This window comes from Diceros bicornis, chromosome 7, assembly GCF_020826845.1.
Source record: "Diceros bicornis minor isolate mBicDic1 chromosome 7, mDicBic1.mat.cur, whole genome shotgun sequence".
NCBI lineage: Eukaryota > Metazoa > Chordata > Mammalia > Perissodactyla > Rhinocerotidae > Diceros > Diceros bicornis.
Window position 1 is genome coordinate 24,173,560 of NC_080746.1, and position 287,424 is coordinate 24,460,983.

Below are 287,424 nucleotides of genomic sequence, written 5' to 3' on the forward strand. Positions count from 1 at the left end.
TTCTTTCCAAAGGCACATGGAACATTCTCCAGGATTGATCACATATTAGGCCACAAAACAAGTCTCCATAAATTTAAGAAGATTGAAATAATACCAAGCATCTTTTCTGACCACAACGGTATGAAACTAGAAATCAACTATAGGAAGAAAATCAGAAAAGCCACAAATACATGGAGATTAAACAAAATGCTACTGAACAATGACTGGGTTAATGAAGAAATCAAAGAAGAAATCAAAAAATACCTGGAGACAAATGAAAATGAAAATACGACATGCCAGAATTTATGGGATAGAGCAAAAGTGGTTCTAAGAGGGAAGTTTATAGCGATACAGGCCTATCTCAACAAACAAGAAAAATCTCAAATAAACAATCTAATAATGCACCTAAAGGAACTGGAAAAAGAAGAACAAACCAAGCCCAAAATCTGTAGAAGAAGGGAAATAATAAAAATCAGAGCAGAAATAAATGAAATAGAGACCAAAAAAACAATAGAAAAAATTAATAAAACCAAGAGCTGGTTCTTTGAAAAGATCAACAAAATTGACAAATCTTTAGCTAGACTCACCAAGAAAAAAAGAGAAGGCTCAAATAAGTAAAATCAGAAATGAAAGAGGAGAGGTTACCACTGACACCTCGGAAATACAAAAGATTATAAGAGAATACTATGAAAAGTTATATGCCAACCAATTCAACAATCTGGAAGAAATGGATAAATTCTTAGAATCATACAAACTTCCAAAACTGGATCAAGAAGAAGTAGAGAATTTGAATAGACCAATCACCAGTAAGGAGATCGAAACAGTAATCACAAACCTCCCCAAAAACAAAAGTCCAGGACCAGACGGCTTCCCTGTGGAATTCTACCAACATTCAAAGAAGACTTAATACCTATCCTTCTCAAACTCTTCCAAAAAATTGAGGAGGGGGGGAAGCTCCCTAACTCATTTTACAAAGCTGACATTACCCTGATACCAAAACCAGACAAGGACAACACAAAAAAAGAAAATTACAGGCCAATATCACTGATGAACATCGATGCAAAAATCCTCAACAAAATACTAGCAAATCGCATACAACAATATGTTAAAAAGATTATACACAGTGATCAAGTGGGATTTATTCCAGGGATGCAGGGATGGTTTAACATTCGCAAATCAATCAACGTAATACACCACATTAATAAAATGAAGAACAAAAATCACATGATCATCTCAATAGATGCAGAGAAAGCATTTGACAAGATACAGCATCCATTTATGATAAAAACTCTGAATAAAATGGGTATAGAAGGAAAGTATCTCAACATAATAAAGACCATATATGAGAAACCCACAGCTAATATCATCCTCAATGGTGAAAAACTGAAAGCTGTCCCTCTAAGAACAGGAACCAGACAAGGATGCCCACTGTCACCACTCCTATTTAACATAGTACTGGAAGTCCTAGCCAGAGCAATCAGGCAAGAGAAAGAAATAAAAGGGATCCAAATTGGAAAGGAAGAAGTGAAACTGTCACTATTTGCAGATGACATGATTTTATATATAGAAAATCCTAAAGAATCCACCAGAAAAATTTTGGAAGTAATAAACAAATATGGTAAAGTTGCAGGATACAAAATCAACATACAAAAATCAGTTGCATTTCTGTACACTAACAACGAAGTAGCAGAAAGAGAAATTAAGAATACCATCCCATTTACAATTGCAACAAAAAGAATAAAATACCTAGGAATAAACTTAACCAAAGAGGTGAAAGATCTGTACAACGAAAACTATAAAACATTTCTGAAAGAAATTGAAGAAGACACAAAGAAATGGAAAAATATTCCGTGCTCTTGGATTGGAAGAATTAACATAGTTAAGATGTCCATACTTCCTAAAGCCATCTATAGATTCAACGCAATCCCTATCAAAGTTCCAACAACATTTTTCACAGAAATAGAACAAAGAATCCTAAAATTTATTTGGAACAACAAAAGACCCCGAATAGCTAAAGGAATCCTGAGAAAAAAGAACAAAGCTGGAGGTATCACACTCCCTGATTTCAAAATATACTACAAAGCTATAGTAACCAAAACAGCATGGTACTGGCACAAAAACAGACACACAGATCAATGGAATAGAATCGAAAGCCCAGAAATAAACCCACACATCTATGGACAGCTAATCTTTGACAAAGGAGCCAAGAACATACAGTGGGGAAAAGAAAGTCTCTTCAACAAATGGTGTTGGGAAAACTGGATAGCCATATGCAAAAAAATGAAAGTAGACCCTTACCCTACACCATACACAAAAATTAACTCCAAATGGATTAAAGACTTGAATGTAAGACCTGAAACTGTGAAACTTCTAGAAGAAAACATAGGCAGTACGCTCTTCGACATCAGTCTTAGCAACATCTTTTCAAACACCACGTCTGACCGGGCAAGAGAAACAATAGAAAAAATAAACAAATGGGACTACATCAAACTAAAAAGCTTCTGCACAGTAAAGGAAACCATCAACAAAACAAAAAGACAACCTAACAATTGGGAGAAGATATTTGCAAACCATACTTCTGATAAGGGCTTAATATCCAAAATATGTAAAGAACTCATGCATCTCAACAACAAACAAACTACCAACCCAGTTAAAAAATGGGCAAAAGACCTGAACAGACATTTCTCCAAAGAAGATATACAGATGGCCAACAGACACATGAAAAGATGTTCAAAATCACTAACTATCAGGGAAATGCAAATCAAAACTACAATGAGATATCACCTCACGCCTGTCAGAATGGCTATAATTAACAAGACAGGAAACAACATGTGTTGGAGAGGATGTGGAGAGAAGGGAACTCTCATACACTGCTGGTGGGAGTGCAAACTGGTGCAGCCACTATGGAAAACAGTACGGAGATTCCTCAAAAAATCAAGGATAGAACTACCATATGATCCAGCTATTCCACTGTTGGGTATTTATCCAAAGAACTTGGAAACACCAATTTGTAAAGGTACATGCACCCCTGTGTTCATTGCAGCGTTATTCACAATAGCCAAGACTTGGAAGCAACCTAAGTACCCATCAAGGGACGAATGGATAAAGAAGCTGTGGTATATATACACAATGGAATACTACTCAGCCACAAGAAACGATGAAATCCAGCCATTTGTGACAACATGGATGGACATTGAGGGTATAATGCAAAGTGAAATAAGTCAGAGAGAGAAGGTCAAATACCACATGATTTCCTTCATTAAGTAGTAGATAATAACAACAATAAACAAACACATAGGGACAGAGATTGGATTGGTGGTTACCAGAGGGGAAGGGGGGAGGGAGGAGGGTGAAAGGGATAATTCGGCACATGTGTGTGGTGATGGGTTGTAATTAGTATTTTGGTGGTGAACATGATGTAATCTATGCAGAAGTAGAAGTACAATGATGTACACCTGAAATTTTTACAATGTCATAAACCAATGTTACTGCAATAAACAAAAAATTTAAAAAAAAAATGAGAACTACAAGACATTATTGAAAGAAATCCATGATGACATAAAGAAATGGAAAGATATCCCATGCACGTGGATTGGAAGAATAAACATAGTTAAAATGTCTATATTACCTAAAGCAATCTACAGATTCAATGCAATCCCAATCAGAATTCCAATGACATTCTTCACAGAAATAGAAAAAAGAATACTAAAATTTATATGGGGCAACAAAAGACCCCGAATAGCTAAAGAAATCCTAAGAAAAAAGAACAAAGCAGGAGGCATCACAATCCCTGACTTCAAAACATACTACAAAGCAATAGTAATCAAAACAGCATGGTACTGGTACAAAAACAGACACACAGATCAATGGAACAGAAGTGAAAGCCCAGAAATAAAACCACACATATACGGACAGCTAATTTTCGACAAAGGTGCTAAGAACATGCAATGGAGAAAGGAAAGTCTCTTCAATAAATGGTGTTGGGAAAACTGGACAGCCACATGCAAAAGAATGAAAGTGGACCATGTGCTATCGCCATTCACAAAAATTAACTCAAAATGGATCAAAGACCTGAAGGTGAGACCTGAAACTATAAAACTCATAGAAGAAAATATAGGCAACACACTATTTGACATTGGTTTTAAAGGAATCTTTTCAGATGACATGCCTACCCAGACTAGGGAAACTAAAGAAAAAATAAACAAGTGGGACTTTATCAGATTAAAGAGCTTTTATAAGACAAATGAAACCAGAATCAAGATGAACAGACAACCAACCAGCTGGGAGAGAATATTTGCAAAACATACATCTGACAAGGGGTTGATCTCCATAATATATAAAGAACTCACACAACTGAACAAGAAAAAAACAAACAACCCGATCAAAAAATGGGCAGAGGAAATGAACAGACACTTCTCCAAGGAAGATATACAGATGGCCAATAGGCACATGAAAAGATGCTCAACATCACTAATCATCAGGGAAATGCAAATCAAAACAACACTAAGATACCACCTCATGCCTGTTAGAATGGCTATAATGACCAAGACAAAAAACAACAAATGTTGGAGAGGATGTGGAGAAACAGGAACCCTCATACACAGCTGGTAGGAATGCAAATTGGTGCAGCCTCTATGGAAAACGGCATGGAGATTCCTCAATGAATTAAAAATAGAGATGCCCTATGATCCAGCCAACCCACTACTGGGAATCTATCCAACGAACCTGAAATCAACAATCCAAAGAGGCTTATGCACCCCTATGTTCATTGCAGCATTATTCACCATAGCCAAGAAGTGGAAGCAACCTAAGTGTCCCTTGACTCTCGATTGGATTAAGAAAATGTGGTATATATACACAATGGAATACTACTCAGCCATAAAAAAAGACAAAATCGTCCCATTTGCAACAACATGGATGGGCCTGGAGCGTATTATGTTAAGTGAAATAAGCCAGAAAGAGAAAGACAAACACTGTATGATCTCACTCATATGTGGAATATAAACCAACACATGGACAGAGAAAACTGGACTGTGGTTACCAGGGGCAGTGGGGGTGGGGGGTGGGCACAAGGGGTGAAGGGAGTCATATATATGGTGATGGACAAACAAAAATGTACAACCCAAAATTTCACAATGTTAGAAACCATTAAAACATCAATAAAAAATATATATATATATATATACTAGAACCAAATATATTTGAAAAGTGTTAAAAGCAAAAAAACAAAAAGGACACTGTAGACTGGGTCTATGTTATGCTACAATCATCCACCAATTCAGTAAATTCAGCTTTTAAAACTGGTTTGTTTGTTTTTTTAAATTAGGCAGGTTATTGGGTGTCTTGCAATTAAAGGAAAGCAATTGTGTAATTTTTTTTTTTTTTTTTACCTCTACCGGTAATCCTAATAACTATTGCAGTTACCCATGGCCTTACAGAGTTATAATCATTTATACTGATAATAAGTGTCAGACACAGCAACAGCACATTAAACACAAAAAGTGTTTATTAGTGATGATGGCCACAACAGGGAAGCCAAGCCAGGTAAGGTTAATCAGTGAACTCTTCCTAGAAGAGATGATTTTTCATCAGACTTAAGGTAAGAGACTTGTTCTGGTAGAGAAAAAGAGGAAACAATTACTACATACTGTCAACTTCTCAAAAGTGTCATCACGTGTTTTATCTGTTTCGTTTACAGTAAGAAGAATAAGACTGTAGGGAAAAATTTGTGTTCAGTGGAAAACTGCAATGTCTTTTTTTATTGAGGTATAATTGAGATATAACATTATATTAGTTTCAGGTGTACAACATAATGATTTGATATTTGTATATATTGCAAATGACCACGGCAATAAGTCTAGTTAACATCCATCACCATATAAAGAATTTTTTTCTCTAAGAATGAATCTTATCTTAAAATGATAAGAATTTTAAGATCTACTCTCTTAGCAACTTTCAAATATGCAATTCAGTATTATTAACTATAGTTGCCATGCTGTACATTACGTCCTCGTGACTTATTTATTTTATAACTGGAATTTTGTACCTTTTCATCCATTTCACCCATCCCCTCCTCTGGCAACCACCAGTCTGTTCTCTGTATCTATGAGCTTGGTTGGAGTTTTTTTAGATTCTACATATAAGTGAGATCATACAGTGTTTGTCTTTCTCTATTTCACTTAGCAAAATGCCTTCAAGGTCCATTCATGTTGTTGCAAGTGGCAAGATTTCATTCTTTTTTACTGCTGAATAATATTCTATTGTGTGTATATGCCCATTCATCCACTGATGGAAATTTAAGTTGTTTCCATATCAAACTGCATTGTCTTAAGGAGACTCTTCCAGTTATCTGATTCCAATTCTATGGGAGCTATTTTATCATTCTGTAAGTTATACATAACTGATGGCAACACAAAATAATTCTTATCTATAGACATGCAAGTTCTGTTCTGTCCAGTGGAAGAACAATTGACTTCCCTTCTTCCTTCTGGAATACCAGTTTTGCCACCCTTTACACATTTATTTCAATATTCTTGATCTAAAAATGATCTGTTCTTTAGATTCTCTTTTGAACCAGTTGTAACCTCTTCCTGGTTTCTTCACTGATTAACAAGTAGAATAAAATCTTTAATGTGTGTTTATGTTTATATCTGTATAAGAGTCATGACTATATTTTGAAAGTTATCTTTTAACAAGATAAAAGAGACAGGCAACATAAGAAAGTGAGAGAAACTGAGGGGAAGAGGAAGAGACAAAGGGAAAAAAGATAAAGCAGTTCTCTTGTAAAGTCTGAGGGGAATAAATTAGAAGTCGGTTCTTCTGAAAGAGTCAATTAGATGTGAACTTTTCTTTTTTCACATCTGTTGTTCTCTTGAGTTGTGGCATTAGTGTGTGTTGAAGAAATACAATTAAAAACAAAATCTTCTCCCAACCCAGAAAACCTCTCCACAAAGGTAGAGAAAGGAAAGTTTTATTATTGAATAAGCATTAAACCAGAATGTGATGCACATCCCAGGCAATCCACTAAAGAAAAAACAGAAAGAAATCTCACCTCCTTACATAGCCAAGCAGATACGACCCATTACATACACGCTCTCAAGAGAAGCAATAACTAGTCCTCAAGTAAGAGAATGTGATAGCACCATTTATTATACATAGTTCATCCTAAATTCACCTAGTAATTGAGATGATCGTCTGTTAGTTAATTGGTTTTATACAAAGAAAAAATAAATTTCTATCTGTATGACAGGAGGTAGTTTTGCAACTGGGAGCCAGGTGCTCACTGAAATTAAGCTCCTACCTGCCCACAGAAACTGGCAGACAGGGGCACTATTCCAAAGAGATAGACCCCAGGTCCTTGAGAAAGACATCCTGGGTCATAAAGCTGGCAAAAGTCTTATTTAACTTTTAAAAAGATTTGCATATATTTCGAAGAGACGGAGAAATAACTGACAATCACCAGTGGTCTAAAGTAAAGGGAGGGGAGGTTGTCTCTTCCCTTACTTTTAACAGGGAGAATTAAGCCTCTTATTTTAAATGTTTATTTGCCCTTACATGTGTAAATCATGACTCATGTAACTGTGGCATTCAACTGCACAGTTGGAGGTGTGAGCAATGCCCTCCCCCCAAAATGTTATGCTCAGTCCCCCAAGTGCAAGACCAACTCAGTCTTCTCAAGGCCCTCTGCTCCCCTGAAGTGTGCGGGAACCCTGTGTGAGTACAGTGTCCACAGAGGGGGAAAGAGAGCCCCCCCACTTTGACATTTGCAGCTGAAGGATGACTCTGTCGCCACAAGGCTAGCTGTTCCTGGAAGGGTCACTCTGGAAGCTAGTGTCACAGATGTCCTGAGGAAGGTCTGAGGGACTTTCCATTTGCTGCTCTGGTCTAAAGAGTTCCTCGAGAGAGAGGACAAGTTCACACCTCACTGTGAAGCTCAGTCAGGGGTTCTCCAGACGACAGCACTTCTGACACAGCTACTCCCCCAGGAGGCCAGTCTGCCCCAAGAGAGCTGAGTGAGGCCAGCTTCCAGCACTGGTCACCTCACAGACCAAGAGCTGTGCCCTTCTCCTCCTCACTTGACTGGCCCAGCGGCCAGCTCACTGGTTGCATCTTCAGCCATCATGGTTATTTTACAGCAGGGAACTAGAACTCTTGGCCTTACCTGCCACCAAGCTTGAACCGGGCCATGCGGTGTCCCTCCTTCTAGACTCCCTAACCTGGAATGTTGGGGCAAGAGATTGGACTCTTAAAGCCTGTCCTTTCAGAGGCTCCGGAGTTCACCATATACATTTTCCACCTCCTCCTCAAAGCCATGCACAGTAAGGAAATTGGAAGAGGGGAAGAGGGATACAGTTATACTCTTTCCCTTGGACAATGGAAACAAAAATCACAATTCCATAGTTAAGAAAAGCCAATCAAGTGATTTCTTTGGGTAATTTCTGCTGTAAGTGATTTGCTGCCTCCACTTAAAAGTCAAGAAGCAGCATAATCTCAAAGTTCTGCCTTACCAGGCATCCAGCTACACTGAGAATCAATTAGCTTAGAACTCGAGAAGTAACCTCTCCGTGTTCTCAATGCAAAAATTCAGGTTTGAAATTACAGTTTATTTTCCCTTTGCAATGAGGAAAAGAAATGAGGCAACTTTTAGAAATAGACTTTGAAACCTTGAGATAGGTAATCAGATTACTAACTAGTCCTACTGACATTCAAAAGCAGTCACACTGCCCTCCATCTTTTTTTTTTTCTTGAGAGCACAGGACTCTGCTTTATTCCAAAATAGCCCCAATTAGAATTAAAACAGCATCTAGTTTTTGCTATGGTTCTGAGTCCGTTACTTAATCATCTTTGCTTTTAACTGGACATTACAATATTCCTAATAATTCATACTTTTTTAAAGCATATAATGGAAAAGTTCAAACTAAAATGGATCAACTACTATGATTATTCAAATAGCTATACAGCTATCAGTTCAGTATTGCCAGAGTACTCTTACGTTAGCTCATCCTTGCAGCTGTCAAATTGAGCAAGAGTGTGGGGATTTCCACCCAATTTAATGGAAAATGATCTGAAGGGAAAGTTATATTCAGATTAAGCAGCTCCACAGCCTGTGTGATTAATCTTGGTTCTTAAATTTCAAGGGCTCTGCTGACTCACTTCTCTATTTAAGATGTTTATTGCCCAGGAAATAACACTTACGCCATCAGAGTCCATTTCCACTTTGAATGATGCCAAAGTTACAAGGCAGCATGGGAAAAGGCTCAACTCCTTATGTATGAGTTACAACATGAATGCCGGCAAAGGAAAAAGAAGTTTGATCTTTTACAGGAATCCTTCGCTTATCCGCCATTATTGACCAATGTTGAGAAGCACAAAGGGGACAGTTGATTGACCAGACTAGGCTCTCCTATTTGTCTGAGCCTTGGTGGGATTACCAGGGGTCATGGAAATGGGCTTCAAGTTCAAGGATCAGATCCTTACATTTGTCCAGTTACCCAGAGGAGATTAAGTTCTGGCTGTGGTCTTAAGAGACTAATTTATAAACCAAAATGCCAATTTATTCAGTTTTTACGCACACACATACACAATAAAACTGTCAAGCGGACAAAATCCCAGTGTCCATTAGTCAATATATTCATTTCCCAGTTAAAAAAAAAAATCTATTTAGAAACCAAACCATTATCAGAATTTTACTTTTGAATATAGTATCCTGTCTACTGTCTTATGTGCCTCCTCCCATCAAGCCTTTGAGCTCCTGGAGATCAGGAGATGTGTCTTTTCTATCTTTATATTCCCAGGGCCCAGCAGAGTGCCTAGTACATAGTGGACACTTAAATAATTTTTAATACGTGAATGAATGAATGATAATGATATATGTGAAATCTCTGCAAATTGTAAGGCACTAAATAATTATGATTATGAATAAGGAATGGTGTCATTAAGCTATGACACGTGAATGTACCCATCTTCACAGTGGGAGCAATGGAAGTATGAAAGCAGACACTGGGAAGCAAGTGCAGATGCTCATGTATACGAGCAAGATTAACATCATACTGTCAATTAATGGTTTTAGATAACACTGAAAGAGATATAAAGTACAGAAAATGAGGTTTAAAAAGCATTTTAGATGACTAAAATATAAGAATGAATTGACGTGCAGAGAGAGAAGGGGAACTCAAAAATTTCATACCTCTGCACCATGTGTCCACCAACTGAGAAACTCGTGTTCTATACCTAATAGGAAACTGGCCATTGTTTCCATAGGAGATTGTTTAAAAATTTCTGTTTGTATTTATTTTACCTTAGAGGGTGGGAATGAGGAAAAACAAAAATATGGGTCAGTCAACGAGTGAAAATTGTCCATAGAATATTGACAGGATCATTTTATCTTACAAAAAAAAGAGGTCACATTGACTGTGTTTAGGGGAGATGTTGAGTATATTTGGGTTAAAATGTACACTGAGCCAGAGATAATCTGTAGTGGTTATAGCTTGTTCTGGCCGGAAAAATAGTTTGATTTTCTAAACTTATTAAGTAAGACTAAAAAGCTAAATAAAAAGACATTGAATTCCCCAAGATTCTAAGTCACAGGAAGAAATAAACCAATGACAAGTAAGTCTCTAATTCTGCTCTAACAGCCTTGAGAGAGAGGAATCAGTGATGGTCATAGTTTGGGAATGGGGAGGAGGTGCCATGGCCACAAACTTGGCAGAGCCACTGACATGGTTGAGTCATGTTTCAGGAGGCAGCGTTAATTCAATGTCGGCCATCAGTCTGACATCTGCTAAGGGGAAGAATATTCAGATTGGAAGCAGGAGAATAGGTGGACAACAGAAAGTGCCACTTCCTTCTTTATTCACAGCACCCTAATTTCCTTTTAAGTGTATGGTTTTTAAAAAAAAAATCTTTGTATTTGTAAAATATTGAGACAGGCCAGGAAAGATTTAAGTAAGCTAGTGCTGAAGTCCTTTAGCAACAATATCCCTTTCTTTCCACTGGAAGGAGCAGTTTTCTTGCTTCTTGTCCACAGTCTCCCTCTCCTGAAGGTCGCCCCTCCCCCCAAAAAAGAGAAAAGAAAATCATACCTGTAGCTGTTTTTTTTGTTGTTTTTGTGTTTTGTTTTGTCTGTCTGTCAATCACATGAATCTCAAAATACAACTGGGCAGAAAGTTTGGGGAAACTAACTAGCCCTTGAGTATGACCCTGGTGTGATTGATTTAGAGTTAGGGGAGGAAGCAGGGAAAATCTCACTAGCACAGCATTTTTAAAAATCACAATTCCTCATGTACTAGAATAGCTGAGACTAGTAGAAAACCAGGCAATAGGAGAAGAGAGAAATGCGACTTCAACAGAGCAGAAGTATACTAAGTGGAAAACTGCTAGAAACAGACACATGCATATCACTCCACTCTCCAGATATAGATTTCAAAGAAGAATTCAACCACCATGCCACTGAACAGAAATCAGAACCAAAGGAAATCCTCACTCACTCTGCCTAGTAACGAGCACTGCATCTCAATAGATATCACCGTTTTCAAAGTTGAAAACAGAGGGAAAAAAGCAGCATGGAAACTATTAAAAAACAAGAGAAAGGAAAAAGTATTCCAGAGATTCAGAAGATGTACATACATCTGAATGACTTTTTGCTGGACTCAGAAAAAAATTATAGGAAATTGTTGGGCATCAGAAGTAGAATTGAAAATGACATGAATGTATGCAAGTGAGGAAGTAGAAGAAATAAGATGAGCAAAATTTTGATAATTGTTAAAGCTGGGAGATGGGTACTTGTGTAAGTTTTAAAATTTTTATAGCAAAAGTTTTTAAAACTAAAGATCTGTGAGAGATAATGAGTTAATTCTACAAAATTGCAAAATATTACATACAGCCACAAAAAAATAATTTCACTTCAATATATGAGTGATATAAGTAAGAAAACATAATTTTTAAAATCCCATTTATAATAGTAAGAAGGAGCATATTGGGAATAATCTAATTTAGGTAATAAAAGCTACTCAGAGAAAAATGCTAAAATTTATTAAGAGAAATAAAGGAACCCTAAAACAGATAGAGAAATACTCATGGACAAGAAGACTAAATGTAGTGAAGATGGCAATGTTTTCCAAGTTAACATACAGATTTAATACAGTACCTAAAGCAGTACCATATTAATGGATATGGGTTAAAATTTCCACTCATATACTTTCTTGCCATAACATTTAAGTTCTAGAGTCTTATGTATTAATCATATTTTTTATTTTCTATGTTTTATGTTTTGACATCTTTGGAGGGCCTTACTGGCTAGAGACAATCTGCCCTTCAGGGCTAGCTAATTCCTAAGACAGTAAACAACTTGTTGGTGAGCCCACCTTTCCTATACAAACCAACCAATCTCAAGTCCATATCCCCAACCACCTCCTTTACCTAGCTCTCACACACAAAGTCAATATTTCTCCTGCCCTAAATCAACCCAGGGCCAGATGCCAGACAACTAGGGAGAACCCTATGCCCCAAAGCCTGCTGGAATTACTCAAACTATCCAGTCCTCAACTATTCACCTTTCCCTGCCTTGCCTTTCCTGCAAAAAACACAATAAAAGCTGCAGCCTATGCTTTTCCCTGGTTGCTTTCTGCCTCCTGACTAACACTGGTGCTTCCCCTTGTGGCCCTGCATGGCATAGCATGTCTTTCATTTCTAAAGCAACTTTTCTTTCAATGGCATTGATCTCTCCATGTTTTCACTCAGCCATTTTTATAAATTAAGAGCTGGGACAAATCATCTTACTTTTCTGCATTCTTTGGCCATGTTGTCTAGCTCTTTTTTTTATGTCTAATTTTTTGGTCAGAGCAGCTGCTACTGCCAAAAATATTTATTCACAACGTCACAGTATTGTTGAGTATCTGTTGATCATTCACTAGCTGCACACTGCATCAGTTCTGTTTATAACACCTCCTTCCACACAGGTGTGCCCTGCTTATTTGCTGATAAAAAAGGCAGAGGCTACAGAAGTCACACCTCGTTCATTCAACAATTTTTTCCTGATGACTTAGCATGTGCCAGACGGTGTGCTGTGTTCAGGAGTGGGAATACAAAGGTGTCTGAGACACGATCCCAGCCCTTAAAATGTCGCAATACAGCTGCGTATGTAAAACATGAACAGAAAATTTGTAAACTATAAGAAGATGGACATTTAACTCAGAGACAGTTCTTTTGCTTTCACATCCTTTTTCAGCTTTTCCCAGAGAGCTGTTTCACAGCCATAATGCTGATACGGAAGTCCAATTTGTAAAAGTGCTTACTTATTTTTAGAGAAGAAGGAAAAAGAGCTATTTAAGTGATTAGCTGGTATTTTCTGAGAGTGAATTAAAAAAAAACAAAAACTCTATAAGATTCAGGGTCAAATCTCAAGACTTGGAGAGATTGTTCTGTTTTGTTATTGTTGAAGGGGAATTATAATTCTGCTGTGTTTCACTTGGCTTCTAAGCATAGCTGTTGTTTTTTTTAACTGGGAAGCATGGCTGAAAAACCAAAGGAAAAGTATGAAACATACACACACATTTTTGTCAGGAAAGCTTCAGATCATATGACAGTATCAAACTTTTACCCATCAAGGAAATATATAAATATGATGAAATTCATATAGCAACAACTTTAAATTAAAGCTGGGTTAACTTCCTGAGAATAACGTGTAACCAAATTGAATCAAAATGGAATATAAAACTCTCTAGTCAATTAAATAAATAAGTTAAGAAAAGGAGGGAAAAGGCAAAAGATGAAAAGACACTGATGGCAGCTATGTAGACACACACAGTTCTAGAGGATGACAGACGTGAATAAAAAGATGTGGAAGAGTTAACAGAGAAGATGGAGAAGGTCATTCCAGGTAGAGGGAACAAGAGATGCAAAAGTATGATAATGTTTTTACTTCAGCTTCTGATTGCTCATACACCTCTGACCACACACCATTGCTCCGTGTTCCTCCTACACAGCACCTTAACTGTGGTTCATTATAGCAAATTTTTTATGGTACATACGAGAAGGCTCTCTTCACTTTCACTACAGCTCTTAGGACATCTTTCAATGGGCTGGCCTGGGAGCTTTGCTTTTAATCAATCCTTTCCCACACTATAACCTTAAAATGCCACGTGGGAAAATTAAATGCTGTATGAATCCCATTCCTCATTCTTTCTCCTTGGACTTACCTTGTGAGCTTATTCATATTATAGCCTTTTACAGTCATATCATAAACTTCCACTTACCTATCTGTCTCCCCAACCAGATAATGAGTTCCTGGGATGCAGGAACTCTCTTTTTTCTGTGAATATTTACATATATGTTGAACGGGACTGGACAGGATGTCGAATGCCTCTAACTCCTCTTTCTCACAAGATCCTCATCAAGCTGGGTTGTTTTCTTCATCTTTTCTGCTTTTCTGCCTGCTTCACTATAACTTCACCTATTGTGTTATCAAGCTTTCTCATCCTTGGTAATCACATAAGTGCTATGGTATCTAATTATGGTTTTAAATATTATAAGTAAAGGTGTTGCTATTCTCATATATTTAAAATCCACTTGTTTATCGATAACCCTTGCTCATTTTTCAATAGAGTTGTTTTTATTTCTCATTGATTTATTTTCGAAGACAATAATTAGTTAATCTGTAATTTAATCCATTAAAATGATATTTAACCCATTAAAAGGACACTTTTGGAGTCAGGTGTATCTATGTGTAATTTCTGGCTCTGGGTATTGGTCATCATCTCTAAAATGGGGATGAAAATAATACCTTCTGTCTCACAGAGATATTCATAAAGATGTCATGAGTATTAAAAGAGAAAATTAGCAGTGTACCTAGTATATAATTATAGGTACCATTTAATGTTTACTATCATAATTATTGTTAGAAATAAAAACAATAACAATAATTAAAGTTTATATTGGTATAGCATTTTAAAATGTTCTAAGTATTTTAACATCTTTTAAAATCTTTATAGCGGGCCGGCCCCATGGCTTAGCAGTTAAGTGCGTGTGCTCCGCTGCTGGCGGCCCGGGTTGGGATCCCGGGCGCGCACGGAGGCACCACTTCTCCGGCCACGCTGAGGCCGCGTCCCACGTACAGCAACTAGAAGGATGTGCATCTGTGACATACAACTATCTACTGGAGCTTTGGGGGAAAAAATTAATCAATTAATTAATTAATTAATTAAATTTAATCTTTATAGCAATTCTGTAAAGTACATAGGACTCTGCTGAAATAATACCTCACTTGTGCTCTCTTGACCAGAAGAGTGAATAGAGTTGCAGGTAAGGTTTAAGGGTCAGATAGGAGAGAAGACGAAGCCCAGGTAGGCTAGGTCTAAGAGCTTATTCAAACCTCACCTTATAAGTGATGGAAAGACACAATGCACAAGGCTGAGCCTGAATGCGATAAATATAAAGGAACACTGGACAGGGGTTTTGCATAGTGTAACCCAGTTGTCACCTTAAGTTTTCTTGAGATCTAATATTCCATGCAATATGGAAGCTCCAAGTCCCCACTCCCTCCTCAAAGATTTCTGCAAATGCCTAGGAGGCTTACATCCTCCTGGTCACACCTGGCTCCAAACTTCTTCCAGTGAATTGGTATAGTGTGTGGATCATCTTGACATCTAACTTGTGCTCTGCATTAAGGATATTGCTTTGACCCTGACAGAAATTCACCTCTGATAAAATTTCCAAAATAAAATAAAACAAAACATTCACACTCTTGCAAGACATAGTAGATATTACTGAAAATTTGTGAGGGACAAAAAAATGAGTTACATTGTCACGTGCAAAAAAAAAAACACAGGGGCCGGCCAGGTGGCCCAAGCAGTTAAGTGCGCGCGCTCCACTGCCGCCACCCGGGCTTCGCAGGTTCGGCTCCCAGGCGCACACCGACGCACCGCTTGTTAAGCCATGCTGTGGCAGCGTCCCATATAAAGTAGAGGAAGATGGCCATGGATGTTAGCTCAGGGCCAATCTTCCTCAAGAAAAAAGGGGAGGATTGGCATCAGATGTTAGCTCAGGACTAGTCCTCCTCACAAAAGTAAATAAATAAAAAATAAAAGGAACAAAAAAAACCACACAAAAAAAAACCTTCAAACTGCACACAGACACCCTCGTCCATTTTTTGGTCACTCCACAATCAGGAATTTTTTTCACTGGCCACTATACCCCTATAGTCCCCCAGATCCCAGCCTTACTCCATCTTGCCACCTCTTTTCTCATCTGCCCCTCTAATCTCACCTCTTTCCCAAGTCCCTTCCTAAATTAGTTCTAGGAAGTTCAAATTCTCCCTATTCTATTTTGCAGAACAATTTAGCTCCCCTCAATCTTTGCCCCCAAACTCAGGCTTACATCTGCATTTCCCAATCCCTTACTTGCTCAGCAGAACAGAAGAGATTTTCATATAATCAACACTTTTAGGAGACTTTTGTTTGTGTGTTGACCCATTCTCTCAGTTGTGATTATACAACATTTTTTTTCCTCTATTACATCATCATTTAAAATTTCATAGAGTACTAACATATTTGTCTCCATGTCTGTCCCCAGTACTCAAAAGTTAACTAAGTGAACACACTTTCCGGAGACTGAGGATGAAGAAGGCTCCAGATACCAACACCCTTCAGTCTGAAAACAAAGATTAAGATCACCAGCCCATGTCTACTCACTACTGAAACCCACCCAGCTAATTTCATCAAAGGATGCACAGCAGGAAGGGGCTAACTCTAGCAGGATGATAAGAAACATACTATGTAGAGGCCAGCCTGGTGGCGTAGCAGTTAAGTTTTCATGCTCAGCTTCGGTGGCCCAGGGTTCGCAGGTTCAGATCCCAGGCACAGACTGATGCACCGCTTGTCACTGCATGCTGTGGCAGCGTCCCATATAAAGTAGAGAGAGGAAGATAGGCACAGATGTTAGCCCAGGGCCAATCTTCCTCAGCAAAAAGAGGAGGATTGGCAACAAATGTTAGCTCAAGGCTAATCTTCCTTACCAAAAAAAGAAAAAAAACACACACTGTGTATGCACCATCGTTTTATTTTTTTAAACCTATTTTTCTGACTAGAATATATGTTCATTGCCAAAAAATAAAGTATTACAAAAATATATAATGTAACCACTGTTAGTAGTATGGTGTGTGCGTATATGTGTGTATATATATATATACACACATATACGTATATATATACATATACGCACACACAATATATATACAAATTTTCTAAACAAAATTAGAATCAAACTATAATAACCAATGCATTGTTTTTAATTAAAATGTAGAAAAACATCTTAACTTATACATCTTAACTTTAAGGTTAAATGTTTTTATGATATGTGTGCTTTGGGAGGAAGATAAACTATGAAGAACATTCTACTAAAATTGTTCCTTTAAGTCACATTGCTTGGTATGTTAGATTATATCCAGACAGATTCCAACTATATCATCCTCACTGAGCTATGGACACTTCTTTAATGAGCTGTGGTAGCCCAAAAAACAATCTAAACCATTAAGCATGGTAGAAGATCTAAGTGCTCTGTTATTTCTTTGAATGTGTTAAATGGATCATAATCTGCTGCAATGAAGTAAATAGTTGAGACTAGAATCCACAATGAAGGGAGATGTAAGCTTTCGCCTATAGTCAAATCCTTCCTTCCTTTCATCGTACCTACTGTTGTTTCTTAAGTAGGACACTTAGCTCATTGATTGTCAATCCTTCTTTCCTTCTATTCTATGTTTATAAGGCTACAAACATATCATCTAAAGATGTCTTTGACTGCAGGAAACAAGTTTTGCTATACATAATTTTTAATTGTACATTTTCTATTATTACCTAATTTCCACTATAACTCATTCTTTGATCTATGAATTATTTTGAAGTATCTTTCTTACTTTACAAATATATCACACTGGGGATTGTTTTAGCTATCTTTATTGTTATTAAATTCTAATTTTAATGCATTATGATCAGAAAATGTGATCTGGATGATATTGATTCTCTGCTATTTGTTGAGGCTTTTTTGTAGTCTACATACATGGTCAGGTGTGTTCTTGAAAAGAATATTTATTCTCTAATTGCTGAGTTCAAAGTTCTGCATATGTCTACTAAATCAAGCTTGTTAATTTTATTGTTTAAATCTTCTATGTTATTATTAATTTTTGTCTAATTGAGCCATTCATCTCTGAAAGACACTTGAAATTTTCCACACTTAGAATTCCGTCAATTGGGTTTTGGAAATTTTGAGGCTACGATTATCAGGTGCATACAGGTTCAGGACTGTTAAAACATATTGGTGAATTTTTTATTTGACCATGTAATGACCATCTATCTTCAACAATGCTTTTGCTTTAAAGTCTACTTCGAATGATATAAATATAGACATGCCAGCTTTCTTTTGGTTTGTATTGTACCGTATTTTTCTTTCCTTTACTTTCATCCTTTTTACTCCTTACATTCTAGGTCTATCTCTTATATAGTATATAGCTGGATTTTGTTTTACCTCATCTGAGAATCTCTTGTTTTTTTAATTGAGAAGTTTCATGAGTACCACATTATAATTCAACTTCTGTATACACTACAGCGTGCTCACCACCAAAATCTAGTTTCCAACCATCACCATATAATTGACCCCCTTTATCCATTTCACCCTTCCTCCCCCCACCTCCCTTCCCTTCTAGTAGCCACCAATCTGTTCTCTGTATCTATATGTTTGTTTTTGTTTTGTTTTGTTTGTTCATTTTGTTTTTTTATATTCCACATATGAGTGAAATCATACAGTATTTGTTGTTCTCTGATTTATTTCACTTAGCATGATACTTTCAAGGTCCAACAATGTTGTCACAAACAGCAAGATTTCATCTTTTTTATGACCGAGTAGTATTCCACTGTATGTGTGTGTATGTGTATATATATATATATATACATTCATCCATCGAAGGGCATTTAAGTTGTTTCCATATCTTGGCTATTGTAAATTAGGCTGCAGTGAATATAGAGATGAATATATCTTTTCGAATTGGTGTTTCGTATTCTTCGGATAAATACCCAGAAGTGGAATAGCTAGATCATATGATAGTTCTATTCTTAATTTTTTTGAGCAATCTCCATACTGTTTTTCATAGTGGCTGAACCAATTTACATTTCTACCAACAGTATACAACGGTTCCCTTTTCTCCTCATCTGCTCCAACACTTGTAATTTCTTGCCTTTTGATAATAGCCATTCTGACAGGCGTGAGGTGATATCACATTGTGGTTTTTATTTGCATTTCCCTAATAATTAGTGATGTTGAGCACTTTTTCATGTGCCTGTTGGCCATCTGTGTATCTTCTTTGGAAAAAGTCCATTCAGATTCTTTGCCAATTTTTTTTTTTTTTTTTGGTGAGGAAGATTAGCCCTGAGCTAACCTCCATTGCCAATCTTCCTCTTCTTCCTTGGGAAAATTGGCCCTGAGCTAACATCTGTGCCCATCTTCCTCTATTTTATATGTGCGACGCCTGCCACAGTATGGCTTGATAAGCGGTGCATAGGTCCGCGCCCAGGACGTGAACCTGCGAACCCCAGGCCGCTGACTTGGAGCACGCGAACTTAACCACTACGCCACCGGGCCGGCCCCCTCTGCCCACTTTTTCATGGGGTTGTTTGTGTTTTTGTTGTTAAGTTGTATGAGTTCTTTATATATTTTGGATATTAACCTCCTATCAGATACATGATTTGCAAATATCTTCTCCCATTTGGTAGATTGTCTTTTCATTTGCTGATGGTTTCCTTTGCTGTGCAGGAGCTTTTTAGCTTGATGTAGTCCTATTTGCTTACTTTTTCTTTTGCTTTCCTTGGCTGAGGAAACATATCTAAAAAGTATTGCTAAGACCAATGTCAAAGAGCATACTGCCTATGTTTTATTCTAGGAGTTTTATGGTTTCAGGTCTTCCATTCAAGTCTTTAATCCATTTTGAGTTAATTTTTGTGTATGGTGTAAGATAGTGGTCTAGTTTCACTGTTCTGCATGTAGCTGTCCAGTTTTCCCAGCACCACTTATTAAAGAGACTTTCCTTTCTCTATTGTTATGTTCTTGGCTCCTTTGTCATAAATTAGTTGTCCATACACACATGGGTTTATTTCTGGGTTCTCAATTGTCTTCCATTGATGTGTGTGTCTGTTTTTCTGTCAGTACCATGCTGTTTTGATTACTATAGTTTTGTAGCATAATTTGAAATTAGGGAGTGTGATTCCTCCAGCTTTCTTCTTTTTTCTTGGAATTGCTTTGGCTATTTGGGGTCTTTTGTGGTTCCACACAAATTTTTAAATATTTTGTTCTATTTCTGTGAAAAACATCATTGGAATTTTTATAGGGATTGCATTTAATATGTAGATTCCTTTAGGTAATATGGACATTTTAACAATGTTAACTCTTCCAATCCACAAGCACAAAAGATCTTTCCATTTCTTTGTGTCTTCTTCAATTTCTTTCAACAATGTCTTATAGTTTTTGGTATCCAGGTCTTCACCTCCTTGGTTAAATTTATTTCTAGGTGTCTTATTCTTTTTGTTGCAATTATAAATGGGATTATTCTCTTAATTACTTTTTCTGCTAATTCATTGTTAGTGTAGAAACACAACATATTTTTGTAAATTGATTTTGTACTCTGCAACTTTTATTTATTATTTCTAATAGTTTTTTGGTGTAGCCTTTAGGGTTTTCTATATATAAAATCAGGTCATTTGCAAAGAGAGAGTTTTACTTCTTCCTTTCCAATTTGGATGCCTTTTATTTCTTTTTCTTGCCTAATTGCTCTGGTCAGGAGTTCCAATACTATGTTAAATAAGAGTGGCAAGAGTGGGCAGCCTTGTCTTGTTCCTGATCTTATAGGGATAGCTTCCAGTTTTTCACCATTAATTATGATGTTATCTGTGGGTTTGTCACATATGGTCTTTATTATGTTGAGGTACGTTCCTTCTATGTCTATTTTATTGAGAGTTTTTATCATAAATGGATGCTTAATCTTGTCAAATGCTTTTTCTGCATCTATTGAGATGATCATATGGTTTTTAGCCTTCATTTTGTTAATGTGGAGTATCACATTGATTGACTTGCAGATGTTGAACCATCCCTGCATCCCTGGAATAAATCCCACTTGATCATGGTGTGTGATCCTTTTAATTGTTGTATTTGGTTTGCTAATATTTTGTTGAGGATTTTTGCATCTGTGTTCATCAGAGATATTGGCCTGTAATTTTCTTTTTAGTAGTCGTCCTTGTCTGGTTTTGGTATTAGGGTAATATTGCCCTTGTAAAGTGAGTTAGGAAGAGTTACTTGCTCTTCAATTTTTTAGAAGAGTTTGACAAAGATAGGTATTAAATCTTCTTTGAATGTTTGATAGAATTCACCAGTGAAGCTGTCTGGTCTTGGACTTTAGTTTTGGGGGAGGTTTTTGATTACCGTTTCAATCTCCTCACTAATGATTGGTCTATTCAGATTTTCTATTTCTTCATGATTCAGTCTTAGAAAGTTGTATGGTTCTAAGAATTTATCCAGTTCTTTAAGTTGTCCAAGTTGTTAGCATATAGCTGTTCACAGTGGTCACTTATAATCTTTTGTATTTCTGTGGTATCCGTTATAACTTTTCCTTTTCATTTCTGATTTTATTTATTTGAGGCTTCTCTCTTTTTTCAAGTGAATCTAGCTAAAGGTTTGTCAATTTTGTTTATCTTTTCAAAGAACCAGCTCTTAGTTTCATTGATATTTTCTATTGTCTTTTTAGTCTCTGTTTCATTTATTTCCACTCTGATTTTTACTATCTCCTTCCTTCTACTGACTTTGGGCTTCATTTGTTATTCTTTTTCTAGTTCCTTTAGGTGTAAGGTTAGATTGCTTATTTGAGATTTTTCTTCCTGCTTGAAGTAGGCTATAAACTTCTCTCTAAGTACTGCTTTTGCTGCATCTCATAGGTTTTGGTATGTCATATTTTCATTTTCATTTGTCTTCAGGTATTTTTTGTTTTCTCCTTTGATTTCCTCACTGACCCCATAGTTGTTCAGCAGCATGCTTTTTAGTCTGCCCCTATTTGTGACTTTTCTGGCTTTCTTCTTGTAGTTCATTTCTAGTTTCATACTGTTGTGGTCAGAAAAGATGCTTGATATGATTTCAATCTTCTTAAATTTATTGAGATTTGTTTTCTTTCCCAACATATGGTCTATCCTTGAGAACGTTCCATGTGCAGTTGAGAAAAATGTGTATTATGCTGATTTTGGGTGGAATGTTCTGTACATACCTATTAAGTTCATCTGGTCTGATGTTTCACTTAAGGCCAATGTTCCCTTGTTGACTTTGTGTCTGGATAGTCTATCCATTGACGTAAGTTGAGTGTTAAAGTTCCCTACTATTATCATGTTACTATCAATTTCTCCCTTTAGGTCTGTTAATAATTGCTTTATATATTTTGGTTCTCTTATGTTAGGTGCATATAAATTAATAAATGTTATATCTTCTTCATGGATTGTCCCCTTTATCATTATATAATGTCCATTTTTGTCTCTTGTTACCATTTTTGGATTGAAGCCTATTTTGTCTGATAAGTACAGCTACACCCCGTTTCTTTTGACTGTCATTTGCTTGGAGTATCACCTTCCATCCCTTCACTTTGAGCCTATGTTTGTTTTTAGAGCTGAGAGGAGACTCCTGGAGGTAGCATATAGTTAGGTCCTGTTTCTTAATCCATCCAGCCACTCCGTGTCTTTTGATTGGTGAGTTCAATCTATTTACATTTAGAGTGATTATTGATATATGAGAACCTTTTGTTTTATGGTTGCTCTATATCTCCATTGTTTCTTTTTCCTTGTGTTTCTGTCTGCCTTTTTAGTTTGGTGGTTTTCTATGATGTTTTTCTCAGTTTCCTCTTTGTTTATGTTTCACATCTCTGCTTTGGTTTCTGTTTTGTGGCTCCCATTGGGTTTATATAAAACATCTCATAGACAAAATAGTCCTTTCTCTGCTGATAACATCTTATCTTCTTCATTTGCCTATACAGGTTCCTCCTTTTCCTCTTCTCCTTTTATGATTTGTTGTCACAAACTATCCCTTTTTATCTTGTGAGTTCATTACCAAATTGAAGTAGTTATAGCTATTTTTAATGCTTTTTTTCCTTTAAACTTTATCCTGTAATTAAGTGTTTAATAACCTGTTCTGATAGAGTTGCAATTTTCTGATTCTATTTATCACCTTAGTCAAAGTTTTGTGTACTTTTGCCTTTTTGCTTCAGGCAGAAAAGCTCCTTTCAACATTTCTTGTAAGGCAGGTATAGTGATGATTAACTCTCTCCCTCAGCTTTTGATTGTCTGGGAAAGCCTTTACTTCTCCTTCATATCTGAAGGATAACTTTGCTGGATAGAGTATTCTTGGCTGACAGTTTTTATCTTTCAATATTTTAAGTGTCATTCTACTTTCTCCTGGCCTGTAGAGTTTCTGCTGAGAAATCTGCTGAAAGACTAACAACAGGGGTTCCTTTGTACCTTATTGTCTTTTCTTCCCTTAGCTACTTTTAAAATTCTTTCTTTACCATTGACTTTTGACAGTTTTGCTATAATGTGTCTTGGAGAAGGTCTTTTTGCATGAGATAATTAGGTGTTCTATTAGCTTCATTGACTTGTATATCCAGTTCCTTCCTCAGGTTTGGGAAGTTCTCATCTATTATTTCTTTAAATAAAATCTCTGATCCTTTCTCCCTTTCCTTTCCTTCTGGGATACCCATTATCCTTATGTTGCCTTTTCTAATAGAATCAGATAGTTCCTCGTAGAGTTACTTCATTTTTTAAAATCTTAATGTTCTCTCCTCTTCCATCTGAATCATTTCTAGATTTCTATCTTTGAGCTCACCAGTTCTTTCTTCCATATGGCTTTCTATGCATTCTTCATCTCATTTACTGAGTTCTTCAGCTCCAGAATTTGTTTGGTTGTTGTTTAGTTTCGATCTCTTTGGCCAAGTACTCCTTCTGTTCATTAATTTTATTCCTGAGCTAATTAAACTGCCTTTCTGAGTTTTCTTGTAGCTGAGTTTCTTAATGACAATTATTTTGAACTCTCTGTCAATTAGATCACAATCTTCTGTGACTTTTAGTTTGGTTTCTGGAGAACTGTCATTTTTGTGTGTGGGGTACCACATTACCCTCATTTTTCATGGTGCTTACTGAGGTGTTCCTCTGCTGTGCATTTCAAGTAGCAAACACCTTTTTTATTTAGGTAAAGCTTTGTTAACTTTGATTCTAATTCAACAGATTGGTAATTAATTGCCTCTCTTTTGATTTTCAGTAGGTGACACTATAGCACAAGTTTTCGGTTTATTTTACCTGAGCTGCCTCTGGCTATATTTGAGAATTGGCACTTGGGTATGGTTCTGTTTGTTTTTTGTGCTGACTCTTGTTCAGGGTGTTCCTGTATGTATTGTGACTTTTGCTGGAAGTTCATGTTCATTGGAACTTTGTGGGGATTTCTGAGGCTTGTGTTGGGAAAACCTTCCTCCAGTGAGGATTTATTTACTTCTACCAGGCATCTGGGGCACTAGCAACCTAGGTAACTGTTAAATTCGCAGCATGTAGTCTTTTAGACATGCAGATTGTATGAACTCAGGCCACAAACTGGCATGAGGGTTGGCCCTTAGCCACATATTCTCAGAGGAGATATTCTTTCCTCCAACCAGAACCAAGGTAAAACAGACAAGAGTCTCTTCTCTTTGCTTTCTCAGGTAAAAATTATTTTTTTTAATTCACCCTTTCTCTGAAGGCAAAACTCTTTGTGGTTCTTGGTTAGGGAATCTCCAATCCAACTCCAACTTGAGACCAAAGTTTTGCTCCTGGCCCATGTTGCCTTCTTAAAATGAGAACTCTAGGCCACCTGGGATTAGTAAACACTCCCAGGGCAACTGATGCCTCTGGCATTTGCTTACCTCCCTAAATGCATACTCGTTTTGTTTTGGCTTGAAAGGATTTCGTTTTACAAGCTGAGTCATATGTTTTAAAAGATGTTCTTGCATAACATCCTTAGGTGTGTCATAGCAAAATAATTTCTAAAATTTAGTCTGTCATATCGCCAAAAACAGAAGTCTAAAAATTCTCTCTCTTCTCGGATATCTCACAAATCCAAAACTTTGGTAGTGATCTATCCCTCCATATCTAATTTTCCTTCAAAAATTAATAACACTACTTCCCATCCAGCTAGTTACAACAAAAAAATTGAGCACAGCCTCCCTCCTCTCTCCATCTTTCACACCTAGTATAACTTGTTATTGATTCTAAGTTCTAAACATCTCCTCAATTTGTTCTTTTCTTCATTCTGGTTACTAGTGCCTTCAGAAGTCATCATTTCTTTTCTGGATCACTGAAATAATCTCCCTGTTTCCATGCTTACCTCCCTCAAATCCATACTTCACACAGCTGCCAGCATAACCTATTTAAAATAAATATCTGACCACATCATTTGCATAATTAACAATCTTCAGTGACTCCTCACTGCCATCAAGATAGTCTCAATTACTTAGCATGGCAATATAAAGTCCTCTATGATCAGTTCCTGTCTATGCTGCAGTCCTACCAAATTATGAGCAATCTTCTGCTTGATCTGTCATCTTCATCATCCTCACACATCACCCCAGCTTCCTTGGCCACCTGTCAGCTCCTTATCTTTCAGAACCCAAGTCAAGACTCTTCCAGGAAACTTGCAAGCAAATTCTTAGTGCACTCTTTGTTACATCACTGCTCAATGTGCTTAACTATTACTTGCACTTATCACACTGTATTGCAATCATTTATCTGCTGTCCCAATTGGACTATGAATTCTTTTTAAGGGCAGAGAAATTCTTATCTCTTTAGATAAGAATGTAATTGGCACAGTGCCAATTACACAAGGTACTTAGCACTTACTGAACGAATGTTTTTGGTTTCTACAATACCTTATGAAATTAACTCCTACTTTCCACTGCCACTGTCCCAAGTTCAGGCCCTTTCTTCTACCTCTATCCTCTTACACATCCTTCTGCCTCAAGTTCATCAACCTTCCTAATGTCACCTAAATTCTTTCTGAAGCACAATTCTGATGATGCCCTGCTTAACCTTAGAACTCTCCTATTGCTGTTAGCCCCTCACTCAATTTCCCTGCTGCTCCAGCAGTTCATAGCAACCCATTGATTTTCCAAAGTGACAACTCAGCTCTACCGTAATTACAAAAGCAACTGGACCTGGGGCAGGCAGTACCCAACCAGCATCCACTCTAACTTCTCAATCCCCATCTAATGAAATTTATTAGCATTAGACACCCTTCCAAATCCAAACTAGATCTGATGGTATTAGTGATAGCTACAGAATTCCTGTATTATCTAGTTGCTGCCCTTCCCGACTATATGGAAGAATCCATTTCATCACTCCATTTTACAGCAGTGATGTACTGGGGGCTGGGGAGGAACGACCCTAAGGGGATCATTGTCTATGGAGAATTTAAAAACAATAATAAAACTGACTAAAGGTCAGTCTGCTTTTTATCATCATCATGAACCAGCCATTCTAAACAGTGTCAGTAATAAAATACTCCTCCCTGCCAGGGTAGACTGGCCCACCACCACCACTCCTTGGTAAACCACTGCTATTCAGGCATCACTCCCTTTTGAAACCTTTAACTCACCCCAAAACAGAATTAATCACCTCTTCCTAAACACTTAATACACATCTGAATCTCCTACAAGGCCATAAGCACATTAAGGGGAGCTTAGCTTCAAACGCTAGTACAGACATTCATGAACACACTTACCCTTCCAGCCAGCTCCCCTTCGATAGTTTGCCTCAACTGCCCCGTAAGGTCCTCAGTGAGTGAAACGCAAAAAGTCCTAGTTCCTCTGTTGCTAGGAAAAAAAAAACCATCATACCTTACACTCACCCCTTAGACCATACTTAACTGCACACGGAATATAATTTGAACTCCAAAGGCTGGCATTCACAGAAAATCATAATTTGCACCTAATTCTAATTCCTACTACTTAACACTCTCTTCATACCAAATTACTTATACTCAGTATATTTCTGGCAATAACCTGTAAATCTTTTTTGTATTACAGTACTTTGTGTCTGATTTACCTCACTGCTAAGTCCCAGAAGGAAATTTAAGCATTTGGTCCTATTTTAGTGCTGTAGATGCAATAGACACTCAGTATTGAATAAAACTAGTGACAGTTAATACATAAAAGAATACATTTTTATTATATAGCATTTTATTTTTAAAAAACTTTATTTTCATAGAATACATTTTCACATTGGAGATTCCCATAGTGGGAAAATAACAATTTATTACTTACAGGTTTATATTTGTGGACAGATTATTTTAGGACAAGTAAAATAAACACATTTGAAGATTTAGTCTCAATTTAGAATCTGCAATATTTTGATACATCCATAAGGGGATCTCTTCGCTACATGGAACTTCTCTAAATTCAGAAGCTCTCCAGGCTCTTTTTCCTACAATTTAGAAATTAGTAATGTGAAATATCAGCATTTCCTAATTTTAAAGGTTCCCTAGAACATGTAACCATCAGTAACTGGTATCAACTGAACAGAGGGAGAAGTTTTCAAAATTAAACACTGTCTAATTTTCTGCAAAGTCTTTACTTACGAATTAAAAGTCTTTCCCTTTCTCCATCATTCCCAGGACAAATAGAGAAGTTTGATCAGGTACTGATAGTAATAAAGGTGAATTCCCTTTAAGAGTTCGATAAATTAAAAGGCAAAAGCTCATATATAATGTTTAGTTATAATGTGAGTCTTGTGGGAAGCTGGGAGACAACCCCTTAAGTTGCCAGAATATGGAACTCAGTCTCACAATTTCTTAGATACAGTTCTTCTCAAACCTCTTCCTCAAAGATTAAATTCTAAAAATAACCAGGTGATTAGGAGAATAGGTTTGTCTCACCAATGGACTATCTGTTATTTCCTCCCTATTGTGAGTTGAATGGCATGACAGAGCAGAGGCAAAGAGGTGTACAATCAATTTTCAAGGTATTAAGTCAAAAAGGTCACAGCTTCCACAGCATGGCAACAGCTTTGCAAATGCCCACATCATGATAGTTGAAATAACAAAGCCCAGCAAAGGTTAAAGCTGAGAGCGCCAAAAGGCCTGTCTTGGTAGCTTTCTGCAATGCATCCCCTCGAACATAGTCAGTAACAACTTGTCCAAGGCCCCTAAAGAAAAAAAAAATCACAATACAAATGAAAAATCAAAAGTGAAGTTAGAGGGCTATACAGATAACTTGGCTGCAAAAAAATAATCTGTCAGGTTCAAAACGCAACTCACGGTTATAAGAATCATAAAGCAAAATGAAGGAATCAAGAGTTTCCTACTAATATAATAAAGACTTCTTCCTATTCTTCAGATCCAATTTTCCAGAGTCATTTATATCAGAGACAGTAACTAATTACTACTCTATTTACAAAATCTTGGGGTTTTTTTTTTTTTTCAGACTAAAACAAACCCTCTACTGAGTTTTTCATTAATTTAAAAGGAATTTATTACGCAGATATTATGTGCCAGAATCTGTCACAGATGTTGCGAGTACAGCAAATAAGACAGCATTCTTGCCCTTTACGGCACATTCTAGTGAAGGAGAAGGAAAAGTATATATGTGCTCTAAAGAAATATTTTAGAAAGGATGATGTGAATGAGAAGAATATTCCAAATTAAAGTGACAATGACCTTGGTATCTTTGAGGAATAGTAAAAAGGTTAGTGTGGCTGGAGAACATGGAAATGAGATGGCAGGGGCCGGAAAACACAGGGCCTTGAAGGTCATGATAAGTAGGAGTTTGAATTTCATTTGAAATAAAATGGGAAACATGGATGTGCTTTAAGCAGGGAATGACCTAATTTTACTTTTTTAATAACAGTTTTATTGAGATATAATTCACATACCATAAAATTAACCCTTTTAAAGTGTACAATTCAGTGGCTTTTAGTATATTCACAGAGTTTGTGCAACATTATCACTATTTAATTCCAGAACATTTTCATCATCCCCAAAAGAAACCCTGTATCCACTAGCCCATTACCCAACCACTAATTTGTTTTCTGTTTCAATGGACTTGCCTATTCAGGACATTTTACATAAATGAAATCATACAATATGTGGCCTTTTGTGCCGAGTTTCTTTCACTTAGCATGTTTTCAAGGTTCATCCATATTGTGGCAAATATCAGTACTTCAATCCTTTGTATGGCCAAATAATATTTCTTTGTAAGAATATAGCACCTTTTGTTTAGCTATTCATCAGCTGATAGACATCCGGATTGTTTCACTTTTTGACTATTATAAATAATACTGCTATGAACATTACTGTACAAGTTTTTGTGTGGGGATATATGTTTGCAATTTTGGGGGGTATACACCTAAAAGCAGAGTCATTCAGTCACATGGTAACTCTATAACTTTTAGTTGGAACTGCCAAACTGTTTTCCAAAGTGGCTGCAATGTTTTACATTCCCAATAGAGTTACATGAGGACTCCAACTTCTCCACATCCATCTTTTTCATTATAGCCATTCTCGTAGGTATGAAATAGTATCTTATTGTGGTTTTGATTTGCATTTCTCTAATAACAAACAATGTTGAGCATTTTTTCATGTGCTTATTGGCCATTTGTATATCTTCTTTGGATAAATGTAATTTTACTTTTTAAAAAGGTCACTCTGGTTGTAGTGTGGCAAACGGACAGTGAAGGCAGGAGAAGGAGAACAAGGATAGAAACAGAAAACTAGTTAGAAGGCAACTGAAGTAGCCTAGGCAAGATTGTTGGCTTAACCTAGGCTGTGACAGGGCAGACAGTGTGAAGTGTCCATCTAGGCTATGTCTGTCTGTTTGTTTTGGTGAGGAAGATTAGCTAACATCTGTTGCCAATCCTCCTCCTTTGGCTGAGGAAGACTGGCCCCGTGCTAACACCTGTGCCCATCTTCCTCTATTTTATGTGGGATGCCTGCCACAGCATGGCTTGATAAGCGGTACGTAGGTCCACGCCTGGGATCCAAACCTCTGAATCCCGGGCCACTGAAGAGGAGTGCATGAACTTAACCACTAGGCCACCAGGCCAGCCCATAAGATATGTTTTGAGGGGAGAACTAACAGAAAGAGCTGATGGATTGGATATGGGATAAGACAAAAAGAAACATCTAAAATGACTCCTAGGATTTTTGGCTTGAGCAACTAGATTTAATTGAGTTAGGTAAGAAGAGGGGAGGAGGTAGTTTCAAGGGGAAATCAAGAGAGATTTGGGGGAAAAAAGAGTGATTTTGGCAATGTTACATTTAGGATAACTATCAGACATCCAAGTGAATTATGTTGGTTAGACAACGAGAAATATAAGTCTGCAGCTCAGGGAAAGAGGTCAGATCTGAGCTCCCCTCAGGAAACTGTGTAGATAGAGAAATTAAGAAAGCCAAGACTGAGCCTGGGGTTCAGACCTTTATTATTCAGAGGTCAGATAAGAGGAGAAGGAGCTAGCAGAAGAGACTGAGAAGGTACAGCTGGGGAGGTGGAAGAAAACAAGGTAAGTGTGGCATCTCGGAAGTCAAAGAAAAATTATTTATGGAAGAAATGGTCAATTAAGTTGAATCCTGCTGAAAGTTCAAGTAAGTAGAGGACATAGATAGACAACTGAATGTAGAAAAATGAAGATCTCTGGTGACTTTGGTAAGAATGACTTCATTTAAATAGTTGGGATAAAAGCCCAGTTAATGTGGATTAGAGATTAGATGCTAAGGAACTAGTGCACAATTACAGACAACTCTTTCAAGTCTTTTTTTGTGTGTGAAAAAGAAGAGAAAATTAGTGAGGTAACCGAAGGAGAAATCAATTGTAATAAAAAATGTATTACTTTAGAACTATCTCTTATTCTGATTTTTCATTAATTTAGATGATCTCCTTCCAAGAAACACATATTAGAGAAATATCACTGTACTTGTGATCTAATATTTCATATGCAACTAGAATTCTTTATTTTGAAAGGTCTTTCTGATTAAAGGGTAATTCTCCTAACCAACTCCAAAAAACTAGGTAAGCAAAATCCCCTTTAACACTAGCTAGAAAATGATTCTGACAAGTCACTTAACCTCTCTGGGGTTTAGTTTCCACATGTGTAAAATAACAGATTATGGTTAAGATACTCCCCCTAGTCCTTTCAGTTCTAACAATCCAAAAACACCTCCCCCACCCATGGTCTCATACTGTCCTTGCAAAACAGCATAAAACAAACAAGGAAGCTAACTGTTATTTACAAACTTTCTAGAAGGTTCACTAACTTAGAAAATCTAACAAACTATGCTAGATAAAATAAACAGAAACTGGAAATTCATTCTTTTAACAAATATTTACTTAGTGTTATGTGTCAGGTACTGCTCTAGGCACTAAAAATATAACAGCAAACAAAACAGTTAAAAATCCATATCATATTTCATTTTTTAAAAAGGGCAAGACTGAACTATAGTCTATAGGGATGCACATTTGGGTAACAAAACTATGATGAAATGTAAGGAAGTGATTACTATAAAAATCAGGATAATGGTTCCCAGAGCGGGGATGTTGAACAGTTCGTTACAACTGACAGAACACAGAAAGACGCTTCTGGAGTAGGTGGCAAAGTTCTATTTCTTGACCTCAGTGGTATTACCCTTATAATAATTCATTAAGCCATAGATTTGAGTCTTCCGATTTTCTGTATCTGAGCTTTCATTCTAGTGAGGTGAGACAAGGAATACACAAAATAATAAATAGACGACACAGTATATTAGAAGGTAATAAGTGCTACTGAGAAAAATAAAACAAGGAGGAGGGATAAGGAATGTTGGGAAGGACACTGCAATTTTGAATAAGTGGTTACAGAAGGCTTCACTGAGAAGGTAACATTTAAGATGTGAAGGAAATGAGGGAATAAGCAAAGTATAACTAGACAAAGAGAGTTTGAGGCAGGGGGAAGAGTTAAAAGTAGAGCCCCGAGGCCTGGAGTGGCCCGGGCTGGAGTGGCCCGGGCACATTCGAGAAATGTCACAGAAGCCAGTGTGAATGAGGGAGAGAGGAGTGGGAGATAGGGAAGAAATGGGGCCAGACCACATTGAATCTGTAGACCACTGTAAGAATTCTGACTTTTAGTTTGAGTAAGATTAGGGGACAACGAAGGGTTTTGAGAAGGGAAATGTCTTGACCTGACTTAATATTTTAACAAGATCACTGGGGCTGCTGCTTTGGGAACAGACAGAATGGGGACCAGTTAGGAGACTACTACTGGAATCAAGGGGTTTGGGGCTTAAACAAACAGAAGAAGGGAAATGCCATTCATTCAGATGAGCAAGAGTGCTAGAGAAAGAGATCTGGGGGAGATCAGGAACTCAGTTTTATAACATGCTATATTCAAAATGCCTATTAGATATGGAAGTGAAGAAGTCGAATAGGCAGGTAGATACATAAATCTGGACATATAAATATTTTATATACATTTTAAAGTTTTCTACAGGTCTTGAGTAGCTCAGTCAACTTCTCCCTCACATGCAATTAGACAAGCTCACAGTAAACAAACTGAGCAGACAATGCAATACTAAAGGGACTGCTGTACTTGCCAGTGACTATGGAGACTGAGGGCCGCAGCCAGGGAGTAGTCCATCGCAGAACAAGGATTCAAGTAAGCAGCTGGAAGTAGGCCCAGGAGCAAAACACTGACAACCCTCTCACTAGTCCAGTGGAGAGATGCAGCCTTGGAACCAGCTACAGAAAAAAAGGACAAGATTCATAAGAATTGAAGGGTGAAACACACATCTCTCACATTCAATATTTGCCACAAAATAACTCAAACTGACAGAATGGCAAACAGTACGCATATAAGACAACTCTGAGCATAAAGAGGTAAGATTATGGAAATCATATGGTATTTGACCTTCTCCCTCTGACTTATTTCACTTTGCATAATACCCTCAATGTCCATCCATGTTAAGTAGCAGATAATAACAACAATAAACAAACACATAGAGACAGAGATTGGATTGGTGGTTACCAGAGGGGAAGGGGGGAGGGAGGAGGGCGAAAGGGATAATTTGACACGTGTGTGGTGATGGGTTGTAATTAGTATTTGGGTGGTGAACATGATGTAATCTATGCAGAAATAGAAGTACAATGATGTACACCTGAAATTTATACAATGTTATAAACCAATGTTACTGTAATAAACAAAAAATTAAAAAAAAAAAAGAGGGTAAGATTAAGAAGGTAATTGAGAGAAGTGCTATCTCCCTTGTTTGAAGTCTTGTGGCACAGGCTTTCTCAACGCCTACATATACTGATTATAAGACAGATCCACTTTGCTTATAGGCAAGAAGATGAAGTATCTTTGCAGAATTACCAATCTTGGACTTCAGTGTAATGGACAGACACCTTATATATATGTTAGTGACACCTGAGGAATTCCTTTAAAATGTTACTCTTTTATTTACACCTTCTAATCTTTGGAAGTAAGGTAATATTAAAAAAGCCTCCCAAAACAAAATTAAACCATGTCAACTTTTAGGATCATGGTCCTTCTGTTCTATTACTTATAAAGAGCCCAAAACAGATACGAAACACAAAAACTTCCTCTAAACAAGTGGAAAACAAAATGAGCTTTAAACATTTCTTTGAGAGTCTTCATCTCTTTTTGGTTACAGACCCCACTGGGAATCTAATAAAAGGATGGAGCTACTTCCTGGAAAAATGCACACAGACATATACATTAAAAACGATGTATACTACAGCAGCGGCTTTCCTGCAGTCCCATGCACACCAAGTTAAAACCACTCTGCTAAATCTAATTGAACTAAGCAAAGATATGCAGAAACAAAAACTTTTCAAAGCTAAAATAATTCTAAAAAGCAGAAAAACTACACTTGCCTAATTTCTCATAACTCAGATGCAACTATATCTAACTGGTTGACTTAAGTATCAAGAGAAGTCTTTATCTCTGTAAAATACTGATATTTCCAGACTTTAAAAATGGAAATAGAGACGGGGCCGGCCCGGTGGCGCAAGCGGTTAAGTGCGTGCGCTCCGCTGCAGCGGCCCAGGGTTCGCTGCTTTGGATCCCAGGCACGCGCTGAGGCACTGCTTGGCAAGCCATGCTGTGGCGGCGTCCCATATAAAGTGGAGGAAGATGGGCATGGATGTTAGCCCAGGGCCAGTCTTCCTCAGCAAAAAAAAAAAAAAAAAAAAAAAAGAGGAGGATTGGCAGATGTTAGCACAGAGCTGATCTCCTCACAAAAAAAAAAAAAAATGGAAATAGAGTTAACTGATTATTCACCTACAGATTTTCTAACACCAATTTTAATAATATCTAAACAATATTCATCTAAGAAATGCAGTATGATTTTAATATCAGCCTAAATAAAAATAAGCAAGTCAATTACAGCTATAAATATGCATGACTTTTTAAATTGTCTACTATTCTAAATTATTCATATCTGTCTCCTCTCCATTAGCTAAATAAATAAAAGTGACTAAACTATATCAAACAGACTCTTCCTACAGAGCTGTTTTCTTTTTAAAAAACTAAAATTTTTAAATGCTGGCACTATCTGCCCAAAGGTATAGGCTAGGTCTTCATTTGACAGAGCTGGATATAAGAGGTCCCCCCATGGACAGCAAGTCCCGCCAAAGGCATGATAATTAGCCCAGATGAAGGTGGCCAGAGCCCAGAAAGCAGCACCAATGGAGAAAACATACAATGGCGGATGGGTGACAGGTGAATGTGCTGCGTTCCACACCATCCTGGGGTAGGTCGGTCCTGGAGAAATGCTGAGACGAGAGCAGGTCTGACTACCGGGGTTCGGAGCAACAGAGCTGAGGAAAGAGACATTTAAGGGGATTATAAGCACCTCTCCTTTAACAGGATTGACAGACTTTCTAAATGATCATGGGCAAGCAAGCTACTTAATCCCAAATAGGAGATAACATCTCATCTTTAAAATGAGGATAGCATCTATTTCATTGGGCTGCTGTGAGGTCAGACTAAGTAGACATTGAAAGATTGAACTATCAATGAACCACTTATGCAAAAAGGCTTCACTTTTACTAATTTTAAAACGTAAATTATCATTCCTTTCTTCTCCCATTTACTCATCTATTCATCCAACAACATTCACTACATGTAAGATTATCCTCTGCAGTGGAGCGAGATAAAAGACAAAGTCTTTGTCCTCAAGGAATTCAGCCTAGTCTGGGAAGTTCATCTATTACCACCTTGCTTTTCAAGATTAATTTCTCCACTTAGGGCCGGCCCCGTGGCTTAGCAGTTAAGTGCACGCCCTCCGCTGCTGGCGGCCCGGGTTCGGATCCCGGGCGCACACCGACGCACCGCTTCTCTGGCCATGCTGAGACCGCGTCCCACATACAGCAACTAGAAGGATGTGCAGCTATGACATACAACTATCTATTGGGACTTTGGGGGAAAAATAAATAAATAAATAAAATTATTTAAAAAAAAAATTTTCTCCACTTGTACTCTGAACCCATCCATTTCTGTCCCCTTTGGGATCCTGTCTCTTGGCTAAAAAATAGACAAGACTTAAGTTTACCCAACTCCACCACTTACTAGACGTCAGATGATGAGCAATTAAGTTAAATAGGCTCTCTAAGCCTAAATGTCCTCATTTGTAAAATGAAGTAATAGCACTTCATAATACTGTTGTAAATTAAATAATATATACAAGGTGCTCAGCATAATTCCCAGAATGTTATAAGCACTCAATAAAAGGTAATTTCTCTTCTGCACCTTTAATCTCTCCTTCCTTCCTACTGGTCCTTTTCCCTCGACTGATGTAATATACTTAACCCTTCCCTTGATCCTATGTCTTCTAATGCCCATGTACTCTTGCCTTGCTCTTTCTTCCCTTTCCAACCATGCTTCTTTAAAGTGTTGTCTAAATCACCTCAGCTTCCTCACTTCCCTATCATTCTTCAACTCTGAAACTTGTTTTTATCCCCACCAAAGCTGCTTTGGTAAGTCACCAATGGTCTCCATGTGGCCATGGAGTATCCAACTGTACAGTATCCAACAGTACCAGTATCCAACTGGTACTGTTCAGTCTCCATCTTATTGGGCCTTTCTGCATCACCTGGCATTGGTAGCCTTTCTTCCCTTCTTTTCTCTGACAGAACTCTCTTCTAGTTCTCCCTCTGACTCTTTGCCCATCCTATATCAGTTCCCTCCTACATTCACTCTTTTTTTTTTTTAATTAATTTATTTATTTATTTTTCCCCCAAAGCCCCAGTAGATAGTTCTATGTCATAGCTGCACATCCTTCTAGTTGCTGTATGTGGGACGCGGCCTCAGCATGGCCGGAGAAGCGGTGCGTCGGTGCGCACCGGGGATCCGAACCGGCCGCCAGTGGCAGAGCGTGCGCACTTAACCGCTAAGCCACGGGGCCGGCCCCTACATTCACTCTTAAATGTTTTCCCAGGATTCTGTCATCTGCCCATTGCTCTCTTCACTCCCTATACTCAACCCTGGCCATTTTGTCCCCTCAGCTGCTACTACCTACAAGCTGATGACACCTCATTCTGTATCTCTAGCCCTGATATCTCCCCAGTTTCAGAAGTTTAAATGCATGTTGGGCCTCTCTCCTGAGATATCCTACATGGACCTCAAACTCACCATGCCAAAAACTAAAATCATCCTTTAACTCACTTTCTCATCCAAACTTGTCTCCCATTTGCACGTTCCATACTTTATTTACAACCCAGCCACTCTTTACTCTAACCCAGAAATCTGGAAATCATGTAGGACTTTGTCCCTAAATTCAATCAACTGCCAAATCATATTGATGTAACTCCTTAACATTTCTTGAGACAATCTTCTCTTTTTTGTACTACTTTCCAAGTTCAGGACCTCACCATCCTTACCTAGACTACTACAACAGTGTCCTATCTCATCTGCCTGACTTGTGTCTTCGCCTGCCCCATCTGATGGCCATCTACCACATTGTTACCTAAGTCAAATTTTTCAACGGCTCCCCTTCATACGAGGCAAAATGCATACTCCTTATCAAGACAAGTTCTTCCGTTATTTGATTCCAGCTCACCTTTACAGATTCATCTCTCAATCCCCAACTTGAGCTCACAGTCTAATAGCTGATTTGTTTTGTTTTTTCTCATACCAAGCAGTTTCTACACCTTCATCATTGCTTTTGCTCATCCCAGTAACTCTAACAGCAATGCCTTTCTTCCCATGGCTTTCCTTATCCTCAAGATTCAAATCAAGCACACCTCCTTCAGGAACCAAGACAAGGTAATCCTTCCAAAATAGGTCTAAATATATTCTTCCTCTGGACTAGGGTAACAATATATGTACAGCACAACTGTTTTTGCTTTATGTTAAATTATGCTTATATGTGTTTTCCCAATAAAAATGAAAACTCTTTGAGGGCAAGGAGCTATGTTTTATTCACATTTGTATCCCAATCTTACTACAGTGCCTGGTATAACCCAGTTCAATGATTATCGAATTGATCACCCCGCCTACACCAACTTCAGAGGAAATGGGCCAGACCAGGCTTTGGCACTTAGATTGTTTTCTGTTTCAGGGTGGGAGCATTCTAAGGACAGTGAATGAGTAGAAAAAAAGAACTCTTATGAATAGCCTCAGCAGGACTGTAACTTCCAGAAGGAGCTCTTTTTCAGATTACCCCATCAGCACGCCAGCCCAGAGCAGGAGAGATACACGCTCGGGTGAACATCTGGGCCAGTACACAACGGTGGTCATTGCTGTGGTTCAGGAAGGAGCCAGAGCGGCCAAAGGAAAGGAAAGGGGACTCCCCGCTCAAGAGGTCTCACTACCCAGCAAACGACTCCTCAGCGCATACCCTTCCCGGCTAGAGACTGCGCTAAGAACCTCTGGTTGCCAGGACCCCTCACCTCGGCCTCCTTGGGCACCGCAGAGGACACTCAGCCTCCAGAGAATCGCCATCGCGCTCCTCAAGGCTCAAGGTCATCCAGCAACCCGGAAGCAATTATACTACAACCCCCGCCCTGCGACCGTGGCAGAAAACAAATAAAAGAAAAACATTGCGTGAACCGGAAGTCGGGTTCGGCGCGCGCCCGCCGCGCATGCGCACACGCGCTCGACGGAAGGTCCCGAGCCGGACGCGAAGAATGGCGGATGTGCGTGAGGCGGACGAAGCAGAATTGCAGCGCCTGGTGGCGGCTGAACAGCAGAAGGCGCAGTTCACTGCACAGGTGCGGGGACAGGGACCAGGGTGAAAAGAAAGGAGGGTGAAGTACAGGTCCCGGGCACCCGCGGAGCTCTGCACAGTGGCGGCGCTGTACGGCAGCCTGATGCTCCGTCCCTGCCACCCCCGGTTCCTCTCACGAAAGAGAGGAGTCACGGCACTCCTGCTGCTGGTGACTGGTAATGCTCAGGTGCCCGCTAAGCAAGCCCAGCCTGGGGAAAAGAGAAGGTGTAAAGCAGAGAACAAAGGTTTGGGCGACGCAAGGGCGTGGGAGCCTAGGTTGGCGGCGAGCTCTATGGACTGGCATTCGGAAGATCAGGGTTCTAATCTTGCCTCTGCCTCTTGCAGGCCACATGTTCCTAGACAAGACATCCACCCACTGTGAGTCTTAGTTTCGTTGTCGCGTGCTGCCTCACTGGATTGTGAGGATCATATGCGATAATGTATTTGAAAATGATAGAGCAGTAGACCGTTATTAGGGACAGATGGGCTCTGCAGACACTGAGTCTCCACGATTAGTTTAGAACAAGAGTTTTGAAACCCTTTAAGAATGGTTGGAACCCCGGCGTGGTCCTCTACTAGCTGCATGATCTTGAGCTAATTGACTGAATGCTTAGGACCCAGCCTCCCAAATAGTAAGCCTTCGGTAAATGGTTATTTTCTATCTCCTTTTTTTAGGGAGGTTCGTGGTTAGTGGAGGAAAAGTAGCAAGAATCCTGGTTAGAAATCTTAGGGTCCTGAACATTATGAAAGTGGACATTTTCTGTGCCTGTATGTGCATTTTGGGGGGAGAGTGGATCCATAACCTTCATCGGATTCTCAAAATGTGTCCATTACCCCCAAAAGGTTAAAAACTTACGAACTACTCTATGGGGCCGGCCCCGTGCCTTAGCGGTTAAGTGCGCGCTCCACTACTGGCACCCGGGTTCAGATCCCTGGCACGCACCGTCGCACCGCTTCTCGGGCCATGCTGAGGCGGCATCCCACATACAGCAACTAGAAGGATGTGCAGCTGTGACACACAACTATCTATTGGGACTTTGGGGAAAGAAAAAGGAGGATTGGCAATAGATGTTAGCTCAGAGCTGGTCTTCCTCAGCAAAGAAAAAAAAAGAGGAGGATTAGCATGGATGTTAGCTCAGGGCTGATCTTCCTCACAAAAAAAAAAAAAAAACTACTCTCCAAGGGATAGATTTAGAATGAGATGAGTGCAGTGCTTTGAGGGAATTAATTGGTACCATGCCTTCCTGCCCAGCTTACACTGGTGCAAGTTTGAGAATATAGAAGAAGGTATTAACCCTGCCTGAAAATTTACAGATTAAGAACTTGACACAGTTAGAAAATAATAGACACTGGCCTTCAAGGAGGTAAGAATTTGAACTATTCTAAAGGATGGGGAAATCTTTAGGGAGGGCATTCCAGGAGTATTAAGAGTCAAGTTGAGTACGCTTTGTGTGGACCTCATTGAAACAGTATAGGTCGGGGATTAAATAAGGGAGTGCCCTGAGTGGCTAACAGAGAAATTGATGCTTTAAGCAAACAGAGAGATGACTTGATGCAAAATATTTTTTAATTAGTAAAAAGGAGAAAAACAAAAGGAGAGGATAAAAGATTGTTGCAATATGGGGATGAGAATCTAGGCTATATTGGTGACAAATTAGAAAGTGAGGCAAGAGGAGAGCCCATGGTTTGTTGATTGAAATAATGGTTTAGTCAGGTGACAGAAAATGAGGAAAATGGGAAGGAAATAAGAAAATTGGCAGACCTATCTGCAGACCCCAATGGTTAACTATTTTTCTTTCCTTAGGTGCATCACTTCATGGAGCTATGTTGGGATAAATGTGTGGAGAAGCCAGGGAATCGCTTAGACTCTCGCACTGAAAATTGTCTCTCTAGCTGTGTGGACCGCTTCATTGACACTACTCTTGCTATCACCAGTCGGTTTGCCCAGATTGTGCAGAAAGGAGGGCAGTAGGCCAGCTCCTGGGAGAATGACAGAAGCAGCAAAGGACTTGTTATTAAGCAGATTGCAAGCCAGTGGGGGAAGGTTGTCAACCCACTGTCAGGTCAACTTCAGGCTATTAACCAAGGCTGTCGGTACGAAAAAGTAACAGATCAAATGTTCAAAAAGTGAAATTTATTTATTTGGAATTCAGAAATTCCATGTTGTATCACAAGTTATTCAATAAATGTGAATTCTCCAACTGTCTTTTTTAAATCCCATTTTAGGATTTAATATAGAAATCTCTGATTGGCAGGAACATTAGAAGTAAATGTGTTCCAAGGCCAGTACTGCAAATGGGAGATCTTAGGTTTTGAAGAGCCACCCTAAGCCATATTTAAGGGGCTGGAAGAACTATCAAAGCCTTAGCCTCAGGCATAGAAGAGAATGTGGGGTTGAGAAAGGTGAAGAACAGGAAACAGCTTTATTGCTTATACATGACCGAGAAAAGGTAAACATGGCAAAAAAACAAAACAGGCAAGATGTATATTTGTTGGGAAAGAGGCTTGCTAGTATGGGAGGAAGGGAAGGTCAAGACCTAAATAGAACCAACTTCCTGGAGATGCCTTGTTCCACTGGCCCATCTTCCTGAGTCTGTGCTTAGAATCAGTACTTTTATAGCACAGAAACAATGCTAAAAAAAATACATGCTGAAAACGCCTTCCAGCAAAGATTTCATTTGCTCCAAAAACAAAACAATTGCTTTAGGTTAAGAGGTAGTAATTATAGACTGTTCTTCCCCCCTTGGGCCTCTACTAATCCCAAAGGTAAAAATACACACCATGGAACATTGACAGTTAAGTACCAAAGTATTAATATTTCAAATAAATATCCCAAAAGGTAGCACCTGTGTATAATCAAGGGCTAGGGAACCTCTGGCCAACCATGTATTTTATGACTAAGCATTTTATTAGAAATCTGTTCTGTAAAGAGAACAAATTTAGTAGTTAGAACCACAAAGTATTACCACCTCATGGAATGTTGTCATAGTTATATTCTATTGCTGGTGTCTTACACTGTCATGCTACCATGAAATATTTCTGTATTACACAGAGGAAAGGAGGGCTAGGGGGGTTAACTTACCTGTTCTGGACCTCATAACCAGTTAGTGGCAGAACCAAGACCAAAGTTTGAGTTTTCAAGCTTTTTACTCAGCCCATGAAGTGACAACCAGGAAAAAACAGTGATATGTCACTTGATCTGCCATAATGAAAAAATTCACTTGTTCTGCCAGCCTTCTTTCAAATGATGTTTTGGTTTCGTAAGTATTAACATAGTAGGGATCACAGTCCAGTCATGCGCCACATAAGGATGTTTCGGTCAACGACAGACCCCATATACAATGGTCATTCCATAAGATGAGTACCATATAGCCTAGGTGTGTCTAAGTACACTCTGATGTTTGCACAACTACACAATCCCCTAACAATGCATTTCTCAGAATGTATCCCAGTCGTTAAGCGACGCATGACTATGTAGCAAAGGGAAATAACACGGTTTCTACTTGGTGCTTTAATCCAAAGGTGGACTGGGAAGTGAATATGTCCCTGAGAAGCCTGTTTTATTCTTGAACTGATTCAACCTAGTTTCAGGGAAAATCTAAGTTCATTAATAGATTTAGAAATGAACAGGAAGACAAATTTAAATGGTAGTTGCTGTCCTGAATCCTGTTCAGAGCACCATTAGCATGACTAATTCCTAATTCTTCCCCATTTGGTTGAAGACTTACCTAAGTCAACTGAAGAAATAATTTTGAACACAAGTCCATATAAGCAGTATGCGCCAATGGAACTGGAATACCACTTCCCATCCAGTTATCATGTTTAGGGGTGTACTGAGTGTAGCCCAGACCCTATCCAGCAGGGGAATTTGACAGAAAATCCTAGTCTCTTCTAATAACAGCTGTCTGGATGTTATCATGAAGGGAAAATGTTTTTATGCTTACTCCCTCGGTAAGTAAACTGGACCACATCTATGGGGCCAAAATACAGAAAGATCAAAGCACCAAGAATGAAGACAAAAGTCAAGTTGTGGCACCTGCTATAAAACTGACAAGAGAGCAACTTGATGTTGCTTTATCATACCATCCTACACAGCACTGGTTCCAATCCACCTCTTGATCCCAGCCCTTACTTTCCCCAAATTCAACATTCCAACTGGTGTATCCAGGTCATTATTGGGTTCAGCTTTCTGGGGCTTTTAATTTGCTGTATATGCTCTCTACACTAAATGTGATTAATTGCAAAAAAAATAATCTCTTCAAGAAACCTTAATAACAAAATACCAGATTCCCTATTAACATAAGAGGATCAAGTTTAACAGGCCAAAATAGAAGATAAGAAGTCTGTCAGAACATATATAGATGGCACAGGACAGCTCTGACCTCAGGCCCCCTGTGCTAAGCAATAGAGTCACTGGCAAAACCCCAAGGTGTAAGAGCTGTAATATCCAGAGTCTCATGGAAACTGAAGAATGTCTCTTTCTCATTTAGTCATCCTCTGAACTCTCGGCAGACCTTTCATCTGTAGCCACTTTCCAATTTGTGCGTTTGTTTGTCCTCTCCTGTATTTCATTGTTAACTATAGGGATATGGACTTTTTTATCTCTCTTTTTCCTCTTGGTTTTCTTAGTGTCTCTTTCCTTACTTTCCTCAGAACTGCTGGATGCAGAATCATCTGACTGGGAACTGTCATTTTCTGCCTCTAAGAATAAAGCAGGTTTTTTGACAGACTTTTTCCTGGATTTTTTCTTGTGCTTATGTGGTTGTTTCCGTTTCCTGGTACTAGAAGCCCCAGTTTCTTCTGAGAACTCGCTTGAGGAATCTGCTGTTACATCTGTCGCTTCCTTTTTGCTTTTCTTCTGTTTTTTGTGTGACTTTTTTTTCTGCTTTTTTTTGTGGGATTTCTTTGACTTCTTGTGTTTGTGAGATTCATGGGTAGATGATTTTACCTGGGGAGATGGTTTTTTTCCATTGGTAATATCTTGCTGATCACTACTAATAAAAAAGAGAAACTGCTTTACTATAGAAAATAAAAAGTGTATTTATATTTTAATATTCCACATTCTAGACAGGAAGTTGGAGGTTAACATCTAAATATTAAATCAGAGCTTTCACATAGGGTTACTAAGCGACTATCACCTCACTAAGTTTTTGTTTCCTTATCTTTAAAATGAAGATAAAAATTATAATCTGCCATACTGAGTTACTGTATGGAATACTATATATAAAATCTAAGTGCTACAGATATGTGGAACACCAATCAGGGAAAGGCAAAAAACCAATCATCTCCCAATTAAATTGCCTGTTATTTCTCTGGTTACATTTTTAATGGCAAATGTTATATCCTTTGTAAAAATTAGAAACTCAATTCATAGTTTGGACTTTGTACTAATCTTAGTTTCTAAATTTTTCTTCAGTAAGCCTATTTGCCTTACCTGTCTGTTTCAAATTCTTCAGGATATAACTCTTTATAACCACTGTGACCCCATCTGTAAGATGACATATTTTATTACACATATTGTAAAGCAATGCACACATTTTGAAAACTAAAACAAATTAGACTTGGGAGTGCACGCATACACGTACACACAGAACAAAGAAAATAGAGATAAGGTAGAGCCAACCCCACATTATAGCTCACTGACTTAGTTGGCTACATTTTCTGTACTGGACAATATCATTTCAGACACAAAGGATTCCTTTGTCCATCTGTAAGAGAACTTGCCATTCTCTTCCTTAAGAAACACTAAGGAACTCTTAATACTCTGCTCTTTAGCTGTGAAGTACTTCTCCAAAAACATCTCATAACATAATGCTGTCTACATTGGGACAATTTTTTAAAATAACAACTTTATTGAGAATTCATATACCATAAAATTCACTCTGTTAATGCATACAATTCAGTGGCTTTTAGTATACTCAGAGTTGTGCAACCATCACCACTATCTAATTTCAGAACATTTTCATCATCCCAAAAAGAAACTCTATCTGTTAACTCTCCATTCCTCCCTCTCCAGTAGCGTATGGCAACCACTACTCTACTTTCTGTCTCTAGATTTGCCTACTCTGGACATATCATATAAAAAGAATCATATAAGTGGCCTTTTGTGTCTGGCTTTCTTCACCTAGCATAATGTTTTCAAGGTTCATCCATGTTATGGTATGTATCAGTACTTTATTCCTTTTACTGCCAAATAACATTCCACTACCATTACATATACCACATCTTGTTTATTCATTCATCAGTTGATAGACATTTGGGTTTCCACTTTTTGGCCATTATAAATAATTAGGCTATTAACATTTGTGTACAAGTTTTTGTAGCGATAATTAATTTTTAAAAGTATACATTCTCAGGCCAAATATTAATGGTCACAAGAATTTAGTCACAAACCTGTCTGGCATGTTAGCTTCATAATCATATAACTTCTTGTTCCAGGATTTAGCCTTAAGAAAATCATCTTCTAGTGTCCCAGAAATTTCATTCTTTGGCCTCCAATAGTCTCTTTGACTTTCTTCATCAAAACCATCACTACGCATCCGGCTATAAGAGAAAACAGGAGAACTTTTAGGTTTAGAAGCAATCTTTGAGGTTACTTTTAGGAACGTTATGCACAAAATTCAATGAACAAGCTAAAGGGAGAACAAAACAACCTGATACTTAATGTTAAAAAAAAATCATGTGAAAAAAATTGATCTGTTCCTCTCTATAAGTCTGTGTAGTTGTCCAATGAAAACCTGACCATTACTACCCATCCTATTGCAGAGTATAGACAAAATGACTTCTGGACTGTGGCATGCTGTAGCTCACTGATTCTCAACTAGGAGGGCATGCAAAGAAGGAAAGAGAGCATCATCACAGCTGGAGCCATTTCAAACTACCCTAGAGATTCTGAAATACAATCCCTTCCCTGTAAACTAGCAACTTGCTGTAGAGAGGTCATAGTAACAGTGGGAGCAAAGCCTAACCCATGAGTATGCTGGGGTGTGAGAACCACTGATCCAGTTTGTGCTTATAATGTCCACTAACTGGTCACTAAGCCAGCTCATCAGTTATCAAAAACGTTTAAGGGCCTCCTATGTGCCAGACACTGTTCTAACTGCTGGGAATAGAATAGCAAATGAGATAATCAGAATCCCTGCCCCTAAAGAGATTATGTTTTAAAGATTTATTCACCATGACAGGCATTAATAGTCCACTCTAAAAGAATAATACTTTGTTCCTGGAAACGCCACTTGGAATTGAACAACCAATACAAAACAAATCATTATCTTCACTAATATACTTCTAAATTCTCAAAGGACCATCTTTTCAGAAAACAGACTGAAAAGATATTTATTTTTGTGTTGAGACTCTGCCTTCTTTACCGTGGATACCAAGAATACTTTCTTGTCTGAAACCCTTCACACACAGCCAGTCACACCCCAAAGTCCACATACTCTGCAGGCACACTCACTCTCCTTAAATATCTTAACTATTAACTATTTCCCTGGGTGGCTTTAGAAATCAGCATTATTATTTTATAGTCATTTTTCATACACACAGCTCTAAACTAACAGGCATATGAGGCTCAAGAGATGTCCCCAATACTCAGACGTTCCTATACCTCCACAGGTAAGATAACAAAGCCTGCATAATCCTTCATATTCAGATGCAAATTATTAAGAAGGTAATATGAAAGGCCGTGTGACTTGGCGAAGATAGTAAGTAGATGGGGTAAAAAAAAGGCTGAGAGAGAGAATGAAAGACTAATAGGGGAAGGGAGTGAATGATCAGCTAAGTGACCATAAGATACCAATAGAAAATCTTGAGTTAAAAGCCATCAGGCTAAGTCAGAATTCACAGAATCCTAGATGTTTAGAATTGTTCAAGGCAGAATTTTTAAATTCTCCATTGCAAACAAGTACAAAGAACGAGGCCATATGCATCACAGCCATTACCTTTATGCTTGGGTCTAGATTTATGAAAGAGAGGTGGCTTAAGGACTCACTGAACTGAATTCATCTATCTTAAGCACACTGAAGTGTTTTTAAACAAAAGGTGATGACTCTGACTAAGATGAGAATTATTATGGTTCTCAGAGCTGCAACTTCACCTTGAACTGCTGGGTAACATTTTCCTTTTGGTCCCCTGGTAAGCATCTTCCATCTGCTTCTCCAGTTCTCTTATTTTCCACATATCTGATTCCTCCTGAATCTAGATTTTTTTAAAAGGAAAGAAATAAAAATAATTTAACAAAAATAACACAGAAAAGTAATTGAAAATATGGTCTGCACTAATTATTGGATTACAGACTGGGTTACAATCAGGAACGTGGGAAGCAAATTCTGGTTTCTCTAGAGTGGTTAAACAATCTGACGCAGTAAATCTCAAATATGTAGAATTCTGCAGCAACAGAACTTTTTAACCCCTGCATAGACACACTTACTACCTTATAAATTTTGCAGTTATGCTGCAATTAGCAAATGATAATCCTTATGTTTCTAAAATGCTTTGTGATTTTAATTGTATCACCTCAAGTGAACCTTAAGCAATCTTATGAGGAAAACAAAGCAGGTACCATTATTACATCTTATTGAGAAGAAACAAAAGCTCAGAGATTTTATCAAAGTCAAAAAGCTAGTAAGGACAGGTCTTTAAACTTTCTAGGCTAAGTCTCTTCTCACAACATTATAATTTTTGTTAAAAACAAAATAGAACAAATGAGAACTGCTAGAGAATTTCCTGAAAAGCAAATTACAATTGCCCAAAAACAAGAATACATTTTATTTCTAAGTCTTTCTGTAATGTTTTGTTAAATCTGTGGTAGATTTATCTCTTTTAGCCCCCACTTTCAAATCTACGCTCATTATCCAACCAGGGGTGGTTTAACATGATGACAGAGGCTGCTTAGGTAACAGTTATACCCTCACTCACAATCAAAATATCAGGAGATATGATAGTAATAACACTTATGATCAAACTAGGAGTTGTACAGTTCACCAAAGAAAACCAAACAAGGATTCTGGGCCCTCTTTTCATCATATGTGCTCTCCTAGGTGACTTCATCTATTCTCATGACCTCTATCAATTCCTGTATATCAATAATCCCCAAACCTTTACATCCAGCCTCAACTTTTCTCCTTTCCTCCAAGTCTGAATTTCCAACTCTTTGGACATCCTATAAGCACCTCACCATCAACATATTCAAAAGCAAACTAATTACCTTTCCCATCATACTTGTCCCTTTTCTTTTGTTCCCTATCTCAATTAATAGCATCATCATTCACCCAGTCAATATATATAACACAAGGTGTTTATATTTGATTCTATAATTATCATTATCATCCAATAAGTCACCAAGTTCTTTGGAGTCTATCTCCTAAATTCCTCATCTTCATCCCTAGTATCACTGCTTTCATGTGAACCCCTCATTATCTCTCACCTGGAACATTGTAATTACCTCCTAATTGATCTCTCTACTGTTTCACCCTTCTGATCTAACCCCTACCCAGCTAACAAATCATCTTTCTAAAATACAAATGCAATTATGTCACATCCTGCTTAAAATCATTTGATGGTTTCTTTATTGCCTAGAGGAGAAAGTCTAATCTCCAAGCATCATAATCCAACTGTAATTTAGCACTCGGGCCTCATCTTCTGTCACTATCCCCCACATTCCCTATTTTCTGGATGCACACAATTTCTTGCCATGCCCCAAGTGCTTCATGCTCTTTCTTGTTGCCATCTTAGTACATGGTGTTCTGTCTGGAATGATCTTTTACACCTGGTAAACTTGAACCTGTTCATCAAGAACTAGTCCAAATAGCAGCAGCTCAAATACCACCCATTCTGTGAAGCCTTTCCTAATTCCCCAAGGCAGATTTCATTATTCCTTCCTCAGTGCACTAAAGCACTTTGTATACGTCTCTAAGTACTTATCAAATAGTATTATAATTATCTATTTTATTCATCTTTTGTATCTCCCAACTGTACCAAAATAATGCTTGGCACACTGCATGCCCTCATTAAATGCTGAGGAATAACTAGGTTCTACCTCTCACCTTATTGTGAGCATCTGTGTGCCGGATGACATTCCTCAGGAGGACTTTCCCCAATGGAACCCGGGACATTCTTCAATCTGAAATGAATCAATAAATAACATTTAATAATAAAAATTCCCTTTAACACCTTGTCTTTTATTACAATGCTATAAAGAAGCATAAGGTAAAGGAAAGATCACTGAACTCGAAGTCAGAGATCCTGAGGAACAGTTTTTCCTTCACCATTACAAGGGGAAAAAGCCTGACCACACTAATGTGAGGATGAAAGGAGATAATGTACACTGGAGTTCTTTGAAATTGCACAAAATTAAGTGCTTTCAAAAGCAAGTATCATTTTATTTAATCCTCAAAATAACTCTATATTTTATATGAAGCAAGTATCTTCATTCCTACTTTATGGATGAAATTTCCTTCAAGCCATAACTTGCTCCAGGCCACACAGCCCAAAGCAAACAAGGTCCTGATTAGAAATCAACTCTCGCATCCCAAAATTAGTTTGCGATGAAGCAAATACCTAGATTTGAGAGTGTCAGGGACCACAAATGTCAACAGTAACAAAAACCGACGCCGAAAAACATCGAATGCAGAGATGCCCTCAATTTCTCCACCTAGGGGAATTTTATTTTCTATTTTGACAGGGATATTCACGTGTGCACTAGCAGGGGCTTTGTGCAACCATCCCCCCGCTCACTCACCCCTCGATCCTGAGGAAATCAGGCATCTTGTTAGTGTGAGACGAAGAACCACTCCATTACAAGATCTCCTCCGACCCAGGAAGCCAAGGAGTCAGGGCTCAAAGGCAGCTCTGCAGCTTCACCCGAGTCCTTCGTGAAAACGCAGCCTTCCCACCGGTTATTCTGCCCTCACCCGCGGCCCAGGCCGCGGCGGCCTTTCCCCCAGCCCAGGCCGACAGCAGGTACCTCTCCGGACTGAGGCCTGAGGCTGCGCCGGCGAGGGATCCGGACGGTCGGGGCGGCTGGGGCATGCCCCGCTCACGCTCCTCTGGGACGGACCCAGGGGGTGGGTTTCGCTCCCCAGAAAGGATGGGGACGCTTTGGAAGGGTATGACCGTCCACTGGGTCCCAAGAAGTATCTAAAGTGCCTGAAGGGGGAGTTGAGTCTTCCAACTGGAAGACAGAGAAAATACCCCCATTTTTGTCACCGGGATCCCTGCTCCCCTGGGGCCACAGAGCTCCCGGTAACCTTCCCTCCACACGCCCTCCCCACACAAATGCACACAAACACACCCATACCGTGCGCCGCAGCCTCGCGTGGCGGGGGTGGGGGGAGGAAGCGGTCTGGGAGGAAAGGAAGCAGGCTTCCCTTTCAGGCCGGAAGTCGTGCTCCTGAGAAATTCTTCCCACCAACAGGAGACCCAAAAAGACTCCCACAGGGAGGGTCTCCAGGACGCGCTAGAGGTCGACAGGTGCAGAAGGGAGACGGGCGCCTTCCTGAAAAAGAAGTGGGTCGGGCTCAGCTGAAAAGCAAGCTCAGCATCAGAAGAGGGAGATCCCTCCGGAACTGGATGTAAAAAGACCTTTCTGTCTGCAGCTTCCCGGACCCAATTAGAGGCTGTACCCAGCCTGGTTACCCTGGTAACAGGTGTAGCGGTTTGTCAAGGAACTGAGAGAAGAGGTGAGTCGGGCGACCTCCGGAATGGTTGTCGGTTAGTTAAGTTTCCCATTTAGTCTAATCCTAATATAGTGTTCGAAGAGCCCAGACCTCCTCTTCTTCTCGTTCTGTGGATGCTGTGGGACATCTCTCCAGTGAGGGAGGAGGGTGCGAGGGAGGTTATCTCCAGTCAGAGAGGATATTATTACACGCATATAGTGTTAACCAGGTGTTCAGCCTCTCTATATTAGCTTACTTAATCCTCACAATAACCCTATGAGATAGGTATTATCGTCTTCATTTGGGGGACAACAAACTGAGGCACATATATAAATTATTTCTCAAGGTCACACACCTAGTAAGTGTGGAGCTACGATTGGAATCTAGGCGTTCTGGCTCTCGAGTCCATACTTTTAAATACTAAGCTGTGCTGAGGATTGAGGAAGTCGCATGTGGCCCTCACTCCACACACACCCCTGGCAATTTCAGGACTGGATAGGTACCAGTCAGCCAATGCCCAGGTACTGGAATGAGAAAATCACCAGGAAGTCCAGACTTAAAATGACTACTCTGTCCCCTCAGGGCTTGTGAGGGTCTAGGCAGAGGTAAGGCCTTATTTGAGAGGACAACTTGAGAATTTAGGAAGGGTTACTAGATAATTAGAGAATAAGGAAAAGATAAAGTGGTGCTGAGCCCAGTTTTTTCAGACACAGGTGTTAAGGATAGCTGCTAACTTCACCCAAACAATTCCTGACATATTCCTCCTCCCCTAAAAGAAGAAATGAATCAATAGTTACAAAGACTTTTTTTCCCTTAAGTCAAGTCTTTCCACAGACGTAAGAGGCCTATTCACTGGAATCATGGAGTCATCCTCAAAGGGTCTGCTCAGCCAAGTTACTCAATTCTGGAACCTCCTAGATGATCTGGCTGAAAGTAATCCTGAGAGCTATGAGAAGTTCATTCAACAGCAATTGAAAGAGGGGAAACAACTCTGGGCTGCCCCAGAACCGCAGCTCTGTCTACAAACCAGGATCCTGGTATGTAGAGTTGGTGCCCAGGGATGGGGAATGAATGAAATGATCCTGAAATAACTGGAGAATAGCTTACCCTTAGCTATTGCTACTTTAACACAAGAAAACTTGACGGAAACTGCCACTCTAAGTGGAAACAGTAGTGTGGAAGATTGTTTTGAAGGAGTAAGAAAAGGAAATTCATGTTTGATATATTTTGGAGATCTCAAAATGAGCTATTTTTCTGCTAGAATGAAAACAAAGAGTAATGTGATGATTTAATAGAGAATCATAGAGTTGGAGATTTTTCAAATAAAGAGAATTTATTTAGTGGAGGAAGAAAGGAAGTGGTGAAACAGGGTCAAACGAATTCACCTGGAACAGCTGCTTAGATCAAGTTCCCCTTCCTCCTCCCAGTTCCTCTGGGAGCAGCCACTGGATTCTTGATAAAAAGCCAGCAGCTTTGGGGAAATCAGGTAACAGTATAATTTCTCAAACACAGTTTTAATACATGGAATGACTTACTTGGAGCCTAAAATTCTCACTCTTAAAATTCTGTGACCTTTAAGATATTTAAAAACAAAAACCTAGGTTTTGAGATATGCAAAATTATTTGCTTTCTAGAAACCAAAAGAAAAAATACTTTTTATCAACCTATGTCAGTGGAAAAGGATCCCAGCTCCCCAGTCAACCACTCATCCAGTACCTCTAAGTATTGGAAGACCAGAAGATATATCTGAGACATCAGGTACACAGAATTATGGGAGAGAAAACACATTTAAAAATTTTTATTGGGAATAAGAATGGACCAGATTTTACTTGGTAAAAGGCATTACAAGTAAAATATTTTATTTGGTTATAAAGTAGTTAATGACTAAGTGTACCTTTATGCAAATTGAATACTGTTTAATTTTTCTATTAATATGAGCTGTTTTTAACCCATATAAAATGCCACAAAATGCCCTAATTGGAATTTTGTGTATATAGCACCGTTAGGATTGCCTCTGAAAAATACAAGAATAAAATTTATGCTCTCTAGCTTCATCAGGATTATGGCTTAATATATTACCTGACAATATCCTTAGTGAAACAAGTTGTCTTCATCTCACACCCTCTGAACTACACACACAGATCTTTACACAGTCATCGATGTTGCCTACAATCCTGATGTTCTCCAGGCAGCAGAAAAGGACCAAGTGAAGAAAGATCAATTAATATGGATGGCCATGAAATGCATTGAGGAGCAACTCCAATTCACTCTCTCACACTCTTACCATATTACCAAATTTAGAATAAAAGGAAGCATTGAAAGGATGAAACAAAATCTGATGGGAATCCAAACTGACCCCACAGATTTAAGAGAGAAAATGAGAAAGGGTAAGTTAATGAATGTAAACTGAAAATTAAACTGATTTAAATTTTTCTGCATCCTGTGTATATTTTGCAAACTAGAACTCTCGATTTTAAAAGAAACTTAAGATAGAAAAATATAAAGATTAGATATTAGCATGTCCTTAAAGATTTTTAAATCCTGTATACTTTTAAACCAGATTCTTTGGTTTAAGATTCTTTTGATTTAAGATTCCCAAACTAATTTAGCTGCAGTTTTATCTGCCATCTTGGCTAACACTATTATAGGTCATAGCCTGTTAGTATTTTCTGTTGTTGATTAATTGTGTGATTTCATTTCCCCCCTTTTTTCATCAAGAACTAACCCTTGAACAGATAAGAAGTAGTACTGTGAGCAATCCAGATCACTCTCCTCAACTTTTACTGCCAAAAGACCAAGTTTCGGGCAAAACAGGGTGTCTGATAGAAGAGATTTCTAGTGCAGAGATCCAGGTGGAGATGAAGACACCAGACTATGAATTAAAAATTGTGGTGGATCAAAATGAAAAACCTCTGAAAATTGAATTAAAAGTTGAATTACCTGGTATTAATTCAGTATCTCTCTGTGACCTTCGTGTTTCTGAGGTAAGTTGAACAGATAATACTATAAATTTCTATCTGTCAGCACTCACTATATCATGCTGTAGTAACAAACTCCAGGATCTCAGTGGTTTACAGTGATTTGCTCAGGTTATATGTCAGCCAGGCTTGTTCTGCTCCACGAGTCTTGCACATTTCAAGATACAGGTCAAGGAGCAATGCCCATCTGAGAAATGCCATTAGTATGGCAGAGGGAAAATAGAAATGGCCAAACCATGCAATGGATCCTAAAATTTCCTTTCAGACATGGCATATGTCACTTTTACTTGCATTCTGTTGGCCAAAGTCAGTCACAAGGCCAAGTCCTACAAGAATATTCTTCTCACAGGTAGTCACGGGAAATTACACGGCAGGGATATATAATCATTTTACAGAAGAAGAGCAAATAATTGGCAACAGTCCTACAATCTACCACAGTCCACTCGCTTGGTCGCAAATATTTGCTTCTCTCCCCTAGGAGGACACCTCCAATCCCAGCATCAGACTCCAAAGTACAGGATTTTGCAGTCATCATCTGCATTCTGCTCCTCTTGCTCCACAGCCCTATGAACTGCAAAGACAAGTTATCTACTCCCACAACCACATGCACAATACAATGTGGAATGGGGAGAGCACAACCATAGTTAGCAGACTCCGTTCAGAAGTGGGAAAAATATGAGGCACAGCATTTACTGGTGCACAGCACTTCTGAAATCATGGTAGGCAGATATTGTGAGGGGTCCCTTTCCTGGAAGTAGATGTTCTTGCTTAGGTTCCATGACAAGGTTCCTTGATTACCTAGCCCCCTAGTTCCATTGTTTCCCATGACCTTCAGCTCCAATCTTTGGGAGGTTTTTTCCTTTTTCATTATCCACCTTGGCCACATCTGAAAAGAGTGTTGGAGAATATGCCAATCCTTAGGTGCTAAGCAGCTTACTCAGCCTGTTTCATGCCCATGGAATGTTGGCGTCCAAAGATTATTTTAAATTAGTTTTAGCCCAGGCTGGTAGTATTTTATTTCTTTGATTCTAATCAGTGCTACACCCCACAATTCTTCTTTAGACATGTGCATTTTTCAATGGCCTGTCTCTTTTGACTTTATTGCTGTCATTTGGGCAAAATGTAAGGATTTACTGAGATCCACCTTAATCCAGTTAGAGGGTTTAACAATGGGTATAAAGACTTGTGATTTAGTCTTTGCCTCTAGGCTGTCTTATTCAGCCTGTGTTGATAAAAAGTAATTTTATCCTTTACTGGTTGAAAAATTAGTTCTATTTTTCAGTCCTCAGGTTTTATAATTTCTGGGCTCTTGGATCACCATCTTTCCAGTGTCCAATAAGTTTCCTTGCTGTTTGCTGGTCAGCCCCAAAGTCCATGCCACATAGTTTAGGATGGCAACACTCATCTTCTGGTACTGTATCAGTTAACTTTTGATGTATTAAGCAGCAATAACAAATAACCTCAAAATTTCAGGGATTTACATCAGCAATTTGATTGCTCATTACAAGTCACTTAGCAATAAGTAGGATCCTCTTCTCATGGGAAAGGAGTGAATAACTGGGAAGAATAATCCAATAACAAATTTTAACCAGGAAATAGTTTCTATTTCCATCTTTTAAAATCTCTCTTGGTTTATTATTCTTAGGACGATTTATTGATTGAGGTCTCTGAAAAGTACAGATTACATGTGAATCTTCCAGAATCTGTGGATACTGAAATGACTACAGCAAAATTTATCAAAGAGAAAGCTACATTACTCGTCACGATGCCATTGGTCTAAGTCAAGAGCATCATGTGTTTTGGGTTTTCAGTGCTCAAGTCATGTGAGTTATAGGACCTTCATTATGGGTGAAGAGATAGAGGTTTATCTTAAACACTAGTTTCATATTTTCTAAGAGTTCCTTTTGATGGAATGAGATTTCCTCATCAGCTGTTATGTTTTATCTTTTTTTTTTAACTCTCTTCTTCTCAAATAAACTTGGCATCAAGCAGAAACTACTAAAAACAGTCTTGCCATGACATACTTGTTTTGAAGATATTTGTAATGGTCTTAAGTAACTTAAATATCATTTGGGAAATTTTATGTTTCTAAGTAACATGAGAATTTTTGGTTTGCTGGTTGAAAAAAATTTTTGTCCCTAGTAAATTTTTGTATCAGGAATAAATCCCAGACTGTGCAAGTTTTTTATTACCAAGATGGGCCATAGCAGTTCAAGTTTCCACCAGCAATAAAGATATAGGGCCAATGTAATAATATGCATACCTCTGCTTCTATGAACCTCTGTACTTGTATAACACAGTTCTGGCAGGAGTCCAAGCTACCCAGGCCAACCATTTAATATCAGATATGGAGTTGTATGTGGATTGGATACAACAATGCAGTAACAGTAATTGAATGTTATTGCACATAAGATAGAAAATATATCCAACTCTAATTTAAGAAAAAGGAGTTGACTTTGAGACAAGTGCCTTTCTCCTAAGAAAATAATTTTTAAAATACAGAAGTGATGTACTTTTCAACTCCCATACATCTAAGTCGTTAAATGGTTGTTCAATACAAAGGTATCAACTTTCCAATTTATATCCCAAATAAGCAATGTTCACTTCAAACTTTAAACATCCTTTTCTTTTTTTTTATAATTTTATTTATTTATTTATTTTTCCCCAAAGCCCCAGCAGATAGCTGTATGTCATAGTTGCACATTCTTCTAGTTGCTGTATATGGGACGCGACCTCAGCATGGCCGGAGAAGCGGTGCGTCGGTGTGCGCCAGGGATCGGAACCCGGGCCGCCAGCAGCAGAGCGCGTGCACTTAACCGCTAAGCCACGGGGCCGGCCCATGAACATCCTTTAATCATTGTTTTTAGATACAACACAGCTTCCTTGTAGTTATTCTAGTTCAACATAAGGTCTTTAAATATACTCCTCCTCAATTTTAAAACTTTTTAACTTTTGAAACTAATGTTGTATGTGTAAAAGAAATAACTGATATATGACATTTAAAAACAAATATAATTCTCTTCAACCTGCCCTGGATTTGAATTCTTTTAGCAATAGGATACTATATCAATCAGAAAATTTTCTAGAACTGTATGATGTCCTAAAATTAACAAACCTATTATATTCTCCTCATCCCTCAAAAACTTGGAATGCTTTCATCTTATCTATTATTCTACAAAATCACTGTGAAAACGTATTTCCTGGAAACTCCCATTCCTAACCACATAGAACTGGCTGACTCTCTACTCTTGTACACTCAGCACTTAGGTGTACTTAACGTCAGCAGCTATGGGTTTGTATACTCATGAGTAAAATGCGTATCAAGATCTAACGTGCTTAAAGTTAAAATGTTAAATAATACAACCTGTTTTCTAAAATATTTTCACTTATATTTTCAATGGATTTTATGTTCATAAAGACATCTCTATCTCCCCTTCCCTACAAAAAGCAAAACTGCCCAAGAAAAGCATTAACTAATAATGAACTGGAGAATAGTTTAAATTTGAATCTTACCAAGGTTTTTTTCCCTCAAAACTGGAAATTTTTTGAGATGGACATTAATTATCTTTTAGAGAGATTTTTCTACTAAAACTTGGTTTTAGATCAATTATCAGTAGTGATTATATTCCCATGTATTCCACGGCTTGTGCATTATTAGGTAATGAGTATTCCTTGCAACACATTCCTGTCCTCTCTCACGCTGGTCATCTCCTCTTGTAGACCATGACTTGGGACACCATAACTTCACACACAAACCTCAGGATTGGAGTTAAATATCTAAAAGAGCCACACCCAAACATGAGGTGCTTCAGTGACTCCTTGAGATTAAATTATCCTAAACTCAGTTCTTATTTTACCAATGCTATAAACTCAAAAGGTATCTGTATTAAGAGCTTACATGTACATAGCTGTCCCTGGTCTTAATCATTTAATGTGAAAAATGATTACCAACAGATCAAAAATTAGACCAGACACATTAGAAACACATAGTTTAGGGGGCCGGCCCCATGGCATAGTGGTTAAGTGCACGCACTCCACTGCTGGCGGCCCAGGTTCGGGTCCTGGGTGCGCACAGACACACCGCTTGTCAGGCCATGCTGTGGTGGCATCCCATATAAAGTGCAGGAATATGGGCGGCCCGGGTTCAGATCCTGGGTGCGCACAGACAAACCGCTTGTCAGGCCATGCTGTGGCGGCCTCCCATATAAAGTGGAGGAAGATGGGCACGGATGTTAGCTCAGGGCCAGTCTTCCTCAGCAAAAAGAGGAGGATTGGCATGGGTATTAGCTCAGGGCTGATCTTCCTCACACACACACAAACACACTAAATAAATAAAAAAAAACAAAAACAGTTTAATTTTTAAACAATCTAATTTCAACCAAAAACACTATTTCTAACTTTCTTCTTTCAGTTCTGGTAAGAGAAATAGACTGAATCCAGATTTAGATTATAGTTCAGATTAATTTTTAACTCAGAACAATTTTTATTAGAAGGCAACTTTTTATTTTTCTTTCAAGGGAACAATAGAGCCATAAGCATTAGCAAAGAATGAATTATCTTTGAAGTTTCATGTATCTGAACCCGATGTGGCTCATACTGATGATGGTCCCTTGTGATAAGCTTGTTCCTTCTGCATAATCTTCAGTTCAAGCTAAAATTACTAATTACTGAAAAATCAGATTAATGTATTGAATTGTTTTCATAATAATACAGCATGGGAAATATCTGTGGAATGTATGGAGTGTCACTGGTGCACCATGTAAGAATGAACATTCAGAAATAGACTCAACACTGAAAGACCTAAATTTCAGGGGATAGCTCCACATATTACATATACAAGGAAGCACTGGTCAGATTTATTTTAAATAGTCATAAACAATACCAAGTATTTATTAAAACATATCAATTCAACAGAAAGTCTGGAATTGTGATAAGGTTCCTAATTCATTATTATCCTAAACATTACCTCCTTCCTCCCCCCAGAAGAAAGGCAAATTGTTAACAAAATGGAAAAAAAAATTAGGCTGATAGGTAGCGAGCAACCTAAATAATTTTGTTCTCTCCAATAGGATTTCAGGGCTCTCTTATTTTACATGAGAGAACACTGGGGTGGAAAAACACAGAACACTTTTTTTTGTACACATTTAACATTTTTTCCTTTATCCAAGTAGACATAACCACTTTGTTTTGGTCATCATCTTTTAGCACTCCAAACTCTTCACCAATATATCTCTCCCCATCTTCTTTTCATACAGGACTTGGTGATAAATGGACTTTGGCACATACCTCACTAGAAATCATATTTTACATATGTACACTTATTCCATAGTTACTTCATATAGTTTTTGAAAGTTATTTGAGTAATAAATTCTAGTAATTAAGTTTATTTGCAAGTAACCACCAGTTAATCTTGGAGGAAAAATTCTACTTTCACGACTTCTTTCAGTTAAATTCTATAAGCATATTCTTTTATTTGGAGGTAATGGTAGCATTCTGCTCTCAGAATTACACATTTAAGTTGTTTACATAAATACTCACACAAATTCTCATTTATACCAAGTAGCTGGTTTATATTTATATCTTCATTTCAAGAAGAGAAAACAACCATTTTGGGATTCATAGAAAAAGAAAGAACAGTTGATTGGAGAAGTCTAAGAAACCACTGACTTTTAAAATTTCACTTATTTTCTTTGAAGTTCTCTACCCTTCCTATCCTTGATAAACCAAAATCATGTAACAGAAAAATTTAAATTAGGGTTCAATTCCAAAATCAAGCTTCAATTCAAAAGCTTTCTCCAAGAGAACTAATTTTCCCGACTTCTCTTTCCCTCAAATCTAAGCAAAACATTTGAGGCAATTAAATTTCAAAACTTCAAGGTTTCATCCAGGTTACTTTTATGAACCTGTCTCAATAGGAAACCACAATTCTACCTCTACATTTCCCAGTGCAAGTACTTATCACTAACATCCCTTGACTAGGAGTACACAGCTTAAAATCTGGTGTTTATTAAATGTGCACAATATTTGAGTGTAATTGGCATTTAAAAAATTCAGGATTGCCCATTATAAATAACTTATCTGGACAGAGTCAAAAATAACTGGTTAACTTTAAAATAAAAATACCTGTTTAATAACATATTTATATCTTGATAAGAATGAACCAATATGACCTGGGAGAGTCTAGAAATTCTTGGGTTAATTACAACAACATGGTGATAGGTTTTTCAAGGTACTTTCTAAACTCAGCAAGCCACTGGGCTCCAACTGCTCCATCCACAACCCGATGATCACAGCTGAGTGTAACAGACATCATGCTAGCCACATCAAATCTAGAAAAAGATAAAAACATTATTAGGTATTCTGAAAGTAATCACTCGATTTTAGCCAGTAACCAGCCCAAATGCGAACTCCTACCCTATAATCCCAACCAAATAATATTATTTTCCACCTATTCTCCATGTCCTGTACACCTCTAGCTCAAATTAATAGCTTGAAGAAATAGACTAAACAGCCATCTGGAGCATGGGTCAGCAAACTACAGCCCACAGGCCAAATCCCGCCAAATGCAGGTTCATTGGGATTCATTTATGTATTGCTTACACTTGCTTTCACACAACAATGGCAGAGTAATGGCAACAGAGACCACTGATCCAAAAAGCCTAAAATATTTACTATGTGGCTCTTTAATAAAAAGCATACTGACCCCTGACTTAGAGTAAATAAGGCTTCCCATCACAAACAGGATTAACTACATTTAGTAAAATAAGAATTGCTGCCCTGAGAAACTTCATTCTATATGTATGTCTGACTCTACCTGAAGCTCCAATATGCCATGCCAATAATTATAACAGTGAGACTCAAAAACAGGCATAATGTAATGTAAATGAGCTTACAATTCTCTCACCATTTTGGCACTTACCCTTTTTCATTATCTGCTGGAACCAGTCTTTCCTCTGAAGCACCAATTGCCAAAATACATGCTTGAGGTGGGTTAATAATAGCAGAGAAATTCTTAATTCCAAACATTCCTAAATTGGAGATTGTAAAAGTGCCACCCTTGAGGAAAAAAGATTAAAAATAGATCACGTTAATTGCTTGTCACCATAAACAAGAAAAAATGACAACTGTGAAAAGACTTTACGAGTATCTTTTACTATAAGAAAGGCCTCTGAACTACCATAAAAAGAAAGAAAGAGAGAAAGAAAAGGAAAATGATAAGTATATGAGGTGATGAATATGCTAATTAGCTTGTGACCATTTCACAATGTATACATATATCAAAACATTAAGTTGTACACCTTAAATATATACAGTTCCTATTTGCTAATTATATACTAATAAAGCTGAAAGGGAAAAAGAAAAAAAGAAAGGCCTGAATGGAATACACTTTACTAAAAATATACAACCTTTACAATATGAACAAAAGTCAATTGTGTGGCTTTTGCACATTAGTTAGAAAATGTCTTATTTTCAGTTTTTGATAGGTTACTCAATTTTTCTTTTCAAAACCCTGTGTCAGTGAGACTACAAGGCAGAATCAAAAGACGTAAATGCAATAAATAATGCAGACCTTAAAAATAACATAATTCTTAACATTCAAAAGGTAAATAAATAATACCTTACCTGGAATTCATGTGGCTGTAGTTTACCCTCTCTTGCTTTGGTTGCTAAAGAAACAACATCATTAGCAATGACTTCCAGTCCTTTTATATGTGCATTAAATACAATAGGTGTGATGAGTCCTGCAGGAGTATTGACTGCAACACTGATATCAACAACATGATTTCTATTTAAAAAGAAAAAAGAAAAAGAAATGTCAATAATCATCAACAATGTTTATTAATAGAGTTTATGTGTCAAGTTAAGCAAGAATATTGATATTTACTTCAGTTTGTGCTACTGTTCAGCCAGAGAGATATCTTTCTTGGTTTTTACATTTTGCTGGGCCCTCTCCTTGACCTGCACTTTTTAAAATGAATGAGAAATGTCTTAGCAGGTTGGTTTCATGTGTACTCTCTAATTCCCTGCCTCATCTGCCTTGACTAACACATGGGTGTAGGTGGGAAAAAAAGGCTCACAGCATTCAGTGAGAAACAAAAAGAACTCCCTGGATTTTGAGACACAGTGGACTGGCTGGAGTTGAGTCTGCAAGCAGAGCTTGAGCAGATGAAAGAAAGAGTGGAAGGAATGAACTGCATTGTGGGAGAAACAGGAGAGATCAGGATGTAGGGTGGTGGTGTCTCAGAATATAAAACTAGGATCCCTAATCTTTTCTACACCAAGGGCACCTTTGCACTGGAGTCTTTTCTCAGAAAATAAATTACCAAAAAAAGAAAAAAAAACTATATTGAAATTCAGTTATCAAACTATTCATAAAACAAAACTGTGATGTATATGCTTCTGTATTAATTCAATCACAAGATCTTGCAGCAAGTCTAATAACGGCTATAATTTTGAAGTAATGATAAGCAAAACAATATATATATATTTTTTTTGGTGAGGAAGATTAGCCCTGAGCTAACATCTGTTGCTAATCCTCCTCTTTTTGCTGAGGAAGATTGACCCCGGGCTAACATCCATGCCCATCTTCCTCTACTTTATATGTGGGACGCCTGCCACAGCACGGCTTTATAAGTGGTACGCAGGTCCGCACCTGGGATCCGAAGCTGCGAACCCCGGGCCCCCGAAGCGGAGTACATGAACCCAACCACTACACCACTGCGCCGGCCCCACAAAATGATATATTTTTTTGTGTGTGAGGAAGATCAGCCCTGAGCTAACATCCATGCTAATGCTCCTCTTTTTGCTGAGGAAGACCGGCTCTGAGCTAACATCTATTGCCAATCCTTCTCCTTTTTTTTCCCCAAAGCCCCATTAGATAGTTCTATGTCATAGGTGCACATCCTTCTAGTTGCTGTATGTGGGACACCGCCTCAGCAGTGGGTCGGTGCGCGCCTGGGATCCAAACCCGGGCCGCCAGGAGTGGAGCGCGTACACTTAACCGCTAAGCCACGGGGCCAGCCCCAACAATATTTTAAGACATTTGCAACGTCTTATGTGATATCAAAATAACTTTATTGGTCACCAGCACAAGTACTGTTAACACCTCTCTGATTTCTTCTCTACATTTATAATAGGAAGAAATGCTAAATTTCAGTTAGAGGGTAGTGGAAAAGAATGATTTTTTCCCCTCATCCAAGTTCCCAAACTCCTGAATTGTATCCACTGTCTCCTTGGGGTCTGTTTAAGGGCACTGCTAAAATGTTGTGCAATCTAGAAAAAGTTAAAACTTCACATGAAGGAATAACTCCAGCTCTTTCTAGGTACAAGCTTTAGAAGATTACAGGGGGGGACTGGCCCCGTGGCTTAGAGGTCAAGTGCACGCGCTGCGCTACTGGCAGCCCGGGTTCAGATCCCAGGCGTGCACGACGCACCACTTGTCCAGCCACGCTGAGGTGGCGTCCCACATACAGCAACTAGAAGGATGTGCAACTACGACATACAACTATCTACTGGGGCTTTGGGGAGAAAAAGGGAAAAAAAGGAGGAGGATTGGCAATGATGTTAGCTTAGGGCTGGTCTGCCTCAGCAAAAAGAGGATTGGCATGGATGTTAGCTCAGGGCTGATCTTCCTCAAGGCAAAAAAAAAAAAAGAAGAAGAAGATTACAGGTACCAAATCCCTCAGTGTGGCCAAGCCAAGCTGACCAGAGGCAGTGGGCTTTTGTCACTTGCAAACACAGGGACCTACTCTAATAATAGTGTGTGACCCTTAGCAGCTACCACAGCTATGCTCGGCCAAGGTATCACACAGCAAAAAACTGCTTTCTTAATTAAATTATCTTGTTATTACAATATTATTTAAAAATCTTCCTCCTAAGAAGGTAGAGATGGTGTTTCCAATCTTGTTCACCACTGAATCCAGCAAACAGTACATGTTCAATAAATACTCGTTGAATGGCTGTATGAACAAATGAATGAAGGGCATTTGGTAAGAATTAACGAACAATTCATAGAACTTGCCCTGCAACCTTGATCCTTTCATCTAAGTAGTGTTTCTTCAGATATTCTTAAAAAGTTAAATATAAATTTAACCTATAACCCAGCAATTCCACTCTAAGGAATCTACCCACGAGAAATGAAAACATACGTCAACACAAAGAATTGTACACAAATGTTCATAACAGCCCTCTAAAAGTCTATGTTTTAATCCCAGAATCCTCAGTGTGACCTTATTTAGTAAAAAGGTCTTTGCAGGTATAATTTAAGATCTTGAGATGAGATCACCCTGGATTCTCTGGGTGGGCCCTAAATCAATGCCAAGTGTCCTTATGAGACAGAAGATAAGACACAAACACAGAGGAGAAGGCCATACGAAGACAGAGGCAGAGATTGGAGTTACGCAGTCACAAGCCAAAGAATGCCTGGAGTCACCAGAACTGGAAAAAGCATGGAAAGATTCTTCCCTGAAACCCACGGAGGGGGCGCAGCCCTGCTGACACCTTGATTTTGGACTTCCGGCCTTCAGAAATATGAGAGAATAAACGTTTGTTTTAAGCCACCAACTTTGTGGTAACTTGTAATGGCAACCCTTGGAAACTAATATAGTCTATAAGGAATAGTAAGACCCTCAGATGTGCTCCAAGATGGGGGTGACCAAGGAAAAAGAATCAGTAGATTACCTGATATGTCTGACAAGACTGAAAAATGGTTTAGAGTTCTCTTGGAGAGTTTCAAAAAATTCATGATAAGTACCTAGAAAAGTAGCTCCCTCTTAGGCAATCATTAAAATCAGTTAGGTTAGCATTCATGGTGTACCACATGTCGTAGTCATAAACAATATTTTCATAGGCATAAAAATATTAACACTGAATACTGATTTATCCAGAATTTGTGCTATAATCAATTTGGTAGGATGGGGGAGAGAGCGTGTGTGTAGGGAGGTACAACAAAGCTAAATCTTAACCTTCTTTAATAGGAAGTCAGTTGATGAAGTAAGACATGAAAAACCCATAAAAGGCAACACAAAAATGTTATTTAGAAATAGGAAGGTCAGGCCAGCCCAGTGGTATAGTGGTTACGTTTGCATGCTCCGCTTCAGTGGCCCGGGTTCGCAAGTTGGGATCCTGGGCACAGACCTACACACCGCTCATCAAACCATGCTGTGTGGTGTCCCACATACAAAATAGAGGAAAACTGGCACAGATGTTAGCTCAGGGACAATCTCCCTCAAGGAAAAAGAGGAAGACTGGCAACAGATGTTAGGGGCTAATCTTCTTTACCAAAAAAAAAAAAAATATATATATATATATATACGTATATATATATATATATATATATATATATACACATATATATATATATATGAAGGTAAATACCTAAGAAATAATTTAAAATTTGTGTTTGCCTCTTGGGATTGGACCTCAGATTAAAGGTTGATAGGTCACTGTAAGCCATGGAGCAATATTCTAACATATATACTATTATTTTAATAAAAATTAATAATAATATAAGAGAGTCTACACAGTAGAAAAAGCCTAGGCTTAGGAGTAAGAATCCTGGTTGCAGTCACAGTTCTACTTACTAACATATTAATTCAGGGAAAGTTACTTAATTCACTGAGCCTCATTTCCTTCATCTGGAAAATGGCAGTGAAAGCACCTAACTCATAAGGTGGTCATAGGATTAAATGAGACAACACGTGAAAGACACTGAGCACCATGCCAGTCACATGCCACCATAATATTAACAAATGCTGGTTTTTGGTTTTGTTTTCAATTTTGCCCCCACCTCCCAAGTTCAGCAGAACTAAATGTGAACAAAAACCATTTCAACCCTGCTTTGTGAGAGTCATTATCAACTTAATTATACATATCTGGACACTTATCTCCCTTTCTTAAACTCATATGAAGAATTTGTACTCTTTACTAACTAAATTTAGCACTAACTCATAAATAGTTTTATGTTGTTTTCTAATTGTTGTACCTATGGAACTCATCTTCCCTCTGTATTCCATTTCTCCTTATCCCCTATACTCCTAGTTATACATAAGATAACACAAGAAAACTGCTGATGGATATATACGTTCCCCAGCAGTGTTATACTTACTGTCTTATAACTGTGTCCAGCCAAGAAGAATTTGCTTCAGGAACTTTTAAACATGCCAAAGCTGAAGCCTTTATGATGAAATCATTGACAGAAATTTTGCTTCTCCCTTCTAACATCTGCAAAGATAAGAAACCAGTGTAGTTTCTTCAATTCTCTTTCCAAAGACTGAAACTATGTAATCTTGTGGGGGGAGGAGATATACAAATATTCTGAGGTGGAAAGGATGAAATGAAACCAAAAGTTGTTTCTTTCATCTTTTTTAACTTAGGCCTTTATAGCTGTAAGTTTTCTGCTATGTACTGCTTTAGCTGCATCCCATAAGTTATGGTATGTTATGTCTTCATTTTCATTTATCACAACAAAACCAAAAGTTGGTTCTTGGAAAAGATCAACAAAATGACAAATATTTAGCTAGACTGACAAAGAAAGAGAAGACTCAAATTCCTAAAATCAGAAATGAAGTAGGGGATATTACTATCTACCTTACAAAAATAAAAAGGATTATAGGTAATACTATGAACAACCATATGCCAACAAATTAGATAACCTAGATGAAACAGACATATTCCTAGAAAGATAAGAAATACCAAAACTGAATCAAAAAGAAACAGAACCACTGAATAAGTCTATAACTAGTAAAGAGATTGAATTAGTAATTAAAAAACTACCCACATAGACAAGCCTAGACCCAGATGGCTTCCCTAGTGAATTCTATCAAACATTTAAAGAAGAATTAAAATCAGTTCTTCACAAACTCTTCCAAAAAAACAGAAGAGGAAGGAGCACTTCCACACTCATTCTATAGGGCCAGTATTAGCCTGATACCAAAACTAGACCAAGATATCACAATTAAAAAAAAGAAAGAAAACTACAAATCCACATACAAAAATCAGTTGCATTTCTATAGACTAATAACGAACTAGCAGAAAGAGAAGTCAAGAATACAATCCTATTTACAATCGCAATAGAAAGAAAAAAACACCTAGAAATAAATTTAACCGAAGAGCTAAAAGACCTATACACTGAAAACTATAAGACATTATTGAAAGAAATCGAAGAAGACATAAAGATATGGAAAGATATTCTATGCTCATGGATTGGAAGAATAAACATAAAATGTCCATATTACCTAAAGCAACCTACAAATTCAGTGCAATCCCAATCAGAATCCTAATGACATCTTCAGAGAAATAGAACAAAGAATCCTAAAATTTATACAGAACAACAGAAGACCCTGAATAGCCAAAATAGCCAAAAGTTGGAGGTATCGCACTCCTTGAATTCAAATTATAATTCAAAGCTATAGTTATCAAAACAGCACAGTACTGGCAGAAAAACACACACACACAATGGGACAGAACTGAGAGCCCAGAAATAAAACCACACATCTATGGACAGCTAGTCTTTGACAAAACAGCCAAGAATATACAATGGAGAAAGGAAAGTCCCTTTAGTAAGTGGTGCTGGGAAAACTGGACACACGCAAAAGAATGAAAGTAGACCTTTGCCTTACACCATATACAAAAATTAACTCAAAATGGATTGAAGACTTGAATGTAAGACCTGAAACCATAAAACTCAGAAGAAAATATAGACAGTACACTCTTTGATATCAGATAGCAATATCTTTTCAAATACCATGTCTACTTAGGGGAGGGAAACAAAAGAAAAAATAAACAAATGGGACTACATCATACTAAAAAGCTTCTGCACAGCAAAGGAACCCATGAACAAAACAAAAAGACAACCCATCAACTGGGAGAAAATATTTGCAAATCATATATCCAACAAGTGGTTAATTTCCAAAATATATAAAGAACTCACACAATTCAACAAAAAAAAAAATGAACAACCCCATCAAAAAATGGGCAGAGGATATGAACAGACATTTCTCCAAAGACGATATACAGATGGCCAACAGGCATGTGAAAAGGTGCTCAACACCACTAATTATCAGCAAACTGCAAATCAAAACTACAATGAGAAATCACCTAACACCAGTCAGAATGGCTATATTCAACAAGAAATAACAAGTGTTGGAGAGGATGTGGAGAAAAGAGAACCCCCATATACTGCTGGTGGGAATGCAAACTGGTGCAGCCACTATGGAAAACAGTCTAGAGATTTCCCAAAAAATTAAAAATAGAACTACCCTATGATCCAGCTATCCCACTACTGGGTATTTATCCAAAGAACATACAATCAACAATTCAAAGAGATGTATGCATCCCCATGTTCATTGCAGCATTACTCATAATAGCCAAGATACAGAAACAACCGAAGTGCCCATCAATGGATGAATGGATAAAGAACATGTGGAACACATGCAGACAATGAAATACTACTCAGCTACAAAAAGACAAAATCATGTCATTTGTGACAACATGGACGGACCTTGAGGGTATTATGCTAAGCAAAATAAGTCAGACAGAGAAAGACAAATACCGTGTGATTTCACTCATATGTGGAAGATAAACAGATAAGGAGAACAGATTAGTGGTTATCAGAGAAGAGGGGGTGGGGAGGGCAAAAGGCATAAAGGGGCACATACGTATGGTGATGGATAAAAACTAGACTATTGGTGGTAAACACAATGCAGTCTATACAGAAACTGAAATATAATAACATACACCTGAAATTTACACAATGTTATAAGCCAATATGACCTCAATAAAAAAATTTTAAGAGAAATTTTTTAGGGGTGCTGGCCCGGTGGCACAGCGGTTAGGTGTGCATGCTTTGCTTTGGCGGCCCAGCTTTTGCAGGTTCGGATCCCAGTCGTGCACCACCGCACTGCTTGTCGAGTGATGCTGTGGTGGCGTTCCGTATAAAGCAGAGGAAGATAGGCATGGATGTTAGCCCAGGGCCAAATCTTCCTCAGCAAAAAAAAAGAGGAGGATTGGCATCGGATGTTAGCTCAGGGCTGATCTTCCTCACAAAAAAAAAAAGAAAAATTTTTTAAAAAACTACAGACTAGTATCTCTTATGAATATAGATATAAAATCCTCAAAAAAATTCTAGCAAACCAAATCCACCAATATATGAAAAGGATTATTCACCATGACCAAAAACGATTTGTCCCAGGAATGCAAGGTTGGTTTAACATCTTGGAAAAAGCATAGTTGACAAAATTTAACACCCCTTATGATGCTAACACTCAACAAATTAGGAATAGCAGGGAACTTCCTCAACCTGATAAATTAGATAAACAAAAACTCCAAGATGATCATCACACTTGATTGATGAAAAACTTATTTCCCCCTAAGAACAGGACAAAGATTTCCCCTCTTCCCGCTTCTATTCAACACTGTACTAGATATGCTAGCCAGAGAAGTTAGGCAAGAAAAGGAAACAAAATGCATCCAAACTGTAAAGGAAAAGGCAAAACTATCTCTCTTTGCAGGTGACATGATTTGTATATAGAAAATCCTAAGGAACACACTAAAAATCAAGGTTGCAGGATATAAGATCAATATACAGAAATCAACTGTATTTCTATACAACAGCACTGAACAATCTGAAAATGAAATTTACAATAGTATCAAAAAGAATAAAATACCTAGCAATAAATTTAACAAAAGAGCAAACACTTAATACTCTAAAAATTATAAAAATTGTTGAAAAGAAATTAAAGACGACCTAAATAAATGGGAAGACATTCCACGTTCATGGAGTGGGAACACTTAATATTGTTAAGATGGCAATACTCCCCAAACTCATCTATAGATTCAATGAAATCCCTAACCCTACAGGAAATATCCAGAATAGGGTATAAGACAGAAAGTAGTTTAGTGGTTGTCTAGGGCTGGGGAGGATGGCAGGACTGGGGCAGGGGTTATGGCTAAGGGGTGCATGGTTTCATTTTGGGGTGATGAAAATTTTCTAAAATTTATTGTAGTGATGGTCACACAATTCTGAATATACTGAAAGCCACTGAGTTGTAAACTTTAAATGAGTGAATGGTATGGCATGTGAATTACATCTGAAAAAAACTGTTTTAAACAACTGAATAGGGCCGGCCCTGTGGATTAGCGGTTAAGTGCTCACGCTCTGCTGCTGGCGGCCCGGGTTCGGATCCCGGGCTCGCACTGACGCACCACTTCTCCAGCCGTGCTGAGGCCGCGTCCCACATACAGCAACTAGAAGGATGTGCAACTATGACATACAACTATCTACTGGGGCTTTGGGGGGAAAAAGAATAAATAAATAAAATCTTTAAAAAAAAAAAAACTGAATAAAATAACACATTGGATATATACTTTTCATGCCTAAGTTCCAAATAAATTTATTATAAAATAGCTTTAATATTTTGACAATAAAAGTACACCATCATCTTTAATCCTGTAGCCAGTTACAAAGCTCTGTTGATGCTTCATTCACTCATGCATGTAATATTTGAGAGTCTACTCCGTGCTGGGCATATAACTCTAAAGCCCTGGATATAAAGCAGTGAAAAAATGGGTAAAAATTCTACTCTCAGGGAGCTTACAGTCTAAAGGGGATGGATAGATAATAAATAAGTGAAACACACAGTATGTTAGATAGTGTTACCTGCTAAGCAGAAAAATAAAGTAGAGAAAAAGAGCTAAGGGGAGAACCCACCACTCACTCCACTCCTCTTCCTTAATTTTAGCATGAGGTGACCAGGGAAGACCAGAAAAGGTGATAGAGTCAAATCCTTAAGGAGTTGAAGGAGGAAGCCAGGAGGATACTAGAGGAAAAGTATTCCATGCAGAGGGAACAGCAAGTGCAAAGGGACTAAAGTAGGAGTATACAGGTGAGTGTTGAGGAACTGCAAAGCAACCGTTGTGTCTGCAGCAGAGTGAGCAAGTGGGAAAGTAGTAGGAGAGGAGGTCAGAGAGGTTATAGATAACCTGTGTAAGGCCGTGTATGCCACTCGAAGGAGTTTGGCTTTTATTTTTCACTTCCTTAAAAATATCTCTCATATCCCTCGCTCCTACTCCATTCTTAATGCAACCCACAAATCCACACCCTTATCACCATCATTTCATGATTACATGACAAGCATAACTGGTCTCTGCCATTAAAGTGTGCCAGTATATATCTATTAGACTAATCTTTCTTAAAATATTGCTATCATCATCTCACTTCTACTGGTTTCTTACTTAATGTCTAATTCATCAAGTCCAAATTCTTCTGCTTGTAAATCAAGGTCTTCCCTAAACCAACAACTGTGTATCCACTCTAGAAAAGGTGATCTATCTCCCCCATATGCTATACAGTCATCCCTTGGTATCCAGGGAGACTGGTTCCAGGACCACCCCATGGATACCAAAATCCAGATGCTCAAGTCACTTAGTTGGCCCTCCGTATCTGTAGGTTCTACAGTTGCTTGAACCACAGGGCTGACTATACTTATTTCCTTTTTTTTAAAGTACTTTCACTTTGTGATATTTCATCACTAGAATCAACTTTCAACTTTTTTGCCAATCCAAACTCTTCCTATTCTCCATGGGTCAACCAAGTTTTTCCTACACCATTGTGAATTCCCCAACTACTTTCACTGTTCTCCCCCTTCTCTGAACTCCTATAACACTTAACCTACACAATGTAATTTAGCAGACAAGGGGCATTACCATAAACAGACTGATCTACAAATGACTATTTTTACTTTAATAAAAATTACCTCCTCTCTCTTTCACATGCATTATCTCCTCAATTAAATTATAAACTCATGGACAAAGACAATGCCTTATGCTATGTTCCTAAAAGTGCCTTAAGCTAAACACTAAGTAGGTGCTAAGTACTTAACTATAAGCACAAAGTAAACATACTGTTTCTTACCTACTAAAAGAGTCTCAAATAGTCTCAGAGAATTACAGTGACTCTGCTAGGCTAAAATGGCAAAGTTAACTTTAAATGATAAGCTTTAATCAAGGGTTAAAAAATGAAAATTCTCCAGGATATTCTCTACAAGTTAATTAAGATGACACCCATTTTCCATCATCAACTGGCATATTATAACAAAAATATGGGCAAAAATGTAAATGTTTAGTGGGGAAAAACATGATTTTTAGAATTTATAGAGTTGAAATTTCCAGACCTTTTACCTTATTAAGTTCTTTCCGTACCAACAAAACTTCTCCCATATTTACATCAATAGAAAGGTAATAATGAGGTATGGTTTGCTTAGACTGCATTAACCGCTGTGCAATAACCTGAAATCAAAGAGATTAAAAAATCCATTATCTTGAGTTGAGATGAGACCTTACCTAATTCAGGGCTGTTTTCCCCTTTACCTTGCTCCCTGGTAATGCTCACCTCAAGCATTACTAGAATTGGAAGATGAAGGACTGCACCATACCTTAGCCCCTTCCAATGGTATTTAATCAGAACACAGCGTTTGTTTATCCCAAGTATTCAACCGGCCAAAGCAAACATCTCTTAAACTAATCATCTAAGATTCCCAACTACAACAGTCTCTGTTAGTATTTCAAACTATGTAGGCAATTAAATGATCAGAGTAAAAATGCCCCCAAGAGCTTTGGTTCCAGATTTATGGTAACAGTCTTACTCGACGAATGTTGCTGATTGGGATATCTGTGAAGACACCTGTAGGAACTGGTGCCAGTCCTGGAGCGGGGGGAGGCACAGCAGCTGCTGGAGCCTATGGGGAGGTAAAAAAGCTCTTAGTAACTGTGGTTCAATCTTAGCAAAAGCAACTGGGAACAACTGCTGGTGTGTCTTTTACTTTACAGGCAAAGTAAAAATTAAAAGGCTTATAGAAAAATTCAGCTATTTCTATCCCAAGGGAACAAAAAGAACTCAGATTTGGACAGTGCTTGTTTAGAGTTTTGTTTTTAATTTTTCTACTTAGAATTCTGTAATCACGTTTTAAGTGTCATTTTTCTCTGAGCCAGAGTATGTTCAGTGACTAGTTTATGTCAAAATAATTTTGTTTTTGCAAAATTATCTTCAAGAAAAGCAATCAAAGCATTCTTAAATTGAAAGGATTAAGAGATAAATATAAACAAAGTAATTCATCTTCCTGTACAGTGTTAAGAAAAAACAATGAGACAAATCTTTCATTTTAAAGCAAACATCTAAATAACAAAATCCTTTTCCTTACTTTTAGCTGATTATCTTAGCACTTTAACCAATCAAACAGAAGCTAGCTACGTGGATTTAATCTCTGTGTGGACTAATTAATCACATAAAACTCAAACCCTGGTCAATCAACTTGCAAGCTTTTAAAAATAGGGCCTAAATGAGAAGGACAGGAGGTGTTAGGAAAAACTAGTATCAATAACTCAAAAAAACCAGTTTGGAATGCATATCAATGTAGTATATCATCTTTGCTTTTGTATATGAATGACAGCACATTCATATCTATATATTGCTAGCCAGTGAAATTAGACAAAAGAATACACAGTTCTGGTTCAGCTATTTCACTCATGAATAATGTATGAAAGGGTCTAACAGGCTGGACAAAGCACTTTGCAGGGACAAATTGAAAGAAAAAAAAAAAAAGCCAAATGTAACTCACAGGAGCAGCTTTAGTAGGCACAAAAGAGTCGATGTCCTTCTTGATGATTCTGCCTTCTGGTCCTGTCCCTGGAAGAGATACATAAATGTCACATACATGAGAACGTGCTGCTGGTTCCTCAAGGAAATCAATACTGTGATCCTGAAATGCAAGTTCCTAAGGGTTCTCTACCAAAGACCCTCTGAGGGAATCATTGTCTTAATCCTGCCCCTTAAAGTGCTCCCTAAAAATATCAGCTTTTGTCACTTATTAATTTTAATTCACACAGAGCACTCTTGCTTGACCTGTAGTGTTTTTTTCCTTTTTAACTACATCAAGTATTCATTTATTTTAAGTATTTCTCTTTTAGAATTTTACCTAATTAAGCTGTACTTTATTTTTTCATCTTCTTTACTTTTAAATTGGGAAATACCAGCAAAAGGATAATGCTGAGTACAATTTATACCTCCAAAAGGAAGATTAGCTACCTCCTCCTGGTTAGCTCCAAAACCCTTTCTGAACCCTGAAATAGGTCTCATCTGGGTTCTAGATTCATATGATCATAAAGAATTCCCTTTGTACAGAGTCAACAGATATGATCATTGTTTTGGACAAATCAGGCAAGTCAATTTTTTTACCCCCAAATAACACGAATAACTCTCAATTGCAATGATCTCATCTTTAGAATCATTCATTCCTTATGAGATCTCCATCATTCATAGCTTTCTCACAAGAGCCAAGGCTCCACAGTGGCCTATGTTAGAGCCTATGTAGGAAACAGGTGCAATGTCACACATGAGGAAAGATTTTCAAAGTTCTTTCAATGGGCTTAATTTTATTTTCATTCAATTTCCTTCCTCCTCCCATCCACAACTTTACACCCAAGTAGATAATCCTAAATCTTAATTCTCAGGAGATTCAGAATTTAGTTATTAAAATACCTTTTACACTGGCCCACTTCTAGAAAAAATTTGGTCAAACTGATTCATCTTCCCCAAGGCAGACTTTTAAAAGGATTCTCGTTCTGTGCAGTTCATCCCAACTCCTTTCCTTCATTATGAAAACTGAGTTGGCTAGGACTGTGTTTATCCTCACCAGGAGCTCTAGAACAGAGGTAGTGGTACCCCTATTAGATTCTCCTCCTTTATAAAAAGACAGAAACCATAACCTCCCCTTACAACCAAGCCTGATCTGGACACTGTAGCCCCTCAAGAGGAGGAACCTGCAGTACCACCTGCCTTATGCTAAGCTTCAACCACCCACAAGAATTTCCTATTAGGAGTTAGTTGAAATCTTTTAAATCCTTTTGCCCATCTCCCTAAGAAGGCACAACAGGCCATCATAAAGGTATAAGGGGAAGAACACTAGACTTGGAATAAAAAATGTAGGGTTGTTGTCAAACATAAACTAGATGGATGACTGCAGTCACTTAATCTCATCTGGTCTCAAATGTAGGATACAGATTATAATACTAGCCCCTGCTCACAGGAATGTAATGAGGATAAAACGGGATAGTGACGTGAAAGTGCTTTGCATCAAAGAAATATAGAACATAATATGGGTAGCTTTGAGACAAATCAAACTCTGAACACCAGAGTTTAGGGTTTAAAACAGTTTCTCCCCAAATGGTTACATTTTGGTTAAATTTCCTAAGTAATCTGTCCCTCCAGGGAGGGAAGAGGGACTGGAGTTTGACTTCAACAATCAATAGCCAATGATTTAATCAACCATGCCGTCTCACTGAAACCCCTATAAAAATAAAAGTCTTGAACAACAAGATTTGGAGAGCTTCTGGGTTGGTGAGCATGTCAATGTGCTGGGAGGGTGGTGCTACCAGAGAGAGTGTGGAAGCTCTGCACTCACGCCCCTACCACAACCCCATACCTTGTCCTATGCATCTCTTCTATTTGACTGTTCCTGAGTTGTATCCTTTATAATAAACCAGTAATAGTAAGGCAAGTGCCTTCCTGAGTTCTGTGAGTCGTTCCAGTGAATTACAAAATCTGAGAAGGGGGTCTTGGGAACTCCTGATTTATAGCCAGTGGGTCAGAAGTAAGGGTGGTCCCAGGACTTGCAATTGACATCTGAGGTGGGGGCAGTCAGGTGGGACTGAGCCCTTAAACCTGTGGCATCTGCTGCTAACTCTGGATAGTTAGTGTCAGAATAGGATTGAATTGTTGGATACCCAGTTGGTGTCGGACCACTGATTGTTGGTGTGGAAAAAACATACGTTTGGTGTCACAAAACACCACACAATCAATGATCCTCTCAGCTCACTTAATCTAGACCACTCCCTCCCCCACTGCAAAACTTCTTCGACCTCATCAAGACCTCCACTGCACTGACTCCTCTGCTGTCATCATCCATTATCTCCCTCTTGTCCTCACTTCCTTACTCAGCTTATACTCTGTGCATCACTGTTATAATCACTCCCTGGTCAAACTCTAAAACGTCTGCCTTCTCAATGCCAGCTTAATGTTGCTGGGAGAAAAAAGTACACATCTAACTGACTGAGTTTACTATAAATTCAGAGCCACAAACCTAAAATAGACACATAAAACTACCCAGAAATTAAACTATGTTTCCCTTGAATTCATGTTCCCAATCTCTGAGAACACTACTCCACAGTCTCTCTAACCTCAAACCTCCCCATACTCATTCTCCAGCTGACATCCTCACTTTATACTTTATTGACCAAATAGCAGCAACCAGAGAGGTACTCTCCTCATCTTCCACCACCAAACCTATAAAATCACTCCACAGTCTCTTCTCTCCTATAAAAATAGACAAAATGTCCCTAATTCCTATCAAGGCCAATCCCATCAACACTTACATTCTCAAAAACTTTGCTCCTTGCCAAATTACTGGGCGCTTTCTGCACCATCAACTTATCCTTTTCTATTAGACCACTGGTTCTCAACCAGGGCAGTTTTGCCCCCCAGGGGACATCTGGCAATGTCTGAAGATACTTTTGGTCGTCACAAGTGGGGAATGCTACTACCATGTAGTGGGCAGAAGCCAAGGATGTTGCTAAACATCCTACAGTGCGCAGGGCACTCCCCCACAACTAAGAATTACCTGGTCAAAAATGTCAATAGTGCCATAGCTGAGAAACTCTATACCAGACCCATTCTACTATCACTCATTTTCAAAAGCCCTCTCTTGAGCCCATATCTTCTCAAAGCTACAGCTCTATTTCTATGCCTTACTTCATAGCAAAGCTTTTTGAATGAGCTGTCCACAATGCTATCTCCACTTCTTCATATGCTTTTCAACCTATTCAGACTGGCTTCCACTGCACTTTTCTTTTGAAATTACCGTTGTCAAGTCCCCATATCCAATCCTTGACTAAGTTCTATTGATTCTATGTCAAAAATGTATCTTGAAGCTGTCCATTTTTTTTCCATTTCCACTCTCACCACCCTTGTCTAAGCCACCATCATCACCTCAAGCAACAGCATCCTAACAGGTGCCTTGGCTTTCATTTAATCCATTTGCTCAGAGCGGCCAACGTGATTTTTTTAAAATATAAATCATTTTGTCACTTCCTTGTTTTAATCTTTCAATGGCTTCCTATTGTACTTTTAAAAAAATTCAAATTCTGCCATGACCTGTAAAGTCCTTTATGTTCTCACTCCTGTGTTTCTTTCCAACATCATCTCCTACCACTAGACTCTGCTCACTATGCTCCATTAACACTGGCCAGCTTTATGTTCCTCAAACATGCCAAGCTCTTTTCCACTTCAGACTGTGTACTACTGGTCTCTCTGCCCAAAATGCTTTTCTCCTAGTTCTTCACATGGTTAGCTCACAGCTGACCCCTTCTCATGTTTCAGGTCTGATAAATGTCACCTCATCAGAAAGATCTTCCCCAATCACTCTGTCTAAAAGCAGTCATGCCTGCACATATATTTACCCTGTCACCCCCGAGTATATCAATCGGTTTATTTGTTTCTTAGTATTCAAATTATCTTATGTAATATTAGTAAGTTATTCTTATCATTAGTCCTAATATCTTTATACGCTTTCTATGTGCAGGCACTGTTTATTAACTTATTTAACCCTCACAGCATATAAGGTACTATTTTTATATACAAATGAAGAAACCAAGACACAAAGGGTCACACAGCTAGTGTATAGCAGAGCCAGTTCAAACCCAAGCATTCTACCTCCAGAGCCCATACTCTTTTTTCTTTTTTTGTGAGGAAGATCAGCCCTGAGCTAACATCCATGTCAATCCTCCTCTTTTTGCTGAGGAAGACTGGCCGTGGGCTAACATCCGTGCCCATCTTCCTCTACCTTATATGGGACATCGCCACAGCATGGCCTGACAAGCGGTGCATCGGTGCGCGCCCGGGATCCGAACCCAGGCCACCAGCAGTAGAGCGTGCGCACTTAACCGCTACGCCACGGGGCCAGCCCCTGGAGCCCATACTCTTAACTACTATACTGTACTCCCTTTCTGTTCACTTAATTCTTTATTGTTAGTAATATAAGTATCTGAAAATGAAATCTTGTCTGTCTTATGAACAAGTGTTGGATGCACAGACAATATTCAATGAATATTTGTTTAAATAATAATAAATGAATCACCTAACTCTAACTGCATGAAAAGAATATTGGGATTTTTCCACTTATATCTTTAGTAAGGTAGCCAGTGTTGCTAAATAGGTAATAAATGGTCCTTCTTCACTTGTCTAAATTCTTCAGATATAATTATTAACCCAGACCCTCCTCTAATTAAAATTTATTCCAACTTACTTTGCTGTCCCTGATTCTAATCACATAAACATAAAGAATGGCAATATACTAGTGAAATAACATTAAGTTGGAAAAAAGGATCTTCTAATATTACAAGAGTCCTCTGAAGTCCAAAAAATTTACAACATTCTATTCTTGTGTCTTTGGGGATTGGCTTGCCTTCTAACCACAAAACAATAGATTGCAGACAAATGATAACCAGCACTGAGTGCCCATAGCTGGACGATCGGGGAAATAACCATTATTTTCTTGAGTAATTAAGGAGGGCAGAGCATCAAGACAGAAGGGAGCACAGGGTAATGAAAAGAATACAGGCTTTAGAATTAAACAAATTTAGATTCAAATTGCAACTTTACTACTTAACAGAAAGAGAAATCCCTTAAGAGTCTATTTTCTTATCCAAAATAGGGAATGCTAATTCTTACTTCAGGAAACATTATGCATATTAAATGTGGTAATTAACTGACTAGCACATAGTACTAGCCACCAGACAATGTTCCAGGAATATTAATTTCCTTCCTTTTCCAAATAAGTATCTTAATTATCTTACATTAATTTTAGCTTAATTTTAGTTCAAAAACATGTATTTAAATGCCAGGCAATAATAACAATATGAACAAAACTAATATGTATTGAATATTATATTCTAGATATGGTTTCAAGCACTTTGCCTGTTTTAATGTACACTATTATCTCAGTTTTACAGATGGAAAAACAGACAGACTAAGAAAAGACATACACAAGTAATTCACCTAAAGACATATTACACAGAAAACGATAAAGCCAGGATTAAACCCTAGATGATCTGATTCAAGACCCCATGATCTTATCACTAAGCTATACTTCCTCTTCGGGGAGAAAAAGATGAGTAAGACATTTTCCTTTGCCCTCAAGGAGCTTTAGTTCCGTTTTATATTAATTTTATTACTTTTTTTTTTTTAAAGATTTTATTTATTTTTTCCCCCCAAAGCCCCAGTAGATAGTTGTATGTCATAGCTGCATATCGTTCTAGTTGCTGTATGTGGGACTCGGCCTCAGGATGGACGGAGAAGTGGTGCCTCGGTGCACGCCCAGGATCCGAACCCGGGCCACCAGCGTCGGAGTGCGTGCACTTAACCACCAAGCCACGGGGCCGGCCCAATTTTATTACTTTTAAGTCATTTCAAATCACCCCAACTTCATGTTTTATTTTGCATATTGCTACATTCAGTCAGCCTAGCACTAACAGAGATTTCTTATTACAAACCAAGTTCAATAACCCAGGTTTGCTAAACTAGCACATTATACTTTCACCAACAATTAAGCAGTTCCCATGAAGAGAATTAAAAAAGCTATCTAAATTATATAGGTAGATTCTAGACAGACTAAATACAGCAAAATAAGTTTCCCTACTCTGCGGTGGCAAAAAGGAGGTATTTCCCTCCTCGTCCTTCTCCCCACTATCCCAGATAAGACAACTATATATAGTTGTACTTGCTGGTCTTAAGGAGGAAACAACTGAATTTTAGCTTTACAACCCCATTCCACAGAAAGAGACTTACCTTTCACTTGTGTAAGGTCAATCCCTTTCTCTGCTGCCAATTTCTTTGCAAGAGGACTAACAAACAACCTTCCCTTTGGTCCAGCAGGAGTAGCTGGGCGGGTGGCTGAAGGTGTAGGGGCTACAGGTTGGGGACTTGGAGGAACAGGGACCACCTTTTGAAAAAAGTTACAAATTGTTAATTCACCACTGCAAAGACTGACCTGAAAGATCAAGAGTTTACATTTTATTAAGATGTCAAAGGTATTTTAATTAAATAACTTACATTATTTTCCAAAGATCATAATGCACATTTTTCCTGCTTACCCAACATAATACAGCAATATGAATAGCAACAACAATACTTTATGTCAAAGACAGAACAAAGTCAAATTGTCTTACTCCATAACATGGAAAGGCGTGGAATTTAATACTGCTCACTAGTATATAATATCTTTAGAGCCTTTCTTCACTTTACTTGCTGCTTCTTTATTCTCATTCTCTTATATCACCAAAGTGGTTTTTGTTTTGCCTTAACCTAATTTCAGAATACTAAATTACGCTGGAAGGTTCCATGGTTAAAGAACTTGAAGAAATAAACCAACACTACTACTTGCCAGCTCCCTGTGAATGTATGGCTGTCAGAAATCAAGTCTTCTCTGACTTAAATGTGTGCCTAATCTCAACTCACATGATTCTACCATCTGCAGAAGCCTCATTATAGTGTTATTGATGCTTAGAGTTTGTGCAAGTTCATGTTATAGGGATATAGCATATAGTGTATAGCATATAGTGACAGACTGAATCCTATGCAAAATAAGCCATGTTATGTCAAGGTTCCAATGTATTACAAATATAAGCATGACCTACTATAATATGTGAATACCAAGAGGATTGACAGCGACAAAGATTATATAGTAAACTCTATAGAAGATGGGGAACAAAACATTGCCTTCCATTTGCATAGCTACACCTGACGCAGAAAAAGACCATGTCACCTCAGCTTTGTTCTCAGCAGGACTCAAGACAGCAGGAAAAAAAAAACAAAAGCTACGAGGACCAAACCGTTGACCACTAGGTGAACGCTGCAGTGCCACACATCGTGTAGGTCTCCACAAATATTAACTGACTATCTCCTTCCTTATTCATAGAACCTTAGAGCTGGAAGAAACCTAGAATATCATCTAATCTAATCCCTTACTTTGGAGATGAGTAAGATAAGCGTTCCCTCAATTCTGGAAGCATACCTACCGGGGCTGGGGTAGGTGGTGCTTGTGGTTTTAAATCAGTTACTTCAGTTGGCCTATAGTCAGCAAATGCTGGTATATCTGCCTCCTTTTCTACAATGATACAAAGTGGGGTTCCTAGAGGGACATCTCTTGTGCCTTCAGCGATCAGGATTTTTGCCAGGTAACCTTCTTCCTGTACTTCAAAACCTTAAATAGAAAGAAAAACCATTATGGAGCTTAAAGGACTCCACTATCCCACCAAACTCAAAACAGAGTTTTAAGCAAAAGGCTCTTCTCCTTCAAACTAGCTATATAACCTTTTGCAAGCTATTTAGCCTCTCTGTGCCTTGGCTTCTTTCCCTACAAAACGGGAATACTAATATTACCTACTTCACAGGTATGTTATGAAAATTAAGTACTTTTGAAGTACTTAGAAACAGTACCTGGTACAAAGTAAATACTAAATAAATATCTGTTAAATAAAACTATGAGAGGGCCGGCCCCGTGGCTTAGCGGTTAAGTGCGTGTGCTCTGCTGCTGGCGGCCTGGGTTTGGATCCAGGGCGCGCACCGACGCACCGCTTCTCCGGCCATGCTGAGGCCGCGTCCCACATACAGCAACTAGAAGGATGTGCAGCTATGACATACAACTATCTACTGGGGTTTTGGGGGGAAAAATAAATTTAAAAAAAACTATGAGAGATTACAGACAGTGGTTAACTCTGAATGTTTTCTTAAAAACATCTCCAAGGGCAGCCCCTATGCATACCCACAAGATTCCAAGATGGCATTAGTTGTACTGCTAAAGATCAGACCCACATAGATGTTAAATTAAGGGAGCTACTAGGCTTGACAGTGATGAGGGATTATACCCCAAAAGCATCTCTGGAGCTTTGCAAAGAGGTTATATTGGTATTACACCAAATGTTTCAGCGTGAAGATCTATAGTATTACTAGGGTTTCCATGGTGTTGACAACTTACATTTTATTTAGCTACTGCTTTTCTTACAAGGAATTCAAACATGAAGGGTTGCAAAAATATAACTAAAAGAAGCCATTGCAGAGGACAACTTTCGCCTTCCGGATCTTGGCTTTCTGTGGTGTTGTGCCTCTCCCTGATGGACACATCTTTGACGAACCCTTCCATTTCCCAGTTGAGAATTAATATCCAATAAAAGCTATGTTTAAAAAGAAAAGACTCTGGGGCTGGCCCGGTGACGCAAGCGGTTAAGTGCGTGCAATCCGCTGCGGCTACCTGGGGTTCGCCGGTTTGGATCCCGGGCGCGCACTGACGCACTGCTTGGCAAGCCATGCTGGGTGGCGTCCCATATAAAGTAGAGGAAGATGGGCACAGATGTTAGCCCAGGGCCAGTCTTCCTTAGCAAAAAAAAAAGAGGAGGATTGGCAGATGTTAGCACAGGGCTGATCTTCCCCACAAAAAAAAAAAAAAGAGAGAAAAGAAAAGGCTCCAAGGCCATAATAGAGTTTAAAGAGTTTGACCAAGATAATATTTCTCTAGTGACTAGTCTTTAGAATACCAGTCTCTGCAGCAATATTAGTATTCAAACTAAAATGCAAAGCAGATCTATTGTTACCAAGGTTTTTTTGTTTTTCTCTTTAATAAACAGAATCCTTTCTTCTAATAAAATCCTATGGGGGGAAGCACAATATGCAAAAAGATAAAAAGGAGTTGCTCTGGTGGAAGTGGGGGATGGGGGCAGGGCACAGTAGAGTCCTGCTTGTTGAGTTCTCCTTTGGCCTAAGGTGTCATCAAGGAATCAAGGGGTTTGAAAAACACGGTCTGAAAAGAACCACTGCAGGGGATGCCCAGAAGCTCCCACTGCATCTCTGGGGACTGGACAGGAAAGAAAGATATTTATCTATAAATATTATCACAAATATATGATTTTCTCTGTGGGTTTTGTTCTGAGCATAAAAACAAATCAGAAAAGGAACATATGGAAATGTGATATGATATCTGAACAGGATATATACATTCTATCAGTCATTCTCAAACTATGAAAACAACCTAAACCCTGGTTTCAATTATCCTTCAGTCATCTTAAATTCTTTAGTATTTTCTGCCTTGGAAGTTATTTTCTCCTGCTTCCTCCTTTTTTCCCTTGTCCAGTTTAAAGAATGGCAGTTCTCATATGCTTCTCAGTAATAAGGCTAAGAAGCAAACTCTGGCCTAAAAATAATCTCAAAGTTGACATATCCTTCATTCAACGAGAGTGCAGTATGGAACTGACAAATCTGACTACACACACTTTTGTTATGAAACATCCTGTTCCAGGAAATGAATTGCAAGAATTAAAATTTTTCATGTTATCACTCACTCATTATAGGATAAGAAGGCAAGCCTTTTCCCTCATTGGAAAACTCAGTGCCTCAACCATTAAGAGCTGAAGAAATCTCACCTATAGTGGCCTTATCAGTCTCTATCTCTGCCAGTAAGTCTCCTTCATTTAGCTTCTCACCCACTTTTTTTTCCCATCTCTGAACTGTGCCCATGGTCATGGTAGGAGAGAGGGCAGGAAGAACCACCTGTAGAAACAAATACATATTATCACTTAATACTAGGGAGCCTTGGACACAATGAAACTCAGGCAAGCTTAAACAGTTTTACGGAATGATAATGACTACGACAAGCCAAATCCCCGTCTGCCTGATGCCTCTATAACAGCAAAAGCTCAATGCCCTTGGGGCCGGCCCCGTGGCCTAATGGTTAAGTTCAGCCTGCTCTGCTTCAGCGGCCTGGGTTTGGTTCTGGGGGACAGACCTACACCACTCATCGGCAGCCACGGTGTGGCTGCAAGCCACATACAAAACAGAGGAAGACTGGCACAGATGTTAGCTCAGAGCTAACCTTCCTCAAGCAAAAACAAGAAGATTGGCAACAGATGTTAGCTCAGGGCAAATCTTCCTAAGCGAGTGAGCAAGCAAGCAAGCAAGCAGTAAATGAATGAATGAATAGATAAATAAATAAATAGAAAAATATTTTTAAAAAAAAAACCTCAGTGCCTCAAAAGTGTCCCACCAGTTAAATCATCCTTCAAATCTCAAGCTTTACAGTATCAGCAATACTCTGACCCACCCTCCAAAGTTAAAAGCAATGGGAAGATGGAAAAGATTTCTTTCTGGACAGTCAATATTAACTCCTCAATAAATAAGCAAAGAACATCTTTTCATCTTTTTTTTAACATTTAGATTAAGCTAGAATTTTTCATTTTCACAGAATGATCTTGGCCTAGACTATTTCATTAAAATTTTGCTGTGCTCTGTATTGGCATCTATCTTTTCCCTCAGAGGAAACTGCATTCCTCCAAAATTTCCCAGATACCTTTCCAAGACAAAAACTAATATTAAGAAGCGTTCTGGGGCCAGCCCGGTGGCACAGCGGTTAGGTGGGCGAGCTCCCCTGCGGTGGCCCGGGGTTCGCAGGTTCGGATCCCGGGCGCACACCAACGCACTGCTTGCGAGGCCATGCTGTGGCGGCGTCCCATATAAAGTAGAGGAGGATGGGCATGGATGTTAGCCCAGGGCCAGTCTTCCTCAAGAAAAAAGGAGAGGATTGGCATTGGATGTTAACTCAGGGCTAGTCCTCCTCACCAAAAAAAAAAAAAAAAAGAAGAAGAAGTGTTCTTACAATTGCATCAAAAAGAATAAAATACCTAGGAATAAATCTTACCAAGGAGGTGAAGAACCTATACAATGAAAACTACAAGACATTATTGAAAGAAATCCATGATGACATAAAGAAATGGAAAGATATCCCATGCACGTGAATTGGAAGAATAAACATAGTTAAAATGTCTATATTACCTAAAGCAATCTACAGATTCAATGCAATCCCAATCAGAATCCCAATGACATTCTTCACAGAAATAGAAAAAAGAATACTAAAATTTATATGGGGCAACAAAAGACCCCGAATAGCTAAAGAAATCCTAAGAAAAAAGAACAAAGCAGGAGGCATCACAATCCCTGACTTCAAAACATACTACAAAGCAATAGTAATCAAAACAGCATGGTACTGGTACAAAAACAGACACACAGATCAATGGAACAGACGTGAAAGCCCAGAAATAAAACCACACATATATGGACAGCTAATTTTCGACAAAGGTGCTAAGAACGTACAATGGAGAAAAGAAAGTCTCTTCAATAAATGGTGTTGGGAAAACTGGACAGCCACATGCAAAAGAATGAAAGTGGACCATCTGCTATCGCCATTCACAAAAATTAACTCAAAATGGATCAAAGACCTGAAGGTGAGACCTGAAACTATAAAACTCATAGAAGAAAACATAGGCAACACACTATTTGACATTGGTCATAAGGGAATCTTTTCGGATGACATGCCTATCCAGACTAGGGAAACTAAAGAAAAAATAAACAAGTGGGACTTTATCAGATTAAAGAGCTTCTATAAGACAAACAAAACCAGAATCAAGATGAACAGACAACCCATCAGCTGGGAGAGAATATTTGCAAAACATACATCTGACAAGGGGTTGATCTCCATAATATATAAAGAACTCACACAACTGAACAACAAAAAAACAAACAACCCAATCAAAAAATGGGCAGAGGAAATGAACAGACACTTCTCCAAAGAAGATATACAGATGGCCAATAGGCACATGAAAAGATGTTCAACATCACTAATCATTAGGGAAATGCAAATCAAAACCACACTAAGATATCACCTCACACCCGTTAGAATGGCTATAATCACCAAGACAAACAACAAATGTTGGAGAGGATGTGGAGAAACAGGAACCCTCATACACAGCTGGTGGGAATGCAAACTGCTGCAGCCTCTATGGAAAACGGTATGGCGATTCCTCAAAGAATTAAAAATAGAGATGCCCTATGACCCAGCCATCCCACTACTGGGAATCTATCCAACGAACCTGAAATCAACAATCCAAAGAGGCTTATGCACCCCTATGTTCATTGCAGCATTATTCACCACAGCCAAGAAGTGGAAGCAACCTAAGTGTCCCTTGACTGACGAATGGATTAAGAAAATGTGGTATATATACACAATGGAATACTACTCAGCAATAAAAAAAGACAAAATCGTCCCATTTGCAACAACATGGATGGGCCTGGAGCGTATTATGTTAAGTGAAATAAGCCAGAAAGAGAACGACAAGCACTGCATGATCTCACTCATATGTGGAATATAAACCAACACATGGACAGAGAAAACTGTATTGTGGTTACCAGGGGCAAGGGGGGTGGGGCTGGGGCGTGGGGGGTGGGGCTGGGGCGTGGGGGGTGGGCACAAGGGGTGAAGGGAGTCATATATATGGTGATGGACAAACAAAAATGTACAACCCAAAATTTCACAATGTTAAAAACCATTAAAACATCAATTAAAAAAAAAAAAAGTGTTCTTACAATAGTCACTTTCACCTCAATAAAATCTAAACATCAAATTGACTGATCTAAATTAAAAATTGCTTCCCTATTTATATGGCTTGTGTATCAACTGAATTTGGATGCTTACTCAGCTATTATGGGTTGTGTTTGCTGTCTTCTTAGTCTTTGGTATCTAATTAATAAAATTATGCTGAGAGAAAAATCATTTCAACTGATGATGTCTCAGGAAGGCAGGAAAAAAAGTCAAACAAAACTTAGACTGTAATTAGTTTTTTTTTTTTTGCTGAGAAAGATTCGCCGTGAGGTAACATCTGTGCCAATCTTCCTCTATTTTGTATGTGGGTTGCCGCCTAGTGATGTAGGTCCGTGCCCAGGAACTGAACCCAGGCCGCCGAAGCAGAGTGCACCAAACTTAACCACTAGGCCACAGGGTCGGCCCCCTAGAAAATTTTTTTAAAGTGTTTCCTTGTTCAGAACTTGTCATCTTCGTCTACTTCTTAAAAATTAGTGGAGCCAATAATCTTTATGCAGTATCTTAAAGGATAATTAAGACACAAACCTAACACTTGCACACAAAGCCACAGACATAAAATGGCAAGAAATGAAGACTCATGTAGTGAGATAGAATTTGCTGAACAGGATGAAATAAATGTGTGAACTGAACACCAGACAAAACTTCACCATGAATGACTGCTAATAATAGACCATGGAGTAGAACATTATGTTCAAAGAAGAAAATCATTCCTATACAGAAACTGCTACACATAAACTAAGTGAAGGGAAAATTCTAGTCTTAATCTTTTAGAAAAAGGACAGCTGGTTTTCATCCATTTCCAATATCTGAAACACACAAATATACATGGGATAACCCCAATATCTAATAAACTGATTTAGTTTGTTACAAACTGAATTAGTTAATAGAATCAATAATGATTATATTTACTGTCCTCAGCCTTGCTGCAATGCTATTATATATGTCTATTCTACACTTATTCTTTATCGTCAGTTTTCTCACTATTAATACTACTGGACTACTTCATCCACTCTTAGAAAATAGAACACTACATGTCAAAGGAAAACACCAGTTGGAGACTTTCATTCAGTAGACAGCAGGTGAGGCCCACTATAAACTCCACTTATACAGATATAAGGACAAATCATTCCCAAAATCTAACAATGTTCTTGAATGAGGAGTGCCAAGCATTATCCTGTCTACGACATTGAGGCTGAAAAAGGTTAAAGGAACTGCCCAAGTTCACACACCTGGAAATAACAACTAGGCATACAAGCTGTCAATTTTCACGTTTAAATCTCTGTTTGCTTTCAAATGACAAGAGCTAGCCATATTTAACGCCAGTTTCCAGGATGTGATAGCCACCTATGAAAAATAACGAATAAGTAATAAGTTTTCTAAAGCAAACACCCAGAGGCTGAGCTTCACCTGCATGTGAGTGGGATACGAGCTACCAGGAGCCTGAGCAGAAGGTGCAGGTGGTGAAGCAGGGGCAGCAGGAGTTGGTGCTGGGGCTGCTGGTGGGGTGGGTGCTGCCGAGGAATCCAATGTATAATTTTTAAAGGCCTCAACATCCTCAGGCCTAAGGAAGAGAAAGAATGCATAAGTATAAGGGAATTATAAAGCAGATTCAGCTCCTGTAGAAGTTGTCTTAGAAATCTTGAACTAATTTCTCAATTCTGGGTTAAGATATTCCACTCAGCACCTAAGTTCTGCAAATTACCAGGGTACTACTCACTTTTCAACTGTGATACAGATGACCGATCCAACTGGAACATCTCTAGTACCTTCAGCAACAAGTATCTTTGCCATGTAACACTCCTCCAAGCTCTCAAATCCAACAGTGGCTTTATCAGTTTCAATCTTTTAACACAAACACAGGAGCTTAGGCTTGTGCTGCCAGTATGAAGTTTACTAGCTTGTGTCTAGAATCATACAATTCAACAGTCATGTGAAGATAAAGCCTCTATCACACATTTGAAAGACGGAATTATTTTAAAACATCTTAGCTAAAAATGAGTTTGGCTAGCTGCTGACAACTTATCTAACCAATCTTCTCTACTATCAAGTGGTACAAGGGATAACTTACCACCCAGAAAGTTAACGTTCAGTCAGTTTACCTAAGCCACTCCCTTCTAACTCATTTCCATATTTTAAAACAACTTACCTCTGCAATTAGTTCACCCTCATTGATTTTTTCCCCTTCCTTTTTTTCCCAACGGGCTATGGTGCCTGCCTGCATTGTGGGGGAAAGAGAAGGCAATGGAACCTGGAGGAGAAAAAGGAGAAACACTAAATTTTAAAAGGGATGCCTAACTCTCCGTCTGGTTTAACGTTTCATTCAATTCAATTTAATTTAATGCAAAGAGTTTACTGAGTCCCATTACACGCTGAGCACTGGAGGTATAAAAGGAGTTTCTGCCACCAGAAGCTCTCCAGTGACAGGCTCCCGGCTCCACAGTCCTGTGGGTCTGACAGCACGGACGTGACACTCCAGATACAGCCCCAGGTTTGGAGTTCTCCTTTCAATGGACTAGAAAAGAAGGAAGCTCAAGAGCCACAGCAAAGCTGGGTATTGGAGAAGGGCCGATGACATATACAGCGAGGGGGGCGGAGGATCACTGAGGTCTCTGAGGGAGGATCCCGAGGCCAAAAAGTCTGCCCTGAAGGACATCAGGGTCCCGCGAAGGACAGGTCTGGGGCTCACCTTCTGATGCGGGGGGAGACTATAACAGCGGCGGTTAGGCGATCCCAAAAGTTGCAGCAGGAAGCGATTCCGCGGTGCAGCCCGCGAGCTGGGGCTCCAGCCGCAGAGCGCCCGGACCCCGCCATAGCCTGTGGTCGCGCTGCTGCAACGAGCCGAAGCCGGGCCAGCACGCGGGGTCACGCACGGAGCTCCCGGTTCCTCCGGCACGGCCGTCCATCGAACCCCGAATCCCGCCCTTGGGGCTGCCTTCTGGGCCTGCCGCGCACAGACGCGCCACATAGTGCCACAGACCCCCACCCCCCAAAACCAACGCGGTCTCCGGAGTGACCTCTCCCGGAGCAGCGCGTTGTTGCCGTCAGCCACGCCGCGCAGCCGCACGTTGTCGTAAAACGGGCTCCAAAGAGTCACCCCACCCCCTCCCCAGACCATTACTGTGTGGAACGTACACCTTCCTCTCAGGAGTTGGGGAGAGGGAGTCGTGAAGCGGGTGGGGGCGGCTGCTTTGGAGCCCCGGGGGTGGGGGGCGTTCCAACGGAGCCAACGCAGATGCAAGTTTGGGAGAAATAAGCCGTGGAGAGGAGTGGAAGGTGGTGGTCCTAGGAAAGGCATCTCAAAGGGTAGGACGGGACCTAAACGGTGAAGGGCATGGCCGAAAGGGAGGGGCCTACAAAGGCAACGAGAGCCGTGCTAATCGAGGCAGAATGGTCTGAGAAGGTGGGCTGATGGGAGTGACCAAGTCGTGGGGAAGAGCTGGGAAGTGAGCCCGACGACCGGCGGGCGCTGAGAGCCTCAGGCCAAGGGGCGGGGTCCTGGAGCGCTCCCTTAGAGACGGGAGCGCGGAACCGCCCCGGGGGGGAGTCGGAGCGTTCTGCAGGAGTGCCCTCCCCTCTGCTGACTCAGCGGTGACCGGGTTTGGGGCCTGGCTCTGTGCTGGCTGGCTGTACGAGGTTATTACGAAGATTTAATTTCAGGTTTGTAGCCCAACCGGAAACCGGAGTGAACAGGTTTTCCAGCCAAATGGTGTGAAGGGCAACCAAGAAGAAAATACATTCCCACATTCAGGTGCACTGTGGCAGGGGTAAGCGTATTCCCTGTATGAAGATATAGGTTTCAAAACATTTGCGTTTCCACTTTACCATAGAATCCCTTTAAATAGCAAAAAGCTTTGTTATGCTTGAAATATTTCGTACTAAAACTAAAACTATAAGCCCATGAGGGCAGGAAGTATGTCTATATTGTTCTCCCATGCATCCCCAGAATTTAGCCTGAATGCATGTCTTTTAAATTAATGAACGAAAAGTTATCTACAACATTTAAGTACACTTCCACTGTAGGGTTATTCTCCTATAATTAGGAAATAACTCGTTTCTGAGCTGAGGGTAACATTAGATTAGGAGCAAGCACCTGCTGTATTTATATCTTTTAAGTCTCCAGTGTGCAGGTGGTCAGAGAACACCAAGAATACAAGAAATAGGAGGAAAAACCAACATTTGAAAACATGTTCAACCTTGCTAGTAATTAAATATTTGGAAAATTAAAATAGCCAGAGGGTACTATTTCATACCTACTTAAGGGGGAAACTTGAAAAAGTCTAAAAACCCAGCATTAATGACATTGCAGAGAAAGAGATGCACTGTTTGGGGCACAATGAATGATGGTTGTTTTTAGAGATGGCAATATAGTAAGAAATACCAAGAATCAGAAAAAATTGTTTACATCCTTCCCCAAAATCCTATTCTATTATCCTTAAGACATTCAAAACAAGGTATTAAAAAAAACACGTTTTAATATCTAACAGAAAAAGTATTGGAAAGATACGGCTATCCAAAACTGAGGAAAAGATTAAGCAGACACAGCTGCCTGGCAGAATATGTAGGCAATACAGTTGAGAAATACAAAATTTCCAGATTAAATGGGAAGGCACATTTGAAATAATATTAAGAGTAGATAGAGCAATTATATTGCTAACGGTTATGTAAAACTACTTATGAATAACAATTGGAGGAAGCAATAGAAGAATAATTGTGATTAGTGAAAGGGCTTATAGTGTAACTTTATAAATTATTATAAAAACATTTTAAAAATTTTGAATTGGCTAAAATATCTTACTACCTCCATGGCATTTGAATTTAATAACTGGATCTAAATTAGCCTTTGTATGAGATGATCTTCAGTTTGCTCTTCTCACTTAGGTGGGCTTGCTTAAACCTTGTTTTGCATTTTTCAGTGCATATTAAGTTTATATTTTGAATATACTTTTGACAGGTATTGCCAAATCATAGGAGGGCACAGATGGAACAGTCCAGGGGTAGTAAGTTTACCTCAGAGTAAGCTAGGAATTCTTAGGTTTGTCAAATCAATCTTGAGAGAATAGGCCTAACTCCCCTAAACAGATTGGGTAAAGGAATTTAAGGAAAAGGAAGACTCAATAAGGTTTGAAGTGGAGAGACATGTAGAATGGTGATATCACTGATATAAAATGGGTAGATGGAAAGAGGAATTGGTAACAAAAGATTCTGAGTTAAACTGTTCACATATTTAACATAATGATGGAATAACCCAATTAAAATGGCTTGTAATTAATAATTGAAAATATGTAATTGAAAGTCAAGTGAAAGCACTAAGGGCTAAAGATTTAGCTATATAAAATATTCAAATTACAGTGATAAATGAAGCTTGCTTAAGTTTTAGGAAGGCAGCTTTCAAATTAATTTGAAAATTCTGGTTCTTTTAAATACACATTTCTGAAAGTCTCTTCTTCATGTTTCTTGCTTTTGCATTAGAGACTGTTTTGCCATACGGTGTACACTCTCAGGTTCTTATTTGTTTGCCCATTTATATATAATTTCTTTATTTTTTTATTTTATTTTTTCTCCTTTACTCCCTAAAGCCCCAGTAGATAGCTGTACGTCACAGTTGCACATCCGTCCAGCCGCTGCATGTGGGACGCCACCCCAGCATGGCCGGAGAAGCGGTGCGCCGGTGCGCGCCCAGCATCCGAACCCGGGCCGCCAGCAGCAGAGCACGAGCACCCAACCGCTAAGCCACGGGGCCGGCCCTGTATATAATTTCAAAAGAAGTGCTAAATCAATTAATTCTCTTTGATAATATTAACCTATTCTGTGCTTACATTAGAAATACCTAGGGGGCCAGACCCATGGCTTAGCGGTTAAGTGCGTGCGCTCCACTACTAGCGGCCCGCGTTCGGATCCCGGGCGCGCACCGACGCACCACTTCTCCGGCCATGCTGAGGCCGCGTCCCACATACAGCAACTATAAGGATGTGCAGCTGTGACATACAACTATCCACTTGGGCTTTGGGGGAAAAATAAATAAATAAATAAAATTATAAAAGAAAAAACAAAAAGAAATACCGATAGTAAAATATCTGTAGCAATCAAGTAATCCTTATCTCCACTCCCCAAGTAATGAGTAAACATGCTACCAGGGAGATCACTTGAGGAAATTTACTTTCACTAAATGTAAATAGTTTTATTAATTAATTTCAGTTGATAAACACAAGTGAAAATAATTAAAGGTATTTAGTTTGCAAACTCCATTTTATTCATAGTTTCTTTTTTTTTTAATTAGTTCACAAATCTGGTACATACAGGCAGTTAAAACTGGTTATCACTTTGATAATCAGAAGCCTCTGATATAACACAGCCTTCATGAAAACATTGTAAAACAGGGAGAATACATGGTAACAATCTCTTTGAAAGCAATGGTTGCAAACATCCATGTTTCTAAGAAAATATAACTTTACATATATATTTTAAGCAAGCTATACCTCTTACATAAATTCAGACAGTAGAAGTGTGCAATCGTAATGCTTATTTTATGGGAAAAAAATGAAATTATAATTATGACCTAAATGCTTTTAAGTAATTACAGTCCTCATGGATTGGATGTAGAGCATAAAGATATTTTCCCTAATTTACAACCATCCTGGTGAAAAAGAGCTGAAAAGTTGGTTAGTAAGTAGGATTGCCACTACCAAGTAAGTTTAATCCAAATTCTTTAGGTACAAATTGTCAAGTGTTCCAATTCCAGCTAATTTAGAGAACTGAGTGAGAATAGGCTTCAGTTTTTAAATGAAGACTTTTTAAGGAATTGAGCTTTCTACTAAACTAGTTTTTATGAGAGGGTCATTTTTTTACTCTAACAGGGTTTAGAGATTACTTTATGAACTCTAAACATTCTAGTTCCTTAGTTTTCTCAAAGAAGGACCTTCAGCAGTAGCAGGATGGACTGTCCCACACAAATGCCACCAGGGGACAATACTCTGAAAAAGTCAAGAGGCGTCCGAAAGTGCAGCCACAGTATATCAAACCAGAATGAATCAACGCACACTCCTCAGAAGGCTCCTCTGTCTTTAGAAACTGGAATGAGGATTACCAACACATTTTACACAAGAATTACTGGAGTGACATCCTGTAATGGGGGTGCTTAGTTATTACTCATGGCATATGAGATTAATGGGCTAAAGGGGAAAAAAAATCATCTTATTTTCCCCCCTGAACTCAATTTCAGCTTTCTATGGAAGCACTAAGGCCATGCAGGCTCCTTTACGAAAGGACATAAAGATAAAAGACAAAGTAGAGGACTTTGAAATTTTTCTCTGATTTAATTTTCTCTGAAGTTAAATTCTACATAATGGTAAGAATGTTTGCTGACAGAAAACTGACAAGTAAAAACTGAGTTAAGAGACAGACATTCAAGATAAATTGTACTGGAAATACGATAACGAATTTTGGTCTGATAACCCTCATGCTGTCTTACAGCAAAACACTAAAATTCATGCAACAGAGAAATGGTTGACATGAGGATTTTTTCTCCAGACTTCCTGGGGAAAAAACTGAGAATATATTGTTTTCTTCTGTTTGCTTTCATAATGAATTATTCTTGCTTTTGATTGACTTTCCCAAACTTTTCCAGTCATTTCTGATGAGAAATCGTTCTTCAGTAGGAGAAGACCAGGTAAACTTACATGAAAGACATCAGGTGTCTTTTGAGCTCCTCCTGTCTGCTAGAGGAGCAATCAAATAGATTACATAAAACTACCTCCACAACTAAAATGGCAGGTAGAATTGGAATAGGAGTTAGTTGTCATCAGTATACTTGTAATAAAATAAAGCTTGTTCTGAAACCACAAGGGCTGGTAAGAAGAGAAGAGCCTGTATAAAAGCTACTGGGTTCTCTAGAAAATGGATACGGTATACAGAATGTGAGAATATACAGAACTCACACTCAAGTTATAAAAATAGACATGGTTCTCAGACAACAAGCAAATGAGTACAAAAGAATTCTCCAAACATGAACTATTTTAAAAAGACACATCTATATAAAACAATGAAATGTCATCTCAGAGCTTCAATGAGTAGACTGTTGAAAAAAGACTGTTGAAATGGCTGAGATGAACTAGAGACAGACAGGTCAAGAACCCAGGACAGATCTGTCTGACTCCTCTGGTTGGCAGTGTACATCGGTGGTCATAGGCAGAATTTGGGGAAAATATACAGTAATGGCTAATTGGTTGATGGTGCTTGGTGAATGAATGAGAAAACCCAAGTTATTAAGTAGGAAGTTTAACTCTTTTCTTTTAGCTTCTACACTTGACAATGTTGCACATGAGAAAGGATTCTAGGTTTTTTCACCTAGAATCAACCCTGCCATTCACAACTCATGCTCCATGCCCCATGGTTTCTATTGTACCCTAAAGGATCAGCCTAGACTAAATATATAACGGAAAATAACTCTGGCCTTGAAATGAAGAGGGGCAGACCAGTAACTCATGCTCAGTACTCATAAATCACAAATACTGAACTTAATCATCTGTCTCCTTTTGACTGCGAAGGAGATGCCATGAGCTAAAGAAAGTCATGAGAGAAAGAAAGTCAAGAAGATATGGGTAGCAGCACCTTTCCATACCCGCCTGGATTTTTAAGGAGACTTTGACTCCTTATTCCTTTCAAACACAAAGTTCATCAGTTGGAAGGAAAAAAAATGGCTCTAAAGTTAAAGAGCCCCCAGAGAAAAATTAGCAGTACATGAAATATGCCTCTGTGGGCTAAAGGACAAGTTGCAGAAGCAGTTAAGACACAAGAGGCAGCCCAAGGTCTTACTTAATTACAGTTTTAACATAGGATAGCACAATATGGGCAGCCCTTTTTCCATCCAATCAGCAAGTCAGCACCATCCATGTCCAGTCCAAAAGATTCCTGAAGAGTGGGCTTTCATCTTTGGTACCACCTCATGAGTTTATTCTTGGTTTGCAATAGCTGCAAAGAAGCAAAAAAAGCTGGTACCTTTGCCTTGTCTGTGAGTACAAATGCTGGGACTCTGATTGCTGCAACCATTGAGGCCAATTAAAATAATACTGTAACACACAGGAATGATGCATCCAATTCCCAGGTTCCAGATAATAGCAGCCATGCGCCTACAGGAGCGGGATCATCCATTCCCATTGGTTAAGGCCTTCGGTTTGTTGTCCTCAGAGTAGAATAAAACACTGCGTTCCCACGGACAAGGAACTCCAGATGAACCCATGGTCTACATTTGAACAGGGATTTTAAGTACCACGTATGCCAGGCAAAGAAAGAAGACTTGCCTGCGACTGTCACACTTGGAGAAGTTTCTGTTTTGGCAGCACGAACTAGAAACTTAGTGTTTTTTGGAGAAGTTTCTGTTTTGGCAGCATGAACTAGAAACTTCTTAGTGTTTTCTGGTTTTAGTTCTCTTTCCTGAGTGAAGCAGCCAGGAGTGCCAAGTTCTACAGGCCCCTAATATAATACTCAGCATTAATTTTCTCCATGGTCTTCTTCCACCCAGGCTACAATTTTCCCTTCCCATCCAGGGATGGCATCATCATCGTGGAAAACCTAGAAAAAGAAAAAAAGCCACAATGAAAAAACAGTAAGATAGGGAGTCTCACCAAACAACTGCTGCTGTAAAAATAAGACCTCCAACATAAAGGATAAGAAAGTGTGGAGGACAGCCTTCAGTTAGAGTCTATGTCCCTTTGGTTTTGTCCCTAAAGTTATAACCAGTAAAAAATATATATATTTAATATTATACATTCTTAGTTCCACATCTATGAAATAGTAAAAGCATCCCTAACATTGCTTTGCTCATAGAGATTTACAAGAATTAATAAGTTACTAGAGCATTTTGGGCTTCTTGAGAACCACAGTAATTATAAGCGTTAAAAAAATGAGAAAGGGGAAAATTTTGGTCCCAGGCATTATAAAGAAAAAGGTTAGAAAGAAGACTAATCTTAATATGTTTGCATGCAGTTCTTTTCATTCACTCATCCAATTCATTTCCTAAGCCACTAATAGAACAGGGTTATTAAAACATATCAGTTAGGAAATCTTTACAAAATAAAATACTGGCTTTTCCAACCTTTTTAATTCTGTAACCACAATGAGAGCACTTGCAACATGTCATAACCCAGAACCCTTCCCCCCAAAAGAAGTCTATTTTTCGCAGATGGATTCTAAAGAGAAGCATAGGCTAAGAAAATAGTCAAGGAGGTGAGACTAAGCATAGGTGACTTTCCAGGGTTCCTCACTTTCATTATCTGAGAAACTACCTCCACAATATACAGTTCCCTATATTCATGCCTGCATAGGAAACAGCAAGTTTTCTAAGCTTTGACTACAGATAGAAAAGGGACCTCAGGGGCTGGCTCAGTGGTATAGTGGTTAAGTTTGCTCGCTCCAATTTGGCGGCCCAGGCTTTGCTGGTTTGGATCCCAGGCGTGGACCTACGTACCGCTCGTTAAGCCATGCTGTGGCGGCATCCCACATACAAAATAGAGGAAGATGGGCACAGATGTTAGCTCACAGACAATCTTCCTCAGCAAAAAGAGGAAGATTGGCAACGGTTGTTAGCTTAGGGCCAATCTTCCTCACACAGAAAAAGAAAAGGGACCCCAAAGCCAGGCTTTTCTTTAAGCTTAGGCCTTTTATTTTCCCTAACAAAACTTTTTCCTTTTTAAAATAAAAATTCTATCCAAGTTTGGTCAAAGTGATTAAGTCCTTGAACTAAAGAAGCTACCAACTTCTGGGGCCATTCCCTGACCTTCTCAGTCTAGACTAATCAGACTGGTCTGAGGCTCTGGGAAATTCCTCTGACCTGGTTCAGGAACTCAGGTACTTCTGGGTACGAGTCCTTGAGTAGGAGGTTTGGGTTTCAGGAATGACCAGTAATACCACCCAGACTCCCCATGGGTTCTCTACCTCCTCTTTGACAGTGCCAAACTCAGGATCCAGCGCTTTGAAGTGATACCGGTGATTCCCTTCCCGGTCAATAGCTGCTTTAAAATCCTTCAGTGTCACCTCCTCCAACCTACAACAAGAGGAAAGAGCACTAAAATAGACTGTTTATCAATAGGTTGGAAAGATAAGATGTTAGCTTTAAACGCAGGCCCCTGCCCAAGTCTCTCCAGGCAGAAATAGCATGGCCTTGTTAGGTCATTGCCCTTGATAACCCCAATCATTCTAAAACAGCAGAGGTTAGGGAGCCAGTCACCATTAGGGAATGAAAATGGCATTACATATGGGGTGATCTGAGAATTTAGAATAGATTTGTTGCTTCAGCAGCAGCCAAATTACTTTTCTCTCTTTTCCTCTGGAAATAAGACATAAGGTCTCTGAAATCAAATTTGTTGAACTATCAATATGACAAAGTTCTCTTGATTTCCTTCTTTGCAACAATATTCCATTTGTCTAGGCTGGTAGAATTAAATCAAGTATCATCATCTTTTTCCTTCTAGCTTCAGAAAGCTCCCCTTTAACCCAGACTAAGTAAGCAGACTCTTTAAGGGAAGGGAAATCCTATCACGTCTCTCAGTAGTTGGTTCCAGAGTTTAAAAATCTTTATTTCAAAGCCATTTACCTTAAGGAAGTATATTAACCAAGTGTTTGAAGCTTTTTAACGTGAATTCTCAATAGGTTAGTTGCAGTCATCGAATAACAATGAAGATCAATGAGTAATAGCCGTGGAGTGCCAGGCTGCAATCCATGGCTATCAGCAGGAACTATTTCGAGCACTTAAAAACTATTTTTCCTAACTTGGAGCATATCTGCATATCAGGATTGGAAGCACTACTACTGCATCTGTACCTAGCAGATTTTGACTTGTCCCTTGTAATGCTGCTGGTTTGTGGTAAAGCTGGAACTAGAACCTCTGTCTCCTGTACTCGTCTCCCTACACCATACTGCTTCTCAAACACCTCTCAGCTGGTGAGATGGGCAGTAACCAATGATTCTGCCTTCCTGTCCTTTTTTATTTATTTTTTATTTTTTGGTGAGGAAGATCAGCCCTGAGCTAACATCTGTTGCCAATCCTCCCCTCTTTGCTGAGGAAGATTGGCCCTGAGCCAACATCCATGCCCATCTTCCTCCATTTTGTATGTGGGACACCTGGCAGAGCATGGCTTAACAAGCAGTGTGCAGGTCCACGCCCGGGATCCGAACCCATGAACCCCAGGCCGCCAAAGCAGAGCGCACGGACTTACCACTACGCCAACAGGCCAGCCCCTGTCCTTTTTTAAAGAGAAATAACGATCCCAGTATCTCACCTCTTTGGTATATTGACCATGAAGGGTGTAAGGGACCGGTCAGTGAAATAGAGTACTTTAGTGCAGGCGCTGCTGACAGCTGGAGAGCTCTGTGAGTGAGGCAACTCTGCAATCAGAGAGAGACACTGTGGTCAGAATGTTCAGTTTGCTCCCAACCACCCCTCATTTCCAGTTGTTCAAAATGTCCCAGGAGAACAGAGCTGCCTGAGGTCACAGCACGGCCTTCACCTTGCCAAACACCATATCCATGGGGTGTGACCCACAGGAAGTCACCACTGGGGCCACAAAGACAAGAGCTGCTTCAGACATGGACACTATCACAAGGACCATCATTTCTCACCCATTCCAGGTATTTCTAGCAGGAGAATGTTCTGTTCTGTTCTGACAGGCATTGTTGCTAAGAGTCAAAAGAGGTCAGAGAAGCCCAGCAAGATTTCAGCTAGGGCAGAATGGACACATAGCAGGAGCTGCAGACACTGCTAACATTTAGATTTTGGAGGTCAGTGGTAGAGAATGCTCACGCAATTCATGAAAAGAGAAACAAATAGGAACATGAACCATAGGAGCAAAGTAACCTTAGAAACTCAGATTCCAAGGGGCCTTATGCTTCCAGTCTAAAAGGTACAAGACCTACCTTATCCCTTAGCTATTCAATATCTATATGTGTTGGTCCCATGGTTTTTAACTCAGGATTCTTGATCCACATCTTGTCTCTACCCTTTGTATAGGTACTTATGGAAAATTTTAATTAATGAGTACTTGTGATTATGACTTTAAGAAAATAGGAAAAAACACCAATCAGAAACTTTTATCATAAGGACCAAAAAACAATAATTAGACTTTCATTAAAATCTCTCCCGCAATTCCACCTACACATATTTTCTTCTTAACTTATTCTAGGCATTGATCCCAATCAAACTGGCAGCCACAGGAAAGCAGTCCTGTGAAGGAGTTTAAAATAAGGGAGGATATGAGGGATGAATTAATACAGGGGAGAAAGACAAGGGAACATTTTCTCTTTGCACAGCAATCACAATCAATCAGTTTTCTGAATTTTTTTTCAAAGAATGCTAACTATTAAAACCTACACACCATGATGCTCATTTGACTCCAACACCTAGAACAGTGCCTGGCACACAGTGGCTGTTTAATAAAATAAAATATTCATTTTTATCATTAAATTTTATGATGATTGATTCATTCATTTAACAAACATTTATTGAGCACCTACCATGTGCTAGATTTTGAGAATATAAAATCAACTACATGTGGTCTCTGACCTCAAAGAGTTTACAGTATCGTATGGATGACCGATATGATTACAAATAATTACAATACACTAAAATCAGATTTGTACAAGGAAAATTGGAGATGGGGCAGTTAATTCCACCTAGAAGAGGTCAGAAAGGCGCCACACTTGGAGAATCCTTAAACAAAGCAGCTTAAAAAAATCATCAGATAGAGAAGTTGGAAAGGGCATTCCAAGAGGGAAGGATACACGTAAAGGCATGAAATGGGATCATGTATTTGTAAAACTGAAAGTCAACTAGTAAGGAGCATAAGGAACACACAAGAGAAGCACAAGGGAGAGCATAAGGGAAGTTGTGGAAGATGAGGATAATAAAGTAGGCAGGGGCCAGATCACAAAGGACTCTGCCAGGCTAAGATGTTTAGATATGAGTCTTAAGCTCTGGGGAGATACTAAAAGGGAGCGATACAATCAGACTATCATTTTAGAAAGGTCAATCTAGCAGCAAAGTAAAGTATGGGTTGGATGGGAGAAATTCTCGAAAACCAGTAATCCCATTAAGAGGCAATTAAAACAATCTGAAAGATAAGGAAGGGCAAGATGTAGCCCTGGAGCCAGAGAAGGGATGGATTTGAAAGAACTTTAGAAGGTAAAAGTCTTAGTACTTGGGATATAGTTGAACATCAGGGATAAAAGAGAAAAGTCAAAAATAACTGAGATTTATGGTCTGGGAAAATAGACGCATAGTAGTATCATTACCTAAGAGAGGAACAGAAGTGAGTTATGTCATCCATTTAAAATGTTTACTCGGTGCCTATTATGTATCAAGTACTAGAGATGCAAAAATAAATTAGATACAATCCCCACCCTTAAGGAGTTCAAAGTCTACTGGAGTGAAAAAAGTTATGATATATGAAAATAATACTGCTATGGACTGAACTCTGTCCTCCTGAAATTCATATGTTGAAGCCCGAAACCCTCATGTGACTGTATTGCAGATAGGGCCTTTAGGGAGGGACTAAAGTTAAATGAAGTTATAAGAGTAGAGTCCTGATCCCATAGAACTGGTGCCTTTATAAGAGGAGGAGACACCAGAGCTCTCTCTCCACCATGTAAAAACAGAAAGAAGGTGGCTGTCTGCAAGCCAAGAAGCAAGCCCTCCGTCACCAGAACCTGACCACGCTGGCCCCCTGACCTTAGGACTTCCAGCCTCCAGAACTGTAGGAAAATAAATTTCTGTTGCTTGAGTAATTCAGTCTATGGTATTTTGTTATGGCAGCCCAAGTTGACTAATAGAAATGTTATGTACACATTTTGGATGAACTTCAAGGAAAGAGTAATCATGATGTCCACTGCAACACAGAGGCCTAGTAACTAAAGACAGGTTTGGTAAATAGGTCATCAATGACATTAGTGAGAATAGTTTCAGGTGACTAGTGAGGAAGACTGGGTTGGATTGCACAGACTTTCGAGTGAAAAACAAAAAGAGAGTAATGAGGGAGAACTAGTCTTACTCAACGTTAAATCTTATGATAAAATAATTGTTACTTCAGTGTGGCATTACTATAAAAATCACGTACAAAAAAATCTGAGAATAAATGACCCAGAAACATATCCTTGTATATATGTGTATGTGTAAATTTAATACAGACCTTCCTCGACTTTAGATGGGGTTACATCCCGATAAACCCATTCTAAGTTGAAAATATCTTTAAATGGAAAATGCATTTAATACACCTAACCTACTGAACATCATAGCCTAGCCTGGCCTACCTTAAATGTGCTCAGAACACCTACCTTAGCCTACAGTTGGGCAAATCATCTAACACAAAGCCTACTGTATAATAAAGGTTGAATATCTCATGTAATTTATTGAATACTATACTGAAAGTGAAAAAAAGAATGGTTGTATGGCTACAGAATGGTTTTAAGTATATCGGTTGTTTACCCTCGTGATCGCATGGCTGACTGGGAGCTGCAGCTTGCTGCCACTGCCCAGCATCACGAGAGAGTATCATACCACAAATCAATAGCCCAGGAAAAGACCAAAATTCAAAATTCGAAGTACAGTTTCTACTGAATGCATTTTGCTTTCCCACCAACATAAAGTCAAAACATCATAAGTTGAACCATCGTAAGTCAGGGACCATCTGTACATGATTTTAAAAGGCATCACAAATCAGTTTTAGCTTTTTAAGTTTAGGTTTATGATCCATTTGGAGTTAATTTTTGTATATGGTATGAGGTATAGGTTAAGACTCTTTTTTTTAATATGGGCTTTTAATTGTTCCAGGACCATTTGTTGAAAAGCCTATCCTTTTGCCATTGCATAGCCTTTGCACTGTTGTTGAAAATCAACTGGCCAATACATGTGAGTCTATTTCTGAACTCTCTACTCTGCTCCACTAATCCCTGTGTCTATCCATTCGCCTTTACTGCACTGTCTTAATTACTCTAACTTTATAGTTTTGAAATCAGATAGTGTGGCCCTCCAACTACTTTGTTCACCTTTCTCAACTCTTGTTTTGTGTGGCTATTCTAGTCCCTTTATCGTCCCATATAAATTTTAGAATCAGCTTGTTTACACCTACAACAAGTCTGGTAGGATTTTTATTGGAATTGCATTGAAGCTATAGATCATTTGGGGAGAATGGACCATCTTAACAATGTTGAGTACTCCAGTCCATCATTTATTTAGATCTTCTTTGACTTATTTCAATAGTGTTTTGTAGTTTTCGGTATAGAAATGTTGCACATATTTTGTAAGGTTTATACCTAAGTATTTAATGTTTTTTTTGGTCCCACTATAAATGATACTTTAAAGTTTTTTTCTATTTCCAAATATTCATTGCTAGTATATGGAAGTACAATTGACTTTTTATATAATGACCTTGTATTCTATGACCTTGCTAAACTCACTTCTTAGTTATCGCAGCTTTATTACAGATTCTTTGGGATTGCTACACAGACAATTGTGTCATCTACAAATAGAGGTAGTTTTGTGTCTTCCTTTCCAATCTCTATGCCTTTTCTTTCTTTTTCCTGCATCTATGTTCATTAGAGATACTAGTTTTGGAATCAGGGTAAAATAAAATGTGTTAGGAAGTGTTCCTTCTATTTTCTGGAAGAGTTTGTGTAGAATTGCTATTATTTCTTCCTTAAGTGAACCCATTTGGTCCTGGAGTTTTCTTTGATGGATGGAGCATTTTAAACTACAAATTTAATTTCTTTAATAACTAGAAACCTATTCAGCTTATCTATTTCCCCTTGAGTAAGTTTTGGTAGTTTGTGTCTTTCAAGGAATTTATTCATTTCATCAAAGTTGTCAAATTAATAGGCATAAAGTTGTTTGTTCCTTAATTATGCTTTTGATGTCTATAGGATCTATAGTGATATCCTCTCTTTCATTTCTAATATTTGTAATTCGTATCTTCTCTATCATTATATTGTCTCTCTTTATACGTGCAAATATTCCTTGTTCTGAAGTATATTTTATCTGATACTAACATAACCATACCAGCTTTCTTTTGATTAGTGTTTCCGTGATATATCTTTTTCCATCCTTTTACTTTTATCCTATTTATATTAATATATTTAAAGTGGGTTTCTTATAGACAGCATATAGTTGAATCTTGTTTTTTCATCCAATTTGACAATCTCTAATCTTTTAATTGATATGCTTAGACCATTTACATTTAATGTACTTATTACATGTTTTGATTAAAATCTACCATCTTCCACTAAATACAATAAAATGTTAATAGTCTCTAGGTCAGGTGGTTTTTAATCTCTGGTCCTCAGACCAGCTACTTTACTAAGAACTTTTACTGTTTGTAGCAACCATAACTGGCTATCATCACCCACATTTACCAATGAAGAACAGAAGTTAGTTCCTAAGGTCCCAGAATTCCTAAGTGACAGCACCAGAGTTAAAATACAGCTCTGCTTTACTCCAAAGCTATGTTTTTCCCACCAAACAAGGCTGCCTCCCAATTAATAAGATGCTGGTAAACAATAATTTTGTAAGTGGTAAAGAACTATGTAATAAAAATCAGATTACTTTTAAAAATCTACCATCTACCTTGTTTTCTATTTGTTCCATATGTTTTTTGTACCTTTTTTCTTTTATCCTCTGGTTCTCCCTGCTTTTGGATTAAGTGTATATATATGTATACATATATATGTACACGTTTTGTATTGTCTTCAAAGCCCAGTGAGTTTTAGATTCTCAATTTGGATACACCATTTCAACATGTAACCAATATTTTTAGCAATGAAATACTTTAAATTTTTTTGGTATTGGATTGAGTATTTTATGATTCTTTTTTATCTCCCCTATTAATTTTTTATTTAATTTTTAAAAATTTTATTGGTTGCTCTTGAATTTAAATATATAACTTTAATTAGTCACAGTCAGCTTTCAAATAATATTATACCACTTTACCTGCAGTGTAAGAACCTTACAACAGTAGAGTCTAAATTCCTCTATCCCAATGTTTGTACTATTGTTGTCATAGATATTACTTTTACACATGGCATAAACCCATAATATATTAACACTATTTTTGCTTTAAATAGTCTGTTATCTTTTAGACCAACTAAAAATATGGGGAAGAAAAGGTCTTTTGTATTTACTTTCATTTTAACCACTTCTTTTTGTAGAACACAATAGAATTTTTCCAGGGAAGGAGAAATTTATTAGACTTTTGAAAAAAAATTTCTAAATATTTAGACCTATCTACATTAGCAGTTTATACTAACCTAAACAAACTACTGAAGAAGACAACAATAAAATAAAAAGCCTCTCAAGAAAACAGAAATGACTGTTTCAAAAAAAGGCTAGGAAGGGGCTGGCCCCATGGCGCAGTGGTTAAGTTTGCGTGCTCTGCTGCTGACGGCCTGGGTTCGGATCCCGAGCGCGCACCGATGCACCGCTAGTCAGGCCATGCTGTGGCAGCGTCCCATATAAAGTGGAGTAAGATGGGCACAGATGTTAGCCCAGGGCCAGTCTTCCTCAACAAGAAAAAAAAAAAAAAAAGAGGAGGATTGGCATGGATGTTAGCTCAGGGCTGATCTTCCTCAAAAAAAAAAAAAGGCTAGGAAAAGAAACTGAAACTAATTTTGGTACTAACATAATTTGTTTCATTCCCAGTGTAGATACCTCATTTAAGAGAAAAGATATCTGGAGGCTCAAGAATGCTATTTTATTTACTCTACAAAAAATACTTTACGTTTCATATTGGTGCAAATATTTTAAGTGTTTTACTTTCAGTTTTGTTTATTAATGTGGTCTTTAAAATTGTATATGCAACATACAAAACTGGTGATGGTCAGCTTTTTACTATTTGGTTTTTGTAAATTATTAGTTAGATACTTTTAGATTAGGCCTGGGTAAACTATAAAAGATAAGAAAATATGAACATTATTAAACCAAAAGGTAAGATAAAAATTAAAATAGAAATTACTAGGCAGAGTAGATTTCCAACATGTTGAAATGAACAGGGAAAAAAATGTAATGAATGAGTGAGCACAGAGCCAGTTAAAACATACTTCCTAGTCACGGTCACTAGATGGCGCAAATATTTTGCAGGACTTAAAATGAATGACCTAAGAACTCAAAATTTTAAAGAAAGTTCCCAAAGAAATTAAACTTCTTGCCTCTAGGAAGAACTGGAAATTATCTGTGCTCTTTGGTACTGAAGGATGATTTGTGTGTGTTTTTGTTGTTTTCTATTTTGCTTTGTTCGGTGTAAATGTTTTGACAGTGTCCAAAGACATTTTAGCCTCTCTGAGTCTGCAGCATCCTGCACATGGCTAAACGTGGGGAGATGGTGGTGATGATGATGGTATGTGTCTTCACAGTCCTAGAAATAACTCGATTCTAGTATTGCTACAGAAATAACATAACAGTGAAGTACCACAAGAAATATTCTATCCCCCAAATATTAGTAGCATGAAAAATACTAAATTTCTGATCTAATACGCTAGGAGTCCTTACTGAGCAATAATGAGTACTTACTTGAATTAGGGGGCCAGGACTCCCGATATTCACTACCTGCTTGAGTTCTGGGTGACTTGCCCCGAACCTGGGAAGCCACACAAAAATCACAAGAGTTATGATTAGTGGGACAACTTAACCAAGAAATTTAAATCATAAAAGAGTACCTAAAATACACTTTCTACCACATCTTCTTCCACAGTATATAAACTTGGGCATAGTCACCCTAACAATAATAATGTACATTTATAAAAGGCTCTCGAGTTTCCAATGCATTTTCTCATATATTTTCTCATCCAACGTCAAGCTCATTCAGGGGGGAAGGGAGGCAGGGAATAAGCAGTAAATAGAGACCTGTGGGGTCAAGAACCACAATTCCTCAGACAGTTATACAGTTGCTAGAAGCAATAGTTATCATGAACTCCTTCCCTAGATTGTCACACTATGATAAAGAGTCCACTGAGAGGAAAACCAGAGACAAGCAACTATAACTTTCAGCAGGGTCTTATATCTTTTAGCACTGCCTTCATCTAAATTAAAATTGATAAAACTAAGCTGCTTCAGGACCTTGTCTAACAGAAACACCATGCAAAGAGGATTACCCTTCTTTCTTGTTTCTTCTGGGTCTCCATGACATGCAGGCGCTCCATGAGGCTAGAGATGCCCTGCTCCAAGCTGTCAATGGTGTGGTGCTGAGGATCATGGCCACTGAAGCTATTGCGCAGGCTGCGGAGGGCATCTCGAACAAGCTGCAGGTCGCTGGTCTGCAGGCAAAAACGAGGTGCTGTTGGCATGGCACAGTGCCATATTATTAACCAAACGCTGGGCTTAAGAAGATATAGGGGAGAGGCTTCCAGGATAGATCTTTTATTCTCGAGAGAGGAGGTGTGAACAGTAGAAAATTTCCCTCCACAGAAGCAAGACTACTGTTTGCCAACTAATTCTTGATTTTGGATATCAAGTGCCTCACATCTTTACACACCCAACAGATGCAAGAATTAGGGAATGGGGATATAAAAGGCCTCATCTACTGGAGATGGCTAGGGTACTCTTCTGGTTTTAGCTGGAAGTGACAGGTCTGTACTCAAATCCTAAGAACCTACCCCTCTGTGAGTGATGGAAGCAGCTCCCTTTCCTGCCACTGGAAGGAGGAAACCATTGCTTTGAGAGTTGTGACTGTTGTAGTTGGTCACCTATAGCAGCAAGATGAAATGATGCTTGTTAGAAGGGAGAATTCCAAACCAAGATGTCCTGTCTTATTTTTCTTCTTTAAATTTATCACTTCCTGACATAGTAGATAATTATGTATATGTTTAAAGTCTCTCTCGGTTAGAATGTAAGTCTCATAAGTGCATATTTTCCCCCTTTTGTCCCCAGCACTCGACACTTGGTAGGCATTGTTGAATGTAGAATGAACAAAATGGAAACCTCAGCCTGGAGCCCCCTACCTAGCTTCTGCCTGGCCACTGGGGGGCCTGAGACTGCTGCTCCAGCACCTCCTGTCTCTGCTTCAGTAATAAAAAAACAAAAACAATGACTACTATTTTTCTTTTTTTTGTGAGGAAGATCAGCCCTGAGCTAACATCCGTGCTAATCCTCTTCTTTTTGTTGAGGAAGACCGGCCCTGAGCTAACATCCACTGCCAATCCTCCTCTTTTTTCTCCCCAAAGCCCCAGTAGATAGTTGTATGCACAGTTGCACATCCTTTTAGTTGCTGTATGTGGGACGTGGCCTCAGCATGGCCGGAGAAGCGGTGCGTCAGTGCGCGCCCGGGATCCGAACCCGGGCCGCCAGCAGCGGAGTGCACGCACTTAACCGCTAAGCCACGGGGCCGGCCCCAATGACTACTATTTTTTGAGCCTGACTCTGTGCCAGATGGATCTACCAGGACTGTATTTAGTTATTTACATGGATAATCTTATGTATTCTTCATAATGGCAGAGAAAGCCACTATTATCTCAATTTTCCAGATGAGCCTTATTTCTAAGGCTCAGAAGCTAAGCAAATTAAAGTCACACAATGGTAAAAAGTGGTAAAGATGGAATTTGAAACCAGATTTTCTTATCCTGGAGTCTGCACTCTTACCCCTCACCAAATAGCCTCCTAACAAACCGACCTGTGGCCTTGGTTCAGCCCTGAGCCAGAAACAGAATCTCCCTCTTTGCCCTTGTAAATGTGGGAAGGAGGCCCCGAGTTGTAGGTTACCTCATCTGCCTCTCTTTTCACACAGTGAGCCAAAAGGACATCTTTGTGTTCCAGCTCCCGCTCTAGGTCCACCTGCAAATCAGAGATTAAATCAGAAAAGGATTTCTTCAGGCCAGCGGGGCAGGAAGTCAGTGGTTGAATATCTTCCTACCTGCTGGTAACTGGCCTCAGAGAGTTTCCGGAGTGCTTCTTCCAACTTGGCCTGGTGCTGCTGAAGGAGGCGATCCTTCTGCCCCAGCTCTTTCTGCAATAGAGAGCTTTCAGATGTGTGGCAAAGCCAAGGACATCAAACAGTTCACCCTTCGCAATGCAATTTCCACCTGAGGAAAGTAGAACCTCGAGGGGAACAGTCCTTTCCTCAAGCTACACAGGAGGACATTACACACCATAGTAGTCTTACATAGTGCAAAGGATTCTTGGGGAGGGAAGAGAGAAGGGAACTACCATTTGTAGAAGGACTACTACATGCCATCCATTCTAGTTAGAGATAAAGATTAAGACTGAACTGAAGTTTCCAGACTCCTAGTTCTGTACTCCTTCTCCTAGCCATGCTTTCTATTCTTCAGGGTTAGTGAATCAAGGGAACACAGAAAAAGATGTCATTGCAGAAAGCAAGGAGGAGAACAGGGTACCTAAGGGCTCTTTGAACAACAGCAACAATAGGCTGTTCATAAAAGGTCAGATGGAAATCATTCCAAAACTGATATACATTCTTACTTTATATTCTCCCAAGAGCCGGTTCCTCTCATCTAGCTTCCTTTGCAGATCCACCTGCAAGAAGGATAAGAAAGAATTAACTGGCATGGAGGTATTGTCTGCCAACCCCAGTAGGAAACCAGCTACTTAGGAACCAGAGTTCATGCTGGCAATTACAGTATACAGCACAGAGAAGGCATGGTTACAGTAAAAACACACAGCTGCTCTCCATGTCTTTAGTAAGATAATCAGACTGTAGAACCACAACAATTTAGCCTCTGTCTTAGTATCCTCAAAGTTGAAGGGCTCAAGGCCTGTGTGATGTGAGCTTTCACCTAGGAACAGAGATGAGTTTCATGGAGGATAAAAATAATTGCAGAGGGCAGTCATCCAGAAATAAGATAAGAGAGATTAGGATGGCAGATCCGATAGGACTTCATGCAGTATCCTATTTTGCTGCTGGGCCTCAATGAGGTCAGAGTTCATTTAACTCACATTCTGGTTGTGCAGCTCATCTTTGTCCATATTTGCCCTCAGTAGTTCTTGTTTGAGCTGAAGAACAGATGTGTCCTGCTGAGTCAACCTCTGCTGCAAGGCATCCTGGGGTAAAAAAAGCATACTCATTATTGTGGTCCCAATTTATCAATCAGCCAGTTATTACTAAAAGTTTTAAACCCCTCACTGCATACCCAGCATTAGTTCTGGCAAACTGAGAGACAAAAGGAGTACAGGATCTTGCTATAAGGAGATGAGCAGAGATCTTTCTGTCCTCTTCCAAGATACTAGCATCTAAAGGAAAATCCTATCCATTGTCCTACCAAGCAGATGAAACCTGATTTTTCCTCCACCTAGTACTCACTCCTACCCTCTAGTGCATTCCTGAAAGCACGATGTCCTGGAGAGAGAATGAGTAGCCTTTGAGATCAGATAGACCTAGATTCAAATTACAAGTCTACCACTTACTTTCATGACAGTGACCTTGGACATTGCACTCTCCTTCCTCCCACCCTGGCTTTCTCATCTATATCCTGGGCATATAAATACTCAATCTAGATGAGCTTTTTTTCCTTCTCCTTCCTTGCCAAATCCCCATTTCCTAGAGGGCTAGGCCCTATTGCTCCCTGCCACCCGTTCATATAGAATCCCTGGAATTACCCCCACCCTGCCTTCCAGAGGCCTGCTCCTGCCCTATTTCCACTGCCTTCCAGTGCCTAGTCTGGACCAGGACTGGGATTATATTGCCATGCTCAGAACTATTCTTGGACTGATGGTTCCTCTTCCCAGTGTCTTAGGATCTCACCAGCTTTAGGCTGTCTTTCTCTCAGCTTGACCCTCTTGGTTCTTACCATGCCTAAGAAAAGGTGGGTTGTACATACTTAAGTAAAAGGGTCAGCTATAATACATTCCTCCAACCATGGTGACTTCAAATAGAACTAATGGACTTGAGCTGCATTCCAGTATATTTGCCCTGACTGTTCTCTCTCTACAGACTGTAAAGAAATGGCACAGACTGGAGAATGTGGGAGCCCATTCTAAATATGCTGTCTGCCATGACAGTACATGGCAAAGGGAGTCTAAGATGCCCCTGGCATCAGCAGTTCACAGGAACATTTCCCAAAGTGAGCTCCACGGGATGTTAGTTAAGTGTTGCATGGGAGAAAAAGCACGTCTGTGGTTAATAATTCTAAACTTTTTTTAGGCCAACCTCTTTATGACAGACCTTCTCAGGACCTTTAACATGCTATTATTCACTGTGACTCTTCAAGCCTGTAGGGCATTTCTCAAACTTATTTGAGCATGAAACATGTTTGTTTTCTGAAGTATCTCAAAGGACTAAGGCTACACAACATACTCTGGAAAATGCTGCTGTTATACTCTAGTTCAGCCCATAAATGGGAGTGTAGGGAAGCGGAGAAAAGTGGTAGAGAGCCTTCTCCACTTCCAGGTATTTATTCAGCAGATATACCCCTACTTGGGTGAAATAACATATATTCAAGGTTATTAGCTAGATCACTGTTTGTATTAGCAAAATACTGGAAATAACCTAAAAGACCATCAATAGGAACTGATTAGATAATCATATATACATATACTGGACTACTATGCAGCCATAAAAAAGACCTAAGAAGGTCTTTATGTATTGAGATAGAATGATCTCCAAGATACATTGCTAAGTGAAAAAAAGCAACATGTCAAGCTGTATTTATTTATACTATTTATATTTATTTACTTATAGTATTTATATTATTACTAGGGGGAAAATTATATACATACATAATTGTTCATAACTGATAAAGTTGCCTCCAGGAAAGAGAACTAGGTGACTAGAGAGATACGGCCAGAAGGCAGACTTTTCAAGGATTATCCTTTTGTACCTTCTTAACTTTAAACCATTTGAATGTTATTAACTATTCAAAAACTAAGTAAATTACAGCTTTTAAGAGGACATTCTTCTTTATAACTGAAGAAAACTGATAAAAAACTGAAACTGAAGAAAGCTGTAAAAACGGATTGTTTTTACATATAGAAACAATCAAGGTGGCACAGAGAGAAGTGACAGTACCATGAGTCATAACTACCAGAAATAAGCTTCAGCAAAACAAAGGTATATCCCTCAACGTGTCGCCCTCCCCATCCACAAAGCCCTCTCTCTGCTAACAGCACACAGCCTGTTAAAGGCCCCAGCAAACGTCTCCAGGAAAAGAACACAGGACCCAACCATCCTCCCAGCACCACTCTCATCGGGGACTACTTTCCCTTGTAGAGAGTTTATTTAAAGAGTTAAATGTCTTCCTTTTTTACCTTTATTCCCTGTAAGTTTCTGGCTTCTTGTTTGCATTTCAGCAACTCCTTCTGCAAACCAAATATAGTTAGATCAGATGGTAGCATCTGGGTTGCTTCAGAAGCATTACCTCATTCTGTCAGTAAGAACACAAAACTCAGAGAACCATTCCAAAAATTAACCCTCTACTGGGGCAGAAAGCAGGTCTGGTCCGGTAAACAGTAAAGGCTGACCCGTAGAAACAAGAACAGGACCCATTCCATTCTTCCCTGTGGCACCCAGGCTCAACTGCCCAGGTAGAGAAGAGTCTTGCCAAGAAAGAAGATACCATACATTCCCACAGGCTCTCATTCCTATATTTAGCAATCTTCATGGCAGGAAAACTTAATAATCTAAATCCCTGTCACTGAAATATATGTCATATCTTAATATGTCTACCCCCAACGTCATTAAATAATTATCTCAGTTTTTAATGTTCAGCAAAGGGTTATAATGCTTCTGCTTCTCTGAGAGGGTATTGTTCTTCATGGACAAAAAACACATTTAGCACCATAACAAAATATGAAGTAATTAACCTTACAATAGATTAAATATATGTATATGATTGTCACTAGGAAAGATCTTTCAGGAGAGGAACACCCATAGCCCGGACCCTACTCTCTTCTTTACCTATTCCATCACATCAAGCGTTTGGAATTAACATATCTAAAGTGGGGATTCTTAACCTGGACTCCACGATGGGCTCAAAAGTTACTCAAATAAAAACCAAAGTCAGTGAGTGTGTGTACATGCACTCATGCATATTTCTGGAGAGAGGGTTAATGGCTTTAGTCATATACTTATGACTCCAAAAAAGTTAAGACCCACTAACCTAAAAGAATTCTGGGAAATATTCATTAAAAAAGACCATATTGGAGTATAGTTAATAATACTGTACTGTATATTTGAAAACTGCTAAGAGAGTAGATCTTAATAGTTCTCATGGCAAGAAAAAAAAACTATGTGTGGTGATGGATGTTAACTAGACTTATTATGGTGGTCACTTTGCAATATATACATGTATCAAATCAACATGTTGTAGCTCTGAAATAAATATAATGTTACATGTCAATTATAAAAAAAAGACCATACTGACATTATATCCATTTTTTATTTTAATAGAAAAAGAAAAGCGATAAAACATTTCAAACATATAGAAAGGTATAACCAATAATAACATAGATACCTATTAGCCACCACTGAGATTAAAAAGATGTTACCTTTTTACCACATTTAGGACATATCTCTCTTTCAATTAAAGACATAATACAGATACAGATACAGCTAAAGTCCCAAGTCTATATCCTTTCCCCTCTCCCCATTACCATCCTGAAGTTGGTGTGTAACATTCCCATAATTTTTTTCACAGGGTAAAATGTGGATGTCCTGTCATACCTTTAGGTCCTGATTCTCCTCCATACTCTGATCCAGACGACTTTGGATTATAATCTGAATACAAGGCAAAAAGAGACTGCTATGAAATTCAGAGGGCATTCATCCAACAGATATTTACTGAGCACTTACTAGATGCTAGGACTGTACTGTGGATACAAAGAAAAACCGGAAACGGTCCCTGCCCTCCAGTGGAAGCATATGCCCAGGGTAGTGAAAGTGGATGAAACTGGATAAAGTTTAGAGTGAATATGTGTGTGTGCTGGGTGCAGGGGGTTAGGCAAGGGGAAAGAGAAATGGCAAGAGATGAAGCTGGAGAGGAAACAGGGACCAGATCATGAAAGGCCATGAGGACGTCGGAGAATCGATGGAAAGTTTTAGGCAAAAGGATCACAAAATGAAGTTTGCACTGAAGGTAAATTATTCTTGCTGTTTTACAGAAAATAAATTAGAGGAGGGCAGGAGAGGAATCGGGAAAACCAGTTAAAAGGCTGTGACAATACTGAAGGCCTGAATTAAGGTAGTGGCTATGAGAAGGGAAAAAACTGGATGAATATATTTAAAAAGTAAACTGACAAAACTTGGTGACTAATTGGGTATAGAGGGAAGAGTCAATAGGACTCAAGGATGAGAGCCAGCCCTCATGGCCTAGTGGTTAAAGTTTGGCGCACTCCACTTTGGCAGCCTGAGGTCGGTTCCCAGGCGCGGAACCACACCACTTGCCTGTCAGTTGCCATGCTGTGGCGGTGGCTCACAGAGAAGAACTAGAAGGACCTACAACTAGAATATACAACTAGGTACTGGGGCTTTGGGGAAGGAAAAAAAAAGAGAGTGAGAGAGGAAGATTGGCAACAGATGTTGTTAGCTCAGGGAGAATCTTTCCCAGCAAAAAAAAAAATAAATAAATTCAAGGATGATATTCAGATTTCTGTTCAGTATTTGAGTAGATGGATAGTGATAAGAAACAGAATCCAAAAGGACAAGCAGTTTTGGTGCCAGGAGAGAAGGGAGAGAAAAGCTGTTTAATTTAGGACTCATTGAAATTGAGATGCTCATGGGACATACAAGTGGAGATAATCGACCAGCAGTTGCATGCTGCATACATAAATCTAGCACTCCATAGACAGAGCTGAGCTAGAAATAAATATCTGAGAGGCAACATCTGAGTCGGGTGGGAAGTGAGTGGAGCTATGGAGGCAGATATTACCCAGGTGAATGAATAAGACAGAAGAAGGCCCAGAGTGGGACTCTGAGGAGCACCCACATTTAACACACAGGCAGAAAAAGAGAAGCTTCAAAGGGGACCTGAGTGTAAACTCTATGAGGATGGGGTCTTAGGTCTGTCTTGTCATTGGCACATCTCCAGCACCTTGCAACAGTGCCTGGCACACAGTCGGCACTCAATAAATATTTGTTGATGAAGGAAGGAGGGAGGGAGGGAAGGAAGGAAGGAGACAGAGAGAGAGAGACAAAGGGCAGTCAAAAATATATGAGGGAGCCAGCCCTGGTGGTCTAGCGGTTAAGATTCGGTGCTCTTACCACAACAGCCCGTGTTCATTTCCGGTTGTAGAACCATACCACCTATCTGTCAGTTGTCAGACTGTGGTGGTGGTTCACATAGGGAACTAAACTAACAACTAGGATACACAACCATGCATTAAAGCTTTAAAAAATAAATCAATGAAATAAATATATATATATATATATACACACACACACATATATGAGGAAAACCAGGAGAGCTGGAGTCACAGAAGAGAGCATTTCTAGAAGGCGTGGACAACAGTGTCAAATGCTACAAATAAACCAAATACATAAACCAGATTATTTAGTGTCTAGTCACAAAAGAAGGAGCTCACCAATTGTTCCTCCGGATTGACTCCTGGTTCACAGAGGGCCAAGGGCCTCTCCTGTTCATCTTCAGGTAAGGATCCATTGAGCAGTAACGCCTGAATAACCACGGCAGAAAGAAACTTAACTCCCATCAGATGACAAAGGCTAGAGTTGGGCTTGGTAAACTCATCCCAAATCAAAATTACAACTGGGCTTCCTCTAGAAATCTCCTTGGTAATTTTTGATCCTTAGACACCTCCAATTGCTCATCTTGGGTCTATCTGGAGTTCCTTTTGTCGGGCCCATGCTCTAGGGCTCTTTTATATCTCCCGACGTACCTGAATCCTCTGCTCTAAGGCTCCTGGGCCCCAGAAAAAAATCTAAAAATAAACTCCCCTTTCAGAAGTGACATTTCAAACCAGAGCTGTTCAAACTGAATTTTACCAGCTGGAAAGTGACTAAAAGCAGTGTAGCATTATCCTGGTTTATAAAAGTTTATTATAATGAATTATTTGGAATACATTTAGAGCACTGAGTTCAGTATTTTTGATTTTTGTTTTTTTTAATAATTCTGCATTTTTACTCTCAAAAGCAACCTGGATAGAACAAGAAAGAAAATGTATTTGCAGAGAGATGTCTTCATTCATTTCAACTCTTCAGACTAGGCTTTGTTTTTATTAGAATATGGGGGTGAAGATTTACCCTGAAGCTAAGGCAGCTTAAGCCACAGAGCCCCCTCACATGTACTGTCCCTCCTAAGGTCTTATATCTAATATTGTGCTCCTAATCTGTAACGATACTCTTTGTTTTTTGTTTTTTGTTTTTTGTTTTTTGCTGAGGAAGATTAGTCCTGAGCTAACATCTGTGCCAATCTTCCTCTACTTTATATGTGAGTTGCCACTACAGCATGGCTGACAAGTGGTGTAGGTCCACGCTCGGGATCCAAACCCACAAACCCAGGCCGCTGACGTGGAATGCCCCACACTTAATATGCACGGGGCCAGCCCTGTAATCTCATTCTTAAAGAAGGCCTCCCAAATTGTATACTTTAGGACTCACAAAACTGGGATCTACCCCGGCAGGTAGGTATTAGGAGACCTATCGGCTCAGTGAAAGATTTTAAACTGTGTCCCCATTTTATATCACAATTTTTTCTCAATCCAACCAAAAGAGTTACAGAGGTTTAATCCCGTTTCAATAAATAAAACACAAATTACATCACAAATGTTGGTATATAAAAACATTTTAAAATCCAGCCACTGGTTGGTCTACCAAGCACTAGTTAGTAAAATTTTAGTAAATCAAATTAATTTAGTTATCCCACAGAGTTGTGACAAGAGGTATAGACAAGTATAAGAAGCCATAGGGCCACAGGGAGCCAAGAGAGGGCAACATTACAGCAATACTGACTCTACCGGCACAGTGTTCAACAGGCTCTAACTAATGCATACTAATAAGTCAGAAATCCTGGATGTGGCTTAGCATGCAACTTGTTCATCGCTGAAAGAGTTAAGAAGCCCAGTGGATGCTGTGAGCCCCATTGTATTCTATAATGGAACCGAATTCTCATTGTGATCATGTGACTGTGAATTAAAATGCCTCTGTTTGCAGGGAATATTAGGATGCTGACTTTCTGCCTGTAGATTCTCTTCTTTTTCTGTCTAATCTGCCACCGGATTTCTCCCAGACTGAAAAATGCAAACCCAACTGAAAGCCAACTGATGGATATCTATGCTCATATAATGCAAATGATCCTGGGAAAAACCTGGTTGGGTGTAATCCCAAAGTTCCCCATGCTTTCATACTTCCTATTAAAGGACAGCACAAAAAAAAAATTCCATTAATTAAACCATTCCTTAATGGTGTGGCAGAAAAGGGATCTAAAAGACAGACATTTCCAAAATACAGAGCAAATGGGGGAAAATCAACAACCCTCCTTGGGAATGTTTAGGCAGTAAACACTCCTCCAACCCTCCTCAGTGCCCGGGGCATACATTATGCAAATTGTTTTACCCCAGCACCAATCTCCTTTTCTCTTTGGGAACCCTTTGTATCCCCACCCTGTTGCGGGCTGGCTGGGAGCACGCCCTCCACCGCCTGCAGGCTGCCAAAGCCACTCACATAATGTGGGCTTTGTTTATGTGTCCATAAATATTTGACAATTCAGAAGGAGTGCAGTTCCTAGCACAAAAAGAAAGGAATATTCCTAGGCAATTTCAGGGTCATCTGAGCACTACAAGGGCTCCCCTAAACAGGGACAGACGCACAAAGACAGAGGCCTGGGGGGTCATTCAGGGTAGGAACTAAGTCAAGTGGGTCAGTCGGCCTCTGGGGGAGATTTGCCGAGCGGGCATTGAAGGTATAGGAAAAACTGAAGGGCTTTGTTGCTCAAGGGAAACCTCTTCTACCTGATCACTGTGGTCGGCATCCACTTGCAAAGGCAGTAGGAGTGAGCGAAATCCCTTCGCTAGACTCAAATGGAAACCTGCAGCATTACCGGCTATTCCACCCTTCTGCTAAAGAGTTTCCAGGAGAGAATCCCTGACTATTCACAGTGCCATTCTTTGGTGAAAGCTGCAATGGCAGGTCTGCAGCTGCAGACAGCGGAGAAACCCATCTATGAAGCCGAGAACCAGAAGAAGGGTTTGATAGAGGTCAATAATGACTTCCAGGCTTGCAGAAATCCTAACAGCTGTGCTGTAAAAAGAGTCCACAAAGTTCACTCCAGAGCACTCGCATATAAGGAATTTTCTGCTCCTTCAGTACTACTCCCTCTATCTCAATTCCCCATTCAAATCTGACCTCACACACAACTCAGTCAGTTTATTTTCAACTGATATTAGTGGCTTAAGAATAATAACCAATTGGTGCACCAAAGACAAACTATAGGGAAAGAGCTACCTGTAATCCTGATATCATTTTCTTGGCTTCCTCCATTTCTTTTTCTAAATGTTCTTGTTGTTCCAACAGCTGTTCTTCCCATGAAGTCTCCAGATAGGCTCCCGGGCTGCCTGGTAGCCAGTCTCGGGATAATGGAGAGTCTGTCTCCTCTACAAAATGAAAGGAGGGAGCAGAGTTCATGTTGAAGAAAACTGAGTTTCCGGCAGAAAGCGTGCACAGTCCTCTGTGTTCACAAGTTCAGGTCACCTGCCTTCTGAACCTGTCCTCACGGCAGAAACTGGACTCTCCACCAGGGGGAGGTTGTGAGACATAAAGAACCAGCTATTAACTCCAGGCTCTCGGGAGCAACACTTACTTTGTTGAGGAAATCTATCCTTTGTAGAACCTTTAGGAAGCAGTAAGACTCCCTCCTTGGGAGTTTTGGTATGGGACACACACATGACTCTTAATTCTCTAGAACTGGCATTCCCAGAGCTTGATTCTGCCAGGTACCAAGAGGGGAGCTGCCAGGTGCAATGAAAACAAAATTCCTGTTGGTTGCTCTGGAGCTTCAGAAGGGAGACCTCAACTCAATATTCCTTTGGCCATTCTGTCATAACTGAACCCCTTTCACATTTAACATTGTGTAAGTCACACAGGAAACAAACCAGAAAAAGCAAACTTGCACAAATTGCTTAATCTCTCTCTGGTTTTATTTTCCTACCTCTACAGTCTCTTTGCTCTGATTTCATTGATAAGAATAAATATAATAAGTATAATCCCTCTGCGTTGTTGTGAAGATGAAATGAGGTAACTTATGTGCAGGGCCCCGTGGTGCCTGCCCCAGAGCAAGCACTCAATAAATGCTTCCCCTCCCCCTCCCCAGGGTCCCAGGAGTCTCTGACTCAGTAACATGACTGACTCTTAAGCACTAATACCAGGGCTAGAGGGGGAGCAGAGCAAGGAAGAACTTAATTCCAGTTTTTCTTCTGAGGGCTTCGGTTTCATTACATCCCTTATAGGTGAATAAAACTCTATCTAAATCACATGCTTTGCTTCTCCTATGCTTCCCTCTATGTTTATGTAAGAAGGAGAGAGACTGAGACAGAGGAAGAAGTCGAAACAAAGGGAGCTCCGTGGTCCTTTCTGTAGCCCTCATTCCAAGCCTTCGGTAGACCTGCTCTCTTCTATAGGTTCTCACAGACACCTCAGCTCCTAATATATATACCTGGACCCAATTTAAGTTAGGAAATACTGAAATTATTTGTATAAATAGAAATAATAAAACTGTTTGTTTGACTAAGGCTTCTGACTGTTCCAAAGTCATTTTCTAATTCACAGGCAGCCAGCTGAGGAACAGCCTGTCTACGCTGCTGTGAGATTTTTGACAGCTAGGACATCAGAAGTGACATTCTGTAAGAGGATAACCACATGAGTTGGCTCCAAAGCATTAGAGCCCTCTAGAACTGACCCTGTATGCACAGACTATGCAGAAGGAGAAGGCCGGGGAGCTTATAGGTAGATAGTTAGGATCTCTAAACTCTTCAAGCTGAGGGCTGTTCCTTGAGCCAACAAGGCAGGCTGAGAAATAGTACCTGTTCTGTTCTCTATTCCTTCAGAGGAAATAATCACAAAATCTGCCTTCTCCTCCGACTGGGTTATAATGGATTCGCTCTTTGCACTATGGATAGGACTGGGTGAAGTCAGGCTGTGATTGAAGGAAAAGAAAGAGAAACAATTATTATGAACACTTGTTTAGAAGCCAAAACTTTCATAATTTATCCCAGAGAAATGTTCTTACTCATCTTACTCCTACTGCCTAGCCCAAGGCAGTAGGACCTGGCCCCTAATAAGGATACATATTTGTTGAATGAATGAATATGAACTTGTTAAATGAATGAAATGAATGTTCAATGAATGAAAGACCCACTCCTAGCAAGTCTTTTCCACAACAAGGCTGCCTTTAAGCCTAATTCATTGAGAAGAGATTGATCAGAAGGATGGGTAATCTAACATTTTAAACAACTCCAAGTTTGGTTTGGTTTGGTTTTCTTTTTACTTACCACCACCACCATGCTTAGGCCCAAGTTCAGACACTGATGAAGTATGTGTCTTAGTAGCTTTGGGAGCTGGAAGGAAAACCTATTTCCAATACTTTGACCTTTCACAGACACAAGCAATACCAGCAGAGTAATCATGGCAGATCAGCTCTGGGCTGATCCCAAAGGAGGGAGTGGTGTGGAGGCTGCCTCAGGGGGGAGAAATCACTGGAGAAATTGCTGGACAGTCAGGCTGGGCAAAGGGATAATGATATATCTAGAGAGCTAGGATTTGATAAGGAAAAGGATAATATGTCAAAAGGGGAAAAGACCTACTAGGGCATGGTAAAGGTTTACTTGATTTACTCCCATCAAAGAGTTCTTTACATCTCTGCCACACTATTTTCAAATTGTCATCAGAAACCTCGCAATAATTCTTGAGTTCTGATGTAACTACTAGCCTTGGAAGGAACTGTTCAGATTTTTAGGGAAGTGCAATTTTAAATCTCCAGAACAACAGCACGTCCACAAGACAAGATGGGAATGTGAGGCTGATGCTTCCATCTGAAGGGCTCTTCTTCTTTGCACCGCACCTTGAGAACATCAGCACTGAAACAATCTCAGGGGCTGCGGGGTCTGCAGGCCCAGCTCCCTTTCAGGAATTCTTTCCAAATCCATCACCCGGACAACAGTGGAAGTGTCTAGGATTCAGTGACCCACTTAATGTGCCCCTGAAGTCTCCCAGGCTAATCCTCACAGCCGTGATCAGGAGTTAACATTTCGTCTTCCTAGAAACCAATAAAAACAAGAGCCAAGCACAGTGGAGGTAGCCAGAGATTTCAAAACCTCTGAAGCAGCCTGAGGACTAGTGTCTCATGCTCCTCGTTGTCCAGAGTTCAAGGGCTTTGGTGGGAATGACCTCAACCAGTAATACATTGTCATCCTTATCAGAACCTCAGAAAAATTTCAAAGTTTTTTGCTTCTTCAAATTAAAGAAAGTCACTTAACCGTATGTGTAGATCTATAACCTGAACAGGCAAGAGGAGTGGAGAGTAGCAAGAAGTGGTCTTGAGAAAAGATAATTGCTTTACAGAACTCTCTTATCCATCTTTCACCACTTAGGCAATCTGACTTCCAGGCCAATGTGCATTAGCTGCTGGAAAAGCACTAGTCTAAGGGTACTATGTCATTTATAAGAAGAATAGATTTACGACTGTTCAGGCCTCAGCATTCGCCTTCTTACAGAAATGGGGATCCAAGGGCAGAGAGATGCCTGCAACAGCTGTTCCTCTTTGAGAAATAATAAGACAACACTTTCTTAGCTGACAAGGTGCTATGGTTGTCACGTTCCACTGCCTGCAATCAGCTGGACCACGTGTGAGACGAAGCAGGGAGTAGTGTGAACCTGGGATGCTGGAAAACTGCTTTCCCAAAAGCAGAGACGCATGCTCAGCTCCACCTTCTCCCTCCTAAGTGAGCTGTCTCCCATATAAGGGCAGAAGGAGGCGGATGTCTGCATATCCAACCCCACTGGGGGAGTGGCAGGGCAGCCAAAGGAAAACAACATTTCTCTTTCTTGAATTGAGGCTGCCAGTGTGTGAGGCCACAGAGAGGTAAGACCATGAAACTAGATGGCCAAGGCAAAGGATAGAGGACCTGAGGAAGAAAAATCCAGAGGCACAGGTCAGAGCAGGCATCTGGCCGCCTCCCCAAGAAGAGCCTTGTTGGATGAGGATGGTGCATTAAATCCTCTGCCTCAAGTCAGGGAAAACCATTTTAATGCTAATTAATTATATAATTTAGGCTCTCCCTGATTAGCTTAAAAGCCGTATTTTATAAGCAAGTAATCCCCTATTTGCCATCATAATCCTCTGAAGTCAGGGAACAACTGATTACAAATCAGGTCCCCACAGGTCCAACATCTCTCCAGTCAACTTATTAGACAAGCAACCCCCAGCTAAGACACTTCCAAATTAGAGTCAAATCAATTTTTTTTAAATGGGTAAGGGGCAATAAGAAAGAGAGTCCTGTTCCCTCCTGAAGAGCCCTCCCTTAGCAGAGACAAGACAGGGTGAAGTGCCACTCCTCCTTCCCCTATGCTGGCTCCAGCTTCTGAAACCCACTGTATTCTACAGTGATAATCCCAGGCCAGCAGCCTGTTCTCCCCAATATAGCGCCCCCGCCCATCCCCCTCTGTCTCTGGCCAACAGCATCCTCAGTCCTGGCCCTGCTCCCACCCATGCCCCCCACCTCCAAAGCCAAAGTGGCCTCAGCTCACCATTTGACTTGCGTCCCTCCCATGGTCCCCCTCCTGGCTCCGGCTTCAGCAAGCCTGCTTCCCTAGGTGAAGTGCGAGGCTGAGAGTCACAGCGCTCCCCAATTCGGGCATGTCTCCCCGCGCTGGGGCCCGAAGAAAGACTCTACAGGCAGACCAACTACCAGAGCTGTCTGCCCCGATCGCGGGAGAGAGTAGGAAGAGCAGAGAGGCAGGCGTCTCGGCCCCAGGGACGGGGATGCTCCCGAGTCTGAGGCGCGCTGTCCCGGCAGCTCAGACACTGCAGCAGCCCGGCCTCGGCGGAAGCCGCCTCCCCTCGCGGGCTGCCGGTCCCTGGCAGCCGCATCGTGGTCTCCGCGGCCGCGCGGCTCCGGGCATGCTCCCGGGCGCAGGCATCTCAACCCATCTCCGGCCGGGAGAAACGCTCCCCGCGGCTCCGGCTGCGCGGTCGAGTCCGGGGCGGCGAGCGTGCGGACGATCCCGGCTCCGCGCCGCCTCCCCGGTCCCTCCCTTCTCCTCCCCTCCGCCCCCTCCCAGGCTGTCACACGCGGCCAGGCAGCGCCGGGCTCGGACCCAGGCGGGCGCTCGGCGGGCCGGCCGAGCTCTGGGCAGTGGCAGGGCGAGGGCGGGGGGCACGGGCGGGGCCGGGCTGGGCGGCCGAGCGGGAGCACCGAGCCAGGCAAGGGAGGGGCCGCCGCTCCGCAGAATCCCGAGGATGGGTCTGTGGTCCTCGTCCTGAGAACCCCAGAACTGAAAACGTTGCCTTCTCTACTCTGACCCCCTCCCTTCGTAGACACCGAGGTCGGGGCAGGTCTCACCCAGCTCCTCGCGGGAGGGGGTCTCCCCCGGAAACCCGCCAACCGCCTATCTCCTCCCACCTTCCCCTCGGGCGTTTCATGTGTTCTTTTTTTCCCAACTAAGGATCCTTTTGCTTGGATACAGTGAGCGGCTGGCCCGAGGTCTGCGAAGCAACAGGCGGGCAGGGCTTCGCCAGGGTGTCGCTCGAAGAGCAGGGGCAGAAGATTAAACACCAGCGGCCGTCTTTCCTATCTTCTGAGCCACTCCCCGTTCTTAGTCTCATCCCGGGGTCTCCTGGCTTTATGGGTCACTGAGCCATTAGGGGGGCTCCCCTTGAGGAAGGGGGTGGGTGGGCAGAATGTTCCAGAGCCTGCTGGGTCCCAGGGAGCTCACTGAGGAAAAGGCAGGGTGCTGACTGAGCATCCCAAAGAGGAGAGTGAGAGGTCGGCTTAGAAGAAAATGACAAAATCAGGAAGGAGTGAAAGAAAGGGAAATGCAAACTGTTCTCTGACCCCTCTCCTAGAAAACTGTCATCGTCAGCCCACTGCAGCCTGATTTCCACTGGGTCCCTAATTCACACTGTCTCACAGCCCCTGCCCCAGTCTGTTCTGCCAGGAACAGGAAGAAATCCAGATCTCTCTCTCTCTCTCTCTCTCTCTCTCTCTCTCTCTCTCTCTCTCTCTCTGTCTCTCTCTCTCTGTCTCTCTCTCTCTCTCTCTCTCTCTCTCTCTCTCTCTCTCTCTCTCTCTCTCTCTCTCTCAACTCTGGCAGGCACCGAAGAGTGAAAGGCCTGTAGCCATGCTTGGCCTGTAGCCATGCAGGAAGCAACAGATAGCATAAAATGAAACATCTTTTGATTCTGTAACAATTGATGGTCTACGCAGCAAGCAAGAAAGAAATGGTTTAGATTCTCATTAAAAGCACACCTATTGCTTAGCAGGTACAGGGTTTCCTTTTGGGGTGATGAAAATGTCTTCAAACTGGATAGAGGTGATGGTTGCGCAACATTATGAAAGTACTAAATGCCACTGAATTGTACACTTTAAAATGATTAATGGTTAATTTTATGTTGTGTGAATTTTATAAATAAAAAAGCATATCGGGCTGGCCCTGTGGCTTAGCGGTTAACTGCGCACGCTCTGCTGCCGGCTGCCCGGGTTTGGAACCCCGGATGCGCACCGACGCGCCGCTCCTGCGGCCATGCTGAGGCCGTGTCCCACATACAGCAACTGGAAGGATGTGCAGCTATGACAGACAACTATCTACTGGGGCTTTGGGGGAAAAATAAATAAATAAAATCTTTAAAAAAAAAAAGCATATCTATTAAATGTGAAAATTAAAGTTGAGTAAGGTTACCAGCATATTAAAATATTGGAAAGAATTCCATGTGACGTCAATAAATTAGGTGGAATAATTAACTAATAAATAACTAACTAAATAATTAACTAAATTAGGTGGAATCAATAAACTAAGATGGAATTTTATGAGGAAAGGAAATAATAAGAGGGGCCGGCCCAGTGGTGTAGTGGTTAAGTTTGCAAGCTCTGCCTTGGTGGCCTGGGGTTCACAGGTTCAGATGCCGGGCGCAGACTGACGCACTGCTAAAAAAGCCATGCTGTGGCAGGCGTCCCACATATAAAGCAGAGGAAGATGGGCACAGATGTTAGCCCAGGGTGAATCTTCCTCAGCAAAAAGAGGAGAATTGGAAACAGATGTTAGCTCAGGGCTAATCTTCCTCACCAAAAAAAAGAGAGAGAGAGAAAAAAAGAAAGAATGAGAAGAAAACAAATACACATAAAATACATATGAGACAAGTAACAATTAGGCTTAACTAGAACAGACTAAGCTGGGTTGGGGTAGGAGAAAAAAGGTCATAAGAGCATAAATTAAATATGATGCAGCAATGAAATGAAGTTAGTAAATAAGCTAACATGATCTGGGGATGTGTTTATAGGAGCATGATTTACATGAGCCAGGAAAGCAGTCTTTTGCTGCCACTATACTTGGCATTGATCAGGCTTTCATTAGAGCACTGTGTCCTGTTTTGGTCTCTGCACTTGGCTGTAAGGGATATAGACAGCCTTTCAGCTAGACTCACAAACATCGTTACCCCACTCAAATGCATATCAATCTGCCACAATTCCCAGCCCTATAAATGAAAGTTGGAAACATTTTAATGCTCTCAGACCACTTTGCCCAATTTTTTCTCTTGCTATGAGCTTTATATGGGCCTTCTCAAGCCATAACTTAAAAGTTACACTCAGGCACAAAGACAGTGCAATAAAACTAGCTCTCAAAAACACTGGCTGCTGAGATGCACTGGGCGGGGCCCTGACAGGTCCCAGTCACGCCCCCATGTGGACACAGCTAAGCACTGGCCCTGGGGCTCTGCACAAAGCTTCCTTATGTGAGAAATTCACCAACACCCCACCCTATCCTCCTGCCAGCACAAAACCGCAAGGCAGTGCTGAAGGCTCCCCTTTTAAAGCCAAACATATACTGAGGGAAAGAGAAAGGGTTTAGGAGCCTTATTGCCTGTTGTGTTGCTACTTGAAGCTGAGAAACCTGAGAATTCCCAAGAATTCAGCTTTTAGCCAGGACTGTAGTGGAAAGAATCTGAGGCCACAGTTACCTGGAGCAGCTGGACTCAGATGGGGACCTTTGCTGCCCTTCATACTGCTGCACCAGGGCGCGCACACTCCAGTAGGGATTCTCAATCTCCTCATCCATGCTGCTGTTCCTAAAGGCAGGGGGCGCCAGCAAAGGAGAGGGTGTCAGTCTTCCAGTTCAGGTCAACTCAGCAAGTACTGACAGACAGCCCCTTGGTGAGCGCTATGGAAATAGGATGAATAAGGCAGAGCCCCCCTGCCTTAAAGACACTTGAAAACCAGTAGGGAAGAGAGATGTAAAAACAAGTAACTTCACTAATCTTTGCAAGACCTCAGGGTCGGGCTCTCTCTCACCAGACACAACCCCCAAAGTGTTTCCTGCATGACTCTCCAGGACAGCTTGGCCTTTAGGATACATTCCAGGGAGAGACTCCCTGGATGTACTGGATCATTATTTCCACTATCTCCCCGTGAAGAAAACACACTGTGCCAAAGACGTATATTGAAAATTCTGGGTATCAGAGCAAAAAATTACATATGTGATTCCTTTACTTTCTGCTAATGGCAAAATAAACACCTCTTTAAAAAGGGTTTTTCTCTTTTGGAGCGCCCTCTCCAACCTCCACTCCATGCTCTTTTCTGCAATGTGGGCTGTTTAGGTGATATTTCTAGCTACTGCGTCATTTAAGGGGAGAAATATCAGAGAGAGGGACAAGTTCCCATCCCTAGATTTCTACCCTTACCTCTGTCTGTATCGAAAGACATCCCGTCCCGACCGTGACACGTCATGACACACATCGGCCAGAGCAGCAGCTGCTCCCTGGGCCACGGCAGTGGCACAGTGTGGTTGGTGACTCTGCAGAGGGGCTCTGGAGTCCCGTCCTTGACTCACCGTCCTGCTAGAGCCAGGTTTGAAATGAGCTGCCAAGGCAAGGACCAGCCTCATGATAGACTTCAGGTTTCCTTCCACAATATCTGAGAGACAGAACAGACCGAGAGGTCCTAAGAGGGAGGCAGAGGCTGAGGACTTATTCATTTAATACATATTTGCTAGTGATACAGGTAAGCAAGGCAGTCTAGATCTCTGCCTTCACAAAGCCGTGTTCAACAGGGAGAAAGAAGATTTAAAAGCAATTACAATAAAGTACAGTAATGTGTTATGATGGGAGAAGAACAGGATTCTCTGGGAGCTCCGAGTAGAGACATCTTGTCTAGTCTAGAGGACTCAGGGAAGGATTCCTAGAGGAAGTGAATTCTAAACTGAGACTTGAATGACGAATAGTGGTTCATCAGATGAGGGAAGAGAAGGAAAAGAGCATTCCAAGAAGAGGGACCAGCAGGCCTGAAGGTCTAGAGGTGAGAGAGAACGTGAGATAGTAGAGTTGCCCTGTCCTATAGGGGAGCCGCTAGCCACACGCGGCTACTGAGCACTTAAAAGGTAGCTACAGTCTGAATTGAAATGTGCTGTAGGTGTAGTACTTACTTAGCACACACAAAAAAAATAGAATAAAAAAATCTCATTAGCCTTAGTACAAAAAATAGAAAGCGAAATATCTCATTAATAGTTTTTTATATTGATTACATGTTGAAATGATAATATTTTGGATATTTTGGGTTAAATAAAATATATTATTAAAATTAATTTCACCTGTTGCTTTTTCTTTTTTTTCAATGTGACTATTAGAAACTTTTAGGTCACATACATGATTCCATGTATCCACACACACTATATTTCCATGGCACAGCACTGTGACAGGAGAACTGAAAGAAGTTCAGCAGAGGTAGTGCTCAGAGTGCAGGGAGAGAGGGGGAAAGACGAGGAGGGTGAATCAGAGGTCAGGTCAGAAAAGGCATGGTAAGCCACAGGAAGGACTGTGGACTTTATCCTAAGGGTCCCCAGATACAGAGGACTGGCATAAGGATATGTACTCTCAGAAAGATCATTCTGGCTGCAGTGTGGAGAGCAGACAGGAAGGGGACAAAAATTGATGCAGTGGGACTAATTAGGAAGCTATTACACTTCTTCAGGTAAAAGACAATGATGTCCTGAATGGCAATGTTCCCTCAAAATAGCCAACTTTAATGGGCCAGATCCCCAAGCCCACTCCTCATGGGGACCAGATCAGAGATATTATTACATTCTAAATTTTGCCCTAGAAAAAAGGAGGAATGCAGGCAGAAGACACTGTGATAGGTCTGGTGAAAGTTAACGAAAGGAAATGGGTAATATTCTATTTTTTCAGTTTCATAGCCTTTTAAATATGCAAGGCTTTGAGAAGCATTGATTGATATCTTCTACAGGGCACTCTCAGGGTCAGTGTCTGCCCCACATGAATAACCCCAACACAGAGAACACCAACAATCCAACATGAAAGGAGGGCTCCCTCCTGGCCCCATTCTCATCAAAGCCACGGGCAGTCAGGCCCAGAAATTGAGGCTGACACAGAACCAGATTACAATCCGTTCAAGAGAAACAGCGAGAGGACTCAGGAGCCTGTGCTCTCCAAGGACACCTACATGATTTCTTCCGTGTAGCCTGGGCTCAAAATGGACTGAGAAGTGTCCTCTTCTGGCCATGTGGCTATAGGAGAGGGCATGTGCAGAGGTTACAGAGCCCCCTTCATCCTGCCTGGAATGTTCTGTGATGTCCAAAAAAAAAAATTCTGTAAAATATTTTCCTCCTGGAAAACTGCATGGAAAAAAATGTAGACTATTATGATTTGAAAGAATTATTGGTCATGAAACCCTACTAACTTAAAAACCATAATCTACAGTAGTCCCCTCTTATCCATAGTTTCAGCTACCCGCAGTCAACCTCGGTCTGAAAATATTAAATGGAAAATTCCAGAAATAAACAATCCATAAGTTTTAAATTGCATGCAGTTCTGAGCAGTGTGATGAAATCTCACACCATCCCACTCTGTCCTGCCCAGGATGCTATGTCACAATATCTATGTCCTTCACCTCACTTCATCTCATCACGTAGGCACTGTATCATCTCACATCATCACAAGAAGAAGAAGGGTGAGTACAGTACAATAAGCTATTTTGAGAGAGAGAGAAACCACATTCACATAACTTCTATTACAGTATATTGTTATAACTGTTCTATTTTATTATTAGTTATTGTTCTTAATCTCTTACTGTGCCTAATTTATAAATTAAACTTTATCACAGGTATGTGTGTATAGGAAAAATCACAGTAGATATAGGGTTCGGTACTCTCCGCAGTTTCAGGCATCCACTGGGGGTCTTGAAACGTATTCCTTGCCGATAAGGGGGACTATTATATCTTCATTTTTGATAACTTAAATGAGACATTCTAAAATTAAAATCCCAATTTTGTAACCTCTTCTCTATTAATTTTCCTATACACACTCAAGCAAAACTTTATTCATTTAAAATGAATACAGAACTTCTATCTCCACCCAGGTTTCCAAGCACTCAGATTTTGATAATCACTCCATCCCAAGATGATAACTTTCTTTACGGAAAAATGATAGGAGGTTATGGGTCTAATCTTGATCCTGTCTACCCAGAACCTTCAGCTACACAACCAATGGTTCTTCTGAGGGTAGCAATCACCAGTCAAAGCTGAGTATACTCATATTGTATGGTGACGGATAAAAACTAGACTATTGGGGCTGAGCACGATGCAGTCTATACAGAAACTGATATATAATAATGTGCAACTGAAATTACACAATGTTATAAACCAATATGACCTCAACAAAATAATTTTTTAAAAAAGAATATTTATAACCTTTAGCCGAAGTCTGGTGCATACGAATCTTTTTGGAGGCCACAAACTGTAGCACTTTCTCCACATTATTCTTCATCTCCTGTTGGTTACTGGGACTCAGCTGTACCCCACTCAGCTTTTCTCCTGCTGTTAGAAGAGAGAAAATATATGAAGTTATAGCAAGAAATATTATCAAAGTTTTACAGTATTGAGATAGAGAGAAAGGGAATATTTGCTGTAAACACTAAGATTATATATAAATATGCAAGTGAGTTAAGCCTTGGTGTTTGTAATTTGGATGAGGAATAGGAAAATTAAAGCCTTTTGGAGGACCTTCAAATTTTCACAACTACTCCCAGTGGCCTCTGAAGTTACTGTGTGGACATTTCTTCATTCAACAATATTCATCAAGCACCCATTGTGTGCCAGGCACTGTTCTGGGCACCAGAGAAACAGCAGTGAACAAGACAGACAAAGTCCCTTCCATCATAGAGTTTATATCTGTAGGGATGACAGATGACTAAGTTAACAAGTACATGTTTAACATAATTTCAGGTAGTGATAAGTGCCATGCGGAAAAACAAAGAAGAGTGATCGTGGCCTCTCTGATAATACATTTGAACAGAGATTTGAATAAAGTAAGAGATGTTAAGATTTGAGGAGGAAGCATTCCAGACTGAGGAACCACAGGTACGAACTCCAAAGTGGGAATGAGCTCAGCTTATCTGAGGAACAGCAATGAGACCAGTGCGGCTGGAGGGAGCGAGGAGCCGAGTCCTAGGAGGAGTCGAGTCCTAGGAGAAGGTAGAGAGGTAAGCAAGGCCAGGTCACGTAAGGTTCTGTGGACCAGAGTAACGAGCCTGAATCTTCTTCCACGTGTAATGGGCAGTCAACGGAGAGTCTGAGGCAAAGGAGTTACATGATTTGATATATGTTTCTAAAAGTTGACTCTGTGTGGACATAGATTATGTGGAGAGGAAATTAGTTTGAGAGGGAGATTAGTTAGGCCACTAAGGAGATTAGTTAGAAAGAAAATGAAAATAGTCAAGGCAAGAGATAATGATGGTTTGGGCTAGAGTGGAAGAGGCCGACAGGTGAGAAGTCAGATATCAGGTAAGTTTTTTGCTTTTATCCCCCCAAATCTAGAAGAATACAAGTCAGTCCTCTTCTAAGTCAATAGAGGCTCTTTGTTAGATGATCTCTTTTTTTTTTATTATTATTTATTTATTTATTTATTTATATACTTTTTTGGTGAGGAAGATTGGCATCTGTGCCAATCTTCCTCTATTTCTGTATGTGGGTCGCCGCCACAGCATGGCTTGATGAGTGGTGTAGGTCTGTGCCCAAGATCTGAACCTGCAAACCCTGGGCCGCCGAAGCGGAGCACGCAAACCCAACCACTATGACACTAGGCCAGCCCTCTATTCTATTTTTTTAATTAATTTTTCTATTGAGACAACATTGGTTTATAACATTATATAAATATCAAGTGTACCAAGTTACAGGTAAATACTTAATATAAAGCAGACAGCACGTGTGAAGGACCAGATATGATGTATGAGAAAAAGAGAATAATTAAGGATGGCTTATAAGTGTTCTGCTTTAACAGCTGGGTGAACAGTACTATGCTGTGTTACTTACACGAAGAAACCTGGAGGAAAAGGGATTCGTGGGGAGAAAGAAATCAAAAGTTCTGAGTAGGATATGTGAAGTCAGAGCTGCATTGTAGACATCCAAGGAGAGATGGTGACTAGGAAGCTGATAGAACTCGAGGAAAAGTTTAGGGCTAAGGATACAAATTTGGGAAGAAGTCACTTAGGGATAGAGAATACACAAAGGCAGGACTGACCCTGGAGAACTTCAACATGCAGAGGTCAGGATGAAGGAGAAGAGCCAGCAAAGCAAACAGGAGGAGCCAGTGAGGAAGGGGGCAAACTGGAAGTCCACAGGGTTCTGGGAGCCACATAAAGGAAGTGTCTGAAGGAGGAGGGAGTGATCACCTGTGTCAAGTTCTGCTAAACTGAATACAATGAGGACTGAGGCCTGGCCACTGGATCTGACAAGGCGGAGGCTGTGACCTGGAGGAGAGCTGTTTCAGTGGAGTAGTGGGATCAAAAACCTGATGAGGGTGGGGTAAAGAGAGAATGGAAAATAAGCTAGTGAATTCAGTGAGTTTTTTAATATAGCAAAGTCACAACAGAATCCAGTGTTTAAGAATGTAGGTTTTGCTTCAACTAAAAAAAAGAAAGAAAGAAAGAAAAAAAGAATTTGGGTTTTGGGAGAACAAGAATACATATTTATATTACTTGTATATGCACAGAATATCTCAGGCAGGAAAGAATGCAGGAAACTACTAACACTAGTTGCCTCCAGAAAGAACAGGGAGCTGGCGGGGGAACATAAGTGGAAAAGAGGCTTTTGAGTTAATACCCTTTTGTACCTTCTGGATTTTCCACGTGATTATATTTTCAAGTACAATCTATTCAAACAAAATGAAAAATGAAATGTTTAAAATGACCTTTGGAATTAAAGCAGATCTAGGTTTGTACCTCTGCTTTGCCACTTTCAGTTATGTGACCTTGTAAAGTTGCTTAGCCTTTCTAAACATCATAAAGCAAGTAAGATAGTAGTACTCATATCACACCCATATCATAAATCAATCAAAGTAGCATGCTTAGCACAATGCTTGATAAATTCTAAGTGCTCAATGAATTTATTTCTTTATTTTTATAAATCTTCTCTTTTAAGCTTGTTTTGTAAAAATAGGGATAATATTATCTGTTTCTTAAGGCTTGATGATTAAATGAAATTAAATTAAGTGAAATAGAAAGCATTCAATAAATGGCAGCTGCTATTGCTATTACCATTGTTATTTTCATTGTAAATGAAGGCTCTGATGAGTCCATGAGCTGTCCAAATGAGGTACTCATGGATAGGCTGCCTGTAGCAAGCCTGGCTTCTTCCATACCACTTGCAAGCGCCACATCCCTCAAGGACTCTAAGCAAGGTCAGCTGACTAATATAACAATAAATGTTTGAGTAACTATTATGCGCCAGGCACTTGGGTAGGAGCTGTAGAAACAAAAAAAAATTATACTGTACCTTCTCTTAAAGAACTCAGTCTATATAAGAGAGATAGGTAAATAATTACCATCTGGTGAATGGTAATAATATTATAATTACAGAGCCATGGAAAAATGCAATGGAAATTAAGGTTATGGAACCATCTAATAAGAATGACTGGCAACAACTCCAGGGCTTCAAGAGGACAAGCCGTTTCATGAAGCACTATGGTAGTGAATACTACAGAGGGCTCCTTTTGCTGGTAACATACCTTCTTTTTGCCTGGCTACTACTTCCTTTTCCAGCCTTGGTTTAGACATCAATTCTTTTGGCAAGCCATCCCTGAAACCCTAAGACTGGGTTGGGTGTCCCCCCAGGTGCTCCTATCTGTACCTACCCCATTAGAGTATAAATACATTAATGGAATTAAATTCACTTTCCAGCCTTTCCAACTAGATTGGGAGACTCTTGAGCATAGACTGTGCTCATCCTCATATTCCCAAAGCATAATACAGTGTCTGGCACACAGTGTTTACTGACTAATAAATCAATGAATTAACCCTGGGCAAGTATCTTAAGTCTACTCTACTTCCATTTCCATATATTTTAAAGATGAAGCGATCTGCTCTGAAGGGCATATGGAGGATAAAGAAGGCCATGTTCTGGTTTAAGCTAGCATCGGAGTCCAGGGCCAACTGACCAACAATTTCGATGAGATACGCCAGGATCACCCCATCCCGAAGATCCTGTCGCAAGTCCTGCACAGGCTTCACCGTTGGCCTCTTCTTCAGCTGTGCGTTCACCCAGGCCACATATGCCTGCAGCTGTTGCTGGAAAAGAAAAGGTGGAAATAAGGGAAAGGTTGCATATTATTCTTATCATCTACCCTGCACCCTCTAAGGCAGCATTTGAGATTGGGCTACGGTAGGCAATCTATATCCAGAGGGAGGAGAAGGAGGTTTTAAGTCAAGAAAGAAGAAAGATGGTCAGACATGGAATATGTTCTAAAATTCTCTAATTTGATGCCAGTCTCCAGGGATAAGCTAACCTCTGACTTGGGTGTTTCAATGACTTGAGACCTGCTTTCCTTGACTTTTGCTCTGTTGACCAAGGATGAGGGCCGGGCCCAGAATCACAGCCAGTTTTCGGATATAATCACTGCTGCCAGCAACCCATCGTGCATCTCAGGAACAAGCACTCATGTCCTGTATGCAAAATGGACTGTGAGACTCATGACAATTGATCTTGGGGAACTGGGAATAAACAGCAAACCAGGCTCAGAACCCCTCTCCCATTTCTGCTTTCTTCACAATGAGATTTAACTGAAATCATCTCACAGTCAACCCAATATTTATTCTCTCGAGCCCACAATCCTGGGATTGCTACAGAGTTAGTTTTAATCTCTGCTTTATATTGTCAAAGAGGATCAAATTACCTAAAACCTGCACAAAAAAGGAAAAAGAAAGGCTATGGTGAGCAGTGTTCCTGAAGACTGGGAGGAAGGAGGAGTACTTTCATTTATTTTCAGACAAAGCTAGGGCCCAGTATCATCAGAAGCCTCTTAGGCCCAGACAGGGACATATATAACTCAACCCAACCCTCAGATAACCTTACATATTCCATTTTGTCCCTTAAACAGAGCTTGTATTCAGTGTTTATTCTAATTATTTGTTCTGAAGATGGGCACTAAATATCAAAATAGCACATGAACAATGTCATAGTACAGGTAGCAGCTCTGTCTAGTTTCTGTAGAAGCCCAAGACTCTGAACCTAAAAATTAAGTTCAAGGGCTAATGGTATTAAATTATAATTTGGTTAAAGTACAGTTGATTTCTAAGCCCCAAGTACTTCCTTAATGAAATGAGGTTGGAAATTACTGACTGGCTGCTTCCTGAGCTTAAATTAAATCTTCATTATTTTCTCTCTCTCTGTCAATTTGTAAGGATAAATCAAGTCCTTTGGAAGACAGTACTAAGGCAATAATCTATCAGCTACTGATAAACTGTAGGAAGTGCAACGATCAGCAGGAGGTGGGGGGAGGAATCTAATATTTATTGAGTACCTACCATGAACTAAACACATTTTTAGTGTTTTATATATGTTTTAATGAGTTAATGAACTAAACACCATTTTTAGTGTTTTATATATGTTTTAATGAGTTAATGAACTAAACACCATTTTTAGTATTTTATACATGTTTTAATGAGTTAATGAGTGTAACTGGAACAGACCTGCCACACAATTGATGCTTACTAAATGGGTCATTATTATTTTCATCATTATCATCATCTAATTCAATTCTCACAAAAGCACTGAAGGGTTGGCATCATCTCCGTTCTATGAATGAGGTTCAGAGAGGTTATGTAACTTCTCCAATGTCCCCATAGCTAGGACATTGCAGACCTGGTAATGAAACCCAGTAAATGTGGTCCAAGCTTTTACCAAGGGCCTCTTGCTATCCAACTCACTCCATAGAATAGAGGTGGCTGCACCTTCTGCCTAACATGGGCCAGATTCTCATCCAAGGTCTGCTCCCACTGCACAGCCAAAGCACTGTGTGAGGCAGACCAGGCAAAGGGTGCCTCCACAGTAAACCACTCTGCTCTGGGGGCAAGGAGTTAAGACCAGAAAAGGCATTAAGGGTAACAGCTGGGATCTGATTACCTGGCTTATGTATAAAACTCCTATCCAGTCTCCCTATATCTAATATCACTCTCAACCCACCCTCCACACATTCCTATTTAAAATCCTTCACTGACCTCTCATTATCCTCAAGATAAAACCCAATCTCCTTAGCTGCATTTAAGTCTGTCATGTGCTAGCCCTTGCCTCTTCTCCGGCTTCACTCACTTCTCTTCCATTTGCCCTTCTATGTTTCAGTTCGTCCAAACCACATGCAGTGCCCCAAATGCACCACACTTTCCAGCCACTCTACCTCCGCCTGCCTGCCACCTCCTCTTAAGTCTCAGCTCAAGCATCACCTTTTCCAGGAAGCCTTCCCTGACTGTCCCACACACCTCAGACTCTGATCTCCTTGAGGACATCCTGTGTCACACAATCAGTTTAACTATAATTTGAGTGCAAGCACTATACTGAGTTATGAGGCTACAAAGAGGCTTATGCATTCAAGAAGCCTGCAGGAAGAAAAGGGAAGAGAGGAAGAGGAGGAGAAGCTTGCAGGCTAGTAGAGACAAGCACTATGACAGAGGTGCAGAGGATGCTAACAAAGTATTAACCCAACCTGAAACCCACGCTTCAGAGGGGTTTCCTGAAGGAGGAAAGGAGGCAAAGAGGACAGTGAGCTCAAAGGAGCTCAGGTCTGAATGATGCTCTATGCAGAGTTACAACAGTTCAGAACTATTAGACTCTCAGAGTAACAGGTTCTCAATAAATATTTGTTTGAATCAGTGAATCATTTGTCACATTTCATCAGGCCGAGACTTAAAATGATTGCAAAAGTTAATTATGCAGGGGCAGACAGGAACAAGTACTTTTCATTAGGCCAAGATTATTTCCACTTAAATAACCATGGCCTTCTTTTGGCTGTTGAATAGAAGTAAGTCGTCTCTGATGCAAAACTGATTAGGGGTTCCTGACAGTACTTTTCATGCACATTAATCACAGCTCTGGTCTTCCAACAAAAGAGGATTCTACAGCATAAACGGTAATAATAGTCACTACTTTTCTGAATTATCTACTCTGTGTCAAGAGCTATGCTAGGTCCTTTAAACACATTTCCTCTAATGCTAATCTGCCAGGGAGATTTTATTGTATTTATTTTGCTAATTGGAAACTGAGACTTAAAAAAAGGTGAAATAACTCGTTCAAGGTCACCCAGATAGTAACCTATGAATATGAGATTCACTTTAGCTCCCAAGCCAATGCTCTTTCCACTCTACCACACTAAATAAATGCATCCCTGAGGTTTAAATTACCTCACTAAAACTCTCAGAATGGAAGTCACCTTAGGCTAGACCACTTCCTCCAGCACATCCAATGCTTGAGTCTCGGGTGTAGTAATCTACACTAAGCTAAGTAGCTGTCTCTTACTCCAAGTGTGGTCCCTGGACCAGCAGCATCAGCATCACCTGGGAGCCAGTTAGAACTAGACTCTCAAGCGCACCCCAGCCCTACTGATGCAGAATCTGTATTTTAAAAAGATCCCCTGGTGTTTCATATCACTGTTCCCATACCTGGCTGCATATCAAGATCACAAGCAAAGCTCTTCAAAAAGACAGATATGCAGACCTTACTTCAAATCCGCCAAACTCTCTCCAGAGGGTAGAACTCAGAAAGCTTTATATTCCCAAACTCCCCCACATGATTCTTGTAGAGCTAACTTGAGTCTTCTAGCTACACATTCCAGTCCCCTTAACAAAGGGGCTCTCAACCCTGATTACCCATCATAATTACCTGGAAACTTTTAAAAAACACTAATGTCTAGGCCCCACCATAGAATGGTCAGAATTTCTGAGGGTGGGGCCCAGGTATATCAATATTCCGTAAGTGTTCCCAGGTACATCCAGAGTTGCAAGCCAAGGTTAACCATTCCTTACATTAAATGGTTCAAGTATTACTGATCTTCCTGTCTAAATCTCTCTGAAACCATGACATCTAGAACCTAATACAATATTCTGGGTGTAAAAGGAGACATGCAGATTCCTCATTCAAGATATTTCTCTTTCTTTTCTTTCCTTTTTCTTCCTTTCTTTCTTTCTTTCCTTCCTTCCTTGGCCACCAGAACACAGTGTTCATCTACAGTAGGGGGTTATTCAAAATCCCAAAGTATTATGTTTTTATTTTATTAAATGTTCATTTTGAAATAATTTCAGACTTACAGAAAAGTGGCAAAAATGGTACAAAGAGTTCCCCTATACCCATTACCCAGCTTCCCCAAATGTTTACATCCTACATAACCACAGCACAATGATCAAAACAGGAAATCAACACTGATACAACAGCATTAACCCATCTACAGATCTTTTTCAAATTTCATCAATTGTCCCACTAATGTCCTTTTTCTGGTCCAGGATCCAATCCAAGATCTCTCACTGCATTTACCTGTCATGTCTCTCTAGTCTCCTCCAATCTGGGACAGTTGCTAAGTCTTTCTTTGTCTTTCATGATCTTGACAATTTTGAGAATATTGGCCAGTTATTTTGTAGAGTGTCCCTCAATTTGGGTTTGTCTTAAGTTTCCTAATGATTAAATTCAGGTTATGGATTTTTGGCAAGAATTATTGGATTTTTTATGACTACCACAGAAGTCACACTGTGTCCTTCTCAGTGCATCATATCAAAAGGCACATGATGGCACTACATCTCATTATTGGTGAAGTTAACTGTGATCACTTGGTCAAGTTAGTGTCTGCCAGTTTCTCTCCTGTAAAGTTGGCCGTTTTTCCCTTTGTAATCAACAAGCATCTGGTGGGAAGATGCTTTGAGACTATGAAAATATCCTTTTTCTCATCATCATTTTTCCTATCCATTTTAAATTTAACATCCATTGATTTTTCTTTCCTGCAACAATTATTATTACGGTGTTTCCCAAATGATGATTTTCTAATTCCATCATTCCTTCTACAATTATTAATTGGGAATCGTAATACAAGGAAGAGCTCTCCCCTTTTCTCTCATTTATTTATTTATTTATTGTGAGGAAGATCAGCCCTGAGCTAACATCTGTTGCCAATCCTCCTCTTTTTGCTGAGGAAGATTGGCCCTGGGCTTACATCCATGCCCATCTTCCTCTACTTTATATGGGATGCGGCCACAGCACGGCTTGACAAGTGGTGCATCGGTGCGCGAACCTGCAAACCCCAGGCGCTAAAGTGGAGCAGGCACACTTAACCACTGCGCCACCAGGCCAGCCCCTCTCATTTATTTATATACATCAGTAAGGGCTCATAAATATTTATTTTGTTTTTATTTATTTATTAAATTGATCCATTGCTATCATTATTTATTTTGCTGCTCAAATTGTTCAGATTTAGCCACCAGGACACTGTCATGTTGGTTCCTGTATCCTTTCCACACGCCCCAGTCATTTTTTTTTTAATTGTGGTAAAAATCACATCACATAAAATTTACCATCTTAAGCATTTTTAAGTGTACAGTTCAGTAGTGTTAAGTATATTCACATTGTTGTGCAACAAATCTACAGATCTTTTTCATATTGCAAAACTGAAACTCCATACCCATTAAACAAAAACTCCACATTTCCCCCCTCCTCTCAGCCCCTGGCGACTACCATTCTAATTTCTGTTTCTATGAATCTGACTACTTTAGATAATTCGGATATGTGAGATCACACAGTATTTGTCTTTTTATGATTGGCTTATTTCGCTTAGCCTAATGTCCTCAAGGTTCATCCTTGTTGTAGCATGTGACAGGATTTCCTTCCCTTTTAAGGCTGAATAATATTCAGTTGTATGTTTATACCACATTTTGTTTATCCATTCATCTGTTGATGGACATATGGGTTGCTTCCACCTCTTGGCTATTGTGAATAATGCTGCTATGAACATGAGTGTGCAAACATCTCTTCAAGCTCCTGCTTTCAATTCTTTTGGATATATACCCAGAAGTAAGATTGCTAGATCATATGGCCCGATCATTATTTGAGCACTTTGTTACTTTCTGGCATCATAAGATATTCCAGTCTCCTCATCTTGTACTTTCCCAGTCCCACCTCTGGAATCAGCTATTTTTCAAAAGAACTCTGGATCCTTTTATTGAAGAATAGTTGTTAGAAACCAAAATTTGAGCAGGACATGTGCTCATTCTACTGTGATAACATTCTAGGCCCTCTCAGCAGTAGAGTAGGAAATATGTGTTTGTATACTCACATACACACATACTTATATCTACTTATCTTGATAGATAGACAGACGGGCATACCATAAATTATACTGATCCCTCCTCCAACCCAACACCACAGGGTTCAGTCTTTCCTTTCCCTGTTCCTTACTTGTAACTCCTTTCTCCCACAGTGAGAAACCTGACTCTCACTTTCCACAATATATTTACCAATATTTGCTCAGTCCTAGAAAACACATCAAATAGTTTCAGACTTGCTAATCTACACTTTGTGAAAAATAAGTTTACTAACCAGAATATTTGTATATAGTTCTTTTTGTCTTTAGCTTTACAGTATACAGTCAAAATACTGATTCCAAAGTGACTTAGGTTGGTTCTTTTCTTTTCCACCCCCTTCAGTGTGGTTGTTACTCATTTGTAATACAGTTTAGGTATATTTCTTACTATTTGTAGTCCATTTGAGGTTCTCCCCTCATTTAGGTTGATTTTAATTGTTTATTTTGGGGGTAGGTGAAAGATTAACATGATTCTAAAAGTCAGAGCTATACAAAAACATATATTCAGAAGTGTCACTCCCACATCATTCTTTGTAATCCATTCCCTTTCTCCATTCTTTCCACCCCATTCTTATCCACCCTTCTAGGTAACATATCTCATTAGTTGCAGTTTATCTGGGAAAAAAAGATACATGTATATTTTCTTATTTCCTTTTCCTTCTTATGTGAAAAATAGCATAGTATTGATATTCTTTTTTTACTTGCACTTTACTTCACTTAATATTCACTTAATATATTCTGGAAATTACTCTATATTGTTTTAGAGATCTTCTTATTCATTTTTACAACTACATAGCACTCCATTATGTGGATATACCATAGTTTATTCAACCATTCTTCTATATATGGGCATTTAGGTTTTTCCCAATATTTTGCAATTTCAAACAATGCTGCAATGAGTAACCTTATGCATGGGTATTTTCATGTTGGTGGAGGTCTATCTTCAGGGTAGATTCCAAGAAGTAGGATTGCTGGATCAAAAGGCAAGTAAGTATATAATTTTATTAGATATTGCCAAATTCCCTGCCAAAAGGGTTGTATCTGTCTGCATTTCCATAAGCAATGCAAGAAAGCATGTTTTCCCACAGCCTTGCCAAGAGAATATGTTGTCATACTTTTAAATTTTTGCCAATGTTATAGGTGAGAAATTGTATCTTAGTGTTGTTTTAATTTCTTTAATTGTAAATTTAAACCTCTTTTTGTAGGTTTAAGAATCCATTTTATATCTTTTATATCTTTGTGAATTGTCTGTTCATGTCTTTTTCACATTTTTCTGTCAAAGTTTTTAGTCCTTTGTTCCTCCATTTTTAAGAGCTCTTTATATATTAGAAATGTTACCCTTTTGTCTCTGATATATGTTGCAGGTATTTCCCAGTTTGTCAGTTGTCTTTTGACTTTGTTTATGGCGTTTCTTTTGCAATGGGAAGGTTTTTATTTATTATCTTTTTATTTTTATTTATTTATTTTTTTTTGCTGAGGAAGATTCACCCTGAGCTAACATCCGTTGCCAATCTTCCTCTTTTTGCTTGAGGAAGATTTGCTCTGAACTAACATCTGTGCCAATCTTCCTCTATTTTGTATGTGGGTTGCCACCACAGCATGACCGCCGATGAGTGGTGCAGGTCCGCACCCAGGAACTGAACCTGGGCCACTGAAGTGAAGCATGCTGAATTTAACCACTAGGCCATGGGGCTGGCCCCGGTTTTTATTTTTATATAATCAAATTTATTGATATTTTATTTTATTGCCTCTGAATTTTGAGTCATGGTTAGAAAGCCTTTCCCTACACCGAGGTAAAAGAATTCACCTCTGTTTTTTTCTAGTTCTTGTATGGTTTCATTTTTTACATTTAAATCCCTGATCCATTTGGAATTTACTCCTGTGTATGATGAGATATAGATCCAATTTATCTTTTTCTAAATGGCTACTGAGTTGTTCTAGCACCATTTATTAAAATGTCCCTCCTCACCCAGTGATTTGAGATGCCACCTTTATCATGTATCGTATACTAAATTTCCATTAAGTTCTTGGCTGTGTTTCTGGGCTTTGTATTCTATATCACTTGCCTATTTGCTTATTCATGCATGAGTCCCACAACACTTTATTTATAGATGCTTTATAGTATATTTTAATATCTGGTAGGGTTAGCTCTTCCCCCTTGAAAACTTTCTTATTTTAGTGTTTTCTTGATTATTCTTGCATATTTATTTCTCCATATGAACTTTAGTATCTATTTATCTAACTTCCTAAAAAAGCCTGTTGGAATTTTTATTGGGACTACATTAAATTTATAAACTGACTTAGGGAGAACTGTCATCTTTATGATGTTGAATCAGCCTATTAAAGAATGGGGGATGTGTTTCCATTCATTCAAATGTGTCTTTCAGGAGTGTTTTCAAGTTTTCCTCTTGTAGGTTTGACACATTTCTTGTTAAGTTCATTTCTAAGTATTCAATCTTCTTTGTTGCAATTGCAAATGAGGTTTTCTCTACCATTTTGTTCTCTTATTGGTTACTTTTTGTGTATATGTTATCTACTGCTTTCAGTAGGTTAATTTTATATCCTGCTACCTTATCTCTTATTGTTTGAGTTTTATCACTAATTCTCTAGGATTACCATTATATCATCTGCACACAGAAATAGTTTCACTTCTTTACCAAGCCTTGTGCCTCTAGTCAGTTTCCTTAGTCTAATTGCATTGGCTAATATCTCTGGTACTGTATTGAATAGTAGGAGAGATAATGGCATCCTTCCCTTGTTTCTGGACTTAGAGAAAATACTTGTAGTATTTCTCAATTTAGTAAGTTACTGGTATTAGGACTAAGATATATACATTTTATCATGTTAAGAAAGAATCCATCAAGTCTTATTTTCTTGAGTGTTTTTATGAGGAACGGATGCTGAATTTTGATAAAAGTTTTGTCAGCATTTATGGAGATAATTCTATGGTCATGTTTCCTGAGATCTATTAATATGGTATATAATATTAATGGATTTCCTAATAATGAACCTACCTTGCATTCTGGGAATTAATCCCACCTGATCATAATGCATTATATTTTTAATGTAATTAAAAATCTCACTGGTGTTGGATTCTGTTTGTTAATAAAATATTTATTAGTGCTATGTCAGTACTATATATGTTGCACTTTTTCATGGATATTCATAAATAATATTAGTCTGTAGTTTTCTTTTTTGCACTGCCTTTATCATATGCAGATATCAACATTATACTTGCTTTATAAAAAAAACTGATGTTTCATTTTCAATGCTCTGAAATAATCTATAGAGCATTCAGACTACCTGAAATGTAGAGGTTTGGTAGAATTCCCCTGTGAAATAATCTGGGCCTGGTACTTTTTTTGAGGAATAGTCCCTTAATAACGTACTCTATTTCTTCTACAGAAATTGGTCTCTTTAAATTTTCTATCTCTATCAGTTTTGGTAATCAGAACTTCCCTAGGAAATTATCCATTTCACCAAAGTTTTAAAATGTATTTGCAGGGACCTGCAAAGACTCTAATAACTTTTCTGTTTTAATGGTTACTTCTCCATTGTCTTTTCTTATTTTGTATATCTGTGCTTGCTCCACTTTTCTTTTTCTTCATGTTAGCTAGTAGTTTGCCTATTTTGATAATTTTTTCAAAAAAATCTTAAAAACAAAATGGTTTCAAGAAGAATTGCTATTCTGTCGTAAGTCCCTCTAAAATGATGATATCTTGAACCGAACAACACAATACTCTGGGCGTAAAACCAGACACTCAGCTTTCTCATCCAAGATATTTCACATTCTTTTCTCTTCCTCCTCCTTCTTCTCTTCTTCTTCACTTTCTTTTTTGTTACCACCTCACATTGTTGATTCACACAGAGCTGTCAACAAAAGCTCCTAAGTAATTTTGAACACATTCTACTGTTAAACCAATCTCTTTCATCTTCATTCTTATAAAACTGGTTTTCTTGATCCACATTTACCTTTAATAAATTTCAACTTGTTAGATTCCATCTCACAAGATCCTTCTAGACCCTGTCATTTCACGCATTCATTTATTCAAATCAACCAACATTGCCAGGCATGGTGCCAAGCCCAGCCCTTACAGGCACATAAATAACTATGATACAATGCGATGACTGCAGCAATGGAGAAACCTTAAAAAAAGGCTATCTATGCACAGCAGGAGCACCAGGATGGAAGGATGTGGGGATCAGGGAAGGGTCAAGAGGGGAGAAGACATTTGGCTGGTTCTTAAGGATGTTTGCCAGTAGGAAAAGAGAACGGCATTCTAGCCAGAGGTGATAAAAAGAGGAAGAGTTGTGAAGGCACATATCTTGGAGGAATAGCCAGTTAACAAGTTAGTGTGTGGGCAGAGCCGTCAAAGGCAGGCGATGATGATGGAGAAACAGGTCAGTACAAGACCTATCAGCACTTAGACTTAAGGCCTAAAGATCTTCAACAGGAAAGCATGGAATTTTGAAACAGGAGAGTGAAACTGTGAGATCTGCATCTTAGAAAGGTCACTCTGGACAGAGGGTAGAATATGAGATAGAAAGAGAAGCATCCAGACTTGGAGAAACCAATGAGGAGACCAAGCAATAATTCACGTGAGAGAAGATGAGTGCATAAACTGAAGCAGTACAGTTAGAAAAGGACAAATTCCAGAAAAAGTCAAAGGTGACTGATAGGTTGTAGGCAGTGACAAAAAGAGAGGGTCCAAAAAGTCATACTCAAATGGTTGGTGATGCTTTAACTGAGATGGAGAATACGTGAAGAGCAAGGATTAGGGAAAAGCAAATAGTTTAGTTTTGAACAAGAGTCTGAGCTATTTGTAAACATCAGGGTAAAGACGTGCCACAGCCAGCTGGCAAAATACAGGTCTAGAGCACAAGAGATGGGGGTGGGGTGGGAGATACATGTTTGAGAGTATCTATGTGCAACAGGAATAGCCACAGGTGCAAATGAGATAATAACTACCCTCTACTGAGTATTTCCTACATGCCAGGTACTGTGCAAGAACTTTACCACATCTTTCCCTACATATACATATACTTTTTTCCCCCTCACATTGATCCTGTGAGGAACTATTATTCCCATATTTCAGATGTGGGAACCAAGGTTCAGAGCAACAAGATGCTCAGGGTCACAGGGCTGCTAAGTGGCAGAATAAGGATCTGAACTCAATGCTAACTCTAAATCCTGGGCTTACACCATCCCAAAAAGTAAGGTGAACTATAAAAAGTTATCTGGCAGGAAACGGAGGGGGAAGAGAGGGCACTGAAGGGAAAGAAGAGAATGAAAATGTACTGGGTGCCAATTCTTGTCAGCCATTGAATGAGGTACTTTATATGCACTGTCTCCTTTAATCCTCATACCCAATCATTAAAATCAATATTATCAGCCCCTTTTTCCATGTGGGAATCCTTGCTCAAGATCAGCACTGATAAGTGGTGATAACCCACGCCATCTTACTCCAAACATATTATTTCCACTATACCAAAGAAAGCGCACAATGTGAGAAAAGAAAAGAATACTCAGGGCAGAGGCTGGGATATATCAAAGGGACAAGTGAAGTGAGATGAGCACCGAAAAATTATTTCAGAACATATTTACAACATTTAGAAAATTATTTAGAACATGCAATCAGAGGGATAGAAGAAGAATCAGGAGAAAGTGTTATGTGGGAATTCAGGGACGGGAGAACTTTAGGACGGGTGATCAATAAGGTCAAATGCTGTAGAAAAGTCAGGCTGAGGACTGGAAAGTCCATTTCACTTAATAGTTAACAGGCTTTGGGGACCTTTTTGAGAACTAATACTGTAGAGTGGTGGGGTTAAAAGTCAGATGGCAGTGAATTGAGACCTCAGGAGGGAGGAAAACAGAAGTAGTGAGGGGAGGAGAAGGGTATTAGCTGGAGAGGAAGTAGGGATAGGGAATGAGGGATTTTTAGGATGAGAGGACATCTGTAGCCTGAGATGAGGGGTTAGTGGAGGGGAAACTGGTACAACGGGAGGGGTGTGAATGATGCAGCAAGATTCCAGAGGAGGGGAAGAGAGCCACTTCCTCCTCGGGTCATGAGGAGGCAAGAATAGGCACCTATGTGGGGAAATTTGGAGGTGGGGAAAAGGGAGGTTGAAGGGGCTCAAATCCAATTGCCCCTCTATTCATTATGAAGTAGGCCAGTTTATCTGTTGAGAGTGAAAGGGACAGGGAGAATGAGGAGGCTTCAGGAAAGGGACCCTGTGGGGAGCTGGAAAGAACAACGACTGCTCAAGATTTCCTGGCAGCACCAAGGACTCAGCTGGGGCTGGAAATCATCATTTTGTAATTGAATCAATCAGCAAGTTATGTGACTTCCTCTACAAGAGCTCAGCAGGCCTGAGCCATGAGTGGAGGAAACCAGGAATGGGCTAATCTAGGACTGGAAATGGTCAGAGGAGAGGCAGTGATCACGAGGGCTGAGGAAGTGAGGATGGTGGTGAGAGTGTATGTGAAGTGACTGATCATGCAATTCGTACCAGGGAAAAGAAATTAAAGAAGAGCTGATAAACTGGAGAGAAGAGTACGGAGAGGAGAATTTGATGCAACAGAAGATAAGTTTAATGGGAATGGAGGAGCATGAAAACTGAGGTTTTGAGCACAAAGCAGAGTTTCAGAGTTCAAGATTTCAGAGGTGGGGCAATTCTGTAGGATAAGTTCCAGGATGTGGCTTCAGTATGTGGTCTTGAAGTGGCACAGAGGGGGACAATCATTGCAGTGGGGACGGTCAAGGAACCGGGAGGCTAGACCATCTTCATCATGGATCCTGAAGTCATTCCAGGAGAGTGGTAGATATTAAAATGCTAAGGATATTTACTGTTCTGCCCACATTCATGTAATTTTAAAAACTGATAAGCATGCCTTCAATGGAATCATTGATAAAAAATTTTTAATTGAAGAAAGGCCTTTATCACATCACTACTATGTCTGTGTGTTGACAGAGACCTATTAAGTGGCATCAAACAAAGAAATCAGAGATTCACAACCGAGTGGGGCTACTCTTATCCACAGGTTAAGGGTTACACTGGCTTTAGGTCTCTTCCACTCCCTTTAAGTCTAATCTCAAGATCTAACCACTAAACTAAGTCTGTTTGTCTCCTCTTTGACCTGAAGATATCTATACTTCGCAACAAGGGGCAGACAAGATCCATTCTTGCTATAAATGCCTACTGCTGGCTCTGAAAAACTTGATTTGAAGGACAAAGTAGATACTTATGAGGACCAGCCTCACCACCCACTTCCCAGACAAAGATGTTTATCTTAAAAGAGGCCTGAAGTGCAAGCCTAGGCCCTGAGTAGCTCTGCTGCTTGGTTTTAACAATTTACTAGAGCTGCTTCTGCAGCAGATGAAATACCATATGCTTTTTGCAAAAGGCTGTTACTTTCTGGGGGTTGGACTAGTAGTTTTATTTTTTTCTTCTTCTTCTTTTATTTTTGGGGCCTCATAATCTTTTTTCAAATTATAACTTGTGTGAAATCTGGATATATAAAATAAGGAGAAGCACAGCTTCTCTGGTTAGGGGCAGGGTGGGGATCCAGAGCGTACCTACATTTCCTCTACCTCCAAACCCCACCCCACCCCCAGCCATTTGAAGTAACTCCTTAGGGCTTCTTGCGGCAGCTGAAAAAAAAAAACAAAACACTGCATTTTGTTTCCTTCTAGCACTAACATTTTGTAAGTCTATTATTCAGTGAAGACAAGATGCAAGAGGTTCAAAAAATGAAATACCTAGAATATTAAGAAATGTATCAACATGACCCTAGTTCTTGGCCTATTTCCAACAACAGCTGGAGAAGCACAGTAGGACCACAATTAGGTTCAAATCAGACCCACGGGGGTGGTGTAACAGCTCTTGGAGTAGCTGCCCCCTCACAATGATTTCCCTTCTATAGGAACAACCCTATTTGCACACACAGCAGAGGGTCCGAGGACCAGGCTGGTATCATATCACCCTCTTCACTGGCCACAGCTGATTGGTCTAGCTGAGCTAGCTGAGACATTTGATCCAGGATTTAGGAATAGAATCAGTCTCTTTCTCTCTCTGTCTCTCTCTCTGACAAAGTTATAAGATATAAAACTTAGATGTGGCCATAGGCCATGTTGTCCACCTGAGAGAGAAAAGTCGTCTGTAGTGAAAGGGAATAAAGCCACCTACAAAAGATAAGAGGTCCAGAGATAAGAGGCAGAGAGAAGAGGGAGAGATCCTGCCAGTGTTTGCGTTCTTGATTTTCATTGTTTCTGAGACTCTGCTCCATCCTTGCCCTTTCCATGGTTTAGTTTTTCAGCCTTTCCTTGGATTCCATGAGTAAGTAAATTCCACTTTTTATCTCTGCTCATTCAAGATGGGTTCTTGGCACTTGCAACCAAACTCATAAAAAAAGCAAGACAGTCAAACACACAATGTCGCTGACAGCATAGAACTAATTTGGGTCCAGAATTAACATCTCAAACTTGATCCGGGGAAGCTAGAAGGATGCTTGTATAATCAGAAGTCTAGAAAGTGTGGGGTTTTATGACAACCTTCTGAGTCAGGCTTCAGGACAAGGAAAAGTAGACGCAGCAACAATCAAAGCTGACGAGACAGACGTTCTCAAGTTGTAAGAGTGTGGTAATAATACCAAGGAGGAACTGGAGGCCTTAGCAACCCCATAATCTCCATCAGCTTCCTCCAAGACACTCCAAATAACCCTACAATATGAGTTAAACTCTCCCAGTATAGACAGTTATGTCCACATTCTTAATTTGTGCAGGAAATCTTGACCTCGAAAGCTTTCTGGCCACCAAATGTAACTTTCTTTCTGTTTTTCTTGGGGACATGCCCTTCCTTCCAAACAAGTTTGTAAACCCAGCCTCTGCTCTCTATCTCCTCTAAGCTTCAAGGTCAAAGAGAATTCCTACAGGGGTCTGGTTTGGTTAGAGTTGCAAAAGCACTGCCTGGGATTCACCAGGGAAGTCTGTGGGACCTACTGCTAGTATAGAAACATCCAAGAAGCTGGTTCTACGGCTCTGTGCTGGCAGGCAAGAAAGAAAAACAAGAAAAGCAGCAGGGCTCTTGTGGTGTCTAGAGAGAGTTCAGCAGGAGACCTGCATGGATCCGGAAGGAAATCGGTTTTACAGTGAAACCAGATACCTGTTTAGAACTCTGAGACCCTCCAGCAGCAGAAGAGGAGGAGATGGGGGCGGGGATGTTGCTGAGAAACTGAGAAGAAGGCAGGGGGGATGGAAACTTTGAGTTATTATTGGCCTAAATTCTGCCAGTAAAAGAACACAATATTGTATTTCTTTTCTATTAACTCTTTCAGGCCCTTACTGAACCAGGAAAAGCTACTTATTCATTGAACCTGCTGGCTAATCAGGTAACAATAAAGTTCACAAGTAAAAATATCATTAAATTTCTTCCTCCCTGTATGGGCAGGGCTCTTCATATTAGTGTTGAGCCCAGCGGTCAAAGGATAATATATCAGAAAGTGAAGAGCTAAAAACTTTCTGAAAGATGTTGTCTCCTAACCTTATTTTAAAATTTCCATTAGTTCCACAAACACTCTGTTCTTTGAGGTGTACATTTTATAAAGAAAGTGCTCAATAAATGCATATGAATGAGGTATCACTGTATAGCCTATGAGTGTCCCTTATCCTAGAAACAGGGCATAGAGCCTACCGTTAGGGCTTTTGGGATTGGTTCCCTATCCCCTTACCATACCTGACTTAAATGGGGCCTGGTTTGGGGATAACAAATAAGGAAATACATTCAGGAAAGTGGCAGTTTGAGTCTTTGGTCCTTACAGCCTAGACAACAAGGCCAGTCATGGCCGACAAAGCGTTTCTAGTGCTCCCCAGACTCTCTGAACTGCCTGGTGGAGTAGCACCTGGCAAACAGGGCCACTGCTCCACATGCCTGGCCAGTCCATCACTCACCACAAGGAACATAAAGCTGCCTGATAGCTTGCTGCCAGGGAGCATCTGTTTAGCTGGCATTGACTCCTGTGGGAACAAAGCCAAAGAGCCTGGGTGAGGAGAGGAGAAATCAGTCAGGATAGAAAAAAGGCTGGGGAGTGTGGTGCTTTGTTACATTAAAGACTTAACAGGCCTTTAATTTCTACAGCAAAGCACAGAGGAAATCATTGTGGAAATGTCTGAAAGCCTCTGGTTGGCCCCATGTTGCAAATCCTACTCCATGGAAGGCACGAGGCACTCAGGAGAGACGTTCGGGGCAGCTGCTCCACTTGCCAATCCTCTTCCTCACTCATTCTATGTCCCCTTTATGGGGCATGACACCAGACAAAGGCTCTTCCTGGATTTCTCAGGGACTCCCAAGTAGATGAATCTCAATGTGGGATTTAAATTTCTATTTTTATACTTGGCGGAAAACTAGTAGGGAAAATCTTCCAGGTCATATGTTTAAAAAGTTAAGGCTCAGACAACCGATTTCCTGTCAACCAACATTTTAATAAATCATTCCCACAATTTTTAGTCCCTCAGGCCATTCACACTACAGCCAGGCACAGGTTCGCTCTTGCCTGACAAGCAAGATTTCTTTTTTTTTTTTAAATTATTTATTTATTTTTCCCCCAAAGCCCCAGTAGATAGTTGTATGTCATAGCTGTACATCCTTCTAGTTGCTGTATGTGGGACGCGGCCTCAGCATGGCCAGAGAAGCAGTGCGTCAGTGCGCACCCAGGATCCGAACCCAGGCCGCCAGTAGCGGAGCGCGCACACTTAACCGCTAAGCCACGGGGCCGGCCCGCAAGATTTCTATATCACCACAATTTTCCCAAGTTTCTACTCTGAACATTTCCTTTACCTCCATTGGCCTGTGAGCTCCACTAGGGGACAGACTCTATGTTATTTGACTTCTATTTCCAGAGCCTGGCATGGTGCCTGGTAAACACAGTAATTCAGTGAATGTCTATTGAATAAGTGCTTGCATGCATGTTTACCAGACTAGCAGCAAAAAAAGTCTGGCCTCAGTGAGCAGGTAGGTAGGTAAATATCTGCTGCTTTTCGTGATATGATTAAGTAAAAGATATCTCTATGATCTCCCACAAACACTATCTCTTTTATGACACTAATCACATTAAGCATTCTATTATGGTTTTTTCAGTACATCTATAAATCTCTCCCTATAAATTCCTTAGAAGCAGGAACCAGGTGTTTTTCAGTGATTTTATCCATCCCCTCACCCAATAAATGACCTAAATAACTGAATGAATGATTATTGGCCAAATCATATTACAGTCTCAGGTCTGTCAAAATCTCCCAACACAAGCACCAAAGTCTTTTTTAATGAAAGTTCAGCCCCCAGAAAAATACTTGCAGAAATTCATGTTGGCATATTAACCAAGGACAACATTCATATGACAACATCAATACCAAGTGACAGAGAAAACAAATAACTAGCTTTGAGGCAGATGCAGAATGAGGAAATTGTGAATGACAGAAAGCTCGGCCAGACCCAGAACATAGGAGACAAGGGATGACAGCCAAGGTGGGCTACAGAATGTGGCAGTAGCCAAAACTTGCGGATAATTCACAATGCAGATTAACCATGTTAATAAAAGGAATTGCAGTGACAGCACTGACGTGGATTAATTCTGGGAGTAATTTGTCAGGTGTGTTGAGGCTAGAGCTTTATTCAGGGAATGTGGTAGAAGAAAATTCTGTGATGCATAGTTATGCATAGTGGTATATGGATTGAGAACAGAGGCCAACAGCGGGTAGAGGGAAGCCTTGATTCAGAGGGCAGGGTTTATCTCTGCTGCAGGGTTCCCTTATAATTAACCAATTAGGGCCATAGCTTCATTTCCTGTGGCAGTATTCTCTGCCATAGAGAATGAGGTCACAGCCCTAACCACACAAACCTATAAAGCACTCGGGTGATGAAGGATAGCTTCAGATATGCTTGGCTCCTTCTCGGGAGATGACTGGATTCATGTGCGGTATTCTTAGCCTCAGTGGGAAGAGTTTCTCAGAGGAATTGAAGTGTATTCTGACACTAGCTTTTAAGTCCCTATTTACATCTTTATCACATGACTCTAACAAAAGAGACTGAATATTACTAGATCTATTAAGCAACCCTAGAGGCTGGCATAGGTCAAATAGGGCCCCATCAACTCTGAAATACTCAATCGTTCCTAAATGTGATACTGTATGTGACAAGAATTATTTAACATAATTTATTACATATGTAAAAGAATTATTTAAACTGTAAGGGACCATTTGAGATTCAACATATTACTATTAGTATTATTTAGATGATGTCAATTTCTCAGAGAAACCAAAAGTACTTACTGGTTATCCGAGTTCAAATCTACTAGTAGAAGGGAATGGATTGCACATTAGCCTGCGGAGGGGGTGGAGAGAAGTTTACAAGATGGGTAGAAAAGTCATTTGCCAGAAAGGGAAAAGAGGCATCCCTGCATTACTCCAGAGATGAATTAATTATAAAGTTGTGTGTCTGCTGTTTTTATGAAGACTCTATTACCACCACAGAAAGAAAACTCTCCCACTCTCCCTTTCCCTTATGTTTTACAAGAATTGGAGGTCTGGAGATATTTATGGAAGGACCAAAGCATGAAAAAGACAGCCAAGTCTCTTGATTTACCTGGCTCTTCTACTGAAAGGTTTGGAAGTGAAAATGGGCAGAAGGCATAGAAGACTAGGAGTCCCTCTGAGCTGGTTTTCTCCTCTTACGAAGACAGTGGGACCTGACACCCAGGGGCTGAGTTAAAAAAGAAAGAGGAGACCATAAGAGGACCTAAGGAGCTTCTGTCACAATTCGTGGATGAGTCAGATGTATGAAGCCTGCAACCAAGGAAGGTCCAAAGGCAGACAGTGAGGAAAGGGGAACCAGGAATACTGGAAGCACTCAAAGAGCTGGCTTCCTGGCTCGTCGGTTTCAACTCTCAGACTGGGTAGCTCTTTGTTAACAACCCCCTTCCATGGTTCAGAGAGGAATGATGCAAAGATGAGGAGCCCTGCAGTGCGGGCAGGATGCAAGCTCTGCCCTTCAATGAAGGTTGTGACACCCTTCAGTCAAAGGAAAATTCTGACTCAGTTGGTTAGGTAAGGACATCATTTCTGCAGTTTTCCTCTCTGTGTCAGGAACAAGGCTGGGGCACAGGGGCCAGAACTGGGGAAGGTTCTGAGGCAAGTCAGGCCGCAGAGCTTCTTAATTAGAAACAGGAATTAAGGAAAGAGCCTGCACTACAGCTGCAGAAAGAAAATCTTACACACAAATTCATGAGAATGGTTAGCTCTGGAGAACAGGCCAGGATTGGAGGGGTGGCCAAGGCACTCAGTCTTGCCTGTAATGCTCATATTCAAGAAGAGAATTTATTCATATATCGTTTAACTAAAAACTGATTTAAAAAAAAATTTAAGAAAGAGAGACATAGAGGGAAGCAAAGGAGAGGTGGAAAGAAAAGGAGAGAGGGAGAAAGGAAAAAAGACACAACTGACAGTCTAGGTCTCCTTGTAGGGGGCTCCCTGGATGCTGGGATAAGGCAACCCAAGGGTGATGCTCCGAAGAAATGGATGACCTATGGAGCAAATCACAAGGGGAAAAGGCCCTAAACCAGAATTTCCTGGGTCACAAGGGAAGGAAATGAAATAAATAACAGAATTTTGAGAGAAAACAAGTGAAGAGAGAAAGACCCCCAGCCAGCCCTAGCCCATACTCCCTGTCAGGCTGAGGCCCCAGTTTTGCACTCTCGCACAGAAGGGGGCAAATGCTGGCTTCTCTGAATTGGGCCCAGAAACTCAGGCCCCCTCCCTCCTCTTAGCTCCTCTCTGCCAATCATGCCCTTGGCTGAAGAGAAATCTACTGTCCTTGGTTTAGAAAGAGATACAAACATGAAGAGGGAACTTCCTATGGACCACCTACTCACCCTGCCCTCTCTCAAACTTTCTACCAATGCAGTGCCATCCCTCCCCTCCCTTGGCTCACCCAGTTAGCCCCTGAAACAGAATGAGCACTTTTGCTATTTATTAAGGGGCTTCCTTGAGGATTTCCTTGGGGAGAATCCCCGGGGAAGGTGGAGACCACCTCCCTTGGAAGGAGATGACCTTTGAATTCGTGGCCCTGTCTTCTGGGCTCAGGTAAACAGCCAGGAAAGTCATCGCCCAGCTTAGCTGAAGGCAGGCGGCCCTTTTGATTTGTCCCGGTTCGATGGTCTCGTCTATACGGTACCCACCACCTTAGCCTCCTCAGGGCTCTGCGGGGGACTGATCTGGGTCCCCGTGAGGATGGGGGCGAAGGAGGACCTCTTCCAGAGATTAGGCGGGAGGCGCTGGGGGAGGGGAGCTGGGGAGTGGGAGGAGCAAACAATTACCTCATTGAAGCCCTCCTGCAGGACGTCCAGTAAATTCCCCCGGGTCAGGCAGGCTAGCATTGTTCCTGCGGGGGGCTTCCCGGGCGGGGTCTCCAGGCCAGGCGGCCGCCGCCGTCGCCTCCTCCCTCTGTACACAAAGACTCTCTGCTCAGCTCATTGGGATCTCTCCAGGGTCCCGCATGCCACTTACTGGAAACCTAGACCCGAGCCAAACTAGCGGCTTCCACTGGGCATGCTCGCACGGGGACCTCTCCTGGAAGAGCCGGGGCGCTGTCGCGGTTCCTATAGAAACAGCAGGGCGCGCACAGGGTGGAGGGGCGCTGGCGGGCGGCCCCCGGCCCCGGGTGTGTAAGGGAGAGCCCTGCGGGCGCGCGGGCCGGCGGGCGTGTGCGCGCGCTGCACACACACACACACTCACCCCGGGCTGGGGGGCAGGCGTGTGTGCGTACGCTGCAGACTTACACACACACAAGGCTTGCAGGCGGGCGTGTGGGTATGTGCGCGCGCTGCTAACATACACACACGCAAGCACACACTGACACACAAGCGGGCTTGCCGGCATGTGCATGCGCTTGCAGTCACACACACACGCACCCACACCAGGCCTGCAGGCAGGCGTGCAGGCGTGAGCGTGCGCTACACACACACACACACACACACAAACACACACACACACACACACGCTGATCGAAGGCCGCAAGTACCCCACCACAAGGTGGGTGGGAAGGGGAGTGACTCATAAGATTCTCCCCCCGACCCCCAGCTGAAAACAGCAACCTCTTTGCACTTGGGGCCTGGACAGTAAGGTTAGGCTAAAGAAGGGGAAGCAGAAGGGAGAGAAGAAAAAGAGAAAGAGAAGAACCATCTAGAAGGAGAGAACAAAAAGAGAATAGAGAGAACTTTAGTTATTGATGGTATTAGGACACATTTAATAGAACAGCAACACACAGAACACACACAACACACAGAACAACAACACAGAATCACAGCAGAAACATGAAAGGTAAACCAAGGATGACCAAGGCTTTACCAAAAAAAAACTTCTTTCTTTCTTTTTAAAATAACTGCTAAAATATAAAACCTGTATTTTTAATGAGTTTTAAATTAATTAAATGGGTTTTAATTACAATAACCACAAAAATGTCCTGGTGCTTTTGAAAGAGTTAGCAAAAGCTTCCTCAAGTGAAACAGAGAGCTATTCCCCTGTTTCTAGTTATTCACGTCACAGCCTTGATTATTTTTAAAAACACTAGTCATTTGTACTCTCAGTGCTCACTCTTGTTTCTATAGGAAAATTGGAAGCTGAAAGAACACTCATATTATGTTACACCTCGTGATCCTGGATTGGGGGGAAGGGTTTTCAGAGTGGTAAGGGCTTGCCCAAGGACACAGCTGGTCAGCAGCAGAGGCAGTTGGAAGAGCTAGGACTCTACACTCACGATTTTGCAGGAGGCCCCTATTCCCTCCCCAAATCCCCATTAGTACCTTCGCAAGAAAAGTCAGTAATAGCTCTTATTCAACTTAATGGCTTCCTCTTCAGGTCACTAGAGAAAAAGAAAATCCTTATGTGGAGCAGCCAGAACTAGCTACATCTTGCCTGAATGTCTAAAGCTGCTAAACACAAAGATGCTTCTGAGAAAAGACACACCTCCCTCTGACCACAGCAAGCAGGAAGCAGAAGGTCGGTAGAGGTGTTCAGTGGCTGCTGCTGGTTGAATGCTGTGAGTTCAGCTCTGGCTAAGGCTGGGGAAAAGCCGTGACACCCAATCAAACTGAACCTCAGCCACCCACAAGTCAGAAGACCACTGTCCTTCATAATCTAGCTGGGAATTTAGCTGCCAAGAACTCCCTTCACTGTGACCACAGTTCATGATGTAACACTCTCAGGTGAGTCACTAACCCATGTTAATGCAACAAGGCCCTTTTTAAAGAGAAGTATGCAACTTCCAACAGCATAAAATTGCACCTAACACATCTACATGCATAGTGATGCAAAACCAAAACACCGAGTTGGTAGATCCCTGGATAGAGGATTCTGATTTGTTAGCCTAGCATGCTTTGGACACAGCAGAAAATATTGAGACATCAGAGGGAGGTCTTGATGACAGTTATCTACACCAAGAAGTCACTGTTTCTCCAACAAGTCATTTATCAAAGTAGGACCTGTGAGCTCTGTTCCTGGGGAAAGATATTAAATCACTGAATTTTAAAGCTCCAAAAAAAAAGATCTCACGTGGCCCAACTCTCTCATCTCACAGATGAAGGAGCCAAGGCTAGCAGAGGTGCTCACACTCAGCAGGTCTGTATGGGGGCTAAGATCTGAACCAAAGACCTCTGAGACCCAGCCCTGTGCTATTTGCCCTGCACCTCACAGCATGCTGGATGAATTAGAGAGAATTGTGGTAAATGGACACAAGATTTATTATAGGGCATATGGTCCAAGATTGCAGTATTCCCTGAAAGTCTATAATAATACTAACCACGCATTCTATAGCAGTGGTGTCCAACAGAACTTTCTGTGATGGTGGAAATATTCTATATCTGTGCTGCCCAATCCAGTGGGCACTAGCCACGTGTGGCTACTGAAAACTTGAAATGTGGCTAATGCAAATATGGAACTAAAATTTAAATGGCATTTCAATTCATTTAGATAGTACAATTTCAAAATATTCTGTTCCATTGTCCCCACAGAGCTATTGAAATGTTCCAAAAATTATAATATTTTCACATATAGTCTGCCTGTCACACTTGGAAAAAGCACAAAATTCCTGTTGGACCATATAATCTCATTTTTTTGCTCAGAAGATACGTTCACCGTATTTATCATGGTCTGCCTTAGAAAGTGGCCCGGGTTAAGCATTGAGCTTGAGCTCTAAGCAACACTAACATTTACTATTCCTTCTATCTTCTCCATCCTACCCTATTGTGATATCAACATAAGAGCTGAGAGAATAAGTGGGTTAGCTAAAAGAACTAGGAATAACTAGGACAACAATCTGCATCCCGTAGTGCTGATACATGAGAAAACTGCAAGTCAGTCCAGGTAGCTGGAACCACTCCCACGGCTGCGGGCCTGTGATTCACTCTGCCTGGAAGGAGAGGCAGAGTGTCCAACCACCTGCTTTCTGCATATCTCTGCCTTGCTGCCTGATTTCTGAAATTATACCAGGCTTCCTCAGTCCTGCATTATTTTAACAATAACGGCAGATACTTCCCTCACCAACTGAAAGCTACCCAAATATCTATACACAACAGCAATAATAGCAAAATGAGCATTTACTCTGTGCCAAGCCCTGTACTAAGCACTTACAGACATTAATTAGCTCATCTGGTGGTCACAATTACCATAAACAGTAGATTTTTTTATTATCCTCATTTTAGATATGAAGAAAGGGAGGTTTGGAGGATAAGTAATTTGCCCCAGACCCTATAGCTACTAAGTGGTGAAGCCAAAGTCCACTGTCTTAATCATTATGCAATACTTTATATGATGCTTGCAGTATAGAAGGTACTCAGTAAATGTTTTTAGTTGAATGAATGAATGAATGAAGGAGACATTGGCAAACTCATTCATCACTTATATTAATACAGATAATAACATGTTAGCCTAAGTAAGACTTTGAGTCTTAAACAGAACTGTCATTTGGTGAAAATATTGACTGTGACTTCTCTCTATGTAGAAGTAAGATGTGTGAAATTCACACCTATGTAAAATTTAACACATCTATTATGGGCAACCATTAATGAATATAAAGAAGCAGAAAGGCAGTGTGAAGAAACAAATAATTAAAATTGTCAATGGAAATGTTTTAAATGACTCTCTGAAATAATTTCTTAATCTTTTTGTTTTCTCACATTAGCAAGTTCCTTGGCAGTAACATATGTTTAAATTTCTATTGCATTTCTCTTCAGAGACATCAGCATAAATATACACAGAAGGGCTCACATCTACCTGCGAAAGTCCAAAACGGGTCCTGGCTCCTAAACTGCTTTTTCTGCCAGTCTGCACCCTTTAATCTTCCTTAGACTATACATTCATCTTGCTGATCAACTGCTCAAATGTCTTCAAACACTCCCTTTTCCTAGCCTGTCAGATATAAATTCCTCATGCCCAGCTCTTAAGGCCTCCCCCCAGACTGCCTGTGCTCAGGTTAGCAGGCTCCTCACTGTCTCACAGATTTACAAGGCTCATTTTCACCTCCATGGATTCACAACTGTCCCTCTGCCTAGAATGTCCCACACTTCTAGGCCAATCTTCACTATGCCTAGTTCAAGTTCCACTTCCTCGTGAAACTCCTCTGACCACTCTTGATTTTGTTAAAATCAAGACAGATGTGATCTTAATCTGTCTGGATCACTCATCTCTGAGATGACCCATGGTTCATTCCTGCTCAAATGTCACTTTCTTTGGCCTTCTCTGACCCCCCTATTTAAAATGACAACACCCTCTCACTTGGGCACTCCCAAACCTCTTTGCCTGACTTATTTTTATTTTTCTTCCTAGCTGTCATCACCATCTTGCATAATCTACATTTACTTGTTTATTTGTTTATTGTCAGCCTCCCCTTGTCCAGAATGTAAGCTCTATGAGAGTAGGGAATTTTGTATGTTTTGTTACTGGTTTATCTCCAGAACCAAGAATATTTCCTGGCACATAGTAAACGCTCCATAAATATTGGCTGAATGAACGTATGACTCTTCCTCTCTTTAAAATTCAAAGGTCATAGCATGCTTTATACTGTGTCATTTAGCACTTAATTACAGTTGATTTAGGAATGTGACTCTTTGTCTCTTTTATGGTATTTCCAAGACAAATATAAATAATTTCTGGTATCATTTTACATTTTCCTCTTACATTTTCCTCTCTTTCATCAAGGTATTCTGTCATTAAATATACATTGAGCACCTATTATATGTCATTATATGCCAGGTCCTATTCTTTTAGCAAAAACTTCAAGAACTCACAGTTACACATAAATACACACACACCAAGAAACAAGACTGAAAGAAAGAATAGTAAAACGAAGACTAGTAAAACTAAGAATCCAATATTAGTATGTGGGGACCAAGTGTACAGGGTGAGTGTGACAGACTGAGTGGGTAGAAAAAGGAAAAAAGAGACAGAATGGTGAGAGACCGAGTAGGATGTCGCCAAAGTAATCACCAGATGCTAGTGCTTAATATAAACTGTACCAAAGCAGATATGCAAATATATTCTACATGAATTTTTTAAATTCATATTTCAAAAGTTATCTGCCAGCTATCCTGTGAGTAAAAATTAGATCAAGACTAGCGACATCTGGTGGATATTTTGGAAGTGACCCTTGAGTTTCTCGACTATGAAAACAGGGTAAATGCCCTCATGCCTCAGGACTGCCATTCATAATGTGTTAGGGCTCCACATTACTAATTAGACTATCATGAAATAATCTTTCTGCCAAACCCAGCGTTTCATTGCAAGAGGTAGCCAGATTTCTATCAAGGACCTTTCTATCTCCCAACTGATGTCCCTCTGCCTTCTGAAGAATGTATACAAAATCTGACACCACAATTCTTCTTTTAAAAGATAACTTATTACTTAAAATGTTCACATCCTTTGACCTAAGGATTCTACTTCCAGGACTCTACCATAAGAAAAAAAAGCCTTAAATGAAAAAATCAATCAGTTATTTACAATGGGGAGGAGAACCTAAAAATCAAACAACAGAGGAATGGTCAAGAAAATTACAGCCATTATAATGTTTACCAAACATTTGTACCCATATTAAAACAAACATTTTAACAATTTCATATTAACAGACATTAAATTAAAAAAGCAAAGTCAAAAAATGTGTGCATAATAAGATCTCAAATATTTAAAGAATATACATAGAAAAAAAGACTAGAAGAAAATATTCTAAAATATTAACAGTGACTGCTTCTGGATGGGAGGATTATGTTGTTTTTTAAATCATGGTTTGCAATATTTCCCAAATGCTCTATAATTAACATGTATTATTTCTATAACAAACATTATTTAAATCTTTTAAACAATGCATATGTTATTAATTGCTAGAATTTTTCAACCTCTGCCTAATTTTATTAATTCCAGAAAAACATAATGAATCAAGTGAACTAGAATTTCCACAAGAAGGGGAAGCAAGAAAAGAAAGCAAATATATTACAATTTTGTTCCAGGATCTGAGTCGTGATGGAGAAATCCCCTAGTTGTAGAACTGCACTGAAATGCCATTAATATCATCACACTCCTCTCAAGAGCACACCAGAAACTTACAGAGGGTGTTGGGAACTCTGACGGCAGCAGGGAATTACACAGTCTCTTAACCACTTGGGTCCCCATCTTCAGGTCCCTAGAAGAGCCGGATCAGGGCCTCCTTAAGATAAGAGAGGGAGAAATGTGCAAAAATACAGGACAGAAAAAAAATTCCAAAAGCTAAACCAATCTAGTAGGGTCAGGCCACTGCCCCAAACCTACCAACTTAAGGTACCAACTGATACTTCACCTAGAAGTATCAGAAATAGGACCCCGTTTAGCAGGAAATTCAGCCTAAGATGTTATAATTACAACAGGGCTATCCCAATGGCATTTTTAAAACTAGTCACTTAGGTTTTAATAGTAATAAAGAGCAATGCTTCCCCATCATTAGTCAATAGCAAGGATGCATTTTCCTTTCTCCCTACATTTATCAGTCAAAGACCATAGGAAAGATTTCGAAGACAATCAGAAGAAATAGTGGGAGCTCTGCTTTTGACCCGCACTTCCCTTCATCCTCAGGAATTCAGTTTTAACCTAGAAAGGCAGCATTTATGTTCTAAGGCAGAAAATTTTATACAGCACTTTAAGTTTACAAAGTGCTAGCACCTACTTCATCTTATTGGAAACAGAGTTCATTTTATTACCCCCAGCTAATAGGAAATAGGCTAGGGAGTTGCTCTGCCAATTAGTGGTGGAGGCAGTTTTCTAGCCACCTCTTCTGAATCCACTTGCACTAAGTCAGTGCCGGAGAACAGCCAGGAAAAGAGTGGTGGTGATGATGATGATAATGGAAGCCAAAATTTGCCTACATACTATGTACTGTACCAAGTGCCTTAAGTTTTCACAAACACTCTATGAAGTCGATACTATTATTACTAACTTTTTTGTGCTGCGATTCCATTTTCAGTACTCTATCCATCTTAAGGAATAGTTCCTCTCAGGGACAAACCCAGGGGCAGCAGTATTTGTGGAGGATGGGGTACAGATTGAGAAAGGGAAGTGCATTTCCACTTGTCTCCAAGCTCTGAAAGTCTGAATCAGGAACGGCACACCAAGATCTGTCAGCTTGGAGCGGGTTCGGAACCTGAAATTTCCTCCTCCGTGTTCCCACCCCACCCTCGTCCTTCCGTGTGTCCCCAGTTCTGACCTGTATGCTCAACCGGTGGTAATAACACTTCCCAGGTACCCTCCACCTTTCAGCACCTACCTCTTAAATCATCGATCCGTCTGGTTCAGCAGCTCAGTCTCCAGCTCTTCTGAGCACGGCCTCCTCCTGCTATAGCGTCGCAGCTGCGTTCCCGCTGCCATGGTGACGCGGAGGCCCGCGCAGGTCCTGCCCGCCTCCAGTGGACCGGGGCCCCGCCCCCTGCCAGTTTGAACCGCGCCTCCTGATGGCCAGGACCCCGCCTCCTACCGTCCTAGACTCCGCCCCCTGCCTTCCAGGCCCGCCTCCTAACGGCCCAGACCACGACCCCTGCCGGCCTTGACCCGCCCCCTGCCCGTCCTGACCCGCCTCTTGCTGAGCCGCCCAGCCTCCTGTCGGCCGGAACCCCACCCCCTGCCTTGCAGACCCGCCTCCTGCCGGCCGGAACCCCACCCCCTGCCTGTGCAGACACGCCTCCTGCCGACCCGGACCCCGCCCAGAGAGCTCGGCTTACGGCAGATAGGAGACCGCTTCCTGTCCGTCCAAACCACACCCCCTCCGCCTCGGGCGAAGCGGTTGGACGTCCGGACCGCCCTTAGGTTGAGCTCACCTCAACTTAGCCCCCTCATTTTACGCAGAGCACGCAGAACCCCCGCCCTAGAAAACGCACCAGGCGTGTTCCTTGCGCGATTTATTGATCCTAGCGGCTCTGCACGTGCGAGAGCCAACAGTCCAGCCAAGGGGAGTTTCTGGGCCACGCGGTGCTGTCAGTATCAGTGACTTCAGGTCCTTGTAACTGACGGTCCAAGCGTTCTCCCTCCATGCCTCAGCCCCTCCCCTCATTTGTCTCTTTAGGTCTGGGACCCCCGACCCACCCACTGAGGAAATTGCCCACGCCAGCCCTGGAGGCTGTGTACAAGAGCTCAGAATGCTTTTCCAGAGCATCTCTTCTTCAACTTTGGAGTTTAAGTTGTGTACAAGAGATACCGTTAAATTAAGTCCAACAAAATTAGCTAAGTGCTTAAGGGGTAATCTGTTCTTTCTGCACTTTTTTTGAGAGCAGGAACAAAAGTAGGGATCAAAAACCTCCTTTCCTGTACACTCAATCTAGCCCCCTCATTTTGTGGAACTCCATCCACCCCTAGCTAACCCAAATACAACTTCAAGCTAACGGTGGCAAATAAGAGAGAGGAATAGGGGAGAGAGCAAGACTAGGGACACTCAAAATTCCAAGGGCTCTGGAGTCTTTAAGCTTAAAACATGGTCGCCGTCCCGTGGGCCACCAGCCAATTCCCCAAAGCAGGAGATTCTCCCCAGGAGTAGTGGTGAAATGATGGAAACCGATCCTTCCTCCCCAAGGCTCACACTAGGGTCCCGTTTTTGCTGTCATAGCGGGGTGTGGCCTGGGGGAAGCGAAGAGTTGCATACTCTGTAGCGTTTTCTAACTGCAGATGCTTCACCTCCCGGGCAGAACGTGGCTGGGTACGGCTGCACACTTGAATGTCTGCGTAATGTAAGCTGCTCTCCTCCGACCTGAGGCCTTGACTCCTCTCCTGAGATGCAGGCTGCCCTAACACCCGCTTGGACGTATGTCCTGTTGTGTCATGGCCCTGAGAGGAAGGGAGAGCATTAAGGGAGGTTCTTGGCTTGGTTTTGCCCCTCACCTCCAATGCAGGGTCAGTTACACTGAGGTCCCTTCGCTTTGCTCCTTTGGGGGGCAGAGGAGGATGGGCAGAATCAGCAAGTTCTACAGATAACTGAGATGTGTCTGTCCCAGGATGAACAAGCTGAGTCCTGGGATCCCATGTGTGAGCAGCCCTCTGGAGGGGACCGAGGCCTGTCATCACCTTGGTGCCAATCTGCTGCTGATGCTGCTTCAGTGTTCGTCTTCCTTGGCTCCCTGAGAGGAAGAAATCCGACTTAAATCCATTCTCTCTTCCCTGTCTCTACTGAGATTGCCCTCTTTGAATCCCTATTAGACTACTATGGTGGGCTTCTAACTAATCTCCCTGCCTCTTTCACTTCTACCATTCCCACATTGAAACTCCTTAGCAGGGTATGCAATCTGGCCCTTTCACAATCTTCCCATAATATCTTCCATCCTTGTTTTTCACCGGCCCCTAACATAATTCAACAAATATATGTTGAGAGCCCATTATATGCCAGGCTTTGTGCCACATTCTGGGGATCGAAGGATGAATAGGCTGTTTCCTCTATCTCAGGGAGCTTACAGTCTACTAGGGGAGACAAATAAGTATACAGAATATCACAGTGCAATGTGGTAAGTGCTCAACCACACCAAACAATTGGTCACTTTCAATCAAGCCTGTTTCTTCTCTCTGTTTTCTTTCTTTTTTTTCTGCATGAGGTAATTCCCCTGCCTAAAATATCCTTTCCTCCCTGCTCCTCTTTCAACTTGTGAACTTGCTGATTCCTTCGACATTGGTGTTATCTCCCATTCCCCAACGGGAGGAGTATGCATCTATTTTAGCGCTGGTAGATGGCATTACAATGACTTGTTTACATATATCTATCTCTCAAACTTGATTTTCAGCTCTTATAGGGCTGAGACACTGTGTCCTTCCTCTTGTGCCGCTCTGCCTCCTTTGGACACTGCAGAGTACCTCACATACAATATAAGTGCTCAGTAAATTTTTGCTGGATGAATGACAAAATAAGCAACCAACCTTGCCACTCAGAGATAATGGGAAGAATGAGACCAGAGTTTCAGAGCTGGTCTTCAACCCGGTAACCTAAAGATTCTCTTTGGTGTAGCATCTCCCTTTGTTCCTTCCAAGGCTACTCCCTCTTTTCCACCCTTATGTCTTTTCCAAAGACACCGGTTCTATTATCTTCTTTTCTCTAATTTGCTCCCGCCCCAACTCTCCCAACACCAACAGCACCAATTACCCATTTTCTTTTTCCTCTGGAAAGTTGATGGGCAGCTCCTGTGAAAGAAAAAACAGATCACCCATGTGTAAGAGCCCTGGCCTCTGTCTTCCCTCCATCATTTGCTCTGTGGTCTCCTTAACAATCTGGGATGACCTTCCCTCACCTCCCTCTAACAAAGATTCACCCTAAGCCAGCCCCAAAGCATTTATCAAGGGTACCACACCTCTCCCAAGGATAGTTCTGGAAGGTGGAGTGGTACAACTGACATAACCAAACCCAAAATACAGCCCCAGGCACTATGTGCCAGGGATGTAGCTGGGTTGAGGGCTATTCTGGGATTGTCTAACGGGCTAATCCCAGCAGAGGGTAAGGGAAACCTGCCAAATAATGGGATATTCCTGGATTCAAACACCCTCTTGCTTCTTCTTTGGCACTTTTCTTTCAGGGTCTCTGCCAACCCGGGGTTCTCATTCTGGGAGTTACAGAAGCTGCCACAACCAAGGCTAACTAGTTAGGGCCCCTCACAGCATTTTCCTAACAGGTGACTCCCTCCGTGCTTCCCTGTCCTTGTTTTTAATTAACAGAGAAAGTGAGAGAGGTTTAACCTTTAACGTCCACAGCACAGGGAGCTCTGAATTTGGTGAGTGACTCAGCTACCCCACCCTTGCTCCAGGACAGACCTCTTATATTCATTCCTGAGCCCCTGGGGTCCCCGATGGAGCCAGTGTGTCTACGTGATTGTCAACTGTTTGATGGCCAGAGAAACAACACTTGTCTGAGGAAATAGGCTGAATAGTTTGGGGCTTACTCCGGATGCTTTTTCTTGCTAGCACAATTCAGACTCTCACGAGAGCCAACCCTGTTTGTCTGACTTCTGTCTCCCCAAGGAAGTTTCCTTCTTTCACTAATTAAAAATAAACAGAGGGAGGGGCCGGCCCCATGGCTTAGCGGTTAAGTGCGCGTGCTCGCTACTGGCGGCCCGGGTTCCGACTCCGGGCGCGCACAGACACACCGCTTGTGCGGCCATGCTGAGGCCGCGTCCCACATACGGCAACTAGATGGATGTGCAGCTATGACATACACCTATCTACTGGGGCTTTGGGGGGAAAAAAAAAGGAGGAGGATTGGCAATAGATGTTAGCTCAGAGCCGGTCTTCCTCAGCAAAAAGAGGAGGATTAGCATGGACCTTAGCTCAGGGCTGATCTTCCTCACAAAAAAATAAATAAACAAAAAAATAAAAATAAACAGAGGGAGGGAAACTTCTAAATCACGTTTATTTTACTGGTGTGGAATAATCAGGATTTTTCCGCACATATCTGACAGAAGTTTGTGTTTTGGTTTGATTTTTGGTTTTAATGCAGCTTGCTGAGTTAAGAGCAGTTAGAGTCTCCATCTGAACAGGTGGTTCGGAAGAAAAGCTCTGAAGCCCCTTCTGGGTCTTTCTACTTCCTCCTCTGCCACTTCAGCTCCTTTCTCATACCACTGCCTAGTCATAGCCTTATCCTAGCCTCTCATTCTTTGCCCCTCATCACTACTGCCTTCCTACTTACTTCTACTTAAATGGATAAAGAGAATATTAATTCTAGAATAACATAGACTTGGGAGACCCAATTTTAGTGAACAGAGTCTGTTCCCAAATTGGATATTGCACAATGCCTGGACACAACCCAAACAGAATATTCAGTTAGACTCATAGGTGATAGGATTTTATTTTTAGCTCAGAATTAAGGAAACTAAATGGGCACTCTCTTATATTGGTAGCAAAAATAAAAATTGGGTCAATCTCTTTAGAATGCAATTGGCAGTAAGTATAAGAAGCCTTAAACATAAATTTGTATACCCTCTGATGTAGCAATTCCCTATCCTAAGAAATAATCAGACAGGTGCAAATATGGATGCTCATTGTAGCATTATTTATAATTGCAAAAAATAGGAAATATCTTAAATGTCCTACATTAGGAACTGATTAAATAAATGGCATCTCCAATCGATGGAACATTATACATCCATTTAAGAAAGATGTTGGAAGAACACCTAATAGCATGGAAAATTACTCTTTATTAAGTTAATAAAAGGATAATATGTTTGGGGATAAAAACTATGTACATAGGCATTTAAAAAGGATTACATGGAAATATACTAAAATATTCATGTCATTTCTGGGTGCTTATATTTATGGTTGCTTCTCATTTTCTGCTCTTCAGTTTTTTCCAAATTTTCTACAGTGAATGTGTATTACTTTTGTAATCAGAAAATAAAACAAATAATATTTTAAAATAAAAATCTCTTCAATTATCACAGTATCTTTAAGTCTCTGGAAGTTTATTGAGATAATGAAAAATAGAGAATATATTTATCCAGTCCTACTAATATTTTAAGAGGAAAAAAATATATTTTGGTTAGAATATCTGGTGTAGTGTTTCTAGCCAGGCTCTAGAGTCAGACTTACGGTATCAGACTAGCTATGTGACCTTCAGCAAGTTTTTAACTTCATTAGGCTTCCGTTTTCTTATTAATAAAAGGAGGATAATAATAGAACCTAAACCTCATGGGATTATTGTGAGAATTTAATAAAATAATAAACGTAAAATACTCAGCTTGGTACATTGCATATGACGAGCGACAGCAAAAGCTGACTACTGTGACTACCACCATCAGAGGAAGAAATAACTAAAAATGAAGAATATGAAGACTTGGGAAGAAAGGGAGTGAATGAAGCTGTTACACCCCCTTTCCTAGAAGCTTTTATATGTTTCTAGATGTCCTATGTTTGTGTGACATCTCAGAGTTTAAAAAGTGCTTTTGTTTGTTTTTTTCAATCCTGAGAACATTCTGGGAAACACATATGATTGTTCCTATTTTACAGATGGGTCAACTAAGGCCCTAGAACCTCGGTATCTTACTCAAGAAGTTAGGTACCAAATTTCCTATTATTACTATGTCTTCTGCATCTATCACTATTCCTGGTACATATAGATGGTCAAAAAAATATTTGTGTAATAAATGAATGGATAAATGAATAAGTAGTAGGAACAGGACTTGAATCCAATGTACTGACTCCAAATCATATGCACTTTTCAATGTACCTCACCTATCTCTCTAAATATAATAATGCTTTATTCATAAACAAGACATCTTCAAGACTGACCCAGGTGGGGGATGGTATAGCTAAGAAGGTAGTGGACAGGATATAACCAGGTCCAGGAGTTTATAGTGATGACAACTCTGGGAAAGAACAGGAAAGACACCACTAATAATTTATTATGAGGCTTTCACCTATCCTCTGCTCTTCAAACTTGTGATCTAAACAACAGGGGTCATGTTATCTATATTTTACATATGAGGAAAAAGAGAAGTTACAGGATTTGCCTAAGGTCACAGAGCAAATAAGTGTGAAAGTTGTGAATGTCCCATGGATAGCTTCCTTCTCCCCACTTCTGCCCTTTTAAATAAATATTTCTCCAAAGTTGATTTGCTTGATTTGGGCGGCAGCATTATGTAGTGGTTAAAAGTGTGGGATTGGAAGTCAGATAGGCCTGGTTTGGAATCTTGATTTATTTGTTTAGTAGCCATGTGACCTCGGACAAGTTAGTTAACTTCTCCGAGCCTCGGCTTCTTGGCTATATAATGGGAGTAAGGCCACCTCCCTCAGAATTGTTGGGAAAATTAAATGAGATTGTTTATGAAGTGCCTGGCACATAGTAAGCTCTCAAATGCTACAATTATTATCGTTAACTAGAGAAGGGAAGGGAGAGACGGGAAAGGCGAGGAAGAGGACAAAGAGAAACAATGCCAATTCACCATTCCAGCCCTCCTCTGGCCATTCTACAGACAGCTGGCTTGGCTGTGTTTTCTGAGGTCTTCTGAAAGGACAGAGCACAGAAGGAGGTGCTGCTCTGCTGTTGGCACCCGGAGGTGCCAGGCAGAGGAAGGTGGCAGTGGGAGGTTGGCAGAGAACTATCTGCAGGCTCTGTCTTATTCTCAGGGCCTCCATGTCCACCTACAGAGGTTACCCTCCACCATTTGCCCCTACTCACCAGCTTCCCCCGCAGCAGAGCCGGTTTCCCATGGTGCTCTGTCTCAGAGGGAGCCCAGCTGTTTTTGTACATAAAAAGGCTTGTGCATTTCCTGGTTCCCGGTTTAGCTTTCAGTAGCAGCTCCCAGGGAGTCTCTGTCAGTGTCAGATTTCAACCTAGCAGGTTGGACTTTGGAAGCCACCTGCTGGAAGGATTCCCAGGTGACTGCTCCCAGCCAAAGGGTAGAACAACATACACGGGCTCCAGGTGGGACCCAGCTCACCTTGAGGAGTTGGAACTGCTTTGATGAAGCCGTGAACTTTGAGCTTCAAGCTTCAGTGAAAAGAAAGCTGAGATAGAAAAGGGTTCTGGGTTTCCTGAGGAAATGTTTCTCCACTACATCACACTGTCATTGAAATACATACATCCTCTATAATGGAGTAAAGAGTCTTACCTTATGTTTCCCCAGCACTACTCAGGTTTAATTGAGTTTCACTTTCAAGGTAATCAGCATCAGTTTCTTATTATCCCTGTCCAGAATTTGGGTTTGAATACTGGAGTCTCTTGGAAACTTAAATTTAGGGAAATGGATTCCTTTTACATTCTCGTTTGCTATTGGAATTAATGTGAGCAAATCACTTTTTTCTAGAACTGTAAAATGGAGAACTGAACTCATTACCTAATCTCCTTTCTGGTCAAAAATCATATGATTCTATGATTGAAATGGCTTCAGCACTTCTTAACCACTCACTTCCCCATCCCCAGTACTGAGCTACAGAATCTCCGCTTACACAGCTCAGCTTCTCCTTCCAGTGACCCAAAGTAAGACCCATTCCACACTCAACAGCAACTAGGATGCAGTTGAGCAAATTCCTCTGTAGAAAGTATGGGCTCCCGGAGAATTTATGAAACCTGTAAGGCTTGTCTTCAGTGCTCTCACCCCCATCTTTAGTGTCTTGCACAGATGCCCAGTTATTTCTGTGCCTCTTATGGGTAGTCAGGACCTACCACTCAGCCCTGCACTCCAGAGAAAGTATCATGGACTCTTCACTCCTCCCCATATTCTTTCCTTATGAAAAATGGGGATATTAAGAGTGACAACCGTATAGGATTGTGGTTAAGACTAAAAGAGATAATGTGTATAAAGCTCTAGTCCAGGGCCTGGCACATGGGAAGCTCTCAGTAAGCCCTAGCTATTGTTATTATTATTACTTCTTATTCTCAGCTAATTGTCAAATGGTAAAACATCTTATTTTATTATTACCTTATGCTCTATCATTGCACTAGTATCTTATTTCATGGCCATGAAATCCATTCTGGACTCTACCATTAACTATTTTCTTTTCGTCCTGTTACCCAAACTTCTTAGCTTGACATTCAAAGCCCTCCACAATCTGGTCCCTTTCCAGCCACTTTCTCTAATTTAAAGGAAAACACTTAAGAGATTTTATATGACCAGAAACTCCAAAGGAACCAATAGTGTGTTCTGGCAGCCAGAAAACCTGATACACCTAAAGCAATATTAATAGAAGTCTAGAGTGATAAACAAGGGTATTGATTATTCCACTGAAGTCTGTACCAGTCAGTCCACGACTCAAATAATAATTTTATGTCTACATGTTGAGTTTCAAGTTATGTTGTCAAAAGGCAGTGTGTTCAAGAGAAAGTTATCTGGGTGATAAGTAGGATGGAAAGTCCTATAAGATATGGTTAAAAGGACTAGGCATGTTTAGTTGGGAAAGGGAAGCCTTAGGAGGACAGAATGGTTATCTTTAAATATCTGAAGGACTCTTAAGTGAAAGAAGGATTGCTTTTATTTTCTGAACATAACCAGAACCAATGGGCAGAAGTTACTGAAATGCAGATTTTGGTTTAATAGAAGGAAGAATTTGTAACAGATATGTCCAAAAAGAAAATCAATTGGGCTACTTTATGAAGTTCTCAGTTCTCTGTCACTCAAAATGTCCCAAAAGAAGTTGACTAATAATCTTAAAAGAATTTAAATGGGATGGGGATTTGGACTAAATCAGAGGCCTCCATTTTTTTTCTAGCTAAGGAAACTTTTCTTTCCTTTTCTTTTTTTTTTTTGAGGAAGATTACCCCTACCATCTGTTGCCAATCCTCCTCTTTTTTGCTGAGGAAGATTGGCCCTGGGCTAACATCCGGGCCCACTCTTCCTCCACTTTATATGTGGGACACTGCCACAGCAGGGCTTGATAAGCTGTGCGTAGGTTCGCGCCCAGGGTTCCGAACCTGAGAACCCTGGGTCGCCAAAACGGAGCACGTGAACTTAACCGCTATGCTGCCAGGCCAGCCCCTGGGAATCTTTTCTTTTAAATAAAGCTCATGTGAAAATTCCAGTTACAAAACAGATCAATGTGATGCTGTTCGGGTTGAAGTCTGAGTAGGATCCTTTCTTTACTCTTTTTATTCTCAACTAGGTATTAAGATTCATGAGAGTAGACAATAAAAGACCATAATTTTAATAATTTATATTTACAATGTGCATCCCCCATAGTATATTACTTGGGGTTTGATAAATATTTGTTGAATGAATGAATGAACAAATGAATATATCAATAGTTACTTCTCTGAGGCATGCTATCATTTTTAATTGATGGCAATCCTTTAACCAAAAATTGAATTCTTCAAGTGAGGGTTCTTATCCTGGGGGTCCACAGATCTCTAAGAGGGGCATATGAATGGATCTCAAGAGCTGTATGAACCTATCTAAATTGTATACCAAATTTGGGAGCATGTGCATTTTTCTGGTAAGAGAATCCATAGCTTTTGTCAGATTTTCAAATGGGTCTGCAACCCAACAAAGTTAAGGATCAACCACTTTAATGGAAGAATTTCAGGTATCCACCACAGCCTGGTAAAAGATATATTTTGGGACAGGGAGGTCTTCTGGACACTCCTCAAATCATATACACACATGCTCTCTTGATTACAGAGAATAATTGAGGGCTCAGACCACTAGACTTTCCTGAACACATCATACCCCTAGTATTAAGACTACTTCCAAAGGAAGGTTCCCCGGCCATCACCACCACACCAATAGCCTTAGATCCCCTGCATTTAGTCTCAGATTGGGTGGGGTGATGCAGTGATTCCTCTTTGGGTTGTTCCAAGATTAGAAACAAATGCTTTCTTTTCATGGGCCTCCCCTGTGCAGAGGGTGGGGAGACTTTGGGGTTCCGTGACAATGGCAGAGGTTTCTGTGTGTGTGCCCCTGTGTATGCACACTTAGTCCCTCAGAATCAGAGACCATTTTCAGTGGACAGACCTTAATATGGGAAAACAGGGCTTTAGGCAACTCTCTCCAGCCAAAACCTATTTTCCCAACCCCTATCCAAAACAGGCCAGACAGTCTGGAGACCCTTGTTTTTGTGTCTCTAATCACCAGCTCAGACAGTGCCCTCTGGGCTGTTTGGATGGCATATCCCTTTTCCCTCCCAGGATCACTCTCTCTTTTGTTGCATTGTGAGAAAATTATGGCTAGGAATTTGATGGGGAGCCAGTGTCAGCTTCCGGGTGTGATCTCAGCATGCAAGTGTGAGCTCAGGGTGCTGTGACGTTGGGCACATCTAACTGAGGAGATTTTGTCTAGCTGGCTATTGACCTCCTCTCCCCCTGCCCATCCCATCCTCCAGGCCACAGAATAGGGAGCAGCACAAACAAGGCCCTGAGATTTGGGTTTATTAAGCTCCACCCAGAACTAAACCAAAGGCTACCACATGTCCCAAGGGACCAAACCATACATTGTGGACCATGCACTTTTCCCTTTCCCCAAGGATGCTGCTACCTCTGGGGTGGTGGGCAGCTGCTTGTATCACGGCAGTAGATAGAAAGGAATTCGCAGGGTGCTAGGTCTGTGGCACTCAGGGCTCAACTCTGGCTGCCTCCTCCTCTTCCTCCGGATCAGGAGGCGCAGGGAGCAGGGAGATGTAGACCTCATTGACCTCTGTGTCCAAATGTCGGCCACCCCGAGGCGCCTCCAGGTTAAGGATGCCATCATGGGAGAGAGCAGCGCGGACCCGCCAGGGGTCGACATCAGCAGGCAGGACGTAGGTGCGGCAGAACTCTCGCGACACGAAGCCGTGGCGGTCCAGGCGCTGGGGGTGCCGGGCAGACACCTCCAGCAGGTTGTCCACAGTCCTCACAGTCACCTCATCTGGGGTAAAGTGGCTCACATCCAGAAATGCCTGGAACTTGCCCTCACTGAGCCTGAGCTCGGAAGCCCCTGCCCTGCTGCCCTCCCCAGCTTGGGCAGCCCGAGGCCGGACATAGTAGCCATGGTAGAGGGTGGGGGTCAGGATTTCTTCTGGCAGGAGGCCTGAGGGGCAGAGAGAGAGAAGGCAAGAGGCAGGATAAGGGAGCGTGAAGGGGGAACAGGGGTGAAATGAGAGGAGATCAGGAGGTGAGGACTGGGGAGAGCAGGAGGGGAGTCAGGAGAAGCAGGGAAGGGGAGGCAGGGGGACACAGCGGCTAGGAGGCAGCTGGGGAGAGGGGATTGAGAAAGGAACCGAGGTGGGGGTGGAGGAGAGCAAACCAAACCGGGACTGGGTGGACCGAAGGGGAACAAGGCACGCTAGGGGCGGCAGGGGGCAGGTCTCAAAGCATTGTGGGCTCCAAGTCTGCACTGAGGTCAGTAGGAAGGGGAAAGAGCTCTGCTTGGAGGGGGGCAAGGGGGAGTCTGGTGCGGGAGATGGCTTGCCCCAGTAGTTCAGTTAAGCCCAGAGTGGGGTGGAGGCCAGTACCGTTGGGAGGTCAGCCCAGAATTTCAGGAGGTGGGGGTGGGAGGCAAGGGGGTGGCGTCTGTGCCATACCTTCTCCGAAGCGCTGCTCACCCAGGCGGCTCGGGTTGGCAAATTCGTACTCAGCGGTGGCCGGGTGGGCATGTGGCACCGAGCGGCCCGACATGGCTGCAGACGCGTCGGCGGCCCTGGTCCGAGGTGCAGCCCCAGCGACGCAGCGGGACCCCTCCAGCTGCCTGGAGAGACAGGGCTCTCTTGGAGGTGGGGGCGGGGTCTACACCACCCAAAATAGTGCCGAGCCTCGGGAGGAGGGGCGGGGAGCCCGGGCCCTGAGTGCCAGCGACGAATGTGACCAGCAGCGCCTGGACCCCCGTTCCCTCCCCCCCGCACACCCTTCAGCTGTTGCAGGGGGCCTGAGAGGACAGCTGGGGGTCCTGGCTGGGGAGAGAGCTGCAGAGGGGAGGCTGGTGCCAGAGGCCCTGGAGAGGCTTAGCTGAGACCCTCACAGTTTGCACATTTTCCACACCACCTTTTCTCCTCTTCAGTGGCAGGCACTCTGCATCCTACTTCATAAAGCTCTCATGGATTTAATGTTCTGCGAGCCATGTAAGGTGAAAGATACAAGAATACTTTCTATCCTTTTTGGGGGTGTAGGATGAGGGGTCTTCCTGCCCAGATTAATGTCAGGGTCCTCTCCTGAACCCAGGTCAACCTAGGGTACTACACAGATGCATGGCACTGACATGTTGGTGATCACTGCTCTCCTCTAGGAACCCACAAAGAGTTAATGTCCCTGGGGCCCAGCCTAGGAAGATTCCAGTCCCTGCCCAGGCCCAAGATAGTCGCTGGCTGGGTTCCTCTGGCATGCTAGGCTGGAGAGGAGGAGGAGGGGCACACTGCTGCCTGTTTGGGATTCCTGACTTTGTCCCAACTCCAGAGAAGGGGGGTGGCAAGGGGCCATTGGGTGTGGACAGAAGGCTAGTGAAACAAGACCAGGACAAGTCACTGGCCAGCTCAGACGTGTTTGTATTTCTCTTTTCTTAGCTCAGTGAGTACTGGGTATGTGTCACACTGCCAAATCCCGAATCACAAGTCTCCATGAACGGGCGGTGAGCTGGGATAATAAAACCCCTGACATCACCATTCCAGAAGCTTCACAAGACTGCGTATATAAAGGGGCTGGCTGTAGCTGCAGCTGAAGGAGCTGACCAGCCAGCTGACCCCCCACATTCACCCAGCCACCATGGACGTCGCCATTCACCACCCGTGGATCCGCCGCCCCTTCTTTCCTTTCCCCTCTCCCAGCCGCCTCTTTGACCAGTTCTTCGGAGAGCACCTGTTGGAGTCTGATCTCTTCCCCACTTCTACTTCCTTGAGTCCCTTCTACCTTCGGCTGCCCTCGTTCCTGCGGGCACCCAGCTGGATTGACACTGGGCTCTCAGAGGTAAGTCTCCCCTCTGCCAGGACAGGAGAGTTCTTCCTGGAACCTCCTGGAAACATCTCCATCTGCTCTCCTTTTCCTCCCTGCCTAAATCTGGCTATGTCTAAGGGTCTTAGGCACTTGTGCGTCCAGCAGTGAAGAAAGATAAAGTTACTAACGCCTCCCTCCCCCAGTCACCTGTTTGTATTTGATGTTCCTCTGTATCCTACTTATTGCGTTTTTCCCATGCGCGATGAAGATCATCCTCCATCTCCTAAGTGCGATACTCCTTTCTGGTTTGGTTCATAATGATCTCAGGGAAAGACCTGCCTTCAGACTCATTTGCTCACCTCTTCTGATACCTCATACTCCTGATGAATTTTATTATCTGAAGTTTCAGAGCCAGGAGACAGTCTTAGCTCATCCTGAGCTTTTCATCCCCACTGCGTGGAGCTGGAGACAGCAACCACTATTTTCATCCTTTCTATTCCCTCTTCTGTGATTTTCCGGGTTTCTCAGGGCTGACAGGGCACTGGCCTGGGTCCAAGCCTAAGGAGGAAAGAATGTAGGTCCAGTCTTGGGACCCCCACTTGTCCTAAGAGGGTGGGAGAATGGGGTGAACAGATAAGGTTGACAGAAGCTATCATAGATAACACTCTAGTTTAAAAATATTCAAGTGTGAGTAAACAGGAGCTAAGTAGGCAAGGGCTTTGGAAGGACAAATCAGGGCCAGCAGAACATTCCAGATTGACTGGGTGGGAAACTTGGCAGAAACCTGAGCAAGAAGAAGGGGCCTTTGTCTTACAGACAAATGACAAGGCTGGGCATTGGGGTGGGAGAGGCAGCAGAAGCCATGCCCAGACCCATCCTTGTGATTGGTCCCCTGGGTGGCCTGTCATCTTCCCTGTCCCTGTAAACAAAGTTTGGGCCTTGGGTACCACTGTGGTGGCTCCCTTGAACCAGAGAGCTGTGTTTATTCAAAAAGGGATTTTTAGCCGAAAAGAGGAGGATAAACCTCCTGGACAGAAAGCAAGTCTGCAGAACGATGAGACTGCACTAGTGTAATCTACATTCCTTCCATCTTTTCTCCTACTCCCTCCTCTCCACCTTGCTATTTGTAGATGCGTCTGGAGAAGGACAGATTCTCTGTCAACCTGGATGTGAAGCACTTCTCCCCAGAGGAACTCAAGGTCAAGGTGCTGGGAGATACGATTGAGGTGCACGGGAAACATGAAGAGCGCCAGGTGTGTAGATTGTTTTCTCTTCTGCTCATTCATTCAGTGCATACTGTATAGCAGACACTGCCATCAGCCTCTGAGGCCGGCAACATGCCCATCCTAAGCCATAGGGTCTGGAACCGGGATAGACCTGTTGTTGTTGTTTTGGCCAGAGAAGTGATCTTTGTTGTTTTGATTTGATTGCTTTAGATAGGGTAGATGGGATGTTAACTTCCCATTTAAGCCAGTGGTTCTCAGCTTGGCCACTTCAGAATCACCAGGGGAATTTAAAAAAAAATCCCAATGCTCAAGCATATTCCAGACCAATTAAATCAGAGTTTTTAGGGGTAGGACCCAGGCATCAGCATTTTAAAAATCTCTCTAGGTAATTCTAATGTACAGTCTAGGTTGAGGACCATGGATTTAGGCATAGTGCTTGTCGGACACCTGGTTGCTTTACATAATTATGTTAATTGCATGCACCCTGAAGGCCCTTGAATTTGGGACTTTTCTTTTAGATGTTCAGGAATCCTCTTCTCCTTAGCCCCTCTTAATGCTGAACTACTTGGTTTGCCTAAGTTTCAGAACCGTACTCAGCTCCTAATACACCAGAGCCCATGTGGAAATCAGTTAACTGAGAGCCTGTCTGGATAAATGCTTGAGATTCAGCAGGTGTAAGGGTAGGAGTCAACTATCCTTCAGCAGAATTCTGAAGAATGGCACAGCTTCTCATTATTTTCTGAGAGCGTTTTTTAATGAGTTTGCTTCTTACCAATCAGTGGTAACTCGAATCTTGTGCATCAAACAGTACAGTTTGAGGTCCTCAGGCTGTTTGTTCGCTCAAATGATTCAAGTTTGGGTCATAGTCTCCCTGGATGGAGTCTTATTTTTTAACTTTTTCTAGCAGCAGTCCTCTTGGTCTGGAACATTCTAAGACATTCCTGGAGAGTCAGAACAATTTCCTCAGGGACTCAGATCATCAATGCCAGATGATATTCCAAATCCTGTAGACCCAACAAACATTTATCTGAACCTTTAGAAAATACCCCTCAACATTTCCATGCCTCAGGATTTGGACAGCTGTGAAGTTTTGGCTGTTTCAGACTTCCCAGACTCTCATCGGTAGGAGTGACCACCTAGGCAACTTCATCTTAGCCCCAAACAGAACAGCTATTTAGCTTTCTCTCATGTTGCCATGACCTTTGGTGACACCTAAGGGGAAGGAGGATGTGTTGGTTCTAGGCAAGTGGTGCTATTTCCTGTTCTTATCTCTCTGCCTCTTTCCTCGTTCTCTTGGATTAGGATGAACACGGTTTCATCTCCCGAGAGTTCCACAGGAAATACCGGATCCCAGCTGATGTGGACCCTCTCGCCATTACTTCCTCTCTGTCATCTGATGGGGTCCTCACCGTGAATGGACCAAGGAAACAGGCCTCTGGCCCGGAGCGCACCATTCCCATCACCCGTGAAGAGAAGCCTGCTGTCACTGCAGCCCCCAAGAAGTAGATGCCCTTTCTCTAACTGAATTTTTTAAAACAAGAAAGTTTCCCTACCAGTGAATGAAAATCTTGTGACTAGTGCTGAAGCTTATCAATGCTAAGGGCAGGCCCAAATTATTAAGCCAATAAAATATTATTCAGCAATAGATAACTGTCTTGTGTTTGAATATTCCATATGTTTTAAAATAAATGTACAAATACAGCAGATCCATTTAATTATCACATTATGATTTAGGGGGCTCCAGGGATATTAGAGTCAGAATAACTGTCTCCACCACTTCCTAATGGTATAAACTTACTTAGAAAGTCACTTAAGCTTTCCGGTCTTCAGGTCTTCCATTTGTAACATGGGGTACTGAGTTATACACTTGTTGTAAGGAGTAAATTAAGGAGAAAAAGTAAGTGAAGCCCTTAGCAGAGTTCAAGGAATACAGATTCCTCTCTCTCCTCCCTCTTTGATTTGGACCTCAGTTCCAACAACAAATCTGAATAAACTCTGGATAACAACACACAGGCGCTGGCCCCATGGCTTAGCGGTTAAGTGGGCACGCTCTGCTACTGGCTGCTGGGTTCAGATCCGGGCGAGCACCGATGCACTGCTTGTCTGGCCATGCTGAGGTGGCGTCTCACATACAGCAACTGGAAGGATGTGCAACTATGACATACAACTATCTACTGGGGCTTTGGGGAGAAAAAGGGGAAAAAAGGAGGAGGATTGGCAATAGATGTTAGCTCAGGGCCAGTCTTCCTCAGCAAAAAGAGGAGGATCGGCGTGGATGTTAGCTCAGGGCTGATCTTCCTCACAAAAAAATAAATAAATAAAAAATAAAAATAAAAAAAATAACAATACATAAAAGGCCTTAGTGCATCTCTGAAATTAATCATGTGGCCAGGGAAGAGATGGTGCCCCTGATGTTATTTGACATGTTCCTACTGATAAGCAATGCCTTCAGCTGATTCACAAGAACAATAAATAGGACTTGGCTGATTGGCCAAACAAGCCTCTGTCTTAACATGAGTACAGCCATGTTTGGCCGCTCCATTGACCTATAGCCACCAGCACACAAAGAAATATAAAGCTGCTTTCCATGTGGTAGGAACTGGCCTTTTCCCGGGAACTGGCCTTTCTCCCACAGAGAGAGTTGCAAGTTGTAACATTTCAAGTCTCTTGGAGCGTCGTAGCACGGGATGGACTGGCCATCTGTGCCGGGCTAAGACGATAACCAAAGAGAACAATGCATGTACACAATTACTGGGCTGGGACGTTAGCCAGGGGGCTCAGTGCACGTACGCCACTGATAACCATTTGTGCATGGAAACACTAAATGCTTGCTCTGCAAACTCTGTAATTGCTTACTCTGAAAATTATTGATGGTATAAAAACTGCTGGAAACTGAGACCTGATGAGAGTTCCACCTGTGGAAGGGATGCCTTGCCCGGGACGTGTGATCCTTGCCCAGCCGCGTCGATTGACAGGACTCTCCCGGCAGTGGGGTGTGGATATTGTGAGTAATTGATTTGATGTGAAGTAATTGATTTGATGTGAAGTAATTGATCTGATGTGTTCTCTTTTTGGTCAACCTGGTGTTTCTCTTTCCGGTTGATTTGTGTCATTTCTCTTCAGCCGATGTGGATGTTTTCCCTTTCCAGTTGAGCTGATGTTTTTTCCCGCTTAATATTTGACCTATTCGGATCTGTTTGCAGACTATCACCTTTACTATCCTCTGTATAATAAAATATACCTTCAGTTCATTTGTTTGGAGTGGAGAGTGTCTTTTACGTCTCCGATCGAATCCCCGAACCTCTCATAACAGCCTCTCAGGTGTAGTCTCTAAATTATCCAGCAAACATCTATTAAAACTAAGAGTGGGAAGGGGCCGGCCCCATGGCCTAGTGGTTAAGTTCACCCACCCCACTTTGGCGGCCCGGGTTCGTGGTTTCAGATCTCAGGCGCAGACCTACGCCACTCATCAGCCACGCTGTGGCAATGACCTACATACAAAATAGAGAAGATTGGCACAGATTTTAGCTCAGGGAAAATCCTCCTCAGCAAAGAAAAACAAAAACAAAAACAAAAACAAAAACAAAAAAAACTTCCTAATAGTCTGAAATGCTGTGATCTAGCCAGAAGTCTGATTTCTCTAAACTTACAGACAATTTTTGCGGTTGTGTAGCAGACACCGTTGGCTGCCTAACCAACCTATGTACCACCTTCAGTCTTGCCAACAGTACCCCAGTATATCATACTTTGACTATTAGATCATGATATTTAAGTTTTTGACAAACTTGTTCAGAATGTGCAGGGTCACTTTTTTATTATTACCACACCCAAGTTAGATTAGTTCTTCATTATTATTCTTTTCCAGATCACACCCTTTGCTATGGTGTTCATAGCTACCAGTATAGAATTTTTCTAGACCAGAATTTTTGAGGGTTTTTTTTTTTTTTTTGCTTTTTAGCTAGCTCATCCACACTTCTACTTCATTCCTTATATCTGAATTATGCCAGAAGATTGTTAAGGCAATTCTAACTAGCATTTATTTTGTTTTTTATTGTTAGCTAACATTTATTGAGCACTTACTATGTGGTAGGCACTGTGCTAAGTGCTTTATCTTTTTTTTTTAAAGATTTTATTTATTTATTTTTTCCCCCCAAAGCTCCAGTAGATAGTTGTATGTCATAGCTGCACATCCTTCTAGTTGCTGTATGTGGGACGCGGCCTCAGCATGGCCAGAGAAGTGGTGCCCGCCCGGGATCCGAACCCGGGCCACCAGCAGCGGAGCGCTCGCACTTAACCGCTAAGCCACGGGGCCGGCCCTATCTTTTTTTAAACTATCATTTTAAAAATAATAATTCCAGGAAATGTGTGTGCAGTCATGTGTCACTTAACAACAGGGATACGTTCTGAGCAATGTGTCTGTAGGCGATTTCCCTGTTGTGCAAACATCATAGAGTGTACTTACACAAACCTAGATGGTACAGCCTACTACACACCTAGGCTATAAAGTACTAATTTTATTGGACCACTGTCATATATGTGGTCTGTTGTTGACTGAAACGTCATTATGTGGCACGTCTGTATAACACAAACCCATCATTTCAGCAAAACGTAAAACTTAGAAGACCAGATGGATTTCTTTGCCTAATGGTTTTGGAATGATATATATTTTCATGCTTAGGAAAATTCTATTCTATTTTATACTTCACATTTTATTTTGAATATTGCACTGGGTCTAATCTTCATTCTGAAGGTTTACAATGGCTATTCAATAATTATGAGTGCCTACTATGTGCTAGCTACAAAAGTAGGACATGTTTTCTGCACTAAAGGAATTAAGAATTGAGTGAAAGAGCAAGTAAGTAAAAAGACAATTCTAAGACATCTTTTCAAGATTCTACGATGTCCATTCAAAATGTCTGCTATGGGGACCCTTAAGAGGAAAACCTAGTTTGGACATGGAAGGAAGCTTGGAGATGGGTACCCTGACCAAATTTTTTTTAACAGATGTTTTGAGATATTCACCTACTCAAAGTGTATGATTTAATGGCTTTTAATACATTCACAGAGTTGTGCATCCAACACCACAATCAATTTTAGGACATTTCATTAGCCAAGAAGAATCTTACACCCCTTAGCCATCACCCTCCAATGCCCACCCCTCAGCCATAGACAACCACTAATCTACTTTCCCTCTCTATAGATTTGCCTATTTTGAAAATCTATAGACATTTCATATAAATGGAATCATACAATATGTGGCCCTTTGTGACTAGCTTCTTTCACTTAGCATAATGTTTTCAAGGTGTCTCCATATTGTTGCATATATCAGTACTTCACTCCTTTTTATTGCCAAATAATATTTCATGCATGGATACAACACACTTTATGTACCCATTCATCAGTTGATGGACATTTAGGTTACTTCTGCTTTTTGGCTATTATGAATAATGCTGCTATCAACATTCATGTACAAGCTTTTGTGTAGATATGTTTTTATTTCTCTTGAGTATATATCTAGGAGTGGAATTGCTGGATTATATGGTAACTCTATGTTTAACCTTTTGAGGTACTGCCAGACTGTTTTCCAATGCAGCTGCACCATTTAACGTCCCCACCAGCTGTGTATGAGCGTTCCAGTCTCTCCACATCCTCAACAACACATTATCTATCTTTTTGGCTATAGCCATCCTAGTGGGTGCCTGACTGAATTCTTAACGGTTTATAGGAATTAGCAAGGTGAAGAGGGAAGGGAATGCATCTAGGAAAACGAAATAGCAGAATATGCTCAGGTATCTGGTTTGGTTGGAGCACTGGATATATGAGAGGAAGTGTGAGAGACAAGGCAAGAGAGATAGACAGGGGTTCTGCTAAGGAGTTTGGAATTTATTTTGAAGGCTATAGAAGCCAATGAAGGATATTAACCAAGGGAGTAGCATGACCAACTCTGCATTTTTAGACTTACTCTGGGAGCAGTATAATGATTGATAAGCAGAGACAAAATGGAAAACAGACATCAACCAAAGGGTGTTGCAGCAGGCAGGGTGAGAAATAATGGGAAACTGGAATACGGCAAAGCCAATAGAGATGTGAAAAAGAGGGACATAAGACACAATATAGAGATAGAATTTACAGGGCTTGATATATGTTTGAATGGGGAGGATGAGAATGGGGGAGCCAAAATAATTCCTTGGTTTCTGGTTTTGACAATTGTGTGAACATATTGTATAATATATAATACTAAAAATAAGAAAGAGTGGTTAAGATATATTGGAGCCTTGTGCATTGCTGGTGGGAATATAAAAAAGTGCAGCCACTGTGGAAAACACTTTGGCATTTCCAAACTGTTAAACATAGAATTACCATATGATCCAGCAATTCCACTTCTGGGTATATACCCAAAAGAATTAAAAGCAGGGACTCAAACAAATACTTGTACACCAATGTTCATAGCAGCTTTATTCATAATAGCCAAAAGGTGAAAACAACCCTAGTGTCTATCAATAGATGAATGGAAAAGCAAAATGTGGTATATACACACAATGGAATATTATTCAGTCTTGAAAAGGGTACATGCTATAACATGGATGAACCCTGAAAACATGCTAAGTGAAATAAACCAGACACAAAAGGACAAATATTATATGATTCCACTCATATGAGGTACCTCACATAGGTAAATTCATAGAGAGAGAAAACAGAACAGAGGTTGGTTACCAGGGGCTAGGGGAGGAGGGAATGAGGGATTATTGTTTAATTGGTACAGAGTTTCAGTATGGGATGATCATAAATTTCTGGGAATGGATAGTGGTGATAGTTGCACAACATTGTGAATATACTTAATGCCACTGAACTGTACACTTAAAAATAATTTAAAATGGTAAATTTTATGTTATGTATATTTTACCACAATAAAAAAAAATGTGGTGGATACATAGGGAATAGAATAAGATATATAACATTTAAACTTAAAATATGTGCCTATGAACTAGTATTCACATTGCAAGAGCATACACCAATGGATGATCAGAATTAATGAGACAAGAACTCAAATTCTAAAATTGATCTAACAATGCAATAGAGTTTCCAATATCCTAACAGTATCTTTTCGTGGAACTTGACAAGTTGATCTGAAAATTTATGTGTAAATGCAAGGAGTCAAAAATAGCTAAGACATTCTTGAAGAAAAACAAGGTGAAAGGACTTGATCTACTAGATATCAAGACATAAAATTATCATAATTAAGATAGTGAGGTAATTAAGGCATTGTGGCTAAGATAGGATAAGGAATGACAATTAGGCATTACATGGAATATATTAGAGAGCCCAGAAACAGACCTAAATATACACAGACAGTTGATTTATAATAAAAATGGCATTGAAGAGCAGTGGAGTAAGTATGGTCTTCTCAATAACTTCTAATGCTGGGACAACTGGATAGCCATACAGAAAAAATGAAACTTAGTCACCACCTAACATCATATACAACATAAATTCCACATCTATATCTGTAACATAAAATAACGAAGGTTTGGGAGGTAACATATGAAAGACATTTCCCATATACTATATTGTCATCTGAAACAGGAGACCAAAAAATAGGAAAATACTGAGAAGTTTAACCATATTAAAATTAATACTGTTGCCTCCCTGTGTTCACCAACCCTAAATGACTCACAACCTTTTCTCAGTCCCTACCAGTTCCCCACTTTGAAAGACCCATCTTAAACCAACTGAGCCCTTATCCCAAATTCCTGAAAATACCCTACCCTAACATCCCCCTTTTGAATCATTACCAAGACTTGTGTCAACTTGATGTTCTTCCTTGCTACAAGTTTAATAACACAGCTTTGTTTGAGGAACAGGTTTCTTTGGTGATCTTCGTGGAGGAGTCAAAAATTGACAGTTCTTATCTTTTTGAGATATAAACTGAAATCTTTATAGATGAAATGATATAATTTCTGACATCTGTTCCAAAATTCAAAAAAATAGAGAAAATAAGAGTAGATGAAATTAGTCATAAATTGTTGAAGCTGGGTAATGGTACATGGGAGTTCATTATACAATTCTGTCTACTTTTGTATGTTTTAAATTCTAAAAATAAAAAAAATATTTTTCTAGTCCTTAAGAGGGGATGTTCATTAAGGTTACAATAAAGTTACACTATCTGACCATGATTACCAGGCTCAAATCCAGAAAGCACCTATCTAAACATAATCTAAGTCAAGCTGGATTTTGCAGTTCTGCCACTGATGACAGGCAGGGAAGAGCAGACGGGTTGTAGATTTGAGAAAAATAATTCTTTTTAATGCCTTCCTACAATACCTCAATGTAGAATTAAAAGTAGACATAATTATCTTAAATTTGACATTTAAATCTTGGTTAAAACAAAACAAAAGGGGTAGAGAATATTTTCTGTGCTTTATTTGAGAGAGTGAAATTGTGCTATAGTCAGCTAAATTCTTAGTTGTGCTTAGAATGTGCTCCCTCCTACATCCTACTCTGGAAAAATGAAGCTTCTTATTCTTTCTTAGAGTCCTGGACCCTGAAATTGGCAATTATTAGGATTCCACACACACATGGAGTGATGCTCAATTTGAGGCTTTGAATAGCTACTCATATACGTTGACTTTTCTGTGCATTTGTATTGAGGAGGATCCAGCTCAGGCTGATGTCCTGGGAACCAGTGAGGCTCTCGCTTAAATCCTGAGGGAAGAGAAAAGACAAGGAAAGACAAGTGGAATCAGTCAACAATAATGAGTCTTAGTAACCAATCTCACTCTTATTTCTGAGGGAAGAGACAGTGACTGCTGTCAAAATTGAGAAAAGAGAGAAATCGTTCACTCATTCTTTCACTTATTCAGTTTACTTTTATTCGAGTTCCTTCTACATTCCAGGCACTGAGTTAGGTCCTGAGAATATAAGAGTTAAAAATAGTCCACCTACTATGGGTTGAAAGTGGCATTTTGTGGTTGTAGCTTGTATCATATGTTGTTTCAAAGTAGTGTCCAAACTGGAAAGAAAAGGTAATAGATTAAAAATATAAAAGTCTAACCAATATTGGGAAACAAAGTACACAATGACATGAATTCTAACAGACTCTGTCATATTTAAGATCGGCTAGAGATCTATATGTCATTAGTCTATATCCCACTAACTTTCATATCCTTTGTATGTTTTTTTCTTTGTGTCAGAGAGATCTAAGGGCAAGATGCAGATAAATGATAAGTCTAGGTAGGCAAGGAGCGGGGAGTAGCTACCCTGAGTCAGAAGACATTATATATTTCTGCAGATGAATAAAGTCCAAACAGAAGTAAGAGAAAAAGAGTACTACCCATTCTGTCATTACCTTACGATAATACAATATTCAACTTCACAGTGAAGCGGGATAGGCGTTGCAGCTGAGGACTGCTGCCCTCCCTCAACCACTTCACAGGACAGAAACCTGAGAGATCTTAGCATTGGAAGTTATCAGATTCCTGTCTTTCAAATGGCTACTGGTATTTCTTATGCTAACAGGAGAAAACAAAGAAGAGAAGGTTAGATTACCTGGGAAGGCAAGGGTTTAGGCTGCACGATATTCCTTAGGTCATATCTTTCCTGGTTCCAGTTGCCCATCAGGGTACGGTTCGAATAGGCATTCTCATTTGTGGTGCATCTCCATCCATATTGGAAAAACTTGGACATATCATTCCAATCTGTCCACACTTCCGCATGGCCATCTGCGTTAATGAGGCTGCCATAGTGTGGGTTTGTAAGGAAACAGGCAAGAGATTGTCTCTGGGAAAAGGTGAGAACAGAAAAGCTTGTTTCACAAACCAGAGAGCAGAAAAGGCATCCCTTTCTCACCCTTGGCCAAGCATAACATAAGCCCACCTTACTAAGGATCTGGGCTTTCCTCCCAACATTACTGTGTGGTTCTGTTTCTTTCTCTTCAGGTCCATGAATCCTTTGACTTATCCTCTCAATCAACAGTAGCACATGACTATGTAGATTAAATGCCCCCCCAAAAGACAGGAAAACCTTCAGTACCCCCAATACTATATAGAGAACCAGCTAAATGTTCAGGTAATTTTGGGATGTAGGAGTTTAAGGACTAAGAGTATTGCTACGGTCAAAGAGAACAGAGAGAAGTGAGAGACGGATAACTAGATAACACAAGAAATGATCAACAAATGATAGTTTCCTTACTCGTAGGCCCAGCTCAAGTGCCGCTTCTTCCATGATGCCTTCCCTCAAGTTAACTTCTCTCTCTTTAGTCTCATATGGAACTTTGTTCATATCTTTCTATATTTATAACTTTCTACCATTTGTTAGAGTTCTTCAAGTATGTGTCAAATATCCTATACTGAACTGTACATCCCTTGAGAACAGGAACTGAGTCTTATTCACTATGGTACCCTCTCCTTTTGCCTGCCCTCCCAGTGAACAGTGGTTTGCACATACCAGATGACCAAGGTCTGAATTTCAATTTTTTGGTAAGGAATCAAAAGCCTAACCATTTTTATTTTTGGCTAAAAGATGAGTCTGGTCCCTTGGCTTAGAAGCAAGACAATACCTTCCATGAAGAACAGTAATTTGATGCTGAGTAGCTTGTGTTGTTGGAAGATTTTATAAGAGGATAACAGTAAACCTTATTCTGCTGTTCCATGTTCTTTAAAGGAAGAGATGTCACCAAACCTGGACCTCCCAGTTCTCCAAGCAAAGGAAGAATGTAGATCACCCAGATCACCACAGCCAGGTGGCCATGATTTGGGAGTCACCACCCACCCACCTTTCTACAGGTAGGGACAAAGCCAATACTGTAGGTTTAAAAATAACTGCCCTCACACCATATGCCTTTGTGAAGATAGATGCACGCACTGATGTCAACAAACAGCATGATGACTAAAGAGTAGCTGGTCCCAGAAAGTCCAACAGGCCTACTACTCAGACTGCAGACCAGGTGATACTATCCCTGGGGCTGTAAGGACAGATATCATCATCCACTCAGTTGTCCAAGCCCGAAACCTGGGGCTTATCTTTGACTTTGATTTCTCTTTCAACCCCTTACATCCAGCCAATCACTAAGTCTTGCTGATTTTTGAATCAGTCCATTGCCCTCCATCCTTACTGCCAACTTCCAATTCAGATCACTATCAGTCTTTGTCTCCATTACTGCGGTAGCCTCCTATCTGATCTCTTTGCCATCAGCCTTGCTCTTCTCCAATCCTTTCTCCCTAGGAAAGCAGAACTTTTGCAAATAAAAATCTAATTGAGTCATCTTCCTATTTGAAAACTTTCAGTGGCTGGCCACTGTTTTCAGAATAAGGTTCAGGTTGTTAAAATGGCTTACAATGGTCAATATGACCTGGCCCTTGCTTCACTCTTCAGTTTCATCTGTTCCTCACTCTCCCTCCAACTACATTTCAGCCAAACTCAACTATTCTGTTTCTCCATCATGCTTCTGCATATATTGTTCCTTCTGCCTCTTCACTCCTCGTCCCAGGTAAGCTGTACTTTCCCCTTCCCTTAGCTTTCAGCTCAGGTTCACTTCATCCAGGGAATCTTTCCACTTCACCCCAAAACTTGGTAAGGTTCTCCTTCTGTGTGCTCCCATAGCATCCTGAATTACTCCACTCACAGAACCGCATCCCGCTGTATCAGAATTGCTTGTTTTGCTGTGCATTCTCCGCCAGACAACAAGCTTAGCGAAATCACAAGCCACGTCTTGTTCATCCATATATTTAACTGCCCTCACAGTGGCCTGGCACATAGCAGGCACTCAACATTTCTTGAATGAATAAAAGGTAGGAGACAGAAGCACCTGAAGAAATTCCGAGCAGCAGAGACAATGGACAGCAGCCATTACGGACGAGATGAACGCTGTAATAAAATCTTCTGTGACAGGAACGTGCAGGACACAGCCCCGCCCCGCTTCTTTCACTCAGAACTCCCCTCACGGCCTGCCCCTCTGCGCTAGTGACTGCTTGTGATCTCATGCAGGTGTGACGAAGTCGCTTAAGGCCGCTCTCCGGCCAAAAGTCATTTATTTTGACACTCCTGAGGGGGTGGAGGAGCGAGGGGACGCGGCAGTAGTCGGTGTCTCGCTTTTGCATTCATGGCTATTTTCCTCCCTGGATGTCAAGACAACTGGACGCTGTGTGTGCGTCATCAACCAGCGACAGGCGAAGAGGGGGTGACAAGAGACCGGCGAAGGAAGTGACGTAAGAAACGAGCGCCTCTGAGAACGCGAACAGGGAGCACGTTGAGGACATGGTCCCTCGGCGCCTCCTGTTGGTTGGGGAGGGGAATTTCTCTTTCGCTGCTGCTCTGAGCGAAACCCTGGATCCGAGCACTAGTCTAACCGCCACCTGCCTTCAGCGCCCGGCCGACTTGGCCCGGGATCCAGTAGCCCGGGAGAATCTGCAGCGCCTGCGCGAGCAAGGTACCTAGGCCCGCCCCTCCACGAAGCCCCGCCCAGCTGCCGGAACCACCCTAAGTGCAAAGGGTGGGCACCGGGGATGAGTGGGACGTGGGGATTGCTCTTGATCATCCCGTGGACGTTTGTAGAGAGCCCGCTGTGTGCCTAGACCTGGGTTGTTTTGCACAGTTCAGGTTAGGGAGGGGTTTTCTGTGATTCCAGGTCTTAAGACATCCTCCTGTCTATATTTTGTGCCAGGTGCCAAGGTTCGTTTTGGTGTGGACTGCACCCAGCTGGCAGATGCCTTTGAACTGCACGACAGGGAGTTTGATCGAATTTATTTTAACTTTCCACACTGTGGCCGCAAAGCTGGAGTAGCTAAGAACAGGGAACTGCTTGCCAAGTTTTTCCAGAGGTGAAGAGAGCACTCACAAGTAAAATGTTTAAGATGTACATTACAGTTAATGCACTCAAACATTTTAGTTTGGGAAATAAGGCATACGTGTGTATGATAGGTTTAGAGAGAATACAGAGCTCCAAAGGAACCCACAATCTAGTGGGAAAGGCAGACATATCACCCTAAATGCTAAATGAAAGTACAAACGGTGTGCTCTTGGGTAGGTAATGGGAGGATCACCTATTTTTGATAATATAAATTATATATAATTTACCACAAAATAATGGTGGCCAGTACAGTCTAATGGCTAAAAGCATGGATTTAGGAGCTAAGCTGCCTGGATTCAAATCCCCACCTACCACTTAGTTGTGTGATTTTTAGGTAAGCTTACTTAATCCTTACATGCTTTTGCTTCTTCATCTATAAACTGAGGATATTACCAGTAACTACCTCATAAAATTATTGTGAACTTAAAACAGTGCTTTACACTATTATACCAAAACATATGATACTGTTGGAGGTTTCTGTAGGTCATAGTTGTCAAGAAACTTTTCACAGAGGCAGTATTTTAAGTTAGTATTTGAAGTATACAATTTTAGTAGGCAGGAGGGGAGTGAAAAGAACAATTTTCCAAATGGGGAAGAACGCCCTGATCAGTGAATCATGTATAGGAAGTTTGCAGACATTGACCTTTTTATGACATATAGATGAACAATGCAAATACAAAGCTGGATAACACCCTAGTCAGCCACTAGTATCAGTTATGAGTTGAACATTGAATTTACATGCTTATTTACTTCCCCCTTTCTCTGCATGTTTGAAGTCTAATAGACCTTTGCAAATAGGTATGATTGGATTTTAATTATTTCACAGCCAAACCATGTATATATAGCTAACTCCTATAGTAATTTCCACTTGTTTCTGATAAATGGCTGGTGTCCCCCTCCCCCCATTAGCTGTGCAGATGTTCTTGCAGAGGAAGGAGAAGTCCACATGGCATTGTGTAAAGGACAAGGTGGGACTCCTGCTGATAAGCCCATGAGAGAATGGCACAACAGTTGGCAAGTGGTTGCCATGGCAGCTCTAGGGGGATTCATTTTAAGTGATGTGCATCCGTTCAGGTGTGAGGCTGTGCCAGGATACAAGTGCACTGGATATAGGTAAGCAATAACAGAGGTCTAAGCATTTCCTTTTTCGTATCTTTAATGACTAAAAAAAAAATCTCATACGCAGACTTTCCCCCTGCCAATTTCCTGATTTCGTCTCTGGAAACATTTGCTTTCTTTAATAATGACAGACTTCATATTTCGTGTCTGTTTTACCAGGAGTCAAGATAAGTCCTTTCACGTAGAAGGTGCTTTGAACCATATCTTCACCCGGAGCTTACCCTTTGAAGGTTTGCAACCCAGAATCTTCAGGATCAAACTGGGTGACCAGTGGTTTTCTTTTCCAGAACCAGAAGCACTTGTAGGAAAGTTGAACAGGTAACTCGTTATTTTACCAGAAATCACTTCTATCTCTAGTTGTATGCCGATTGGCTTCATGGCAACCACATATTGAATGGATGCTACATAAATTGTTAATGATGCTGGTGCTGTGAATACTTATCAGTCTTGCCTACACAAGCCTCTTTAGAATTAAAAATTGTCATATTTTCTGGGATATTGTAGGGATGGTAGCTGTCAGAATTCTGAAACACATGATGTCCCTGTTTATGGTACATGATTTCTTTGTTTCCTTTCAGGATCGACTTAAAGATAATTTTTTTCTATACATCTATTTGTGTTTTTAATTCTAGCTACATTATAATTATTTATTATTTTAAGTTATAAAAGTTATTTTTTTGTGTCTTTAAACAGGGGTTTCCTAGAAGCACCTTCATATCATCCTATCAAAACCATAAATGAGAAACTCATTGCTGAATTGGGCAAAGCTTTCCCTCTAAAAAGGCTGAAGTGTTCCTTCCCTCTGCTGCCACAGGGAGGCAGCAGTGTTCTCACTTCTTGGAACTGTGACATTCTGTCAGCTGCCTTTTGGATTAGTCTCTGTGAAGATAACTCAAATTCTGAGTCCTTGACTGGTGGGACAACACAAGATATGGAGGACTTTCTAGTGTCATTTCCAGAACTTAGCCTTCCCAAGAGCCCTGGAAGAGACAGTGAGGAAGAAGCTCATGAAGGAGTCTATAACCAAGCCAAGATCTGCCTTAGACCTTCTCTCCTAGTTCATGTTCAGGCTGTCATCCAAGCGCCAGACTTCCTCCCAGGTTCTCTGCACATCCTCAGTGGACCTGTCTTTCAGAAGTGCCGCATCTCGCCTTTCACAATGCCAGCATTTCATGAGACTTTATTTATCTTTGGGTTTAATAAAAATCTGAAGGATGGCTGCCTTCAGTCGCTACTGGATCACGTGAAGGGCATTCTTGATAACCTTCTAACCCAGACATTGCTGGAGGGCTCTAAGCTGAGCAGTTCAGTGGAATTTGTCTTTCAACCAAATGGGAAAGATTATATGATTAACGTGAAGTCTCATAATTTTGGCCCAGATTGTGCCAAGGATCTGATTATTGGGTCTGTCACCACATCTGCTACAAGCATTTTACACAAAGACCGGGGTTTTGTGTTTGTGTCTATGAACTTGGACCTACTAGCCATGATTGTCTCAGGTATCTCTGACTGGAGAATATTGTGGACCTTTGATAACCGTTTCCTGAAGAATTTTGTCCCTGGGAAAATAGAACCCTTTAAAAGCTATTCTCTATATCCTCCATGCTATGTGCATGATATTAGTTTTTGGTTAGATGATAAGAAAGGATTTGATGAACTAGAGTTTCATACTGTGGCCCGAGCAGTGTCCCAGGACACTGTCATATCCATACAATTCCTTAGTCGTTTTCAACATCCAAAGACTGAACAGGTCAGCCTCTGCTATAGATTGACCTACCAGACCTGTGACAAGGCCCTCACCCAGCAGCAGGTAGCATCAATGCAGTCCCAGTTTAGGAAAGAGATTCAACAACGACTACATGTGACACCTCGGTAGTTTAGTAAATTAATTTCTACAGTGTGATACTCATGGGTGTGGGTGTAGATGAAAAAGACCAATCTGTAACCAGTAGTCCTTCTGGACTTTGTTTTTTGTAAAATTTTTTACCTCGTGACTAAAGCCACTGTTGGTTGACTCCGAAAGATACCTGTGACTCTATAACTTAAACTCATAGACTATAATGAGATTGGTGACCTTTGGAGTTGTGCAGTATTTTGATCCTGAGTAATGACTAGGAAAACAAATAAAACAAATCAGCATCTTGTGCTTTAGATGCTCTGTTGCTGAAGAGGCAGTAGAACTTGAGTGTCTCATCAAATATATTTATAAATTTATTTTCCAACTGTCAATTCCTCTTCCCTTAGCTCTATTGTATCATCTCACTAAATCAATCTACAAGAGTGGTTTTGGACCAACATTTATTAGCTTGGGTAAGTTGCAAGTGCTCCATAATTAGTATTGGTATCATCATCATCATCATTTTTATTCCATGGTTCACTACTGTTATAGTTAGGGAAATAATAGAATTCACACTGGGGTCTGTCTGACTCTAAAGCCCATGTTCTTTCTGCCACTTCTTGTTACTTTGCTTCTCCTTCCCTAGTTTTCTTCAACAGTAACCTCAACTTTGATTAACTCTAAACTTTGCCCCGCTAGATTTTGGGGTCTTCTGTTGTAAACATCTCTAAGGGACACTGGGAGATTGGTGCAGCCCAGGACTTTGCAGAATGGAGTACTCTAATGTGAATTAATGTATGTTCCTGTTAATTAACAGCTAGGCTCCACAGATTGGAATTATATTGTAAACTCTGTGAAGGAAATAACTGTCTTATTTTTTCTTGTATTTGGAAAAACCCATGTGGGAAGGCAAGAATGGAAGCCAAGAAACAAATTAGGAGGTTATTACGGTAATGCAAACGAGATAATGGTGACCTGGACCAGGGTGGTAAGAAGTTGTTAGATTGGGTAATATTTAGAAGGATTTGCTGATGAATTAAATATATGTGCGTGGGTTAAGGGTGTGGGGTTAGAGAAATAGAGAAATCAAGCAGGACTCCTAGGTTTTTGACCTGAGCAACTGGAAGAATAGAAGTGTCATTAACTGAAATGGGAAATTGGCAAAGGTGTAAGCTTGGGGAGTGGGGTAAAGAATCAAGGGATCTTGTATGGACAAGTGTGTTGCTTACCTCTCCACATAGATTAGAAGCTAATTGGAGGCAGGAAATGTGATTTATAGCTTCTTTCTATCCCCAATAGTGCTTGGTACATGGGTAAGGTAGCGTTGAGCTGGATCTTAAAACAAGGGCAGGGATGTGATGGGAGGATTGTTAGGCAAGGAGGGCGTGCATTCCAGGCAGATGACATACAGGAGCAGAGGTATAGGTAAGGGAACATTTGGGGCACTTTTCAGGCTAGTTAGTTGCAATATAAAATGTGTATAGGAAAGTAGTGGGAAATAAGATTACAAAAGTAGGTTGAGGCTGGAGTTAGTTCATGAAAGACTGTGAATGCTACAATAAGGAGTTTGTACTTTATTTGGCAGGCAATAGGAAAAATCTGGTGATTTTTGATTAAGGAAGCAACATAGAGTAGTGCTTTTGAAAATTAACTGGACGGTGTTGCACCAGATGAATTTGAGATGGGAGATCCCTGTAAGGACACTATTGTAGTAGGCCTAGGCAGGGGCAGGAAGGGGCCTGCATTAGAGTGAAATGAAAAGGAGATGGATATATGAGATATAGCTAGGCTGGGATGTCTGAACTTGGTAATTAATAATTTCATGTGGGAATTGAGCAATATGATAAATCTCCATTTTCAATATTTGGGAATTTTTAGTATGAAATTGTCAACCTAAATAAAGAAGTGTACTGAGGCAAGCTCAAAAAATGATGAGTTTATTCGGGAATAGCAAAGGAATTGCAATTTGGGACAAGCAGGCTATGGTGAACCATAGGCAAGTCCCAAGAGACGAAGGGAAGGTCAGCTTTTATTAGGCTTTAGGAGGATATTGGGGAAGCTTGTTTTGAAAAAAAAAAAGTTCACTGGAGAAGAACAAGAGTTAGAGGTCGCTGCAGTTTCTTATTGGCTTCAAGTGGTGGTTAGTGAGTTGTTGCTGGGGTAGGGAGGGATCTTCCTTCCTTTTCTTAAAAGCAGGAGATGAAATTCCAGGTGAAAAGTGTCCTCCCTTGTACCAGAAGAAAAGTAGCATTCCTATCATCACAGATAAGAAGTTGAGACCGAGAAAATTTTATACAAAGAATTCTATATAAATAGACCTTGTTAATCCTCCTTCTTCCTGCTGGTCATGCAGGCTGCAAGGAGTGGTACATGCGAGAGCTCCCCCTTCAGGGCTTCCTGACTGCATTTTAAATGAGGTTTTCCTTGATTTTCACAAAATCATAACCTGGGACCCTGTTTATAGAGGGAGTGAGTTCAGCACTCCCTCTATAAACTTGTCTCAGTTACTGGTACAGAGCTCCACAGGATGGGATAGAACTCCGTGATTGGGGAAGTGGGCAGAGTGTCAGGAATAGGTGAATAACCCCTGCGAGTCACAGGCGTGATCTCAACGAGGTGCCTGTGTAAAATGCCTGTATGAAATCAGGAGCTTTCTCCTGATCTTCTGGTGGGAAGAGCATGGGCTTTGTAGTAAGACAAACCTGGGTTGGAATATGGCTCCACCATTTCCTATCTGCAACCTTGGGCCTCAGTTTCCTTATGGATAAAACAGGTTGTTGCATTACATTTAAAAAAGATAAAATATGTAAAATGTTACCATAATGCTGATGTAGCAATGGCAGTGACTGGTGTCTGATTGAATTTGTTGCACAGAATTTCTTCAGTCTCACTTTTCTTCTTATTCTATGTTCTGCTCCTACGGCTTTCTCTCTCTGAAGCAGTTAATTAGCTACAGGCTGTCTCTGTCACTCTCACCAAAGTACAAAGAGGGCAAGTGTCAGTGACCTTTTAAGAACCTCCCCTTTTGTAGGCAGCTGTGCTGTGATCCTTAAATCTGTGCACCTCTGCTCACTCACTTTGTAGAGTTGTTGAATCACCTTCTACTTGTGCTTTCTTTTAAAATAGAGGAGCTGAAGGGAGGTTTTTGTAGGAGAGTGGAGAATGCTGAAAAGTGAAGGAGGAGAGAGTTGGGAGGGAGGAATGCCCAGAGTTAAAAGTATGTGGAAGGGATAGTTATGATGGTGAAGCTAAAAGCCTAGGTCCCATTTCTTTTCTACCCAGGGATTTGCCCCAATTGGCCCAGGAACGCTCTACTTTAGTCTTGTCTGCGCATGTCAAGCTCTTTTGTCCCTCGGCGGACACCGTTTGCCAGCCAAAGCTGTGTCTCCACGTTCGCCGCCGTAGTAGGGTGCCAAATTCTACCCTTTTTTTCCACGCTTGCCATGGCAAGCCGAGGGGTTCGGCAGCGCCTGAAGGGAAGTGGGGGAAGCGGCGGGGAAGCGGCCTCTGCTGCGGACAAGCTGCGGGAGCTGCTGTGCAGCCGGGAGGCGGGCGGCGCGGAGCCCCGGAGCGAGTAGGTGTGCGGGCGCGGCGGGGGCGTGGCCGGCCGGGCGGCTCGGCGCCGGGCTGCCCCCGGGAGGGTCTGGTCCGCGCCGCGCGCGCGGCTTCGCCCGGCGGGGCCTCCCCGCTGGGAAAGCCCGGCTGCCTGTTCACCCAGGTCCCTCTGCTCTTCCTGGGAGGGTCAGCGTTGGTCTTCGCCCCGCTTTAGATCCCCCACCTCGGGTCCCGTGTTTCTTGTAAAGAAACGCTGGAGTGCGAGTCTGTGAGGCTTCCGGCCCAGGCCCAGAGTGGGCTGGCGTCGTGCTGTTGGAGTTGGCAGAGCCTCTATGGGAGACGTTGGCAAGAGCAAAGAGTATACCTTTTCCGACTGTCTCCCGCAGCTTGCTTCATTCCCCCAACAGTCGTGACCCTTTCCTCTTCTGTGTGGGCCCCACAACCTCTAGCACCTGCAGCCGCCTCTCTCCCCAAGGCCTGGGGACTGCAGGTTAGGACTGCAGGTTCCAGGAGCTGTCAGCATATGGAATTGGAGAAAGTTACGAACCTGCACGTGTTAGGCATCTATACATTTGAACAAGTGGCGAAATGCATAAAGCCGTGGAAAGTAATGACGTTGTTAAGAGAAGAAGGAGAGCTTTGTGGCCTTCAATTGAGTGATTACTTAGATTGGGATAAACTGAGTATCATAGATGCAATGAACTGAAGTGTATGAATTAACTTACACCTTAAAAGCAGGAAGTGGAAGGAATGATTAAGGTTAAGATCTTAATTCATTTCTTATTTACTCAATTCAGAACAATTAACGGTTCAGCTTTTTAGGTGAATAACTTCAGTGCTTTAATGTCCCTTGCCATTCTTGTCCTTTCTGTCTCGTTTTAGTCCTTCTGATTAGCAGGTCTTCCGGACACATACTTTTTTTGCTTCTGAGCAGGTTATCTGGGAACAAAGCAGGACAAGTCTGGGCACCTGAAGGATCAACTGCTTTCAAGTATCTGCTCTCAGCAAGGTTATGTGCTGCTCTTCTGAGCAACATCTCTGACTGTGATGAAACATTCAACTACTGGGAACCAGTAGGTGATTTCTTTAGTTTTTGTTGTTGTTATTGTTCTTGATTTCACTGCTTGGGACCTTGTTACCAGTCAAGACACAAATAATATACAAATGTGACTACTAGTAAAATAACTTTATTTTCACTTTTATATTCTAAGCTGATGATTTACCAATTATTGCAGGCTATAGGAAATTTGGCTCTTTTACAAAAAGGTGTAATTTGTAATTTTCTTAAAAAATTTTTTTGATGAAAATTATACTTCGAGGTAGTTTTTAAAGTTAACTACTACAGAACTTAAAGGAAAAACAGTAACTCCCTGTCCCACATCTCATGTCCAAATCCCAGTCCCTAGAGGCAACCACTTTCTTTCAGCTTTTTTACTTATTTCTTCCGATGTTTACTAAAATAAATAATGTTAGTAAATAGTATGCTTATTCTGCTATTTCTTGATTTACACATTTATAAGTCTGTTGACTTCCTATTATAGAAAATTCAGAGGTGAAATTTTCTGATCATATTTTAAAATGCTTAAAAAGTTTAAGGAAAATATAAGATTTAGAATATCTCTGTTTTGGCTAATGAGTATTTAAAAAAAAATAAGTAGAGGGTAAAATTCAAGCTTTCAATGTTGACCAAACAGTAATCTTGTAGAATTTACAATGGCCTAATATTTTTCAATATTGAGTCATTTTTATTCTTATCCATTAGTTGCAAATCTTTTGTTGAGAATTTCAGCATTTTTGTATACCTTTGTCTATTAATATTTTTGCTTAGAAATTTCATCTGCATCCTATTAACAAGAATTTTTGGCCAGTATAACCCTGAATCCTTCTGTTTTATACTTTCAGACACATTACCTCATCTATGGGAAGGGGTTTCAGACTTGGGAATATTCCCCAGTTTATGCCATTCGCTCCTATGCTTACCTGTTGCTTCATGCCTGGCCAGCTGCATTTCATGCAAGAATTCTACAAACTAATAAGGTAAGGGCAGGCCAACCTGAAAGCAATCACAACTGATCAAGAGGTGAGTCTCTGAAACAGTTTTGAGAAAAAGACAAAATAGATTGATAGTTAAGAGGGGACTTTCTTTGAAGAAGAATCACTTATTCATTGTTCAACAAATATAAATGGAGCAACTTTTATTTGGTAGACACTTTTTTTAAGTGCTGTGGATGTAACGATGACCAAATCCCTGCCCTCAAGGAATTTATAGTTTAGGGGGGAAAATGATTAATTGAATAAGTAATTATAAATGTGGTGGATCTTATGGAGGAAAAGTACAATGTGCAATGGGATAGCCTATTAGGAGACCCTAATTTAAACAGAGTGCTGAAGGGTAATTAGGAGTTATCCGAAACCTAACCTGATTGTTTTTCATAAATTTGGCTATTATATGTCTTGCCATGGATTTCTTTGGATTTGTTCTGTTTGGAGTTTACTCAACTTCTTGCATCTTTATGTTTATGTCTTTTGCCAAATTTGGGAAGTTTTTGGCTGTCATTTTTTTGAGTACTTTTTCAGCCCTGCCCTGTTTCTCCTCTCCTGAGACTCCAATTATATGAATGTTAGATCTTTTATTATTGTCCCGCAAATCCCTGAGACTCTGTTCATTTTTCTTCCAGTCTACTTTCTCTGTGTTGTTCAGACTGAACAGTTTCTAATCTTCTGTCTTCCTGTTCACTGATTCTTTGCTTTGTCCCCTGCATTCACTATTGAGCCTATCCATTGAGCTTTTATTTTGGTTATTGTATTTTTTCAGTTCTAAAATTTTGATTTGGTTTTTCTTTGTATCTTCTTTTTCTTTACTGAGACTTTCTAATTTTTCATTTGTTTCAGGTTTGTTCTTAATTGCTTGTTGAAGCATTTTTACAGTGGCTCCTTTAAAACTTTGTCATATAATTTTAATGTGTCTTGCATCTTGTTGTTGGTATCTATTGATTGACTTTTTTCATTCAGTTTGAGATCTTCCTGGTTGACAAGTAATTTTCAGTTAAAACTTGGACATTTTGGGTACTATGTTTTTGAGACTCTGGATCTCATTCTTGAGCCCATCTTGCTGCTTCTGCCCCACTCTGCTCCCCTGCATCTTATTTAAGCCTTTGTTTTAGCGGGCCTCTTTTGATACCACTCTAGCAAGAGAAAGGAGGGAGTTCTCCACCATGTTACTGCCAAGTGGGAGTAGAAGTCCAGGTTCCCCACTAGGCCTCCAGTGATACCACCCTACTGGGCGGGGTAGGGGTACCTCATTACTGCTAGTGTGCGGGGAAGGTGGAAGTCCAGGCTCTCCAAGTGGTCTCCACTGACACTGTGGTGGGAGAGGGAGCCCATTACCACCAGCAGGGATGAAAGTCCTGGCTTCCTACTGGACTCTTGAAGGCATGGGTGGGAGTGGGGCCGCATTTTTTTTTCTGGAGTGCTTGGCTGGAGTAGAGTGGTTATTGTCTAAAAGTTTTCTATCTTGCTAGGCTATCCCTTTCTTGGTCTTTTGGGCGGATAGAGCAGGCTTTGGTTTTTCTTGTCTGTGCCCATTGATGTTTCGAGTTGCTAACTTCTTTAGCTCCAAGTCTGGAATATAGAAGGTGAAAAGAAAACCCGAGGAACTTACCACCATGTTATACCTAGCCAGTCTGCTTTCTTCTCTCTACCTTTCAGAGTCGTCTTCTGTTTGTTTCACATATAACGTCCAGAGTTTTTGGTTTTACGTAGCAGGAGGAATAGGGAAAAGTATGGCTAATCCATCTTCCATGAGGCAGAAGTCCCTGATTAGAGAACTAGGGGATAAGTAGGAGTTGTCTAGGTAAAGAAAGAATGGGGATGAGAGACAGAGGCCCTGAGGCCGGGAAGAAGGCCAGCATAGCCTTCTGGTATAGGTAGATTTGACACTTGCTGGAGAGAATGAGTGGTGGAGTGGATTAGATGAGACTGAGAGGTAGGAAGAGGCCAGATTTTTTTGTGTGTGTGTGTGAGGAAGATCAGCCCTGAGCTGACATCCATGCTAATCCTCCTCTTTTTGCTGAGGAAGACCAGCTCTGAGCTAACATCTGTTGCCAATCCTCCTCCTTTTTTTTTTTTGCCCCAAAGCCCCAGTAGATAGTTGTATGTCATAGTTGCACATCCTTCTAGTTGCTGTATGTGGGATGCCGCCTCAGCATGGCCGGAGAAGTGGTGCGTCGCTGCACGCCCGGGATCCGAACCCCGGGCCGCCAGTAGCAGAGCGCATGCACTTAACCGCGAAGCCACGGGGCCGTCCCCTAGGAAGAGGCCAGATTAATACAACATCCGGTAGGCTTTATTAGGGAATTAGACTTTTTCCTCCCCAAGTACATTGTGAAGCCATTAGACAGAGGACATGATTGTATTTGCATTTTAGAATGATTAGAAAGGTAGCACCTATAGAAAGTGATAGAACTCTGTCCCTCCCTTCTCTACCTAGTATCTCATTTCTGGTTTTTTGAATTTACCAGAGGAAAAATATACAGGATGAGGGACTTAGTAGAGAAATAGCAATATGCAGTTCTTAAAGTTTTTTATTTCTACTTGGATATCCACTATCACTTCAAATTTGACATATGCAACACAGAATTTTTCCTTTTACATCGCTATTCCTCTTACATCAGCGATAGGAACAGCACGCAGAATAGGAATGAAGATTTCCCTTCTTCTCTTGTTCTGATTTCCAGTCTTCTCCCCGTTAGGTTCTGCCGGCGGGAGCCAACAGAGAGCCACTTGGCAAGGGGGAATTGTAGCTTATAGAGTCCCAGCTTGAGCACCATAAGGCAGAGTAGAGAAGGGTGGATTATTGCTGAGAGACGTTATGGTAATAATTGGCACACCTAGTGTTGATTACCTTTCCGGCTTCTTGCTACCCTAAACAAGAACACCTTCATTTTGTCTCCTGATGGCTCTGGGTGTAAATTTCTCTAAACTGTATACTCAGGAGTGGGATCCCATACACAGATCCATGGATTATTAATTTCAGTTGCCCTCCAGAATGGCTGTGTAACTTTACACTCCTTGCAACAGTGTTCGAGGTTTCAGCTTCTTCACATCCCCTGAGCACTTGATATTTCTGACTTGCTAATTTTTGTACTTCACGTGCATGTAAGATACTTCTCATTTTAATTGCTTTCTCTGATTACTAGCGAGTTGGAGTGTTTCTTTATTTATTAGTCACTCAGATTTCCTTTTCTGTGAATTACCTGTTCACATCCCTTGCCTGTTTTTCTTTCTTTTTTTTTTTTGTGAGGAAGATTAGCCCTGAGCTAACATCCATGCAAGTCCTCTTCCTTTTTTTTCTCGCTTTTTCTCCCCGAAGCCCCAGTAGATAATTGTATGTTATAGTTGCACATCCTGCTAGTTGCTGTATGTGGGACGCCGCCTCATCACGGCCTGACAAGCGGTGGGTCGGTGCGCGCCTGGGATCTGAACCCGGGCTGCCAGTAGCGGAGCATGGACACTTAACCGCTAAGCCACGGGGCTGGCCCCCCCTTGCCTGTTTTTCGATTGTGTTTTCCGGTTTTCTCTTCTGATTTGTAGAAATTCTCAATAGTTACCCTTTGTATTTTTTAGATACTGGAAATCCTTTCTCTTAGGCTGTCACTTTTCTATTAACTTTGTCTGTGGTCCTTTGTTGAACAGAAATCTTTAATTTTGATACGTCATACCAATTAATTTTTCACTTATGGTTGGTGGTTTTGAGTCTTTCTCAAAGAAATCCTTCTTCAGAATCACAGAGATACTCTTCTATATTTTCTTCTGTTAGCTTTATAATTTTACCTTTCACATTTAAGGCTTTAATCCATTTGAATTTTATTTCTTATAAATTGTGGAAAGATCTAGCTTTATTTTTTGCTGTATGGTGAACTGAATTTTCCAGCACCATCTGCTAAATAACCCATTCTTTTCCTTCTGGTCTATAATACCATCTCTGTCATATACCTCACCCCATATATATGGGTCTGTTTCTGGCCTCTTTATTCTATGTCATTGGTCAATTTGTCAATCAGTACCATATTGTTTTTATTATTATGGCTTTATAATGTATGTTAATATCTGGTTGATGGATTTCTCCCTTTTCTGTTTTAAAATTTGTATTTTAAAAATCATTTTAGAACCAGTTTGTACCTCCTCCCCAATTCTGATTGGTTTTGATTGGAGTTGCATTGAATTTACATATTAATATGAGTATCAGTGTTTGTAAAGTGTTGTCATTCCATCCCTAAAATGATATATTTATCCTTTTCATCAGGTTTTCTGTGTCTTTTAATAAAATTTTAAAAATATGTTCATTTTAGTCTTCTCCAGTCTTTGATAGGTTAATGTCTAGATTCTTTATACTTTTTCTTGCTGTTATGAATGGTATCTTGTTTTCTGTTATTTTTTAGGTGGTTGTTGCTGATCCAGAGGAACACAATTGATTTTTGTTTTTTGATCTTAACCTAAATCTCACTGAATTTCATTATTAGTGTCAATGGTTTGTCAGGTGAATCTCCTGGATTCTCTTTCATCTGTGTATATAGAGTTTAGTTTCTATCACATTCCTTATACCTCATTTCTTTTTTGTCTTTTTGCACCAGCAAGACTTCTAGTTATTATGTTGAATATTAGTTGTTATGGGAGCATGATTGTCCTCATCCTAAATACAATTCTTATATTAACTTGTGTTAATTTTTAACTTCCTAAATGTGTTTTTGTACTCTCCCCAATTAGATGAGGAGTCTTTACACGTAGACACATTGTACTAAAATAATCTCTCTTCCTAGTAGCATCTAGAATAGTGCTCAGTGTGTTATAGTAGCTTTTCAGTATTTTTATTGAATTAATCAATGAATCTGGGCATTTACTGGATCACTTTATTGAATTCTTTTTGGAATTTTTTGGTTATAGAGATGAAAATGGAAAATATTTCCAAGTTATATGCAGTTATATTAATCATAGTATATATTTAAATAGTGCTTATATTCTGAGGTTTTCAGTGCTCTTAAACATACCAGTTTAATGTAATACAAAAGCTATTTGCTATAACCCCTATTATTTTGTTACCTTTATTTTTTTAAATTGATTTTCTTAATTATAAAATTAATAAAGTCACATTACAGATGTTTGGAAGATAGGAGGAAAATGTGCACCTAAATCCCACCAGCCTGATATAGCCACTTTTATCCTTTTATTATATTTCTTTCCAGTCTTTTCATATACTTCTGATTTCCATAGCTGTACTCTGATGTATAAATAATATTGTATTATGCATTTTTACTTGGTACTTTGTAATAATCACTACCTAATATATTATGGTTGTTTAAGAAAGCTTGTTGAATGAATGAGCCTTATATCATCAGAATTTTTCCACTGTCTTTGTAACCATAAATTTTAATATCTGTATAATAGTCGATGAAATAGATGTTGCATAATTTATTTAACCATTTCTCTATAATTGGACATTTGTAGTTTTTTAAACAGTTTTTTCTAAATTAACAGTGCTACAGTCATGAATAGAACTAACCCTCCGCCCTTGCCCCCAATATTTTGGGTTACTTCTGTGGGCTGGAATCACAGAAATAGGTATACTGGGTCTAAGGATATGAAAATTTGTGTGGTTCTTGGTACATAATACTTTTCAAAAGGATTATACCAATTTATAGTGTTATTAGTGACAAATGAGAGTGGCATCATCTTTAAAAGAATTCTTTTAACATGTATCTGTGACTTCTGTTTTCTTGTTCTGGGTTTCTTTCAGATTCTTGTCTTTTACTTTTTACGATGTCTCCTGGCTTTTGTGAGCTGTATCTGTGAACTTTACTTTTACAAGTGAGTATAAAAGCTTTGCTTCTAAAACTGCTATGACGAAGCCCAATATAGCATAGGTTACTTCTCTGATAGTGTAAGCAGTGTTTAGAATAGAAAACACTTTCCTTCTAGCTCCTAATATTATATCTGAAGTGTGACTGTTTAAAAAAATTGTTTTCTAGGTTTGCCAAGATATAATTGACATACAACATTGTGTAAATTTAAGGTGTACAACATGGTGATTTGATACATGTATATATTATGAAACGATTACCACAGTAAGGTTAGTTGACACATCCGTCATCTGTGTGTGTGTGTGTGTGTGTGTGTGTGTGTGTAGTGAGAACATTTAATACTTACTCTCTTAGGAACTTTCAAATATATAATACACTATTGTTAACTATAGTCACCATGCTGTGTATTAGATCCCCAGAACTTATTCATCTTATAACTGGAAGTTTTTACCCTTTAACCAACATCTCATCATTTCCCCCACCACTCCCCAACTCCTGGCAATCATGAGTCTACTCTCTATTTCCCAGAGTTTGGATTTTTTTAGATTCCACATATAAATGAGATCATACAGTATTTGTCTTTTGCTGTCTGACATTTTACTTAGCATAATGCCATCAAGATCCATCCATGTGTTGCAAATGACAGGATTTCCTTTTTTATGGCTGAATAATATTGCATTGTATGTGTGTGTGTGTCTGTGTGTGTGTATGTATACACACATGTGTATACATATACACAATGGAATATATATATACACACCACATTTTCTTTATCCATTCACCTGTGGATAGATAGACATTTAGGTTGTTTCCATGTCTTGACTATTGTGAATAACGCTGCACTAAAAATGGGGGTACAGATATCTTTTTGAGGTAGTGATTTCATGTCCTTCAGATATATACCCTGAAGTGGTATTGCTGGATCATCTAGTAGTTCTATCTTTAATTTTTTTTTTTTAAATGTGATTTTTTTTTTTTTTTTTTTGATGAGGAGATCACCCCTGAGCTAACATCCAATGCCAATCCTCCTCTTTTTTTTGCTGAGGAAGATTGGCCCTGGACTAGCAACTGTGCCCATCTTCCTCTACTTTATATGGGACACTGCCACAGCATGGCTTGACAAGCAGTGTGTTGGTGTGCACCTGGGATCAGAACCTGCGAACCCTGGGCTACCGAAGCAGAGCGCGCACACTTAACCACTGCGCCACCGGGCTGGCCCATATTTTTAATTTTTTGAGTAAAGAATTGTGACTTCTTGTTTGAAACAAACCATTGGAGGGGAATGCTTCTAATTATTGCTTTCTTTCCTGAGATTCATAAATACTGTATCTTCATATTACTGATTTTAATTCTGTTAATACATTATCTAACTGGTGTTTTATTTGGTAGGGTTTAGTAGAGCCTTAGTTTTGGTTCCAAGATATGGGATCATGATTTACCTCTTCTCTTTGAGCTTAACTGAAGGAAATTATTCCCAGTGTGGAACTCACTGCTCTTATTTGCACCTGATACATTGTCTTTCACCAGGTACCTATTGGTTAATTGAATATTAGTGGAATTATTAGGCATTTAAGTGTTCTCATAATAAAAATAGCCACCTTTTTTACATGAAACCTAACAAACATCTTTTTTTTTTTTTTGGTGAGGGAAGATTGGCCCTAAGCTAACATCTGTTGCCAACCCTCTTCTTTTTGCTTGAGGAAGATTGTCGCTGAGCTGGCATCTGTGCCAGTCTTCCTCTACTTTATTTATGGGACACCACCGCAGCATGGCTGGATTAGCGGTGCATAGGTCTGCACACGAGATCCAAACCTGCGAACCTTGGGCCGCCAAAGCAGAGCATGCGAACTTAACCACTACGCCACTGGGCCGGGGCCCCCACGAACATCTTATTTTAATAATGTTTTAAAAGATATTTGGACTTTTTAATCATTATTAAAAATCTCCCCACTGCAAAACAGTTAAAAATGTCAGATAAGAAAATTCTTTGCCTTGACACCGTGTAGAGTAGAGAAGAAAGCAAGCCAGTGCTGTCTTTGAGGATTGTAACCATAAGTTAGTCTTCATATGGGTTCAGGACTGAATTCAAGTGACCTACATGGTCCCCCACACCCCAGGTTTAGAATTTATTTTAAATTATTCTGGAGCTGGCCCCATGGCTTAGCGGTTAAGTGCGCGCGCTCCGCTGCTGGCGGCCCAGGTTCAGATCCCGGGCATGCACCGACGCACCACTTCTCCAACCATGCTGAGGCCGAGTCCCACATACAGCAACTAGAAGGATGTGCAGCTATGACATACAACTATCTACTGGGGCTTTAGGGGGAAAAATAAATAAATAAAGTTAAAAATAAATAAATAAATAAAATAAAAAAAAAATAAATTGTTCTAGGTTGGTAGTGCCCCCAGGTATCTTGCAAAAACAAATGTAAAGTTTCTCTAGAGAAATGGATCTTTAACCCAGTCACAGAATTATCACATATAAAGTTCTAGTGAGTAAGAAATTATAATAAAAAGAAATCACAAAGCACAAAAGGGAGCAAGACATTATGAGTGAGAGCCAGCAGAAATAAAAATCAACAGAAAGCTGACTCACAGAACTTCATTTATTAGGAATTATTAAAATAAGAATATAAAATAAATATGTTTAATAATTTTAAAGAAATAAAAGAGGGAATTGAAAACATGATTAAGAAACAAGAGACTAAACAATCAGTGGAGTGAAAAGGAACTTGCAGAGCAGTTTTTGCAAACCGTCATCTTAAGAGAGACTCCTTTCCAGAATATAAAAGAACTCCCCTTACATTTCAATAGCAAAAAAACCTAATAATCTGATTTAAAAAACAGACTAAGGATTTGAATAGACATTTCTCTAAAGAAGATATACACAGGGCCAACAGGTATGTGAGAAGATGCTCAATGTCACTAATCATCAGGGAAATGCAAATAAAAACCACAATGACATGTCACTTTATACTTGTTAGAATGGTTATCAAAAAAACAAAGGCAATGGGCGGGCCCCGTGGCTTAGCGGTTAAGTGCACATGCTCCGCTGGTGGCGGCCTGGGTTCGGATCCCGGGCGCACACCAACGTACCGCTTCTCCGGCCATGCTGAGGCTGCATCCCACATACAGCAACTAGAAGGATGTGCAACTATGACATACAGCTATCTACTGGGGCTTTGGGGGAAAAATAAATAAATAAAATTATAAAAAAAAAACAAAAAAAAACAAAGGCAAGTTTTCACGAGGATGTAGAGAAATTGGAACCCTTGTACACTGTTGGTGGGAATGCAAAATGATATAGCCAGTATGGAAAACAGTATGGAGGTTTCTCAAAAAACTAAAAATAGAGCTATCATAATGATCCAGCAGTCCAGCTTCTGGGTATTCATTGAAAAGAATTGAATCAGGATCTTGAGGAGATACCTGCACTCCTATGTTCATTACAGCACTATTCACAAGAACCGAGATTGGAAACAACCTAAATGTCCATCGACAGATAAATGGACAAAAAAATGTGGTGTATAAATACAATGGAATATTATTCCGTCTTAAAAAAAAATGGAAGTCCTGCAATACATGACAACATGCATGAACCTTGAGGACATTATGCTAAGTGAGCTAACCAGTTAGAGATTGACAAACACTGCATAATTTCACTTCTATGAGATATCTAAAATAGTCAAACTCATCGAATAGAACTGTGGTTGCCAGGGGCTGGGGAGGGGGAAATGGAAAGTTGCTAATCAATGGGTATAAAATTTCAGTTGCGCAAGACAAGTAAGTTCTAGAGATCTGTGTACAACATTGTGCCTATAGTTAACAATACTGTAATTTACACTTAAAAATTTGTTAAGAGGGTAGATCTCATGTTAAGTATTCTTAAAACACTTAAAGATGGAAGAAAAAAAGAAATGAGACTGTAAAAATAATCGGGCAGATTTGAAAAAGAACCAAACAGAACTTCTAGAAATGAATATATAATAATTGATATTTGAAATTTAATGGCTAGTTTAAACAGCTGATTAGACACGCTAACAGGTAAACTAGTAAACTAGAAGATTGGTCTGAAGAAATCACTAAGAATGCAGTAGAGTGACAGAAAAAAGAAATATAAAAGAGATTAAGAAATGTGTATGCTAGAGTTGAAAAATACAGGTATATCTAATCAGATTCTAGGAGATGATGGAGAGAATGAGGAGAGGCAGTATTCAGGGAAGTAATAGCTAAGAATTTTCCAGAATTGATGAAAAAAAGATGCTAATCCACAGGTTCAGGAAACCTAATGTATCCTGAGCTGGATAAATAAAAAGGAATTAGTGAAACTGTGTAGAACACCAAGGACAAAGAAGATCTCAGAAGTTGACAGAGCACTAACAGAATACCTACAAAAGAATGTTAGGCAGTTAGACCGATAAGAAACCTCCTCAAAAGCCAGAAGACAAAAAAATAGTATCTTCAAAGTGCTGAAAGAAAATGACTGTCATCCTAAAATTGTCTACTCAGCCAAACCGTCTTTACTTAGACCAAGAGCTAAGTAAAGACTTTTCAGACAAAAAATAAAAGAAAGAAAAAGAAACCAAACAAAAACCAGGGAATTTACCATTAACAGATCCTTACTAAAGGAACTTCTAATAGATATACTTAAGAAGGACAAAATTATTTCAGAAAGAAACTCTGAGATGCAGTAAGGATCCTGAGCAAGAAAATAGTTAACACGTGGGTATGTCTGAACAAATATTGACTAAATGAAGCAATAATAGTCTCTATTAATGTTGAACTTATAGGGCTAAAAAAAGCCTACAAGAAAGGAGTAACAGAAAGTGTATAATTGTTTCAGTTTGAGAAACACTGACTTATAACCACTTATTAACATCTTGGTGTATCTCCTAGTCTTTTTTTCTGATAACTACCATTTATTGAGCAACTCTGTGCCAGCCACTCTTCTAAGCACTTTTCCATGCGTTGTCCTAACAGAAACCGTACAAAGTAGGTTTTTTGCAGATGTGGAATCGGACAGAGAGATTTTGTAACCAGACCAGGGTCCCACTGCTAGTAAGTGGCAGAGCCAGAATTTGAACCCATGCCTGTCTGAATCTGAGGCCTATTATATTTACACTACATGTTTTCCTGTTGATAGTAGACATAATCTTAGCACTGAAAGTATACATTTCCTCTTTGATAGAGAGCTTTTCTCATGTGTGAAGAATAAGACTGTTTAGGTTTCTTATGCACACAAAATTGCTAACAAACGTGTTGAGGAAGTTCTGTATTTGACTTTAGATCTTCAGTTTTCTCAGGCATGTTTTTGTCCTTTGATTTGAAATGTCCATCCCTAAGATTTGCTACGCTGATAGGCTTTGCCTTTCTCCTAGGGCTGTGTGCAAGAAGTTTGGACTGCATGTGAGTCGAATGATGCTAGCCTTCTTGGTTCTCAGCACTGGCATGTTTTGCTCATCATCAGGTAAGTAAAAGGGCAGGTGAGGGCATAACAGGTCCACTGATATTTCACAGTTGCACTGAAAGAGAGAACTTGTCTAGATGTAGGTTATATTTATATAACGTGTCAGTAGTTAGCAGAGCACTGTTATCTACATGATCTTGATTGACCTTATAACAGTTCTATGGTGTAAGTAAGATAAATGTTTTCTCATTTTTGCAGGTGAGGACACTGAAACTTAGAAAGGTGAAATGACTTACTAAAAGTCAAAGAATTTATAAGTGGTAGAGCTGTTGTTTTCATCAGGTTGCTTTCTATTACATTATTGTATTTTTTATCACTGCAAGGCTGAAAAACACAAGCACCCACTGCCTTTCTTTGCTGTTAGAGGAAGGAAAATAATTTTGTTATTTTGCTCGAGGAAGTTCTTTGTGCCTAAAAACCCTGTTCTTAGATCTTCCATCTGATGGCTGTAATATAATGTAAAATAGATGTTATAATAGGAAAGGCACCAACAAGCCCATCTTATCAGAAATTCTGTCTCTCTGGCCACATTCTCTGGATGGCCCTGCGAGGAGTTGCCAGACAAACATTTACATTTATAAGGGAAATCTCCATTTGTAAAGGTATCTCCCTCTCTGTCTTGGGAAGAGGGAGGATGACCTCATTTCTAGAAACTTATCAATGTGGAAGGTGAGGCCTTAAATCTGCATAATAACCTTACCCTTGTTTACAGTGCTTTAGTGGTAATCTCCTGTGACTGACACCCCTGACCCCCAACATCCTCCTTTGTCTTTAGATGAAGATGGTATTTAAGACGAGAATTTCTGCTATTGTGTTGAGAAACGCAGTGTCCCTGCTTTCTCCCATGTATACATGTTATTAAACTTGGTATTATTTTCTCCTGCCAGAAAAAAAAAAAACAAAACCCTGTTCTTGATGGTTCTGCTTTCTGTCCATTATTTGCAATGTATTCTATGAAGGTATACATCTTCTGTTGGGCTTATTTACAGTAAGCTTTCAGAAATTTAGAATAAAATCCTTAATCTTGTGGCTTTCAAACTGTGCTACCATTGAACATTTGTGTTCTATGAGCTGAGCCAAGGTAGCCAGCTGCCAAAAGGTAGCCTGTTCCTAAATCTCCAGAAATAAGAAGTTACTAGATATAATTACCTCAATTTTAGTTTCTGGTTTTGTGTACCAGAATCTAATATACACACTAAATATACACAAAAAATAGTACCCAGCACAAAAGTATATATTTACTTTTCCTTCATTGACTGTATCAAAATCCATGTTGTTCTGCAGAGACCTTAGGGCTCCACACCTGAATAACTTTGAGACCCTGTCCTAAATGAGACTGTGCTCTACTCTCTGAGCTGGCAGAGACCTCTGATTCTTCTGTTCACTTTGTCCTCTGCTTTGGCAGCTGGAATCGACAGCTTTGGATGACATTGATATTATTTAGCATGTATCTGTGAAGGTTGTACCTCATGTTTTTTTTAGTTACTTTGCTATTCCTAAAATTGATTCTTATGTGAGGGAGATACCTGGGAGTATCTTTAGTTTTGTTGTCTCAGTTGAGGATGCTAAAGCCCAGATAAGTTAAAAGCATCCTTTGATACAGAGCCTCTGAACCCTTCACTGAGTTTCTTAAATCATACTGCCTGTTGGTGGTGGTTCTTACTGGAGTTGCTACTGATTTTTCTTCCCTAGAGTTAGATGAAGCTGGCCTTACACAGCCTGGAGAGGCAGATCTGCATTTTTGTGTATAGTTGTTAGAAACACTTCTGATCAAATGTTACTGTTGCAGAGACCCTGAAAGTGCTCAGTGGTCTGCTATATACAACAACAAAGTAATGATAGATGCAAATAATTAGGGGACATCTAAAGGCCAAACTATCTGCGTCAGTGATTGCAGGCTGTAAAGCAGTGCTGCCATCTGGCACTTGGCCCTTGGCAAGGCTTCCTGGAATTCCTGTGGGGTAAAGGTTAGTACCAGGGCAGTCTCAGAAGACTGTCAGAAGATGAACTTCTTCAGAAATAGATTGTCAGCAATGGCTCTGAGTTTCTTGAAGCATATTCCCTGCTTGGAAATATAACATGAAGTTTTCCTGGGGAACCTGGAATTCTGTAAGTTTTGGATTTTGGGTACAAGTCAGGAGACGAATGGCATGATTGGTGTTGCATAATTAAGTGATGTGTTGGTACCTAAAAAAGGAGTAATAAAATCATTGAACTTCGTTGTGTTTTGAAAGGAGTATCACTTTACTGCTCTTTTCTCATATATCATTTCTCAAAATATGTTCCTGGTTATTGATATTTTGCAATGTAGATAAATTTTTAATCATTGATAGCTAATAAATCTCAAGTTCTTGTCTCTTTCCCCCTTTTTTTTTTAATGTCTTACTCTTGCAGCATTCCTTCCCAGTAGCTTCTGTATGTACACTACATTGATAGCCATGACTGGCTGGTATATGGATAAGACTTCTGTTGCTGTGCTTGGAGTAGCAGCTGGGGCCATCTTAGGTTGGCCATTCAGTGCAGCTCTTGGGTAAGAAACTAACAGTTTGTCTTCCTTGTATCACTGGGCACATAGTAAATCTTAATGTTAGGTTATCTCTCCTTATTCTCTGGATAGGTCGTAAAGTTATATGACTTAATTGGACTTACAAAAATTCTAAGGAATAGAAGAACACTTTTCTTTAGTGCTTATTGTTATGATTAATTCTAATAAGAATAGTGACTATTAAGCATCTGCTGTATGTTAGGCACTGCTGAACCCCTTATGAACTTTATCCCTAAACCTTATAGCAATTCTGCAAGAGAAATACAGTTATTAGTGCTTTATAAATGCGAAAGTAGACTCCAAGAGGTTGAGTAATTTGCCTTTAAGATTATGTTTGCTTTTGGATCCAGGCCTTTCTGACTCTACAGCTGATGTTTTTCCTACACTGCACCACCCTGTGCTGTGCGTTTTCCCAGTCACCAGGCTTGAGATCTGAGTTTCCTTTCAGTCCTATTTGCCCCCAGCATCTTTTTTCCAGGTTCCATAGTCTCTCTCCTTCCTGTTGTACTCTTTCTTCCCACCACTTCTGCTCCGGTTATGTGCTGCCTTCACTTCTTGCCTGTACCACTAGTAATTTAGAAAAATATTTTACTTTGATGTTAAGGTTATTATAGTGTTAGTGTATCTTTATTATAAAAAAATTACCACAGGGGCCAGCCTGGTGGCACAGTGGTTAAGTTCATGCATTCCGCTTCGGTGGCCTGGGGTTTGCCAGTTCAGATCCTGGGTGTGGACCTACTCACCGCTCATCAAGCCATGTTGAGGCGGCGTCCCACATAGAATAACTAAAAAGACCTACAACTAGGATATACAACTGTGTACTGGGGGCTTTGGGGAGAAAAAAGAAAAGAAGAGGAAGATTGTCAACAGATGTTAGCTCAGACCCAATCTTCCTCAAAAAGAAAAAAGAAAAAACAGTACCAGATTGTATGAGGTAAAAAGGGTTCTTAATTCTCTTCTCCCCAGCCCAATCTGCAAAGATAGTCACTGCTAATAGTTTTGTATATATTTTTCCGGAAATTATCCTTTGTATATAAATGCACACACACACACATATATACATACATACCTAAATTCTTAAAACAAATAGAATTATCCTGTACACATGTGTATCTTATGTTGTACATAGATTTATATCATTCTTTGTATCAGTTGCATAGCATTCCATTATCTGGCTGCCCATATTTATTTAGCCATCGCCTTATTGGTAGACATTTGGTTTTCGGTTTTTTGCTATTGTATACAATGCTTCAGTGGACGTTTTTATACTTATGTCTGCATGCTTGTGGAAATTTATCTATGGGGTAAATTTTTAGAAGCAGAGTTACTAAGTCAGAATAGGCGTTTTAAATTTTCGTAATTGCCTTTTAAAGGTTGATTTCCCCACCTCCAATCTTTTCTTCTGTTCTATTCTGCATAACATCCTCAAGCTATTATATTTTTTAAGTTTTTGCATGAGGCCCTCTTCTGTACTTTCCACTATCTTTCAACCATCTTGATGATTCCCATATCTTTATATCTAGTCCAAACATCTCTTGAGCTTCACTCATATATTCCTAGCTGCCTATTAGATATCTCCATTTATATAACTAAACATCTGCAAAACCGAACTCATTATCTTCCCTTCATATTTGTTCCTTTACTTATGTTTCTATCCCAGTAAATGGTACCACCATCTACTCAGTGCTGAGCCAGGAACCTAGAAATTATCTTTGACTCTTTTCTCTTTCCCATGTCCTATTTTATTGTACCTCCTGAGTATCTTTTGAATTTGAGTACTTTTCTTCACCTCTTTCTGCTCCTGGATTACCACACAGCCTCTTAAATGATCTTCCCATCTCTAGTCTTGATCCTTGTGAATCTATTTTCCACGCTCAAACTAGAGTTATCTTCCTAAAATGCAAATATGATTGTATCACTCCCTGTTTTTTTTTAAACTTTATAATAGTTTCCTCATTGCTCTGTGTCATAGAAGTGGCCGTCTGTGGCCTGTGGGCCAAATCCAGCTGCCCTGTTTTTGTACAGCGCAAGAACTAAGAAGCTTTTACATTTTTAAAGGGTTGTTAAAAAACACAGAAAAATATGCAACAGAGATCATATGTGGCCTGCAAAGCCTAAAATATATACTGTCGGGTCCTTTAAATAAAATATTTGCCAACCCCTGATTTATGGTGTTCAGACTCTAATGTGACTCACAAAGCCCTGCTTTTTCCTCCTTTTACCTCTCCAGCCTCCTTTTGTCAGTTCCTCTGTTCCTTGTATTCTTTACTCCATCTGCATTGAACTTTGTGAGTTCTCCAAATATCTCTGGGTGGCACGTTTTGATTGGTCTCCCTTTCGCTGAGATAAGTGATTTCAGGATCACAGTCAGTCAGTTAGCAATCTACCATCATTTATTGAATACTTTGTGCTAGGCACTGCTGATATTGCGTAAATAAGACAGTTAGGGTTCCTGCTCTTTTGGAGCTTACATTTTAGTAGGAAAGACAGACATTGAACAAGTAATTAAAAGTATGATGACTTATCAAAGGAGAAATACAGGTGCTGTGGAAATGTATCTAGTTGGAGAGACAAAAAATGAAAACACAAAATGTTAATGCAAAATTTAGATAGAATGTGGAAGTTCAGATCTAGAAGAGATTTCCTGTGACAGCACATGACATTGCTAAATAAATTATAGAGATGATAATGCCATATAAATTCAGAGATGGGAAAAATTGGTTCTGCAGACATTTTATAGAGGAGATGAGAGCAGAGCCTGTAGTTGGTATGTGGGTAGATTCTGTATAGATTGGTGTGGGGAGAGAATTCTTTGTGATTGGAGCATAGGTAAAGGCTCTGACTAATATCCTAGATATGTAGGTGATTGTTTATGCAACAAGAGTGGAAGCACCTACTGAGAAAATGAATGTAGAGAAAGAAGAATAGAAGTTGGCTTTTGGGAGATATGACCATAGGTAGGGCACTACAATGGGGTAGGCGAAAAAAAAGAAGCTTAGAAAGGAGCACTAGGAAGAGGCCAGAAAAGAACAGGAGCCAGGGAGTCTACAGAGAAAGGAACAGATGCTTTGTGTCAAGTGCAGCAGCAGAAAGACAAAGGAAAGTGAAGCTTGTGAAGAGATACTGGGTCTGGTGGTTCCTGTTGAACTTGGACCAGTCTTATTAGCTTGGTGCAAGGCCTTAAGAAAGAAATAGTGAAGGCAACATACCTATGCCACTTGCTTGGGGAATTTAAGTGAAAGGAAGAAGAGCAAATGGTATTGGAAGGGGATATATCAGAACTGAAGTCAAAGTTTGTAATATTACTAAAATCTTAGGGGCTGGCCTCGTGGCTTAGCGGTTAAGTGCGCGCGTTCCGCTACTGGTGGCCCAGGTTCAGATCCCTCGAGCGCACCAACGCACCGCTTGTCCGGCCATCCTGAGGCAGCGTTTCACATACAGCAACTAGAAGGATGTGCAGCTATGACATACAACTATCTACTGGGGCTTTGGAGAAAAAGGGAAAAAAAAAAAAAGCAGGAGGATTGGCAATAGATGTTAGCTCAGGGCCGGTCTTCCTCAGCAAAAAGAGGAGGATTGGCATGGATGTTAGCTCAGGGCTGATATTCCTCAAAAAAAAAGAAAAAAATCTTAGTAAATCGTAGAAGGGAGACATCAGTATTTATATATTTGGCAGGGTGGGTGTAGGACAGTAGGGCACATTTACTTATAATTAATATATTTCAGATGTCCGTTACACATAAATATGTATAAAATGGAGCTCATTCCGTAAGCTCAGTATTTATTTTACTTGTGTATGGTGGCATGCACAGCACTCTTATGGGTCCTGTGAAGAGATCAGTATAATTTGGAGAAGACATCCTCTCACGTACCAGCTTTCTTCCCTCACCCTAACTGCTAGGACATTTTTCTCTCAGTTCAGCATGGTATGTGTGGATCTGACCTGTCTGAGACTATATTCTGAGTATTGAACTCCCTGCTTTCTATTTCTTTGTTCAATAGTTTACCTATTGCCTTTGATTTGCTGGTCCTGAAACACAGGTGGAAGAGTTTCTTTCATTGGTCGCTGGTGGCCCTAATACTCTTTCTGGTGAGTTTTCTTAATTTTCTTGTTTTGTTCTAAAGTTGTAAGGAAAGCCGCTTCTGATTGTGGGAAAGATTACATTAGGAATTCATTCTGTTTTCATTCTGGTTTATCCTGTTAGCACTGGGAGAATGTTTCCAGGACCAAAGTCTACAATTGCTATATATTTTCTGCTCTGTTTTAGGTGCCTGTGGTGGTCATTGACAGCTACTACTATGGAAAGCTGGTGATTGCACCACTCAACATTGTTTTGTATAATGTCTTTACTCCTCATGGACCTGATCTCTATGGTAAGGCCTTATGAAATTTGGGGGAGAGTTAGGAGATAGTTTAATTTGCTTGAGCTTTGAAATCTTAATTCAGTTGCCTCATTTTATCAAATATAGCATTTCTTTGCTAGTAATGTTCTTTTCTTATTTAAAAATAAATGAGATTTGCGTGCAGCACAGTGATGATACATAGCCACTAAGTATTTCTCCTTGATTAGTGTGACATTCAGGTCTGGCTGTTAGTCCTGCTGTCTGTTAGTCTCAGTTTCAGAGTATTGAGGACTCTGTGGGGTATGCCATGGCTTTTGATACTGCTCTTTTTTTTTTTTTTCCGTTGATGTCTTAATAGTTTATAACATTGCGAAATTTTGGTTGTACATTTTTGTTTGTCCCTCACCATATACATGTCTCCCTTCACCCCTTGTGCCCACCCCCTACCCCTGTTGCCCCTGGTAACCACAATACAGTTTTCTCTGTCTATATGTTGGTTTATATTCCACATATGAGTGAGATCATATGGTGTTTGTCTTTCTCTTTCTGGCTTATTTCACTTAACATAATACTCTCCAGGTCCATCCACGTTGTTGCAAATGGGACAATTTTGTCTTTTTTATGGCTGAGTAGTATTCCATTGTATATATATACCACATCTTCTTGATCCAATCATCAGTTGAGGGACACTTGGGTTGCTTCCACTTCTTGACTATAGCGAATAATGCTGCAATGAACATAGGGGTGCATAAGCCTCTTTGGATTGTTGATTTCAGGTTCCTTGGATAGATTCCCAGTAGTGGGATAGCTGGATCGTAGGGTATTTCTATTTTTAATTTTTTGAGGAACCTCCATACCGTTTTCCATAGAGGCTGCACCAGTTTGCATTCCCACCAGCTGTGTATGAGGGTTCCTGTTTCTTCACATCCTCTCCAACATTTGTTATTTTTTGTCTTGGTGATTATAGCCATTCTCATGGGCATGAGGTGGTATCTTAGTGTTGTTTTGATTTGCATTTCCTTGATAATTAGTGATGTGGAACATCTTTTCATGTACCTATTGGCCATCTGTATATCTTCTTTGGAGAAGTGTTTGTTCATTTCCTCTGCCCATTTTTTGATCGGGTTGTTTGTTTTTTTGTTTTTCAGTTGTGTGAGTTCTTTATATGTTATGGAGATTAAACCCTTGTCAGATATATGTTTTGCAAATATTTTCTCCCAGCTGGTGGGTTGTCTATTCATTTTGATCCTGGTTTCATTTGTCTTGTAGAAGCTCTTTAATCTGATAAAGTCCCACTTGCTTATTTTTTCTTTAGTTTCCCTAGTCTGAGTAGGCATGGCATCTGAAAAGATTCCTTTATGACCGATGTCAAATAGTGTGTTGCTTATATTTTCTTCTATGAGTGTTATAGTTTCAGGTCTCACCTTCAGGTCTTTGATCCATTTTGAGTTAATTTTTGTGAATGGTGATAGCAGATGGTCCACTTTCATTCTTTTGCATGTGGCTGTCTAGTTTTCCCAACACCATTTATTGAAGAGACTTTCCTTTTTCCACTGTATGTTCTTTTTTTTTTTTTAAAGATTTTATTTATTTATTTTTCCCCCAAAGCCCCAGTAGATAGCTGTCTGTCATAGCTGCACATCCTTCTAGTTGCTGTATGTGGGATGCGGCCTCAGCATGGCCGGAGAAGCGGTGCGTCGGTGCGCGCCCGAGATCCGAACCCGGGCCGCCAGCAGCGGAGCGCGCGCACTTAACCGCTAAGCCACGGGGCCGGCCCATTTCCGTTGTATGTTCTTAGCTCCTTTGTCGAAAGTTAGCTGTCCGTATATGTGTGGTTTTATTTCTGGGCTTTCAATTCTGTTCCATTGATCTGTGTGTCTGTTTTTGTACCAGTACCACGCTGTTTTGATTACTATTGCTTTGTAGTATGTTTTGAAGTCAGGGATTGTGATGCCTTCAGCTTTGTTCTTTTTTCTTAGGATTGCTTTAGCTATTCAGGGTCTTGTGTTGCCCCATATGAATTTTAGTATTCTTTTTTCTATTTCTGTGAAGAATGTCATTGGGATTCTGATTGGGATTGCATTGAATCTGTAGATTGCTTTAGGTAATATAGACATTTTAACTATGTTTATTCTTCCAATCCATGTGCGTGGGATGTCTTTCCATTTCTTTATGTCGTCATCAGTTTCTTTCAATAATGTCTTGTAGTTTTCATTGTATAGGTCTTTCACCTCCTTGGTAAAGTTTATTCCTAGATATTTTATTCTTTTTGATGCAATTGTAAATGGTATTATTTTTTTGAGCTCTCTTTCTGTTAGTTCATTATTAACATATGGAAATGCAACTTATTTTTGTAGATTGATTTTGTACCCTGTGACTTTGCTGTAGTTATTGATTATTTCTAATAGTTTTCCAATGGATTCTTTAGGGTTTTCTATATATAAAATCATGTCGTCTGCAAATAATGAGTTTCACTTTTTTCTTGCCTATTTGGATTCCTTTATTCCTTTTTCTTGCCTGATTGCTCTGGCCAAAACCTCCAGTACTATGTTGAATAACAGTGGTGAGAGTTGGCAGCCTTGTCTCATTCCTGTTCTCAGAGGAATGGCTTTCAGTCTTCCCCGTTGAGTATAATGTTGGCTGTGGGTTTGTCATAAATAGCCTTTATTATGTTGAGGTACTTTCCTTCTATACCCATTTTGTTGAGAATTTTTATCATAAATGTATGTTGGATCTTCTCAAATGCCTTCTCTGCATCTATTGAGATGACCATGTGGTTTTCCTTCCTCATTTTGTTGATGTGGAGTGATACTGCTCTTTTTTAATTAAAAGTTACTTTTTTCTCTTCTCATTAGAAAATCAATATGATAACAAAAATAAGAAAATAAAAACATTTATAATGCCATCATCTCCAGATAGCTAATATTAGCACCTTGGAGTATATTCCTCCAGACATTGTCTATAAATATACACATTTGGTATTACTTTTTCTTTATTCAATTTACATTACTTCAGTATCAGGCGTTAGAGGAGAAAGTTTGGAAAATCTGTAGACAAAGAGTAGCAAATGGGGGTAGGGTCTGCATTGAGAGGTTGATAGTTTGTCCAGTTTAGGGTTAAGAGAAATAAAATGGAATGCCTTTAGTCTGGGGATGCCTTCTCCTTACCTCTATCTCCACTTCTACCCTGATGCCTTTCTCTCAGCCAGCCGTTGAGCCTGTTTTATTTAGCCCTGAGGGCGTTTGTGTTAGTGACAGCTACAGAAGGATAAGCTAGACATGTTTCTGATCAGATCAGTCAAGTCACTAAACATTTTATGAGACAGTTTTTTGTTAAAATAAGTGTAGTTTCTTCTGTTTTAATCTTTTGAAGGTCTTAGAGCATTCTGTATATGTGATTGTCTTGGGGCTCTCCTGTAAAGCAGGTTAATATTATCTCTGTCTGTGTCTCTTATCAATTTAAGCCATGCCCATCATTTTTCTGTGCCACTTGCCATGAGAACCAACAGATTGAATGAGGAGATTTAAAGTAAGCGTATGAATGAAATTTAGTTGGACCTTCTGGGATTTGGGGAATATTGTCATTTTAGATGGCAAGTAATAGGTTAAAATAAACAGTGTTTTATTCAGTGAATTGAATTCACCAACTGCATGGTTAGACAATAATTGCTAAGTTGGAGGAATTTTAAAAGGCTCCTTTATAGCTTCAAGATCCCCAAGGATGTGATAAAAATGCCCCAATGTTAAGCTTTTGCCTCTAGATGTCTCCCTTTAGCTAGGGAGAGTTTGCATGTTTTTAATTGCCCCTTGTTTTAGTTTACTTGTAAGATTTTATTTGATTCTGCAAGACAATAGAAGGGAGACTGTCTTCTTAGACTCAGATTGCACATTAGAAATTGATTTACATAGAATCTATTGGAAGCATAATATCCATTATGTATAGGTGAATAAAATGTGTTAATTTGAGTTTAATTTTGAAAAATTGGCTTTTCTACCTTTTAAATGAGTTATTACGTATTAATTTTCTGACTGCTTATTTATAAAATTGTGTGAGACTGTATGAAAGTTAACATTTTTTTGTAGTCCTTTACATTGATAAGGTTTATAAATCTAGAAATAAGCATGTTAGTAGGGAGAATAGGAAAGAAAGAATAAACTCTGATTTAAGTTTATGTTTCCTGTTTAACAGTGGGTGGGTCAGGGAGACCCCTGTGATAGGTTTTGAGATCCAGCAGAGCAGTGGCCGGTCTTTCCCTAGATGTTGGCATCTGTTGTTCATTTCAGCCAGTGTTTTACTGGGAAGAGTCCTAGGGGCTCTGTTTTGCCTGCTTTGGTGAATCTGGGATAGCTTCAGTTCAGATTTTGCTATTTTGGATGTACAGGAACTGATCATTTTTTTAGTGATGGGAAAAGCTCTGTTGGGAAAGAGGGAATTGTCATAATGGGCATCAGCAGGACTGAGGCAGTGCTATAGTCAGCCAGACTTTAGGGAGTTGTTCCTTGTTGGTAGAATTTTTGTACTTTTACCTCATCTTTGAATTAGACAGTTTTTGGGGGGTCTGATTTCCATTTTTTAAAGAGTGTTAACTCCTTTTTGTTTTAGCTGGCCTGCAGAGAGACTATTTCTTCCATCTTAGCAATAGGTATTCTTTGTGTATTCCAGGTCTTTAATAAAGAATTGTCATGAATGAGTGAACGAACGAATTCTGAAACATCCATCAGATTACGTTAGTGCCCTGATCACTATTATATCCTAGAATCTTTTGGTTAGAACTGTTGTAGTGTCCTTGCATGGGATTTTCTCAATACCAAATAAGAATAATAGAGGTAAAAGTACTTTTTAAACCAAAAGGTACTTAACACTTAGCCAATATTATTATAATTTGTGCGTCCATTCAGTAAATAGCAAAGACTTATCTTTTCATAGATGCTTTGATGCTCTACAGTTGTCCAACAGAGAAATAGCATGTCTTTTGTCAGGGAAACTCCAGCTCTTTGACTTGACTCACATGTTTGGCACTATTTGGCATTATTTTGACTATTTTGTAGGAGTCTCCTGCTCCAGGTGCTTCATTAGCTATGGTAGGCACAGTTTCCTATCTGAAAATTAAAAACGCATTGTGGGGCTGGCCCGGTGTCATAGTGGTTAAGTTTGCGTGCTTTGCGTGCTTTGCTTCGGTGGCCTGTGGTTCACAGGTTTGGATCCCGGGCACGGACCTGCGCACCACTTATCAAGCCATGCTGTGGCAGGCGTCCCACATATAAAGTAGAGGAAGATGGGCACGGATGTTAGCCCAGTGCCAATCTTCCTCAGCAAAAGGAAGAAGATTGGCAACAAATATTAGCTCAGGGCTTGTCTTCCTCACCAAAAAAAAAAAATGCATTGTGCTGATAGTATTTTGCATACATGTCTTATGGCTGTTTCTTATGTGTAAGAACTTAATAAGCCTATAAATACTTCTTGAATGAGTGGACAAATGGACTTCAGTTAAAGAAACATTGGAATAAATTGCTTTTGAGCACTTATCATGTGTCCTTGTAGAACTTTACTGTCTAATAAGGCTGCAGACACATGAATAGATAATTACAGTCCAATGCATTGTGTGCTACAGTGGAAAGATAGTTTGAGAATCATAGGAGCAAGTCCATCTGGTGGTATCAGGAGAGACTTCTTAGAGGTGGCAGTCTCTGAGCTGAGCCTGGTAGGAAGAGTAGGAGTTTGCCGAATAGACACTAGAGGGGTGCATTTCAGAAAAATAGAATGTCAAGTGTAAAAACTTGGGCAAACAAGTTTTTTAGGCAAAACAAAAAAAATGATTGAATACTGAGTTCTTTTTAGAAAACTTAAAGTAGTTTTACAGCATTAGCCGAATTTTAGATAGAAACTACACAGCATGAGCAAGATAAATTCAATCTCTCCATTGTGATTGTAGTAATATAAATATTTACTCTATCTGTTGTTCCTGGTTTTCAAAGGGATCTTTCTATACTTTCTTGGCCAAGCAGCATATATTAATGACATGTTCCAGACCTGAGCTGGCTCTTGTCTTTTGAAGCCTGGGGAAAGAAAAGGAGTACTGTTTCACAACTATTAATTACAATAGCTTCTGTTTATTGAATGCCTAATATGTACCAGAAATTTTACATATACCATCTTCTTCTCCTTACAAAAACTCTGTAAGATAGGCCTTATTTATCCTTACTCCTAGATGAGGACACTGAGGTGGAGATGGTGAAGGACTTGCCACATAGTTAAGTCAGTGGCAGAAGCGGGATAGGAACCTAGGGTTGTCTGACTCCAAAGCCTGTGTTTTTTCCACTGAAAACAACCTTAGCAAAACCCTGGAGTCTGGCTCTTGAAACTCTACAGGAGAATAAGCTTGCAAAAACAGAGCATGAGTTGGGGGTAGTAGAAGATCCGATCTATAGAGCGGGTGCGAAGTTGCACCTTTGAAGGTATGGTGCAGTTTGGCTCGGAGGGTGATCGGGAGCCCCTGCAGAGCTTTGAAGGCAGAGTGATATGCACAGTGGCAGGCTCTCCTTCACGTGGGAGCACTGCATCAGACACTTGTTGAAGAAACAAGGAATGTGTGCAAGAGGTAAAGAACACTTGGCGTCTAGGAAATTTAGGGTAATGTAGACATAAAATTGCAAAGTTATAGGTAAAACATCTCTGTGGGGTCAAAGATCAAGAGTGTTGCAAAAAAGAAAGTGACTGGTATTGGCACTAATTTTGCCTCTTAGCCTTGTAACATTTCGAGTTCTCAGATGTTGAGGTTGATAAGTGTTTTTGTGTGGTGAGTGGAGTGGTGCTTTCTGATGAGAAGTACACAGGCCTGAGGAAGGCGTGGGAGGACAGGTATAAGAAATGCTTCTCCCTCAAAAATAACAGTGGGTCTGCTCTGGGATGATACTTTGCAGGTTAGGACATGATCACTGCCTGTTTATGTGTTTTATCAACATCTGTCAGATCACTGGACAGGACATTTCAGAAGGTAAAGGCAAATGCCTTCTATTAAAAGGCCCACAGTTTTCCATTCTTGGAGCAGCAGAGGATGAAGCCCCAGTGGAGTCTTTTGAGGCCTGCTTAGAGTTGACTGCCAGCCAGAAGTCTTCTAGAGCCTTCACTTTTTTGCTAATTATTTCTGTTGAACCTTGGTGACTTTTCCCTCTTGGTGGTGCAAATTTGACATTTATGAGGCCGTTTACTATAATTTAGTTCCTGCAGTTCTATAAAATTATAGGCCTTATAAAATGGTTACTTTTCGTTCAATTTATGAAACAGTAAACATTATCCCTTCTTCTTTTAGCCTCTTTCAAAGCTCCCTTTAGCTCATTTGAATGAAAGGAATGGAGGCACTTTCCATAAAGAGGGAGATTGGTGAGTCACTCCCTCCAGAGTCCCTGCTTCCAGCTTTCTTTCACCTTAGATTTTGTACCAGTTAAATGCTTGGCTTGTCATTCTGATGCATTTTTTCTGCATAGTTCGGCTTTGATACTTTCTGAGCAGCAGCACTGAATATCTCCCTAGAAAGAGATAAAAGTTTTTACTCTTTTCTCTTTTAAGGCAGGTGTCTCATCAAGTAGAGAACTCTGGCTAACAGAATTTACTATTTTTGTCTTCTTTTGCCCTTGTTGTTTTTTTTTTTTTTTTTTGCGGAAGATCAACCCTGAGCTAACATCCGATGCCAATCCTCCTCTTTTTGCCCAGGAGGACTGGCCCTGGGCTAACATCCGTGCTCATCTTCCTCTACTTTATATGGGATGCCGCCACAGCATAGCTTGACAAGCAGTGCGTCGGTGTGTGCCCGGGATCCAAACCTGCGAACCCTCCGGTCGCCAAAGCAGAGCGCGAGAACTTAACCTCTACGCCACTGGGCCAGCCCCTGCCCTTGTTTTTAAGGCTGTTGTCGCTTGAACTTTCCCCACTCTTGGCTTATCCTTCAATTTTTGCCCCATCCTTCGTGGAAGTAACAGTCTATTACAAAATGTTCAAGCTTAGATGTGAACTTGATCTGTGAGCTCCTAACACATAAAAATAATTGTGTTTACCGGCTTAATACTTTTGGTTCTGCCTCTCAGAGTACGGTATTCCTAGGTAAAAAGATAGTCAGCCTTAGCAGGAGGGTATAGTAAATTGTGGTAGAGACAAATATTTGCTGGAAACTAAAGAGCTTCCCTGAAGAAACAATGTGTATTTGCAAGGATCGAAGAGAAAGAGACTTTTTTCTGTTTATGCTTAGCATCTGTAATAGATGATGTAAGCGATGACCCCCTCTGTGGTCACTCTGGTTTTTCTTCTTAGGCTCAGATTTCCAGAATTTGTTAAGGAAAAAGGCAGGTCAAGGTTGACTGCACTGGTGCTCAGGAGGGGATTGTGCAAAAAATTATCTTTCTGGAAACTAGACTCCTAAAGGACTCAATTTAGGAAATATGTTGTTAAATATTAGTTAAAATCCAGAGAAGACGTATATTTCTCTTTTGAAAATAAACCATCCATTAGTTTTTCAAAAGGTTATTTGTGAAGAATATAAGATATAAATGTCTCTAATTAACTTGGCCTGGGATAGGACCTCTGTTCCTGAACAGTCCCAATTGTATTTAGACAGGAGGGGGTGAGCTTTCCCAAAGGTAACACAATTGAACTTGAGTCCTTCCTTAGGGTACCCCCCTCCCTCTTATTCCTACCCTAAATGTTTCTAGCCTTATGGGTTTGGTTTCTAATCTTATTTTGCTGAGCAAGCTGCAAAAATGTCAGATTTTTCTGACTGTTCCTCTGCCTTCTGATTACCCTTTTAAGCAATGCTGATTGCAGGAAATTGCTGTGGTGCAAGGCGGGTGTCACAACACACAGTGATTAAAACCCGCATGTGTCATTCACTGCCTGATTGAAGTAATCACACAGAGGGGAAGAGTAGATGAAAAACCTGCCAAATGTGCAGAGGGGGGCTGTTTCTCATCACTTGGGTTTAAGGATTTTGAGTTAAAGAACCAAAACTAGTGTAAGGTTTCTGTTTTCAGTCATTTTGTTTTATTCTGAATCCTCAAAACTTCTGAGCAGGTTTTGGGTTCCAGGTTGTCACCTGTGCTTCTCACCAACCAGCAGTAGATTGGAAGTCCCAACAACCTCCTCTTCGGGTTCAATTAATTTGCTAGCGTGGCTCACAAGAACTCAGGGAGACATTTACTTAATGTTTACCAGTTGATTGTAAAGGAGACAAGTGAAGAGCCAGATGGAAGAGATGCAGAGGGCAAAGTATGAGGGAAGGGGCTCGGAGCTCCCAAGCTCTCGGAGTGTGCCACCTTCCCTGCACCTCTATTTCTTCACCAACCTGGAAGCTCTCTGGACCCCCGTCCTTTTGGGTTTTTATGGAGGCTTCCAATACATAGGCTTTGTTGGTTAAATCATTGGCCATTGGTGATTGAACTCTATTGCCAGCCCCTCTCCCCTCCTTGGAGGTGGGGGGTTGGGACTGAAAGTTCTAACCCTCCAATCACGTGGTTGGTTCCCCAGCAACCAGTCCCCATCCTTATGTTACCTAGGGGTTTTCCAAAAATCCCCTAATTAACAAAATAAAAGACACCTTTCTCTCTCATCACTTAGGAAATTCCAAGGGTTTTAGGAGCTCTATACCAGGAATGGGGATGAAGACCAAATATATATTTCTTATTGTAAGTCACAATATCATCACTAAGCTATTTAAATTATTTGGTTTTTCTAAAAAAGTGTTAGTCCCATTTGGGCATGGCAATTTGGACTAGATACAGTAGTCAGTATGGAAAAATACAGCTAAATATTTGAAACTTGATTTCTATCTAAATCATCATGACCAATCCCATTCTCTTCCCATCTTCTGCTCTGGTGCTCCCTGTGTGTGGCTGAGTGTGGAAAGAGAGTGGGCTGGCCGACCCTTATGCACTTGAGACATTGGATCATTAACATTACTTGAACAAAGAACATTATGAGTCAAGCACTGTAATAGGTATTGGAGGTATCCACTGATGATTTCTCTTTGTCTCCCTCAGGTACAGAACCCTGGTATTTCTATTTAATTAATGGATTTCTGAATTTTAACGTAACCTTTGCTTTGGCTCTCCTGGTCTTACCACTGACTTCTCTTATGGAGTACCTACTGCAGAGATTTCATGGTGAGTGGCTTAAGAAATGATAGGTTTTATGGGAGGAAAGAGCAGGTAACAATGTATACCAAGAAGTGAAAAAGAATCTACTTTTTTATTCTCCATTTTCCTCCTATGGAAATGGTTGGCTTATTGAATTTTTTTTTTTAAGTTTTTATTTTTTTTATTGTTTATTTTTTGTGTGTGTGAGGAAGATCAGCCATGTGCTAACATCTGCCAATCCTCCTCTTTTTTCTTACTGAGGAAGACTGGCCCTGGGCTAACATCCATGCCCATCTTTCTCTACTCTACATGGGTCGCCGCCACAGCATGGCTTGCCAAGTGGCACGTCGGTGTGCGCCTGGGATCCGAACCAGCGAACCCTGGGCCGCCGCAGTGGAGCGCACGCACTTAACTGCTTGCGCCACTGGCCCGGCCCCCCCGGCTTATTGAATTTTTGATCTGTATTTGTAGATTATTTAACTCTATATGAAGATTTGGTTAATAATTGCAAGTTAAACTGACAGAGGGAGGAGATTCATATCCCTTCAAGTGAAGAAGTCAGTATAATATACAGAACCACCCAGGGAGGCAAAAACATTTATGAAATCTCAGGAGATAAGCCTACTTGAGTCTTCTGCTTTTTAAGGAAGTGTGTGTTAAGTGTGTAGATGGCTTAAGATAATCAATGGCAGAGGCAAACGTTCTTTGGGAAATTACTTCAACCAAAAATTTGAAAACCAAACCGTACAGGGATTCTCCCAAATTTGAACTGAAGTGAGAGAAGCTTTGGACTTCCTAAGAAGCGTGATGCTTCTCTTTGTTCTGTTTTGCTTCTGAGTTTGCCTTATTGTAGAAGATTTGGTTTGTCATTTATTTTGCTTGCTCTGATTCTGTATTGCACAGCCAGTGTTTTCTCAAGTTGTCATGGCTCTGAATATCTAGAGCCCATAGTTTCTTTTATGGAAGACAGATTTGAGCAGAAATTCATATGAGCTTTGGCAAGAGGTTTAATTTCAGGCTTTTCAGTCTGATTTGGATGCCATATGATCCCTGCATCTCACCCCCGATTCTGCATTTCTAGTATTAATGGTTTATAAAGAGTTCGCTGTGTTAGAATATGACTGCAGCCTTCAGAATAACTTTTGTTTTGTTTTAGGACTTTTGTTTTAACATAACCATAATGCCATTATCCTAACAAAATTAACAGTAATTCTTTAATATTATCTAACACCCAGTTGATATTCAGATTTCCTACGTTGTATGAAAAATAGCTTTTTACAATTAATCTCTTTAAACAGGATCTAAACAAGAGTCATATACTGAATTTGATGTTATATTTCTTAAGCTTTTTAAGAGGTTCCCCCTCACCTTTTTTCTCCTGAATATTTCTAAAAAAACCAGGTCGTTCATGTTGCTTAGTGTCCCATACTTGGATTCAGCTGTTTGTTCCCTTGAGGAGTTAACTTATTCCTCCATTCCTTATATTTCTTAAGGATCACTTTTTCTTTTTTGAAAAGTAACTTTTTTTCTGACTATAAAAATAATTTATGCTTGTGGAAAATTTAGAAATGCTTGTGCTGTCAGTATAAAAACAGTATATTAAGCTGTTCTCTACTGTATGAATCCAATTTTGGTTTAAAAGTGTGTAATGTACACAAACGTTCACCTAGTAAGAAAATAAGTGCTTTCTGTTTTTTCTTTATACTTTTTGTGTATTTTATAATAGAAACAATACTTCCTTAAAAGAAAAAACATAGAAAAATATAAAGAAGCAGGAAAGAAATTATCCATTATCCCATTGTAGTACAACTGTGGTTATGATTGTGTACATTTTATGGAAGGCTTTTCAAAATTTTAGGCCATATTTTTAAAATCCATTTGTTAGCCTTTAAGATACAGAAGACAAACAGATTGTTTACTTGTAGAAGGTGGATTCATTTTCTTCTAGTTAAGAAAATTCCAACCTAAGATAGTTCCTGGAAATGTATAAATCCTAAGTTATAGCCTAAAATCTCATGATGAAAATCTTAAGAGTGGAAAGTTTAAAAGATAAGCTTGTTATTGCAGTTCAAGAATTTTTATCCCTAAAGAGTTTCTGCAAAAATACAGATAACTTCAGAATGCTAAATTAGGCGTTGCTAAGGTGGATCTTGATGACAGTCCTGATCTTTTCATCTAAACTTGCTCATTGTAGACATAATGGACACCAGGAGGCACTGTCTGTCTACCCTTTGCCAGTGATTCCTGTGCACTGCTCATTATCACTAATGCAAACACAGTAGGAGATGCCTTCACTGTGGGTTGCAGGCTTATCACTCAGTGTTCATGTACCTAACCACAGGAACTTTCCAGCAGGTGCTTGGGTCTTAGTGTTCATTAGATTCCTTTAATTCTTTCACATGCTTTAAGTACATTTCAGTTTCAATTTTGGGATTCAGAGTGGATGGGTATTGCAGAAGAGGAGAGAAAACTTAATCAGTAGATTTCGTTTAAGAGTGTTTTTATATTTACTTTGAAACAAAGTCTTTGTCATTTGTGGCTTGATGAAAACCACTGATATGTTTGTGAATCTAACTCTTTTTCTTTTCTTTCATCTATATATAGCTATTTGAACAGACCGATTGGTGTATAAGATTAATGTGTTAAACAGAACATAGTAATTAAAACCCAAGAGTTGAGTTTATGTTATGCTTTTGGTTAATCTGAGGAACCTTTAGTCTAAGTGGCAGGACTCATTAAGAGAGAAGGCTTTTTTTTTCTTCATCCAGTGTAGAAATTATTAAGCTCTATTACCCATTCACCTGACTTTCACTTGTGTTCTAGCCAAATCCAGTATTGTGCCTCCCTTTAAATGTTGGATCTCTTGGGAGAGCTAAGGAGTATATATTTATTTCTGCTTCACTCCTTTATTGCATCAGAGAAAGTGTGAATACAAGAGTTGAAACATTTTATGGGGTGTCCAAGGGCATACTCTCAAGTTGGAGATCAAGAGAACATTGAAACCTAATATGTTGTTTTGTTCTAATATGGTGAAAGGTGGATATTTTTCTGTCTTACAGTTCAGAATTTAGGCTACCCATATTGGCTTACCTTGGCTCCAATGTATATTTGGTTTATAATTTTCTTCATCCAGCCTCACAAAGAGGAGAGATTTCTTTTCCCTGTATATCCACTTATATGTCTCTGTGGCGCTGTGGCCCTTTCTGCACTTCAGGTGAGTTTCAGGGAAATGTATATCTGCTTTATTCTGTTTCACTTTTTTAAGTTGCTCGTAAAGCTTCAAGGCAAATTACAGAATGCTTCCACCTAAGATATTTTATCCATACATTAGACCTTATACGGATTATAGTATTAAAGCTTTATGTGTTGATTCCTTGGCTATTGATCATACTCTTATTTGCTGATTACATATTTACGGTGTTAATTTGTCTCTGTTGCCAACGAGAATCCAATTGCTATCAAGGAAGTTTTTTTAAGTCATTGTGTGGGCCTACCACAGAATGGTTGCACCACGGCAGAGCTAATGGGATGTCTGCTCTTCAACTACGAGATCGGATTAAAACTTGCTTAGGTGTTTGGGATAACATCAGGCAGTTAGCAATATGGGATGCTTTGTGATCCTGGCTTAAAACCTGTTCAGGTCAATTCCTTGTCAGAACTAATCTTGAATATCTCTGTATTTATGGTCTCAGAAGCCTCTACACTCTTTTTAGACCTCTGCTACCATTTGCAATTGGCAGAAAAAAATAATTAGAGCGATAGAGTTTTTTTTAACAGATTTATGGAGATATAATTCAAAAACCATACAGTTCACTCATTTAAAGTGTACAATTCAGTGGTTTTTAGTATAGTCACAGATATGTGTAACCATCACCACAGTCAATTTTAGAGCATTTTCATCACTTCAAAAGCCCTGTACCTTTTAGCTGTCATCATCACCTTTTCCCATATCTCCCCAGCCATAAGCAACCACTAATCTACTTCCTGTCTCCTGTCTCTACTTGCCTTTTCTGGGCATTTCGTATAAATGGAATCATACAGTATGTGGTCTTTTGTGACTGGCTTCTTTTAGTTAGCATAATGTTTTTAAGGCTCATCTGTGTTAGGATGATAGTTTTTTTTTTTTATTTATTTTTTTTTTGTGAGGAGATCAGCCCTGAGCTAACATCCGCCAATCCTCCTCTTTTTTTGCTGAGGAAGACGGCCCTGGGCTAACATCTGTGCCCATCTTCCTCCACTTTATATGGGACGCCGCCACAGCATGGCTTACCAAGCAGTGCGTCGGTGCGCGCCCGGGATCCGAACCAGCGAACCCCGGGCCGCCGCAGCGAAGCGTGCGCACTTAACCGCTTGCGCCACCGGGCCGGCCCAGGATGATAGTTTTAAAAAATAATTTTAATTATAAAAGTAATGGAACTTGATTATAGATAAGTTTCAGCATTTTTGCCTATCATATATCAAAGTTTATTATGGTTGTAATCTAAGTGTACATATAACTTTATATCCTTTTTACTATAATTATGTCATAACATATTCTGTGTTGCCATATCTATACTCATCATTTTAATAGCAGTATAATGTTCTTAATTGGATATTATATATAACATTATGTAATATATAATATATTGAGTTGCTTATATGTAATATAATGATTAGATGTAATTTTTGTCAGACTTTAGGTTGCTCATTTATTTCCGTATCGTAAATAATGCTAGGATAAATATCTTCGTTTAGGTATTTGGATTGTTTCCTTAGGAAAGATTCCCAAAAATATGAAAGGAGGTCAAACATATTTATGGCACTTATTGTATATTGCAAAATTGCTTTTTGAAAGTAGTTCTAGTCTAGGAGGGAAGGAAAGAAAGAAAGAAATCTAATGGGAAGGTACTCAAAGCCTGCAGAATTCATGTATGTATTGTAACAGTATTCATCTAGTTTGTAAAGTAGTTTAGCAGATACTTAATAGCATTTTCCTAATGTTCTATGAGAGGAATTCTTTTTTCTTCTTCTTTGATGAGACATTTTGTTGATACTGAAAACTTTGATGAAAACTTTTGGGTAAGGAAAGTAAAGATTAATATTTGTTATATCAAAATAGATTGAGATACTTCATATATCAAAGCAAACTAAAACATTTTTTAACATAGATTTTAAAATTTAACAATTTTTAACATTTAAACCAAAACGTTTTTGTTTAAATATTTAAAAAAAATTATTAGGACCTTAAGCACTAGAGAAATATCCAAATAGTTTTCCTAGGAAGCTAGTGAGATTTCCTTCTTGGCAAGCCTTCTGGCTGATCTGACCTACAGATAGTCTCAGCAGAGTTTGCTTTAATTTTAGGATTTGGAGTGGGTACCTCGCTAAGTATTTGCAATTCCCAGACCCCTGACAGAACCTCTTTTGCTGCTTCCTCCCTCTTGGTATTACTATGATGTCTTGTGATTATGTGTATCCTGCAAGGTATATCTTCTTTTTTCAACATAGTTTTCTTTCCTTCCAGAAGTGTTACCACTTCGTGTTTCAGCGATACCGCCTGGAGCACTATACCGTGACATCGAGTTGGCTGGCATTAGGAGCACTCTTCCTGTTTGGGCTCTTATCCTTTTCTCGCTCTGTAGCACTGTTCAGAGGTAGATGTCCTGAGAATATCTTATACATACTCACGAGGCACTTCACCGTGGGTTTTCCATGATGAATGATTGTTTAATACAATTCAGCTTAAGCTGGGAGGAGAACCTGTGGACTTAATATTATGACTGGGCTGCAATTTCTCTACCTTAGGATTGAAAAGAAGATTGAGAATTCCTTTTAGTGTGATTAACTGTAAATTTTTTTCTCTGTTCTTGTTGATTTTTTTTCATTTTAAAAGATGAATTAGGGAAGTCTTAAACTTAGGTTGCAACGTTGAGGCTCAATTCCCGTGATTATATTCTTTCTTAGAATCATTGTTTGGATCCAGAATGTTAAAATGTGCTCAAAGAACATAAGTTAAAAAGGTAGAAGGGTGTAGAAAAGGGCAAGAAAGCAAATTATTTTTGGCAAAATACGGTCTCTACTGTAATCATCTTCCTAACTACAGAGACATTTTATACCAGTGGAGCAGGCGTCCTGCTGGAGTTGCTGTAGACCTTAACACTCTTAAATTTCACATGGATTACAGTGGGACATTAATATGCGTTATAATTAAATGTCAGAATCTCATCTTACTGGTCTTTGGCTTTCACAAAGCTTTGTCCCTTCCAGGGTATCATGGGCCCCTTGATTTGTATCCAGAATTTTACCGAATTGCTACGGACCCAACCATCCACACTGTCCCAGAGGGCAGGCCTGTGAACGTCTGTGTAGGAAAGGAGTGGTATCGATTTCCCAGCAGCTTCCTTCTGCCTGATAAGTAAGTTGTTCTTTAATTCCCTGAGTTTTAAGTCAAGGAGTAAAATTAGCAATTCTGTGGCAATGTCTTCTTAATTTTTCTTTCATTTTGGATTTTTCACAAAAAGATTTTGAATAATTTACCATGTCAGAGAGCTGTGAGATCTGCACTGTGCACCCATCGCCTGTGTTCAGTAGACTGGGTGCTGTGTCTAGTTATGCACCCTGCACTGCCTGTAACCACAGAGGTCTGGGGACTTCTAAAAACACCTTGGGCCGTAGGTTCCTGCTAGTGGCTCTTCCTGAGGATTTATATTTAAATTTATATAATTAATCCAATTCTAAAAGTGGTCTAGAAACTCTAGCTAGAAGAGTGTTTTTAGAGAAGAAATGTTTGTCATACAACAACAGTGAAAGTTCTCCACCAACTGTGTGGACAATGGGAAAAGCTGTGCTTAAGATATCTGTACCACTTTTCTTTATGCTATCTGTTGTTGGAGGTGATGGCATAGGCTTTGGAGTTCCTTGTATTTGCTTAATTTGGACGGCGAAGAGTCCTATTTAGGGAAAAGGGAAGTCAGGTTAAGATGAGTCATGTTGCTTCACTTGGGGACTGGCTTCAGCAGCTTAACTGGTGGTGGTATCTTGTGCTTGATAAAGATCCTGTATCAATCACTGATGATTAAATTAAAACTTAAAAAAAAAAATCTTAACTTTAGCCTTTGCCTTTTACATTTGAAATAGTTTCATAACTAAAGATACTTTTGAGGATTACTCAGGAACAAAGTACTTCTCCCATAGTGTATTCTTACATTTCATTCTTTTCCTACCTGATGAATTTGCTTTAATTTTGATAAGTCTCTCTGATCATGTGGTATTTGGTAATAAACTTTGATGCTTCTCTGGTCGTTTGGTGGAATGATCATTTGGTTGCAAATTTCACTGCTGAGATTTGGTGAAATAGGTTGAGAGACCTCTAGTTGAAAATTTCTCAACGATTTTGGACTGAATTGTGACCTCTGCCTCTATGCTCCCTGGTTGAGATTTTAGCAGAAATATTTTTTCTCCAAGTGAAATGTTTTTCACATGAATTTTTTTTTGACTTGTTTATTTCACGTACATTTAGTAATATGAGCCCCCTGTGTTTTTCTTATTCTCCTTATTTGTGTTTCTGACAGTTGGCAGCTTCAGTTCATTCCATCAGAGTTCAGGGGCCAGTTACCGAAACCTTTTGCAGAGGGACCACTGGCCACCCGGATTGTTCCTACTGACATGAATGACCAGAACCTAGAGGAGCCATCCCGATATGTAAGGGCAACATTCTCCTTTTACTACTTTGAAATGAGTTCTACCCCTAAAATCTGTTGGCATACATATTAGAGCGTTGATGGAACAGGAATTTCTTAGAAAGTGGTTTCTTTACGGTGAGGGGTATAACAACTTTTATTGAGAAAAATGAACAGTATCACTTTTATTTGCAAATTACCTCCTTCTTTATTTTATATGTAAAACATATAATTCAATACATTTTCTAAGCTGGGCTGGAAATTTTCTTATGTTGAATTCCGATCATTATTTTGAAACACATTCTGAAACTCTTATTATTCCTCGGCCCTTATTATTAAAATACTTGGTGGGGAACTTTCAAGTTATCAGTAGTATCTTTGACCTAACTATTAGTATATTCTAGTTTTAGCAAATGGACGGTCAGTGAAGGCTATTTTCATAGTGAGTCCACAGAGCAATCTCTGTCAGGGCCGTGTTTTTCTGCCTGCTCATCTTTACGCACTCTGAAATCCCATGAGGATTTTATTTCAGTTCCTTTGAAAGATGACTCTTTCGCCATTTGATTCCTATAAAATCTTTGATTGTGGAAAAGGTGAGAGCAATAAAAATAATGCTCCTGCTTCCCAGAGACAGATTATTTTATAGAATTATTAGAGAGCACATTTTTTGGCAGCCTGTCAAAGAAACACTTAACGGTTGAAATGTCGAATGCATTTCATTTAGGTTTTCTCATGTCATATACTTAAAATGTGAAATGCCAGGACTTCTAGTTCTCTTCTGAAGCAAACCTGTAGCCACATCTGGCCTTTTGTCTTCCGGATTGGGGCTAGTTAGACTTCAGTGGAGACCCTCAGGGCTTATGAGTGAGATTCTTATTGTGTGAGCTTTAGTTATAAGCTATGAAAATGGACATCATAAGATACATACTTGGCCTGGGCCTCTGAGGAGGTAAGAGATGTATTCTACTAAGTGGCTTATATTAGAGCTTCCTTCTAACTTAAGCCTCTGATTCCAGCAACAATGAAGATACCCCTGGGCGGGGTAAATTGTTACTGGTCATTTTCATTTTAGCTGCAGATACTCTCCTGAGAGCAGGCTTTGATGTTCAGGGGATCACCGTGGGGACACTGCATAGTCCAAAGGGTGGGAGAATACACTATGATGGGGGAAGGTATAAATTCAGAGTGATGTTGTCACAGTTATGTTTCTGGAAGAGGTAGCATGGGGAAGTGAAAAAGAGTATGGACTTTGGAGTCATGTAGACCTGAGTTCAGATCCCATTCTGTTTCTTACTTTGGTGACCTTGGGAAAATTATTTAACTTCTCTGTTTAACTGATTTCAGTTTTCTATCTGTAAAATGGGAATAATGATACCTACTTTGGAAGATTATTATGAGATTAGATATTGTATCTCCCTGTCATACTTAGTGTAGTGTCTGGTACATAGACTTTCCCACAAATGTTCTTTTTTTTTTTTTAATTTTATTTATTTATTTATTTATTCCCCCAAAGCCCCAGTAGATAGTGGTATGTCATAGCTGCACATCCTTCTAGTTGCTGCATGTGGGACGCGGCCTCAGCATGGCCGGAGAAGCGGTGCGTCGGTGCGTGCCCGGGATCCAAACCCGGGCCGCCAGCAGCGGAGGGCGTGCACCCAACCGCTAAGCCACGGGACCGGCCCCCACACATGTTCTTAATGTGATAATGGTGTATTAAATGGATTAGAAGTAAAGGCATCCTTAACAAGATTTATAATCTGCCCGAATCTCTCTCTCCTTCCTTAATTTTACTGTTTCCCAACTTGATTTTCATTTCAGTGTGCCCAGACTCGTCATTGCCTTTTCCACCTCAATGACTTTGCTTATCTTGGTGACGGTGCCTGGACTCCCTTCTTATACTATCAAAACTCTCTTCCTCTCTCAAGCCTTTCTCAACTATTTAAGTCCATAATGAGCAGTCCTCCTTTAAATGGGTTAAGTATTTATCTGTACAGCTCGTTTAGCCATTTAATTTCATTGTCTTATGTTATTTAATTATTTCTGATGTGTATGTCATGTCTTTCCCCATCAGATTGTGAATACTACGAAGAGAATGACTGCCTCTTATTTCTTTTGTATTCACCATAGCATCTAGGATAGTGCTGTATATCTAGTAGTTAGCCTGTACGTGCTTTCTGAGTGGAGACCTGAATATTCATCATCGTTGGGATAGTGATGTTGAGAGAAAGCTGGCTATAAAATCTACAGGGACCTTTTGCACGTTTCTTAGGCTTTGGTCACTGGTTGTCTCTGGTTAGATCATATTTCCCTATTCTCTGCTACCAGGCACTATTAAACTTGGTTAAGTGACTCTGTATGTATTAGCTTTACCCAAAAGGTGAAGATTTTTCAGAATACCTATGGGAATCACCAAAATGCTGGCTGATGAAAACAGGGACAAAGAAGTCAGATATATCTGCTGAGTGTGTAGTGTCTGTCATTGTGCTCGTCCACCTTCCTGTGGTGAGAGTTTTCCTGCAGAATTTTCTTTGGATTTTCCTCCATGGTGGGGGGCCGCACCCTCCAAATCCAGTCTACTCACCTTGGACCCTTTGGAAAGTAGAAGAGACACTTGATGGCTTACTGTGAATTCTACATGAGCTATGGTCAGGGATTCATTTCTTTCAATTAACTGTTTAAAAAGTTATTTGTTTTCTTCTGATGATAAAAGTAATATACATTCATTGTATAAAATAAAGAAAGCTATCAATAAGAAAAAAAATCATCTATAATCTCATTACCCAGATATTAAACCACTGTTAACATTTTGGTGTTTTTTTTCTTTCACTTTTTTCCCTTGCATATATATGTACATATGTGTGTAAATGAAAGTATCAATTATTTGTTAAAATTTAATGTTGTAGTTCTTCAAGATATGGTGCCAGGATCATGACTATAACGGCCAAATAACTTTGCCCAACATATGGGTGCACATACTATACTACACTTACGTTTGTTACTTCTGGTATCAGTCCTAGTTTTTAAGTCTGGGTTCATTCAAGAAGTCAAAATATTTATGTTCTCTATGTTTCCTGAGCATGCTAAATGGCAGCGTTATTTTTATCTGCCCTTTGGCTGTGAGTGACAGGTTTTAGCCAACCCTTGGCTTCACTGCTAAGTAGTTCAGTCTGTCTCCTGTTTCTTTCTGCTTGGAAACTAGGAAACATGCATGACTTCCTTTATTTCACTATCTTCCTTTACCTCAGAGTTAATCAAGAATTAGGAGTGTTTTGTAAGGGCTTTATGGTTTCTACTGCACTGTTAGAACTATGTTGCAGAAATAACGTTTTTTTGCTGCACATTCTTTCTTACCCAAGGTATTGGGTAGCTGTTGAACATCCCATTATTGAACAGGTGGCGTTTTTACAATGGTCCTTGCCAAGATTTTCTGCCAGAATCAAGGTCTGAATTTAGAAGATACCTTCAGTGTCTCGTCTTTATTTCTTAACAAATCCAAATTTTTGTTCACTATTTGAAGGTGAATGATAGCTTTCTGACTCCAAATCAGATATCTGATTTGGAAGCTACCTAGTTAATGAATAGAGTTTGGAGAAAAAAACACCTGTTCAGGAGGGAGTTTACATATAAAGACTTTTCTCTGACATTGACTTAATGCTTAAGTAGACTTGCAGGCAGTTTGTCCATCTGTTATCTTTGAAAAAATAAAACTGTTCATTGATTATTTTTTCCCAAACATTAGTACAGTCAGCTCTACTATAATATGATATAAAATTTCTAAAAATCATTGTGTGGTAAAAACCACAAGGCTTATGGGAAAAATGGGATTAGGGGCACAAGACTCAAAAACTTTGTCAGTGACACATAAAAAGAGATAAGAACCTAATAAAAATGGTAGCACAGTTTTACATATGTTAAATGGCTGAAAGTACATAAATACTACAATAAATGGGAGTTTACCTTGAAAAGACTTGAAGTTTCCTTGTGAAAGTGGCATTGGAAGGGTTACAACTTGTGAAGTAGTGAAAGGGTTATCTGAAGTATGACAAAATTGTAATGCTAAATATGGATGAGTGTGGCTCATCACAGGCAGTGAACTGAAGAAGCTGGTAGGTAGTTGAGTGTGTGCTTGTATGCAGTTTGTATATTCCTACACTGGTCAGTTCAGCTGAATTCAGTTTTCTGGATTCATCTCGTGTTTTTTGTAGATTAAATGACACATAAGCAAACACAAAAATTGAATTGTGTTCAAATTGTTCCCTAATATCTCAGTTGCATAGGAACAGATTTGCATTTTCAAAACAAGTGTTACGACAGAACTGACTATATTCAGTCAAAGCTTTCTTTATTGCTGCTTTTCTCATTTAACCAGTGGAAAGAATTATGGATTTGGGAGGGAACTTTAGGTAGAGAGTCTGTGATCTCTTCATTTTATGGGTGAAGAAACTGAGGCTCAGAGAGGTTGTAACCTGACAAAGGTTAGTCCTGGGGTAAGAAGCTTGGTTTCAGGATTCCCCAATATTCTTTTCATACTTCGTCTTACTTCCAAAGTTACTTGTCGTTTGTACCATATAGTATATCACTTGAATATGTGTTTTCATGTAATGGTTAATCATTCTTTGATGTAACACGGTTGAATAGACATTAAGTGGCTGAGCATTACTTTTTTAAAAAGGTGCTTTCCATTTCTAGAGCTCTGTTATATATATGCCACGTATTTTAAGTAGTAATTATTGTGTTTATCAGTCTGTAGAAATGATCAAAGTCCACTCCTTTTTCTTTTTTCTGTCTTCTTTTTCTCTTTTCTCCTACCCTTATTGGAAGTGCTTATTGGGGGAGAAAATAAATTGCCCTATAGATTTCCTTACTGATTGTTATCAGCCTTGAGTATCAAAGCAAATAGATTCAAATTGCTCTATGTGCAGTAGAGTAAGATTGGAATCCGCTAAGAATTTAAGTGAAGGCTGTTCAAAATCCTTCTTTAAAATTAATTCCATAGTATCCATTGTGTTGGCATTTAGAAAGAAAGTGATGTTTCCCCGATCTTTAGTGATTGAATGACCAAAAATTTTTTTTTTCTTTGAGGAAGATTGGCCATGCACGAACATCTGTTGTCAATCTTCCTCTTCTTTTTGTTCCTCCCCAAAGCCCCAGTACATAGTTGTGTATCATAGTTGTAGAGTTGTGGCTCTTCTGTGTAGGACGCCGCCTCAGCATGGCTTGATGAGCAGTGAGTAGGTCCACGCCCAGGATCTGAACCGGCAAACCCCAGGCCACCGAAGCAGAATGCGTGAACTTAACCACTGCACCACTGGGCTGGCCCCTGAATGACCAAAAATTTTTACCTGTGAGTTTATATTTTTACAATGCAGTAAATTTTTGTTTGTGAATTTAAAGATTCAGTTGACAAATATGTATTTAGCAAGTATGGGAGACAGTAAAACTATAAGACAGTATGTGCCTCTGGGTGACAACTACTTTTTAAAATTTAAATAGAATATATATAAAAGAAGAAATGAAAAGCCAGAAAAATGCTTGAAATCTTTCCCTATCAAATGTTTCTCCTAGGCCCCAGTGTTCCTGTTTCAAAAACAGGAAATATCATAGGAGAATATTGATGCCTAGCAAAATGATGTAGTGGCAAGAGCACTGGGCTGGGAGTTAGGAGAGGCTGTGATTCTTTTCTGGAATTGAATGAAGTGTATTTTCTTCTTAGATGATTTTGTGAGTGTCCAAGGACCTTGAAATAGCTTTGCATCTCTTTCCAATTTGCTGTAACTACACCTGAAATCCAGTTGCAATTTCAGCTTATCCCGTTAGCTGTTTTCTAATCAAATATTTTATGGTGGCAAATCTTATTTCGAGACTTGATTCCTGGGCCATGGAACCTAATGGCCAGAGATGGAAGTCAACATACTGTTTCTGCCCCAGAGGAGATGAATATCTGTTAGGTCTGCACTGTGCTGTGTAATGCAACCTGAGTGTGATGCTGACGTTTGACAGTTGAGAAGATGTCACTGCAGACTCCACCTCTGGGAGAATCTGTTACAGCTGATGAAAAAAAGCTGTGAGAATATTTATTATTACCCAACTCCCTTAGCTCATTCCTCCCTGAACAGAATGCACACTTTTTATTATTGATGTCTTGACCTCTATCAGTCGTCTTCTTTGAGAATGTGTATTTTTGTTTACATCTGAGGTGGCATTAAATTGTCATCTTTAACATACATTTATTAGTAAGATGTAAACAACGTGATACTGATTATCAATAAATTGGTTTGAATTCTCTCCCCTCCCACCTTTTTTCTTTTGGTTTAGAGGTGCTGATTTATTCTTCTCCAAGGCTTCTAGTGGGTTGTTAGAAACTGAAAGAAGTCACATTTCTTTCAAAATGAGTCTTAAATGCTTGTATTTTACAAAATTTTAAACTAAGGCATATTTTTAGCTTCGACAGCTGTTTGATATGTAGCCTGTGACTAATGAAATGAAACACATTTTTGTTTCACGATCATGTGTTAATGTCACCCTACAATTTTGTTATTTTTGATGCAAGAAAGAGTGATTAAGTCTGAAGAAACAAAAAAATGAGCTCTTCGGTTACACTTTAAGGCAGATTTAAATCCAGTCTTTTGATTTTTGAATTGTAGATGATGTGGTTATGGAGTGTGGTCTCAGATTTTGCACTGTGAGAGATGGACAAAATTGAGAAAAGAAGCTATTCTTTCTGATTCTAACTCTTAGACCTAAGGGGCAGTGGTCACTTGGTGTTACCAGGGATTCAAACTGAGAAATCTCAAACTAAAAATAGCCACAGTAAAACTGTATATATAGCATGAAATCCAGATTTTGTAAGGAAAAATCTGTATCTGCAGAGGAAAAGGTCTGGGACATACACTAACAGGTTGATGTTGATTTTTGGGGGGTTGTAGGATTATAGGTGATTTTATTTTTAATGCATTTAAAAAATATTGTTGTAATAAATCATGTTTTACTTTCATCATTTAAAAAAAAATAACCATAATAGATAGAGGCTATAGACACCAAATCTTTGAAACTGCCAAGAAGACTTCTGATGTGCTTTACAAACAACGCTCAGCAAGCTGTCAGTTGACCTTGGGTTTCCCATCCTTGAGCGCAAGAAGAACCTTCATCGCAAAATTGGGAGATAGATTTTTCTCTTAAGTAATTTTTGTCTTTTAGCCTTCTGGCCTCTTAGTTAAGTCATTTCATTCATTATATGTAAGACCACTTTTGCTCCTCTTTCTGCAGACTAGATCTAGGTTACTTTAAAGAAATAAATGTGGTTTACTTATTACAAGCTATGAGGGAAAAATTTTTTTTAGACCTAAAACTAAAAAAGGATGCTGCTGTGGCAAATAGACTATGAAGTAATATGTTAAAGTCTTCCAGACAGGAGAAGAGTTAAAGAATTTAATAAAAATTTAAATAAAATTAAATAATTTTCCTCTTGTTGGGGTTCAGACAGAAAGCTGTGTCCATCTAGTAAGTGTACCAGAGACTACCTGTTGGCAGGGACATTCCCAACAGTCCTAGATCATTGGCTTAAAAAGACAACGATATGTAAATCTTATCAGCACAATAATATTAGTCTCCAGTCTTTTGTTATCTTTTTCATTGTTAATCATTTGGAAATATTTCTCATTCTGTTCTTTCATTGATTCATTCATCCACTCATTTATTTAACTTTTTATTGTCCCTGACTCTGTGCTGAAAATACAAAAGTGACAAAAAGCATAGTCTCCTGTCATTTAAGAAAAGTCCCTAGCAATAAAAAAAGAAAGAAAAAAATTATGGGGAAAAGAAGGAATTGGGAGAAACAGAAACGATGTAGGAAGCAGAAAAAATTTTTAAACTTCTATAATCAATATTCACTGATAGGTTAAAAGAAAAGTTTGGGGACCATAAAAACAAAAACATGTGCATTGAAAAGGGAACAATCAGAAAACAGGAGCTCCTAGAAATTAAAAATAAGATAGTGGAGATTTTAAAAATCAGTAGAATAGTTAGAGGATAAAGTTGGAGAAATTTTCCATACCATAACTATATAAAAACAAAACAAACAGAGATAGGAAATAGGAAAAGAAAAAAAGATGAGAGGATCCAGCATGTAGCTAACAAGAGGTCCAGAAAGAGGGAAAAAATGAAATGAAGAAGAAATTGCCAAAGAAATAATGTGAGAAAATTTTCCAGAACTGAAGAACATCGCTTTTCAAATTGAAGGAGCCCATAGAGTATACCTAAAATGATGAATGAGAAACGATCCATAGTAAGATGTACCAAGTACCAGAAGAAGTTAGTGTGTATTATTATTTGATAATTGAAAAATCAAAAGCTACCAGGAGAAAAAGCTGGAAGAATTGTGAGTAGTAGCCTCTGGGAAGTGAGACCGGGGAATAAGGAGGGTACTGCTGTTTTTCATAATAAGCTTCTTGTACTATGTAAGTTTGGAACTATGCACATATGTTATTTTGATAAACCTAAGGATGACTTTAGAAAAGGACGTAAATCTTTTTTTTTTTTTTTTAATTTTTTGTTTATTGCAAGGACGTAAATCTTGCCCTCAGAGTCTAGAGCAGAGACAGTGCTAAAATGTTATTCAACAGTGTAATGAGTGCCATAGTGTGCTGTGGGAGCACAGAGAAGGTAGGAAGGACTCTTCCTGCTTCTCTGTTAGGGGACAGCTTCACATGAGAGGTGGCATAGGAGCTGGGTCTTGGAGGATAATTGAGAGTTCTCTGGCAGAGGAAGGGAAATTAACATTCCAGTCAAAGGAAACAGCATAGGCGAAGGCTTGAAGTATGAAAGAACATTGGGGGTTTAGGAGAAAATAAATGATTTGAGGTTTCTGGAACTCAGTTAATTGGGCAGAGCATTTTTCATTTCTTACGTCCCTGTTTCATTTACTCTTATATATTTGTGTATGTGACTGTGTTCTTTGATAAATTGTACTTTTATTTAAGGACAAGGGTTTATGTCTTTGTCCTTAATCTTTGAAACCTCCATAGTACCTAACATAGGGCTTACACACAGCAGAGGATTTAAAAAATTTTAACTAAAATACTCAAGTAGCCCTTCACTTAGTCTTCTTCAACTCAAGAGAGGCCTCCCCAAACCCTGATAATAATAGAAATTTAGACTAATTAGGACTCAAGCACTATCATTCTTCAAGGTCTAGTTGTACTCTGGTTAGAGTACTACGTGACAAGCTCCTGGAGGACAGGGATCATATCCTTTCCATCCCTGTATCACCCACATGGCCCAACACTGGACAGGTATTAATTGAATGCACCTTTTCAGTCTTCATTAACAGATCCCAGACTGAAAGAAATACTTAACTCTTCTGCTTCCTCTTATTTTGGTAATGAGATTCTTAAAATACCCCAAACCCTCTTTTCTATATCTATCTCTGCTTGCCTTTAGTAAAGAAGAGAACTAGATAGGTTTATTACCTAACAAGATGCCAGCCCGCTAAAAAGGTTCATGTTATTTATTGCCTTAATATCATAGCATTTACTGTAAGACTGGTTAGCAATTTATTTTTAGAAAACAAGGTTGATACCTCCTTTTGACTAGTATTGTTTCTTTTATTTTTCCTTCAAGTCTCATCAACATGCTCAGTCCTCTCCATTTCTTCTCATGTTGAAGGATTTTCATGAGGTTTTCATATGAGTTTTTGCCATTTAGTTTATATTATTTAAGTTTGTTTTGAGGAATATATACCCTTTTATTATAGACACAAGTTAACCAGTTCCAGTCACATATACCATCCCACCAAATCTTGAGGCTCCTTATTGCTTTTTCTTTTCGTTTTTAAAAACTTTTTATTTTGAAATAATTACAGATTCACAGGAAATTACAAAGATAGTATGGAGAAGGGTACATGTACCCTTCATCCAGTTTCCTCCATTGTAGCTAGAGTATAATTCCAAAACCAGGAAATTGACATTAGTATAGTTCTGTGCCATTTTATGACATGTATATAGATTCGTGTAACTACCACTGCAGTCAAGGTACAGAACTATTCCATCACCACAAAGGTCTTTTTTGTACTGCTCCTTTATAGCCCCACCCCACCTTCACCATTCCTAACCCCTGGCAACTGCCAATTTGTTCTTCATCTCTTGTAATTTTGTTATTTGCAGAATTTTATATAAATGGAATTATATGGTATGTCACCTTTGAGACTTTTATTCTCAGCATAAGGCCCTTGAGATCCATCCAAGTTGTGTGTATCAGTAGTTTGCTCCTTTTTATTTCTAAGTTGTATTCCATGGTATGGATGTACCACAGTTTCTTTAACCATTCACCTACTGAAAGACGTTTGGTTGTTTCCAGTTTTTGGCTCTTACAGGTAAAGCTGCTATGAATCTTTCTGTACAAGTTTTTGTGTGGATATGCGTTTTCATTTCTCTGGGGTAAATGCCCAGGAATGTGGTTGCTGGATCATATGGTAGGTACATGTTTAGTTTTTTAAGAAAGTGCCAAACTATTTTCTAGATTGGCTGTACCAGTTCAAGTGAAGTGTAGAAATCTTACCTCCCTTTGCTTTCTCTCCCCTGTTTATAATATAATTGTCTTAAATATTTCCTCTACATATATTGACAACCATATCAGAACACGTTGTAATTTTTGCTTCAATCTTTAAACATAATTTAGAAACTCAAGAGAAGGAAGACCTATTGTTTTTATTCATATCCTTACTCTTCTGTTGTTCTTTCTTCTTTCTTAATGTTCTACAATTCCTTCTTTTATCATTTTCTTTCTGTTTCAAGAAATTCTGTATCCATTCTTTCAAAGTAGGGTCTGCTAGCAACAAATTTTCTTCGTCTGAGAATGTCTTGATTTCTCTCTCATTTCTAAATAATTTTTTTCCTCTGGATATGGAATTCTTGGTTATTTTCTTTTAGCACTTGAAAAATATTTTGCCCCTTCCTCTGGCCTCCATGGTTTCTGATGAGAAATCTGCTGTCATCCTAATTTTTTTTCCTCTATAGGCAAAGTGTCATTGTTCTCTGGCTGCTTTCAAGATTTTTTCTTTGTCTTTAGTTTTGAGAAGTTGAATTATGATGTGTGTTGGAGTGAATTTGAGTTTATCCTGTTTGGGGTTCACTCAGCATCTTGATTCTGTAAGTTAAGTCTTTTGCCAAATTTGGGAAGCTTTCAGCCATTATTTCTTCTAGTACTTTTTCAGCCCTGCTTTCTTTCTTATCTCCTTCTGGGACTCAGTGACCTGAATGTTAGATGTTTTTTATAGTTCCACGGGTCCCTGAAGCTCTCTTCATTTTTATTTTTCAGTCCTTTTTCTTTTTGTTGTTCAGGTTGTGTAATTTTATTGTTCTATTTTCTAGTTCACTGATTCTTTCCACCGAGTCCTTCATTCTTCTGTTGAGCACGTCTACTGAGCTTTTTATTTTAGTTACTGTTCTTTTCATTTCTAAAATTTCCATTTGGTTCTTTACTTCTATTTCTTTGATGAAACTTTCTATTCTTTTGTTTCAAGGATGTAATTGAATCATTGAATTTTGTAATTGCTCACTGAGGCGTTTTTCACAGCTGCTTTAAAAATCTTAGATAATTCTAACATCTCTGTCATCTCTATGTTGGTGTCTGTTGTCATTTGTCATACAAGTTGAGATCTTCCTGGTTCTTGGTATGATGAGTGAGTTTTCATTGAAACCTGGACATTTCGGCTATGATGTTATGAGACTCTGGATCTTATTTAAGTCTTCTGTCTTAGCCGACCTCCTCTGATCCTACACTGGTGGGGGAAAGTGAGTTTTGGCTTGTTACTGCCAGATGGGGATGGACGTCCAAGTTCTGTACTTGGCTGCCATTGATACCCAGAGTTGGACAGGAGGGTTTGTTACTGCTGGGTGGCAGCAGGAGTTCAGGCTCATCACTAGGCCTCTATTGATATCACCTTGGCTGAGAGGGGCAGGGGTGCCTTGTCACTGCTCCCCACGTAGCCTTCACTGATACCGTAGGGGGTGGCCTCATTACTATTGGAGAGTAGTGAAAGCCCTGACTCTCCACTAGACCTTCTTTGACACCACCTCAGCATGTAGGAAGAGGGGGTGTTTCATTACTGCCAGGTAGGGTAAAAGTCCAGACTCCCTGTGTGGTTTCCACTGATGCCGTGAGGTGGTAGGGGAGAGAGGAGGCTTGTTTCTGCTCAGCAAGGTTGAAAGTCCTGGTTCCCTAGTTGGTCTTCGCTGACATCATCCAGGCCAGGAGAGGCCCTTTATTACAGTTTGGTGAAGATGGAAGTCTAGGCTCTCCACTGGACATTTACTGTCAGAGGTATGAGTGGATGTCAGTTTTGTGGAGGGTGGTTGGTTGGTGTATTAGTCAGGGTTCTTCAGAGAAACAGACCAATAGAATGTGTATGTATGCATGTATGTATATACGTGTGTGTGTATATAAGTCATGTGCTGCATAATGATGTTTTCGTCAACAGTGGACCACATATACTATGGTGGTCCTATAAGATTAGTACCAAATAGCCTAGGTGTGTAGTAGGCTATACCATTTAGGTTTGTGTAACTACTGTAGGGGAGGAAGAAATTTTCTTCTACTATTCTAAGTTCTTCTGGCTGATCTAAGAATTAAATTGACATGAGACAGATTAACAGGAGAAAAACAAACAAAAGTTTAGTAACATGTATACATGGGAGAAACCCAGGAAAACTGAGTAACTCGCCAAAATGGCTGAGGCCCTCACCTTAAATACCATCCTCAGCTAAAGACAAAAGAAGATATTGGGGGTGGGGAGAGTTGGACTTCAAAGGGAAGGAAGGCAATTCATGGGTAGGTGAAAAGGAGCAAACGTTTGGGAAACAAGAGTTTATTTAACGACACAGAAACAGAAGAACACAGTGGGGAGCCCAACAACAGGCTTCTCTAGGTTCCTCCCTGTCTACCAGGGTGATAGTTTGCTTCAGGTTTTTTAATCTGAATTCTTTTAGGCCGTTAAGGGGGAGGTAATAAGAAAAACTTTCTGAGTGTTTTGTTGCTTTAAAATAATCAGCCTAAAATAATCCTCATGTTAAAAAGACACATTTTGGGGCAGCAAATTTTGTTCCCCTTCAGTACACTCTGTGATGTTCACACGATGACGTAATTGCCTATTGATGCATTTCTCACAATATACTCCCCCTGTTAAGCGACACATGACTGTATATGTATGTTAGAGCGAGAGATTGATTTAATTTATTTTAAGATCAACTCACATAATTGGGGGGGCTGGTTAAGTCTGAAATCTGTAGGATAGGTTGGCAGGCTGAAGACCCAGGGAAGATTAATGTTGCAGCTCAAATCTGGAGGCAGAGTTCTCTCTTCTCCAGGGAACCAGAGGTGGAATTCTCTCTTCCTCTGGGAACTTCACTTTTTCTCTCTTAAGGTCTTCAGCTGACGGGATGAGGCCTACCCACATTAGGAAGGATAATCTGCTTTACTTAAAGTCTACTGATTTAAATGTTAATGTCATCTAAAAAATAACTTCATTGCAACATCTAGTCTAGTGTTTGACCAAATATCTGGGTATTGTGGCCTAGCTAACTTGACACATGAAATTAATTATCACTGCTGGAGTAGAGTGGTTATTGTCTAAAAGTATTGTTCCTGGAGTCCTGAGATTCTGAGCTGGTCTACTTTCTTTTCTCTGCCTTTTGGAGTTGTCTTACGTTTGTTTCATATATTATAATGTCCAAAGCTTTTAGCTGGACTTAGCAAGAGGAATATAGAAAAGTGCCTGCCCTTGCTTTTTATTTGCTACCTTCTTTTAACATATCAGATTAAGTATTTCATTGATATTTGAGGCCATAGGTTTTTATTTCTAAGCCTGTTCTCTGTTTTCTTCTGAAAATTATTTAGTTCTTCCTTCAGTGTGGTTTTTTAAAATATCACATCTTTTTGACTATAGTGTCTGATTTTATGATTTTATCTGAGTGTTTTTTCCCTCCCCTTTCAAACTTTAGTTTAAAATTTTCTTCATTTAGTTGGAACTGTTTCTAAGCACATTCACTCTGGTCTTAGTGAGATGCATTCTGACCCTTGCCAGGAATTCATTAGTGTATAAGCCATAATCCAGAAAAACAAGTCTTATGATTTGACCCCATTGTTTATATTCTTCTGTTCACTTCCTTTATCTTTCTCTTCCAAAGTCTCAACCTTTAACTTGAAAAGAAATTGAAAATATCATCTCTTTGCTTCAAAGACATTCAGTATCCTACCTATGATTTCAGAGCCACTTGAGATACAGTCTGGCTTTCTTCTGTCATTTGTTTCTAATGTGAATTGGCAAAGCTTAGTGTTTGGCAGATTTGTGTCTTAGCTGGTTCCCTGTTTCTTTTAGCTATGTTAGGCCTATTTTCACATAGATGCCTCTGAACTCCCCATTCAGGGTCTTTTATAGAAACTCTAATTCAAAGCCTGGGAACCACAGCCTGTCTTTTCTACCTAGCCTGTCTCTCTGGCTCACTTACACCTGTTAGTCTTTACGAACATATTTTGCTATTCCTGTAATGCCACTCTTTTCTACTACCTTTCCTCCAACTAGTCTGCCAAACCACTTTTCAGGCTGCAGATCTTGTTTTCTATAGGAGGTCCTTGCAGATTGAGCAAAGGAAAGCTACTGGTATTTCTTTTTATTTTATAATTGCAACACAGTTTTCCAGTGGCCATTTACCCTGCCCAATGCCCAGTAATTATGCACTACCCATTTACCTTTAAAACATCTACTTAATCTGTTTAAAAATCCATTTACTCTTAACACATATAATATAACCAACCCTCAATTATCTGTCTTAGTAGAAGAAATAGTACATAAATAACCCCTAGCTGAATATATTTTGCTATTAGCACTTTGATATAAGAATATTTTAGGAATTCACAGAATTTCAAATAAACTAACAAAGTTACCCATTGAAACACAACTTAATCACCAGAAAATTGGTCACCTTCCCCAGTCAATTACCCCTACCTAGCTTTCTCCAACATTTCAAGTAGGGAACAAGTCATATAATTTCATAGGTTGATGCAAATATTCACCTGGGTAGAGCTTCATCTATTGAATTTACACCCTTTTGGATGGGTGATGAAAATAACTGTGAAAGGTTTGAGTTTAAAAAGTCATTCCCTCTTCTTGGATCCACAAAATATATACCAGGAACTGATGATAATGTCAAATGACTCATTAAGCAGAGGAAAATATAGTAGCAAAAGACTTTGTGAGCATGTTTTGCCAACTCTGGACAATTAAAAATTAATTTTCTGTTACTTTTTATTTATACTTTGTCATAATTGCTTTATTCTGTTGGCTGAGTGCTATTTACAGTTTATTCATCTGGTGTTGTCCGTCTCAGTAAGCTCCTAAAGGGCAAGTGTCTATGCATATAGGTCTTGTCTTCCTCTGGTCCTCTTTTAAATTATAATGACAATATAAAAACCTCAAAGAAAAAATTGAAATTTTGACCAAAATGGTATGTGGCTTTTTGTATACATGGCTCAACTTTACTCTAAAGTAGAAATTCTCTGAAAGTTGTGTGGTTTATTTTTCTTTTGTTTCCTAGTTTGGTACTCAATAGGCTTTTTTTAATGATGGTAATGATAGTGACCTTAGTCCTAAAAACTAATGAATTTCATTCTGTGTTATAGATGTATTATTAAAATATTTTATATAAACTGATATTTTAAAAATTAAATTTACAAAATAAACTCTGAATTTGCTGTTGTAAAACGAAAAAAATTAAGCAGTCTCCCATGATTTCTCAGTTTTCTAAATATCCATTTTGTGTAAAGTAGTAGGTTTGTTTATATTGAGATTTGTTGTTGAGACCTAAGAGATATGTAGATTGGGCTTCATTGAGTGGCATTACCACCATCTTGGCTATTCATTTCCATGTACTGATTTAACAAGGACGGTAAATAGTTTCCGTTCATTTGTCACTTTTGATCAGTTGGTAGTGGCTTACTGGAGCCCCAGGTTGAAAGCATGAGGAGATTGTATCTAGGCTCAGTGAAAGAGTGCCACAATTGATTAGTGATGTCTAACATGAGCAGTGGGAAGGGAAACAACTGTCTGAGCTTTCTGTATGTGTTATCACCCAACTTCAGGATAGTTCTGTGTGGTGATTCTAGGCTACCTAGGTAAGACATGTGACCCATTCCCAAATCATACTTTTTATATTGATAAAGCACTTGAAACTGAAGAAGCTCTGTAAAAATTTAACATGTTTCTGGCATGCATACCCACAAAATTTCCCTAACCATTTCCATATTTAACAGTGTCAGAATAACAATGATAATATCTTGGTTTTTAAATAGCTCCTTGACATCAGCAAATTCAGAGAACTGAATGATCTTATTTTGCCTTTGCTATTCCTGACAAATATGTATCTTCAACTGTGTTTAGTGCTAGAAGTAAGACAGACTTTCTAATTGCTCCATTCTTGGCAATGTGAAAAGCAGATCCTGTGTATTTATTACCTCCAGTGCAGGCAGGTCTTTCAGTATGAAAATATATCTAATGATGAATAGCAGTAGTTTTGAGAAGAGTGTAGAATCAGCAGTCTGGAGTATATTTACACTTGTGATGAAATTGTTTTCTCTACAATAATCCTTTCTTAGAGTTGAGAGGGAGTTTAGTAGTTTGTAGTCCAAATGCTTTGGAGAGATGGTAAAACCTATGAGGCTAGGTTAAGTGACTCCCCTAAATCACAGAGCTAGAGCTCAAGTTAGAGGCAGAGTGTTTAGAGATCCCGTTTCTTGACGCAAATGGTAACGTTTGATACCCTTAAATAAGAAGAGCGCTTCGTTGGGGGCAGGGGGTTCAGAGCGTTATTCTGCTTTTCTATTGGTATCATTTCAGAGAGTTAGCTGTTTCAAACACTTGTTTGTTTTATGGTTGTTTGCTAATAGAATCCACATCCAAATATAGTAGGATAGATGTATAGTAGGATTTCTTTCTATATTGGTATTTTTTATTATAAAAAATTGTGGCCAAAATGGAGTCAAAAGGTATCTTCTCAGAGAAATTCTTTACCTGCAGAAAGTTCTACAAGCTTGTAGAACTGGACTTAATTGTCTCCAGCATCTTGTCTATGAATTGGGAGTAAGCAAGGAATATCCATGTGGAATTTTGGTTTACTCTTAAATGTGATTCTTCTGTTCATTTTCTGTGCTCTTTGGTTCTCTAATCCCCTTCCCAATGGCAGGAGCACACTCATAGATCTGAAGGGAGTTGTATATTCTGCTCACAGTAATGGGATCAATAATTGTGTAAATCGATTTCTCTAGTCAACTCCTGTACAATAATTTTTCATTCTATAAAATATCCAAGTAAGTCAAATCTTGTTATGATCAATTGTCTAGCCTTATTTAAAAATAGCAGTCAGTTTCTGGAGCTTGAACTCATTTTGCTGTTCAGAGATTTTTTTAGTAGATTTATTACCATGTGATTTGATCTTTATTGTATGATATTTTAGAGGAAATAGATTGTCCTCCCGAGGCTAGAAGCTAAGGGAAGAAATTCTTGGCATTCACAGATAGTTGTTCTTAGTTTTTAACACTTGGTGTTTGAAGTTGTCCAGCATCCTGGTGCAGCTGGTGACCATTCTTTCCTTCAGCAAATACTTTTTGACTGTCTGCTGTGTGCCAGGTACTGTACCAGGCACCAGGGATACAGTGCTGATCAAGATGGACCCATTCCCTGCCTTAGCAGAGCTTAGAATGCTCAGCTTACTGTAAGAAGTCCTGGGCCTCACTACAGTTACTCACAGAGGGATATGAGGACACGTAATGAATCAAAATTTATTACATGTTTTGGAAAGAAAGAAGACATTCTGAATACTGCTTAAAAGTTAAGTATTAAATTCATAGCATATGTCATCCATTGTTGCTGTTTGATAGCCTCAGTTATGACCAAATTTTACTTAGCTTTGGGCAAAGTGCCTAAACAGTTTTTTCAGCTTCAATCCTCCCACTTGCCTTGGAGGTTAAAGGACAATTGATTTTGATTGATCTTTCGCATTATCCCCTTAAACTCTTAGAGGATTCTTTACTGCATTTGTTTACCAGATCATTTTCAGTGACATTTGAGAAATAAGATCTGTCTTGTGTATGGAGATGGTTTCTCTGTGATGTGCCATGAACTTCATGTTGGCCCGTGCCAGAGAGCTCTATTTTTACAGCTACATGCGTCATTGTCATTTCCAGCTGATAGATGCCTGAATGCAAGTTCACATCCTTCCTGTCTTAGGACTTGTGGGAGTTGGCTCAGGCAGCTGGATAGACAGCAGGGAAGGTCACTGAGAAAAGGAGGTTGGACTATTAGTTCTTTCCTTGTCCTCACACGGCATTCCTTTTTTTTTTTTTGAGGAAGATCAGCCCTGAGCTAACATCCATGCTAATCCTCCTCTTTTTGCTGAGGAAGACCGGCTCTGAGCTAACATCTACTGCCAATCCTCCTCCTCCTTTTTCCCCAAAGCCCCAGTAGATAGTTGTATGTCATGGTTGCACATCCTTCTAGTTGCTGTATGTGGGACTGGGCCTCAGCATGGCCAGAGAAGCGGTGCGTGGGTGCGCGCCGGGGATCCGAACCCAGGCCGTCAGCAGCGAAGCGCGAGCACTTAACCGCTAAGTCAGGGGGCCAGCCCACACACGGCATTCTAAGCTGTGATAAATCTATTGTTTGGTACAACTTTTCAACCCATTCCTGTTGTTACCGTTTCTCAGTCTTCAACCTCCTCACAGCTTTTCTGTGGCTTTTGAAATCCACTCTCCCCAAGTTTCACAACTACGTACTTCTTTGATTCTTCTCCTACAAGCTCTTTAGTGGTTCCTTCTGTCCCTCGCTTCTTCCATTTTCTTTTGCCCAATCCTGTAGGCAACCTCCCAAGCTTTAATCTGTGTCTTCTGCTCCTCTCTGTTCCTTTCTTCTCTCCCTTTTCCTACCCTTTTGCCTTTTCCTCCCTCCTCTTATTTTCATGCATTCTTGTGTACATTTGTTAAATAATGTTTTAGCACCTAGTGTGTGCTTTTGTACTATGCTAGGTTTTTGGAATGCATGAGTGAATGAGACAGACACAGCGCCAGCTTCCATAGAATTTACTAACTTCTCAATTCATAAATTATAATTGTGAACTGTTTTAATGGAGAAGTACTGGTTGCTATGAGAGCATGTAATTTGGGGACCTGTCCTAGTTTAAGTGGACAGTGAAGTCTTACCTAAGGAAACCATTTTTAGCTGAAATCTGAAAGATGAGTAGGAATTTATGAGGTGGAAGCAGGGAGTGTTCCAGGCAGTAGGAACAAAGAACAACTCTGTCTTTCAGTGTTCCAGTCGACTGCTTGAATTCACCATGCTTCTTCCTCCCCAGTAGGTGTAAAACACAAGTTATCATCCTCTTTCAGTCTCACCCAAACTGATTCTTCACTGCAACTCTCTCTTTTCCCCAGTTCGCTGGATTAGATATCTTGGTGTCATTGATTTCCTTTGAAATAGACATGAGATTTATCCTTTCTTCTTCTTTATTCCCATTGCAATAGAACTTTAAGGCATCATCACTTCACAGCTAGATACTGTGTTAGTGACCGGAGTCCTTGCTTCCAGCCTTTTCCTCTAGCACTTCCTTGTCCTGCCCTCCCCAGCATAGCCATTGTGGCCCTCTCTTTCTGGGACCCATTTTTTAATCATATCACTCCTTGACTGAAAACCTAGAGTAGATTCCTGATGCACAAAGTCCAGATTCTCCTAGTTTGGGTCCTCCATTATCAGTCCTCGGACTCTCTCTCTCTAGTTTTGTTTCTCAACGCTCACCTCTTGCGACAAGCAGATATTCCTCCTGTTTCCCCTGTAAACCATGCTCATCTCCGCCTTTTTTCCTCTGTTCTCTAACTTTTACCACCATTTCCAGGAAATCTTTTCAACTACTATAGCCCACAGTGGTTTTTTCCTCTCTGAACTCAAATTGCTCTTATAATACTTACTTTCTGTATTTCATATGTGCTAATATCCTTTCCTGACCTAAATTATAAGTTTAATAACAGAGACATGTCTTACAGGAATTTTATGTACCCTAGCTTAGGAGGCACCAAATAGGTACTTAATAAAGGAATTGATGGTGCCCAGAAGATTCATTTTGATATCATTTAGTGGATGCTGCTAATTCATTGCTAATTGAAGACTGCGAGTAGTTAATTCGTAACCCTTCTGTCCTACATGTTGGGCATAACTTGAATTGACAGTGAACATCAATATAGGTTGAAAACAAGAACAGTTCATTTTAATGGGCTCTAATGCTCCAGAGTTCTTTTCTGTCAGTTAAATTCTCACATTCACAGAGTTGGTCAAGGATTCCTTCTAATGTTACAGCTATTTGTGTAGTCATTTATAGTTCACAAGTTTTGTTTAAATGAGTCATCTCATTTAATCCTCATCGCAACTCTTTGATGTAGATGGTATTATCCTTATTTTACAAAAGAATAAATTGAGGTATAAAAAACTTAAGTGAGTATGAGTCACCAAGCTAGTTTGTGGTAGAGCCCAGACCTGAATCTAGGTCTCTGACTTAGAACTCCTCTTCTAATTTTTTAAATAAAAAATTTTTTCCCAAATTTATTGAGATATAATTGACAAATAACATTGAATATATTTAAGGTATACAATGTAATGATTTGATATATGTATATATTGTGAAATTATTACCACGATAAGGTTAGGTAACACATCTTTTATCTCACATAGTTACCTTTTTTTTTGCGGTGAGAACATTTAAGATCTACTTTCTGAGATTTCAAGTATACAACACTATATTGCTAACTTTAGTCACCATGCTGTCCATTAGATCTCTAGAACTTAGTCGTCTTATAACTGAAATTTGTACCTTTTGACCAACATCTCTCCATTTCCCCCAGCCCCTGGTAACCACCATCCTGCTCTCTTTCTGAGTTGGACTTCTTTAGATTCCACATATAAGTAAGATCATACACTATTTGTCTTTCTCTGTCTGACTTATTTCACTTAGCATAATGCCCTCAGGGTTCATCCATGTTGTCGCAAATAGCAGGGTTTTCTTCTTTTTTATGGCTGAATAGTATTCCTGTGTGTGTGTGTGTGTGTGTGTGTGTGTGTGTGTGTGTGTGTGTGTGTATGGTGTATACATACCACATTTCATCCATTGACGGACACTTAGGTTGTTTCCATGTCTTGACTATTGTGAATAACGTTGCAGTGAACATGGGGGTGCAGATATCTCTTCAAGATAGTGATTTCATTTCCTTCAGATGTATACCTAAAAGTGGGCTTGCTGGATCATATCATAGTTCTATTTTTAATTTTTTGAGGAATTATTCTGTTTTTCATAATGCTATACCAATTTACATTCCCACCAACAACGTACAAGGGTTCTCTTTTTTTCCACATCCTTGCCAACACTTGTTATCTCTTGTCTTTTTGATAATAGTCGTTCTAACAGGTGTGAGGTGTTATCTCATTGTAGTTTTGATTTGCATTTCCCTAACCATTGACATTGAGCACCTTTTCATGTACCTATTGACCATTTGTATGTCTTGTTGGAAAAGTGTCTATTCAGATCCTTTGCCCATTTTTAAATCAGATTATTTGTTTTTTTGCAATTGTGTTATATGAGTTCCTTGTATATTTTGGGTATTGATCCCGTATCACATATATGATTTGCAAATATTTTTTCTCATTTCATAGGTTGCCTTTTTATTTTGTTGATTGTTAGGGTTCCTTTTCTAATTTACCTTATTTCTTCTCTAATCGAGAACCTGCCCTTGATCATACCTAACCATTTTCACTGGAGGCCTTTGTCCTTGTGTGTTTTAGTTATTCAGTAACTACTTCCCAGAAAAAAAGAATATTCAGCAGCTGCTTCCCAGAAAGGATGAAAAGAGGTTACATTTTTTTAATGGATTAATATTTCAATTAATATGATTTTGCCTTAGTATCTTTCTAAAAACTTTACTTTAAATGGAATTTGCACATGGATGATGTGATGAATGGAGCCTAAAGCTAACTGGTGTAGTTGGGTATTAATTAGTTACTACCCACATCTCTGGTAGGCCATGTACCCAACACTAAATCTAGATAATCAGACCTGTAGTATGCCTGGCCCGAAAAGGCCAGGCTGAGGTCAAGTACTGAAATGTCGTACTGAGAGCTCCCTCGCTGAAGGAGGTCTAGGCATGAGACCATGAGAGTCTCTGCCCCTTGCTGGTTCTATTTGATTACAGAGGCATGGCACTTGCGAATCTTTTAAAAACTTGTTTCATGTTTTTAAAATCCTTGGGAGCTACAGAGTGGGTGTTCAGACCGAAAAGGCTGCTTCCTGAAGTGTTTATGCAAAGGATCATTTTTAGAGAGTTATGTGGAATGGAATTGGTTCTGACGTCAATTCTCAGTGTGCTTTCTCTCCCCTGGAGGAATAGCCCATATGTAGAGACAGATGTGAGACTGAAGTCTTTTTTACATATAAATAATGCTGGGAGAGAATGAGAACATTACTGTGAGTTAGAGGTTGGGGAAAAACAGAGTTTACTGTAAGCCAGAGATGACCAAGTTGTTCTTATATGTGCTTTTTAAAACTTTCAGTTGTGTATGACTCATAAGTCTAAATGTGCGTGAAACATAAGTGTAGAGTAAATTAATAATATAATAATAATAATAATAGAGCAAGTACCTGTGTAACCATCACGCAGGTCAAATACAAACATTGCCAGCACCCAGAAGCTCCCCCAGCAATTCCTTTTGATCATCACCTACTCCTGTGAGAGGGAGTCCCCTCACTTTTATGGTAATAATTTCTTTGCTTTTCTCTTTAAATTTACCACTTTAATATGCACTCCTAAGTAATATAAGTTAGTTTTGCCTGTTTTTGAACTTCATATACATGGTATCATATTGCATTTTGTGTGTCTTGATCCTATGTTGTTTGTAATAATCACACACGTTGTTGCATGTAGCTGTAGTTTGTTCTCTTTTATTACTGTATGGTATTTCATTGTATAACTGTACCACAACTTATTATTTTACTGTTGATGGATGTTTGTTCGTTTCCAATCTGAGCCAACTACAAATAATGCCACTTGGAACATTCTTGAACTTGTCTTTTGGTGCGTGTATTTATCTTGGATATATATTAGCTTGAACCATGTGAAATTACCATTTTTGTGGATCAGTCAAATATTAATGCTTTCTTATGGTTCAATCTAATACCTAGGAGTAGAATTCTTGGATTGTAGGAAATGCATATGTTTATTTTTTATTTATTTATTTTTTTAAGATTTTTTTTTTTTTATTTTCCCCCCAAAGCCCCAGTAGATAGTTGTATGTCATAGCTGCGCATCCTTCTAATTGCTGTATGTGGGACGCGGCCTCAGCATGGCCGGAGAAGCGGTGCGTCGGTGTGCGCCCGGGATCCGAACCCAGGCCACCAGCAGCGGAGCGCACACATTTAACCGCTAAGCCACGGGGCCGGCCCCATATGTTTATTTTTAGTAGATTCTGCCAAATAGTTTTCTAACAATCTCGTACCAACTTAAACTCCTACCAGCAATGTGTAAGAATTGCTCTACATTCTGGCCAACACTTGGTATTATAGTTTTTCTTTGTGGTTTTAAAGATTTTATTTATTTATTCTTTCCGCCCAAAGCCCCAATAGATAGTTGTATGTCATAGCTGCACATCCTTCTAGTTGCTGTATGTGGGACGCAGCCTCAGCATGGCTGGAGAAGCGGTGTGCGCCTGGGATCCCAACCCAGGCCGCCATCAGCGGAGCGCGCGCACTTAACCGCTAAGCCACAGGGCCGGGCCCTCTTTGTGGTTTTAATTTGCGTTTCCTTGGTTGCTGATGAGGTTGAGCACTTTTTCATTTGTTTTTGGTCATTTAGATTTCTCTTTATGAAGTACCTATTCAAGTCTTTGCCCATTTTTCTATCGGATGGTTTTTGTCTTATCAGCAGGTGTTCTTTATATATTCTAGATATGAATCCTTTATTGTTAAATGTGCACATATATCTTCTCCCATTGTGTGGCTCATCTCTTCGCTCTCTTAATGGTGTCTTGATGAATAGATATTCCTAATTTTAACGTAGTCAAATTTATCCATCATTTCTTTTATAGTTAATGCTTTTTGTGTCTTGTCTAAAAAAATGTTTACCATAAAATTGTGAAGATATTCTCCCATATTATCTTCTAAGAGCTTTATTGTTTTACTTTTTACATTTAGTTCCGTAATCCATCTGAAGTTGATTTTTGTGTATGGAGTGAGATTGAGGTCCAATTTCACTTTTCCCCCAGAGGATATCCAGTTGTCCCAGCACCAGTTAGTGAAGAGACCATCTTCTCCCCACTACTCTGAGGTGTCACTTTTGTCATAAATCAGGGTCCATATGTGCCTGCGTCTGTTCTAGGTTCTGTTCTGTTCACTGGTCTGTTGCTCTATTCCTGCACTGATACCTCATTGTCTTACTTTAACTTTATAGGAAATAAGCCCCCCACCTTCCTTGTTCTTCTTTTCTAAGACTGCCTTTGCTTCTGCATTTCCGTGTATACTTTAGAATCAGCTTGTCAAGTTTTACAAAAAAGTCTGTTGGGATTTTTATTGAGATTGCGTTTAATCTATCAGTTCATTTATTTAGAATTTACATCTTTGTAATAGTGAGTCTTTAATCTAGGAATAAGGTTTATCTCTCCATTTAATAAGGTATACTTTATTGTCTAACAAAAAATTTTGAGATAAAATTCATCATTTCAACGATTTTTAATTATTGTGATAAAATTTACCATTTTAACCATTTTTAGATAGACAATTCAGTGGCATTAAGTACATTCACACTGTTGTACAACCATCATCACTGTCTATCTCCAGAACTTTTTCATCATCCCAAGCTGAAACTCAGTACTTATTAAACAAACATTTTGTTTATCCATTCATCCATTGATGGACATTTGGGTTGTTTCCACCTTTTGTCTGTTGTGAATAATGCTGCTATGAATATTGAGATACAAAAATCTGTTTTGAGTCCTTGCTTTCAATTCTTTGGGGTATATACCTAGAAATGAATTTCCCGGATCTTATGGTAATCAGTAATTTCAAAGTGTACTATTCAGTGGTTTTTAGTACATTCATAATGTTGTGCAACCAACACCACTATCTAATTTCAAAACATTTTCATCACTCCCCCAAAAAACCCCATACCCATTAAGCAGTCACTCCCCCAATTCTGATCAACCACTAATCTGCTTTCTGTCTCAATGGATTTGCCTATTCTGGACATTTCATATAAATGGAATCACACAATATATGGTCTTTTGTTTCTAGCTTCTTTCACTTAACATAATATTTTTAAGCTCATCTGTGTTGTAGTTTGTATCCTTTTTAAGACTAATAATATTCCATTGCCTGCATTTACTACATTTTAATTATATGAATATAGCACATTATAAATTCATCAGTTGGTAGGCATTTGTCAATAAAATTCTATAATTTTTTATAGAGGAGTTTCCCATATTTTGTCAGATTTATTTCAAGGCACACATTTTCAAATCCTTGTAAATAATATTTTTATAATATAATTTGAAAATACATAATTAAAAATATATATTATGTATTGTTTACTGCTGTTTTATAGGAATATATGACATTGATTTTACATCCTATAAGTCTAAAGTGTGATAAACTCTCTTAATTCCAAAAATTTATAAGTTGATTCTTTTGAATTTTATATATACCAATCATATCATTGTGATAAATGTTTTGTTTCTTTCTATTTCGTCTGCCATTTGTTTCTTTCTCTTATCTTACCCTGCTGACTAGAACCTTTAGTACAGTGTTGAATAGAATGGTGATAACAAGCAGCCTTGACATATTCCTGATCCTAAATGAAAAGCTTTCAACTCTTCACCATTAAATATGAGATTTGCTATAGATCTATTCATGTTTCAAATGGTCTTTATTTTAGCTGAAACCTGGCATTCTAGGAGGACGGTTTTTTGGGTTTAATTTTTAAGAAACATTTAGATGAGCCCCTGAGAGCATTTTGCCTGTTTCGGTCAGTTTTGGCAGTCTTAATGTATGACTTTTGAAGTCATGCTGACCTGGGTCAAAATATAGCTCTGCTATATACTCACGTGATTTTGGTTAGGACTATAAATCCATTTTGGGCAAGGACCATGTCTTATTTATTTGATTCTCTATCATTAGCTCTAACTTAATGCCTAGTACATCATGGGGGTATAATATTTATATCTTGAAAAAAATGAAGTTATTTAATTTGTCTGAGTCTTGACTTTCTCATTTATAAAATAGAGATTAATAATCGCTTATAGGCCTCGATATGATAATTTTTAAAATAATTATGTAAGACAGTTGACATGTAAAAAACAGTGAAAAATAATAGTTCCCTTCCGTTGAGGTTTACTTTTCTTTAGCTGACTACATTAGTGATTAAGAGGGTTCAGGGACCCAATTTCCAATGGCAGGGTGTTCCCCACAGTAACAGCAATTCTCAGACACCAGCTAGGTGTCCTACAATTCAACTCAATTCTGACACTGTTTACCCAGAGACAGCATCATATTCCACTGGTTGAGGGCTCAATCCTACAAGACTGCACCTCCTAGCCCCCTACTTCAGATGGCAGTCGCCAACCCAAGTTCTTACCTAGGCTTCTGACTCACTGGCTATAGATTGGAGGTTCCCATGATCCCCTCCTTGGACTTCAGATAGCAATTGCAAGTCCAAGTTGTTAGCTGTACTTCTGACCAACTGCCTATAAATCAGAGGTTCCCATGACCCCCTCATTAGGTTCGATTAATTTGCTAGAGCAGCTCACAGAACTCAGAGAAACATTTTACTTACTAGATTACTCATTTATTATAAAAGAGTTTAACTCAGGAACAGTCAGATGGAAGAGATGTATAGGGCAAGGTATGGGGAAAGTGTTTGGATCTTCCATGCCCTCTCCCAGCGGCACCACTCTCCCTGAATCTCCAGGTGTTCACCAACCCGGAAGCTCTCTGAATCTCGTCCTTTTGGGTTTTTATGGAGGTTTCATTACCCAGGCATAATTGATTAAATCATTGGCCATTGGTGATTGAATTCAATCTCCAGCCCCTCCCCACTCCCCCAGAGTTCTAGCCCTCTAATCACATGGTTCTCTTGGCAACCAGCCCCCAACCTTAGGTCCTTTGCAAAAGTCACCTCATTAACATAAACGAAGTTGTGATTGAAAGGGGCTTATTATGAATAACAAGACACCCCTTTTACCTTTATGGCTTTGAAGGAATTTCAGGAACTGAGGACAAGAGACCAAAGATTATCACAAAAGATGCTCCCATTGCTCCTATGCTTAGTAGGTTACAAGGGTTTTGGGAGCTGTGAGCCAGGAACTGTGGACCAAGACCAAAATATATATTTATTATAAATCACAATATCACAGTGATATTTTCCATCTTTGGCTTTTTATTTAACTTCATAGAAACTTGTGTATTTTCTTTATTTTTTTTAAAGAGGCTTAAAGGGGGTCGGCCCGGTGGCTTAGCGGTTGGGTGCGCGCAATCCGCTGCTGGCGGCCCGGGTTCGGATCCCGGGCGTGCGCCGACGCGCCGCTTCTCCGGCCATGCTGGGGCCGCGTCCCACGTGCAGCGGCTGGAGGGATGTGCAGCTATGACATGCAGCTATCTACTGGGGCTTTGGGGGAAAAAATAAATAAATAAAATCTTAAAAAAAAAAAAAAATAAAGAGGCTTAAAATTTTTCCCCGTGGCTGTTAAATATTCTCATAGCTTTGAGATGAGAAGAAGAATATAATTATCGTCTGAAATGGACTATTTAACCACAGAAGTATCCTGAAGACTTTGTGGCATATTCCATTGAATTAATCAATTTTGTGAGAAACACAGTACAAACATGGTTTTAAATGAAATGTATTAATATTCCCTTTTGAGCATCTGTGATGCTCTGGTATATTCAGAGCAACTAGATGACTATAGTTTTGCTGATAGTTACTATATATTTTTCATAATCTCTTCCTCTTTTGCAGTTCTGATATCTCAGTTTTTCTGCTCTTTCGCTGCAGGGACAGTTTCCATGTCCCTCTCAGTTCTGTTGAATTTTTGAAGGAGACACTACGCATATTTCTGGACCATTTGCGAGGTGTAGGGTAACCTCACGTGGCTCTGTCAGCCGAGATAGGGCTTCCTCTCACATTAGCATTTGTGTTTAGTCATGCCCTTTCAGTCTCTGGATAAGAGGCGATACATTGGAAGGGAGCAATAGTGAGCAGAAGAAGATAGTTTTTTGAGTGGGTTGTGGACTTGTGCTAGCTTCAGAAGTGTCTGTGAGGCTAGAGGGACTTAATACCCAAACTAGAATCAAAACTCCCAAAGCTTACATATATATTTGGCTGGGAGAGTGCATGCCCTCCCCCATCTCCCCAGGAGCCTACTCAACACCCAACACTCTTATCTGAGTGGAGAGAGCACAAGTAACATTGTCCAAGGACTTAGATGTTTGTGCTTCTAATACCCTATAGGAATTCTTAGGGTTGCAGTTGATGTTCCTTACCCTGAAAGAACTTTTGCAATTACTAATGAAGAGTTGGCCTTTCTCCATTGCAGATTGACATCAGTAAATGCCATTATTTAGTGGATTTGGATACCATGAGAGAAACACCCCGGGAGCCGAAATATTCATCCAATAGAGAAGAATGGATCAGCTTAGCCTACAGACCGTTCCTTGATGCTTCTAGGTATGTGGCTTTAATTCCAGGAGATGTACTAGGACTAGTAAGGGCGAAAATTAGAATCTAGGATTGGATAACTTCCAGTCCTGGGCTGATTTTAGTAGCTATCCTTTTTTATTTTTATTTGGGTCCAAACACATCTTCTATTCTTGTCCAGTTTCCTGTGAAATCTAAAAGAGTGCTCCTCTTTTTTCTAGGCACCAGAATGCAAAATATTTGTTGATCTTAAACAAATAGCCAGTTATTTCTCCAGGAAAAATGGATTTATTCAGGATCAGTAAAGAATTGCAATTAGGTGTCTGCAGCCCTGGTGAGCCATATGCAAGTGCTGAGCAGCAGGGGGAGGAGAAATGCTTTATAGAGGTGAAGAGGAAGTTGAGAGGGCTGTTGTAAACAAAGAGTCCATTGGAGGAGACTGGTAGTTCGAAATGTAGTGGCTTTTCGTTAGCTGAGTTGCGGCAGTCTCTCATTGGCTAAGCTTCTTGCCAGTCAAGAAGAGGAACGCTTTCTTCTTCCTGTTGGGCTCTGCTATTGCCGCAGGGCGTAGGAGCTCCCCCTTTTGGCCTCCCAACTCCATTTTAATGAGGTTTCTTTTTATTAATTTCCACAGTATATTTTGGTATCATCCAAATGAAAGAATCTAAGTAAAACAAATCCACTGAAGAAAACACAGATAAGTTTTGGCAACTAACTTTAGCTATCTTAACTGAGAGTATTCTAACACTGTTAGGAAGATTGACTGTGTCCTTTAAGGAGCTAGAAGTTTGTATCCATTATTTTTGGGCTCGAGGCTCAGTCAGAGATGGGACAGGCCTTACTAGATCTTAAATAGAGAGACCAACTAGACCAGGGCTTGGCTGGCTCTTCAGAAAGTTCTCAGAATTAACGAAAATAGGGGAGTCAGCATGTTCAGGTGAAGGAGTAATGGGGAATGAGTTGGAGGGGTCAGGTTGTCTTTGGGCAGAGGTCCAGGTAAACAGATAGTTGAAGTTAAGGAGATCCAGGGAGGCCTGGGGGGAGAGCCCAGGATCCAAAAGGTCAGACAGAAAGGAAAAGGTAGAGGACCAGCTCTTGAGAGGCGGGTCTGGGACTCAGAAACAGGGAAGAAAATGTTTTCAGTAGGAGGGCGTGGTCAGAAGCTGCTGATAAATCGAGTAAGATGAAGTGTAACAACTGTCCATTGGATTTGGCAGCTGATAGCCATTTTGGTGGAGTGGTGGGAGCATAGGGACTTGAGGGATTAGAGGGGTCAAAGCAAAAATAGTAAGACAAGAATTGGAGAGGGAGGGCAAATGTAGACAAGTCTTTTGAGGAGTTTTGCTATAAAGGGAAGCAGAGAAATAGGACAATGGCTGCTGGTGGGTGCAGGGAAATGATGACTAGAGAAGATTTTTGTCCTTTAAAAAATTTTTTTTTATTGCAGCATATATATAACATAAAATTGCCATTTTAACCATTTTAAATGTACAATTCAGTGGCATTAATTTCGTTTACAATGTCATGCCACCATTACCATCATCTTTTTTTTAAATTGAGATACAATTGATATATAACATTGTATAAGTTTAAGGTGTACAACATGTTGGTTTGATACACTTGCGTATTGCAATATGATTACCACAGTAGTATTAGCTAACACCATCATCATGTCACATATATATCATTTCTTTTTTGTGTTGAAAATACCATTATCTATTTCCAAAACTTTTTCATCACCCCAAACTGTTCCTCTTTTATTTTTTTAAGATGAGGGAAATAACAGTCATGTTTGTATACTGATGGAAATGATCCCTTATAGAGCTGAAAACTGATCATGCAGGAGAGAGGAAAGTATAGAGCAATGCCCTTGAGTTAGGTGCGAGGAGATGCACAAGTAAGTAAAAGATGTGTTTTAAATAGACATACAGGTAGATCATCTCTGTACTGCACTGCCCCATAGAACTTTCTGCAGTGATGGAGATGTTCTATATCTGAATTATCCAGTATAGGAGCCGCAAACCACATGTAGCTATTAAAACATTTGAAATGTGACTAGTATGACTGAGGAACTGAATTTTTAATTTTATGTATTTAATCTTAATTAATTTAAATAGCCATACATAACTACTAGACAGAACAGAATAGTAACAGGCAGCAGGTAGGTGTGATGATGGGAATCTGCAAGTTCTCTTCTGATGCCCTCAGTTTTCTCTGTGAAGTAGGAAGTAGGATTGTCAGATGGGAAGGGCGTATAGGGGATGAGGTGTTGGAGATATGAGGAGGGAGAAGTTGTAAAATAATTGAGGAGAGTAGGAGGAAAAAGAAGCTCGAGAAATATAGTATGCTTGGACGACAGGATCCATAACCCAGTTCAGTTTTAAGTGGGTCCAGTGTGGTTGCATTTTTCTTCTCCAGGTGTATATAGCTGTACTGGTGAGTCACAAAACAGGTGAATTTAACCAGAGTTGGGGTTTTTTTAAAAACAACTTTATTGAAGTATAATTTATATACCATTAAATTCACCCATTTTAAGGGTACAATTTGATAATTATTAGTAAATTTACCAAGTTGTGCAACCATCACCAGAATTCAATTTTAGAACATTTCTATCACCCCAGTAAGATCCCTCATTCCTCCCCCAGCTCCAGGGAACCACTCATTGACTTTCTATTTCTATAGATTTGTCTTTTCTGAACTTTTCATATAAATGGAATCATATAATACTTGGGGTTCTATGTCTGACTTCTTTCACTTAGCATGTTTTTGAGGTTCATTCATGTTATAGCATGTATCAGTAGTTGTCCTTTTTATTGCTGAATACTATTCCATTGTATGGATATATCCATTTTGTTTATCCCTTCACCAGTTGGTGGACATCTGAGTTGTTTCCACTTTTTGGCTATTGTGAATAATGCCACTATGAACATTCGTGTGCAGTCTTTGTGTGCAGGGTTGGGTTTTAGCCAAGAAAGTTCAACAAAGCGTGAAAGGGTCAAGGGAGTTGAGGGTTTATGCAGGAAAGTGTTAGAATGGTTGATCATGGCTTTGAGTTGGGTAAGGAAGGAGGGGGGAGGGCATCGAGGGAGTGGAAGACCGTGAAAGATGGTAGGATCATGGATTGATATTCGACACATTGTCAGAATTGGAATAGTAATAGGAAAGAGCTGGAAAGAGAAGCAGCAGTGTTGGTATGAAGTTCTCTGCATCACACGTGTTCTTTGGGCCTGGTTTGTTATTTGATGAAGTACTTGGGCTAGGTCTCTATTGTGCCTCAACTCATTTTTGAGTTGAGAAAACTGTGGTAACATGAGATCTGGGCCTGGAAGGATCTCCAGCTCTGAGGGAACATCAGATCTCAAATAACCTTCCTGTTAACAAAGGGAAACTTAATGGTTCACAAATACTGATCAGCAGTACGTTGGTCACAGAACAAACTCTTTTTATAGCAAATGGGGCAAGGGAGTATTTTTGAGGTGACTTCTTTTTTCCTTTTGGTTTTGAAGGGTTGAAATGAGAAAGATTCCTCATCTTCCCATTTCCTCTTTTGGTAGCACACTAGCGCAGCAGCTGGTACACATAAACTGGGAGCTTTTGGGACAAGACAAAGAAACCTGACACTTGTGCACTTCTCCGTAGAGAATTTTAAATTTTTTGAGGGAAGAGCAGAGGTGTTGGTCACTTTCTCGCCTGCCTTGTGGTCAGCAGAGTGACTAGAGGTGATCATACAGTCACTCAAGTGATGTGGTTGAGTTTACTTCTCCAGGCCCCTCTGTGTTCAGAACTGTCCTCAGCTAGTGGGAGCAGGTGACACATTGGGAGACCATGAAATATGAGTGCCTTTTGCAGAGATGTTACTTGTTGTTCCCCACTGAACATCCTGCTTTCCTAAGAAGGTAGATTTTAAGGGCAGAAATAAAGCATAACTGGCTCCATTTGATAAACATTTATTAAACATCTTCTACCTCTAAGACTTTAGACTGTGTGCAGACAATACCACTGCCTTGGGGAGTTTACAGTATCCCTGGGGAGATGCATCATAGTTCAGAGAAGTGCTGTTAGAGCATAGGAGGGAGGCATTAATTCTAAAACAGCTAGGGTGGGAGGGACCAAGGAAGAGTCCCAGAGGACATGACATTTGAAGATTGCATTGGTGATAGTGTGGGAGGTGGACTGAAAGGAGGGAAAGTTGGAGGCATAGAAACAAGTTAGGAGGCTATTCTGGTTGGCTAGATGAAAGGTAATGAGGGATTGAAGTCAACTGCAAAGGAGGCATAGACTCAGGAGACACATTGTTTCAGAGAAAGATTAGGCCAAATTTTAGATCCTAAAACCCACAACTTTCCCCAGTGGCCTGTATCAAGCTTTTAAAAATTTCCTTTGCTATATTAGAAGTGTGATACTAGTTATTGTTGTGGATTATTTTCTCTAGCTGGGCTGGTCCCTGACCAGAAGCTTTTGCAAGTTGAGTGGAACTTGCTAGAGAGACCAGACCCTAAGCTTATTTCATTGTACATCCTGCTTCTCCTCTTGGTCCCTGCTGTTGCTTCATTTCCCATTCACCCACTGAGCACACCTCCAGTGTAGGTAGAGGGAAGGAGAAGCTTATGGGGAATGCCTCCAGAGGTTTTTCATTTCCCATAAATTGTACTAATTTCCCCCCAATTGGCATTTTTTTCGTGACCATATGCTGACAAAGAAAGGATTCAGTTGGCTTAAGAACTGAAGACATACAGTTCACTTGAAGGTGTGCAAAGTCTAGTGAAAAGAGCATGGAGTCAGAAGACATGTGCATTTAATCCTGGCTACTTGCTAATTGTTCCTCTCTGATTCCCAAATTTCCATATCAGTAAAACAGAAATAATAATATTTTATCTACTTTATGGGAATGTTATAAGGATTAAATGAGAGCGGAAATATGAAAATGTTTTTAAATTCTAAAACATTATTTAAGTGTCAGAAAAATAAGTAAATAAATGTCGGGCCTTGCAATTAATTAGCAGGCTGCCTAGGGTCCAAAATTATGCTGATTTTCTTTACGTTTCTCTTCTTCAGCATTTCCTAGTATATATTGATCTAACTGCAAAAATGGAGGGATCCTACAGCCCACTTTGCCACAGAAATTTATAACTGTCAGCACTGTGACCTCTCATGTTGCTGACTTCGGGCCAATTAGACTGTGCTGTCAGAGGCTGTGTGCCTCAGACCTGTCACTCTGAGGTGGTGCATGAAATGCTCTCGGGAGCATGATCCTCAAATGCCTTTGAGCCTATTCCCTGGGGCTGTTAGTTTTCTCTGTCTTCTAGAATCAATGGTTTTTGTACTTTAGCAGTTTGTATAACAAGGAGAAATAATGGTACCATCCGCATGTAATGGTAACTCATATCTTAGACCCTGGATCGGATGGGACTGCAGGCCTAACTTTCCTCTAGCTCTCTGAGGAAAGGAGAAGGTTTTAATAAGCCTGTGACACACTGCCACATGATCTTTATAGAAGTGTAAGCAGGTTAGTTTCTCAAATGTTTTAAGTCTCTGAAATTTAAATTTGCTTTCTTTATAGTTCACTTTGAGATCATTTTTCCTTCTTCCGTTATCCATCTGTTTGCCTGTCTGTCTATCCCTCTGACATCCATCCAGTCAGCAGATATTTTTTTAATACTGCCAGGCACTGTGGTGGATCGTAGGTATATAGTGATGAACGGCACCCACAAACTCCCTGTCCTTTTGGACCTTACAATATACTGGGGAGGCTGGCATTAAACAAATAAATCAATATATAATTACAGGGCTGGCCCCGTGCCTTAGCGGTTAAGTGCGCGCGCTCCGATGCTGGCAGCCTGGGTTCGGATCCCAGGCGTGCACCGACGCACCGCTTCTCCGGCCATGCTGAGGCCACGTCCCACGTACAGCAACTAGAAGGATGTGCAGCTATGACATACAGACATACAACTATCTACTGGGGCTTTGGGGAAAAAAATAAATGAATCGTTAAAAAAAAAAATATGTATATATATAATTACAACCGTGTTAAATACCGTAAAGGAAAAGTACAGGGTGCTGTGAGAGAAGGAGTCAGCAGCGGGAGGTACTGGAGTCTTGTTATGTCCTGAAGCCAGCTGGGGAGGCAGGTTTGGAAATTAGAAATCAGAAAATATTCATTGAATAGTTATTATGTCCTTGTCACAGAGCTAGATTATTTAGGGGGTATAAAAAAAGTAATTAGACACAGATTTTGCCCTTGAATAACGTAAAACTTTTGTAGTTACACATGTAAAGACAACTTGACCATAGGAGGTGCCAAGTTATGTGCTAGAACTTCAAAGAAAGGAGAGATCTGTGGAGGTGAGAGTATACTGAGAAGGCTTCCTGAAGGAGGTGGTGCTTGAGCTGAGGCTTAAAGAAAAAGAAAATTTGTACCGGTGGTAAAGAGGGTAGAATCACTTATGTAATTAAGGAGAAGAAATCATAAGTGCAAGTGGAAAGATAAAAAGAAGCCTGTTGGATGAGAGGCCTGAGGGTCAATAAAGAAAAGTTTAATTTACCTCTTTGCCGGGTTTAAATTTATTTTTAGGTAAAGTGGTCTATAATATATCATCCAAATCAGAAGATTTTCGAAAGTAAAAGGGGCCCTGCAAATTAAGATATATGGTCATAATACAGGCACTTGTCCTCAAAAGCAGGATGGGAGAATGGCGCATGTAGATATAGTTCCTTTGCTCCACAGTCCATGTTTACCATGTGGATTTGCCCGTAGTTTACTTATTTAATTTAATTTGCTGACATTCCTTGTTGTGGCCTAGATTGGGTCTCTTCTGTCTGACAGGGAAGCAATCAGGATAGTTTGAAGACAGTACTGGCACATAAAAAAATCATACTCTGAGTGTATGTCAATGGAGACTCCACTCCAGGGGGAAGCAACCTGTAGATTATTAGGATAATATTGTGATTGGTGCAAATTTAGGAATGTGAATATGTATGAATATGTGAAGAGGCTTGTTTTCTGTTGAAATTGTTGGAAGATGAGCAAGGCCTTTACTGTTGGACTGTTGGAGGACTCACTAAATAGGGCTGAATGTTGGTTAGCCCATTTGGGCGAGTGGCAGCCCAGATGCCCATCCATTCTTCCCCTAACAGGCTTCTTCTCCACTTCAGCAGAGGAATAGAGACCTCAGACCCATTAGTTTGAGAAAGGATCTAGGCATAAGATCTTAATAACCGTTTTCTAGTCTCACCTCGTATGCAGCTGGTACCATAGCCGCAACTTCCTCTCCCTAAGTTTGCCATGTCTGAGTGGCTAATTTTATAAAGGTTTATCAAACTCCCAAGATATGGGGTCTAAACTAGTCAACAATATCACTTTTTAAACCAGACACATTTGTCACTCTGTGGCCGTCTCGTATTACATACTTTCTAAAATAAGAGAGGATTTTTTTTCTTTCTTTGAAGCATGATATAATTGTTACTTGTATAAAATAGCTCGACAAGTGGGTGGATGTAATACCTACTCTGAGATTCCCCAGAGAGGAGTGAAGGGAGAATGTTACAATAAATTACCAGCTCAATGGTGGGTTCCTTTCTAAGTGTGGTAAGAATGTTTGGTTGTGGGAATCTAGTGGGAAATGCCTCTCCAAGATGTTGAACTTGGCCTCCTGAGCAACAGGGCCTGTTTGTAGTTTTGGAAACAAGTTGAGAGGCCCTGCCACCGCTTCACACAGCCACTTTCTGCCACTTCTTTCCTCCTTCATTATAGGTCCCTTTTGTCTTGTTTCCTTTGTTTTCGCCTTTGGTTTTGGGATTGTGAGATTTTATTCTTCCCTATTTTGGAGCATATTAGCCTCCTCTAACTGAATTTTAGGTTTGCCTGATTAGGGGCTTGAGATAATTTGGGGAGACTTAAACAGGGCAGGATTTCAAAGCCCTGCAAATTTATAATTACAGGTGAAGAGTGGATGCAAGTAAGGAGTTAGAAGTTACCATCTTTGGCTGATGTGTGATAGGAGAGGGACTTTCCCAGGCAGAGGGCCTCCACTGTGCAAGGTGGGGCTGTGCTGATCATACCTGCTGTTTGTGTGGTTTCAGTGCCTGCGCAGGGTTCTCAGTGGCTGCTGGGCTTGAGCTTCTGCGGAGGATTTTCACTGAGACTAGGACTCTTCTTTTAGCCTCCAAGGAGAAGTGAATCCAGTAGCTGTGAGGCCTAAAGAGTCCATGGCACCTGTATCCGTTTTGGTCCTACGTGGTAGTCTGATTGGTGGCAGCCATTGCGTCCCCAACCCCTAACCCCAGCATAAGCAGAACTGTTTATTTCTGAAAGATAGTAAGAAGACCATTAGAGAATCACTGTAAAGGGCAAATTAGTTGGAAGTTCTTGTTACAGTTATTGCTGTGTAATAAATCATCCCAAACTTAGCAGTGTAAAAGGACAACAATTATTTATTATTGTTGCTCTCGTGGTTCTAGGGTTGACTGGGCTCAGCTAGGCAGTTCTTCAGCTACTCAAGGTTTTTATGCCTTGGCCATCAGATGGTGGTTCGGACCGGAGGCTCAAAGGCTTTCTCACATCTCTAGCGGTTGATGCTGGCTGTTGGCTAGATCTCAGCTGAGGCTGTCACCCAGAACACCTACATGTGGCTTCTCCATGTGGCCTGCACTTCTTCACAGCATGGTGGCTGGCTTCCAAGAGCTAGTATCTCAAGAGCTATATGGTTTTTTTATGACGTAGCCTTGAAATTCACCCAGTATCACTCCTGCCTCATTCTTTTCATTGAAAGCAAGCCAGTCGAATAGCCGTTGTACAAGTGGAGAGGAACTAGACATTCCCTGTTGATGGGAGGAGTGTCAAAGAATTTATGGACATGTTTTAAAACCATCACAGCTCTTTTGATGCCATTCCTCATCCAAATTGGATAATTTTTGAAATTTTTCTTTTTTAAAGAGATTTCTTGCAGAAGAGACATATGGCACACAAAATAGTCCAGCAGGCTGTTTCCATCTGCAGCTTCTTGCTACCCAGGTGGAGAGGGAGACTATATCCCATGGCAGAATTTAGTTGCAGGCCAACAGTTTGACATACTTCAGATGGTGTTCAAATCCTTTGGGTAGAATTAGTTCTTCTACCTAACCAGTAATTGAAGTGCTCTTGTCTTTTCCCTCCGTGTCAGTCACAGTGGTGCCTCCAGCTTCTTCATCTATGCCAAGAATACTTTTTTGCTCATTGTATTCTTCAGTCATTGAGATCTGCTGACATTTTAAGAAGAATAAACCTTTTTGGTTTTTCTGAAGCTCAGAGTGTCTGCTTTTCATTGTCTAGAAAGAGACTGTGTACATACAGACCATCTGTGCTCCAAGTGCATGCTATAGAGACTCTCAAGTTTGAAGAGTATATGCAGTGTCTTAGGACTGCCACTGCTTTTAGCTAGTTTAGACCAAGAAGCTGTCATCATCAGAGGCCTTCGTTTTAAGTTCCTTGAGAGTTAGAACCACATCTCTTATTGATTCTTTACAACTCCTAGCACATAGTAGGGTCTCAGAAAATATTCATCAATTATTTGACATATTTCATGTTCTTAAAACTGGATTTATGCCAGAGTAAAAAGAAAAAGAAAAAAAGGTGAAATAAGGATTTCTTCAGAAGCTTTTCATGCCCTTATTTGGTAAAATAAAGATTGAGTGGCTAATTGGCTTCTATTTCCTTTCTCCTGAAATACTCCTTCTTAAAACCCAGGCACCACACTTTAAGGAAATCCAAAGGCCATGTGGAGAGAGGAGCCCCACATAAAGGAGACCTGAAGGCCTTTAGCGCTAGCTGAACTCTCAGCCCGTGGCCAGCCATGTGAGTGGCTTTTTAAACATTCCAGCCAACACCAAGTGAAACAGAAAACCATCAGTCAACCACAGATTTGAAAGAAATAATAAATTTTTTAAGCTAAAAAAAAAGAAAAAAGAAAAGATTGTTGTTATTTTAAAGTATACTCTTGTTGTTTCCTCTCTGTGCCAGAATCATCTTCTTGATGTGGCCTCTAGTGCTGCACACTATCTGTCACATAAATGTAACCCAAATGAGAGTCCAAAGAGCAGGGACAAACACCTTCTTGAACACTGTTTAGTGTCTTCTCTACAGGAATGTTGGGTGGATGGAGCACATAGTTCATATCAAAGTAGCTATCAGATGGAAAAAAGACTGGTGAAGAGCATTTCCCCAGCAGCTTTGGTGGGACTGAAGGTCAGGAAATGGCCAGTTGCCTAATGCCAATTCTTTCTCAATTCCCTCATTCTGAGTATTGGCTGAAGGTGACTGGTCAAAAGCTTATGATGTTGTGTCAGATAATTGGCCAGGGCCGTGAATCAATGAAATGGTTCACTCTGTACACCAGTGTTACAGTGTTGTGATTCCAATTTGTGCCTCAGCAAAGTTCCAAATCACACACAGCATGGATCTTTGGAGGTTGCTGCCAAATAGTCAAAACTGTGAATGTATTCATTGAATGTCAAGGGTCTATTGGACATGCCTACTGAAAATAAAGTGTCATTCTGGTCACATGGATAATGATGATTCAACAAATTTTGTGTAAACTGAAACCTGGAGAGGTTACTTAAACTTTTGCATCAATATTTTCTTTGCTAATATGAATTCCTTCCACATCTCATTTGTGGGCCTCTGCAGCCTCCCCTCCCCCACACACACTGCAGGCTCCTACTTTGCTCTGTCCCACCTGATGGCTTTAGGACTGAATTGTTTGGGAAGAGAAGAGAAAGAAGAGCTTCATATTATTTTTGATACTTTTTTTTTCCTTACAGAAGGTGAATATTGCCGGAAGCAAGAGAGGTAAACTAAATGCTCTGATTTAAAAGTCAGAATATAGTCATTCATTCATTCACAGAATAGTTATTGAGCATTTTCTGTGGCACTGTTCTAAAAGCTGGGGATACAGCAGTTAGATAAAGTTCTGTCTTCGAGGGACTGACGTTCTAGTGGAGTATAACATATAGCATGTAACTCATGTGTCCATTTCTCTTTTTTGAAAAAGAGATAAATGTCGCCTCTTGAGTACTTACTGACCGTTAAAGTAATGTACCTCACCCCATTTCCTGGTAAAGAATATTAAACAATAGTCACATTTTTGCTGCATACCAGCTTTTTGAGCAGTTCTTAAATTGCCTGATATGGGAGTGTAGGTTGACTATGGCTAAGATTAAGTCTTGAGGGAATTCTGAGATTCTCCTCAGAATGAAGATTACTGTGAAAGGCCAGTTCTGCGCTGACGATTGTAGAAAGTCTGTCATTGAAATGTGAACTAAGTGCAAGAGAGAGACCGGGACAGAGACGAAAAGAGAAAGAACTAGCTTAAAGAGAACTGTCAGTGGGCTTATACTGTAGGTTCACAGGGATATTAGTGTTTGGATGGATGTATAGATTAAAAAAAAAGAGAAAACCTGAGTAGTAGGATGTTTTCTTTTTAAAACGAAAAATTGAGCCGTCATTTCCATTGGTGCCTGTTGAACTGGCGACATCGGGGACTGGCAGCCAGTCTTCCATTGACATCAGCAAGAGCAGATTCAAATCACCACAGCAGAATGCTCCCTAGCCCTGATAAATAGGGCTGATAATTGAATTAGAAAACATTCTGAGCCATCAGCTAATTATTCTATTCGGGGAATTGCTTTGTCTATGTCTGTTTCATCCTTGAATTGCTTGAGTGACTTTCTCACTAGGAGGGGAAGTATTTCAGTTTCCATGATAGAAGCACATATTTTACTTCTTCCTAAATTATGCTGCCTGTGCTTCCTTAGAGGAATACTTTGGCATTTCACGTTATTACAGACTTTGCTGTATGAGTTTTGATAGGCATTCGTTTTATTCTAATTTGTGATACAGTCTGATCTTTATTTCCGTGTGTATGAATGTATGCGCACATGTTATTCCAGTGCTCAACTGCTCTTTTCTTCCACAAAGGCAAATAACCAATTTGATTTTTCTTTTTCCAGCAATAATACAATATAACAATTTAAAAGGCCGCAGTCATGCTTGACATATTAAAGCTGTTGATGGTAAAGAAATTAATCTAGAACAGCAGCTATAGTGTTAGAAATGAAGAATTCAAGCCAGCTTGTTCTTTTGGTTTAAAAAAAATGACAATCTTCCCATCCCAGCTCAGAGGTGTGTATATTGACTGTTTTCTCACTTTATCCTCTAGAAGAAATTATTGGCTTTAGAGGTTAAAGATAGATAATGCTATTAAAGATCACAAGCAAGAGAAAAGGAGGTTCATCTTTTAATAAGGATTTTTCTAGTACTAAGCTCCGATAATAGATTCTTCTTAGCTTTTCCTTATATTTAGTCCCCACCTTTTATGTGGTTTTTTTGTTCAGGCTTAACTAGAAATGCCTCCTTGCTTCCTGAACACATTTTCTAGAATCTGATGCTGAATTTCTTATGATTGTACACAGAGGAAGCATGGCAGAATCAGGATGCTTCTTGAATCTCTTGATGTATCCAAGTCAGACCCGTGCTTGTCCTTAGCAAGATGGTTATTCCAAACCATACCTTCAGTTGGATTTTGAATTCCTCACTGAGAGTAGGAACCCTTTTGTCCATTATTGTATTCCTGGCACTTAACTCATTGCTTGACATGGTGCTCAGTCACTTGTGGTTGAACTGAATTGAATTAAACTCAGATCTCATTTGTGTAAAATCCCTACCTTGCTGTCTTCATCAGTCCTTCTTTCCTTCCTTCCTTTCATCCATCCACCCAACATTTGTTTTTCAGCACTTGCTGTGTGCCAAACACTATGCTATTGGTAAATAAAACAGACCTGGTCCCAGAAATCTGGGAGTGGGAGTGGGGAGACAGACAAGAAACAAGTTAACCAACAAATAAATATAAAATTACAAATTGTAAAGAGTGTAATGCAGAAACACAAGAAGAAATCTCTCTCAGTGTGATTTCTCTCACTGTGAAGAGAGAAATCTCTTCTCTGAAAGAGATTCTTCTCTGAGAGAGTCTCTTCACTGAGAGAGATTAAGTGATAGAAGTGGAAACCTTGGGTTCCTAGGATAGTTGGAAGACCTCTCAAAGGTAACTCTTAAGATGAAGAATGAAAAATAAGATGGACTTATTCACGAGAAAAACAGGATGGAAGAGTTCCAGGCACAGAGGAAAAAGCATATGCAAAGGCCCTAGGGTAGGAAAAAACTTGTAATTTTGAGGAACTGAAAGGAGGCTGGTGTGGTGGGAGTGTAGTGGGCAAAGAGGAAAATAGCACAAAGTGAGGTGGGACAAGTAAGCAAGGGCTAGCTCTCCTTGGGCTCTGTAGGCCATGAGAAAGAGTTTGGATTTTATTCAGGCCATTGTCCAGTTGCTTCTGAGTGCACAGAACATTTAACCCAAGATGCCCATAGATTTGATTATGGATGGGCAAGTTGCTTTTCATGCTTAGTGTGCCTTGGAATGTTGTTGGATGGATAAAATGAAATCCAGGCATACCTTGAAGATATTGTAGGTTTGGTTCCAGACCACTGCACTGTAGCGAATATCTGAATGAAGCAAGTCACACAGATTTTTTGGTTTCTCAGTGCATATAAAAGTTATGTTTACACTATACTGTAGTCTGTTAAGTGCAATAGCATTATGTCTAAGAAAACAATGTACACACCTTAATTAAAAAATACTTTATTGGGGCCGGCCCGGTGGCACAAGTGGTTAAGTGTGCGTGCTCCGCTTTGGCGGCCTGGGGTTCACAGGTTCGGATCCTGGGCGAGCACTGACGCACCGTCTGTCAAGCCACGCTGTGGCGGCGTCCCATATAAAGTAGAGGAAGATGGGCATGGATGTTAGCTCAGGGCCAGTCTTCCTCAAGAAAAAAAAAAGGGGGAGGATTGGCATCAGATGTTAGCTCAGGGCTAGTCCTCCTCACAAAAACAAACAAACAAAAATACTTTATTGCTAAAAAATGCTAACCGTCATCTGAGCCTTCAGCAAGTCGTAATCTTTTTGCTAGTGGAGGGTCTTGCCTCGATGTTGATGGCTGCTGACTGCTCAGGGTGGTGGTTGCTGAAGGCTGGGATGGCTGTGGCAATTTCCTAAAACAAGACAACAGTGAAGTCTGGCACATTGATTGACTCTTCCTTTCACGAATGATTTCTCTGTAGCATGTGATGCTGTTTGACAACGTTTTACTCATAGTAGAACTTCTTTCAAAATTGGAGTCAGTCCTCTCGAATCCTGCCACTGCTTTATCAACTAAGTTTATGTAATATTCTAAATCCTTTGTTGTCATTTCAACAATCTTCACAGCATCTTCACCAGGAGTAGATTGCATCTCAAGAAACCACTTTCTTTGCTCATCCATAAGAAGCAACTCCTCATCCTTTGAAGTTTTATCATGAGATTGCAGTAATTCAGTCATATCTTCAAGCTCCACTTCTAATTCTAGTTCTCTTATTTACACTACATTTGCACTTAGTTCCTCCACTGAAGTCTTGAACCCCTCAAAATCATCCATGAGGTTTGGAATCAACTTCTTTCAAACTCCTGTTAATGTTGATATTTTGACCTCTTCTCATGAATCACAAGTGTTCTTAATAGCATCTAGAATGGTGAATTCTTTCCAGAAGGTTTTCAATTCACTTTGCCTGGATCCATCAGAGGAATCACTATCTATGGCAGCTATAGCCTTACGAAATGAATTTCTTAAATAATAAGACTTGAAAGTCAAAATTACTCTTTGATTCCTGGGCTGCAGAATGGATCTTGTGTTCGCAGGCACAAAAACAACATTAATCTCATTGTACATCTCCATCAGAGCTCTTGGGTGACCAGGTGCATTGTCAGTGAGCAGTAATATTTTGAAAGTAATTTTTTTTTCTGAGCAGTAGGTCTCAACAGTGGGCTTAAAATTTTCAGTAAACCATAATGTAAACAGATAGCCTGTCATCTCAGCTTTGTTGTTCCATTTATAGAGCATAGGAAGAGTAGATTTAGCATAATTCTTAAGGGCCCTAGGATTTGGGGGGGGGAGTAAATGAGCACTGGCTTCAGCTTAAAGTCACCATCTGCATTAGCCCCTAACAAGAGAGTCAGCCTGTCATTTGAAGCTTTGAAGCCAGGCATTGACTTCTCCTCTCTAGCTGTGAAAGTCCTAGATGGCATCTTCTTCCAATGTAAGGCTGTTTTGTCTACATTGAAAATCTGTTGTTTAGTGCAGCCACCTTCATGAATTATCTTAGCTAGATCTTCTGGATAACTTACTGCAGCTTCTGCATCTGCATTTAATGCTTCACCTTGCACTTTTATGTTATGGAGATGGCTTCTTTCCTTAGACCTCATGAACCAACCTCTCCTAGCTTCAGACTTTTCTTCTGCGGCTTCCTCACCTCTTTCAGCTTTCACAGAATTTAAGAGAGTTAGGGCCTGGTTCTGGATTAGGCTTTGGCTTAAGGGAATGTTGTGGCTAGTTTGATCTTCTATCCAGACCCCTAAAACTTTCTTCATATCGGCAATAAGGCTGTTTTGCTTTCTTATCATTCCTGTGTTCACTAAAGTAGCACTTTTAATTTCCTTCGAGAACTTTTCCTTTGCATTCACAACTTGGCTAACTGTTTGTCACAAGAGGCCTAGCTTTCAGCCTGTCTCGGCTTTCGACATGCCTTTTCACTAAGCTTAGTCATTTCTAGCTTTTGATTTAAAGAGAGAGACGTATGACTCTTCCTTCCGCTAGAACGCTTAGAGACCATTGTAAGATTATTAATTGGCCTAATTTCAATGTTGTTGTGTCTCAGGGAATAGGGAGGCCTGAGGAGAGGGAGAGAGATGCGGGAACGGCTGGTCAGTGGAGCAGTCAAAACACACACAACAGTTATCGATTAAGTTCGCCATCTTATGTGGGCATGGTTTGTGGCGCCCCCAAACAATTATAACAATAACATCAAAGATCACTGTAACAAATATAATATTAATGAAAAAGTTTGAAATATTATGAGAATTACCAAAATGTGACACAGAGACAGAAAGTGAGCAAAGGCAGTTGGAAAAATGGCGCCAACAGAATTGCTGGATGCAGGGTTACCACAAATCTTCAATTTATGAAAAACACAATGTCTACGAAGCACAATCAAGTGAAGTGCAAGAAAACGAGGTATGCCTGTAATGTATAGTAAATGCTTCTTCCACATCTGTGCAACTTTCAGTATTTGTTCTCTGTTCTGAATGTGTTTATCACTTTGAACTCTGTATCAGCTATTTAATATTTAGTATATGCTAAGTTATAGTTATGTATCATTCATATTCTGCCTCTCCCAACTAGGTTATTAGCTGTTTGAGACAGAGACATTTATGTCTTCAGGGCCAGCACACAAAGCCCTACACATAGTAAGCACATAGGTTTTTTTTGTTTGTTTTAAGGATTTGAGATTTCCTTTATTTTAAAATTTTTCTTCTGGTTTTTAAAAATTATTACAAGTTATATTTTGCCTACTTTTGTGTATGTTTGAAATTTTCTATTGTAACAAGTGGAAAACAAAGTAGGTTGTGAAAAAAATAACTAATGTGGTGTAAAGTACAAGATAAAAATCCTCTGGTCTAGGGGCCGGGCGGCCCGGTGGCGCAAGCGGTTAAGTGCGTGTGCTTCCCTGCGGCAGCCCGGGGTTCGCTGGTTTGGATCCCGGGCGCGCACTGACGCACCGCCTGGCAAGCCATGCTGTGGTGGCGTCCCATATAAAGTAGAGGAAGATGGGCACGGATGTTAGCCAAGGGCCAGTCTTCCTCAGCAAAAAAGAGGCGGGTTGGCATTGGATGTTACTTCAGAGCTGGTCTTCCTCACAAAACAAAACAAAACAAAACATCCTCTGCTCTATCATAGGAACTGCATAATTTTGGTTTAGTTAACACTGTAAAATTGCCTTTCCAAGTGGCTGTGCAGGTTTCCACTTTCACTGACAATATCTGTTTCCTGATTCCTTACCAGTGTTTGATACTGTCCGAGTTTTTAACTTTTGCAAACCTGATTATTTAAAAATTATATCTAGATTTACATTTCCCTGATTATTGATAAGATTAAACATTATTTCATATGTTTATTTGCTATTTACATTTCTTTTCTCTGTTCATATCCTTTGTCATTTTTTCCTGTTGAGTTGTTTGTCGTCTTATTGATTGTAGGAACACTTTAGATACTAATCCTCTGTGATATCTGTTGCAAATATTTTGTCCCTGTCTCCTTTATCTTTTTACCTTTGTTTCAGCTTGCCCTTTGCTTTAAAAAATAACACATAGTGGCCCTTCTTCTATTTCAGGGCAGTCAGTATTTTTGATGATGGTATGTCCCATGTATAGCCCAAGATAGTTTTCTGAAATGATCTTTTAGAGCTCCTTGGCATGATTTGTCAACATACCAGGAAAAATAGTCATCACCATTTACTGTCTTGACCCAATAGACCCTTTTTGTTTTTAATATTTTTCAATTATTTTATAAGTAACTTACAAAAATAATAATAAAAGGATAGTAAAAAACAACAACTTTATGTTATACCAAGCAAGGACTGAATTGACTGGAAATATATGCGACAATATTAATGAGGCTTTTACTGTGGAGTCAGTTGGAGTGGAAATTTTAATAATAATTTAAATGTAGCAACTCCAAATCTTTATTCCATACTCTCCTGATTTTGCATATACACACACACCTGAAATGGACACCTCTGAGTGCAACTAACTGGTCATCAGCTGTCATGCGTGAACCTGGCATATATCCATCTTTAAAATGCTGATTCCAGACTTCAGGTGTATCTATAATAAGCTCTAGTTTATTACTCCTGGTTCTTCTTGCACTCGCATTGTCAAAATGCAACACCTGAAGAATTTTTTTAAACCTTTAATGGCTCATAATTTTGTCAAAGAGAGGACAGCTATCTTCTTTGTTCCATAATTCAAACATTTTCATTTTTAGATTTATAAACAGCAATTAAAATGATCAATCCGTTGAATTTTTTTATTTATCATCTATATCCTTCTAGTCACCTTTGTATACTAACCTGCCTTCAGCATTTATCCACTTATGAACTGTATCAAATAAAATCTGGCACACAGACTTCATAAAAGATGAAAGAATATCGTCTTATGCCCTTTTAGCATAACAGGATGGTCCAGGTTCTTATTGCAAAATATTGCATGATGAAGCCCTTCTTGTTGAATGACTAACTGAATGAAAATACCTTATTTCCTTTTTGTTCTTAGAAATATATTGTTCACTCATCAATTCTTGAGTTTGAGAAAATTCGTCTAGTACAGTGTTATCTGAAGATTCATAGTCTGAAATTTTGCTTGTATAATCAGTTTTACCATCATCATTAGAGTCTTGAGTGCTGCTATTTGTCTCTTTGCATTCATCTTCTGATTTGTCTAATAATTGTGAAATGTCTTCCTCTGTCAGTTTTCTTCTCTTTGCCATTATGGACAGAAAATTTAAAAATTCTGAATTCTCAACTGTGTTCAATGAAAGCTAAAAGCAGACTACAGTGACAGTGTCTCAAGTTTTTATGTTATTGAAAGATGATACAATCCTTTGGGTAATACAGTAAAAAAATTGAAGGATAATGCAATAGTGATTATTTCACTTTTGCATCATCCTTTTCGGTGATTTTATCATTCTTCCTTTTTCTTATTATTTTAGTCTTTTTTTAAAAAAGCATAGTTGTAAATAATCCAAGATATAGGAAAAAATAAGACCACTAAGATCCTATAACAGAGGTTAAATTTATAAAAGGTTGCAATGGACCCATATGGTAACTGCAAGATAGAATGAGTTTTATTCTGTTTTTTAAAATACGTGTCATTTCTCTTTGTTCTTTAGAAGACTCTAGAAAGAATAAAATTATGAAATAAGAACCCTCCCAAATAGTAAGGAATTGTTCCAAAAACAAAGTCAAAAGCTAAAATTGGGACCAATGGACCTAATGTTATACCAAGGACTGAATTGACTGGAAATATATAGTGACAATATTAATGAGGCTTTTACTGTGGAGTCAACTGGAATGGAAATGATGCTTAATTAGTCTTAACCTATCTTTACTACACTTAAGCTTACAGGAGTTTGCTCCTGTTTACAGCTTTCTGTTCTGACCTTCCCCTTATCTGTGCAGCATGGACAGAAAGAATAAATTAACTTCTTTTTGACTGAGGTAGGTGCTTCTTCCTCCTGTTCATTTTGTTTGCAGGAGCCCTGCTTTATCTGGTGTGTCTCTCTTCTAAGCCTCTTTTCTCTATCAAAGCCCTTGAGCTGTTAGCTGTTGAAGTGAAGTGCATCTCTGTTGAGCACAGAGCATGCCAGCGCCCCAGTTGGGAAGAATCTCTAAGAGGTGTGTATGCCAAGCACGATATCATTGTGTGCAGGCATTGCAGGAGTCTGCCAAACCCAGGGGTAGGCTGCCAGTACAAATGCCACGTTGACATGACATTTACAAGTTTAGAGTCTGGAGAAGGACTGGCAATGGAGCACCCTTCAGCTACCTCATTTAGGGTGGCAATAACTGAGCCAACTTTTGATTTTTAGACTCTGAAATCACAGTCAAGAAGTAATACTTCATATAGAATTTGAAACTATCACTGCTGCTTTTTCTAGGAAGCGATGAATCCTGTTAGCCTGTTCCTGGAGTGCATGATAAACCATAGTGGTTAAGAGAACAGAATCTAGAATCAAATCTGGACTTGAATGAGGGCTCTATCACTTATTTTGTGACCCTAAGCAAGTTACTTGGTCATTATAAGCCTCAGTTTCCCATCTATAAAATAGGGATAATAATATCACTTTCCTCATGGGGTTATTAGATGGGTTAAATATTATCTTTAAAAGTGTAAGCAGTTTTCCCAGTGCCTGTCCAGTACTAAGTGTTCAATAAATGTGTGGTATCTTTTACATTCTTTTGAACCTCGTGAGAAATCCAGATTTTCAGCTGTTCCTATATTTTAGTAACAAGCAGATATATTATAATTTGCCAGGGACGTGTCATGACATGAGCTTGTGTGTAGACTCTCTCTTTGACTTAAGAATTGCCAGAACACTGTGCACAGGAAGCCCAGGACATAGTTTTCTTTACGTCTCTAGGAAAACTTAGAGCTGGAGTCGGGGTCATTTGAGCCTTTGGCATCTCTACAGTTTCTTAGATACAGAAACCATTTGGGTGTTAAGAGTTTATTTCAGTAATAGCAGTCCTTTGATTGGCCTGCAACTTTTCTCCAGCATATTCTAACGCAAAGTGAAAACCTAGAGCTATTTCGAAGGATATATTGTGGCTTTTTATGGACACTATCTTTTTGGTGTGGATAACAAGGTACTTGGTTTTGATTAGGTCTTTTATCATGATCTAGTAGTTAAATAACAGACTTTTCTGTGCTACTCGTATAAAATACAATCCCCACCATTTGTTGTTAGTGCTGTCGAGTCAATTCCAACTCCCAACGACCCTGTGTACAGCATAGCGGACCCCTGTCCGGTCTTCTTACGCCATCCTCACATCTTCCGGCGCTATATCAGACAATGCTCTGTGGCTATTCATAGACTTTTCATGGGCAATTTTTCAGAAGTGGATAGCCAGGTCCTTCTTCCTAGTCCATCTTAGTCTGGAAGGTCCACTGAAACCTGTCCACCGTGGGTGACCCTGCTGGTATTTGAAATACCGGTGGCATAGCTTTCAGCATCACAGCTACACATAGCCGCCACGGTGTGACAACTGACAGATGGGTGGCGTGGTTCCCTGACAGGGAAATAAACCCAGGCTGTGGCGGAGAGCACCAAATCTTAACCACTAGACCACCAGGGCTGGCTGTCCTCACCATTGCGCTTAGCTTATTTCCTTTAATTGTTTTCAATACCGTTAGTGAATTCTCTCAAATGATAAAATTCTGTCTTTTTTTTTCCCCCTCGTTTTTCAGATCTTCAAAGCTGCTGCGGGCGTTCTATGTCCCCTTCCTGTCAGATCAGTATACAGTGTATGCAAACTACACCATCCTCAAACCCCGGAAAGCAAAGCAAACCAGGAAGAAAAGCGGAGGTTAGCAACACGCCCGTGGCCCCAAAGGACAGCCATCGTGTTAACTAGTGACTCCACCGACGGGACTCCCTCCAGGTCTCGCCTGTACCATTTGTAATAAAGGCCGTCTGACACGAACACTGGAATCTGGGTGCTTTGGGCTAGTCAAAGTCAGTCACATTCACTTCTTGCCTGTGTCTCTGTTCTGCATGTCACCCTTTGGCAACTAGGCAGAAAAAGACCCTAAAGTGCACGTAGATATATTACACCACATCTCCTTCTTTTTCTTCTGTTCACTTATTTACTAGACCGGAGAAGAGCAGAACCAACTTACAGGAAGAATTGAAAATCCCTGAACTGGATGGCTGGGTTAAGCTGTTCTCCACACTCTGGCCTGGCATCCAAGAACTAGCAAGCCTCTCTTGGGCCATATGGGCTTCTCCACCAAAGCTGTTAGGAGTTTGGCAGCTCCTAGCAGACCTTCTTGTTCAAATCCCAGTGCTGAAAATGAGCACGCCCTAGTTGCCATCCTACATGTCCTTTTCACCTCCAGCAAGACTAAGCTTTTCTAAAGCACTTCACAGGACTAGGACCCTGTCCTGGAGATATCTCAGGAAAAAGGCAACCATGGGAGGAACTGTGACTAATTTCATTATATAGGATGCCTCTTGTTTTCATTTTATTTCCTTTACAACAAACTATAACTATATGATTTTTTTTTAAGTTTTAGCGTGCTATTTCTTGAATTCAAGACTTCCCTGGATAAAGGTATCAACAGACCAGACTATAACTATAGAGATATATTTGAATAAAAATTAATTCTATCAATTGATAGATTTAGATGATATCACATTTTTAACTAATGTATTCTGAGGCCATTTCTGAAGGAATTAATAATTTCCCTTTTTTAACAACCCTAGTGAAAAAGACAAGTATATATTTACAGCACTTATTTTTAGTTCTATCTGTTGCAAAGCACATCCTGCATGGGGTACTCCTTAGTCAAATAGGCAGTGATAAGGACCTAATTAAAATGTAATAAGTATGTACTATTACTTTACCTTACATACAGTATTTCGTAGTTTACAAAGCTCTTTCACATTATCTCATTTGATCCTCACAGTCACAGCATGAGGTAGACAAGGCAAGTGCTTTTATCCCCATTTTAAGGATGAAGAAACTGAGACTATGGGGGGAGGTAAAGTGACTTGCTCAAGGTCGCACAGCCAGTAATAGTGCTAGGCCTAGAACCTAGGTTGCCTAACTTCTCATCTAGTGCTCTCCCATACTTTTTCACTTGACTGTGAAAACATTACTTGAAAGAATGATGAGGTCGGCCAGAGACCTGATTGATAATGTAACTTTCTATTTTAAGGAAGAATTTTATCTGTATTTCTTTGAGTTTTTTGGAGTCTCCAGTCTGCCTGTTGGTAAACCATCACAGCAGTGCTCCGTAATGCAGCCGGCCTGTGGCAGGAAAGTCGTGCTCCTTTGCAGCCACACAGGATCTCCTGTCAGTAACATATCAATAGTCAATCTGGGGTCACATTATAGATGCCTTATTTCCGTAAGGGTAATTGTGTCTGGTCTCTGCAAATAAGATGAATCTGTTTTTCAGAGTTTCCATCTTTCATTTTTCAAAGAGAAAAATAGCAGCTGATCCCAAGAGAGGAGAAAATGGCTAGTCACCATATAAAAAGTCTCCTCTTTGGGATCCCCTCTAAAGGAGTATCTGGGACAGGGTTGAAGCACTGGAGAGGCAATAGGTCTAGACAGAATAGAATGATAACTAGAGAGGGAGGATAAACTGGGGTCCCACTTGCTGTTGTAAAGATTTCTGACATTTAATTCTCAATACTTGATTCATGTTTTCCAAGGCAAGTAGTGGCACATGTGGTCTGACTACAGCATAGAGAATTTTCAGTGAAATATCTTGCCATTCCTGCAGTAATAGTGTATTGTCCCTCACGGTGGCTAAAGTCTTCTACTTTTTGCAGAGATAAATAAGAGTCCAGTAATGGAAGTCCATGATGAGTGGCTTCTTTCTAGTCAAAGTGGTACAATGCTGATCTATTTTATCATCTTGCATGTTAAAAAAAAGCCTTCTGAGCAAAAACGTATTGTAATATAGCACAAAAAAGGTCACGATTGATCCAGGGATTCCTTGGAAATATCAGTTCCTATCCCTTTTAAAATCTGATTTTGTTTTTTTCTGTTCTATGTATATTTATAGTGAGAGCACAATAAATTGCAGAACACGGTGCCAAATGCTATAGGTAAGGGATACAAAAGTGAATGGTTTTTGTTGCGAAAGTGTTTTTCATGTGATATTATATAAGCGCATTAAAAAAATCTCTGTTTTCAGCAATACAGGTAGGTTAGCTTTGCCTGGGAAAACGAGTTTAAAAACACCTGGTCAGAGTAGCATTTCTCCTCCAGAGAATCAGTTCATCATGAGCTGACTGCTCTGCTCCCTGAAAGGATAAAGTGTCTGAGGTACTTACTTCTCCACAGATTGTTGAGTATCAAGGAATGAAGGACTACAGATTATTTGTAATAACCTTTGATTATGGAGCTTAGTGAGGGAGTGGGTGTACTTGGCAATTCCAGGGCCCTCTGATCTCTAGATCTTAAGCAGCCGTATCTGAACCCAGATCTTACAACACTGAGTCCCATTATTGAACCAGACTGTGTAGGAGGCATCTATTATCAAAGTTTACCTGTCACCTGTAGGTGTCTTCTGATAAGAAAGAAGATCCGTCATTTTAATCTCTTGGGATAATCACAGAAAATCAAAGCCCATACTCTTTATTACTGAATTCAAGTTTAAAGAGATTCTTTGTTTTAAATTAAGGTGGTTCTTGATCCCAGCCATTAATTTGGTCATTTTTCCTAGTTTGGAGTTCTGGGAAATAACCTTGAAAACCCCATGTGATTCTGCAGCGTTAGGTCTGGAGTGACCGTTTGGACAAAGCACCAATGGCAATCCTTTATTGTGTTTTGCATTTCATGGGATTTGTTGACATTAGAATTCACTGTGATGGTGCTGTCTTCTGACCAGCGTCAGGCAGCTCTGCTTTTAATTTGGTTAATTTAATTCTCTCTGAAGAGGGAAAAGAGGCAACAATTTAATCTTTGCCTCCACAGGCATATTAAAGCTCCTGTGTTAATTCGTTCTTGCGCTCCGATGTTAAATGCCTTGGGTAAATGGATAAATGGACATGTGCTTAGCTTTAATTTTTTTGCAACAGAAAGATCAAACTTCCGTATGGCATTGTTAGGTTTCAGAGGCTTTCTGGTGTTTTGGTAAATCTAGATGACTGTTGCCTTTAATTTTTCCAATATTTATAACCGTGTGATTCATGCTACAAATGAAATCAGGAAGCAGTACAGTATGGAAGCAAGAGTATTGCCCAATTCATTTGTCTTCCTGATACATGTACTTTATTTCATGTGTCAGTGTTTACATTACATACTTGTATTTTCTGTGAAAGAAAAAGTTAAATAAATCTTGGCAGTTTGATTTTCCTTTTCTTAAGGTGGTATTTTCTCTTTTGCTTTTAGCTTTTAAGTCTTTGGTGGAGATTGGAAACTGAAGGAGCTTAGCTCCTTCCATCTCCCCCACTACCACCCTTCAGTGTATAGACCTGTCTTCTACAGGCCAAATAGCCCAAAATGTTGATTCTGAAAACGCTGGGAAGAAGTCTTTGGGAAACCCAGTGAGGGTTAGTTTTATTTTACTTGTGGAAAAACCAAGCACAGTAGGAATTACTCAATGTGTCAAAGTTGTGCCTAAAAGATAGTTTCGGGGTCCATCTTAGGTTTTTGGATTAAGAATCTCTGGACTGTGAGAGTCTTAATATTCATAGAAATGAGTATCTAGTAATGTCTCACATTTAGGTTGTCCCCATTTGGCAGAGGCTGTCAGGAGCAGTAAAACTTTTTTGTGAATGAATTCCTAACGTCATTCCTATACTTTGCACCTTATAACCAGTAGCTCTAGTAGCCGTCTGGTTTTAAAACATCCATTCATTATCAGTTTTCTTCCCATGGGACCCAAAATCCCCATGAAACTTGGTTTGATTCATTTCTCGCAAGTTATTTTAGAATATCTTTCCATATCCAAGAGCACGGAATATTAATTTCTCGCAAGTTATTTTAGAGAAAGATGCTTTATTATATAATTCCAGGAGGAGCAGTCCACAGCCTTAGTGAATTTCTTTTCTTATGTCTAGAAGGTCATCCTTCTCTCTGTTTGCTACTCTTACTTTGAGGGTCAGCTCGAGTCTCCTCTCCTCTATGAAGCCTATTTACACTTCAGACTCCTGCGATTACTTCCTTTCCTGAACCCTCTTGAGTACCTAGTGTCTTTACTAATGGCGTAGAACCTTAACATGTAACCCCTGACACCTGTCTCTCACGGACATTTTTGGCACTTCTAGGAACAAAGACCATGTCACACTTCTCTGTATTCCCAGTGCTCCACACAGTTCCCTGATCATTTTGGTACTGTACATGTTTATTGACAATGAAGACAGTAAAAAGAAACCTGCAACTAATAAACAGCTGTTGCTTTCAATTTAGCAGATTTTTAGACACAGAAAATACAGCAAGTCCTAAGTCCTGTAGTACTCAAAGGGCAATTTGGAAGATGTGAGTGAGGCTCAATATTGTATATATTTTAGGAATTTTCCTGAAGTACACAGGCTTTCACACAAAGATAGATTCCTCAGAGTACCTTCTAAAAAGAGATTGGGTACCTTTATTGATTTTTTTTTTTCCTGAAGAAGATTAGCCCTGAGTTAATATCTGTGCCAGTCTTCGTCTATCTGGTATGTGGGTCGCCACCACAGCATGGCTGATGAGTGGTGTAGGTCTGTGCTCAGGATCTGAACCTGCAGACCCGGGCCACCAAAGCAGAGCATGCCAAACTTAACCACTACACCACGGGGCCAGCCCCAAATATTTCTATTATCTTGATTTTGGAGGGTCAGACTTAGCCCAGGAGACCTGAATGAGTTTAGGGCAGGAAGCCTGTCCCCCAGGTGTGAGGAGGTGCTCCATTCCTGCTAGCTAAATTGCCCTTCTGGGAAAAGGAAGTCTCATTGCAGGATGACTTTGTAGTTATATATTCAAATTCAATAATACCAAGTAGCCAGTGATTTTTTAAAACTGAAAGCTGTTTTAGCTCTCTTCAGCTGTGGAGTTCAGCATGGACTTGACATTGAAACAAATTGTAACCAGCAGATTTGATAAATGAAATGAGGGAAATTCAGATAAGGGATATGAGATTACAGAGTTGTAGTAACACGGACAGACTAGGAACTCCTATTGTAGCTTTTTAGAATAAATAGCTTATGATTAAGTTAACAAGTTAAATAGCATTTTACCTGAGTATGAGCTTTTTGGTTTTTAATTTTAAGTGAATCTTAATATATTTTCATAAAATTTTTCAAGGTGATAGGGTTTTTTGTTTTTGCTTCTAGTTTCTGGGATGCTTGTTCTCTCATTACCTGCCTGGAGATAAAAGTATAAACCAGGTGACTCTTGATGGTCCTAACAGCCAAAAGATTGTGGGAGTTAGGCAAACTTTTCTGACAAGAGTTTTTCACAGACCTACAACCATGGATTCCGGCCATTACCTGCCTTATGAGGGTTCTTTTTGACCATCATTTGCCTGCAGAACCAGTATTTGGAAACTGGTGCCACTGGCCTGTAATTTGCCGTTTTAACTCTTGAATCCCAAGCTGCCAAATGAGGAGGGTGTGCTTTTTGATCTGTTTGCTAGCTGCTTCAGCAACACCATACTCAATGCTGGAGAAGATATGACCTACAGAGCAGTGATTCTCAAGCAGAGCTGCACGAGTCACCTGAGGACCCTTTAACAAATTGCCACTATCTGCTTGACCCCCCGAAGATATCTGAGTTGGTGGCCTGAGATGGGCCTAAGCATCATTATTTTTTAAAAACTCCGTAGGTGATTTTTCTAGTATCCACTGTTGCTGATATCAGAGACTGGAAGGCAAAACAGTCACACCAAAGATCAAAGATAAGTAGGCAAAATGTTTGGTGTCCTT

At 39.9% G+C, this 287,424-nt stretch overlaps 12 protein-coding genes across 27 annotated transcripts; 5 read left to right on the top strand and 7 right to left on the bottom strand.

The window, feature by feature from the left end:
• Positions 1-27,209: 27,209 nt before the first annotated feature.
• Positions 27,210-38,064, bottom strand: SDHD (succinate dehydrogenase complex subunit D). Of its 2 annotated transcripts, XM_058545226.1 has the most exons (4): positions 37,937-38,044; positions 34,748-34,864; positions 32,620-32,764; positions 27,210-28,205 (listed from the first exon to the last, which is right to left on the bottom strand). In XM_058545226.1, exons 1-4 carry the CDS (start codon positions 37,986-37,988, stop codon positions 28,040-28,042), a joined length of 480 nt encoding a protein of 159 aa, XP_058401209.1. In that variant the 5' UTR covers positions 37,989-38,044; the 3' UTR covers positions 27,210-28,039. The 2 variants fall into 2 exon arrangements, with proteins under 2 accessions (XP_058401209.1, XP_058401210.1); XM_058545227.1 differs by lacking the exon at positions 32,620-32,764 and having other exon boundaries at positions 28,117-28,205; positions 37,937-38,064.
• Positions 38,065-38,150: 86 nt separating this feature from the next.
• On the top strand, positions 38,151-40,459 carry TIMM8B (translocase of inner mitochondrial membrane 8 homolog B). Its single transcript, XM_058545228.1, has 2 exons — positions 38,151-38,257; positions 40,058-40,459. The coding sequence occupies exons 1-2, from the start codon at positions 38,174-38,176 to the stop codon at positions 40,223-40,225; spliced, it is 252 nt and encodes an 83-aa protein (XP_058401211.1). The 5' UTR covers positions 38,151-38,173; the 3' UTR covers positions 40,226-40,459.
• A 1,821-nt stretch (positions 40,460-42,280) lies between these two features.
• NKAPD1 (NKAP domain containing 1) lies at positions 42,281-49,475 on the bottom strand. Of its 2 annotated transcripts, none has more exons than XM_058545224.1 (6): positions 48,992-49,475; positions 48,297-48,373; positions 46,349-46,449; positions 44,647-44,796; positions 43,688-43,741; positions 42,281-43,244 (listed from the first exon to the last, which is right to left on the bottom strand). In XM_058545224.1, the coding sequence occupies exons 2-6, from the start codon at positions 48,363-48,365 to the stop codon at positions 42,740-42,742; spliced, it is 879 nt and encodes a 292-aa protein (XP_058401207.1). In that variant the 5' UTR covers positions 48,366-48,373; positions 48,992-49,475; the 3' UTR covers positions 42,281-42,739. The 2 variants fall into 2 exon arrangements, with proteins under 2 accessions (XP_058401207.1, XP_058401206.1); XM_058545223.1 differs by having other exon boundaries at positions 42,281-43,247.
• Positions 49,476-49,815: 340 nt separating this feature from the next.
• PIH1D2 (PIH1 domain containing 2) lies at positions 49,816-55,501 on the top strand. 2 transcript variants are annotated; one of them, XM_058545221.1, is made up of 6 exons: positions 49,816-49,931; positions 50,726-50,944; positions 51,542-51,665; positions 52,049-52,294; positions 52,626-52,891; positions 54,531-55,501. In XM_058545221.1, the coding sequence occupies exons 2-6, from the start codon at positions 50,768-50,770 to the stop codon at positions 54,663-54,665; spliced, it is 948 nt and encodes a 315-aa protein (XP_058401204.1). In that variant the 5' UTR covers positions 49,816-49,931; positions 50,726-50,767; the 3' UTR covers positions 54,666-55,501. The 2 variants fall into 2 exon arrangements, with proteins under 2 accessions (XP_058401204.1, XP_058401205.1); XM_058545222.1 differs by having other exon boundaries at positions 50,742-50,944.
• Positions 55,502-57,810: 2,309 nt separating this feature from the next.
• On the bottom strand, positions 57,811-88,793 carry DLAT (dihydrolipoamide S-acetyltransferase). The gene is made up of 14 exons (XM_058545210.1): positions 88,100-88,793; positions 87,560-87,661; positions 87,131-87,255; positions 86,821-86,974; positions 82,406-82,532; positions 80,009-80,193; positions 78,780-78,933; positions 72,499-72,566; positions 71,527-71,619; positions 71,063-71,170; positions 64,992-65,107; positions 60,509-60,671; positions 59,805-59,941; positions 57,811-59,214 (listed from the first exon to the last, which is right to left on the bottom strand). The coding sequence occupies exons 1-14, from the start codon at positions 88,706-88,708 to the stop codon at positions 59,085-59,087; spliced, it is 2,271 nt and encodes a 756-aa protein (XP_058401193.1). The 5' UTR covers positions 88,709-88,793; the 3' UTR covers positions 57,811-59,084.
• A 5,466-nt stretch (positions 88,794-94,259) lies between these two features.
• Positions 94,260-160,077, bottom strand: DIXDC1 (DIX domain containing 1). 5 transcript variants are annotated; one of them, XM_058545211.1, is made up of 21 exons: positions 159,985-160,063; positions 158,796-158,895; positions 131,986-132,115; positions 128,244-128,369; positions 125,224-125,455; positions 124,504-124,611; positions 118,355-118,467; positions 116,781-116,929; positions 113,906-113,995; positions 112,050-112,103; positions 110,636-110,686; positions 108,329-108,433; positions 107,855-107,908; positions 107,289-107,381; positions 107,138-107,209; positions 106,036-106,125; positions 105,535-105,696; positions 104,954-105,020; positions 97,686-97,791; positions 96,343-96,451; positions 94,260-94,980 (listed from the first exon to the last, which is right to left on the bottom strand). In XM_058545211.1, the coding sequence occupies exons 2-21, from the start codon at positions 158,859-158,861 to the stop codon at positions 94,900-94,902; spliced, it is 2,058 nt and encodes a 685-aa protein (XP_058401194.1). In that variant the 5' UTR covers positions 158,862-158,895; positions 159,985-160,063; the 3' UTR covers positions 94,260-94,899. The 5 variants fall into 5 exon arrangements, with proteins under 5 accessions (XP_058401194.1, XP_058401195.1, XP_058401196.1 ...); XM_058545212.1 differs by lacking the exon at positions 159,985-160,063 and having other exon boundaries at positions 158,796-159,005; XM_058545213.1 differs by lacking the exons at positions 158,796-158,895; positions 159,985-160,063 and adding an exon at positions 152,522-152,783.
• A 335-nt stretch (positions 160,078-160,412) lies between these two features.
• On the bottom strand, positions 160,413-167,057 carry C7H11orf52 (chromosome 7 C11orf52 homolog). 2 transcript variants are annotated; one of them, XM_058545232.1, is made up of 4 exons: positions 166,852-167,057; positions 162,832-162,869; positions 161,769-161,821; positions 160,413-161,531 (listed from the first exon to the last, which is right to left on the bottom strand). In XM_058545232.1, the coding sequence occupies exons 1-4, from the start codon at positions 166,881-166,883 to the stop codon at positions 161,283-161,285; spliced, it is 372 nt and encodes a 123-aa protein (XP_058401215.1). In that variant the 5' UTR covers positions 166,884-167,057; the 3' UTR covers positions 160,413-161,282. The 2 variants fall into 2 exon arrangements, with proteins under 2 accessions (XP_058401215.1, XP_058401213.1); XM_058545230.1 differs by having other exon boundaries at positions 160,413-161,821; positions 166,852-167,053.
• A 2,254-nt stretch (positions 167,058-169,311) lies between these two features.
• HSPB2 (heat shock protein family B (small) member 2) lies at positions 169,312-171,822 on the bottom strand. Its single transcript, XM_058544505.1, has 2 exons — positions 171,663-171,822; positions 169,312-171,169 (listed from the first exon to the last, which is right to left on the bottom strand). The coding sequence occupies exons 1-2, from the start codon at positions 171,754-171,756 to the stop codon at positions 170,715-170,717; spliced, it is 549 nt and encodes a 182-aa protein (XP_058400488.1). The 5' UTR covers positions 171,757-171,822; the 3' UTR covers positions 169,312-170,714.
• A 750-nt stretch (positions 171,823-172,572) lies between these two features.
• CRYAB (crystallin alpha B) lies at positions 172,573-175,866 on the top strand. Its single transcript, XM_058544506.1, has 3 exons — positions 172,573-173,034; positions 174,132-174,254; positions 175,530-175,866. The coding sequence occupies exons 1-3, from the start codon at positions 172,834-172,836 to the stop codon at positions 175,731-175,733; spliced, it is 528 nt and encodes a 175-aa protein (XP_058400489.1). The 5' UTR covers positions 172,573-172,833; the 3' UTR covers positions 175,734-175,866.
• Positions 175,867-180,660: 4,794 nt separating this feature from the next.
• On the bottom strand, positions 180,661-193,276 carry CFAP68 (cilia and flagella associated protein 68). Of its 4 annotated transcripts, none has more exons than XM_058545243.1 (4): positions 192,846-193,276; positions 183,774-184,004; positions 183,171-183,237; positions 180,661-182,930 (listed from the first exon to the last, which is right to left on the bottom strand). In XM_058545243.1, the coding sequence occupies exons 1-4, from the start codon at positions 192,846-192,848 to the stop codon at positions 182,755-182,757; spliced, it is 477 nt and encodes a 158-aa protein (XP_058401226.1). In that variant the 5' UTR covers positions 192,849-193,276; the 3' UTR covers positions 180,661-182,754. The 4 variants fall into 4 exon arrangements, with proteins under 4 accessions (XP_058401226.1, XP_058401225.1, XP_058401222.1 ...); XM_058545242.1 differs by lacking the exon at positions 192,846-193,276 and adding an exon at positions 186,031-186,336; XM_058545239.1 differs by lacking the exon at positions 192,846-193,276 and adding an exon at positions 185,848-186,336.
• Positions 186,438-190,341, top strand: FDXACB1 (ferredoxin-fold anticodon binding domain containing 1). The gene is made up of 5 exons (XM_058545238.1): positions 186,438-186,651; positions 186,886-187,042; positions 187,981-188,184; positions 188,350-188,508; positions 188,884-190,341. The coding sequence occupies exons 1-5, from the start codon at positions 186,480-186,482 to the stop codon at positions 190,064-190,066; spliced, it is 1,875 nt and encodes a 624-aa protein (XP_058401221.1). The 5' UTR covers positions 186,438-186,479; the 3' UTR covers positions 190,067-190,341.
• Positions 193,277-193,381: 105 nt separating the features above from the next.
• ALG9 (ALG9 alpha-1,2-mannosyltransferase) lies at positions 193,382-282,070 on the top strand. 5 transcript variants are annotated; one of them, XM_058545233.1, is made up of 15 exons: positions 193,385-193,601; positions 194,517-194,655; positions 195,485-195,619; positions 201,375-201,445; positions 206,814-206,902; positions 209,297-209,432; positions 213,450-213,537; positions 213,716-213,821; positions 223,817-223,939; positions 226,972-227,126; positions 229,416-229,545; positions 230,144-230,306; positions 231,463-231,592; positions 260,228-260,358; positions 281,250-281,467. In XM_058545233.1, the coding sequence occupies exons 1-15, from the start codon at positions 193,471-193,473 to the stop codon at positions 281,371-281,373; spliced, it is 1,851 nt and encodes a 616-aa protein (XP_058401216.1). In that variant the 5' UTR covers positions 193,385-193,470; the 3' UTR covers positions 281,374-281,467. The 5 variants fall into 5 exon arrangements, with proteins under 5 accessions (XP_058401218.1, XP_058401220.1, XP_058401216.1 ...); XM_058545234.1 differs by having other exon boundaries at positions 193,387-193,601; positions 230,159-230,306; XM_058545235.1 differs by lacking the exon at positions 260,228-260,358 and having other exon boundaries at positions 193,382-193,601; positions 281,250-282,070.
• Positions 282,071-287,424: the final 5,354 nt, after the last annotated feature.

What these genes read in the sequence shown, in the direction of transcription:
- FDXACB1 (XM_058545238.1), top strand. Translation starts at nt 186,480, where the DNA reads ATGGTCCCTCGGCGCCTCCTGTTGGTTGGGGAGGGGAATTTCTCTTTC. An exon ending in GCAGCGCCTGCGCGAGCAAG is followed by an intron (nt 186,652 to 186,885) that starts GTACCTAGGCCC and finishes ATTTTGTGCCAG; the next exon opens with GTGCCAAGGTTCGTTTTGGT. An exon ending in CTTGTAGGAAAGTTGAACAG is followed by an intron (nt 188,509 to 188,883) that starts GTAACTCGTTAT and finishes GTCTTTAAACAG; the next exon opens with GGGTTTCCTAGAAGCACCTT.
- DLAT (XM_058545210.1), bottom strand. Translation starts at nt 88,708, where the DNA reads ATGCCTTTCCTAGGACCACCACCTTCCACTCCTCTCCACGGCTTATTT. An exon ending in TACGGAAAGAACTTAATAAG is followed by an intron (nt 65,108 to 71,062) that starts GTAAAAGGTCTG and finishes TTATCTTTGCAG; the next exon opens with ATGTTAGAAGGGAGAAGCAA. An exon ending in CTGGACACAGTTATAAGACA is followed by an intron (nt 60,672 to 64,991) that starts GTAAGTATAACA and finishes CTTTTTAAATAG; the next exon opens with AAATCATGTTGTTGATATCA.
- CFAP68 (XM_058545239.1), bottom strand. Translation starts at nt 185,979, where the DNA reads ATGTGCCAGGCCACTGTGAGGGCAGTTAAATATATGGATGAACAAGAC. An exon ending in ATACAGCGGGATGCGGTTCT is followed by an intron (nt 184,005 to 185,847) that starts GTGAGTGGAGTA and finishes ACCTTTTCCCAG; the next exon opens with AGACAATCTCTTGCCTGTTT. An exon ending in CTAAACCCTTGCCTTCCCAG is followed by an intron (nt 183,238 to 183,773) that starts GTAATCTAACCT and finishes TTTTCTTTCCAG; the next exon opens with TTTGGACACTACTTTGAAAC.
- HSPB2 (XM_058544505.1), bottom strand. Translation starts at nt 171,756, where the DNA reads ATGTCGGGCCGCTCGGTGCCACATGCCCACCCGGCCACCGCTGAGTAC. An exon ending in TGAGCAGCGCTTCGGAGAAG is followed by an intron (nt 171,170 to 171,662) that starts GTATGGCACAGA and finishes TCTGCCCCTCAG; the next exon opens with GCCTCCTGCCAGAAGAAATC.
- DIXDC1 (XM_058545211.1), bottom strand. Translation starts at nt 158,861, where the DNA reads ATGGGGACCCAAGTGGTTAAGAGACTGTGTAATTCCCTGCTGCCGTCA. An exon ending in ATGAGCTGCACAACCAGAAT is followed by an intron (nt 107,909 to 108,328) that starts GTGAGTTAAATG and finishes TCCTTCTTGCAG; the next exon opens with GTGGATCTGCAAAGGAAGCT. An exon ending in TGAAAAGAGAGGCAGATGAG is followed by an intron (nt 106,126 to 107,137) that starts GTAACCTACAAC and finishes TTGCTGCTATAG; the next exon opens with GTGACCAACTACAACAGTCA.
- C7H11orf52 (XM_058545230.1), bottom strand. Translation starts at nt 166,883, where the DNA reads ATGGGAAACCGGCTCTGCTGCGGGGGAAGCTG. An exon ending in CTCTGCTGCGGGGGAAGCTG is followed by an intron (nt 162,870 to 166,851) that starts GTGAGTAGGGGC and finishes TTTCTTTCACAG; the next exon opens with GAGCTGCCCATCAACTTTCC. An exon ending in CCAGAGGAAAAAGAAAATGG is followed by an intron (nt 161,822 to 162,831) that starts GTAATTGGTGCT and finishes TCTTCCTCTCAG; the next exon opens with GGAGCCAAGGAAGACGAACA.
- TIMM8B (XM_058545228.1), top strand. Translation starts at nt 38,174, where the DNA reads ATGGCGGATGTGCGTGAGGCGGACGAAGCAGAATTGCAGCGCCTGGTG. An exon ending in AGGCGCAGTTCACTGCACAG is followed by an intron (nt 38,258 to 40,057) that starts GTGCGGGGACAG and finishes TTCTTTCCTTAG; the next exon opens with GTGCATCACTTCATGGAGCT.
- SDHD (XM_058545226.1), bottom strand. Translation starts at nt 37,988, where the DNA reads ATGGCGATTCTCTGGAGGCTGAGTGTCCTCTGCGGTGCCCAAGGAGGC. An exon ending in CGGTGCCCAAGGAGGCCGAG is followed by an intron (nt 34,865 to 37,936) that starts GTGAGGGGTCCT and finishes CTCTTTCCTCAG; the next exon opens with CTCTGTTGCTCCGAACCCCG. An exon ending in CCTGTCACCCATCCGCCATT is followed by an intron (nt 32,765 to 34,747) that starts GTATGTTTTCTC and finishes TTTTTTCTGTAG; the next exon opens with CTGGTTCCAAGGCTGCATCT.
- CRYAB (XM_058544506.1), top strand. Translation starts at nt 172,834, where the DNA reads ATGGACGTCGCCATTCACCACCCGTGGATCCGCCGCCCCTTCTTTCCT. An exon ending in TTGACACTGGGCTCTCAGAG is followed by an intron (nt 173,035 to 174,131) that starts GTAAGTCTCCCC and finishes TGCTATTTGTAG; the next exon opens with ATGCGTCTGGAGAAGGACAG. An exon ending in GGAAACATGAAGAGCGCCAG is followed by an intron (nt 174,255 to 175,529) that starts GTGTGTAGATTG and finishes CTCTTGGATTAG; the next exon opens with GATGAACACGGTTTCATCTC.
- PIH1D2 (XM_058545221.1), top strand. Translation starts at nt 50,768, where the DNA reads ATGGAGTCATCCTCAAAGGGTCTGCTCAGCCAAGTTACTCAATTCTGG. An exon ending in GTCTACAAACCAGGATCCTG is followed by an intron (nt 50,945 to 51,541) that starts GTATGTAGAGTT and finishes TTTGCTTTCTAG; the next exon opens with AAACCAAAAGAAAAAATACT. An exon ending in AAGAGAGAAAATGAGAAAGG is followed by an intron (nt 52,295 to 52,625) that starts GTAAGTTAATGA and finishes TTTTTCATCAAG; the next exon opens with AACTAACCCTTGAACAGATA.
- NKAPD1 (XM_058545223.1), bottom strand. Translation starts at nt 48,365, where the DNA reads ATGTCCCGGGTTCCATTGGGGAAAGTCCTCCTGAGGAATGTCATCCGG. An exon ending in ACACAGATGCTCACAATAAG is followed by an intron (nt 46,450 to 48,296) that starts GTGAGAGGTAGA and finishes AAAAAAATCTAG; the next exon opens with ATTCAGGAGGAATCAGATAT. An exon ending in GAAGAATTTGAAACAGACAG is followed by an intron (nt 43,248 to 43,687) that starts GTAAGGCAAATA and finishes CTTTTTTATTAG; the next exon opens with TAGTGATCAGCAAGATATTA.
- ALG9 (XM_058545233.1), top strand. Translation starts at nt 193,471, where the DNA reads ATGGCAAGCCGAGGGGTTCGGCAGCGCCTGAAGGGAAGTGGGGGAAGC. An exon ending in CATTCAACTACTGGGAACCA is followed by an intron (nt 194,656 to 195,484) that starts GTAGGTGATTTC and finishes TTATACTTTCAG; the next exon opens with ACACATTACCTCATCTATGG. An exon ending in AGCTTCCTTCTGCCTGATAA is followed by an intron (nt 230,307 to 231,462) that starts GTAAGTTGTTCT and finishes TGTTTCTGACAG; the next exon opens with TTGGCAGCTTCAGTTCATTC.